The sequence below is a fragment of the Pelophylax lessonae genome (genome assembly GCF_965119305.1).
Source record: "Pelophylax lessonae genome assembly, chromosome: 10".
Taxonomy (NCBI): domain Eukaryota; kingdom Metazoa; phylum Chordata; class Amphibia; order Anura; family Ranidae; genus Pelophylax; species Pelophylax lessonae.
Window position 1 is genome coordinate 70,392,911 of NC_138777.1, and position 288,358 is coordinate 70,681,268.

Consider the following 288,358-nt stretch of genomic DNA (forward strand, 5'->3'; position numbering starts at 1 on the left):
AGTTAAGTGGCAGATGGGGTTGTTAATCAGTTTCAGCTGCTTTGGTGTTAATGAAATTAACAGGTGCACTAGATGGGCAACAATGAGACGATCTCCAAAACCGGAAAAGTTTTACAGATGGAGACCAGTAAAAAAAAATTCCCTACTCATCTTTTCTGATTTGTTTTTCACTAGTTTTGCATTTGGCCAATGTCAGTATCACTACTGGTAGCATGAGGGGATACCTGGACCCTGTAGAGGTGTATATGTATGTAGGTATGTGTGTGTGTGTGTATATATATATATATATATATATATATGTGTGTGTGTGTGTGTGTGTGTGTGTGTGTGTGTGTATATATATACAGCTGCAAGAAAAAGTATGTGAACCCTTTGGAATGATATGGATTTCTGCACAAATTGGTCATAAAATGTGATCTGATCATCATCTAAGTCACAACAATAGACAATCACAGTCTGCCTAAACTAATAACACACAAAGAATGAAATGTTGCCATGTTTTTGTTGAACACACCATGTTAACATTCACATTGCAGGTGGAAAAAGTATGTGAACCCTTGGATTTAATGACTGGTTGAACCTTCTTTGGCAGCAATAACTTCAACCAAACGTTTCCTGTAGTTGCAGATCAGACGTGCACAACGGTCAGGAGTAATTCTTGACCATTCCTCTTTACAGAACTGTTTCAGTTCAGCAATATTCTTGGGATGTCTGTTGTGAATCGCTTTCTTGAGGTCATGCCACAGCATCTCAATCGGGTTGAGGTCAGGACTCTGACTGGGCCACTTCAGAAGGCGTATTTTCTTCTGTTTAAGCCATTCTGTTGTTGATTTACTTCTATGCTTTGGGTCATTGTCCTTTTGCAACACCCATCTTCTGTTGAGCTTCAGCTGGTAGACAGATGGCCTTAAGTTCTCCTGCAAAATGTCTTGATAAACTTGGGAATTCATTTTTCCTTCGATGATAGCAATCTGTCCAGGCCCTGACGCAGCAAAGCAGTCGCAAACTATGATGCCCCCACCACCATACTTCACAGTTGGGATGAGGTTTTGATGTTGGTGTGCTGTGCCTCTTTTTTCACCACACATAGTGTTGTGTGTTTCTTTCAAACAACTCAATTTTGGTTTCATCTGTCCACAGAATATTTTGCCAGTACTGCTGTGGAACATCCAGGTGCTCTTGTGCAAACTTCCTCTGTGGTATCCTCCCATGAAATCCATTCTTGTTTAGTGTTTTACTTATTGTAGATTCGCTAACAGGGATGTTAGCATTTGCCAGTGACTTTTGTAAGTCTTTAGCTGACACTCTAGGATTCTTCTTCACCTCATTGAGCAGTCTGCACTGTGCTCTTGCAGTCATCTTTACAGGACGGCCACTCCTAGGGAGAGTAGCAGCAGTGCTGAACTTTCTCCATTTATAGACAATTTGTCTTACCGTGGACTGATGAACAGCAAGGCTTTTGGAGATACTTTTATAACCCTTTCCAGCTTTATGCAAGTCAACAATTATTAATCGTAGGTTTTCTGAGAGCTCTTTTGTGTGAGGCATCATTCACATCAGGCAATGCTTCTCGTGAAAAGCAAACCCAGAACTGGTTTGTGTTTTTTATAGGGCAGGGCAGCTGTAACCAACACCTCCAATCTCATCTCATTGATTGGACTCCAGTTGGCTGACATCACTCCAATTAGCTCTTGGAGATGTCATTAGTCTAGGGGTTCACATACTTTTTTCCACCTGCACTGTGAATGTTTACATGGTGTGTTCAATAAAAACATGGCAACATTTCATTCTTTGTGTGTTATTAGTTTAAGCAGACTGTGATTGTATATTGTTGTGACTTGGATGATGATCAGATCACATTTTATGACCAATTTGTGCAGAAATCTATATCATTCCAAAGAGTTCACATACTTTTTCTTGCAGTTGTATGTATGTGTGTATATATATATATATATATATATATATATATATATATATACACACACACATTGTAGCGGGCCTCATTCCTATTGATTGTATACACAGCCTGTCACTGGGGAGGCGCTCACACTGACTTTGTATTCATTCATAGACCATGTATGTCTCCTGCACACCTGACCCCTGCAGCCCAACTGTCACCTGAATTCACATAACGGCAGGCTGACAAATGTAATCACAAGTGCTATTACTGGCTGGACCTCCAGGTATGAGACTTTACAACAGATTCATAAAAACTCATCCCTCATCCGTATTCTCCATGGAAAGATTTCCCCTCTATTCCTGCCCTGATGGCAGCCCACAATGTTGGCTTTTCCATCACTTTCTATCCTGGTGACATTGGTGATCAGAAGAAATATAGAGGGAGAATCTCTGTAACGGGACATAGAAAGTGTTAAAAACCAGACAGAGGTTCTAACTCTTCCCTACTCTGTCTAGTGACCTCCTATGTATATGTATATATATATATATATATATATATATATATATAGTGTCCCCAATATATATGTATGTATTTGGGTGATAAATGTTGTATTGTGTGCTTTGCATTTTATCTCATTATTCTAATACTTACTATCTGTGTCTTCCAACTTTGTGTGAAGAAAGGGGCAAAATCTACCCAGAAATTTCCAAATTCTCTTCCCATTTGCCCTAAGTCTATCCCTTTTAGGGGCAGACTCTTGGGGCTGTGGGGTTGGTCTGTGGTCATCTGTTAAGAGTCCCGCTCGTAGTAATATTACAGAATCCTCCTTGTTGGTTTTCAGGAGATCCATCGCATCATATCCTCTCTTTCTCACAGTCAGCCAGTTCATGATTACAAATCACAAAGCAAAGCCTCAGAGAGAAAGAGAACACAACCACCTCTAGCAGAGTACAACGATGGAATGGCTCAAGGATGCTCTGCGAGCTCTATTTATAGGCAGCAGCTGATCACATGGCGGAGCCATGTGATGACAGTTAACAAGGTCACATGACCTTTTTTTTTTTTTTTTACCAGAGACATGACTATATAGGGAAAAAAAACATTGTTTATCCTATCTGGTGTTTATATGTCAGATTTTTTGGCAATTATTTTTAACTAAAAGAAATATGGAACATCTTTGCTCAGCTTACAAGACTCTAGTAGACATCCCATATGAATGCTTTGACTGTAAACATATTACAGGAGTGCTCACATATGTATAAGCTCATTCAGAGATGAACCCTCAAATGAACATAGATCTGAGAGTGAAATTGAATCAGGATGGCTCATGAAGCAGGTAAAAATTTGCCAGCTATGAAATGCCAATTTTTCGTAATATTTTATTGACAACAAAAACTTGACATTCACTGAAAATGTTTTAAGTGCTATTTACATCAAAAATGGCCACATGGCATAACCCCTTTAAAGGTTATAAAAAAAACTGTGTTGGATTCAATGCCTGTGTCTTTATAAATAATGAACCTGTCTGTGGTGATTCTGCTAAGTCAGCAAGTGGTCATACTGTCTACACAGACTGGGCCTAAGAGCTATGTCACTATATATATATATATCAGAGATTTAAACAGAACATTAATTTTACCTTCCCTGCATGGCTTACCTTCTTTCTTTGAATGGTTTCAATGAACAGATATTTAGAAAGAAAAAAAACTCAGGCCTCCTCTTATTGGTCGAGATGGAGAGGCTGGAGGATGATGTCACAACCTCCACCTCAGCCAATTAGAGGAAGCCTTGTATACACAATTCAAAATACAAGGCTACTCCTGAATGGTGGGGAGGAACTAAGACCGACTGGCTCTATACCTGGCAGCAGAAGCTACTTCTAATCTAGCTCATCTAGCTACTGCTATTACAGTCTACTATAGCAGCCCCAGTGGGCAGACTGTTCAGTGGCATTAAAATGTTAACGCAACCAAGAACAGTATAAGACCTGCCATTGCTGGCCCACTTTGGAAAACCCTAGTTGCCTGGCTGTTTCTGGTGTCATAGACTTGGAACGAGCTTGTTGTAATAGAAGTGTGACAGCCAAAGCTAGCTATAGATGGCCAGTTCAGCGGGGACCGCCAAAGATTCAATCCATGTTTGGTTGAGCTTTGTACCCAAGTCGATCCATTGACTTGGGTACAACCAGCATTTCTAACATGCAATTTATACTAGCAGCTATAGCCGCTAGCAATAATCACTGTGTTCTCCCAGCAGGGATGGCTGGGATTCCTCCATCAACACTTACTGTGTTGATGAGGGAATCGAGCAAATTTTTTTCTCCTGCAACCGAAGGAAAATAGCATCATCCATGGCCTGCCTTAATGTCAGAATATCTTGTCTTTATATTTGTTCAAAGATTTAGAATGCACTGAAGCCAAAGCATCATCATGACCACCAGCAAGACTCACAGACTTTTCTAACATCAGAGCCCTTTTTTAGGGAAATTTCACACTGCCAGCAGGGGGGTGGGGGGTCGTTGGTAAAAACACGTGGCTGAGCTGCGGTTTTATTGCTCCCCTGCCTGCCACCAGAATTCAAACATGCCGCAATAGTGATGCTTTGCTTTGTGGATACAGCGATTTACTCAGGCTGCAGAGTTTTTACAGGTGGCTTAGCATTTGGCTTGCAGTTGTGGTGCTGTCCCTCATTGTAGAATTGTCGTTCAGCAATTTAAAATAAAAAAAACATGTCAGGAGGTGGTAGAAGCACCTGCTAAACACCCGCCAGCTACTGCAACACTGCCTTCTAAAAAGTGGTCCACTACGGATTGTTTCTCAGGGGCTGGTGAGCGTTACCCCCTTTCTGGAAAAGCCTGTAGGTGGGTGAAGTCTACTTTCTCCACTTCAGGTGGCGCTTTTCCAAGGCAGCACTGCAGTTGGAGAGGAAGTCAAGAGGAACATGGTTCCTATATGGTTTCCATGGTCACTGGGGAATTAATCCAATTGGATACTGCCGCCCTGTTTGACTCTAGCAGCCATCTTGGGTCAGAGCCTTTTTAAGGCCCTGGCTCCCAGGCTTGGCACGCATTTTGCGAGTTTGTGGAGGAGAGAAAAGTTACCCATCTGGTAGGGTCAGAACTAGCGGCAGGGAAAGGTTCCTGATGAGGAGGAAAATCGTAGGGCTTGCAACTTTTCTGCACATCTTCCTGCTTGGGCATGAGACGGCCAGGCTGCAATATGCCCCTCCTTACAGCTGTTGTCAGTTCCGCTTGGGCTGGGGTCACACATATGGTTCGTGCCTAGGGTCCGGTACCTTCCTGTTCACCGATTCAGGTGCAACTCCGGTCCAAATTTTTGCCTGAATTCACACCTGAATCGGACCCCAAGATGCGCAGGACTCTTTTTTAATTAGGACTGCCCTGGACCTGTGTGAACTGGCTCCATTGAGAGATAGTGGAGACCAATTCCCAACTTCCGACTGTGTAGATGAAAAAAGCCAACACCCAGACGTGGAGTTACACCAACTGCTTACCAGATGTTAATGAATATAAGGCGGTGAAAACAGACTCAAATAGGCCATCAACCAAGAGATAGATCCAACCATGTAGTCTCATCAACTCCAATATGTCAAAAGGTCATGGTAACAGGGCGGTGAATTAGGCTTAGATCAAACCACCAGGCAAAACGTATGGTCACAGCAACTCCAGTTTACCTCGATAGAGAAGGCAGGACAATAGTGCAGACTGTACGAACACTCATTTATTGCTTATGCCAAAAACATACTCACACATAGGTGGATACATAAAAGCATCATAAAAGATAAAAACCGCGGTATATGGTGGCGTGCTGCTCGTCTCCAGGTCGCCTGACGCGTATTGTCAAAGTAATGACATCATCAGAGGCGGACCTGACTCCAAACGGCAGCACGCTTAAAACAAACTCAACCAGAAATGACGTAGGCGGAAACTAGCCGCCGATGCGTTCCACTCGATCATCCAGCGGAACCGGAAGTGACACAGGCGAAACAATCCGTCCATGCGTTCCATCGGGTCCTGAGCTACAACCGGATATAGTACTGAGGGGCCGTAATAAGCCAAAAAGGGCCGGAAGAAAGTAATGATTGGCCACCTTTCCACCAGCAGAAAAACAAAATAAATAGAATCGCTGGAACTCCGGTATTTATAATCTGTGATTACAAATCAACCAAGATCGAGTGGAATACATTAAAATCATAACAATTATGCAATATTACCTCTGGGTATAAGATTAACTATCTAAGGCCACATAAATAACCCATACATAATTAGACACTTCTTAACCACTTTACCACCGGAGGAATTTGCTGTCTTCCGTCCAGGCCACTTTTTGCGATTCGGCGCTGTGCGACTTCAACTGACAATTGCGCGGTCATGCAACGCCGTACCCAAACGAAATTTACGTCCTTTTTTTCCCACAAACAGAGCTTTCTTTTGGTGGTATTTGATCACCTGTGCGATTTTTACTTTTTGTGCTATAAACAAAAAAAGAGCGTTTATTTTGAAAAAATAACAATATTTTTAACATTTTTTTTATATGAAATTCCCCCCAAAAAAGATGTAAAAACCAATTTTCTAGAAAAATTTTGGCCAATTTGTTTTCTGCTACCTATGTTTGGTAAAAAAAAATCGCAATAAGCGTATTTTGATTGGTTTGCGCAAAAGTTGCGTTTACTAACAAAGGGAAAGATTTCTGTCATTTTTGGTGTTTTTTTTTTTAACGCGTAATGGCGGCGATCTGCGATTTTTTTGTGGGACTGCGACATTGCGGCGGACAGATCGGACCCTTGACTGACATTTTTGACACTTTTGGGGGTACCAGTGACATTACTGCAGTAATCAGTGCTATATATATGCACTGTTACTGTAAAAATGACACTGGCAGGGAAGGGGTTAATTTTATTGGAGAGGGAGGGGTTAATGTATGCCTGGTGCTTACTGACGTGTAGGGGGGGAGGTGACTGTGTGAGTCAGGGACAGATCGGATGTCCAGCTATGCTGAACAGTCCGATCTGTCACTCCCTGTCACTATGGAGATCCGTCCGCTTGTGTTTACACAGGCGGGCGGATCTCCACACTAGATCCTCAGCGATCGGGGCAGAGCAGCGGCGATCGCCGCTGCTCCTCCCCTGGCCCGACTCCCGCTGTAAATGAAAACAGCGGGAGCGAGCCTCCGGCAGCGTGCAAGCGCCGCCCAGAAGGGGGAGTGTCTGACGACGTTAATACTACATCGTCAGACGATAACGAGCCACTCTGCCGCAGTAGTATTACTGTGAGCGGACGTAAAGTGGTTAAAGGACAAGACAAATAGTATTGATGCCACCATAGACGGATATATAGTATATGCATCATACACCCATGTCTTCCTAATAATAGGACTCTATAAAACATGACATTCATAAACATACATGATTTATGATATAGCAGCATAAAAAGTATGTGTAGATAAAAATAAAAAATAAAATTAAACAAACAAACAAAATACATCACTATGAATCATCAAAAGCTCAATCCAACTATTTAGCTGTTGCTGATGTAACAATTTACGTCCCACTCGACGTTCAACCCCCATGGGGCATAAGTCCTCATATTGAAAATCCAACGAGTTTCCAAACGGGAAATCTCCTGGTGGAAGTGGTTTCCTCTCCAATGGGGGGTGAACTTATCAATCCCCCATATTTTGGTGCCCACAGGGTTTTTATCATGGCAATTGGCATAATGCCTTGAAACGCTATGGTTGGGAAAACCCTTCCTAATATTTTTAATGTGCTCCCTCACCGTTAATGTCCTCTTGGTGCGGCCAATGTACTGTAGGCCACACGGACATTGCAGGAGACGCTATATAGATGACGTCCTCCTCCTATGGGATGGCGACAGAACATCTTTGGACAGTTTCATCAATGACCTCAATTCCAATACACTCGGAATTGTCCTCCAGCATGAGGTCAGTGATAAAAAAATCAACTTCCTTGACCTAACGATAGAGATCAAGGACGGTGCAGTTGTGACAAGCACTTTTTTCAAACCGACTGATCGTAATGGGTACATCGAGCAGGGGAGCTGTCATCACCCCTCCTGGCTGCGCTCTGTACCCAGAATTCAGTTCTTACGTCTTCGTCGCAACTGTACCAGTAGAGATATGTGTCACGAGGCTTACCTTTGTCGGAGTCTGTAACGCAGAGATGTACGCTCACCCTTGCAGATATCCACAGTCCAAGGTGACCAGGTAAGAAAGCCACCTGGCCTGTGAATTTGTGCACGGGGGCTTGGCAGGGACAATGCTCCAATAGGCAGGACCGGCAGGAATGCAATGGAAAGGGAAGTCCAGGAATAACAGAAGTCACTGGAAGACAGGAGTCCAGATAAGGATCACAGGAACAACAAGGTAAGGATGGAAGCCGGAGTCAGTCTGGAACACACGCTTGGGAAACAGGAACAATGTCTGTCAACAGGAACAAGGTCTGGAACATAGATCAGCAACACAGGAACAAGGAAGGATCAGCAATGAACTGACAATGCTCTCAGTGAGAGACAGTGTTTTATAGCTTGCTTAATTGAGCAATTAGCTTCAGGTGGTCAATGAGAGACAAGAGCACACTCAGGCAGGTGAAGTCCAGCCCCCTAGTGCTGAAGGGAATACCAGATTAACAAGACTGGATCCATATGAGCTGCAGTGTGGCTCAGAGGCAGGTTAACAGGACAGAATGTCAAAGTACACAGGTTCAAATCCGATGTCAGGTTCTTAACGGCGACCACGCCTGGCTGTCTGTAAACCATGGCGAGAACCGTGACAGTACCCCCCCTTTAAAGACACCCTCCGGACAGGAACAGGTTCTTTGCAGAGGTCTTCCACAGGATAGGCATTTGCAGCTTTTAATACTTCCTCAAACAACTTCAGATCCTCCTTACGTACCACAGTGCCATTAGAAGCATAAGTGCAGTCAGGTGAAAGAACTTCGTTGTCTGGGCAGGAAGTAATAAGAGTGCTTGCTAGAACAGGAGTTTCTTTAGAAAGAGGTACAGACTTTACTGGAACTGGAGGAGGGACTTCCACAGGGGTATTAGTTTCCACGTTTGCCATAGTCTGGGTGCCCTTTTCAGACACAGAACGGGGACAGGGCTGGAAGCAACCTTGGCAGTTTCCAGGCTGTGTTTCTGGGAAGATAGGACGGATCTGCATGGTATCCACTGGGAGAGCCGTAGGCCTGGATGGATGAGTTGGGCAAAATGTGATAAAATGTCCCCTCTCTCCACAATAGAAACAAAGGCCACTGTTTTTCCTACGGTCTCTTTCTTTGGAAGACAGCCTGGTGCGCACGGCGCCGATCTCCATGGGCTCCTCTTTAACCTCTGGAGGATCAAGGCATGTTGAAGTAGGGTCAGGGTGACAAGGCCGGCTGGTGCAGGCAGGCTTGTACTGTGACCAGGCAGAGTCATATTGGTATGGGTTTGCTTTTTCTCTAGGTACCCGAGGTCTGCGGGAACCAGGAGCAGGTTTGGAAGTAGCTTTCTGGGAGGTAAGACACTGAGAGTCCATGGCATTTATAAATGACTCCCAATTGTCCAAGATAGGACTTTTCTCCTGCAGCATCTGGTATGCCCATGTCTTTATCCCTCCGGAAAGCAGATTAATAGCGGAATGAACCTTGATAAAGTCATTGTAATAGGTTCTGGGTTTAAGGACAAACAGGAGCTCACAATCCATCCGGAAGTTTGTAAATGAGGAACGGGAACCATCAAATCTGTCAGGTAACAGGACATAGGGTTCTGGATGTGCAGGTTCCAGGGCTGGGCGTACTGTGCCTTTAAGTATCAGCACTTCATGCTGCAATTCAGCCACAGTCTGGGCCAGGCTGGACACCTGCTGGGTGAGCTGCATGTACATCTCTGCGGACTCCATATGGTCAGTTCATTATGTCACGGGGCTTACCTTTGTCGGAGTCTGTAACGCTGAGATGTACGCTCACCCTTGCAGATATCCACAGTCCAAGGTGACCAGGTAAGAAAGCCACCTGGCCTGTGAATTTGTGCACGGGGGCTTGGCAGGGACAATGCTCCAATAGGCAGGACCGGCAGGAATGCAATGGAAAGGGAAGTCCAGGAATAACAGAAGTCACTGGAAGACAGGAGTCCAGATAAGGATCACAGGAACAACAAGGTAAGGATGGAAGCCGGAGTCAGTCTGGAACACACGCTTGGGAAACAGGAACAATGTCTGTCAACAGGAACAAGGTCTGGAACATAGATCAGCAACACAGGAACAAGGAAGGATCAGCAATGAACTGACAATGCTCTCAGTGAGAGACAGTGTTTTATAGCTTGCTTAATTGAACAATTAGCTTCAGGTGGTCAATGAGAGACAAGAGCACACTCAGGCAGGTGAAGTCCAGCCCCCTAGTGCTGAAGGGAATACCAGATTAACAAGACTGGATCCATATGAGCTGCAGTGTGGCTCAGAGGCAGGTTAACAGGACAGAATGTCAAAGTACACAGGTTCAAATCCGATGTCAGGTTCTTAACGGCGACCACGCCTGGCTGTCTGTAAACCATGGCGAGAACCGTGACAATATGTATCACAGTCAGGCTCTTATGTTGAAGGATAAATTCCTGGATAAGGGGCATGATGAGACTAATTTGAATATGGTGCTGCATGAAGTAGAGAACATTGACAGGTCTACCTTACTACAGAAGCAGCCCAAACAACAAGCCGATTCTAATCGTTTCGGTTTTTCTTTTATCACCACTTATTCGAAGCAGTATAGAGACGTTAAACGTATCTTCAAAAAACATTAGAAGGTTCTCCAAAATCACAAAGTGCTGGGCCCTCAACTCCCTGAAGTTCCACCTGTAGTGTTTAGGGGCGTAGAGCCTTTGCGTCTCCAGATTGCTCCGAATGTTCTGGACAAACCGGAACAGTTACCTTTTTTCCACACCCTAACCGGTTATTTTCCTTGCAGAAGGTGCTCGGTTTGTAAAGTAAATTCTCTTATTGGTAGAAAATTCTGCGAAGTTACATCTACGGCTACCTCTAAGATACATTAAACCCTTCATTGGTTGCTCCTCCACCAACGTGGTCTATCTCCTGCAATGTCCGTGCGGCCTACAGTACATTGGCCGCACCAAGAGGACATTAACGGTGAGGGTGAATATTAGGAATATTAGGAAGGGTTTTCCCAACCATAGCGTTTCAAGGCATTATGCCAATTGCCATGATAAAAACCCTGTGGGCACCAAAATATGGGGGATTGATAAGTTCACCCCCCATTGGAGAGGAAGCCACGTCCACCGGGAGATTTCCCGTTTGGAAACTCAATGGATTTTCAATATGAGGACTTATGCCCCATGGGGGTTGAACATCGAGTGGGACGTAAATTGTTACATCAGCAACAGCTAAATAGTTGGATTAAGCTTTTGATGATTCATAGTGATGTATTTTGTTTGTTTGTTTAATTTTATTTTTTATTTTTATCTACACATACTTTTTATGCTGCTATACCATAAATCATGTATGTTTATGAATGTCATGTTTTATAGAGTCCTATTATTAGGAAGACATGGGTGTATGATGTATATACTATATATCCGTCTATGGTGGCATCAATACCATTTGTCTTGTCCTTTAAGAAGTGTCTAATTATGTATGGGTTATTTATGTGGCCGTAGATGGTTAATCTTATACCCAGAGGTAATATTGCATAATTGTTATGTGTTTAATGTGATTTTAATGTATTCCACTCGATCTTGGTTGATTTGTAATCACAGATTATAATTACCGGAGTTCCAGCGATTCTATTTATTTAGTTTTTCTGCTGGTGGAAAGGTGGCCAATCATTACTTCCTTCCGGCCCTTTTTGGCTTATTACGGCCCCTCCGTATTATATCCGGTTGTAGCTCAGGACCCGATGGAACGCATGGACGGATTGTTTCACCTGCGTCACTTCCGGTTCCGCTGGATGATCGAGTGGAACGCATCGGCGGCTAGTTTCCGCCTACGTAATTTCCGGTTGAGTTCGTTTTAAGCGTGCTGCCGTTTGGAGTCAGGTCCGCTTCTGATGATGTCATTACTTTGACGACACGCGTCAGGCAACCTGGAGACGAGCAGCACGCCACCATATACCGCGGTTTTTATCTTTTATGATGCTTTTATGTATCCACCTATGTGTGAGTATGTTTTTGGCATAAGCAATAAATGAGTGTTCGTACAGTCTGCACTATTGTCCTGCCTTCTCTATCGAGGTAAACTGGAGTTGTTGTGACCATACGTTTTGCCTGGTGGTTTGATCTAAGCCTATTTCACCGCCCTGTTACCATGACCTTTTGACATATTGGAGTTGATGAGACTACATGGTTGGATCTATCTCTTGATTGATGGCCTATTTGAGTCTGTTTTCACCGCCTTATATTCATTAACATCTGGTAAGCAGTTGGTGTTACTCCACGTCTGGGTGTTGGCTTTTTTCATCTACACAGTCGGAAGTTTGGAATTGGTCTCCACTATCTCTCCATCTTTTGGACTATTGGGACTTTCTGTGGACACTCTACATTGTTAACATATTTGTTTTGTCATTCAGTGTTTGGCGCTACTAAATCTTTATATATGCTTACTTAGTCTGTAATCCACTATTTAGTTGGCTGCCTTCTCATATTGGTTCATTTGATCTTCATTGATCCTTATTGTGATTTTGCTGTCCGAGCACAGATTCTCCTCCATTTTTTACTTTTTGGCTCCATTGAGGGCTGGGCAGATTCGTCTGTCATGTAAATTGGATGCAGGGAAATCTGCATCCAATTTGCATATGTGTGAACTCAGCCAAGAACCTGCTTTCTGCACAATGTTGGACCTGTCAGTGTTCCTGGCTGGGTTGTCTTCCCACCGGGATTTATTCTTTGTATTATTTCAATACAAGTTTTCATAGCACCTGGACTGTGTGAGTTATTGCCACCGCACCATGCTGCACCCCACCTACAAGCCCTTAAGCTTATATGAGCTTTTAGTGCTTGAGTTTACTTATACTGTAAGGTATCCAGTTTGTCAGCACAGTAGCAGTTAGCCACCCACACAGCTGTTTTGAGGGTGTCAGGTCCTAAACCATGCACTGCTTCTCAGGTACATTGAAAGAATGATTGGTTATATTTAGTGATTTTATCAGTTCCTCAGCTTACAGCAGAAGTACAGCCAAAGCTCTTTTGGCTGTACTACTCCTGTGTATCACAGAAGTGCAGTTCGTCTTGCACTCCTGTGATCCGTTTTCAGCAGAGAGCGGTCTGAAGCCTGCGTTCTGCTGACATCACAGAGTCAGTCCAGGCTCAGGTGTCATCACGACAATAGAGTCGGGATCCGCCCACATGCCTGGACTGGCATCAGGCTCAGCCTCTCAGCAAGCCGCTGAGAGCCTGAGCTGGCCGCTCCCACCCCCTCCACAGCCCAGCTCTCCAGTGAGCGAGGAAGGGGCAGAGCAGAGAGCTGCTGACTGACAGTCACCAGCTCTCTGCTCTGGGGGCTGTGAGAGCTGAGCGATCGGCAGTGTTTGATTGCTCAGTTCTCATTGTTAGAGGACCTGGAGGACTGATGCTGTATAGAGTTGAGCGGACACCTGGATGTCCGTGTTCGGCGGGTTCGGCCGAACTTGAAAAAAAAGTCCGGGTCCGTGTCCCGGACTTTTTCCGAACTTTACCCGGACACCGAACCCCATTGAAGTCAATGGGGACCCGAACTTTCAGGCACTAAAATGGCTCTAAAACACCAAAGGAAAGGGCTAGAGTGCTGCAAATGGCAGCAAAACGTAGTTAAGAGCATGGCAAGTGCTCTGCAAACAAATGTGGATAGGGAAATAACTTAAAACAACAAAAAAAACAGAAAAATAAAACAATGTTCTTCATCTCTGAAGGACGAGGCCCATATGGAGTAGGAGGGAGGTTGAGGTGGTGGTGGATGTTGCGGTGTCATAGGCGTGCGCACAGGGTGTGCCGGGTGTACCTGGGCACACCCTAATCACCTAGGACACATTAGCATTATCGCTCTGTTTGCCAGTGAGGAGATGGGAAAGATCTCCCTCGGACCTGCTCTGCTCTATTTCACTTTGCCAGCAGGGAGAGTAATGTATCGGGGCCATGTACATGTAGGCAAACACATGCATGTGTATTTAAACTTTGGGGTGCACACCCTAATGCAATAGGCTGCGCACACCTATGGGCGGTGGAGGAGGACGAGGTAGCCAACACTGCTTTTTTTCAGAAATTTTAAATGAGGGTACACCCCAAAAGAGTGAGAGCAAAAATAGAACAATGGCTGGGTAAGGTCGGTATCCATCGCTATTCTGCACAAGGTATGGAAAAGTCCCGTGGGATCCATGCCTGGTTCATTTTAATGAACGTGAGCTTGTCCACATTGTCTCTGGACAGGCGGCTGCGCTTGTCTGTGATAACGCCCCCAGCCGTGCTAAATACCCGTTCAGATAATACACTGGCTGCAGGGCACGCCAGCACCTCCAAGGCGTAAAGGGCAAGCTCAGGCCATGTGCCCAATTTGGAGACCCAGAAGTTGAAGGGGGCAGACCCGTCATTCACTACATGTAGGCGTGTGCACACATACTGCTCCACCATGTTGGTGAAATGCTGCCTCCTGCTAAGACGTTCCATATGAGCTGCTGGTGCTGCTGTTTGTTGTGGCGTGCTGACAAAGCTTTTCCACATTTCGGCCATGCTAACCCTGCCTTCTGAGGTGCTGGCGGTGCCCTGGTTGCGTTGGTGACCTCTTCCTCCTCCTCCTCCTCTGCCTTGTGCTTCCACTGTAGCCCCGCTGTCAGGTGGGAATGCCAGCAGCATCGCGTCTACCAGCGTGCGATTGTACTCGCGCATCTTGCAATCGTGCTCCAGTGAGTGAAATAAGGACGGTACGTTGTCCTTGTAACGGGGATCCAGCAGCGTGGCCACCCAGTAATCAGCACAAGTTAGAATGTGGGCAACTCGGCGGTCGTTGTGGAGACACTGCAGCATGTAATTGCTCATGTGTGCCAGGCTGCCCAGAGGCAACGAAAGGCTGTCCTCTGTGGGAGGTGTATTGTCTGTGTCCTTTGTATCCCCCCAGCCACGCACCAGTGATGGCCATGAGCTGGCCTGGGTGCCACCCTGCTGTGAACATGGTTCCATCTCCTCCTCCGTCTCCTCCTCCTCATCCTCCAGAACTGTGCCCCTGCTGGACAATTGTGTCCCTGGCGTTTGTGTGTGCAGGAACCCACCCTCAGAGCCCCTTGCGAATGACTACCCTGAAAGCCTTGAAAATGTTACCTCTTCATCCTCCTCCTCCACCTCCTCATCCTGTGCCACATCCTCTTCCATCATCGCCCAAATTGTTTTTTCAAGGAGGCATAGAAGTGGGATAGTTAAGCTGACAACGGCGTCATCGGCACTGGCCATGTTGGTGGAGTACTCAAAACAGCGCAACAAGGCACACAGGTCTCGCATGGAGGCCCAGTTATTGGTGGTGAAGTGGTGCTGTTCCGCAGAGCGACTCACGCGTGCGTGCTGCAGCTGAAACTCCACTATGGCCTGCTGCTGCTCGCACAGCATGTGCAAGGTGGAGTTCCACCTAGTGGGCACGTCACATATGAAGCGGTGAGCGGGAAGGCCGAAGTTACGCTGCAGCGCTGACAGGCGAGCAGCAGCAGGGTGAGAACGCCGAAAGTGCGCACAGACGGCCCGCACTTTCTGCAGCAGCTCTGACATATTGGGATAATTTTTAAGGAACCTCTGCACCACCAAATTCAGCACATGCGCCAGGCAAGGGATGTGCGTCAAACCGGCTAGGCCCAGAGCTGCTATGAGATTTCGCCCGTTATCGCACACCACCAGGCCGGGCTTGAGGCTCGCTGGCAGCAACCACTCATTTGTCTGCTGTTCCATGCTCCTCCACAACTCCTGCGCGGTTTTTCCCCCAAACAGGCAAGTTTTAAAACTGCCTGCTGTCGTTTACCCCTGGCCGTGCTGAAGTTGGTGGTGAAGGTGTTACGCTGACCAGATGAGGAGGCGGTAGAGGATGAGGAAGCGGAGTAGGAGGAGTTAGGAACAGGAGGCAAACTGAAGCGCCCTGCAATCCTTGGTGGTGGAAGGACATGCGCCAAATTGCTATCCGCCTCAGGCCCATCCGCCACTGCATTTACCCAGTGTGCCATTAGGAAGATATAACGCCCCTGACCGTGCTTACTGGTCCACGTATCGGTAGTTAGGTGGACCTTGGCACAGATGGCGTTGCGCAGTGCACACCTGATTTTTTCCCCCACTTGGTTGTGCAGGGAAGGGATGGCTTGCCTGGAAAAGTAGTGGCGGCTGGGCACGACGTACTGTGGGACAACCACCGACATAAGGTTTTTAAAACTGTGCGTCTCCACCAGACGGAATGACAGCATTTCAAAGGCCAAGAATTTTGAAATGCTGGCATTCAGGGCCAGGGATCGTGGGTGGGTAGGGGGGTACTTCCTCTTCCTCTCAAGTGTTTGGGAGATGGAAAGCTGAACGCTTCCACTGGACATTATGGAGATGGTTGGTGACCCAGGTGGTGGTGTTGCTGACAGATCATCTGTTTGCGGGGTGGCAGGTGCCGGTATCACTACAGATGTGGATGGAGCGGCCGAGACTGCAGCAGAAGAGGAAGCAGGATGAGCCAGAGACGTTTCTTGGTTTTGAAGGTGTCTACTCCACTGCAGCTCGTGCTTTGCACTTAGATGCCTGATCATGCAGGTTGTGCTCAGGTTGAGAAGGTTTATGCCTCGCTTCAGGCTTTGATTGCACAGGGTGCAAACCACTTGTGTCCTGTCATCAGCACATTTTCTGAAGAACTTCCACGCTAGAGAACTCCTTTGTGCTGGCTTTGCTACGCTCGTTCCCTTGCTGCGTTGGGCAGTAGCAGGCGTAGTGTCTAGGGCACGGCCGCTCTGCTTCTGCACCCTGCTCCCTCTTCTGCTGTGCTGGTGGCTCTGTGCGACCACCGCCTTTTCCTCCAAACTACTCGGGTCACCTGCATGACCTTCATTCCATGTGGGGTCGAGGACCTCATCGTCCTCCACATCATCTTCCACCCAGTCTTCACCCCTGCCCTCCTTGATGGTCTCCACAATTCTGAAACCCGCAGCAGTTGGCACCTGCGTTTCGTCATCATCGGAGACGTGCTGCGATGGTCCTTGCATGTACTCATCTTGAGAAATAAGTGGTTGGGCATCGCTGCACTCAATCTCTTCCACTTCTGGGGCAGGGCTAGGTGGATGGCCCTGGGAAACCCTGCTGACAGAGTCCTCAAAAAGAAGAAGAGACTGCTGTATGACTTGGGGCTCAGACTGCTTGCCTGATTTGCAAGGGGGTGAGGTGAAAGACGGTTGGACATCGGCTGCAGGTGCCAACTCTGACCTTTCTGCAGTAGACTGGGTGGGAGACAATGTGAAGGAACTGGAGGCACTGTCAGCAGCAAACCAATCTACTATCGCCTCTACTTGTTCTGGCCTCATCACTTCTAGAGGAGCATGATGCCCTACCAAATACTGCTGCAGGTTCTGTCGCCTACTCACACTTGAGGAAGGTGTTTCACTTGTGCGTGTAGCTGGCACAGATCGACCACGTCCTCTCCTTGCAACAGGAGCTCTACCAGCAGCACCAGGACCCAGGCCACGGCCCCTATTTGACGGTCTCCTCATATTTCTGTAATTTATGATCTTGCCCTAGAAAGGTGTTTATTGAATAGCAGAACAAAACAACAACAGTATCGCACGGGTGTATCTCACAGTCAAATATGCAAACTATGCCGCAATTTAATTTTTTTTACCCCAAAAGGGTGTATATTGAATAGCGGAATAGGAAAAAGGATAAAAAACTGTGTATCTCACACGTACAAACACAGACTAGGCCCCGATTAAAATTTTTTGTACCCTAATGGGAGGATGAAGAAGAGGAGTTGGGAACAGGAGGCAAACTGAAGCGCCCTGCAGTCCTCGGTGGTGGAAGGAGATGCGCCAAACAAATTAAAAAAGGTGTATCTCACATGTACCGATACAGACTATCCCGCAATTTATTTTTTACACTCAAACAGGGTGTATATTGAATAGCGTAATAGGACAAATTTTACAAAACGGTGGTGTATCTCACACGTACAAACCCAGACTAGGCCCCGATTACTATTTTTTGTACCCCCAAAGGCAGGATGAGGAGTAGGAGGAGTTCAGAACAGGCAGGAGGCAGAATGAAGCACCCTCAAATCCTCGGCAGTATGAGATGCGCCCCAAAAATTGGAAAGGTGTATCTCACACGTACCGACACAGACTATCCCGCAATTTAATTGTTTATACCCAAAGGTTTAGATTGAATAGCGGAATAGAAAATATGATATCAAAAGGTGTATGTATCTCACACGTAGAGACCCAGACTAGCCCAAATTACTATTTTTTGTACCCCCAAAGGCAGGATGAGGAGTAGGAGGAGTTCGGAACAGGCAGCACCCTCAAATCCTCTGCAGTATGAGATGCGCCCCAAAAATTGGAAAGGTGTATCTCACACGTACCGACACAGACTATCCCGCAATTTAATTGTTTATACCCAAAGGTTTAGATTGAATAGTGGAATAGAAAATATGATATCAAAAGGTGTATGTATCTCACACGTAGAGACCCAGACTAGGCCCAAATTACTATTTTTTGTACCCCCAAAGGCAGGATGAGGAGTAGGAGGAGTTCGGAACAGGCAGCACCCTCAAATCCTCGGCAGTATGAGATGCGCCCCAAAATTGGAAAGGTGTATCTCACACGTACCGACACAGACTATCCCGCAATTTAATTGTTTATACTCAAAGGTTTAGATTGAATAGCGTAATAGAAAATATGATATCAAAAGATGTATGTATCTCACACGTAGAGACCCAGACTAGGCCCAAATTACTATTTTTTGTACCCCCAAAGGCAGGATGAGGAGTAGGAGGAGTTCGGAACAGGCAGCACCCTCAAATCCTCGGCAGTATGAGATGCGCCCCAAAAATTGGAAAGGTGTATCTCACACGTACCGACACAGACTATCCCGCAATTTAATTGTTTATACCCAAAGGTTTAGATTGAATAGCGGAATAGAAAATATGATATCAAAAGGTGTATGTATCTCACACCTGGAGACCCAGACTAGGCCCAAATTACTATTTTTTGTACCCCCAAAGGCAGAATGAGGAGTAGGAGGAGTTCGGAACAGGCAGCACCCTCAAATCCTCGGCAGTATGAGATGCGCCCCAAAAATTGGAAAGGTGTATCTCACACGTACCGACACAGACTATCCCGCAATTTAATTTTTTATACCCAAAGGTTTAGATTGAATAGCGGAATAGAAAATATGATATCAAAAGGTGTATGTATCTCACACGTAGAGACCCAGACTAGGCCCAAATTACTATTTTTTGTACCCCCAAAGGCAGGATGAGGAGTAGGAGGAGTTCGAAACAGGCAGCACCCTCAAATCCTCGGAAGTATGAGATACGCCCCAAAAATTGGAAAGGTGTATCTCACACGTACCGACACAGACTATCCCGCAATTTAATTGTTTATACCCAAAGGTGTAGATTGAATAGCGGAATAGAAAATATGATATCAAAAGGTGTATGTATCTCACACGTAGAGACCCAGACTAGGCCAAAATTACTATTTTTTGTACCCCCAAAGGCAGGATGAGGAGTAGGAGGAGTTCGGAACAGGCAGCCCCCTCAAATCCTCGGAAGTATGAGATGCGCCCCAAAAATTGGAAAGGTGTATCTCACACGTACCGACACAGACTATCCCGCAATTTAATTGTTTATACCCAAAGGTGTAGATTGAATAGCGGAATAGAAAATATGATATCAAAAGGTGTATGTATCTCACACGTAGAAACCCAGACTAGGCCCAAATTACTATTTTTTGTACCCCCAAAGGCAGAATGAGGAGTAGGAGGAGTTCGGAACAGGCAGCACCCTCAAATCCACTGCAGTATGAGATGCGCCCCAAAAATTGGAAAGGTGTATCTCACACGTACCGACACAGACTATCCCGCAATTTAATTGTTTATACCCAAAGGTTTAGATTGAATAGCGGAATAGAAAATATGATATCAAAAGGTGTATGTATCTCACACGTAGAGACCCAGACTAGGCCCAAATTACTATTTTTTGTACCCCCAAAGGCAGGATGAGGAGTAGGAGGAGTTCGGAACAGGCAGCACCCTCAAATCCTCGGCAGTATGAGATGCGCCCCAAAAATTGGAAAGGTGTATCTCACACGTACCGACACAGACTATCCCGCAATTTAATTGTTTATACCCAAAGGTTTAGATTGAATAGCGGAATAGAAAATATGATATCAAAAGGTGTATGTATCTCACACGTAGAGACCCAGACTAGGCCCAAATTACTATTTTTTGTACCCCCAAAGGCAGGATGAGGAGTAGGAGGAGTTCGGAACAGGCAGCACCCTCAAATCCTCGGCAGTATGAGATGCGCCCCAAAAATTGGAAAGGTGTATCTCACACGTACCGACACAGACTATCCCGCAATTTAATTGTTTATACCCAAAGGTTTAGATTGAATAGCGGAATAGAAAATATGATATCAAAAGGTGTATGTATCTCACACGTAGAGACCCAGACTAGGCCCAAATTACTATTTTTTGTACCCCCAAAGGCAGGATGAGGAGTAGGAGGAGTTCGGAACAGGCAGCACCCTCAAATCCTCGGAAGTATGAGATGCACCCCAAAAATTGGAAAGGTGTATCTCACACGTACCGACACAGACTATCCCGCAATTTAATTGTTTATACCCAAAGGTTTAGATTGAATAGCGGAATAGAAAATATGATATCAAAAAGCACAGCAGCACTGAAGGAAAAACGCTGCACACAACTGACTGATAAAAAAGACTTTTATCCCTCCTCCTCAGTGGGCAAAAAGATTGTGTTCACACCACCCCACACACAGCAAAATCGATGTGGACCACTGACACCTGCCTATCTCCAGACTCTCCCTAAAAGGATCGATAAGATCGGTCACTGCCGGCACTGCAAACCCCCCCCCACACTGCAAAATCGATTGTAGTAGAACACTGACCTTAAATATCTCCAGCCTCTCCCTAAAAGGATTTATAAGATCGGTCACTGCTGTCACTGCAAACCCCCCCCCCCCCCCACACAGCAAAATCGATTGTAGAACACTGACCCTAAATATCTCCAGCCTCGCCCTAAAATGCCTATATTTCGCCCTGCCTGCAGCACTCCGACCTGTCCCTCAATTCTATTTCGGACACAATATGATTTTTTTGCCTGCCTGTCCCTAATCAGCAGCCAGCACGTATGGTGTTGTGTGCTCTGTCCCTGTACTACAGCATAATGACGCAGCGGCGCTCGGTCTCGAACTTATAAAGACTTGGTCACATGCTTCAGATGGCCAATTACAGCTACTAATACATTTGTAGGCATGGCTGGGATGGTTTAAGGCACACCAGTTAAACGCTTGTTGATTGGCTGTTGAAAGCCCGCCATGAAAAGCGCGCCAATACATACAAAACCCGGAAATAAAATGACCGAACACGGATTTTTACCCGAACATACAGTAAAGTTTTCGGGTCCGTGTTCGGGTAACAAAAACCCAATTATTCGGTACGAATACGAATAATACAGTCCGTGTTCGCTCAACCCTAATGCTGTATCCACCTAGGTAAGTGTGATTCTAACATAAAAAAAAAATATATCCCGCTGAATGAAATAGCCAGGTGGCCAATTCTAAAATCCTTCTGAAAATGCTAATTCCCTTGCTCTCTCTCTGCCCCCAATACTTTCTGAGACACTGTATAAAATCAGATGAAATCAGAACGTTTATCCTGCATACTGATTAGATCGGAAGCTCTCATGAGCTGGGCATTCTTAACCCTCTTGTACTGTTTTGTAACTGTACTGTCTGCATTTATAATGAAAGTGCTGTGCAAACTGTTGGTGCTATTTAAATCCTGAATAATAATAATAATCATAACTTTTTCTGGGGTCATCAACAACATTAAAACCTTTTGATCAGCAATTTTCAGTATTGTTTTTTTTTTAAATGGGACTAATAAAATAAAAACCAGCACATTACAAGTCTTTTAGAGTTACAATATGATGTTTTTTGGCTGTGAAAAATGACAGACACTTAACATTTGCTACTTTCTATAGAAACAGATTGCTAATCTTTATTGGAATGTACAGAGAGTTGGTTTGCTGGAGAAGTACAATTGATTAGGTACAGTCCACATGCTGCATACGTCACTTCTCAAGCACCTGGGACAAATCTGGCAGTGGGACGGCCCTTTAGCTGATTCCTTCTAGTGCCAGTTGTAGCTATTTCAAGGCTCTCTTCTTCCGCTGAGCATACAGAGTACAACTAGACAAGAATAACTTCCCCATACTTCTCGCAACATGTGCTAGGTTGAAGATGGCTTTTAAAAGTTCACATCTGAAAATGCTTTACCCAACTTAATGTCTGAGTTTTTTTTTTTTTAATGAAGAAAAAACAGATTTATTTTGCTAGAGCAATATTATATTTGACTGAAATTTTTTGGCAATGCCTCATTCTCGTCCAAGGAGCCCAAGCAATATTCCTGAGGTCAACTGGGATTCCGGACTGAAGGAAATGAATGAGACCTGGAAAGGAGCCATTGCCTGTGTCGGGGTCGCAATCTTCTTCATTATGACAATTGGAATTATCTACTGGCAGGTGATGGACCAACCTAACAAAAACTGGATCTTGAAAGGACGGGTCAGTGGACTCATTTGGGAGAGAAATGCCCACACTTTGATACTGCAGACTTTAAATGAAGACAAAACTTATGTGGAGATAGACGTAGGCAACTTTCCTGATATGGAACAAAATTTTGTTAAGAATTTGTGTTGGCTCAATAAGACAGAATTTTGTTATACCTGGGATTCCATCACAGACCTGAAGATTAGTCTAGAACACAATTACTCAGCTGGTACTGAGTGTTATAATATTACCTGGACCCCAATACACTGTGATGTGAAGCTTAAGGTATGTTCATAGTGTTCTTATTTATCTGTGTTTGATATTTGAAACCTAGGCTTCAGCAATGTTGTGTGCAATTGCCTTGATGTGCAAACATTTTAAATAAGATTCTCTATTGGTTTTTTTATGTTATTGCATATACTAAATTAGACATTTTAATATGCTGCAAGATCTCAATAATGCTATAATAATCATGTAGTGCAGAAGGTCTCAACCCTCTTATCCAAGAGCAACTTTTTTGATCCAAGAATTGCCTCCTTATAAGAATCTTTGCCTAAAGTGTATATATATCCAAAAATGTGTTTTAATTATTTTTGGAAAGAGGAGGGAAGGGTTAATTTTTTCCTTTTTATTCATTTTTTTTGCTGTATGTGTCCCGTTGAGATGTATTTCTACTTATATAATGTTTTGCTTAAAGCGGAGTTCCGGCCACAAAATTTTTTCTTCAATAAAAATACCCCCGGGACAGTCAGGGCTAGTACATTCCACAATGGATAGCCTCTGTACTGTCCCGGGTCGCACTTACCTTTTAGAAGAAATACTTACCTTGAAAATGTCTTCTCCAGCGCTGCCATCTCGGATGTGGACAGCTGAAGCCAGCGCGTCCTCTTCTGCATCCTTTCCTGTGTCCTCTTCTCCCAGAATGCGCCTGCACCGGCCCCGCTCGTCACTTCCGGCGCAGGTGCGTCATCCCTCCACAGCTTCTAGGCATGCCCAGAAGCTGTTTAGCAGGGAATGACACGCCTGCACCGGAACTGACGAGCAGGGCCGGTGCACGCGCATTGATTCCTGGGAGCGATGACTTTCAGCTCCCAGGAATCAATGCAAAGAGGAAGTGACGGCGCGGGCCGCGGTCGCAGAGGGAGGAAGTAGAAGAAAGGTGAGTATATTTTTCTTCAATAACAAGGTAAGTAAACGAAAAAAAAAATCGTAACTATCCATTTCTTTTTCAGGTGACAAAAAGCAAGCGGATGGCCCAAAATCGATTATGTCGATTTTGTGGCCGGAACTCCGCTTTAAGCTGGCCATACATGGGTCAAATTTCGAACTAATTTTCTTTTGAAAATCGTAATTAAGAATTTTTGTTCGAATTTCGCACCATTAGTGAGCCTAAGCAACAGACGATTTTCATGCAGCCATCAAATTTGAGTGATCAGGCATGTTGGAAATTGTTTGAAAAATGAACTTATTTCTAATCAAAAATGGGAGAATTGTGCAAGAAATATAATTGAAAAATTGTGTATGAGCTGTGACCTGGAAAGAAAAGAAGATTCCCGACCACAAAATTTATTTTCTGTAGCAACATGAGGTGAAATTAAAGGCTTGGTTGGTCAAATTTTTAAATCAATGGTGGCGCCTTCAGATTAAAAAGTGTACGAAATTTCTGATTTTTGAAAGAAAATTAGTTCAGCATTTGACCCATGTATGGCCTGCATTAGACAGCTGTCACCAAAACAGGTGTTCCAATTGGAAATTTTTTCTTACACGTTTTGGTCACAATTGTAAAATTTTTGACTTTGTATTGCTTTCTGTCCTGTTGGCCACGATCTTCAGGACAAACAGATAGGATGGATCTCCCCAGCGGAGAAGCAGACAGCACATTGGAAGATTTTCCCACTATTACTGTTTCAGTAACAACACCAAATTATGGATTTTCCCTCACACTTTTAGTTCCTGTGACAATGGTCACCAGACCAAACAGAGTGGACGATCTCCCAGGTGGGGACACAGAAAGCAATAAAAACTTGAAAGGTGTTTTTAAACTTCTCCATTATGTCCAAAATGTAAAAATAAAAAGTTTGAGTTTTAAATATCCTGTAAGCTGCAAACATTTATTGTATTGGATATACAGTATATTGAACAGAAAACTGCTGTAGAATCTATCTGAGATTTAGACATAGTTTACAAAGAGGTAATAATTCATATTTATTCATAGATCTGAGCTATATGCAGCTAGGTTCCCGTAGATTGTCATGGTAAATGACAAAGCCTTGTGTATTGCATGGTTAGTGTTTGAATAATAAATGTTTTCAGTGATATGAATGCCTGTGGTTAGTCTGTTGTTCATTTATACAACTACATAGAAAAAAAGGGAACTTTTCAAGAGAGGAAATCTAACTGAACTGCTCACAAATTGTCAGGTGTTTTTTGAGAATACAAAATTGCTAGATTATTAAAGAAAATGACTAATTATCTCCTTTTACTGCAGCATGCAGTATCCATATATTTAAAGTGTAAGTTCGCTTTTTCACTAAAAAGTGAACTAAAACCCTACACCAACCTTTCTAAACCTTTTTCAACACAGAGAAACCCTTAAAATAGCTTTCCAGTATCGGGGTATCCCTGCTAAAAATCTATAACTCAAAACCCATTAGTGTGATGTCACTGGGAAGAATGCTCCCTACACTTATTGTCCTTTCACACGGGCGGTCCGTATGTCCGTATATCATCCCATCTGTTTGCAGATGATATACGGACATAATGCATGTCAATGGGATTGCGGATGTCAGCGGATGACCATCTGCTGACATCCGATTTGCGTCCTTTCAGTTTCTATTCCGTTTTTTGGAACGAAACAGAACCCTATTTTTCTTCCATTTAAAAAACGGAAAGGACGCAAAATCGGATGTCAGCGGTGTCATCCACTGACATCCACAATCCCATAGACATACATTATGTCCGTATATCATCCGCAAACGGATGGGATGATATGCGGACATACGGACCGGATGACACGAGTGTAAAAAAGAAAAAAAATGCCGGAGCGGATCAAAATACGGTCCGCTCCGTGTGAAAGGACCCTTACACTATTGGGAAGAACTACCCCCTTACAAATAGCTAAACATATCAATATTGTCAGTGGGAACTTATCTGAAAGACAGAAATTGCCCATTGCTCAAAGAACCCCCAGGAATAACTGGAGCAACCCTTGGGTTCCATGGAACTCTGGTTGAGAAACCCTGCCCCACACCCTTCCTACCACCTGCTCAGCTCCATGGGTGATTAGCTGTCACTACCTATGCAGACGGTGAAGCAGTCCAAGGATTTGAAAGCCACGATCTTCATTCCTTTGTTCTTTCCTTACAACAAAGCAAGATTTCCCCCTGGGACTTTAAATTAGGTGAACACATAAAGCCAATAGCTGTATATGAGGTAAACATGGTTTCTAAATTTATTAAAAGAAAAAAAAAACAATCATCATACAGAAAATGTATGGACATAAATGGCAAACAGATTTGATAAATACATGATACATTGATGTTTGAAACATTTTGCACAGTTGGATACGGGATAATACACAGGCATCTTTAAAACTCAATGCGTTTCGCAAGCTACTGATCACTTCTTCAGGAGTGGATGCGTATACAATGTGTCTATAAGATAAAATATCAGTTTAAGAATACACACCGCAATGGTAAATATCGTCTAACAAATATTAAGGGACCCTGATAAGGGGACCCCATACTTACAAATCAACTAAGCCAAAGCTATGAATGTATCTAAGGGGATAAAGGTGTATCACTGGTCGCACCAAGACCACTTTTTTAATTTTCGATCTTTCCTTAGGGCTTCTGTAATGGATCAGAGTGATTCCAATTTGTAATAGGGGACACATTCCAGCACATGACCAATCAGAATTGCTCTAATCCATCCGGAAGTCCTAAGAAAGGAAGGGGACAAAAAGCAGGACTTTAAAATCCCCGGACCACTGCACCAGCTGCATAGGTACTGACAGCTATTCACCTATGGAGGTAAGTGCAACGGGGACCTGGGGGAAGGGTGTAGGATGGTAGTTCTCCTTTTCATTATGTGAAAATGTGAATTTACACTTTCAGGGCTTATTCGGTAGGACAAATGTACAAATAAATGCAGTAAACCAGTACAGCTAGTCAGAGTTGATCTGACATCAGAAAACTAAGTTTGATTGGCTGTTTTTAATATACTTTAAACACCCCGTTTTGTAGATGTCTAACTGAATAAGCCTGTTAGTATTCCATCAAAAAGTTTTAAAGTGCTTTTTAACTTTATTTATTAGGTTTGATTTACTAGTAATATAGACTGTTTTCATAGTAAAACACATGTTCACCTAGCTTAGTGAGCAAAAAAACGCTGTATTCACTTCAATAGATATGCTAGCTACATTCCATTTTTTTGCAGGTGAAGGAGTATTTACTGACCTATGCAAAACATTTATTTTGTCGAGTGAATGGCCTCTACTCAATTACTGAACACACAGTCAATACACGATTCCATTTTTTTCTGCCTTTTCTACTCTAAAGATATTGCACAGCAGACACCGCTTGCTTTGGAGTCCACTGTGACTAATTGGAACCTCTCTCTGCTCCTATCATTACCAATCACATTCATACATTCAAGGCTAGTTTGAATACAATAGGTGTCTGTGATAAACTTAGTCCCAGCATTTCTTTTTTTTTTTTTTATAATAGTTAGTCTGTCTAAAAAAAGACACAAGTCCATCTAGTTCAACCAATAGAGAAAAAAAAAAAAAATATATATATACACATATACACATACAAATATATGCAGTATCTCACAAAAATGAGTACACCCCTCACATTTTATTATATCTTTTCATGTGTCAACATTGAAGAAATGACACTTTGATACAATGTAAAGTAGTGAGGGTACAGCTTGTATAACAGTGTAATTTTGCGGTCCCCTCAAAATAACTCAACACACAGCCATTGATGTCTAAACCGCTGGCAACAAAAGTGAGCACACCCCTAAGTAAAAAAAGTCCAAATTGGGTCAAAAGTGTCAATATTTTTTGTGGCCATCATTATTTTCCAGCACTGCCTTAACCCTCTTGGACATGGAGTTCATCAGAGCTTCACAGGTTGCCACTGGAGTCCTCTTTCACGCCTCCATGACGACATCACAGGGCTGGTGGATGTTAGAGACCTTGCGCTCCTCCACCATCTGTTTAAGGATACTCCACAGATGCGCAATAAGGTTTAGGTCTGGAGACATGCTTGGCCAGTCTATCACCTTTACCCTCAGCTTCTTTAGCAAGGCAGTGGTCGTCTAAGAGGTGTATTTGGGGTCGTTATCATGTTGGAATACTGCCTTGCAGCCTAGTCTCTGAAGGGAGGGGATCATGTTCTGCTATAGTATGTCACAGTACATGTTGGCATTCATGGTTCCCCCAATGAACTGTAGCTCCCCAGTGCCGGTAGCACTCATACAGCCCCAGACAATGACACTTCAACCCCCATGCTTGACTGTAGGTAAGACACACTTTTTTTTGTACTCCTCACCTGGTTGCCGCCACACACGCTTGACACCATCTGAACCAAATACGTTTATATTTGTCTCATCAGACCACAGGACATGGTTCCAGTAATCCATGTCCTTAGTCTGCTTGTCTTCAGCAAACTGTTTGTGGGCTTTCATGGCAATCATCTTTAGAAGAGGCTTCCTTTTGGGATGACAGCCATGCAGACCATTTTGATGCAATGTGCGGCGAATGTTCTGAGCACTGACAGGCTGAGCCCCCACCCCTTCAACCTCTGGAGCAATGTTGGCAGCACTCATACGTCTATTTCCCAAAGATAACCTCTGAATATGACGCTGGGCACGTGCACTCAAATTCTTTGGTTGACCATGGCGAGGCCTGTTTGAAGTGCAATCTGTCCTGTTAAACTGCTGTATGGTCTTGGCCACCGTGCTGCAGCTCAGTTTCAGGGTCTTGGCAATCTTCTTATAGCCTAGGCCATCTTTATGTAGGGTAAAAATTATTTTTTCAGATCTTCAGAGAGTTCTTTGCCATGAGGTGCCAGTCACCAGTATGAGTGAGGGTGATAACACCAAATGTAACGCACCTGCTCCCCATTTACACCTGAGACCTTGTAACACTAATGAGTCACATGACACCAGGGAGGAAAAATGGCTAATTGGGCCCAATTTGGACATTTTCACTTAGGGTCCTTTCACACGGCCCGCAATCCGCCAATGGAGCCGTTCTGCTTAGCGGGGGATCAATCCGCCGATCCCCGCTGAGCAGGCGGATGACAGCTCCGTCTCCGCTCTGTGTGCGGAGATGGAGCTGTCAGATCCCCGTTGTCTTCTATGGCGGAATCGGATGAGAACCGCCTGTTGGTTCTCATCCGATCCGATCCGCTGGACGAATGGAAAATAGGGTTTCCATCCGTCCGGTTTTCACAGACAGGATCAGAATCGGATAGCAGCGGGTGTCAGGGAAGATGTCTTCGCTGACATCCGCTGCCCCATAGGGATGCATGGAGCATCCGATCAGATCCGCCTGAAAAACTGACAAGCGGAACTCATCGGTTCGTTTGTGTGAAAGGACCTTTAGGGGTGTACTCACTTTTGTTGCCAGCGGTTTAGACATTAATGGCTGTGTGTTGAGTTATTTTGAGGGGACAGCAAATTTACACTGTTATACAAGCTGTACACTCACTACTTTACATTGTAACAAAGTGTAATTTCTTCAATGTTGTCACATGAAAAGATATAATAAAATATTTACAAAAATGTGAGGAGTGTACTTACTTTTGTGAAATACTGTATATACATACATACACATATATACACACACACACACACATACAATCTTATATTTACACAATCCTAGACCCACAGTTGATCCAGAGGAAGGCAAAAAAAAAAACAATAAAGCATGAGCCAATTTGATCCAGCAACCAGATATTTCCTGGATCAACCTTACCAATAAATATTAGTATCCAGTTTTAAGTGTATCTAGGAAATAATTCAGACTTTTTTTAAAACAATCTACTGAGCTGGCCAAAACCAGCTCTTGTGTGCAAGGATGGTGTTCCAGTATCCCCAGCAGGTTGTTTCCAGGATCACCAGTTTAGTGACAAGGCAGTAGAATGGACGAGCTCAGTACAGCAGTGTCTGGATGAAAAATGGAACTGCTGAACTACTGAACAACTTTTTTTTTTGTGACTTTAATGTATTTTATTACAAAATCTACAAATAGATTAAATATACATAAGCTAGATACATCATCATAAGCTAGATACATCATCAAAAGTACAGCAAATTATAGTACTAGTACGGAAATTGTAGATGAATAGTAGTTGTGCTGTTTTAAACTATCATACAATTATAGGCTTATTTAATAACAGTCAGTAAATAGCACAAATGTTCTATGAGCCATGGCGGCATGCCAGACATTTGCTTCCTTTAGCCCATCTTGGACTGCGTTCATCATAGCTGATATCACACAGATCTGGTTTGTATGGTTTTAGACGATAAGCCTATTACTGGTTGCAATTTGCTAACACATGAGTCACATGGATTGCATTAGTCTGACCTGCTTTGCAGTTCTTGGGTTTTACGCTTTTCACCCATTTGAACACTTGACACCGGTAGTCTCTGTTTTACAGTTTCCAAAGCAAATAACCTTTGTGCATACATCTGTGAGCCTCATTTACTAAAGTAAACGAACAAGAGCAGGATTAAAACATTCGGGTATGCTTACATCGAAGGTTTGCACGAATATTAGGATGTACTCCTGCCCAGCAAACCCAATCCCCGAGCCAATCTAGCTGATCCTACACTTATGTTCAGTGCATAGTGCAGTCCTATTTGCTTTGTGCATTGAACATCTAATAATCCTGCTTTTGTGCATTGCATTATGATACATTTTTCTAATTTTTATTTTTGTAAAACTGTAAGGCTCCATGTACACGGGACGTTGTTAAAAGTCCCTTTGAATGCTGAAATTTTTAGGACGTTTGAAACGTCCGTTCGGTCGCGTTTGTACCCGCGTTTAGCGGGCGTTTAGCGGCGTTTGCGGGCGTTTGCGTTTAGAAGCGTTCCTAGAGGTCAAAAAAATTATTCCCCTTTAAAATGGAAAAACACGAACGCTAAACGCGGGTCATCGCGTTCAGACGCGTTCAGACGCGTTCGGACGCGTTCGGACGCGTTCAGACGCGTTCGGACGCATTTGTGCGTTTGAAACGCCGGGAAACACACGTTCGAACGCAAATAATTGCGTTCTAAAAAAAGTCCCTGAACGCAACTGCCTGCAAATGACTGTAAACGACCCTGTGTACATGGACAGATAAGATAAAATGTAGGTGGGTTCAGGGGCTTCTTAAAAAAACGCCCAACTGCTCCTAAACGACCATTTCCAGCGTCCCGTGTACATGGACCCTAACCAGTTTACTGAAATTTGCATATGTCAGAATAGCGGCACTTCTAAAAACCTGTATGTTGTCCTATCAGAGCAGAAAGTGGTATTGTTTGTACAGGGGGAATCTCCATTCCTAGGACCAGTGTATGGAATATCATACGCCAGCTGTTGTCTGCATTTCTGCACACGCACACAAAGATAGGTGTATGCACACAACAATAGGCTTTTTACAAATGAAAGCGGAGTTCCACCCTGGAATTTTTTTTTTAAAATACCCCCGGGACAGTCAGGGCTAGTGCATTCCACAATAGCTAGCCTCTGATCTGTCCCGGGTTGCACTTACCTGTTAGGACAAATACTTACCTTGAAAAAGTCTTGTCCAGCGCTGCCATCTCAGATGTGGGCAGCTTGAAGCCAGCGCGATCCTCTTCGGAGTCCTCTTCCGCCTTCTTCGGTCCCACGATGCCCTGCGCCGGCCCCGCCGTCACTTCCGGTGCACGCGCGTCATCCCTCCACAGCTTCTGGGCATTCCCAGAAGCTGTTTAGAAGGGGATGACGCGCGCGCCCCGGAACTGACGTCGGGGCCGGTGCAGGCGCAATGATTCCTGGGAGCTATGACGTTCAGCTCCCAGGAATCATTGCAGAGCCAGGAAGTGACGACGGGCCGCGGAAGAGGAAGGAGGAAGAAGGAAGTAAGGTAAGTATATTTTCTTCGCTACGAGGTAAGTAAAAAAAAAAAAAATGCGATTAGCCATTTGTTTTTCAGGTGACCCGGAGCGAGAAGATGGAGGTAAGTATAAAATTAGGGTGGAACTCCACTTTAAGGTACAGTGGAGAATGCTTCAGGTTCTTTACAGATTATAGATGAAATCCAGGCAAATATAAAGCACAGATGTTAGTTGCAACTAGATATTCATTAATAGATCAATAAATATATCTTTAAAAGCACCTAACGTAAGTTTCTGAATTTGTCCTGATATCGGCCACTTGTACAGCAGAGCCAGGGCCCGGACAAAGGGTGGGCAGGAAGGATGGCTGCCCTGGGCCCAGCAGTTTACTGTATGGATGGGGGTGCCAGTGAACTGATTCTGATACAAGGCATTTCGATAAGTGGATGACTGCTGAGGCGAACATCCCCTAGGTTCACACTTAAAGAGGAAGTAAACCCTCCTCTACAACTTGTACCTATAGGCAAGCCTATGATAAGGCTTACCTATAGGTACTGTAAATATCTCCTAAACATGTACCGTTTAGGAGATATTTACCTTACATGTCGCCAGTGACGTCACTGGCGCATGCGCTCTGAAGGAACGGCCGATCGTGCCGTTCCTTCAGAGCCCCGTGCCGTGACTGTCGGCTCCCGCGCGCGTGCGCGGGAGTGACGTCACCGCGGCTCCGGCCAATCAGATGGCCGGATGCCGCGATCCCGGAAGACGGGCGACTAGACATGTCGCCCGTCATAGAGGTGAGTGAGCGGCACGGCGGGGGCTCGTTCTGAGGTAAGTATTGCATAATGAGCTAATATGCGATGCATACTAGCTCATTATGTCTTTCTTTTGCAGGGTGTAAAAAAAAAAAAAAAAATTTATACGAGTTTACAACCTCTTTAAAGAGGTTGTAAACTCATTAAAAAAAATATTTTTTTTTTTTCCAACCTGAAAGAGAAACACATAATGAGCTAGTATGCATTGCATACTAGCTCATTATGAAATACTTACCTTAGAACGAGCCCCCGCCGTGCCGCCTGCTTACCTGTATGACGGTCGACATGTTGAGTCGCCCATCTTCCGATATCGCGGCATCCGGCCATCTGATTGGCCGGACACGGGATTACGTCACTCCCGCTCATCCGCGCGGGAGCCGACGGTCACGGCACGGGGCTCTGAAGGAACAGCACCAGCGGCCGTTCCTTCAGAGCGCATGCGCCAGTGAGGTCACTGGCTGCATGTAAGGTAAATATCTCCTAAACGGTGCATGTTTAGGAGATATTTACAGTACCTATAGGTAAGCCTTATCATAGGCTTACCTATAGGTAAAAGTTGCAGAGGAGGGTTTACTTCCTCTTTAATGAAGGAGGGGGGCGCAGTTTGGCTTCTTTGCCCTGGGCGCTGGATGACCTTGTCCCGGCACTGAGCAGACTGGAAAAGGAAGGAACTGAACTGAAAGGTAGAGTGATTTTAAATGTTTTTTTTTTTTTTTAATAACAAACATATCATACTTACCTGCTCTGTGAAATAGTTTTGAACAGAGAAGCCCCGGTCCTCTTATTTTTGGGTCCCCTGCAGGTACTCCTGGCTCCTCCCCCCTGCCGAGTGTCCTCAATAGCAAGCCTTGCTTTGGGATCACTTGAACAGGTTTGCTCCTGAGACATTCTCCTGTGAATGAACATTGTCCATTAACACATGGGTCATTGCTGTGTGAGTCAATGAGGAAAGACGGACACAGGAGAGCCGATGGTCTTATGCACATCACTGGACCAAGATGGGGCTCAGGTAAGTATGGGGGGGGGGCTGGGAAGGAAGCGGCATACAGAAGAGTTTTTACCTGAATGCATTAAAGTTCAAAAACAGTATGCTTTTACCACTTTAATCAAGTGTGCTGCATGCAAATGTGTTAAGAAGAAACATGCTGATAGGAAGAGAAAGCAGCGTGATTTGACCTCATCAGTTTGCTGCTTTTTCAATGGTAATTCAACAGTCTGAGGGCAGAGATATGACACCGCTGTAGACTTTAAAGTAGAAATATGGGCCTATGAAAAAATTAAACCTACATACTTGTAGGTAGGTGCAGTCTACTTTGTCTACTGCAGGTGGCACTCTTCCACAGCGCCACTGCATTTAGAGAGGAAGTCTATAGGAATATGGTTCCTATTTCCTGGGTCACTAGGGAAGCTATTCAGTTGGATGCTGCTGCCCCACTTGACTCTGGCCACCATCTTGGATCTGGCAGAGCCTATTTAAAGCCCTGGCTCCCAGGCTTGGCACGTATTTTGCGAGTGGTTAGAGCAGGGACAGGTACGCTGTCTGTTAGGAACAGAACTAGCAGCAGGGAAAACTTAGGGTTTGCAACTTCTCTGCATGTCTTCCCGCTTGGACAGGAGAAGGCCAGGCCATACTCTGCCCCTCCTAACAGGCCCTGTCAGTTCACCTGAAACCTTGGATCTGTGAGTGTTCCTGGATAGGTTGTCTTTCTACTGGGTTTATTGCGAACTGTCTTCGCATTATTTCAATATAAGTTCTTTCCTCGAAGTTGTACTGTGTGTGTTTCTGCGGCACGCTGTGTCTTATTGGAGGTTTTACTTTAATTTGGGATTTTATATATTATTTCTGGATAATGCACAAGATCTACCTCAAGTCTAATTCTATCTGGGACTATATGTGTAGCACCACTGCCCCCTTGAGGATTGCTGAATTATTCACCTTTGGATCCCCCTGGGTTACCGATAGCAACTGCAGCAAGCACAATTTAACTCTTTACTCTTTGGCTCAGTCAATGAACAGTCTAGGGGATGTAGTTGTTTTTGTGGTTTTATTTAAATTAGCGATGGGAGAAGGGAAGAGTGGGATACTTTAACTTGAACTATTCACAGTAGATGAGGATTCCTGTCTGAAGATGCAGCCAGGCTGCTGATTCACCTTGCCACTTAGATGAATCCAGGGTCAAGCCTCTATGTAGATGACTTGTTAGGATGAATTATCTTTGGGATACACACCTAGTACCCCCTTTCACTCCACTTGCTGACACCCGTCCTCTGACTATCCTACACTGGGGTGGCCCCCCTCAGGTCAGGCCCATAGACATGATTCCCTGTACTCACGATACTGTTTTTTGAGGGTCTCCAGTGTCTCTACCCCTCCAGTGAGCTCTCATGGACGTCTGGGTTCAGCTCCTTCCTTCTGGTCCCCAGGCCAATTGCCTGTGACCACATGCCCCTGCTACAAAGGAGGAGGCAACCTTTACCCGCCCTCCGGGACTCTGCTCACCAGCCAAAGACCCCACAGCACATGTGCCCCTGGTTTTTATACCACATCCTACAATGCACTGAGACAATCAGTCTGTGCCAATCACAGGGGCTGTATCAAAGCCTGTGTACCCATTGGTCAGATTTCCTCCACTGTCCAATATACCTCCCTATTGGACCAGTGTGGAACACTCCCTAGACCAGATGAATCACACACTGAGCACCATGAGCAGACCTCCTCTGATAAGCAGACAGAGCCAAAAACTATACTCTCTCACTCGCACCTACCTAGGAGGGTTCTACATATAGTTCATATTCTGGATCTATTACAAAGACACGAATCATGTCCCTTTAAGAAGATTGCTTTTGAGGATACATTGAGGTGCTTTTTCTGCAGCTGCTTGGTTTTTTTGTTTTGAGGATGGGTTCACATATATGCGGTGCAGGACACTGCATGTGATTCCTATAGGAATCGCACTGCTTTCCTTTTCAAATCACATGCGATGTCCATGCGGTGCAACTTGAGCCATTCATACGTATGGCTCAAATCGCACAAATCCGCACATAAAAGGTGCAGGACCTTTTTTTCCCGCACTGGAATAAGATTGCATGGTTGTTCACGTCAACCGTTTTGCGATGTTGTTACCTTAACATTGACACCTCCTGCGGTTTGCATGAACACAGTGTGGTCTTCATGCGGTACAGGAAACGCACAGGGTTTGCTGCTTTTCCATCACTGCATATATGTGAATCGAGCATTATATATAACTGGCTAGTTATTTTTATAAAGTGTTGGTGGTAGTTATTTTGTATTTATCTTTTGTGATATGAATTAGCCCCCGTTCACACTAAAGCGACCTGTGAGGCGACCTGGTCGCCTCACGTCGCCTCCCATAGGGAAGCTGCGGACCCGTTCTAATTGGAGCGACACAAGTCGCTCCGACTTAGAAAAAGGGTCCGGAGCTTCTTTGGGGCGACCAGGAGGCGACCGCCATAGACTTCAATGTTATTAAGTCTGTGGCGGCCGCTCCGAGGTCGCGGCGCGCTGCTCGCACCGCGACCTCGGAGGTCGCGGTGCGAAGTAGCGTCGCCCCTATGTGAACGGGGCCTAAGCTATGCAATATATAAGGATACAATGTTGAGTTGTCTCCAAGGTCCTATAAATATGATCTTTGGAAGATTTTACGGTTAATAATAGCGGTAGAGCCTTAGTCAGGTATTTTATGTATAAACTTCATTCACATTTAAAAATTATAGCAGCGCTTATAATGACCCCAAAAGAATAAATAATTCAATGCATTTGTGTTTTAGGCAAGCCACAACTTTCTGCTGTTGTACATTCTGATACAGCAGCATGCATTCTATGGCAAACCACAATGGTTAGCAAACTCGGCATAGGCACGCTTCAGCCTGTGCATGCTTCTCTGTGTGGATCATGGGCGACTAATTGATGGTCCGCACATGACTGATGCACCTGCCTACATCCATATAATTTAGTAAATCGAGCCCTATAGTAATAATAGGGATCATACGGGGCCATCAAGTCAGGGGGCTCTCTAAAACACATAAAATGGAACAGGGATTTGTGAGGCTCTATAATTATTTCATCTAGCCTAGTTATTGATCTTAATGGGCATTCTCACTTTCTGTCCCCCCACAACCCATCCTTACACTGCAGAACATGCTGAGCCCCTGTACCCCAGGATCCTCTCCCTCAGTCTTCTGCACCATAACATAGATAAAAGCAGAGCGGCCCTAATGGAGATTCTGCCAGTAAATCGCCCATGGTAGAGCTATGCTGGGAAGTTAAAGGCTAGTGCCGGAATGCTTTTATATGTGTGACTTGCTGACCAAGCCTTTTCTGGAACTTTTTGTTTAAAAGTTTAAATCAGTGTTTTTTGCAAGAAAATGACTTAGAACCCCAAACATTATATTATATATATATATATATTTATTTTTTTTAGCAGAAACCCTAGAGAAAAATATTGTTGCAATATTTTATGTCACACAGTATTTGCACAGCTGTCTTTCAAATGCAATTTTGTAAACATCCCTTGTAATAGAAAAAAAGACCCTAGATCTCTTATTTACCTTTAACCAGTTCTGGAGCGGAAGATTTTCCCCCTTAATGAGCAGGCCATTTTTTGCGATTCGGCACTGCGTTACTTTAACGGACAATTGCGTGGTCGTGCGACGCTGTACCCAAATAAAACTGATGTCCTTTTTTTCCCCACAAATAGAGCTTTCGTTTGGTTGTGTTTGATCACCTGTGCAACTTTTATGTTTTGCCCTATAAACAGGGCCGTCTTTAATATTGATTGGACCCTGGGCAAACATTTTCTTGGGCCCTCCCAAATCCACTTATCAACTATTCTCAGGCAGTGCAGGCTCAAGGGGCAGCTGCTTTAGGCCCCACAACAATGACTGGGCCCGGGGCAGCTGCCCCTTTTGCCCTGCCTTAAAGACGGCCCTGGTTATAAACAAAAAAAGAGCGACAATTCTGAAAAAAAAAAACAATATTTTTCACTTTCTGCTATATAACATTCCCAAAAAAAATCAAATTTTTTTAACATTTTAGGCCAATTTGTTTTCTGCTACATATTTTTGGTTAAAAAAAGCGCAAAAACTATTGCGTCTACTAACTACGGGAAAGATTTATGTCATTTTTATTGTTTTTTTTTTTTTTACTAGTAATGGCGGCGATCTGCGATTTTTGGGGCGGACAGATCGGACCCCTAACTGACATTTTTGATACTTTTGGGGGGGGGGGGCAGTGACATTATTACAGTAATCAGTGCTAAAAATATGCACTGTTACTGTAATAATGGCACTGGCAGGTAAAAGGTTGACACTGTGGAGAATCAAGGGGTTAAATGTGAGCCTAGGGGAGTGATTCTTACTGTATGGGGGGCAGGGCTTATGGAATGACCATATAGACCTGTGATCCTATATAGAAGGATCACAGGCACTCTGTGATCATTCCAGAGAGAAGAACGGTCAGCTGTGTTTACAACAGCTGACCGTTCTTCTCTCTTAGCAGGGAACGATTGCGGGTGCCAGGCAGCAATCGGAGCCGCCTGCCCCGTGCATAGGAGTCCCCGCTGCCGAGTAGAGGTAGGCGCGCTCGCCCCCTAGCTGCAGGAGCGAGACTGACGTAGCCCTACGTCGGTTCGCGCAGGAGGGCCAGCCTTGCGCAGTATATCTGCGGCGGGCGGTCCGGAAGCGATTAACAGCAAAAGATAAAAAAAACATTTTTTTTTTTACTTTTGCTTTTAAAAAAAAAAGACAATTATTTACTATGACTTGGGAACTGAAAGTGGCGTCAGATGTCACTCCAGTCCTCCATGGGCAAAGAGACAAGTGTGGGCCATCTTGGCATCACTCTTTTCCATACCCAGCTACTGCCAGCATTGGATCACTCCCAGGCTTCACTGATGGGTCAAGCAAGCTCGAGAATGCCCGGGAAGCAGCGGGAGGGGTGCTTCTGAAAGTGACCCCTTGGCAAATCCGCCCAAGGGACCACTTCTGTCTGAAAGAGAATCAGCCATAGTAAAAAAAGAACACCGGAGTTATGGCAGCTAGCCTTGTTTTAAGGTGCATCCAAAGCCAAAACATTTTGGATAGAGTAGGGAATAATTAAATCCCCTGTCAGGTTTTATTGCAGTTTGAGTTCCCAGTAGGGAAGTTTGCCCCTTTATTTGTCATGGGGACCATTGTCAGTAAGATAAAAAGCAGGGAAAATCCAACATTTTGAGTTTTCTCTGGAACAGAAATAGTGGGGAAATCTTCTAAGGTTGTGTGGGGATGGGGATCCTGGTCCTTAGTCCTTATTGGTGCACACACTAAACTAACATTTCTACTCCTTTCTAGGAAGAATAGAAGTTGATTAATTGAACCCTGTGGTAGGTTATAGCAAGATGAAGTTTTTCACAAGTAATGCCTAAATGAGAACAAGGAAGGATAATCCAGATGGGTGCTTTTATGATTAAGCGCTGAGACAGCGTGAAACGCGTCAACCTTCAGTCTCCCACTGCTGTTTCTGTGCTGTCATTTGGATATGTTATACTAAAACAGAATAAAGCCATCTGGATTATCCTACCTTGTTCTCATGTTGATTTTGCAAGCTGGGCTGACACATGTATTGAAGGAGAGTGTGTGAGGTAGTAGTGAACCAGTCTGGAGCAACATAGGATTGTTCTGTGTATACATGCCTAAATAAGGTGAGCCTATCTAACAAAATTTCAGCCATTCTATTTTTATTTTTTTCAAAGCCTATTCACATATTAATAACAAAAACAAATCCACACATTAAGACTCGGTTCACACTACCGCGACCATAAGTCGCCACATGACGGAGCGACTTTTTATCGCGACTTTACCGCGACTTGTGAATTATTTAAAGCGACTTATATGATAGACGACTTTGTATTTGGCCAATCAGAATATGATGTGTTGTGACCTAATTCCCCTTTTCTGTTTTTTTTTTTTACTCATTTCCTCATTGCCCACCGGTGCAACGTATCAGTATCCACCAGTGCCACGTATGTGTCCACCAGTGCCACTGCCCACCAGTGCCACGTATCAGTGTCCACCAGTGCCACGTATCAGTGCCACGAATCAGAGTCCACCAGTGCCACATATCAGTGCCACGTATCAGTGCCACATAGCAGTGCCACGAATCAGTGTCCACCAGTGCCACATATCAGTGCCACGTATCAGTGCCACGAATCAGTGTACACCAGTGCCACGTATCAGTGCCATGAATCAGTGTCCACCAGTGCCACATATCAGTGCCACGTATCAGTGCCACAAATAAGTGTCCACCAGTGCCACATATCAGTGCCATGAATCAGTGTCCACCAGTGCCACGTATCAGTGCCACGAATCAGTGTCCACCAGTGCCACGTATCAGTGTCCACCAGTGCCACATATCGGTGCCAGGTATCAGTGTCCACCAGTGCCACGTATCAGTGTCCACCAGTGCCACGTATCAGTGCCATGTATCAGTGCCACGTATCAGTGTCCACCAGTGCCACTTATCTGTGTCCACCAGTGCCACTCACACAGACCAGGCAGAGATAATGGTATATAGGAACTGTAGGCATGGCTGCAATGTGGGGAATGCCTGGCTAATGTTCCTTCTTCTTCCTGGAAAGTCAGATCACAGTCGCTTGACAAAAGATAAGGATCCGACTTGGAGGCGACTCCCATTGAAGTCTATTGGCACAAGTCAGATACAAGTCGCCTTGAAGTAGTACAGGACCCTTTTCTGAAGTCGGATCGACTTCGGTAGTGCATATTAAGACGGCTCTCATTCATTTACATTGCATTTGTTATGATTAGCGACTTGAGGGCACACAAGTCGCCTGACAAGTCGTACTAGTGTGAATGGAGCCTAACTGCACAAAATGCTCTGCACTCATCAGCTAAGCAGGAAGTGTCTCCTCACCCTTTCGTATTTTATAAGGTGACCAGATTTTTAAATAGAGTACGGGGAGATATTTGTTATTTTTTTTGGCAAATGGTAAATTATTTTATAAGCATATTTTCCTCAAATGATATATGCAGTGTATGTGCTATATGTTCTTGGAATGGTTGTATGATATATACGGTACATTATTTCTCACATTTCGCCCATGAGATAAAAAAAATTATACTTCTTGGAATTTTTTGGGATATGACTACCAAATGTTAAGAAGATAAGATAGAGAAAAAAAAAAATTCAATGCATATCTCTATATACTATATCTCCCTTTTCTCTATATACTGTATCCCTCTCTCTCTCTATATATACTATATTTCCCTCTCTCTGTATACTGTATGTCCCTCTCTCTATATACTGTATTTCCCTCTCTCTATATACTATATATTTATCTCTCTATATACTGTATCTCTCTTTCTCTATATACTATATCTTCCTCTCTTTATTTACAATATTTCCCTCTCTCTATACACTGTATGTCCTATTACTTACAGGGCATTCCAACGCACTATTCCCAGTGCACACATTTCTGTAGAGATGGCCGTATTTGTAAGTGAGTGCTGAAGTGACCACCGGCTGGAACTGTGTGTATTCAGAGAGAGTAATGTCACCAGCACACCAAGATCTCCAAAAATTAGTCCAAAGCTTTATTCAGCTATCCTATCATTACAGCAGAAAGCAACGTGTCTGAGCCACGTAGGACCCCTTCATCAGGCATGTGACATTTGCCTGATGAAGGGGTCCTACGTGGCTCCAAAATGTTGCTTTCTGCTGTAATGATGTGATAACTGATTAAGGCTGCATTCACATGTCAGCGTATTGATCGCGGGCAGAATCGCCGCGATTCCGCCCGCGATCCGGAAATCATTGCAAATCGCGGGACGCCTGTGCGTTGCTCGTGATTTGCAATAGCACCCCAAACGCTGTGCGATGTTGCCGCGATTTCCGCCTGCTGAATCGCGGTAACATCACGCAAAAAAATTGCGGGACGCATTACGCTCCAAAGAAGCTCTTGTACTTTTTTGGGCGTAATGCGTCCCGCGATTTTTTTTTGCGAGATGTTACCACGATTCGGCAGGCGGAAATCGCGGCAACATCGCACAGCGTTTGGGGTGCTATTGCAAATCACGGGCAACGCACATGCGTCCCGCGATTTGCAATGATTTCCGGGTTCGCGGACGGAATCACGGCGATTCTGCCCGCGATCAATACGCTGACATGTGAATGCAGCCTTAAGCTTTGGACTCATTTTTGGAGATCTTGGTGTGCTGGTGACATTACCCTCTATTACTGATAGGTGGCGCACATGTCACGGGCTAGTCCAGAGACCATTGATCAAGATGGCAGACAACAGTGTTAGTGCGTGCATGGAACAATGTGTCCTGATTTCGTTTTTTGTAAACGAAGGTGTGAAATCCACAGATGTCTACAGAAGACTTCAAGCACAGGACAGTGATGAGGCACTCAGCCACAGTAAGACATTTGAATGGTGCAAATGTTTCAAAGATGGCTGTACGTCCGGCAGTGAGGATCACGGCCGTGGTGGTTCCCAGCCCACAGAAGTCTATAGAAGGGGAGAGTGTTACCACGTAAACTTGGAAGAGGTGCCCGCATCCCAAATATTGCAAACAATAGCGAGAAACACCCCCTAGAAGGTGGGACTTTGAAGGGTAATGATAATAGTACTTGTATAAAACAAAGTAAAGTTTATTCACAAATCACAAATAAAAAAGGATAAATATATACATGCGAAAAATGATTCAATGAAGCGGTTAAGCACAATGAACCCGATTCCTGTATAAACAGTTAAAAGGTACCCAAAGCGGGATCAGATAATTTTCCTCTTCATTGGGGGTAGAGGGTAGTAGGTACAGAAGTATCTATAAAATATATGCAAATCATAATTAATATATAATGTAATATATAGAAAAGGGGGTTAACTGCGCTATAGGTTAATAGTAATTAATTAGCAGCAACTTCAAGTGTGACCACACCCTAAAAATATTGTACAAAAACGTCTTCTAGGACGAAACGTCGTTAGGTCACGGCGTGCTGACGTCATCCCTGGAGGTGTTTCAGGCAAGCGGATGTGCCTTGCCGTCCGGCCGGCGGCTTCTCATGCTCCTTTGCTTTTAACAGATTGTAAGTGTCTCTCTTTTATCTAATAAACTAGTGGTATGTTTTTACACTATTGGCGCTTTTTCTTTTTATTTGGGATTGCTTTGTACACCCACTGGGATATTGACTCAACCTTTGGGATCATCTCTACCCGGACTTTGCTGTGTGAGTCATTTACTGGTGGTGAATATCGGTGAATTGGATCGGTCAATACCATACATTGTGCAAAAAATATCTGAGTTTGGTAAGGGGCCCAGAGTGTTAGTGTTGGTGGTCCAGGAGTATTTGGGATTTGTCTTTATCTGCCTATACCCTCCTTCCATCTGGTAAGCGGCTGTCATATTGGTGGTGGTTTCTTCCAATTTATTTCTCATCCTTCTCTATGATCACTCATTGGGAGAGTGTATATGTCTGCACAATTATTCTTTCTGGTAAGCAGCCTCACAATTGGTGACGGATTATACACCTTTTGCACGGTGTAATTTAGGGTGTATAAGGTTTCATTATCGTTGTGGTATTATGCTATGGCGTTTTCTTTCTTTTTTCCATGAATTTATGACTTATCTTTGTGAGTTCATCATATGAGTTTTCTTCAATCAAGTTCACTCTTTTATGATTTATTTCTGCAATCCTTTATTGTCAGTCCGGTAAGCACATCACCTATCAGTTTTTGGATTCCTAAAGTGTGGATTTAATAGTCACATCAACTTGGAGTTCATCTGCTTTACTAGGACTTTTGCACTGGGACTTGATTCACTTATTTAATAATTTTTTGTTTTTGTTTATTGGACATTGATTTGTTCATCTTTCACTCAGCGCGACTTATATAATGTAATATCATTAGCCATTTTTTCTCCAGATGCAGACGGAGCAAATGATGCTGACCCATAAGGAGTGCTAACAGGAGGGATTGTTCAGATGTTCAATGCAGCCAGAACACCATGTAGGGAGCCAAGTTTGGCCCAATGCAGCAGTGTCCTAGCAAAAGGGTCAATAAGAACCTAGGTGCAGTAAGAAATAATTAGAGACCATCTTTGGTCTCCCCTAGGGAACACTTAACCCTTAAAACGCCCCTGGTGTTAACCCCTTTCCTGCCAGTGTCATTAATACAGTAAAAAAAAAGTGCATATTTTTAGCTCTGATTACTGTAGTAATGTCACTGGTCCCCTCAAAAGTGTCAGTGAGGTGTCCAATCTGTCCCCCGCAATGTCGTAATCTCGCTAAAAATCACTGATCTCCGCCATCATTAGTAAGAAAAGATTTAAAAGATGAAAATTACATAAATCTTTCCCCTAGTTTGTAGACACGATAACTTTTGCGCAAACCAATCAACATACACTTATTGGGATTTTTTTATTTACCAAAAATATGCGGCAGGATACATATTGGCCTATATTGATGAAAAAATTGGGTTCTTTAATTGTTTTTATTGGCTGTATTTTATAGCAGAAAGTAAAAAATATTTTTTTTTTTTTCAGAATTGTTGCTCTTTTTTTGTTTATAGCGCAAAAAAAAAAAAAAAAATCCTGCAGAGGTGATCGAATACAACCAAAAGAAAGCTCTATTTGTGAAAAAAAAGGACATCAATTTTATTTGGGTACAGTGTTGCACGACCGCGCAATTGTCAGTTAAAGTAACGCAGTGCCGTATCGCAAAAAAAAATGGCCTGGTCATTAAGGGGGTAAAACCTTCTGGTCCATAAGCGCTTAAAACAGATTTTTTGGGTACAGGACTGTGGCATATGTTACCATATACACAGTGAGTAGAGTCAAGTTTTAGGCCCCTCCCACTGTTAATACAAGTCTAATCCCTCTCGACTCCATCCAAAACAAAAAAAAAGTTTTGCCTTTAGTTATTCTTTAAACGCTGGGATAGGTGTATACATGTAGCAGGGGAGTATGTCCAAAAATAAATGCAGTTTCCACTTCCTGAAATTTGCTCAAAAACTCAAAAGTCCAGGTTTGACTAGGAATGCCCCTTGTACAATATGAGCTGTGTATAGCCAGTCATCACTTTGTTAGGGGAAATTGCACTTTGAAAGGGAATTTTCCCCAGTGCTTACATTTCACATAGTAAAGAACCCAATTACCCAATTATGTGCAATGAAAATTTAAAAAATAGCATTTTTGCTTGCACATGACTGGGTGATGGACGTCAGCAGAGCTTCACCTCATTCACTAAGCTCTGGGTATAATTCCTTTGCGAAGTGCAACTTCCCTTGCAAAGTAAAAATTCTTTTTGCTTTTAGTAAATCAACCCCAATGTGACTTGTATGCTAGTTCTGCGCTGATCCCATGCTCCCGGCAGCACCCTTCATTTTCAAAAAATGGCACCATTCATAGAGAAATTTCCTAATAGTTCCAAAACAGAAGATTCTAAAGCAAATATAGCAGACCTATTACCTTAGAGTTTACATGTTAGTACCCTCTCTATTCATACGCCAAAGCTCAGCGTATCCAGACATCATCTGCACACCTTCTCCTGATCACACATAGTGCTTGCAGTGCTGGATAAGAAATGCTGCCCATGGTATTTGCTGACTAGAGATGCAACAGTAATGTGAGATGGAAAATCCAAGTTAGTTTGTATATTATCTTTACTGCAGAGTATATAATGTGTGGTGTAGGAGATTGGGGGTGCAAAGATCAGCTATAAATATAGCTGGTACAATTTCACTGACAACTTGGAATAACAGTTTTAAGCAATGGACAAGTGGATTTTTGCTGCCTATGTTACAGGTACTACTATGGTGGCCACTTTATGCCAGTCTGTAAAAATATCCTTTCCTATAAAACCCAACTCCAGGCAAATGGCTAAATACACAGATAGAATTTAAAAATGGGAGCTGCTTTGCCTGTTACAGGGTTTGTATTTCTGTCCATATTATCTTGCGATTTACACAACCTTACCAAACAGTAAAGCTAGGTGACCTTACTTTTCTCTGCTGCCTTTAACAGAGAAGCACAGCCAAAGCTTGTTTGGCTGTACTTCTCCTGTGGATCACAGGAGTGTAGTTTGTTCTGCACTCCTCTGCCCCATTTTCAGCAGACAGTGTGCTGAAGCCCGCTGTCAGCTGACATCACAGAGCCGGTCCAGACTCGGGCAAGATCGCGACAATGAAGTCGGGATCTGTCCACATGCCTCGACAGGTAACTGGCTCAGCCTCCCAGCGAGCTGCTGAGAGCCTGAGCCAGACACTCCCATCCCCTCCACAGCCCAGCGCTCCAATGAGCATGGAAGGGTGAGAGCGGAGATAAGTGACTGACAGTCAGCAGCTCTCTGCTGAGGGAGCTGTGAGAACCGAGTGATCGGCGGTGTTAAATCGCTCGGTTCTCATTGTTACAGCTGGCAGGGGGCTAATGCAGCATTGGGACCGATGCTGCATCCCCCAAGATAAGTATAAATGTACAAATAAAAAGGCCATGCTTTTCCTTCAGATTTTATAGCTTTGAGATTGGACAATGAAGGAGAAGCAGAGTACCAGTGAACTCATCTCTCTGCTCACTCTGCTCTCTTTCAGGCTGTTTTTGTCATCACTGTAGCATAGTAAACTGTTTACTATGCTTCGGTTTGTGAATGAACAGGAAGTCTCTGAACGCTTCCTATTCAGTCGTCTGTGCAGCTGAGGCTGCAGAGAAAGGAACTGAGGAATCTCTGTCCTCATTCCCTTTCTTTGTCTCAGGGGTCTGTTTAGACCCCTGATATTTTACCAAAGCCCTCCCCCAGCAAGGCAGGTAAAAAAAAAAAAAGTAAAAAATAAATAAGTAAATAAATAATACAATTCTAAAAAAAATTAAAAAGAATAAAAATAATAAATTTAAAAAATGTTTTAAAAAAATAAAGGGCCAGTGCACATGTGCTTAGATCTCTGAAAAGCAGTCAGCATTTGGATCACTGTTCAGAGAGCATTTGACAGTCAGTGAGGAGGAGGCATATCGCCTTCTTCACTCCACACTAGCACGTCACAACTGTGTGCTTTGCACATGGTTGCAAAGCACATGCAGAGCAGTGCTTTTCACTTGAAGGGGACTTGTTAAATTTCTGCAATGGCTGCCAAGCATAGCATCGTGGCCGTAACATGTGTACACCCCTCTCCACTGCCTCTGTTGCTAATGGGGGTAGCAGTTGGTGGCTGGTAAAAGCACAATTCAACTGTGGGGTTTTACTGGTAAAACCTGGTTCAGGGAAGTGCATAAAAAGAGGCTTTTCCTGCTAACAAAACCAAAGGAGATAACATGTGTTGTTTGCTCTTAGGCAGGACATACATCTTTAAAAAGACTGACAGATTCACTGTAGGAGTCCATTCTATGATGAAAATAATTTGACAAAATCTCTGTAGGAATGTTCATGCTTTTTTATATTGGGTCTGTTCTGAGCTGTATTAAGAAGTCGTGGGAACTGTTAAATCTCAGTAATCCAATTTGCACAAAATAAGGATTAATGACCTCAAAGTATACATGATGTAAGAAAAGCTATTTCTTTTCATACATCACGGGACACAGAGCCATGAATCATAATGTATGGGTTATATATCCACCTTTAGGTGAAGGACACTGGCAACCAATCAGAATGGATGCCCCCTATATAACCCCTCCCAAATAGGAAGTACCTCAGTTTTTTTTGCCAGTGTCTAAAGGTGATGGTCACTGTGGAGAGCCTCTCCACATTTTTCTTATTTTCTCTTCAAATGAAGACAGAAGATATTCTGTTTTCCCCAATCAAAGATCATTGAATCTAAGGGGTTTGCTATCAGATCCATCCTAAACAGTCAATGGACTAAAAAGATGGTACCCGAGCCTCAGGAAGCAGATACGAGGTTTTGCCTGTAATGCTGTCCTTTTTAGGCACTGAACCCTGGGATTCGGACCCTTGGAATACCAAACTCCAAAGGCGCTTCTGCAGGGTGCTCTACAGGTCCAAGGCCATGGCCCCTCTAAAATAAGGGGACCCAGTCCTTAAAGGTTGCCAAGACAAAGCTCGCTGTGATGGGGGAAGATTGGATTTCTGGTTCAAGCAAAATCCTGCGGCAGGACTGGTGAGTCCAAATTAAAATATTTACTCTTACTTTTCCCCATATTCTGTAAAACCCTTCTTTCTCAATAAACTCAGATTGAACAAAAAAAAATATTTACTTATTTAGCAAACCTTGAAGGTAAAAATCGCTGGCATAATTGCAAATTGTAAACATTTTATGTACTGTTCCCTTTAATACGATAACAGAGACCATGTGCTATATGTATATCTTCATGAGACTATGGATGTTATGCTTGCAAGTTTCATCTTGTTGAGGCAGTTGTGGGATTGTTGCAAAGCTTGATTTAAAGCGGAGTTCCGGGCACAAAAACAATATTTTTTTTTTGTGCCCCTCCGCTAGTTCGAGATCACCTGAAAAGGAATTGGATAGTTATTTTTTTTTTTTTGTTTACTTACCTTTTAATTGAAGATCGTAAATACTCACCTCAGAGTACTTCCTCCCTCGGAGCCGCGGCTCACCCCGTCACTTCCTGTCTCGCTATGATTCCTGGGAGCTGAACGTCATCGCTCCCAGGAATCAATGCGACGGCACCGGCCCCGCTCGTCACTTCCGGGCGACGCCGCATTCCCCTGCTAAACAGCTTCTGGGCATGCCCAGAAGCTGTTTAGGAATGCAGCGCCGCACCGGAAGTGACGAGAGGGGCCGGTGCAGGCGCATTCTATGACAAGAAGACGCGGAAGAAGACACAGAAGAGGACCGCGCCGGCTTCAGCTGCCCACAAGAGAGATGGAAACGCTGTGGAAGAAATTTTATAAGTAAGTATTTCTTCTAAAAGGTAAGTGCGAACCGGGACAGATCAGAGGCTAGCCATTGTGGAATGTGCTAGCCCTGACTGTCCCGGGGGTATGTTTATTAAAAAATGACTTCTGTGCCCGGAACTCCGCTTTAAATCATTATTTCTTTGCCTATTGTTATCACATTGTGTTTTTACGCTGAGCTGATCATCTGAAAGGTATAAGCTGTGACAAACAAGATTCAGCCTAAGTTGCTCACCCCCCATACGGTTGTTGTTTTCGCCCTGGCGCATAAGCGCCCGCCTGTTCGTGTCTGACTTGATCGCGTGTCTATGGCGTATTCCTATTCGTGCGCGCGTGGGAATCTTCGCCTTCAAAGTAAAGACGTACGCCACATGGAGGGCGTGTTCTAACGCAATTGGTGTGCACATGGACACCACGTACCATGCCGCACATGCGCGATACAGCATAAATGGGAGCGTTCTGCATGAAACTGTTTCCAACACACTAGCCTCTGTCAGAGTCTGAAGGGGACACAGAGCAGCAGCAGCTGGGTTGCATGAGTCACTGTGGGTGTATGTTACTGGCACAAACAGGTCCCGTATCTTAGGATAATCAGTACTGTTTGCATTAGGGTTCTTTCACACGGAACGGAGTCCGTTCTGCTCAGCGGGGGAATCGATCCACCGATCCCCGCTGAGCAGGCGGATGACAGCTCCGTCTCCGCTCTGTGTGCGGAGACGGAGCTGTCAGATCCCCGCTGTCCTCTATGGGGAGATCGGATGAGAATGGCCTGCCTGTCCATTTAAAAATCAATTTATTGGAGTAAGCATTTCCAGTGAATTTTTTAAAGTAGGTGTAAAGTTTTGTTTTTAATATAATCAGTCCACCCACCACACCAGTATGGTAAATTTGAAGGATAACTGTACTCAAGGGCTTACTTGATATGGAGTGAGGTTAGAACTTTGCCATCAAAGACAAGAGATAGACAATCTAGGTTGCAATAAATAAATGTAGAGATGAAATGAGTAATGTCTTAGAATAAATGTTATTGCCTTTTATTAAATATTGGATTGTGTATGACATGTACATGTATAATATTACAATGGATCTAGATGGAAATATAAAATGACAACCTGTTTTGTTATAAAAGGCTATACTATGCCTTAAGCAGTGTTCTTTTAGTACAATGGGGGCATTAAGGGATATTTGGCAAGTAGCAGAGCATTCCAGCACCACCACTGAGTGCCAGGTGCAGAGATCTCCTGAATGACAGTCACAGTATAATCCCAGAATCATCAGAGGCAGGGCAGCAGTGCAGAAGCATACTGCACCGGTCAGGTAAGTAACCACTAAACACCAGTACATATTTTTATTCTCACAGACAACAACCTATTTAATAAAAATTCTAGAAAAAAATGAAAAAAGACACCTTAGAGCAGTGATGGCATACCTTGGCACCCCCGATGTTTTGGAACTACATTTCCCATGATGCTTACCTACACTGCAGAGTGCATGAGCATCATGGGAAATGTAGTTCCAAGGGGTGCCAAGGTTTGCCATTACTGCCTTAGAGGTTACTTAAAGTGTAAGTCCACCCTAACACTAAAATCCCTGCATCTACATACATTCACAATCTAACACCAACCTATCTAGCCCTGTAAAGAAGAAATCAGTATACATACCTTTTTTGAAGCTGATCTGATCTGGTCTCCAGCGGCGGAAGCTCCGCAGAGGACACAGCTGACAACAGCTGTGAAATGAATGGGAAATGACGTCACCTATAGACTTACTATGGGGCTTCCATTGTCAGTTGTGTCCTCTGCACCCGCCTCCAAAGCGAAGCCGCGGCTGACAGCTCAGCCTGGGATCGGGTTGGATCGGCTTCAAAAAAGGTATGTATACTGATTTCTTTTTTACAGGGCTAGATAGATAATGTTAGATCTTGGATGTCTGTAGATGCAGGGATTCTAGTGTTAGGGTGGACTTCTACTTTATTTAAAATGCTCAAATATATCCAAGGCCAGAGTAAATATCTGAAAATGTATTTATTATCCCACGGACTGTACAAATGCCAAGTAGGCAGCAGTTGTATCTGAAGGAGAGAAATTGTATCTGTTTTGGAAAGGGATTTTTACAGTAAGAGAGGTAAAGCTGTGGAGCGCATTACCAAAAGAGGTAGCAAAAACAATGGATGATTTCCTCGTAATCAATATTCAAAGTTATAATTTCACTAAAAGCTAAAAGAGCAATGTGAACTAAAAAAGGAACAATTTCTCTGTGCTCACCAAAAAAACACAAGTGGTGCAGCCAAGAAAGTTAAGGTGTGTTCAGTCACCCATAAAAGTAAAAACCTCAAATAAAGTGCAGCACTACCACAATAATGCTAGCATAACATTAATAAAGCAATGAATAAAAGTATTCCTCACATGGAAGATATATGACGTTCTCCTAAGCAGGGCCGCATGACGTCATTGCGCCTCTTTGTGTGTTTTTCAGCGAACTCTAGCATCCAACCAGGGACACTCATCCTTAAGGGGGCCTCCATTTTATTGCTGCTAATGCATGTTCATCATCTAGTGCACTGGATGTTACTAGTGCATCACACTTGTAAATATTTTACCTGGTTTATAAATCATGCTATCTTCGATACTGCACCATGATGGTCTTCCCAATTCATGCATTTATGCATTTGTGTTGATGGGAGTCTCGCCATATAAAGAGTGTTCCTATACCATACCAGTGGGACTGAAAATATCTGTGGATATATATACCCTATATTGAGACAAGCGATTTTAGACCTTACTATTGCGTAGGTCTAAATGTGAGGTAAGGGGCCAGACTGTGAGGTGGTGGTTTAATGTGGTGCCAGATTTTGTTCGGAGCATTTTCTTCAAGCAAGAAGTTGTTGAAGTTCATTGGAGCACTGCTGTTATGTGAAATATTATTATTTTTTATATATATATATTGCACTTTATCTGAGGTTTTTAAAAGAGCAATATTTTGATACATCCAAATGTCCTTGGGGGGAATCAGGATGGATTTCAAGTGACTGTTCAAAACCGTAAGTATTCAGAGAGGTCAGTTGGTGAGTCTTTTGCTATATGGGGGACTATCAGACCTAGAGGAACATTTTGTAAGAATTGAACCCATCCCAACAAAATATTCAGCCCACATTTAGCTAGAAGACTTGTCAGTTTTGCCCAATGAACTGGGATTGTACTGTGTCTGAAACAGAGTTTTGTCTTAGTGGAGGTGGGTGTAGGGTAGTGGTTCTAAACTCCTGTCTTCAGGACCCACCAACAGGCCAGGTTTGCAAGATAACTGAAATACATCACAGGAGATATAATTTGCTGCTCAGTGATTGCAGTATTCTAGTCTGCATCTCCCCAAGGTAATAATTAAAATCTGGCCTGTTAGTGGGTCCTGAGGACAGTAGTTTTGAACAATTTGTGTAGGGGAAGAGAGGAAAGCTGTACTGAAAAAGCATTAATGCGGAGTTCCACCCAGTGAACGTTTTTTTTTAATAAAAATACCCCTGGGACAGTCAGGGCTAGTGCATTCCACAATGGCTAGCCTCTGATCTGTCCCGGGTTGCACTTACCTGAAAGAAGAAATACCTACCTTGAAAATGTATTCTCCAATGCTGCCATCTCAGGTGTGGGCAGCTTGAAGCCAGCGCGATCCTCTTCTGTGTCCTCTTCCGTCTTCTTCGGTCCCACGATGCACTGCACCGGCCCCACCGTCACTTCCGGTGCGACAGCGTCATCCCTGCACAGCTTCTGGGCATGCCCAGAAGCTGTTTAGCAAGGCATGACGGCACCCACACCGGAACTGACGTCGGGGCCGGTGCAGGCGCATTGATTCCTGGGAGCGATGACGTTCAGCTCCCAGGAATCATTGCAAAGCCAGAAAGTGACGAATCGCCGTGGCCGCCGAGGGGAGGAAGTAAGGTAAGTATATTTTCTTCTAAACCAGGTAAGTACAAAAAAAAAAAAATTGCGATTATCCATTTGTTTTTTAGGTGACCCGGAGCGAGAAGATGGAGGTAAGTATCATTTTAGGGTGGAACTCCACTTTAAGGACCAGGAAGGGCGTTTTGGTTGTGCTGAGTAGGTGCATGCCATCTGATGGAGTAGTGCATACACCATGGTAGCCTAAAAAGCAGAATACAAACTTGGGCCAAAAGGGGAAGATTTTTAAAATATTTTTCAGCATTGGGTGCACAATTTAGTCAGGTGGGGAAGGGACCGGCTATTTGGCTGGTACAAAGGACAAATTCTTGAAAATGCCACCACAAAGCATGTAAGTGTTTACTTCTTTCCCTGGGACAAGTACTGTGTTGTAGTTGGTGTGCATGTTGGGAGCATATTGTTTTATTTCTCAAAAAAATTTGTGTAAAGAGGCCATACATTTAGCTACCAGACCTCCATCCGAATTCTCAGATGGCAGAAGATGAGTTGTGTAAATTATTGCTGTCACCAAATTTAGACTTGGTTTTAAGTACAAGAGGTCACCACATTGAACAAGAACCTGAGAGACAGTGTAAACAAATGATTTAACAGAGCTATAAGAGAGGCAACATATAAATTAGGGCAATGAAAGGGCTGCACACATGCTCAAAGGGTATGAACAGCTGTAGTGAAAGACTGACATGACTTACAATGTGTTTCCTTGAGACAAGTTGCTAACAATGCTGAAAAGGCAAATTGTTTAAATAACTCTTGTCCATGTGTCTCTTGGAATTTACTTGGGCTCAAATACACCACTAAATACTCAGGGTCTATATCAGGGTTTAGTATCATGCTTTACTCAAAATAATATAATTTAGTAATGCTGACACATTTCCCGATGGCTAATGTGAAGCCATGACAAACATGACATCCAACAGGGACATTTTAATGGGTCCTAATGCATAGTTTACATTCTGCATAGGCATATAGGCCTGAAAATATACACTCACCGGCCACTTTATTAGGTAAACGTTGCTAGTACCGGTTTGGATCACATTTTACCTTCAGAACTGCCCTAATTCTTTGTGGCATAGATTCAACAAGAGGTTGGAAACATTCTTCAGAGATTTTGGTCCATATTGACACGATAGCATCTCGCAGTTATTGCAGATTTGTTGGCTGCACATCCATGATGCAAATCCACTACATCCCAAAGGTGCTCTATTGGATTGAGATCTGGTGACTGTGGAGGCCATTGTAGTACAGTGAACTCATTGTTCAAGAAACCAGTGGTGAGGTGATTTGAGCTTTTTGACCTGGTGCATTATCCTGCTGGAAGGAGCCATCAAAAGATGGATACACTGTAGTCATAAAGGCATGGACATGGTCAGCAACAATACTCAGGTAGGCTTTGGCATTTAAATGATGCTCAATTGGTGCTAAAGAGCCCAAAGTGTGTCAATAAAATATCCCCCACACCATTGCACCACCAGCCTGAACCACTGATACAAGGCAGGATGGATCCATGCTTTCATGTTGTTTACGCCAAATTCTGACCCTACCATCTGAATGTTGCAGCTGAAATTGAGACTCATCAGACCAGGCAACATTTTTCCAATCATCTATTGCACACATTTTGGTGAGTCTGTGTGAATTGTAGCCTCAGTTTCCTGTTTTTAGCTAACAGGAGTGGCACCCGGTGTAGTCTTCTGCTGCTGTAGCCCGTCTGCTTCAATGTTCGATGTGTTGTGCATTCAGTGATGGTATTCTGGATATCTTGGTTGTAACGAGTGGTTATTTGAGTTACTGTTGCCCTTCTATCATCTCGAACCAGTCTGCCAATTCTCCTCTGACATTAATAAAGGCATTTTTTTCTTACACAACTGCCCCTCACTGGATATTTTCTCTTTTTCGTACCATTTTCTGTAAACCCTAGAGATGGTTGTGCATGAAAATGCTAAGAGATAACCAGTTTTTTTTAAAATACTCAGACCAGCCTGTCTGGCACCCACAACCATACCACATTCAAAGTCACCTAAATCTAATTTCTTCCCCATTCTGATGCTCGGTTTGAAGTTCATCCAGTTGTCTTTACCACGTCTAGATGCCTAAATTCATTGAGTTGCTGCCATGTGATTCGCGGATTATCAATTTGTGTTACCAAGCAATTGAACAGGTGTACCTAATAAAGTGGCCGGTGAGTGTATACTGTGTACGAAGATAATTCTTTTGCTACTCTAAATTGCATAGCTTCCAACCATCTCTCATTTGGAGGGACAATCCTTGTTTTGAAACTAAATCCTTCTGTCTTTTGTTCGTCAACAGTTGACGAAAAAAAGTCCTTTTTTTGCCTTTTATTTTTCCTTCATACTGACTTTTCAGAATAAAAATGCAACCAAGTACAGGTTGCATTGAAAATTTAGTGTAGTACAACACTTTTGTTAGGTAAACAGTACATTTAAAAATAGGAATGTCTAACAAAAGTGTTGTACTACACTAAATTTTCAATGCAACCTGTACTTGGTTGCATTTTTTATTCTGAAAAGTCAGTATGAAGGAAAAATAAAAGGCAAAAAAAGGACTTGTGTGTTTTAACCAATGGTGCACATAACTGGAGGCATTGCAAATGATGTGCCCTTTGCCTTTATCCCTGGATTTAAAGAAGAAGTACAGCTAAAGCTTGTTGAGGGGATTATATATTAACTACTTAATATTACTTACTAAAACAATGTCAGCAGAGACACAATCAGTACTGTAGTGACACAACCAGAAACATGTTTTAATCTATCACATTTAGTTTGCCTTTTGTATGAATTAGTATGTAAGATAAAGAGGAGGGCAGAGGTGCTTGCAAGATATGTAATTCTATAAATTACAGTACCCAGCATAAATTTAAATTGGCCTGGGCAGCTATGTGCTTCTCAATGGCAGCCATGGTACCCTAGACCATGACCTATGCAGCCTAGTGAGAAATCCAGCTCCGATGGAAGCAGAAAGGCACAAACAGAAATAAAAACAAAGGCAAAAGCTGTAACCCTGCTACTAAAAATGGGTTTATGTTTTTGTCTTTGTTCCTGTTAGAAAGATCGCCCATTACTTTCTGTCCTGAGAGGAAGTGAGGATAAATATCCCCAACAAGGACATAGATGACATAGAAGAGGCTCCAAATGTTCCCCACTCTTCCTAGGGATTATAATTTGACTGGAGTTGGTTAAACTTAGAAACACACACACAAATACACAAAACTTTATTGACCTCTTTGAGTATTTGAAGTAAACAAGTTTGTATTATTTCCCTATTTCTTTATTAGAAAATCAGTCTTTAGGATTTGTCATGACCAATGCCCTCTATGTTAAAGAATTATGCAGATTTTGCATAATTACACATTAGCAGAATATAAAATTAAAAATTACTTTAGATATGTCCTTAGGTAAAGAGATTAGGAGGATTGGTCTTGTAGAAAAAACATTTAGAAAGTTTATCCGCTATCCGGAATTTAAGTTGAGGAACACGTCAGGATAAGTATTTCCTATATTAACAGTATTGGGATAAGGTTGCGGACGTTTGTTACAGCTCATAAATCAGGGTGAATTCCAAGTGATCAAAATTCAGTCTGGTTCACATTATACTGTGGTATTGTATTGCCTTTACTACCATATCCCTATTTATTTAAGAAGGTGCTACATTACCAGCTATGTTGGAAGAAAGTCAAGTTGTATTTTATGCCTAAAAAGGGTCCTCCGTAAAATAATTTTTTAATTATTGTAAACAAAAAATGAAAACCAAATGATGAGACCTCAACCCCTCTACAAAGAGAATATGACTTAAAGCTATTGTTGGTATGTTCAAAAGTTAAAATGCAGTCTTCCCGGAAAAAAAAGCAATTAACATACTGTATACCTGCCCCACTGCTCTCGTTGCTGATTACTGAATTTACGAACGTAGCTTCCCCTTCTGTAAATGGCACACATCCCGGTGTGTCGGATGCCTCGTACCCTGCTGTGCATTGTTGTTCTGGTTCTTTCCACCAGCCACAAATGACCGTGTCAGTTTTTGATTGTCACGGTTCTTTCCTAAATTTGTGGTGACCCCTGCTTTCTGATGGCCAGCTAGCCAGGCAACCTACCCTGGAAGTATTCCACTTAACCTACCCAACCCTTCCATTGAAGTCAGGGTTTCCATATGTTGCAGTTATGAAGGCTAATAAATCTGAGACATTTGTCAGCAAGTTAGGTATTACATATTTAAAATATGTGATATATACCAGAACTTCAGGATATGCAGAGGTTGTGATCTCTGCTAAAGACTTCTGATTAAGGTTCAACTCAGTTGATCTTACCCTGCAGCAGAAATGTATCAGACATGTGGCCAGCACTAAACCAGGAACAGCATTTTCCCCAGGATAGGTAAATATTTCGGCCCCTCTATTACTCTTTATATATCTGTTCCAGAAGAACTGTTGACATAGCATTTTTGGCAACAAATTGAAAAGTGAGCAGCTTGTCAGTCCCCCAATTGTATGTCATCTATCCCAACAACTACCTTGCAAATACAGTAGATCAGCTTTATCAGTAACAACATTTTGCATTGCCTTGCTAGGTTTACTTTGACCAGATTGTAGATAAATGTATATTTGATATTGGATATAATACGACTCTTATATTTTAGGATTGCTTTTCTATGAAGAACATATCATGGTATGGTGGAGCAATCCATAGTGGTCAACGCTGGCCGATGAACTTTGTCAATGCGGCTTTACAGCCATTTGTGATCAGTAACCTTAAATCCAGTGCTGGTGCTTATGGATCTGTTTTAGAAAGATACTTCCTGGGATCAACTGGTAAGATAAATCCACTCCAATGTAATCTGATATTATTACACTGCTTGTTTAGAGGTATGATCATTGGCTAAAATCAGTTCAATGACTCTGTAATACCAGAAACACTTTTTTCAATTGGAGTGAAAAATTATATAGGTTAAATAATGAAATTAAACACCCCCAAAATCTAGTTAAAATAGTAACCATAACAAGCACACTATGGGGAGATTTACTAAACCTGGTGCACACTGAATCTAGTGCAGCTGTGTATAGTACCCAAGCAGCTTCTAGCAAAAACACACACCGAGTGTTGAGCTCTCCTGCTCATGGACAACCAGGGTGCCGGTCATCACAGTCCGTCTCCACTCTTCATTGAAAATAGGAAAAACTAGGTCACACTCCAATTAGCTCTAAATGTATTATGCAGTGCATTGACTGCATAGAATGATATCTTCAACCCAAAAACAGCCTTCCTTGACACGTTTCACCACTCCTGGGTTGGCAATGCTTGACTGAACCAGATTCTGTGTGCACCAGTTTTAGTAAATCTCCCCCTATAAGTGACAAGGGCATAAAAAAGCATACATACCTAGCAGTCCATATGCAATCCTATTGTTTTGCAAAGTGGTAACTAATGTGAAAACAGTGGACACTTTAGACTCAAATGCTAAGAGCAAATTATCTTCTGTGCAAGAAAAGAATCACCAAGACTTCCACATCACCGGAGAGGACAGGACAAGCAGCACAAACTGCTTACCAAGTTTAAACCTTTAGGAATCCCAGACCTAAACCTATTATTTGGTGAAGGTGTATTGATGATGTCCTCCTCCTGTGGGAAGCTAACATACAATCACTTAACGACTTTATTCATGATTTGAATAACAATGATTATGGTATAATACTGCTGCAAGCCAATGGGAGGTCCATTTTCTCGACTTGAGAATTAGGACCAAGGATCTATTTACACTACCACTTACTCATTTCACTGGATAGCTGTCACCACCCCACATGTCTCAAATCAGTCCCCAAGAGCCAGTTTATTAGGTTGAAACATAATTGTACCTTTTCTGATGATTATTTACAACAATCTCAGAATCTTAAACTACAGTTCTTGGAAAAAGGATATGATAATAAACTGGAACAGTGGTAGGTTGTTATGATATAAGATATGAGATAAGATGTTTAAAGCTAAAACCAATGACATTACTAGTCCCGATAATACATAATTGGACCTTTTTTTTACTGTTTTCTCTACTCAGCATTATGCCATTAAAAAAAAAAAATTCAGAAGCATTGCGGAATAATAAAAATCAAGGTTCTTTCCCCCCTTCTACCTGAATGCCCTTCAATTGTGTTTAGGGTGTGCTCTCTCTTAGGCATATGATTGCCCCCAATGTTATCAATTGTTCTGTAAAACCAGTATTTTTCCAAAATCTGAATGGTTTCTATCCTTGAAACAAATGTGTGGTCTGTAAGTTAAAAAGAGTAGAAGAATTTCATTGCCTGCTCTTCAAAAGATGTGGTTTATATGCTCCAATGCCCATATGGCCTACAAATGCACTTAAATTACCCTATTAGACTAGGCTTTTCAGGCCAAAGCATGTCCAAACACTATGCTATTCTCTATAAAAAGACTCCAGAGGGTACCATGGTATGGGAATTGTTAAATTTACCTCCAGCTGGAGAAGGAGTCATATTGGATGTGAAATATCCAAACTGGAGACCCAATTAATATATCATTTTAAAACATTTACCCCAAATATTGAATGGGATGTGAATTTGTTTCAGCAATAACAGTTAAGATTGTCCCTTATTTTCTGACAATTGTGGGTCTTCTGGTACATCACTTTTAGTCAAAAACTGTCTTTATGATCTCTGTGTCTTTGTTTACTTTATGTATATGATTTTTTGCCAGTATATTTATTTCTGTATATGATGGGTATTTGGTATTTTATACATACTTAGGATGAGGCAGTTCCCATTCATTTATAGCAGATATTTTCTTATGTAATCCATTAGGGATAGTGTTTTTTAAAAAATAATTTGTTATGCATTAGGTACAGGTAATTGTAGTTCTATACCACCACAGTGACAGGTACTTTTTATTACTTAAAGTCAACAGTAACCGTAGCATTCTACCAATATCTACCTAAGAGCCGGTTCACACTAATCCGACTCAAAGTCGCCCCGACTTCGGGCGACTTTGAAGCTGCCCGTGCAGCGCGACTTCATCGCGGCTTGCAAACGACTTCTCATAATAGAAGTCAATGCAAGTCGCTCCGACTTTGCCAAAAAATAGTCAGGAACCTTTTTCTAAGTCGGAGCGACTTGAGTTGCTCTGATTAGAACAGTTCCATTGCACAGCATTGGGAGCTACTTGTCAGGTGACCAAGTCGCCCGACAAGTCGGATTAGTGTGAACCGGCTCTAATAGCAGTAAAGCATATCATTTTAACAATACAGTGTTTCTTCAATTGTAGCCAATTTCTCAAGCTGCATCTCCTTCAGAATAGCACAAACAGGAAAGCAAGCCAATCTCAATGACGGATTATCACAAGAATGACACAGTAATGCATTTCATATTGCAATAAATATTTTAGGATAATGGCTGTCCTAATTGTACCTTAGAAGTCCATCCATCCCTGTTTTTAGTTAACACCTAGTCACAAAAAAAGAAAAAAAAAAAATCAGCACCTGTAGCACAAAACTCTGTCATGCAACACTTCCAAATCTTGAAATAGTTTGGTAGATGTAGATAGCAGCATGATCACAAAGATCTGTCCCAGAGAAGAACAATTCCTAACAGACTGCAAACAAGAAAACCATTGCAAACACTTGGAAACAGGACAATTCCCACTGCTGACATTCTAGGGAAAAGGTCAGCAGTCTTCTAATTAGAAAACATATCAACACTACTGCCACAGGAAGCTAGCAGCCCTATTTCTTTAGAAAACAAAAAAAATGACACATTGGTCCTGTGACAAAAACTTAATACAGTACCCTTTTTCAAACATCATGAATAATTCAAATACTAAATCATAAATAATACATACAAAGCCCGATGGGCCTCAAAATATAGTGGAAAATATGTACAAATCTGTGACAATATTATTTGTGCTTCAGAGATAAACAACTCATGCTGAAACAATGAAAATCAATTAAATATTTGTCAGTTTGTGTCCTTTTAATAAAAAATCTTTTTTAAAATAAACATGTTTTTATATTGGGCTCTTTTCCATCAATCCATGCTGTGAATCTATAAAACACATCCAATAACCAGTTAACCAGTTTGTGCTCTTGAGTGCTTTCACCCTTTTTCATTCACCAGAATGCCATTACCCCTTAAATTTATAAGCGGATCAAAGACAGCTTTATTCTGTGCTATGCTTTCAAGCAGCTGTCCAGGTCAGCATCCTCACTTCACCCAGTTACACTGTTACAGACTACTTCTTCTCCAACGCACTGCTCAGTCATTGTCTACCCAGCACAACATTGCAGATCACCACTTCACACATGACTTTCCACCTGGCCTTTGACATTTTTCCAGATGTGAGGCTAGCTTCTGACTTTTTCCAGTTGAAATACTTATAAAGGCCTCAACTGTGGCTGTGGACGCTCAACTAAACCCCAGCATGTAGGTGGTGGATACTGGCTAGGTACTCTCAGTGGAAAGTGGGTTCTCCACTGCAGTTGGTAGTAGGAGACACTAGTTCTGTAATGGTGCTGCCAGTAGTCCAGTCAACTCTCAGCACACTAGGTGGAAGGTTTTGCAGCACAGATAACAAAGAGTGCCCACAATGGTCACAATGGTTCCAAAGGCATATTGCATCTGATAGTTTCTAACAGTTTTCACAGGCAATGCCATGATGGGCAAGGCCAGGCTTCCTCAAGGTTCCATCTGCAGTCCTGTATCAAAGAATGTATCCTCAATGGGCATAACTAGGTTGCTGGCAATGACAGGCACTTTAACTTTTAGCCCAGTTCTCTAGAAAGAAGAGCCAGTAGCAGCTTTCTATTGTGAAGAGATGCAGGCCATTATGCAGACTTTATTACACAGGACATCTCTCTAGTATTGCCAAGATTAAATCTCACAATTTTCTGCTGGTACTAAAGCAAAGCACAGACGGCCGCATGTTGAATGCCAAAAGTGTAACACTGCTCCTCTTGAGGTGGTGCGGAATGACTCATAAAGTGGTATAGCAGGCTTACATCTCTGAATGGCCCAGTAATTACCCCTCGGGGCATCCACTCTCTGGACAGAATCCTTTGTATATGGTGGGGTGAAAAAGATGGGCACCGGTCACTTTAGTCTTTTAAGGAGTCTTTTAAGTTTCATTATGTAGGCAGGTAGAGTTTAATGCTGCCCTAGCCAGGTGGGAGACAGGTGGGAGACAGTTAACCAAAGTCCGTTCTTTTCTGCTATGATCTGCCTCTCTTTCCCTGAGCTGTAAATAAAAGGGGGAGGGCTCTGCCAACACTCAGTCTGCATGGGAAAAGACACATGCAACCAGCAAGATGTTACTTCCAGCTGCTGCTTCTGCTAGGGCTCTCTGCCTCTCTGTGAGTCCCTGTTTCTGCCAGAAACCTGTGTCCTTGAGCCTTCCACATGTAAGGTGGCTTGCTGGAGGACCTGTGGTCCTCCATGAAGCCACCAATGTATTGGAGCATCGCCTAATGGACTTTGCTGATCATGAACTCTACCAGAGATGGACTCTATCTTGTGCAGGTATACTGGGGCAGCTACAAGCCTGTAGTTAGGGACTAGGGATGTTAGGGAATAGACTGCACTTTATTCTGAACTGTTATCTTGTGATTCTCATCATGCCGCATTGTTCAAGTATAGCTTTTGAAATTTTGCCTTTGCTTGATCTGAAGTTATTAAAGAGGTGCAATGCACGTAACCGGCACAGATAGTCTACAGTTTGGGTCACTAAACACATTGGGGTACGAAGACATCAGTACAAGGAGTTAATACAGTGTGAAGACACAAGTGAATACCAAGGGTAACAAAGATTTCTCTAGCAGCCTGTTGTAAGCATATACATGTGGCAAGTGAGATAGCCTCTTGCAGTGAGGGAGATGTTGTCAGCACTCCTTCAGCCATGATCCATCCCCCATAGCAACAGGAGCAGATACGCACCACCAGGGCCCTCTGCCTGTACACAGGTATGGAACAATAAGAGTTAAGTAAAGTGCACGCATGGAGTCCACACTAGGGGCACAGTGGGACCCCATATTGTTACTGGGAGTGAGGTACCAGTGATACGCTGGACAGGTGGAGAGGGCATTAGCTCTGCATGTCCTTCCTGAATGCACAAGTGACAGGGGTGATATATAAGACATCAAGAGAGTTTAGCGGGTCGTGAGCGTGGCTCAAGTAAAGATACCCCATGTGTAAAGCAATGACAATGTACTAAGTGCCTAGCTTATTCCAGCAGAACCCACTCTGGCGTAGGCCTCTCATGTGACCCTTGCCTGGTTCCCAACAAGGAGGGAAACGTGGAGTATGGTGATAACCACCCTGTCACCTTGACCTGCCCACAAGTACACCTTTCTCTCTTTGGATAGTGCACACTAAGAGGCTGAGCCAGCTGCTGGTTAGAAATCTGGAAGGATCTCGACATTATTGTCAAGATCCCTCCAGAGTCTGGAGCGGCCCTGTGACATTAGCCGACAGTGGGTTGATTCTTAGTCACAGGAGAGTATAAGTAAGTGCACATCTGTGAGCCACAAGAGAAGTATGGCCAAAAGAGCTTTGGCTATAATTCTCTTTTGAGTAGTAGCCTTAGCTACACACAGCATGCAGCGGCTGTGTTCTGCAGCAGTATAGCAAATTCCAATTCGCTGCCGGTGTTCTGCTGAAAACTCCAACTTGCCGAGATCTCTAACGACATTACTTTCGGTGAGCGTACACCAGGAATAATTGGAGATTTTGACCACTTGGGGTTTTCACACAACACCGGCAGCCTTTACACTTCGGTAGATGCTATAAATAGTACAGATTGTTAGTCTGCCCGCTAGTAACCGAAAACATGGCCGCCTCCTAGGCAGCGACAACTAGTGTGCGGACTAACAATCTCCACCAATTATAGCATCTACCGGAGTGTAAAGGCTGCCGGTAATGTGCGAAAACCCCAAGTGGTCGAAACCTCCAATTATTCCTGGTGTACACTCACCTGAAGTAACGCCGTTTGAGATCTCGACAAGTTGGAGTTTTCGGCAGAACACTGGAATTAAACTGAGTTGGTCTGAATGCCATTCAGGAGCAGCCTTGTATTTTTATTAATGAATGCAAGCTTTCCTCTAATTGACCTAGGTAAAAAATGTTATATCATCATAAAAAAATTATGGCTGAGTTCTTGTCCTCAGCTACAACCTGTTTGGTTATTTTGGATGCTACCACTACTTACTGAAAGTGTATGTTGACTGCATTTCAGAAACTAGTGTGCTAAAGGAACTGCTTCATGTCCAGAACACCAAATTGTGGCTCCAACCCCATTTTTTCTCACTTGACATCAGCTGGCCCTTTTATGGTTACCAGGGGTTATGAACTGACCTATAACATCAACTCTTAGGGTCCACAACATTCTATTGGAGGGCTCCCTATTCAGGTGGTCTCACTGGGTAACAATAGCCTTTTTCTACTTTGTTAGAAATTGACATCATATTCTGTGGTAATGCATATTAAAATGCTTTTTTACTATACTTTCAGGGATCATTTCTGTAGGTTTCAAAGGGGGAAATGTGCTTGAAAGTGTCTAAACTCACTCTCCACAATGATGAAATTTAGGGCTCTTATTGTAGAAGGAATCCTGTTGGCATTGCTGCTCCATGCAGGTGTTGCCACCATATGATGACTTGGTCATCTTTCTAGATGGGAAGATGGCAGGAGAGAACTCTATTCAGAGTGGTTGTTTGAGTGTTTAGAGTGTTCTTTTGTTTGAAAAGCAGCTTAGTTTTAGCGCCCATTCAGACTGGCGCGACACGACTTGCTGGGACGACCTGTGAAGTCGCGGCGCACAGCGTGCACCGTGACCTCAGCGCGACTTGCAGGGACTTCATATAATTGAAGTCAATGCAAGTCGCCTCCAGGACGCCCCAAAGTAGTACAGGACCCTTTTTCTAAGTCGGAGCGACTTGTGTCGCTCCTATTAGAACGGGTCCTGTACTATTCAATGGCGAGCGACCGACCGCGACTTGTCAGACGACCAAGTCGCCTGACAAGTCGCGCTAGTGTGAATGGACCCTTAAAGCATGTTTTGTTTTGTTTTTCTAATTTGTAAACTATGCCATTTTTTTCTAATTGCTAGATGAACTGACCTATAACATCAACTCTTAGGGTCCACAACATTCTATGGGAGGGCTCCCTATTCAGGTGGTCCCATGGGGTAACAGCCTTTTTCTGCTTTATTTGGAAAGTCCTAATGGGAAATTGTCACCATACACTGTGGTAATGCATGTTAAAATGCTTTTTTTTAAATTATGTGCTGCAGATCATTGGGTTACCATCATTCATTTTGAATGGGCCCCAATACTGCAGCGCTGTGGTACACTGTAGCATGGGTACACTCTGTAGATGTATTGGGTTGTAAATTGGCCATAACAAGATATCTGTCTTAACTGCAAACATGTAACAGGCATACTTTAATGTCATAGTTTTAAGATTTTGTAAAGCTTGTGTTATGACCTTGCCCTAAATTAGAACCATATGGCATTTTAGTAGTGAAAGTATACATGACCATTTGGCAACAAGCCGGGGGATGGCATTAGTCCCCTGCTGTCTATATTTTTTTCCGGATTCTGCAGGCTATTTCTGTCCGCCTTCCTATGCTGGTTATAGTTTCAGAAGAATGTAAGAAGGGCTCTTCTTCTTTCAGGTGTGGGGTTACATATATTACAGAAAGAAGTGCTTACCATGAGATGGAAAAGGGAACTCATTGAGAGTTGTCAAAGTCTTCATAGGGGATTCTCATAAGGAACACATTATTAGTGTTCTCCTGGGATGTATTAATATTATTATTATTAATATTATTATTAATAATAAATAGTAATGTGTGCTAGTGCCTTATAGTGTCATGCCTCCATTCCCTATTTGCATATATAGAGAACTAAGTTCTTTGTATTATTAATAATAATATTTATAGTGTCATCACATCCTCTGGTGCTATACAATGTAAGTCATACAGGCAAGAAGTAAGTCATACAGACAAGGGAGTGTAATGCCGGTAATGGAAATAAAACATTTCTCCGAAACAAACAAAGGTGAGTAATACAGATAACAAAAATAACAAAAATATATAAATCCTTTCCAATAATAAATACAGCTGTGCATTAAAAGCATAAAACAATAGACAAAGGCACAGGACAGAAACTTTTGCTTAAGTTATTACAATTATAAAACAGCCTACCAATTCTTAAATGTGGTGGCTGCATTCGATTTCTTTTTTTTTTTAGGCATTTTCTTCCTATGTCTTCATCAGATCATCTGGCCAGTAACACACTTCCTGTCTTAGGGTGTCCCCACTCTGAATGGAGTTAAAATGGAGACACCCTTGGACAGCAGCATTGTCCATCTGGGAAGAGGGTAGTGTTAAATGCACTTGCAGATTTAGATGGACTTGACTAAAACATTATAGCCAAACTCGGGCTAGCACTTTTTAAGCAGTGACAGCAACAGTTGTTTTTCATTTTGCAAAAAAGGTTTTATATAAATGAATAAAGGCTAACTATTGTAAGCATCCCTGTCAGTGGTAAAGGGTTTGTCTCAACCATCTAACTGCCACTTTTGCTGGGCAGATTTTTTCTGTTAAAGGCTAATTTCATGTTTTTTCAGAAAACAGCCTATACAGTCAAGGAATCCCAGTATATATTAGAAACTGTGCAGATTTGTAAAAAGTTTATTAATGTTGAATGGTTTACCTGTAGGCAGTGGCGGCTGGTGCTCCATGGGCTGGACCATACTACCCCCCCCCCCCCGGACCACACCAGGCCGCACACCATAACCCCCCCCCCCCTCCTCCCCTCGTCACCAGCTCAATCACACTGCCTGGATATGTGGAGGGAGGGCAGGCAGCAGCAGCACACGGCGGCTTCAGCTTTGGCTTCTTCCCCCTGTATTCTGCGTCTCCTCCCTCCTTCTCCATGGCCAAAGGCATGGCTTCTCCTTTCGGTCAATCGGAAAACGGGTCTCAGACCCGCTTCCTGATTGGCCAGGAGGAGGATCTGTGTGACAATAGCAAATATTCATTCGCTATTGTCACACAACTCGGAGGGTTCCGGGCACAGTGCTCTGCGCCCCGAGCCCACCCTTTTTTTTTTAGCCTATTAGTGCCTATGGCTCTAATCACATGCTAAAAAAAAAAAAGCCTCATTGAACTCTATGCATCTGGCGCCACGCATGTAGATTAGGTGGCCGGACGCAGGGATAGGGGGGCAGCGCCCCTACTCCCCTAATGCACCAGCCGCCACTGCCTGTAGGCCATTAGTTTCCTTTAGAAGCTTGCCCGAAAACTCCCAGTTAGCAATCCCCATGTCCTTCTTTGTTGCTAGGATATAAAAACCTTTCGATGCTCACTCCCAGTACTACATGAGCGAAAATCAATGTTCTAGCAACAAGGCAGGAGGATATTGCTAGTTGGGAGTTTTTCAGCCAGACTTCAGAGAGGACCAAATGGCCCACAGGTATGACAATAAAATAAATGACTATTAAAAAAGTTGCATAGTTTTCTTAAAGATACTGGGGCCACTTGACTGCATAGGATATTATCTGCAAAGGGAAACTTAGCCCTTTAAAGGAACTTAGAAAATAACAGGCTTACTAGTCAGATCAACAGATTAAAAAGCCTAAAGACGAAAACAAATGCAGCCACCACATCTAACATTTAATAAGCTGCAAAATATTACATTTCTATTTTGAGGTTTATTACTGCCTAAAATAATTTGCCTTAAAATGGTAGTGAAGTCCGCTTTGTGATTTTTTTACCTACAGGTAAGCCTATAATAAGCCTTACCTGTTGTTAAAATTAATATCTCCTAAATATGCACAATTTAGGAGATATTCACCCTGGATGCAGCTGGTGACATCACCAGCGCATGCGCTCTGAAGTAACCACGGTATGCCAGACCTTCAGAGCTTCCTGCCGGAGCCGGAGAACACGCGAGGGAGTGATTTCACTGTGGCTCCAGCCCAGTGCTGGGACAAGGTCATCCAGCGCCCAGGGCAAAGATGACAAACTACGCCCCCTTCTCCCTTAGGGATAGTGTCAAAAGAAAATAGGTGTTGGGCGCTTCCGACCAAGCAAGAGGAGAGAGAGTTGACTGCTGTAAGAGGGATGCAGGGGATGTCTCCAGAGTCTTGTTAGGAACTGTCCCAAATGGCTGAGTACTAGGCAGCACTGGCGGGAGTAACTCAGAGGAATCCGTTAGTAGAAGTGAGAAGAAGACAGGCGCCACTGTAGTAAGCCAAAATAATTTATTGCACAGGGTTTACATAGTAACTTACACTGTAGTAAGCTTCAGTCCGTGTATCAGCATATCCAGCCGCACGATCCGGCCGTCCACCGGCCCGGAGGTGACGTCACAGGAAGCTGGTCCGGAGAAATGGTAACACCGGAAGCCGCAGTGGAACGCAGGCTCCCGGAAATGACACAACGTGTTTCGGAGCATGCGCACTCGGCTCCTTTCTCAAGCGTAAGAGACTGCCACCTGGAGTCAGGTTTAAATACGGCAGCCTTCGATCAGTTATCATAAAAATCAGGGCAAGAGGCGGCGCAATACTCTGCGGGACCAGCTGCATAGCCAGCCCACCGGAAAGTACGCACAATAACAATGGGATATTCGGACTGGGGCTTATTTGGTGTACATTACAACAATTATCAACAAACAATATTACACTACTAACATAATATAGCATATACGTAATCCAAGACAGACGCACGTTGACAAAGCTTTACCTAAACCATATAGCTAAAATAAAAAACGGGGGGAAGGGAGAGAAGGAGGAATAAAAATATATACATGTATATATCCACATAAAAATATGAGGAATACACACATATATATAAGAAATAAAAGGAAAAAACTGAAGAAGAAAGACGAACTACCTCATGACAGTAGTTATGGGCCCATGAATAAATTCACGGATCATCCCATATGCTCACAAAAGGGGGCTCGTTTTCTTGCGATCCATGGAGAATTAAAACATTATAAGAAACACCTTAAAAGGAACTTATTATAAACGTAAGTGTGTAGGATGGCTGTGAGAAATCACCTACACTAAATTTACTTAAAAGAAGACAAAATTTAAAAACTTATCAAATATTAAAATAGTACATACATATATATATATGTACCATATGATACACATATAAAAGGTGACTTTTATATGTGTATCATATGGTACATATATATATATATATGTACTATTTTAATATTTGATAAGTTTTTAAATTTTGTCTTCTTTTAAGTAAATTTAGTGTAGGTGATTTCTCACAGCCCTCCTACACACTTACGTTTATAATAAGTTCCTTTTAAGGTGTTTCTTATAATGTTTTAATTCTCCATGGATCGCAAGAAAACGAGCCCCCTTTTGTGAGCATATGGGATGATCCGTGAATTTATTCATGGGCCCATAACTACTGTCATGAGGTAGTTCGTTTTTCTTCTTCAGTTTTTTCCTTTTATTTCTTATATATATGTGTGTATTCCTCATATTTTTATGTGGATATATACATGTATATATTTTTATTCCTCCTTCTCTCCCTTCCCCCCGTTTTTTATTTTAGCTATATGGTTTAGGTAAAGCTTTGTCAACGTGCGTCTGTCTTGGATTACGTATATGCTATATTATGTTAGTAGTGTAATATTGTTTGTTGATAATTGTTGTATTGTACACCAAATAAGCCCCAGTCCGAATATCCCATTGTTATTGTGCGTACTTTCCGATGGGCTGGCTATGCAGCTGGTCCCGCAGAGTATTGCGCCGCCTCTTGCCCTGATTTTTATGATAATTGATCGAAGGCTGCCGTATTTAAACCTGACTCCAGGTGGCAGTCTCTTACGCTTGAGAAAGGAGCCGAGTGCGCATGCTCCGAAACGCGTTGCGTCATTTCCGGGAGCCTGCGTTCCACTGCGGCTTCCGGTGTTACCATTTCTCCGGACCAGCTTCCTGTGACGTCACCTCCGGGCCGGTGGACGGCCGGATCGTGCGGCTGGATATGCTGATACACGGACTGAAGCTTACTACAGTGTAAGTTACTATGTAAACCCTGTGCAATCAATTATTTTGGCTTACTACAGTGGCGCCTGTCTTCTTCTCACTTAGGGATAGTGTCAGGGCACCCCTATCCCTGCAAAAAACCATTGTGCCTAGGGCAGCTGTCCCTCCTGCCCACCCCTTGTCCCGGCCCCGCTCCAGCCACTCGTACAGCTGGAGCCCACCAACCGTGAAGAAAGACCGGGGGAAGATGGAAGCCCTGTCAGTGGTGAAAGTGTGCCGCTGGAGGGCTTCATTCTAAGGTAAGTAATTTATAATGTGCTAACATTATTATTATTATTAATATTATAAAGGATTTATATATCGCCGACAGTTTACACAGCGCTTTACAAATTGAGGGTAGACAGTACAACTACAATAAACTTTAATACAGTAAGAATCAGAGGGCCCTGTTTGTTAGAGCTTACAATCTAAGACTAGCACATTATGCATTTTGTCTTACAGGTGTTTTGCTTGTTTTTTTTTTTTGCCGCGGTTTACAACTACTTTAACCACTTTGCCGCTGCTCACTGGAGCTCTACTGCAGCAAAGTGGCTCTTGTAGGTCTGACGAAGTAGACCTACGTCGGCAGACACTCCCCCTTCTCAGCGGCGCGCGCACGCCGCCGGAGGCTCGCTCCCGCTGTTTTCAGTCACAGCGGGAGTCGGGCCAGGGGAGGAGCAGCGGCCATCGCCGCTGCTCTTCCCCGATCGTCGGGGAATCAAGTCTGGAGATCTGCCCGCTTGTGTAAACAGAGCGGGCGGATCTCCGAAGTGACAGGCAGGGTCAGATTGCAGTGTTCAGCATAGCTGAACCTGAGATCTGTCCCTGTGTCACTCAGTCACCTCCTCCCACACATGTCAGTAAGCACCAGGCATACATTAACCCCTCCCTCTCCAATAAAATTAACCCCTTCCCTGCCAGTGTCATTTTTACAGTAACAGTGCATATTTATAGCACTGATTACTGTAGAAATGTCACTGGTAACCCCAAAAGTGTCAAAAATGTCAGTCAAGGGTCCGATCTGTCCGCCGCAATGTCGCAGTCCCACAAAAAAAACGCAGATTGCCGCCCATTACTCGTTAAAAAAAACCACCAAAAACGACAGAAATCTTTCCCTTAGTTAGTAAACGCAAAAACTTTTGCGCAAACCAATCAAAATATGCATATTGCGATTTTTTTTGCCAAAAATATGTAGCAGAAAACAAATTGGCCTAAAATGATAAAACATTTTGATTTTTACATTTTTTTGGGGGGGAATTTCATATAAAAAAATGTGAAAAATATTGTTATTTTTTCAAAATTGTCTCTCTTTTTTTGTTTATAGCGCAAAAAGTAAAAATCGCACAGGTGATCAAAAAACACCAAAAGAAAGCTCTGTTTGTGGGAAAAAAAGGACGTAAATTTCGTTTGGGTACAGCGTCGCATGACCACGCAATTGTCAGTTAAAGTCGCACAGTGCCGAATCGCAAAAAAGTGGCCCAGACGTAAGACAGCAAAATCCTCCGGTGGTAAAGTGGTTAAAGCAATCCCATGGCCCCTGTAAAAATAGAAGAGGAATGCTGCAGGTGTCAGCTCCAATTTTCTCTATGTGACAGAGCAACAGTGCCATTGAATTCTCACACCTGTGTTCCCCACTGTTAACTCAATGGGGTTGATTTACTAGAGAGTGCAAAATCTGGTACAGCTATGCATGGTATCCAATCAGCTTCTAACTTTAGGTTGTTCAATTAAGCTTTGACAAAAAAAAAACAAAAAAAACTTGGAGCTGATTTGTTTCTAGGTAGAGCTGCATCAGATTTTACAGTCTCCAGTTTTAGTAAATCAACCCCAATATGTCACTACAGGAACACAGCTTGGAGTGATAGTGTCTTTGAAGGCCGTATTCTCCCAGCTGTGGCTTTTGTAAAGGAAACTCTGTGCCATAGCTGCTGAGATGTGAACAGCTCTCAACAAGATCTTCTTAAAATTTATTTTTTACAAGCACTAAAAAATTTATTTTTACAAGCACTATCTCTTTTTAAACTTTCTAGTTTAATCTGAAGAAAAGAGTGAAATGGAAAAAATTGTAAAAAATACGAAGATGACCAATTATTTTTTTACATTTATTTTTATTGTGAAGTTTTCTTGATAACAATGCAATAAAGTGGAATTGCTTAGAACATGGGCTAATCTGATTTAAAGTTGATTGTCAAGCAGCTGAATACATCAAGCATGAGGTTGAGACTAGAGCACAGAACAATCAAAACTAGACATAGTAGTTATCTGTGCAGCATTATGGCACCCTCTTTACAATACAGCCTCCCTTTACGTCAGCCCGTTGCCTTTAAAGTCCCCATTTACATCACAGCCCCCTTTTTAATACAGCCCTCCTTTACATAACATTGTTTCCCTTCCTTCAGTGTCCCCAGTCCCCATTCACATCACAGACCTATCCCCTTTACATCAGTGTCCTCAGCCCCCACCTGACATCACAGTTCCCTTCACGTTAGTGTCCTCTGTCACCCCTTCACATCTCAGCCCCCTTCTTTATGTCTCAGTTCCCTTCACATAACAGCCCTCATCCTACATCAAAACCCCCCTCCTTGTACCCCAGTTGGCTTCACAGCCCCCCCCTTTAGCTGCACCTCAGTCCCCTTCACAGACTTGTCCCCCTCTTTTCTTGCATCCAAGTCCCCTACACAACCCCCTATTTCTTATATCCCAGTCCCTTTCACATCCCCCCTTTCTTGTATCCCAGTCCCTTTCACAGCCCTTGCTTTCCTTGCACCCCAGTCTATTCACAGCCCCCCTTTCTTGTATACCAGTCCCTTCACAGCCCCCATTTCTTGTATTCCAGTTCCTTTTACAGCCCCTGTTTACACCCCCAGTCCCCTTTACTGAAAGCCCCATCACTTACATTCCATTTCCATCTTGCATTCATAGCCTCTCTTTTACATTTCCAGTCCTTGCACCGCGGTTGGTGGGCTGGGCGAGTTTGAACAGGGGCCAGGACTGCCCAGCTTTTCCTGTTGGCGGATGGATGATTGGTTGCTGGGACCGCCCTGTCTCCTGTCGGCAACTCACTGGCTTGTAAGCTTGGGGGCCTGCAGACCCGCCCTCTGTTCAAGCATGCCATACCTTCTGCCTGTTAGCTGCTGTAGGGATGAAAGCGAGGCGGCGGCAGGGGGGGTTATCATCCGGGAGAAGACACCCAGGCTGCTGGATAGCGGAGCTGTGGTCCAGATAGGACTGTTATTTGGTCTGAGTCCAGACCGCGGTCCTCCTTTTAGTGAAGTCTGTTGTATAGGGTTCTGTAATATATGAGACATATGGCTAACAACCAAAAGTCATGGATACAAGCAATAGCACTGCACTTAAAGCAGTATCATAAAAAGCAAAACCTATGATGTAAAGAAAACAGGAAGTGGACAACAAAGAAAATCTTGTGTCACAAAAAGATAAGGGAAGAGGAGGGGTAAGGGAAGAGAGGGGTTATAGATAGGTGGAAAAAGGCGGAATGGAAACGTGTATTGTGCCACTGTTACATTAGAAGCATCCTTTGGGGAGAGTTTAAGCACAGTCGCTGAAGTAGACCCAGAGGTCCCATGTGAGTCCATAGTTGATGAGAATATTGGCCACTATAGTGGTAAAGGCTTCCATGAGATTAATTTCTCGAATGTGAGAATAAAGGTTAAGTGTAGTTAGATTATGAATACACCTCCAATGTAAATATGTGTAAAATTATGATAGTTCAAGAGGCAGCTAAATTTGCAAGAGATTATGAAGCAGATTCTCCGTTTTATCTAATGGTAGGTCGAAAACATGTGAAACAGAGTCCCAGAGTTTTTGAAGCATCTCAAACATTGGTTCAAGATGTTGGAGTTGGAAGAGTATAAAAAGACAAAAATATTCAATGGTATAGAATTTTAAACTTTGTAGACAGCACAAAGTGAGGATTTGTGGGCCAAGGCACACTTTTTTTCCTCATTCCTCTAAGGTAAATTATTTTAAAAAAATATGTTCCTATTTGTGTTTCAGGGGCACATCTGTATTTGGGAATATTTGTAGATACTGCCAATCCTCTGCATGCCACTCCCATCATGCAAAGCGTTTCAAATGCAGTGGGGCACAGAAAAGTTAAGAAAGGGGCAATAGATTATAGAAAGTACTTAAATACGTAATCAAACAGAGATCTGGACAGTACCTGGTGTCTTTTTTTTGAGAATAGCAAAGGGCAGGAGAGTTCTCTCAGGTCATGTCTATGTTGTGGGTGATGTGGAAGAAGGATTTAAAACTGAACTCCAGGATCTAGCTAACTTTGCAAATGCATATCCCTCTTCCTAAACTCTATTAAACCACTAACAACGTTTAAATCATAGTTCCTTACATTTCTCGCCATTTAAAATCTTCAGTCCCAGTGACGTCATGCAAGCACCAATATTGCCACATGATAAATTTTCTGCCCGGAGTTCAGCTTTAAGTTTCTATAGCAACACCACATGATTTATAGGACTGTCAGGTATGGCCAGTGTTTAGACAAAGGAGATCATCAGGGAAGCAGGGGAAATTAAGTGGAATTTAGTTTTGCAAATGTTCCAGATACGTTTTTGTGTATTTCATTGTGGACAGCAATCCTATCCCCCTAAATTCTATTGAAGGTCCCCAAAGAATAGAGCGCAGTGGACTGGGGTAGTCCAGAGTTTTATTTCAGATCAGTCATTGTAAGAGAATATACAAGAATAAATTGCGCTAGTACATAAAAATATCAAACGTATTGAAAGGAAGTGCAAAAAGAGTCCATAAAGAACAAATGAGCAGCAGACACAATGTCCTCTTGGTAAAGGATGATCAGAAATTCAAAATAGGTTAGCCGCACTCAGAGGAGATACAAAGTTCTAAAAACAATCCCCCAGTGAAGATAAATCAAAAAACGTGCTGTCGGTATAGCCACCACCAGGAAGGTATAAACATGCAGCCTCTTACCAGATGGACTAAAGGAGACAGAATTCAATCAGGCTCAATCAAAATGAAGCGGACTTCTGTCACAGACCAACAGACGAATCCAGCCAGGTGGCATAAATGTATCATACAGAGGTGTATGTCCAAGGGAATGGACCCAACATATAAAGTAGTTCCTCGTAATAGAAGTGAAATGAGAATATCATTGCGCAGACATCCTTATGAAGGCTTTATTATACATATGATAAAACTTTGCACACAGGGTACTCACATTAAATCCAAAGATAAAAGCATGTAGTAAAAAACAACGTGTGTCTGTTTCTCATCCAAAAAACATGGCCGACCTCCAGCAGCATAACAGCATCATGTGGTTAAGCTCCTCCCAACATGTTTCGTCACACTTGACATCATCAGGAGAATAAAGTAGACCAAAGGATCGCTGGTCTAAGGTGAGATGCATAATAGTAATTTAAAATGTCAGGGAATGCTATTTCCCCTAGCAGTTAAAAAGCTGTGAGTCATGGCAACCATAAAGCTTTGGTCCACCCTGGTTCCTAGTATTTCCCCGCAAGTGGCGCCTGTCCAGCTGATGACACCGCTACGGAACTACAGCGGAGTCCTTTCATCCTCGCGCCGGCTGGTTTCCGGCTTTGTACACACACTGCTCAGCAGTCCTGGGAGACTGACCTCCTCGCACTCATGTTGCTTGCTGCCAGGTGCCCTTGTCCACTCCAGCCCAGGGGGATGTAAGCATTTTATGTACTTTGTTTTTCGGTTATCAATAACAATAAACTGTTAACCCTTCCTATACTGGATGTTCACCTGACTTCCTTATCCATTGCATCCCGGTGTGGTTCATGCGCTGCCTTCCTCATGTACTTTTGTCCATATCAGCACCCTTCCTATGCTTGTTGGCTAGCGGCAGAAAAACCACTGGGGAGCCTCACAGGCTTACTTCTATCCCTCCACCCTAAAGGCACCCCAGGAGTGCGAGATTTGTGATTATTGCTTTGACTTCTGGACTGGATTTTTTCCTATGGCTGCCCTGGGTGCGAATCTCTTTACTGAGCCATTAGTTGGCTAACAGCAGAACAACCACTGGGAAGCCTCACAGGCTTACATCTATCCCTCCAACCTACAGGCATCCCAGGATTGTTAAAAAGCTGTGAGCATGTTTTTTGCAAGCATGGGTGTCCAACCTTTTGGCTTCTCTGGGCCACATTGAGTGTAGAGAAATTTTCTCGGGCCGCATATGAAATATATACTATATTTAAGGTATATAAGTAATAAAACGCCGTCGCGCCCTTCCCGCCCTGCCGCCACCCAGCACTAATTTAACACAACTAGAGGATGATCCCTTCCGAGGCAGCCTCTGCCTACAGTTAGTTGGAAGCCGCTGTGGCCGTGCCCCTGACCTGACTTCCTTCCTCCCCAGCAAAAAAAAAAAAAAATTGGTTCTGGGCCGCAGGTTGGACATGCCTGCTGTAAAATAAATAAAAGGAGAAAGGAATACTTAGAAAGGAATAACTTAGATATATGGTTCTGTCGGTCTTGTTTCACCTGACAGAAGGGGTGAAACAAGACCGACAGGGCCTAAAGTTGGTGCAGTTGGAGATATCCTTTTCTTTTTAGGGATAACTGTAATGTATGAATGTGTTATGAGGGGATGATTTGGCCTTGTAGGAAGCTGTTAAGATGATCACCATTCTACCGTCCTATTTGTGCATTGATTGTAGATCAGATACATTTTTGCTGTATGATCCTAATTTCTTGTGACGACCATAAAAGGTTTTACTAATGCTTTTAAAGTTCATCATTATTAACTGATAGCAGCAATTTTCCATCCTAAACTACAGTTTGCTTTTTAAATTACATTCATTCACCATTCTGTAATAATCTTTAATCACTTACAAAATCACATTTACGCTAACTTGTTCTTGCATGTCTGGAAGGAGGACTTGGTCATCAGCCGTTATTAATACCACTTTCTTTCTGTTTCTAAAGATCTCATAGATGGGTCTCTTTGGAGATTCCCTCTGCACACAAATCTAAACAATTTCATTAAATGTCAGTTTCTGAAAATATGGCACCCATATGAAACACAACCATACAATTACAATCAAAACAAGGCGATCATCTAATCAACAGTTCTTGTGTCTTTGGAACTATCATGATTCGTACAGCACATTCTGTTTTTGTAGTGGACATCTAGTTTCATTTAGCAGTGGAACTTTGAAGCATTTATATATCAGGTCATCAGAGATATCCCACTGGACTACTTGTAACTTACTTCCACTTATTATCCTCTTCTTTCCTGATATGCTGGGATGAGCTGAAAAAACATACTCACCTGCCTAGCAAATCCATCGCTGTTCTGTTGTCATCTGGCAAAAGCCACTGCACTGCCTGCACCAGTGCCGCCATCTTCTCTGAGACATCATCAGGAGGCCTTATGTCTCTTCCTAATATTTGGCCTCCTGATGATGCTTTACTCTGCATGCACGTTGGGTTATACACAACCCAAACCCTTCTGGGATCTGTGACAGGACATCCCTTGAGGCTTTGGGCAGAGAGGCAATGTTATTTCTGCATAGGCCAGAAAGGAAAACAACTGGCTGTGCTTTGCTGTAAAAGGATCCCCCCCCCCCATTTTCTTCAGCTCACTGAAAGGGGGATCTGATGAACAGAAGATAAAAAGTGTAATGATCCTCTCTTAGGCCCTGTTCACACCTGAGCATTTTCCAGCTTGTAAAATGCTCATCTCTGAAGTCTCAAAACGCCCAACAAGCAAAATCCCATTATTTTCAATGGCCCCCGTTCACATTTGAGTATTTTGTCACCTGAAACAAAAAGCCGAAAGCTCGAACAAAGTATATGAGCTTCTTTTTTGGCAGATCACAAGCGTTTTTGTTAGATGCCAATGCCTGCTTCCAAACACCTACAAAAGGTGCCTGAAAAAAACGCCTGAAAATGTTATGCTCAGGTGCGAATGGCGCCTAACTCTTAACCAGCTGTCAATTTGTCTAATGTAAACATATTTTATAATTATAATTTATTAAGATTATAGTAAAGTACAATAAAATACCAATACGGTAGGTAAAAATATGATTCTTTCCAAGTATAACTTGAACATTCAGCACTTTAATAATTAGATACAAGTAATATATGTTCAGTGTTGGTATCTTGATCATTGTTACAGTCTGATAATACAGTATCTCTTGCTGCTGTTGTAGGAATCCCCTTTTCCACTTCTCTGTAATTCTGCAGTGTGACAGCCGATGGCAGGGTTACACACTGAATTCCAGTAACCAGAAGGAACAGCTACTGCCATTCCTCATGGTCAGTCTCCTATAATACATTACATACAAAGAAATAGAGTGAAATAGTTTGATCTCAGCAGCAACAACAAATTTACTAATCTTGCTTTGTATGATTTAATATTAGAGGAACAGTTGTAGCCATCAGTGTCACCCCTGAAGAAAAAGCGAAATGCATTGGGTATACATTGTGCTATAAATCTGATCATCTATTGCATTTTGTGTAGTTTCTGGAACACACTGCTTGCTCTTTTTAATGGTTTTTACTTTAATGTCTTTGTTTTTCATTAATAAAAATGATAATATTATATTACATTTTTTGTTATTTTTACAAGTGCCTTTAAAGTCCCATCACCAGGGGAACTTTCCTTCTTACAAAGAAATAGGTTTCCTTAACCGCTTGCCGACCGCCGCACGGTCAGCCCCTCACAGGCAAAGTGACGTAGTACTATGTCGCTTGCCTGTGAGGCTCTAGGGAGCGATCGCGCACCGCCAAAAGCACGCTCCCGCTCGCTCACGGACCCCCCCGCGCGAGTGACCGGCGGACCCGATGTCCGCCGGTCACTCGCGATTGTTGGTTACACCGGGAGAAAGGCAGGTGGCTAATGTAAACAAAGCCGCCTGTCAATCTCCCCTGTGTAACAGCACAGATCATACGGTCCTGCTATGTAGGACCGTAGATCTGTGTTGTTACACACACAGCCACTTCCAATCACAGTTAGAATCACGCCCCTAGGAACACACTTAACCCCTCCCTCTCCAATAAAGTTAACCCCTTCCCTGCCAGTGTAATTTTTACAGAAACAGTGCATATGTATAGCACTGATTACTGTAGAAATGTCACTGGTAACCCCAAAAGTGTCAAAAATGTCAGTCAAGGGTCCGATCTGTCCGCTGCAATGTCACATTCCCACAAAAAAATCACAGATCGCCGCCATTACTTGTTAAAAAAATCCAATAAAAATGACAAAAATCTTTCCCTTAGTTAGTAAACGCAATAACTTTTGCACAAACCAATCAAAATACGCTTTTTGCGATTTTTTTTTTACCAAACATATGTAGCATAAAACAAATTGGCCTAAAATGTTAAAAAATTTTGCTTTTTAAAAAAATTTTTTTGGGGGGGGGGGGGAATTTCATATAAAAAAATGTGAAAAATATTGTTATTTTTGCTAAATTGTCGCTCTTTTTTTTTGTTTATAGCGCATGATCAAAAAATTGCACAGGTGATCAAATACCACCAAAAGAAAGCTCTGTTTGTGGGAAAAAAAGGACGTCAAATTTGTTTGGGTACAGCGTCGCACAACCGCGCAATTGTCCGTTAAAATCACGCAGTGCCGAATCGCAAAATAGGCCCTGGTCAGGAAGGGGGTAAAATCTTCCGGGGCTTAAGTGGTTAATGTGTTTGTTACCCCAGCACTTCATGTTCCTGATACAGTGTGGAAAAGAATTTTTTGATCTGCTGCAAATTTTGTAAGTTTGCCCACTTACAAAGAAATGAAGGGTCTATTAATTTTTTTTTTTATCATAGGTGTGTTTTAAATGATAGAGACTGAATATTAACCAAAAATCCAGACTAAAACACATGATACAAATGTTTTAAATTGAGTTGCAGTTCAGTGAGTAAAATACGTATTTGACCCGAAGCAAAACATGACTTAGTATGTGGTGGAGAAACCCTTGTTGGCAAGCACAGAGGTAAGAGGTTTCTTGCAGTTGGTCACCAGGTTTGCACACATCTCAGGAGGGATTTTGGTCCACTCTTCTTTACAGATCTTCTCTAAATCTTTAAGGTTTCTTGGCTGTCACTTGGCAACCTGAAGTTTTTGCTCCCTCCATACATTTTCTATAGGATTATATGGAGACTGTCTAGGCTACTCCATGACCTTAATGTGCTTCTTCTTGAGCCACTCCTTTTTGGCCTTGGTGGTGTGTTTTGGGTCATTGTCATGCTGTAAGATCTATCCATGACCCATCTTCTGGCTGAGAGAAGAAGGTTCTCATTCAAGATTTTGACAATACATGGCCCCGTCCATTGGCCCCTTAATGCAGCAAAGTAGTCGGCCTGTACCTTTAGCAGAGAAACATCTACAAAGCATAATGTTTCCACCTGGTGCTTGACTGTAGGGATGGTGTTCTTAGGGTCATAGTCAGCATTTTTCTTCCTCCAAACACAGTGAGTTGAGTTAATGCCAAAGAGCTTAATTTTGGTCTCATCTGACCACAGCACTTTCTCCCAATACTTTTTGAATAATTTAGATGTTCATTGGCAAACTTCAGACAAGGCTGTACAAGGGCCTTCTTGAGGAGGGGGACCTTGCGGGCGCTGCAGGATTTCAATCCATGGCGGCGTATTGTGTTAGCAATGGTTTGCTTGTGACTGTGGTCCCAACTGCCTTGAGAGCATTCACAAGCTCCTTTCGTGTAGTTCTGGGCTGATCCCTCACTTTTCTCATGATCATCTTTACCCCATGAGGCAAAATCTTGCATGGAGCTCCAGATCCAGTTATTTTGTATTTCTTCTATTTGCAAATATTTGCTTCAACAGTTGTCTCCTTCTCACCAAGCTTCTTGCTGATGGTCTTGTAGCCCATTCCAGCCTTGTGAAGGTCTACAATATTGTCCCTGACATACTTTGACAACTCTTTGGTCTTGCCCATAATAATGAGGTTTGAATAGAAGAAAGAGATTCTGTGGACAGGTGTCTTTTATACACATAACGAGTTGTCATTAGGAGCACCTTCTTAAATTGACAGGACTGATCTGTGTACCACATGAGCCCATACTGTAGCCAGTCTGTGGGAGCCAAAATTATTGTTGGTGGGTAGGGTAGGGGATCAAATACTTATTTTACTCACTGAACTGCAACTCAATTTATAACTTTTGTAGCATGTGTTTTTTCTGGATTTTTGGTTGATATTCTGTCTCTATCATTTAAAATACACCTATGATGAAAATTGTAGCCCCCTAATTTCTTTGTAAGTGGGCAAACTTACAAAATCTGCAGCTGATCGAATTATTTTCCCCACTGTATGTGCCTGTTGTACCATGTACTTGTATGAAAAAGTATCCTGTTCTCTTTCTATTGCTTCCTTTGTGTTAATGCCTGGTGTTCCTGCAATTCCCTCTGCTTTCCTATTAAAAACTGACCACACTAAGCAGGAGAACGCACTACAGCAAGTTCTCTAGCTGTGCTCTCCTCCAATGATCAGACTTGTCCTGACACCTCCCCTCCCCATCCCCCCCCCATCCACACACCTGCACAGCCAATCACTGAGAAGCCCAGTGTACTGTTGCTTCTCCTTCCCCCAGCTGACAACAGAGGGAGCAGAGCGAATATAATCACTTACAAAAAAGGGGGAAATATATTTATAATGTTCTATACACAAATGTTTTGCCATTTATTTCAATTTTAAACTGACTGGGCTGTTTTACAAGGTTATTGTTTACAATTACTTTAATTGCCCTACTTTCCCCCACTGCTTACATTCATCTAACATTCACCTCTCACATACAGTAGTTAAGTGAATAGGTGCTGTGTTTGCTCCAGGTCAGGTTTTCCAGAACTTATACAGAGCTAGGGATCCTCCCTCTTTCCCATCTGACAGTGCCCAGGCCTATTGCCTGCCTGCTGAAGCATCTAGCACTGCAGGGAAAGAGTCACATGCTCCCACACGCTGGGAATTTCATTTAAAAGAGCTGTAAAATCAGAAGGTTTTTTATTTGAATGCATTCTCTGCATTAAGATAAAAAACCTCCTGTGTGCAGCAGCCTCCCCAGCCCCATCTCTGTCCAGCAATGTCCACGAGTCCCTTGGCCATCCGGGACTCTCCCTCCTGATTGGCTGAAACACAGCAGCGGTGCCATTGGCTCCTGCGGCTGTCAATCAAAGTCAGTTAGCCAATCAGGAGATAGAGGAGGCAGGCTGCACGGCAGGTCTTTGTCTGAATGGCTGCAGCTCAGCTCAAGCAAAGCAAGCTGCTTGCTGTGGGGGCACTCTACAGTAGGGAGGGGCTAGGAGCAGCAACGAGGGATCCGAGGATAGGTGCAAAACCAACCGCACATAGGAGGTAAGTATAACATGTTTGATATTTTTTTTTTCTTTTAATGAGACTTTACAATCATTTTAACTCTGGTAGGCGAGCTGGGTTGTGGTGGAGTAAAATGAAGATAAGTATAAGGGTAGGCGGGGGGATTTTACCTATTGGTTTTCCTCTGTTGTGCATAGTGCAGATTTACTTTAGGCTAGCTATAGACAGGCATATGATTCCTTGGTGGGAACAAGTAAAGAAAAAACAATCTCTCTATTGTCTGTAGCATTGGAATCCATTACTATTTATTGTGCCATTGAAGTCTAAGTAGCACACACATTCTTACTACTTCTCACTGAGAAGATGGAAGGATCAGATCAGTTGCATTTCATTTTTCAACTTGTTAGATCTCTGTGTGCAATAACAAGCACTTAAATGCGTGCATAAGCCCATTATTGCCTCCTGGAGGTCTGTTAGGGTCTAATCCTATCTTGAACATTCCATTAAGCCATCAGATCAAATTCATAATTGGGTAAATTATTACTAATCTTAGGTGCAGAGACACCCTGTTTTTAATGTACATTTAGTAAATGTGTGTACACCTCCTTACAAAACAGTTTGAGAAATGGACATTGCCATCAAATGTGTATAAAGGGGCCAGTGGTAGCTATTGGGGAAGTTCTTGAGCAAACTAGAAGCATTCACTGAAACCGAGAATAATATTATATCCAATAATAATAGTACAATAATAGTAATACAGTATACAGAGGGCATATGTGAAACAGTAGATTACAACATAAAGATCCCGGCACTTGTATCTTTCAGCGCATAGGGGTTGGTCTTCAAAACGCATTTCCTGATGCAGCAGTGGGGAAAATGGAAACAAAGTATTACATTTACATCAGGGAGGGTTAGTGTTATAGTTACAAGGAGGGTTAGTGTTAGTGTCAGAGATTTGATGGTTACAGGTTGGGTTGGTGTAAGTTCTAGCTGTAAATTTAGGGAGGGCTACTCTTCAGACTGGGGCCTCGTGTAGGATTGCAATAAATTTTGCAAGGAGTGTTATTTTGAGGATACGTGTAGGATTGCAAGAAAAGTTAATGTAGGGTTTCAGGTTATAGGGAGGGTTATTTTTAAAGTTACATAAGTATTTAGTATTAAGGTTACAGGGAGCATACTAGAGTTAGCTTAAGGGTAAGTGTTTGGGTTACAAGGAGGATTTGGGTTGGGGTTAAAGTTATATAGAGAGTTAGTGCTGGGGTTATAAGGAAGGTTAGTGTGGGGTTGTGTAGGTGCTGGGATTACAGGGAAGGATAGTATAAGAGCCCATTCACATTGAGGCGACACGACTTCGGGGGGGCGACTTTGTGAAAGCGTGTGCACCGCGACTTCGGCACAACTTGCAGAGACTTCACATAATGGAAGTCTATGCAAGTCGCTCCGAGGTCGCCCCAAAGTAGTACAGGACACTTTTTCTAAGTCGGAGCGACTTCTGTCGCTCCTATTAGAACGGGTCCTGTACTACTCAATGGACCGCGACATACCGCGACTTGTCAGGCTGACAAGTCGCCTGACAAGTCGCGCTAATGTGAATGGGCTCTAAGGGTTTAAGTTTTTTCCCAATTATTTATTTTTCATCACACGGACAAATACAGGAAAAGCATGGTATACACAACAGAAATAAAGCCATGTAAGATTAAGGCTTCAACGGAAGGGAACCATGTTCCCACATAGTCAAATTTCAATAAGATAGAACATCCATTTTAACAGCGAGAACCCAGCTAAGAGGGATATATAGTACTCGCCAATGGGGACCTTAGAACTAGGTGGTCAGCCTGCACCTTGTGTTTTCTAATTTTTGTAGATAGAGAGAGAAAAAAAAGTGGGGAAATGGAAATAGGGGAAAGAGGGGAAAAGGGGGTAGAGGAAAGGGAGAGAGTAAAGCTTGCATCCTCCCCCCTCCTCCCTGTCACCTCTGGACTTGTTTTAGGATAACTGTAAGGGTTGGTGTTTGGGTGAAGTTTACAAACCCGGTTATTGTTAGGCTTGGGGTTTCATGGGATTAAAATTACAGGGAGGGTTAATGTTAGGGTTACAGGAAGAGTCAGTTTGAGGAGGAATTAGGGCTGGTAAACATTGGTTGAATATCAACCGGTTCAATAAAAAACGTCTGACATTCAGCCCATGTGTACAGTAGCCTGTCTTACAGAAGTCAATCTAAGGCCCAGCTTCTATCGAACAGGCATGCTGGAAAACCAGCATCTGATAATCGCTTGCAGCCAATGACTGTGAGCGCTGATCAATGTGTCCTGGCAGGGGGGGCGGTCCCCCTGTCAGAACAAAAGCTCAGCAGTAGAGATCGCTGTACTAACATTGCTTGTGTTAGTACAGTGATCTGTCAGTTTTTTCTTTCAGCCCGTTGGCTTGAGCGAAAAAATACATTTCCCGTGTGTATCAGGCATTAGGGTAGGGCGTAGCTCCCAGGACCAAACCTCCAGCAGCAAATATTATTGCACTAGTACATATCTATGGACTGGTATTTGCACTAAGGCTGGCCATACATTATACATTTACATTATACAATTGTCTTATTAAATTTCCTTTAGCTAAACCTTCAACTATGTAGTTCAAGGGCCTGCCTGTTTGCACACAATTTGAAAGTGTTTAGGTTTAACCTCATATTATATGGTTATGATAAATCTAAAGGAAAATTGTACAAGAAAATTGTATGACGTACTCCCAGCCTGTTTGTGTATCAAACAGGGCAGACATTTGCACCCATTATTACACAGGGCTTTCAGAAAATGACAAGCTAGGTACATTTATGACATATTGCCTCATATTTCAGGTTTGCTAAGCCCTTAAACTTCACAACCATTGTCAGTTCATTACAATTTTTCTTGTCTCTTTTATCTTAGGTGTTTCAGTGGTGATCAACCCACGTGTTCCACTTTTCATGTCCATTGAGAAAAACAAGTCATTTTGTGTAAAGACACCTGCAAGCACAGAGAGGCTCCCTCTACAATATACAATCTGCATTGGGCAGAATATCCGAACTGTTCACCAGGACGTAGGAATCCATCTTTATGAAAACCAAAGGACGCTTCCAAACATCAACATTTTCAGGTAACATTATGTTAAGAAATGTATCCTATTAAAAAGACAAATACTGAGATTTGTATGGGGAGAAAGGATGAGAGTGGCAGCTGTAGGTATTGGTCCAGATATGAATTTTTATTTTTCACAATAGAAGGGTTGATCAATAGTTGAGAGCCAATGTGTTTGCGATCATTCACAAATTACCATCAGTGTTTAGGATTATTTTGTAAAAGCAATCTGGAAAAATGGTTTATCATGGACTTTAGTAAAAATAATAGTTTAAAGCTTGCCATTACATCATAATGAGAAAGGATTAAAGAGAACATTTATGTAATTGGCTTTTTTCCCTGCTCAGGATGCCAGTCTGGAGACACTATGGTATATCAGACTCTGCTGCAAAACTTGAAAGAGAAGTCAAATCGTTCCATAATAAATTAAAGAGGTACGGCCTAGGGGAAGGCCTCATATGTCTCAATGAACATTCCACTAAGTTACTTTCTAGTAAGGTAAGCCTTCACCTTGTTTCTTCCTCATAAAATACATCAGATTGCTCTCCCCAAACCTGACACTATTTAAAAAAACTGCATTGTGCACCTCCACTATCAACTGCAGATCTGGGACAGCTTTGGTATGTAGGGACACAGAGCAGCGGTTCACCTGGAGTTCTGAACTCACATTTTACTCAAACATTCTGTTCATGGAAGTTCTATATTGTCCCATGTTGACCTGAAATTTCCCCTAGTATTCTGATTTCCTTTCACTATCTAGAAAAATAAGTTTAGTTTAATTAGCTTCAACCTAAAGGTATAGTAAGGGTCTTTATATCTGTATAAAAAAGGTTGGGACCACTGAAGAAACTAGGTGTATATAGTCTCCCTGACATGACAAGTCATCACATTTTGATTTTGCATGGACCAAATAACAATTAGAGAGCAGTTAGGGCAAAAAGTTGAAATAAGCAGTTAGAGTAAAGAGTTTAAAATGTATATGTGCTGTCTCTTCTTTTATTAGTATAAACCAGGGGTCTCCAAACTTTCTAAACAAAGGGCCAGTTTACTGTCTTTCAGACTTTAGGGGGCCAGATTGAGGCCAGTGGGAGTAGAAAAGGTCCCAACATAAGTGGTAAAAAATAATGCCCCATTGTTTTGGTGGGAGTAATTGTTCCCCATTATTGGTCTCATTGGGCCCCATTGTTGGTGTCAGAAATTGTAACCCAAAGTTGGTGTCCTTGGGAGAAATTGTGCCCCATCGTTGGTGTCATTGGGAGGAATTTTGCCTTATTTTGTATTGTTACTGGGACGAATTGTGCCCCATCGTTGGTGTCATTGCCAGGAATTGTACCCCATCCTTGGTGTCATGGGAGGAATTGTACACCATCGTTGGTGTCATGGGAAGAATTGTACCCCATCGTTGGTGTCTTTGGGAGGAATTGCGTCCCATCATTGGTGAAATTGAGAGGAATTGTGCCCCATCGATGGTGTCATTGAGAGGAATTGTGCCCCATCATTGGTGCCATTGAGAGGAATTGTGCCCCATCATTGGTGTCATTGCGAGGAATTGTGCCCTAGTGTTGGTATCAGTGGATGAAATAGTGCCCCAAGGGCTGGGAAAACGGCTGCATCTGGCCCCTGGGTTGCGGTTTGGAGACCACTGGTATAAACTGTTGAACTCTTGCTCGATCACAACCATGATGGGACTAAACCGTTCACCAACCTAAACTTGAATATCCCTTTAATTAAACATATTACAGCATATTTTTTATGAAGACTTAATCAAGTAATATTTTTCCAAATGGATAAAGTCAAACAGAAAACTTTGAAATTAAAAAGTAGCTTATTAATTACACATAAACATATAAACAATTGTAAACAACCAGTTTATGGTACTGTAGGTTGGAAGGGGTTGCATTGGATTGATTGCACAATTTTGTGATTTTTCTCTGGAAGCCAGCATGAGCATAATATAGTGAGTGGATAGAGGACAATAAGGAGCCCTGTGAAAACACAATTTATGTTTTTTATAGGCTTTACAAAAAAAGAATACACTGCAGTTAGGGGAAGTAAGCACTAAGAGAAGAAGACACAAAATGAACAGGAGGAATATAACACAATAATAAACAGTGTTTGTCTTTATGCTCCACCCTCTATCCCTGTAAATATGTTAAAATATATTATTGCCTGCAAGAATATTAACATGACGAAAGGGTCTGAGCAATGTAAAAGACTTTCCCTATAAACAGGGAAAACAGAGCCCCAATACCTAAAACACATATTTCTGAGAATAAAACTAACTCAACAGTGTCCAGAACTTTCTTTGCTTTTTCCAACCACTCAAAATGAAACCTGTAGTAAGTAATGCTGGCCATACACTATACGAAAAACCGCTCACACTAATTTTCGTAAAAACGAACACTTGGCCGTGAGAGCAAGCGATAGTCCCATCATGTAATGACCGATAAATCATTCACTGGACATAAATTAATCTATTTTTTGTTAGTTTTTTCATATATACCTAGTGCAAACAGTCTGGACGAGAAACACATTAACCTTTTAATTTATCGTTCTCAGAAAATTCCCAAACTTGTCCTTTCAATTTTTTGGCTCAAAAACATCATAACCAATTACCAATTTGTGCCCATTAACTGGTCGAAAAAAGATCTAACTGTCTAAATGACTGAATTTCGGCCGATTTTTTGTATAGTATATGGCCAGCATTAGAATGGAGGCTGCCATTGCTCACCTCTATTTGTCACACTGATTTACTGGCTTGAGTACTTTTTAAAGCTGGACAAACACTGATCAAAATTCAGCTGGTCCATCAGGGATGGGCTGAATTTCCATCACTGTGTCAGCTTCCCTGGCTGACAGAAGCTGATTGTTTAATCAACTTCTGTCGAAGGGACATGTTGGAAAATGTTCTATTGTTCAGAGGCTGCAGCCAATCAACTTCAATCACTGGTCGATGTTGTTGTCAAAATATAGTATACCGCCAGGGGAGGGGGTTGTACATACCTCCATCCTCTTTGTTGGTGTGAATGGAGTAATTAGCTAGTGCAAAGTGAACAAAGTGGCCTGAGCACATTTTAAAGCTGGCCATCCACTAATCAAAATTCAGCTGGTCCATCAGGGATGGGCCTAATTTTGATCAGTGTGTCAAGTTTCCCATCTGACAGAAGTTGATTGTTTAGGGACATGTTTAAAAGTTTTCCATCATCCAGCGGCTGCAGCCAATCAGTGTCACTATCAGAATAAGGTGTTCTGTTGGGGTGAGGGGGGAGTTGGGGATTCCTCCATCCACCTCATTTGTGTGGATGGGGAAACTGTTTTTCTTTTTTACTTATCTTGTTAGCTTGTAGGCAGGTGCAATCTGCTTTCTCCACTGCAGGTAGTGCTCTTCTGCAGAGAGGATGTCAAGGGGAATGCAGTTCCTCTATGGTTTTCAGGGCACTGGGGAAGCACCGGATTGGATACTGGCATCCTATGTGACTCCAGCAGCCATCCTGATTCAGGGAGATCTTACTTAGGGGGCCTGGCTACCAGGCTTGGTGTGCTTTTGACAAGTTGGTAGAGTAGAGATAGGTATCGCGCCTGTTAGTGACCGTATTAGCGATAGGCTAAGGTACCTGACGAGGAGGCAAAGTGTAGGGTTGCAACTCCTTTGGACATATTTCCATTTGGAGCACTGGATGGCCAGGCCACATTTCGCTCTCTTAACAAACGTAAACTAAGCTGATACCTGTCTTCTTCACATCGCCGGAATTCGTGAGTGTACCTGGTTGGGCAGATGTCCCTCTGGATTGTCATGAACTGCCTTTGCCTTACTTCAATACAAGTTTTCTCTTGCAGTGTATGGCCAGCTTAAGCCATTGGAATTCATTTTCTGAAGAAGCAGAAACTTTTCACAAAGTGAAAGCTCACTTAGCTTAGTCCAGCCTTTTTCAACCAGGGTGCCTTGAGGCTTCTTTAGGGGTGCCTTGGCAAAATGGCTAGAAATTGATCAAATATTGTATACAAGCCAGCAGGTGGATCAAGCCTGCCTTTTTAGTTACATAAAGCCACGGGTTTTCATTGTGCACCATTATGACTTTCTAGACACTGGCATTGATAAGGAAGATGTCTGCCGCCTCCATAGCATCCTTGTTTTACTCTTCTCTGCCTCTCTCCCTCTGCACTTGGGTCACATTAGCTGACAGATGGAGAGAAATTGCAGGAGGAGAGAAACCTTGGAATACTCGTCAGTACCAGTGTCCAAAAATGTATTTGCTTTGGAAGAATAAAATCACCCTTAACATTGGGTGTCCTACACATGTGCATGTTACTGCATTCTGTAAAACTATTAGAATAGTTTTTTACATTTTAGAATGGGGTGCCTCATGACTGTCCATAATTTTAAAGGGTGCCTTAAGATTGCCTATAATTGTAAAGGATGCCTTGACTTAAAAAAGGTTGAGAAACGCTGGCTTAGTCCATAGGGTAAATCTGCGTTTAAGTGACTCATCCAGTCATGAGCAAAATTCCTGTTGTTTTCCATTTCCCATGTCTGGGTATTTAAAATAAACAAGATTCACCTTATTACTTTTTCACCTTAGATTTAGGTTGGGTTCACACTGGTGCAAATTGGATGCTGGTTTCCCCACATCCATTTCGCAAGACAGGAGTGTGCCTGGCTCTCAATGGAGCCTGTTCACACATCTCTGTTGCGGCTGCGGAGCGGAGCGGATTGCACTGGTGTCCTGTGTGTCTTTGGCTCCATTTCAGGTCTAAATTCAGGCAAAAATTCAGGCCTGATTCATCCCTGAAATGGAAAACAGGTATTTTCTTACAGAAGCAACATAGTGCTTTTCATATAATATAGATATTAAAATGTACAGCTGTCTTTAGGATAAGATATTTTAATGCTTCCTTCTTTATAGGACCACATACATAATACAGACCAAGCAGGAGAGACTCACAGACGCAGGGATCCATATACCCTTAAGCACCTCAATCTCTCAATAACTACATCTCCTTATGCAAGTTTTAACTCTGAGGAACTTCAAGATTATCTGCATAAGGGACAGGAAAACTACTGGCTCAGTCTCCCTTCAAAATTAGATGGATCAATGGTAAGGTATGGTATGGTATAGTACCTCTATCTTAAGATCTTGCGAGCAACTATGTATGTTAATTAATCCTAATAGGCAGCTGCAAGCACTTTCACATTCCCATACAAATGTGTCCAATAAGAAATTAAATTAAATGAACGTGCCGCACTAAATATCCCTAAGCCCCTGTTCACATCGTCACGATTTGACATGAGATTTGACACAACGGCACTGTCCCAATCAGTGCGACGCTGACTGTACTGCGCTGCACCGATTTCCAAAAGTAGTTCCTGCACTGCTGTTGGCGACTTCAGAGGGGATTTCAATAGACATCTGTGCATGAACCCCCACAGATGTCATTCAAATCACCCCTGAACTCGCACTAAAATGTGGGTTTGAAATTGTGCGAGTTTAGCTGAACTAACTACATACTAACTATATCGAAAATAAAATAAGAAATACTGTATCTAACTTAAATCACATTGTTAATTACATATTATACTTGTTTGCAGCCTAAATACTGAAATCTGCACTTAAAGCTGTAATGTTCTAAAATGCCAGTAAACACTTGGCTGTGCCAGTGAATTTGGGTGTTGTGTCAGTAAATTTCAATCTAGTAGTTTGGCAACACTAATAGAGGATAATATGTTCACTTGCAGATCACTGTACGCAGCCAGGATTAATGTTCAAGTACAGCGCCACATAAAGGAAAACCCTAAAAGCTGAAGGAAATAAACAGAGTCCATAAACGTCCGTCTGAGGCTGATTATTCAGGTGTAGAAAGACATGCTCGTATATTCCAACACCAATCGTGCAAATACATTTCTGACGATCACCACGTGCGAAAAAATTAGGTTGTCTCCTTACCAGAAATTTAGACACCCTGTTAAGGAAGGTCCGCCAAGCATGAGGTGTAAACGATCATCAAGGAAGGGCCCGCACTGAATCTTCCTTCAATCCTCCACGGAATGTTCAAACAGGACCATAGACTCTGTCAACTTCATATACCCCAAGTAATGGACATTGGTGTTCCTCCAAAGATACAAATGGGGGCTCACATAGTGAAGTATGTACAAATTTATTTATAAAACAATGGTAAAAGCACTCATATGTTAACTGCTTGATACAGGCATGTAGTAATAAAAATGATGGCCGCGGCTACAAATGTGTCTGCATGGGGGCTGGCGTGCTTGACGCGTTTCGTCCTGCTATAGGCGTTGTCAAAGGCAAAGCCCCCCATGTGCAGCACGCTCTTAAATAATGTCCCCTTAGCTCGAGGTGCAATCACGCACCTCCGCTTCCGGTGCTGCGATGACGCACTTCCGCTTCCGGTGTGTGATGACGCACTTCCGGTTGCGGCGTGCGTGATGACGCACTTCCTGTTTCCTAATGGTAGCGCGGTGAAGCACTTCCGCCCACAGTGGAAGTCGACCATGGAGTGCTGAATAGGCAGAAGCAGCCGGCACATTAGCCTCCCAGCCACCGGGGGCAAACTTGAGAGCACCGCACCAGCTGTATACTGCCTCCTGAACTCACACAAAACATAGTCGACTGACATGTCACCACGTGTTCTACTGGAACTAATCAGATTTCCTGACGGTAATGGTAAAAATTAAAAACATAAATACACTTATAATATACATGGTGGGGCACAAAAAACACATACACATGAGTAAAAAAAACCCCATATTATATACTATAAAAACAGCATAAATACACAACCCATAACACATATTGTCCTATGCTGTAAGCCCCCCGTGAAAGGTAAAATCAATGGTCAGCAGCATGGAACATGAAAACGGTCATCTAAATTGTATTTCATACTATAAAGTAAATCTCTCAATAAAAAAAAAATATATAGGACATCCAAATTCCTAAAAAGCTCACCGAAGGATCCTAAACCAAAAGCCTTCTCCAACACTGTGAGATGAACCATAACACAAGTGGAGAGGGATGTCAACATAATCCTCAACTGTTGTTTATGAAACAGTTGACATCCCAGTCCACGTTGAGACCAAAGGGAGTATAGCATTCGAGATCAAATATCCATCTGGTCTCCAGGCGTGAGATCTCTCTTCTCACGTTACTGCCTCTCCAGTGTGGAGTGAACTTGTCTATGGCAATTATTTTGGTGCCAGTTGACTTTTTGTGGTGGCACTCTAAATAATGCCTAGAAACAGTGTGTCTTGGAAAACCACGGCGAATGTTGCCCAAATGTTCATTCACCCTGACCCTCATAGCTCGCGTGGTCCTACCCACATATTGATACCCGCAAGGGCATTCCAACATGTAAACCACATTCTCCGTGGAACATGTGATGAACTTGTCAATGGGGTAGCTCTTATGTGTTGTTTTGGAGCAAAAAGAAATGACCTTCCTGTCTTTGATGGCATTCGTCCTACAGACAACGCACCTTCTGCAAGGGAAAAACCCTTTTATCTTGGGAAAGAGATGAGTAGTTCTCAGAGGAGGATCCACAATGTTGGGCGCTACCCTAAGTCTCAAGGGAGGAGCCTCTCTAAAGACCACAGTAGGATGTTCCCCAATAGCAGGGGCTAGAACTCTTATCGTTCCTCAACACTTTCCAGTGTCGAGAAAAGATCCTTTTTATGTCCCGAAACTGTTGAGTGTACGAGGTCACAAAAGATGTTGCAAACCCTGCATTGGACTCTTTACTTTTTATGGACTCCTGCAACATACTAGCTCTATCGATGCCAGCCACCTCCTGGATCACCTGTTCCAATTCTGAATCTGAGTATCCTTTGTTGAGGAACCTACTTTTCAAAACTTGTGACTGTTGTAAGTAGTCATCCATAAGATTACAGTTCCTACGGACCCTGATGAACTGGCTTTTTGGCACCGACTTAAGCCACGAAGGGTGGTGAAAGCTATCGGTGCCAATAAAGCCATTATAAAGAAACCGGATAAAGATTTGACGGTGCCCTTCCAAATTAGGAGGACATCGTCGATGTACCTTTTCCCCAACACTAACTCATCCCTCTGTTCCTTGAAAATGAAATCCTCCTCCCACTTTGCCATGAACAAGTTCGCCATGCTAGGGGCGAACTTGGCGCCCATGGCGACGCCCCTGGTTTGGAGGTAATAAGAACCCCCAAACCAGAAGTAGTTATGTGTCATGGCAAAGGAGAGGAGTTCAAGGATCCAGTCCCTTTGAGCAGGGATGAGTAGTGGATCTCTCTGTAAGAAAGAAGCAACAGCCTGGTATCCATGTTCAGGAGAGATAATGGTGTAGAGGGAGGCAACATCTGCGGTGGCCAGCAAATAACCATCCCTCCACACCACATCATCCAGAAGTATTAAAACTTTCTCTCTCAGGAATGTATTTGCACGATTGGTGTTGGAATATACGAGCATATCTTTCTACACCTGAATAATCAGCCTCAGACGGACGTTTATGGACTCTGTTTATTTCCTTCAGCTTTTAGGGTTTTCCTTTATGTGGCGCTGTACTTGAACATTATTGCTTTATGGTTTGATTATACTACTGTACTGGCAGCCTGTATTTTAGTTAGTGTATTGAGCGCAGCTTTCTTCCCTTTTTCTGTACATCTACGCAGCCAGGATTGCCATATTTGACCAGTCCCTGCCATTCATTTACAAATTTTACACATTTTTCTGACAATGCTTGGAGTGTCAACCTGCTTAATTACTTATCTGGTCCAGTAGAGGCCTAAAGAATGGAAACTTACAGTAGATGTGAGATTAGGTTTTTTTGTGTAAAGGATTAGCTCACTTATAAAAAATAAAAAAACCTGCCTACGCAGATAAAGGGTTTCCATAGATAAAAACAAACTGGGAGTATTTTAGTCAGGCTTCATGAACTATGCAAATGGCCCACCTAAAGCAATGCCATTATTCTACTTTAGTCAAAGCTGTACAGTTTGTTTTTATCTACAGATATCCCTTACCTTGCATAGGCAGTTTTTTGGTAAAGGTGAACTAACACTTTAACAGAAAACCTGAGGAAAAGGCCATGAGGGGATTTAACCGGTTGCCGACCGCCGCAAGTACATATACTGTGGCGGTCAGCCCCGGCCAGGCAAAGTGACGTATGGGTACGTCACTCGCCTGTCACTTGCATGTGAGCCAATAGCGGGCAAGCGCGCTCCCGCTGAGGCGCGCGCCCGCCCCGGCTCGTTCACGGGGAAGTCCCTGCGTGTGACCGGCGGGCCCGATGTCCGCCGGTCACTCGCGATCGTCCGCCGTGAAGATAGAAAGGCAGGCGGCTAATGTAAACAAGCCGCCTGTCATTCTCCCCTGTGTAGGAATAGTGATCATATGGTTCTACTATGTAGGACCGTTGATCACTGTTCCTACACCAGTAGCCATGTCCAATCACAGTTAGAAGCACGCCCCTAGGGACACACTTAACCTCTCCTTCCCCAATAAAGTTAACCCCTTCCCTGCCAGTGTCATTTTGCAGTAACAGTGCATATATATAGCACTGATTACTGTAGTAATGTCACTGGTAACCCCAAAAGTGTCAAAAATGTCAGTCAAGGGTCCGATCTGTCGGCCCCAGTGTCGCAGTACCGCATAAAAAATCGCAGGTCGCCACCATTACGCGTTAAAAAAAAAAACACCAAAAATGACAGAAATCTTTCCCTTAGTTAGTAAACGCAATAACTTTTGCGCAAACCAATCAAAATACGCTTTTTGCGATTTTTTTTACCAAACATATGTAGCATAAAACAAATTGGCCTAAAATTGTCCGTTAAAATCACGCAGTGCCGAATCGCAAAAAACCCCCTTGTCGGAATGGGGGTAAAATCTTCCGGGGCTTAAGTGGTTAATATTAGTATTTTTAATAACAGTACAGGTGGACATTTTATTGGTTTTTGGTCAATGTTATTTAATTAGGGAGATATGCAGGGTCAGATAAAGGAGACTCATTCTGGGTAAAGCAACAATATTGTATGGTATGTGGGTATCCCCTATTGCAATGAAGACAAATTAAATCAGCGCACCTGGATGTAAAACACAAGAAAGCTGCTATGCACTCAGGGTCAATAAACCAAAATCCCATTACAGCATATACAAATACATCGTAATTGAATCGCTGAAGAACTCCCGCCCATAGGGACGCAACGCGTACAAAGGGGGAGGGGCCAGTGACGTTACCTACCATCCATCACGGCCAGCGTTTTTTCTGTACCGCTCTGCACTGCGCACTATGTGATAATGCCTGTTCAGATAATTGTATGAATATTGAGAAGCAATAAAGGTCTTTTTAAATGATACAAGCACTATGTCTGGACCTCTATTCTTTATGGACGTATGGACTCGTTGGTGAACGGAGGCCTTTCTGTCTGAGAAGGAGGTCTGGTGGCTCCATATGATCCATGGTCATCTTATCTGTGATTTATGTGGTTAGAGTGAGAGTTGTATGCTTTATTAGCCCGTCTGGTGACACAGGGGCTAATCCTAAGGTGAGCAGCTAGTGTGACTGGGTGACGGAATAGCACGAAGTGGAGCACAGTTTTCATATATGTGCATGAATCACCATATCTACACCTTGGGACATTTCTTCCACTCTCTATTAATATTATATGTGTTAGCGCTGCACTATTTGTATTTGTATATCCCCTATTGCACTTTATAATTGAAATTAAAGAAAAAAATGTACATGCAATTTTAAGAATGCAGTGCATTGTATACAGAATTAGAGCGGAAAACGAAAGGTCCAAGAATTAAATCAGATTATGGGGGACAAACAAATAGATATTGTTATACACATTTTTGCATCATATACAGTATAATAAATAATGTAATTCGTTGATTTTCAAGTCAAGAAGGGTATACAGTTGACTTCCCACGAGGTTGGCAAACATTTTTGGGGACAATTCCTCCTCATGCTGTTGTTGCTCAGCCACTGGGGCTGATTTCATGCATGTGTTTTGGGACTGCCCAGCTATTTAGACGTATTGGGCTGATGTACTTTAAGCTGGCCATACACTAGCCGAAAAATCGTTCAAACTCATTTTCGAAAAATGAAAAGTCGGCTGTGAGAGCAGACGATCGTGCCATCATGTAATGACTGAATTTCCAATGATAAATCGTTCAATGGACATAAATTAATCCGTTTTTTGTTCAGTTTGTCACATATGCCTAGTGCAAACAGTTTGGGCGAGAAACACATTAACCTTTCAATTTATTGTTCGTTCAGCAGAATTTTCCAAACTGTTCCTTCGATTTTTCGGCTCTGAAAAGTTAAAACCAATTTTCTATTTGTGCCCATTAACTGGACGGAAAAAGAACAAACGGACCAAATTACAGATTTTCGAATGATTTTTCGGCTATTGTATGGCCAGTATTAGTATGCTCATGCTTTTACTACCATACCCCTTCAACGATCAGTGAGACTTTGTCTCTTGAGCTTAGTAGATGATTTAGCTCCTACCCAGGCTATACAAACTCTCCTTATCTTTCTATTTTTTTATGCAAGGAAACTTACAATATTATCATGGAAAAAACCTGATGCTCCAACAGTCTTGACCTGGAAAGCTTTAAAGGAGAAGTACAGCTAAAGCTTGTTTGGCTGCACTTGCACCTTTGCACTCCTGTGACCCATTTTCAGCAGACAGCGGGCTGAAGTCCACTGTCTGCTGATATCACAGAGTCGGTCCAGGCTCAGGCAAGATCGCGACATTGAAGTCGGGATCCGCCCACATGCCTAGACCAGTACCTGGCTCAGTCTCTCAGAGAGCCTGAGCCGGCCGCTCCCGTCCCCCTTCACAGCCCAGCACTTCAGTAAGCCGACGGGGGACAGATGCAGAAACTAGCCGATGCTGCATCAAGCTAAGTATGATTTTGAAAAACAAAAATGATTCCCAGATTTCTCTTTTAGTAAATGTCATTTCCCTATATAAGACCACATATACTAATAGGGGGGTACCTCATAAATTTGATAAGGTGTGGGGTGGATGCATGGCTTCTCCATTTACAGCGTCAGATTGAGTTGCAAGTTTTTCCGTGCATATTTTGTAAAGATAGTTATTGCCTTATTGTCTCCTAAAGGAGAGCTTTAATCTCTAGAGTTTGTTAGTCCCATCCCAACCGGATAGTAGGGGGTTAAATTAATTGTTGGGATATGAGAGGTCAGGACTTTTACCTTATTGGCCAAGCAGACGAGGTGATGGGGAAGAGCAGGAGAGAGAGTAGTTGGAGGGGAGGAGTGAAGGGGCTTCACTTGCAGACTGGAGATCATAGGAGAAATGTCCCTCCCGACCGCCCTGGTGATGACGTTTTCTGTCGTTCTGCTAAGGAGATTTGACGTTGGTGGTTGGGGTCCTTGACGAGGGTCCAAAACATGGTGTTGAACGATAAAATGGTGGGACCCATCTCAGGTATGGAGCCCTATGGTTGGTCTGGTTCAGTCTAGGCCGACTAGGTAGTGTAAGGTGGTAGGGGTCTGTGGTCTGTTAGGATAGTCCTTGAATCGGTATTCTGGCACGGCCAGGGACAAAACCTAACTTAATGGTACCCCAGACTCCAAGGTTGTGGGAGATGGTATCGTCAAGGATCTGCAACCTTTCTTTGATCTGGACTGATTTGACTGTTTAATGTTTTTCTGTTATTTATGGTTTTGTTTAATAACCAGCCATTTAATCCTTATGCTGAGTTAGTGCTGTAATTTAACGGTAAAGGGGGATGTTGGGTAATGATCCAGGTAATATGGTTAAACAGGTGGGATCTGAACTACCCTAGTCATGTTTTCCTAACATATATATAACATGTGCTATTGTAGAGAGGTCCTTTTCTCCTGATGTCATATTGTGGGACCCTTGCAGTATTAATCACAGGCATTGTTCTTTGTTTTGGTTTTGATTGCATAACTGCAGCTTGTTATTCTGCACCTGCAGTCACAGTTTTTTTTTTTTTAATTTTGTATTGTGCTTTTGTATTTTATTTTGTATGTATATGCAAAATCTTTCAATAAAAAGAAATAAAAAAAATGAAGGGTGTACAGTTATTTTTTTATATTTTACTTGTGTCAAATGCCCACATGTAGTGAATGCCTACCAGAGAAATAATGGAAATAATGCACAGTTTTACTGTATGTATAAAAACGTAAACATGTGACCAAAGCTCTTTTTCTTCTTTTCTTCTCATAGGTACCAATTCTGACAAGATGGAAAGGCCAGTTTTCTGTGAGATTGAATATAAGCAACAATGGTGCTGCTACATGGTACTTGAATAGTGTAAAATGTTTGATCAGCAAACTTGGTCCTAAATACATCATGTTTGAAGGGGTAGGAGGCAACACATTTCTAGAACAATCCATACAACCTCCAAGAGGCTTTGAGGGTGACCGATATACTGAAATGTTAGTTGGAGCAGTGACTGATTTGGGAAATTCTGCAATAGTTACAGCAAGTACAAGGTAAAGTAACCTCATTCTCTTTATATACCCATACCTAACTAGAACAATTATCTTTATGCTTTGTACTTTTTGTTTGCAAAGTCTTGCAGTCCCTGTACAGTGCATAGAAACATAGAAACATAGAATGTGTCGGCAGATAAGAACCATTTGGCCCATCTAGTCTGCCCAATATATCTGAATCCTATGAATAGTCCCTGGCCCTATCTTGTATGAAGGATAGCCTTATGCCTATCCCATGCATGCTTAAACTCCTTCACTGTATTTGCAGCTACCACTTCTGCAGGAAGGTTATTCCATGCATCCACTACTCTCTCAGTAAAGTAATACTTCCTCATATTACTTTTAAATCTTTGCCCCTCTAATTTAAAACTGTGTCCTCTTGTGGTAGTTTTTCTTCTTTTAAATATGCTCTCCTCCTTTACCGAGTTGATTCCCTTTATGAATTTAAAAGTTTCTATCATATCCCCTCTGTCTCTTCTTTCTTCGAAGCTATACATGTTAAGGTCCTTTAACTTTTCCTGGTAAGTTTTTTCCTGCAATCCGTGTACTAGTTTAGTAGCTCTTCTCTGAACTCTCTCTAGAGTATCTATATCCTTCTGGAGATATGGCCTCCAGTACTGCGCACAATACTCCAAGTGAGGTCTCACCAGTGTTCTGTACAGCAGCATAAGCACTTCTCTCTTTCTACTGCTTATACCTCTCCCTATACATCCAAGCATTCTGCTGGCATTTCGTGCTGCTCTATTACATTGTCTTCCCACCTTTAAGTCTTCTGAAATAATTACTCCTAAATCCCTTTCCTCAGATACTGAGGTCAGGACTGTGTCAAATATTCTATATTCTGCCCTTGGGTTTTTACGCCCCAGGTGCATTATCTTGCACTTATCCACATTAAATTTCAGTTGCCAGAGTTCTGACCATTCTTCTAGTTTTCCTAAATCCTTTTCCATTTGGCGTTTTCCTCCAGGAACATCAACCCTGTTACATATCTTTGTGTCATCAGCAAAAAGACAAACCTTACCATCGAGGCCTTTTGCAATATCACTTATGAAGATATTAAACAAAATTGGTCCCAGTACAGATCCCTGAGGTACCCCACTGGTAACATGACCTTGTTCTGAATGTTCTCCATTGACTACAACCCTTTGTTGTCTGTCACTCAGCCACTCCCTAATCCACTCAACAATATGGGAGTCCATGCTCAATGACTGCAGTTTATTGATAAGTCTTCTATGTGGGACAGTGTCAAAAGCCTTACTAAAATCTAGATATGCAATGTCTACTGCACCTCCACCGTCTATTATTTTAGTCACCCAGTCAAAAAAATCTATAAGATTTGTTTGACATGATCAGAAGTACAAGGAGCCAATTATTTGACATGATTAGAAGTACAAGGAGCCAATTATTTAATTTGCTGACACAAGGGGCATGTTGATAGGAAGTGAAATCAGAGGTATAAGCTCATCACTGTGCTGCTTCATCTTTTAACTGTCCAGCCACAGTCTGGGTGAGGGGGGACCAGGACAACCTGGGCTCAGAGGAAGTAGGTTAAAAGAAGCTGACCGTTAGCCTAAGGACATCAAGTGGCAGAAAAAAGGTAGTGCATGGAAATCTTTGAATTGACATTAAATATTTCAGCAAAGGCTGGTTTTGTTATTTATACTTTTGGCTGGACTTCTGCTTTAATTTAACCTCATTTATACAAGGCGCAATTTATGTAAATGTGTCTACTTGACTGACAAAAGACACGGATAATTTCTTCCAGCTATTAGTGAAACAGTTCAGTTTACTGAACACACAAAGAGGGCATGGGCATCCTCATGGGGGGGGGGGGCAAGTGCCCCCCCCTGGAATCTCAGCTTCCCCTTTAAAGTGGTTGCTAAGCCACTTTATACTATCCTGTCTGGTCTGTTTAATAATCCAGTGTGCCCGTGCTCCTGTGTCTGTGTATGTGTTTTAAAAAAATAAGACATTCTTTACCAGTTTTCAGATCGCCGCTCACGTGATCCGCCAGCTCTCACCTCTCCCTGTCTGACAGCTGCCTGCAGTGGGCGGGGCCGAGGATTCCCAGCTGATGTCAGTCAGGATGGGAGGAGGAGAGGCTGAGAGGAGGAGAGAGGCGGCGAGTCACATGAGCAGCTATCAACGCTCTGAAAACTGGTAAAGAGCGGCTTATTTTCCTCTTTAAAAACAAATACTCACGAGTCGTGGCTTGCACGGTGACTGACATCAGCAGCCGCACAGACCTCTGTCCCCATCCCCAGGCCCCATTGCTATCATTCCAGGAGAGGGGGAGCCCGGGGCAAAGAAATTGAGGAGATTTGTGGTCCCATGCACAGAGGCACGTTAAGTGACGTTACAGCACGTACTGACGTCACATGCATGCATGCGCCACCTGCACTAACCCAAAACAGAGAGGGTCAGCTTTGCTTTTACATCAGGTTTCTCAAACCTTTGAATGCCTGCACTTTATGTGTAAATTACTAAGACCCTCCCCTTCATGACATTGTTGAAAAGGGGCGGGGCATGGCTGCCCTTAACATGATGTCCCCGCCCTGGAAACAATTCTGCGGACGCCCATGAAAGAGGGCTGACCGATAGGACACGTGGCTTTGCTGAAATATATAGAAATGTATGAATATGGCTGTCATTCATTCATTTACAAACAAATCATAACTAGTGATGGGCAAACCTGCCCATGTTTGATTTGTCAACAAATCTCTCTCTATGCAGTTTGCCAGCTTTCCCTAAACTAGCTTCTAATTCCATGCCTGCTAAGGGTCGTGGTTTGCCCATCCCACCCTCATACCGCCCAACTTTCTGAAATGGGGGACACCTATTAACAAAAGTATGTAGGTATGAACACATCCCCTGCCACACACCCCCTTAAAGGAGAATTGTACAAAATAAAATGATTGGTTAAACCCAGAAGTGCTTTTTTACCACTACTAATCCTTTATCTAGGTTTTTGGAATTTATCATTTAGAAATTGGACGGTTTAGCACTTAAAACACTTTTTGATAGATAAGTAGTGCATTTTATATGCAACTATATAGATCAGACCAACATGAGGGACAAATGAGGAGGAAAGAGGGGCAGAGGGACTTTGTTCCAAATCAAGGACAGTTGGGAGGTATGCACCCTCCATTTGATAGTGAGGGAAAGGGCTTATTCAAAAGCAAGGGAGCTCGACTTGTGCACCAGCAGGATTCTCCTTGCACCCATTGTTGCTATTCATTACTATACAGGCTAATTAAGGTTGTATATATAATCCATAAAAACATGTAAAGTATCCTTTTTGGCACAATATGATGTCGGATTGTATGTTTGGTATTGCTATACTAAATATGATATTAAATCCTAATGACATTACAAGGAACCCTGGGGCATCCCCTTCCCAGAATTCTTGGCACCTTTAAGATTAGATTGTTCGGGCCAAGCTGGCCCGTACAAACTATTTTCCTTACTAAGTGATGTGGCTGCTGTGAGCACTATATTATACTACATTAGTATTAGCTACATACAGTGTGAAGCGTTGTGTTCTGGCAGTGGCTCGGGAGACTTCCCTTCTGCTGCAAGAACAAGATTGTGTCAGGCAAAAGTGCTTCTCAGCCATTCAGCCTGATTGGCCAAGATAGAAAGGCAGGCAGATGACGTAATGATCTCTATAATGTACAGTATTGCTTAAATTAAAAAAATATATACTTTGCAATAAATTATCTCAATGTTCTCTTTTAACAGGTCCAGCTATCTGCCATTCTTTATTAAAATGAGCCCACTGCAGTCAGACTGGAGCTACAGTGGCCTGAAAGGAATCATCCCATCTGTGCTGCACTACAGTTTGCTAGGATACAATTTTTTCATTCCAGATGCAATAGGTAATTTCTTTCAGTTCATTCAATTTTCAGCTCAGCTACCACATACACCAGTTTGAATTCTTCATACACACTGCAAAAAAATGAAAGGAACGCTTTTTAATCAAGTAAACTACTGGGATATTGATCTAGTCAGTTAAGTAGCAGAGGGGGTTGTTAATCAGTTTCAGCTGCTTTGGTGTTAATGAAATTAACAACAGGTGCACTAGATGGGCAAGAATGAGACGCAGGTGGTGGTCAGTGACTGTGGACATTGTGCAGGTGGTGGTCTGATCAGCAGCTGCGGACATGGTGCAGGTGGTGGTCAGCAAAGGCGGACATGGTGAAGGCGGTGGTCGGGTCAGTGCACATGGTGCAGTGGGTAGTCAGCGGCTGCAAACATGGTGCAGGGGGTGGTCAGTGGCTGCGGACAAGGTTCAGGGGGTGGTCAGCGGCTGCGGACAAGGTTCAGGGGGTGGTCAGCAGCTGCGGACATTGTGCAGGAGATGTCAGAGGCTGTGGACATGGGGCACGTGGTGGTCATTGGCTGCGGACATGGTGCAGGGGATGGTCTGGTCAGAGGCTGCAAACATGGTGCAGTTGGTGATCTGATCAGAGGCTGCAGACATGGTGCAGGTGGTGGTCTGATCAGAGGCTGCAGACATGGTGCAGGTGGTAGTCAGGGGCTGAAAAGTGTGGCGTACATTTGAATTCAGCTCTCCTGGGTCAATACTTTGTGGAACCACATCTTGATACAGCCCCAGTGATTGGCACAGACTGGCAGTCCCGGTGCATTATGGGGTGTGGTATAAAAACCAGGAGCACATGTGCTCAGGGTCTTTGGCTGGTGAGCAGAGTCCCGGAAGGAGGGTGGCAGCTGCCTCCTCCTTTGTTTCAGTTGTGTATGGTCACAGGCAGTCAGCCTGGTGAGCCAGAAGGCAGGAGCTGAGCCCAGAGGTCCAGGAGAGCTGACTAGAGGGGTTGAGACACTGGAGAACCTAGAAAAACAGTATCATGAATACAGGGGATCGTGTGTTAGGGCCTGATCAGGAAGGAGGCCACCCGGAGTAGAGTAGTCAGAGGATGGGTGTCAGCTGGTGGATAGAAAGGAGATGCTAGGCGAGTACCCTGAAGATAAGTGCTACGCAAGCTGTCTATTCAGGAATTTTACCTCAGATTCATCTAGTGGCAAGCCTAGCCGCATCCTCAGATAGAAGTCCTCAACTGTGAATAGTTCAAGTTTTGGAGTATCCCACTCTTCCCTTCTCCCATCCCCATATGAAATAAAAACAACAAAACAACAATGCCTAGACTGTTTATTGACTGAGCTGGAAAGTAAAGTGTTAAATTTCTGCATGCAGTTGCTACCGGTAACCCAGAGGGACCCGAAAAGGTGAGAAATCCAGCAGCCCTCAAGGGAGCAGTGCTATTCTAAGTAGGTGATTTCTGACGGCAATTGGTTCTATTCTATTTTAGTTAGGGGTATCAGAGTAAAGGGGGCTGAATACAAATGCATGCCACACTTTTCAGATAGTTATTTGTAAAAAAAAATTGAAAAGCATTTATCATTTTCCTTCCACGTTACAATTATGTGCCACTTTGTGTTGCTTTTTTACATAAAATCCAATAAAATACATTTATGTTTTTGGTTGTTACATGACAAAATGTGGAAAATTTTAAGGGGTATGAATACTTTTCCAAGGCACTGTATGTGTGGTCAGTGGTCACCGTACAGTGTGAGAGAAGTGGATAGATCACAACAATATATACATTACTTTTTAATTGTTAAAAAGGACCCATGTATATACTATAAGATCACTGAGGGTCTTTGCATTTAAACAACATAATGTCTGTAATTGCATCTTTTTTATTGCAAGTGTAATTTGTTGTTTGTCTTTATTACTTTAGAGAATTCTCCTTTTTATTGCTATGCTTTTAATTTCTTTAAAATTCACAGTTATATGGCTTTCTTAATTTTGCTTTGTGGTACATTTGATTATGTAGGTACTGTATATTACCTGAATTCTATATATTCCTCAGATACACTAATTTAGACACTCTATGGATTTGTAAATGGTGTGTATAAATTCAAGCTTCTGCCTTTGAAGCCTATTAATAATAATAACCTTTCTGAATGAACCGAGTTAAATAATGGTAAACTTAATGTTTCAGTTTCTTAAAATGCATTTATTTAAAGGTGGAACTCTAAGTGGGGAATTTGTAACAGAAGAAGAACTGTTTATCCGTTGGCTACAAATTGTCACATTTCTTCCGGTGATGTCTTTTAATACACCTCCGTGGGTTTGCTGCGACAACTGGGTAAGCTTTCTTAGCACTGTAATAGAAAGTTAAAGGTGAACTCAGATTTGGATACTAATGCAAGTTGTATTTTAAAATATATTTAAGTATTTTTTAAACCATGCATAGATGGAAATAACGTGTCATTTATAACTATAAATGACACATGTCATTTCCATCTATGCATGTTTTAAAGAATACTTAAATATATTTTAAAATACAACTTGCATTAGTATCCGAATCTAAATTTACGTTACATTTTTGTATTCCCCTGCACAGCAGAACTGGCAGAGGGAGGGACAGTTTATTTCTACTACTTTCTACTGCCTTGCACAGTGCTGTCAAATGAATACTGAAAGTGTACTGACTGACAGGAAAAGAGAGTACACTGTTGTGTTGATGTCACTGGTGTAGTTATGCTCTTTTGCTGTGAATTAGCAGGCTGGGGTAGGATGAGTTACTTAGCTTTATCAATTAAGCTTCATTTTTTTACATGTGCTCCCTTGCAGAATTGTGATATATTATTTTTAAAAATACACCTGTAGGGGGAGAAATTGGATCATGTACTTATCTTTTCTCTGGCTTCTGCCCACAGTCCCCAGCTGAAGGTGACGTCATCCACCTTCCAGCAAGAGCCTGAGGAATACTGAGTAGCCCAAATCTCCCTAAAAGAACAAGCTGGCACTATGTTAACCACTTAAGCCCCGGGGGATTTGGCTGCTCAAAGACCAGGCCCTATTTTGCGATTCGGCACTGCGGGACTTTAACGGACAATTGCGCGGTCGTGCGACGCTGTACCTAAATGAAGTTGACGTCCTTTTTTTCCCACAAGCAGAGCTTTCTTTTGGTGGTATATGATCACCTGTGCGATTTTTATTTTTTGCGCTATAAACAAAAAAAGAGCGACAATTTTGAAAAAATAACTATATTTTTCACATTTTTTATATGAAATTCCCCCAAAAAAATGTAAAAGTCAAAATTTTTTAACATTTTAGGCCAATTTGTTTTCTGCTACATTTTTGGTTAAAAAAAATCGCAATAAGCGTATTTTGATTGGTTTGCGCAAAAGTTATTGCGTTTACTAACTACGGGAAAGATTTATGTAATTTTTGTTTATTTTTTTTTTTAACTAGCAATGGCGGCGATCTGTGATTTTTTTTTTTGTGGGACTGTGACATTGCGGTGGACAGATCAGACCCTTAACTGACATTTTTGACACTTTTGGGGGTACCAGTGACATTACTACAGTAATCAGTGCTATAAATATGCACTGTTACTGTCAAAATGACGTGTTTCTAACTGTGGGGGGGCCTGGCTAATGATGTAACCACAGAGACATATGATCCTACATAGCAGGATCATATAGTCTCTGCCTTTACATCAGGGAGAATGATAGACGGATGTGTTTACATCGGAGCCACCGGTCACACACGCGGGGATGCCCGTGAACGAGCGGGGTCACCAACTACAAGAAACCTCTTACCTCTGTGCTTGCCAACAAGGTTTTCTCCACTAAGTAATGTTTTTTCATGGGGAACAAATACTTATTTTACTCACTGACTCACTTTGTATCATGTGTTTTTTCTGGATTTTTGGTTGGTATTCTGTCTCTATTCTTTACCATACACCTTTGATAAAAAATTATAGACCCTTTATTTCTTTGTAAGTGGGCAAACTTAGAAAATCTGCAGGCGATCAAATATATATATATATATATATATATATATATATATATATATATATATATATATATATGTATGTAGCACACTCCAAGGCAGGTGCTAGGAAAATGCATATGTGGCCCTGTCTGCTTATCAGGGGGGCCTGAATTGTTAGCTAGCTGTCCCATGTTTTCACGTGTGTCTATTGAGTCTAGGGAGTCTCCCCACTGTGTCCAATGAGGGATCTTGTTGGTCAGTGGAGGAAATCTAGCCAATGGCACACCAGGGTTTATGACTGTCTCAGTGGGTGGGGTCTACCACAATGCACCCTGGGATTGGATATAAATCTGTGGGGAGCATGTGACAGAGTGTCTTTTGGTAGGAGAATCAGTCCCAGGAGGAGGTGACGGCTGTCTCTCCTTCTGTCAGAGAGTGAAGGTGGTCCAGGTGGTTAGCCTAAGGGGACCAAAGATTGAGCTGTGCTACAGAGAGGGATCCAGAGTGTTGCTGACCAAGTGGAGCTGCTGGGCAGAAGTCTTCAGGAAGAACAGTATTGTGAGTACTCAAGATCTGCCTAGGGGTCTGCCTAGGAAAGGGGACTACTCCAGAAGGTCAAGGGGATCCAGGAGCCAGCTAACCAGTAGTATTGGCAGTGAAAGGGGGTGCCAAGTGTTCAAAGCCCTGAAGATAGGGAAGTGAAAGAGGGCGCCAGTGTGGGCCCTGAAGTGTTCGGCAGTGCAGTAAAGGTCCAGTGTGGGCCCTGAAGTGTTCGGCAGTGCAGTAAAGGTGTACAAGTAGCTACCTCAGGCGAGAGTACCTCAGGGAGTTAAAAAAGGACTTCCCCCCAGTAGAAAGGGAAGTTACAGCATCAAGTCAGCGTTAACCGGCATCTTGCCAGCGCTAACCGGAATCAAGCCAGCGCTAATCAGCATCAAGCAGCATTTATCCAGAGTCCCCGTCAAGTTGTGCATAGTTCAGTCGCAAGAGTATCCCACTCATCCCTTCTCCCATCCAAGTTGCCAAATAAACCTAAACATCCAAAGATACTGGACTGGTTCTTGTCTCAGTGCTCACACTTTGAGAAACATGCTCAAAGGTACTTTTGTTGCACCCTGTAACCCAGGGGGACCCACAGCCAGCACCTATGCTGGGAATTCTGCTATTTATATATATATATATATATATATATATATATATATATATACACAGGTCCCTCTCAAAAAATTAGCATATTGTGATAAAGTTCATTATTTTCTGTAATGTACTGATAAACATTAGACTTTCATATATTTTAGATTCATTACACACAACTGAAGTAGTGCAAGCCTTTTATTGTTTTAATATTGATGATTTTGGCATACAGCTCATGAAAACCCCAAATTCCTATCTCAAAAAATTAGCATATTTCATCCGACCAATAAAAGAAAAGTGTTTTTAATACAAAAAATGTCAACCTTCAAAAAATTATGTTCAGTTATGCACTCAATACTTGGTCGGGAATCCTTTTGCAGAAATGACTGCTTCAATGTGGCGTGGCATGGAGGACATCTGCCTGTGGCACTGCTGAGGTGTTATGGAGGCCCAGGATGCTTCGATAGCGGCCTTGAGCTCATCCAGAGTGTTGGGTCTTGCGTCTCTCAACTTTCTCTTCACAACATCCCACAGATTCTCTATGGGGTTCAGGTCAGGAGAGTTGGCAGGCCAATTGAGCACAGTAATACCATGGTCAGTAAACCATTTACCAGTGGTTTTGGCACTGTGAGCAGGTGCCAGGTCGTGCTGAAAAATGAAATCTTCATCTCCATAAAGCTTTTCAGCAGATGGAAGCATGAAGTGCTCCAAAATCTCCTGATAGCTAGCTGCATTGACCCTGCCCTTGATAAAAAACAGTGGACCAACACCAGCAGGTGACATGGCACCCCAGACCATCACTGACTGTGGGTACTCGACACTGGACTTCAGGCATTTTGGCATTTCCCTCTCCCCAGTCTTCCTCAGGGTCCGGTCACCTCTTCTCGTTGTGCAGCGTTTTCTGCCACACTTTTTCCTTCCCACAGACTTCCCACCGAGGTGCCTTAATACAGCACTCTGGGAACAGCCTATTCGTTCAGAAATTTCTTTCTGTGTCTTACCCTCTTGCTTAAGGGTGTCAATGATGGCCTTCTGGACAGCAGTCAGGTCGGCAGTCTTACCCATGATTGCGGTTTTGAGTAATGAACCAGGCTGGGAGTTTTTAAAAGCTTCAGGAATCTTTTCCAGGTGTTTAGAGTTAATTAGTTGATTCAGATGATTAGGTTAATAGCTCGTTTAGAGAACCTTTTCATGATATGCTAATTTTTTGAGATAGGAATTTGGGGTTTTCATGAGCTTGCACTACTTCAGTTGTGTGTAATAAATCTAAAATATATGAAAGTCTAATGTTTATCAGTACATTACAGAAAATAATGAACTTAATCACAATATGCTAATTTTTTGAGAGGGACCTGTATATATAATAAGTGTATATATATGTAATAAGTGTATGAATATAGGGTATAGTATAATAGAGCAGTATAAACAGCAAGTGATGGCAATAATCATGTACTGAATACAATTCTGCTTATGTTTTTTAATGAGACAGGTACTCAATCTTACAAAGCGGTACATACAAAGGCACCAGGAATTAGTTGTTCCCCTACTGATGAAATACACTTATGAATGGCTTAGGACAGGAACCCCCATCTACAGGCCTGTCTGGTGGCTCAGCCCAGAAGACCCAGTGGCTTTCGCAACAGATGATGAGTTTCTTATTGGAGATGAGGTAAGGAAAGGATGAAAGCAGAAACAGAAAAAAGATATTATGAAAATGCAATAAACAATAAGAAAAATACAATGCAGTAAATAAAAAACAACCTAAACAGGATATGGAAACTGGCATTGCTAAGGTTAATGTGAAAATACTAATTGGCTCTCTGTGGTTTCAATACTTTTTAAGAGACTCAAAGTATGAAAGCCAATGCATCAGCATGACAGCCAGGTAAGTAGTATTTTTAGAAGGAAATGCCAGTATTGGCAGCCTTTTGCTTCCTTGGTTATCAAAAAACATGTAAACAGACAATTCCAACACTCATGCACCATCCCCATTTGGCCACCAGTGGCATAACTATTGCCATGAAAGCCTACTTGGTTCCATTGGGGCCTGAGGGTGGATGGGGCCCATTATGGGAGCTGAAGAGGCAATCTGAAAATCTGTATGCATGTGAAAATAACACTTACCCATTACTGTATTATTAAGAATTGCAGCAGTTGCTGTTGACACTTATCCTGTGACTTTTCCAATCAAGGAAAGATGACATCAGACATACAGTGGGAGACTTCAAAACCGTTCTCTAGTCACAAATCCCCTTTGCAGGCTGCATAGTAAGGAAAATGTGTTTAGCAGTCTTAGTATCCGAAAAGAATTGAGCGCTTTAATTTCTAAAGCCTAGTACACACGCAGCGAATTTCCGCCGACCGGTCGTCCATCTTTTGTCCAGAGTTGTGTTTTGTTGGTTGGAATGTGCCTAGACTGCACACAAATTTTCCCGCATGACAAAATTCTACTTCAGAAGTGATGTCATGTGTTGGTTTGCTTTCTTTTGTGTTCTTTCTTCTCTGAGCATGTCCAGTCTTGCTCATAAAATTTTTCCCTGTCGAAATCTGTACTGACTGCACGAAAATCGGCCGTGTTTTGACGGAGGACAAAAATTTTATAGCCTGCACACCAGAATTTTTTTGGCTGAAAAGTCGGTTGTCGGAAGCATCATACTAACAAGCCGAAAATCGGCAGATGTGCCGTCGGACGAAAATTCCCGGCCGAATTTCGACGCGTGTGTACGAGGCTTTAGCCTTTGTTTCTAATTTTTAGGGACTCATTAAGGACTGGAATAATACCACTGGATTGGCGTACGGCCAATGTGGTGCTTATATTTAAAAAGGGATCAAAGTCTTTGCCAAGTAACTACTGTATAGACCTGTTAGTTTAACTTCTATAGTCGGGAAGATATTGGAAGAGTTTAATAAAAGACCACATAGATGAGTTCTTGCTGGAAAAAAATATTTTAAGCAACAGACAGCATGGATTCATGAAAGACAGAAGTTGTCAAACAAACCTGATTTCTTTTTTATGAGGAGGTAAGTAAAACCTTGGACAGAGGGGTGGCTGTGGACGTAGTATACTTGGATTTTGCAAAAGCGTTTGACACAGTTCCCCAAACACGGCTAATGTGTAAGGTAAAGTCTACTGGCTTGGAAAGATCGGTTTGTAATTGGATAGGAAATTGGCTAAAAGATAGAATTCAGAGAGTAGTGGTTAGTGATTCTTACTCTGAATGGTCTAAGGTTATCAGTGGTGTACCCTAAAGTTCAGTGTTGGGACCCTTACTTTTTAATATCTTTATAAATGATATAGGGTCCGGGATTAAAAGTAGCATTTCAGTCTTTGCAGATGACACCAAGCTTTGCAGTGGAATAACTTACTTACAGGATGTTTCCAACTCACAAGCTTGATAAATGTAAAGTTATGAACTTGGGGGAACTAAGAATATGCATGCATCATACATACTAGGTGGAGTAGAACTGGGGGAATCCATAGCGGAGAAGGATCTGGGTGTTCTGGTAGATCATAAGCTTAATAATAGCATGCAATGCCAAGCTGCAGTTTCCAAAGCAAGCAAAGTCCTTTCTTGTATTAACAGAGTCATTGCCTCCAGAGAGCGAGATATAATTTTGCCCCTGTACAGATATTAAGACCTCATCTGGAATATTCAGTTCAGTTTTGGGCACCAGTTCTTAAAAAGGATATCAGGGAACTGGAGAAAGTGTAGAGAAGTGCAAACAAAATGATAAGAGGCATGGAGGAGCTCAGCTATGAGAAAAGATTAGAGGAACTGAATTTATTTTCTCTTGAGAAGAGGAGATTAAGGGGGGATATGATCAACATGTATAAATACATAAGGGGTCCATATAGTGAACTTGGTGTTGAGTTGTTCACTTTAAGGTCAACACGAAGGACAAGGGGGCACTCTTTACGTCTAAAGGAACACAGATTTCATCTCCAAATACGGAAGGGTTTCTTCACTGTAAGAGCTGTGAAAATGTGGAATAGATTCCCTCCAGAGGTGGTTCTGACTAGCTCACTAGATTGCTTTAAAAAAGGCCTGGATTCTTTCCTAGGTGTACATAATATAAATGGGTACTAAATTTTTTTTTTAGGTAAAGTTGATCCAGGGAATATCCGATTGCCTCTCGGGGGATCAGGAAGTAATTTTTTTCCCCTGCTGTAGCAAATTGGATCATGCTTTGCTGGGTTTTTTCGCCTTCCTCTGGATCAACTGCGGGTATTTTCTGAAAGCACACCAAAAACAAAGGACATAATAAAAGTCAATGGCAAAGTGCAACTCGTACCAAAACTGTGGGTACACTGCACTGCAATGGCCCTGCAGCAAAAGCGCAGCAGGGGCAGTGTGAAAGTGCCCTAAGACAGTAATTTAGATCACCTGCAGCCAGCAACCATAGACCTCCCAGCAACAAAATATCCCTACTAGCAACAATAAATCCACCCCAGCAACAATAGATCCACCCCAGCAACAACAGACCCCCCCCCCCAGCAACATAAAATTCCCTGCCAGCAACAATGTGCACCCCAGAAACAATAGAGCCTTCCCAGCAACAATAGATCTTCACCAACAACAATATATGCATCCTAGCAACAACAGCGCCTCCCCAGCAACAATATACCTCACAACAACATACAATTCCCCACCAACAACAATATATCCACCCCAGCAACAATGGAGCCTCCCCAGCAGCAATAAAACTCCCAGCAACAATTGATCCCCCACCAGCAACAATAGGTCCAGCCCAGCAACAATAGATCCCCCAGCAGCCCCCATCAATGGACTCTCCGGCAACCAGCAACAACAGACTGCATGCCACTGCTTTCCTGCTGAAAAAGAGTGATTGTGTGCATGACTACTAACAATTATTTCCTGCCAGTGTCATTATTTCCGTAACACTGCATATTTTTAGCACTGATTACTGTAGTAATGTCACTGGTCCCCCCAAAAGTGTCAAAAATGTCAGTTTAGGGGTCCGATCTGTCCACCGCAATGTCGAAGATCGCCGCCATTACAAGTAAAATAAATAAATAAAAATGACAAATCTTTCCCCTAGTTTGTAGTTGCAATAACTTTTGCGCAAACAGATCAAAATACGCTTATTGGGATTTTTTTTACCAGAAATATGTAGCAGAAAACAAATTGGACTAAAAGGATGAAAAATTTAGATTTTTACATTTTTTTTGGTAATGTTATATAGCAGAATGTGAAAAAAAATTTTTTTCCAGAATGGTCGCTCTTTTTTTGTTTATAGCGCAAAAAATAAAAATCGCACAGGTGATCAAATACTACCAAAAGAAAGCTCTATTTGTGGGGGAAAAAGGATATTTTATTTGGGTAAAGTGTCGCACGACTGCACAATTGTCCATTAAAGTAACGCAGTGCCGAATTGCAAAATATAGTCTGGTCATTAAGGGGGCAAATCCTTCCGGTCCAGAACTGGTTAATACCACTTTAAGTGCTGGTTTACACTTGTGTGATGCCAGACATCGCATGTGATTCACACCACATTGCTGCCCAGATCACATGCGATGTCTGTGCGATGTGATTTCAGCCATATAAACTATAAGGCTGAAATCGCATTGCATTTGCACCAAAATTGTGCAGGTCCCTATTTTTGGTTTGCACTGGAATTGGATTGCATGGGTGTTCACACCTATGCGATATGATTCCTGCACCATTTCACAGTTTGTACTGCGATATTTGAACCAATCTGGGGGGTGTCATTAACCTTACATTGACACCCCCAGCGTTTCGCAAATCTCAGTGTGAACCATTGTGCAATTCTGGTGCGATGCGGGAACCGGCACTGAATCGCAGGGTTTCCTGCTTCGCACCAGTGTGAATCGGGACTAAATGGATAAAGTTAATAAACAAATTCTGTGATACATCAATGTATAGGTAGATGATGGAAAGGATTAACATTAACAGAAAGGGGTAAAGCTGTTTCCAGTGCTGGCAAAGACAGAGAGGGGAGTGACAGGGAGAGAAAGGGGACGGGGGAAGGGGGGAGTTCAGGGAGACAGAGGGGGGGAGTTCAGGGAGACAGAGGGGGGGGTTCAGGGAGACAGAGAGGGGGGGGGGGTTCAGGGAGACAGAGGGGGGGGTGTTCAGGGAGACGGGGGAGGGGAGGTCAGGGAGACAGAGGGGGGAGGGGAGGTCAGGGAGAAAGAGGGGGGAGGGGAGGTCAGGGAGACAGAGGTGGGAGGGGAGGTCAGGGAGACAGAGGGGGGAGGGGTGGTCAGGGAGACCGAGGGGGGAGGGGAGGTCAGGGAGACAGAGGGGGGGGGGAGTTCAGGGAGACAGAGGGGGGGGGGAGTTCAGGAAGACAGAGGGGGGGAGTTCAGGGAGATGGGGGAAGTTCAGGGAGACAGAGGGGAGGGGAGTTCAGGGAGATGGGGGGAGAGAGGGGAGACAGGGGGGGCAAGGAGAGAGGGGAGAGCAAGGTCTGGGGGGTCTGGTCAGTGAAAGTGATTACTCAATTGGAATGATCCAGCGGGCTCCATGGCTCATTCATTCAGCAGCTTTTCAGTGTGATTGTCGGCTCGGCTGCTTCTTTTTAATCTTCCCGCACACCTTTCCTTCACAGACGGAGCATACAGGAGGGCGAGAAGAGATGTGTGTGAAGCCCAGGGTAGGCTGCAGGCATACTGGAGTGGATGGAGCAGAGAGAGATACAGACAGGTCACACAAACTGTGACCAGTCTGTCTTTCACTGATCATAGAGGTGCAGCACCGGCCGCCTCTGTTCTCACACATCTCAGACTGTCAGGGACTCGAAGGGAGACCCCAATGACAGCCAGGTCAGTTTTTGAGTATTGCAGAGCCGCGAACGGCCGGCGCTTACACGCTCAGTGATAGTATAGAGACCAGAGCGGCTGCACAGCACAGGCGGTGGCGGGACTGGGAGAGGGAGAGACTAAGAAGGGGAAACCAGCGGCTAGGCTCCCTAGGCGGCAGTGCGCCCTAGGCGACTGCCTAAATTGCCTAGTGGTAGCACTGGCCCTGCTCTACATCTGTCTCCAGGTAATGACCCGGCTTGTCTTGACTACTCCTGAACTCCTCCTGCATTGAACCCAGCTTGTCCCTGACCTTGCTTCTGCCTGTGCCCATTACTGCTACTCTGCTAATTTGTAACTGACCTGGCCTGTACCGTGACTTTGCTCCTCCTTCCGCATCTGTACCTGATTTGTCTGCCTGTGTATGACCCGGCTCGTCTGACCCATCTATGTTCTGGTCATTTCTGGATTTCCAGGCTGCTAGCATCTGTCAGTTACCCGCTGGTGTCTGTTCTCCATCTGTATGCTACCTGTCTGCAGTTCACCTACTTGTTGCCTCCAGTGCCAGCTTGTTCCTGTTTACTGTTCATTGGCTGCTACCTGGCATCTCTGCTTGCTGACCACCATCTGCTGCTTGACCGGGAGATCCTGTCCAGCCCTGCAGCTAGCAAGGCCATCAGGCACTAATGCCACTCTGCACTCCTGCCGCTACCTGTCTACTCTATCAGGAGCCCTGGGTCAGAGGTGTTCCTCTTGAATCAGGCTCTTCTACCAGGTGCATGACAACTTGCTAGCTGTGGGTGTGGAAGGGGTGGGACCACTGAAAATTTACACAGGGCAGGGAAATTTACACAGGGTTGGCAGGGAAATTAAAGTGTTTCTAAAGCCTAAACATGTTTTACCTTAACGCATTCCGTCCATTGAAGTATTGCTGTCTTACGTCCAGGCCACTTTTTGCGATTCGGCACTGTGCAAATTTATCGGACAATTGTGACGCCGTACCCAAACAAAATTTACGTCCCTTTTTTCCCACAAACAGAGCTTTCTTTTGGTGGTATTTTATCACCTGTGCGATCTTTACTTTTTGCGCTATAAACAAAAAAAGAGCGTAAATTTTGAAAAAATAACAATATTTTTCACATTTTTTTTATACAAAATTCCCCCCAAAAAAAATGTAAAAATCTAAATTTTTTTAAATTTTTGGCCAATTTGTTTTCTGCTACCTATGTTTGGTAAAAAAAATCACAATAAGCGTATTTTGATTGGTTTGCGCAAAAGTTATTGCGTTTACTAACTAAGGGAAAGATTTCTGTCATTTTTGGTGTTTTTTTTTTAACGAGTAATGGCGGCGATCTGCGATTTTTTTTTGCGGGACTGCGACATTGCGGCGGACAGATCGGACCCTTGACTGACATTTTTGACACTTTTGGGGGTACCAGTGACATTACTACAGTAAACAGTGCTATAAATATGCACTGTTACTGTAAAAATGACACTGGCAGGGAAGGGGTTAATTTTATTGGAGAGGGAGGGGTTAATGTATGCCTGGTGCTTACTAACATGTGTGGGGGGATGTGACTGAGTGACACAAGGACAGATCGCATGTTCAGCTACGCTGAACCCTGCAATCTGTCACTGTCTGTCACTTAGGAGATCCGCCTGCTTTGTTTACACAAGCGGGTGGATCTCCAAACTCGATTCCCCGACGATCGGGTAAGAGCGGCGGCGATCGCCGCCACTCCTCCCCTGGCCCGACTCCCGCTGTTGATGAATACAGCGGGAGCGAGCCTACGGTGGCGCGCGAGCGTTGCCCACAAGGGGAGGAGTCCAGCGACATAGGTCTACGTCGCTGGACGATAACTAACCACTTTGCCGCAGTAGAGCTCGAGTGAGCGGTCGGCAAGTGGTTAAAGACTTGTTTTTTTGTTTAAAAATAACAAACCTGTTACTTACCTGCTCTGTGCAGTGGTTTTGCACAGAGCAGCCCAGATCCTCCTCTCCTTGGGTCCTTCCCAGCTCTCCTGGTCCCTCCCTCCAGCCTAGTCCCCCCACAGCAAGCAGCTTGCTATGGGGGAACCCATGCCAAGCAGCTGCTCTGTGTGTCCATTGGCCGTGCCCCCTCTCCCACCTCATTGGCTTACTGACTTTGATTGACAGCTGTGGGAGCCAATGGCACCCACTGCTATCTCAGCCAATGAAGAGGGGAAGTCCCCGGACTTTGTAGCTCACCTGCAACATCGCTGGATTGCGATGGGGCTCAGGTATGTATAGGGGGGGGACTAAGGCACACATAAGGTTTTTTTATCTTAATGCATAGAATGCATTAAGATACAAAACCTTCTGCCTTTTAGAACCACATTAAGGTAAAAATTGTTTAGGCATAGGTATCCCCCCTCACCCCCTTTTTACTTGTCTCCATAGAAAGTGGCTTCTTATAAAGGCGCTCACTGGGAAGGAGGAGCCAAGATCGCCGGCGGAGGATCCAAGAAGAGGAAGTTCAGGGTCCCTCTGTGCAATTTCATTGCACAGAGCAGGTAAGTATAAACCTGTTTTTTTTTTTTTTTTTGTTTTTTGTTTTTTTTTAGTTTTCATTTACAATCTGTCCCGACCTGGAGATGGGAGCCTGACGTGCAGGGGAAGGCGATCTCTTACCCCTGATAACAGGAGGCACAGCAGCCTGGAGTGGCACGAGTGCCTAGAAGTTCAGATGGTGAAGGGTGCAGATGTGAGGTCCGTGCGTACTTGGATGCAGACTGATTGTGACGCAGACAGCAGGTACTTGGCAGACTGACTGGTCACAGGCAGCAGATGCTTAGCAGGCTGGCAGATCACAGGCAGCAGACAATTGGCAAGCGGACAGGAAGCAGACAGCAGGAATAAGGAGGGCCGGTTACACAGTAGGGTTAGGTAAGCCGGTTCGGTAACTAGCAGGCACGTCAGGAACAGAGCAGAAGGCAGCAGAGTAGTCAGGTTCAGGCTGGAGTTGGCAACAGCAGACAGCAGGATAAAGCGGAGACGTTGTCGAAGAGCAAGCCAGGGGTCGGTTCAGGCAGAGTACAAGCGCGGTGAGACGGATCGGGCCAGCAATAGAGTTCAACACCGGAAACAGGAAGCAGGAAGCTGTAGACCATAAGGCAAGGTCCTAGTGCAGCAGAGGTGTTTATATAGGCCATTTGGCCCCACTTAGTGGTGGGCGTGGAAAGTGAACAGGAATTCTCTGTCCATAGGTTTGGCTAAATAGGCTTTCTCTGTTGATTAACAAACACTCTCCGTCTGCACATAACTATGAGCCTGGGCTTACTTCTTCTTCCTTACACAATCGCTTTAATGTTAAAAAATTTTGCCCTATTCTAACAAACCTCTGAGGGCTTCACAGAACAGCGGTATTTATATTTAAACTAAATTACACGCAAGTGGACTCTATTTAATAATTAGGTGACTTCTGAAGACAATTGGTTCCACTAGAGTTTAGATAGGGGTATCAGAGTAAAGGGGGCTGAATATAAATGCACGTCACTCTTTTTATTTGTAAAAATGTTTGAAAACCATTTATCATTTTCCTTCCACTTCACAATTATGTGCCACTTTGTGTTGGTCTATCACATAAAATCCCAATAAAATACATTTGGAGTGTGGAAAATTTCAAGGGGTATAAATACTTTTTCAGGGCACTGTTAATGTATGGACAATTTGGAATGTATATTTGTGCAGAAAAAACCTTACGTTATGGCTCATTTATCCAAACTGTTCTATAAATTCTACTATAATGGCATGAACTGTGACCATAAAAAGGCCAGTTTTCATAACAAATGAGAATAGTAAAGGCATTATTTGAGATAATGAGCCTGTGTTATTGTTAACAAGCAGTATTAACCATGCTATAAACAATACGTAAAGAGGGGAATAATGACTGTCTGTGTTCCAAAGTGTCTGTGTTCCAAAAACTGAGTGTAATCATTTCTAGAAATGTGCGTTCGTTCATTAAGTTAATAATTTTGTTTCATCCTATTCGTTATGTTAGAATGATTGATTTTTGGAATTTGTTTGTTATATTCAGATTCATTTCAGATATTCATTGTGTTCAAATGTTTTAAAAAAAAATGTATTTGAATTTGAAATGGAAACATATTGCAATAAATACAGTTAGGAATAAAAGTAAAATAAGATTTTAGATGATTCCTACTTAGGCTGATTTATAGAATAGAATAGAATAAAACAGAATAGAATAAAATAAAAGAATAGAATAGAATATCAAATCAGGGGTGGCAGAGCTGGAGCATGCGCCCTCCCCCAGCTGCCAGGGAAGGGACGGCTCCAGGAAGAAGGGGGGCTGTAACTCAGGAAAGGTTAGAAAGGTTGTGGTAGTTGGGGACTCAATTATCAAGAGGACAGAGAGGGCAATCTGTAAAAAAGATCTCTTGAACCGAACAGTATGTTGTTTACCGGGCGCCCGAGTTCGGCACATCGCAGATCTGGCAGACAGATTGATGTGGGGGGCTGGGGATGACCCAGCGGTCATGGTGCACGTGGGCACTAATGACAAAGTTAAAGGTAGGTGGAGGATCCTTAAGAACGATTTCAGGGACTTAGGTAATAGATTGAGGAAAAGGACCTCCAAGGTGGTTTTCTCTGAAATACTGCCTGTACCTCGAGCCACACAAGAGAGGCAGAAGGAGATTAGGGAACTTAACAAGTGGCTGAGGAATTGGTGTAGGAAGGAGGGGTTTGGGTTCCTGGAGAACTGGGCTGACTTCTCAGTCGGCTACCAGCTCTTTAGTAAGGATGGGCTGCACCTTAATGGGGACGGTACAGCTCTTTTGGGGAGAAAGATGGCCACCAAGTTGGAGGGGCTTTTAAACTAGGAGACGGGGGGGAGGGCTCAGAAGTAGAATCAGTCAGGAGGGAGCAAAGGACTGAAGCCAGTTGTAGGGTCAGCAGCGACAGTAGGTCCACAACGCCAATCGGTAGGTCTGTGCGGGAAAACCTCAGACCAAACAGGAATAAACATAACCACCAATTGCGCTCAACTTCCGTAAAACTAAGAGGGGTATATGCTAATGCCAGGAGCCTAGCTAATAAAATGGATGAGTTGGAAATGTTAGTACATGAGGATGACATAGACCTTGTGGGAATAACAGAGACTTGGTTTGACCCCTCACATGACTGGCTGGCCAATATCCAAGGGTATTCGGTGTACCGGAAGGACAGGGTAGGAAAAAGAGGGGGAGGGGTATGTCTCTATGTCAAGAACAATATAAAGGTGATAGAAAGGAGTGACATTACGGATGGGATGAGCATGGAGTTAGAATCTGTGTGGGTTGAACTCCATAGGGAAGGAGAAAAGGGGAAAGTAATTGTGGGGGTTTGCTATAGGCCACCTAACCAAGGGGAGGAGGTAGAGCTGGAATTTTTAGCACTAATGAGTAAAGTGGCAAAATTGGGATCAGTCATCATATTGGGGGACTTCAATTATCCTGACATTGACTGGGAAGAGGGGACTGCACACTCACAGAAGGCCCGCCTATTCACAGAAACCTTACTGGATAATTACATGTCACAGTTGGTGGATTCTCCGACTAGAGAAAATGCAGTCCTGGATCTATTGATCACTAATGACCCAGACATAATCTCGGAGGTAGTAGTTCAGGACAACCTGGGCTCTAGCGATCACAGGATGATCACATTTAGTATAAATAACAATATAACAAGGCAAGTGGGGAACATAAGAACCCTAAACTTCAGAAGGGCAAACTTTCCAAAATTGTACTCATTGATGGAAAGGGTAAACTGGGACCAAACCCTGGGATCCCTGACCACAGAGGAAAAATGGGAATGCTTTAGGAACATATTAGGCAAAGGCATCTTGCAGTGCATTCCTATGGGAAATAAATTTAGAAGAGACAAAGCCAAACCTGGCTGGCTAAACCGTAACGTTAAAAAACGTATTAGGGAAAAAAAAATGGCCTTCAAGAAATATAAATCAGAGGGCACTGTATTGGCTTTCGAGCTATACAAGGAGGCAAATAAGAAAAGTAAACACGAAATCAAAATGGCTAAAATCAACTTTGAGAGACAAATAGCGGAGGATAGTAAAAAAAACCCAAAGAAATTCTTTAAATATATCAACAGCAAAAAAACTAGGGCAGAGCATATTGCACACATAATTAGCGATGATGGGGGGATGGTTACAGAGGACACTGAAAAAGCAACCGTGCTGAATGCTTTTTTCTCGTCAGTCTTTACACAGGAAACGGAGGGGTACACTGACCATGACTGTATGGTTAGTAGTAATACACAGGATTTGCCACTATGGCTAACAGAGGGTGAAATCAGGGAAAGGCTGGATAAACTTAACACAAACAAATCACCAGGCCCGGATGGCGTACATCCGAGAGTACTCAAGGAACTCAGTAAGGTTATATCTAGACCACTGTTCCTGATCTTTGCTGACAGTATTAGGACAGGAGATGTACCAGGGGATTGGAAGAAAGCTAACGTGATTCCGATATTCAAAAAGGGCCAGAGGCATATCCCGGGAAATTATAGGCCTGTCAGTTTGACATCAATAGTATGTAAACTTCTGGAGGGGATGATAAGGGACTATATCGTAGAGTTTGCTAAAGACAACAACATCATCAGCAGTAATCAGCACGGGTTTACAAATGGGCGTTCTTGTCAAACCAATCTCTTAGCATTCTACGAGGAGGTGAGCTGTGAGCTAGATAGGGGGAGACCAGTGGATGTGGTGTACTTGGATTTCGCTAAGGCGTTTGATACAGTTCCCCACAAGCGCTTAATTTATAAAATAAGGTCTGCAGGTATCGAAAGCAGGGTTTGCTCTTGGATACGGAATTGGCTTAAAGGGCGTGTCCAAAGGGTGGTAATAAACAGCGCATACTCAGACTGGTCTGAGGTTGTAAGCGGGGTGCCCCAGGGCTCAGTCCTGGGACCAACCTTGTTCAATTTATTCATAAACAGCATTGAGGACGGGATCAGTAGTGCGTTATCAGTTTTTGCAGATGACACAAAATTGGCCAGGGCAATAACTGCACAGCATGAAGCAGATATCCTACAGAATGACCTGGACAAAATTACAGAGTGGGCAACGACATGGCAAATGAGGTTTAACGTGGAGAAGTGTAAGGTTTTGCACTTGGGGACTAAAAACATAAAAACACAATACACGTTAGGAGGGGAACCCTTGGGGGAATCAAAAATGGAGAAGGATCTGGGAGTCTTGGTTGATGATAGATTAGGCAACAGCATGCAATGTCAAGCGGCAGCTGCCAAAGCCAGCAGAATATTAGCATGCATAAAGAAAGGGATGTATTCCAGAGATAAGACTATAATCCTTCCACTTTATAAAACTCTGGTCCGACCGCATCTGGAGTATTCTGTCCAGTTCTGGTCGCCAGTCCTCAGGAGGGATGTGTTGGAGCTGGAGAGAGTCCAGAGAAGGGCAACTAAACTAATTAGGGGATTGGAGGACCTTGACTATGAAGAGCGTCTGCAATCGCTCGATTTATTCTCCCTGGAGAAGAGACGTCTGAGGGGGGACATGATAGCAATTTATAAATATCTTAATGGGGATCCCAGCTTAGAAAAAAAGCTGTTCATTCGAAGGGATTGCATGAGGACTCGAGGGCATACAATGCGATTAGAGGAGAAGCGTTTTAACCACAGGCAACGTGGGGGGTTCTTTACTGTTAGGGCTACAAGATTGTGGAATTCTCTACCACAAGAGGTGGTTTCTGCGGGTAGTATGGTGGCTTTCAAAAGACTCTTAGACTTACATCTCAAGGATCAGAACATTCAGGGGTATGTGAGATGAGTACAGCCACACACACCTACACAGGTTGAACTGGATGGACTATTGTCTTTATTCAACCTCACCTACTATGTAACTATGTAACTATGTAATATAAAAGAAAAGAAAATAATAGATAAACAGAATAGAATATGTTCTATTCTTTTTTTTTATTCCATTCTTTTCTATTTTATTTTCTGTTCTAATCTTTTATGTTTAATTCAGTTTTATTCTATTCTTTTTTATTCTATTCTACTCAATTATTTTATATTCTATAAAGCAGCACAAGTAGCATTCATCGTCTTTATTTCACTTTTTCTGCATAGACAAACATATGTCCACGAGATTTTTAGCAGGTAGCAAATACTGAATATGCTCAGTGAATTTGAAAAGAGCCAGAAGAAAAGGGTCTGTAAGTACTTCTCTACCTTTGGCATTAAAATAAAAAGTCAGTGGCTCTTTGGTAGTAAAATTGAAAAGAAATGGTAGCTTTCATTGCAATACTCACCTCCTGTCTAGTGCTGTCCCATAAAGACTCACCACTGTCTGATCCAGTGCCAGTCCTGTTGTAGGTTACATCACACCCAGCATCATGAAACCCACTTCCTATGTCCCCACACGGTCTTAAGTAGAATATTCCCATCTCTCGTGTTTGGCTGGAAACGTGTGTGCAGTAGCAACTACCTGCTGGGAACCAGAGTCAACACAAATCAAAACATATTTACTAACACACCATGGATCTTCCAAATAGCATCCAAACATCTATTAGGCCCCATGCACACGGGGCGTTAGAAAAAACGTACGTCAAAGTTAGTTCTGACGCCAGAAAAAGCAGCTGTAAAAACGTGCTTTCAGTAGCTTTTTCCATTGGCGTTATTGCACGTTTTGCCACGTTGCTTTTAGCAGCGTTTTTTTTTCTTCCATTCAAAATCAATGGTTCCCTATGGGAGCCTATTGATTTGAATGGAGGTCGCACCGCAACACCGCAAGTCGGATCCGACTTGCGGGGCGACTTGCGCTGTGAGAATCTTGAGGGGGAACTCCACGCCAAAATGGGAAAAAAACGGCGTGGGGGTCCCCCCCAGGGTTCCAAACCAGGCCCTTCGGGTCTGTTATGGAATTTGAGGGTAGCCCCATGCCGAAAAAACGGCATGGGGTCCCCCCCAAAATCCATACCAAACCCTTATCCGAGCATGCAGCCCGGCAGGCCAGGAAAGGGGAGGGGACGAGCGAGCGGCCCCACCCCCCCTGGACCACACCAGGCCACATGCCCTCAACATGGGGGGGTGTTGGTGCTTTGGGGCAGGGGGAGCTCTGCACCCCCCACCTCAAAGCACCTTGCCCCCATGTTGATGAGGACAAGGGCCTCATCCCCACAACCCTGGCCGGTGGTTGTGGGGGTCTGCGGGCAGGGGGCTCATCGGAATCTGGAAGCCCCCTTTAACAAGGGGGCACCCCAGATCCCGGACCCCCTCCCTATGTGAATGGGTATGGGGTACACTGTAACCCTACCGATTCACCCCATAAAAGGCAGTGTATGGAAATAACGACAAGAGACGTTTTGGAAAGTTTATTAAAAATCTTCATCCGACTCTTCTTGTCTTCTCCTCTCCGGGGTCTTCTGCTCTTTTGCTGTCCGCCCTTCTTGTCTTCTCCTCTCCGGGGTCTTCTGCTCTTTTGCTGTCCCCCTCTTCTTGTGTTCTTGTCTCCGGGGTCTTCTGCTGTCCCCTCTTCTGCTGTCCTCTCTTCTTTTCTTCTCCTCTCCGGTCTTCTGCTCTTTTGCTGTCGGCTGTCGGCTGTCTTCTTCCTCCGGTCCTCCTCCGACGACGTCTCCGCTGATTATGCCTATCTCCGGTCTCTTCAGCTTATTATATAGCCATTAGGGGCGTGGCCCCGATGACGTCATCTGGAGGCCCCGCCCCCTCATGTCACATATGACGTCATCGGGGCCACGCCCCTAATGGCTATATAATAAGCTGAAGAGACCGGAGATAGGCATAATCAGCGGAGACGTCGTCGGAGGAGGACCGGAGGAAGAAGACAGCCGACAGCCGACAGCAAAAGAGCAGAAGACCGGAGAGGAGAAGAAAAGAAGAGAGGACAGCAGAAGAGGGGACAGCAGAAGACCCCGGAGACAAGAACACAAGAAGAGGGGGACAGCAAAAGAGCAGAAGACCCCGGAGAGGAGAAGACAAGAAGGGCGGACAGCAAAAGAGCAGAAGACCCCGGAGAAGACCCCGGAGAGGAGAAGACAAGAAGGGTGGACAGCAAAAGAGCAGAAGACCCCGGAGAAGACCCCGGAGAGGAGAAGACAAGAAGGGCGGACAGCAAAAGAGCAGAAGACCCCGGAGAAGACCCCGGAGAGGAGAAGACAAGAAGAGTCGGATGAAGATTTTTAATAAACTTTTCAAAACGTCTCTTGTCGTTATTTCCATACACTGCCTTTTATGGGGTGAATGGGTAGGGGTACAGTGTACCCCATACCCATTCACATAGGGAGGGGGTCCGGGATCTGGGGTGCCCCCTTGTTAAAGGGGGCTTCCAGATTCCGATGAGCCCCCTGCCCGCAGACCCCCACAACCACCGGCCAGGGTTGTGGGGATGAGGCCCTTGTCCTCATCAACATGGGGGCAAGGTGCTTTGAGGTGGGGGGTGCAGAGCTCCCCCTGCCCCAAAGCACCAACACCCCCCCATGTTGAGGGCATGTGGCCTGGTGTGGTCCAGGGGGGGTGGGGCCGCTCGCTCGTCCCCTCCCCTTTCCTGGCCTGCCGGGCTGCATGCTCGGTTAAGGGTCTGGTATGGATTTTGGGGGGGACCCCACGCCGTTTTTTCGGCATGGGGCTACCCTCAAATTCCATAACAGACCCGAAGGGCCTGGTTTGGAACCCTGGGGGGGACCCCACGCCGTTTTTTTCCCATTTTGGCGTGGCGTTCCCCCTCAAGATTCCCACAGCGCAAGTCACCCCGCAAGTCGGATCCGACTTGCGGTGTTGCGGTGCGACCTCCATTCAAATCAATAGGATCCCATAGGGAACCATTGATTTTGAATGGAAGAAAAAAAAACGTATAACGTGGCTTAACGCACGTTAAGCAACGTTATAGCAAAGTTATTCAGCTTTTAGCAGCGTCAGGCGTTTTTAACGCTGTAACGCTGGTCCTCAGAACGCGCAGGTGGTGGGTTCTTGTTGCAGCCTAAAAACGCCTAAGCCACTTACAGCTCAAAAACGTCTGAGTGTGCATGAGGCCATAGAATAACATGGAGGGGCGTTTTTAGGCTGCAGAAAGAAAACGCCTGACGCTGCTTACAGCGGCGTTAAAAACGTCCCGTGTGCATGGGGCCTTAAAGCGATTACACTACAACAGTAAATTGCAACTATTTAAGGCCATGCAGGACCCCTTTATCAGGCATGTCAAAAGGCTCTGCTGGGCCCCGGTATTTTGAAAAATTACTGCTGTGATGGGATTGCTTTAATTCATTTTTGGACACTATTTTGAAGACCCATTGTGTGCTGGCAATATACACTATATTATTAGCAAACGTTTTGGGTGGAGGAATTTGACTGGCCTGCACCTCAACCCGATAGAACACCTTTGGGATGAATTTGAGTAGGGACTGCGAGCCAGGCCTTCTCGTCCAACATCAGTGCCTGACCACACAAATGCCCTTCTGGAAGAATGGTCAAACATTCCCATAGACACACTCCTAAACCTTCTGTACAGCCTTCCCAGAAGAGTTGAAGCTGTTACAGCTGCAAAGGGTGGGTCAACTCCATATTGAACCCTACGGACTAGGATGCCATAATAGTTCATGTGCGTGTTAACCTCCCTGGCGGTATGATTATGTCAGGAATTACATACCAAAAGCGGTACAATTGTTTTCATGGAAATTTGGTGTTATGTATTATAGGCCTACAATTCTTAGTAATTACTGACTTAAACCTGACCAAAACAAGACTCTAGTAGACATCCCAGATGTGATAAATTTGAAACACAAACGCATGAATTATAATCGAATCAATAATATTATTTTATTATTTAATATATAATATATATAATAAAATTATATTATTGATTAGATTATAATTCATGCATTATATATTATATATAGATATATGTGTGTATATATATATATATATATATATATATATATATATATTTATATATATATATATATATAATATATAACGCATAAATTATAATTGAATCAATAATATAATTTTATATATATATGTGTGTGTGTGTGCATATATATATATATATATATATATATATATATATGCGCATATATATATATATATATATGCGCATATATATATATATATATATATATATATGCATATATATATATATATATATGCATATATGCATGCATATATATATATATATATATATATATATATATATATATATATATATATATATATATATGTATAATATAAAATGTGTTTTGTGTAACGTTTTTTTTTTTTTTTTTTGAATTTCCCTCCCTAGTTCCGCTCCCATGCAGCATTGCTGCTGCAGGGAACGGAACTAGGAAGTGATCAGACCGACGGAGGGACGGAGGAGCGGCGGGACTCTCGGCTGGCGATCTCAGCAATGAGAGATCATCGCTGGATCGCCAGGATAAGGTAAGAGAACACCGCTGCGCTCTCTGCAATCCACCCCGAGCGTGACTCGGGGTTACCGATCCTGCAATGAAAAATCAACCCCGAGTCACGCTCGGGATTACCGCCTAGGAGGTTAAGGCAGGTGTCCCAATACTTTTGGTAATATAGTGCATACCTTGCCCAGATCACACTGCTGCCTTATACCCAAAATGCTCTGGCTCTCTGCCCCCCTCCCCCCCCCCCCCCCCATCTTCGCACTCTGCATCTCACTGCTTCTTTACTTTACTCATTATTGGATCTCGCCTCCTTTTTTGGCCACGTGCTTGAGCTCCATGCTCCCTCCCACAGTCTGTGATGAGCCCTGCCATTAGAAGTCCCCTCCTTCTTCACCTCTTGCTCTCTGCACTACTTCCAGTGCCTCCCTCTGAGTTTCACTGAAGCTGGAACTACAGAAGAGGCATCAGGTATCAATGCACGCTGACAGTCAATAATATCAACGCGTATTGAGAACAACACTGATGGTTGGTGACCGCTGGTATAAAGGGCTAAGTGATTCCCATGCAGACAGAAAAGAAGTAGTGATGGTTATATTCTGTTTTTCAAGTGCCCCATCCCTGAAATGTTACTAAAAAAACATTTTTTCCCCAGAGTGGGACCTTAGTGGCACTTTGAAAATAACATGTATCAAGATCAATTTTTAAGGAATAAGAGGTATAATTTGTTAAAAGGTGTACGCAGAATATATGGCATGCATTTAGACTGGTCATATTCTCCATAGAATATGTAATGTACAGTGTCTTCTGTCATCCGACGCGTTTCAGAGATAATACATATCCTTCATCAGGGGTGGAAACAGAACCACTTTTCTACAACATAAATGTTTTGATGTGAAAACCCATACAATATTACATATAAGACCAGGGAGTGCGGCCAATCAATGTTGCCACACAAAGAGGTTTAGATCAGTGGACCATTTTTCATCTGACATTAATGCCCCGTACACACGCATCGATAGTTGGCCGTGAATTTTCGGCCAACGTCCGATCGGCCGATTTTCGGCTTGTTAGTATGATGCTTTCGACAACCGACTCCGACTTTTCGGCCGAATAAAATCTGGTGTGCAGGCTATACAATTTTTGTTGGCCGTCAACACAACGGCCGATTTTCCGTCAGTCAGTACAGATTTCGGCAGACAAAAATCAGATGAGCAAGACTGGGCATGCTCAGAGAAGAAAAAACACACGGAAAGTAAACCAGCACATGACATCACTTCTGAAGTTGGTTTTTGTTGGCCGAGAAAATTCGTGTGCGGTCTAGAGCACATTTCAACCAACACAACAACACTGGACAAAAGTCGGCCGATCGGTCGGCCGATAATCGTTGCGTGTGTACGAGGCATTAGACTCCCCATAAAGCTTTATTTGATTTTTAATGAATTCACCTACTGTATTTCTAAAACATTTTGGGGTCTTCATTGTGGAAATGTGTGGTAGCTAGCTACTATATAAGTAAATCATAGCTTCCAATCTCTACATACTTCATTTTATGGCTGTAATTCTCATATCTCAGATTTGGGGAGAGAATTTTTTCCATCTGAACAGTGTTTGAATTGTGGCCCATCATTCTGTGGTAGTAAACATTCCTGAGTTTTATTGGCTGAAATCACTCATCTTAGGCCATGATCCCATTCAAACAGCTTTATGGATCATATTAGTATCTGACACTTTGATGTTGACTCCATTGGAAGTCCAGACTACTTCACACATCCACATCAATAAATCACAAACCCGACCTTTTAACGGAAAAGAGAAAAGGAGAAGTGATGTATTTTGAAGTTATGGCCAATTAGTCATTGTTTCCATTGCTGAGAGAACCTCTGAAACATCTGCACTCGCCTCAAATGATTCAGAGCTCAGGCTGCAAACATGACACTTTCACAAAGAGCCAGTGACATGTGGATCAGGTTCCTTGAGCTTCTATTTTATCACGCTAATATGAAATTCTATTTTTTGAGTGGTTGTCATGATGATAGATGTTAAGAATGCCATATGAAATAGAGAATGCCCAAGCTAATGTAGGCTGTATATGAAATAGAGAATGCCCAAGCTAATGTAGGCTGTATATGAAATAGAGAATGCCCAAGCTAATGTAGGCTGTAGAGATAATTTGCAACAACTGGAATGAGAAAGAGGCAGTTTCCCATTGCAACCAATCAAGTCTCAGTTAAAAGGAAGAATCTGGTTTGTATGGCTAACTGAGGTTTACTTTTCTGGTTTTGGAAATCATCTCATGTGTCACTCAAAACCATAAAGTACCATTAACCACTTCTGGACCAGAAGATTTTCCCCAGGCCATTTTTTTACAATTCGGCACTGCGGTATTTTAACAGACAATTGCGCGATCATGCAATGCTGTAACCAAATAAAATTGATGTCCTTTTTTTCCTCACAATCTTTTGATGGTATTTGATCACCTGCGCAATTTTTATTGTTTGCGCTATCAACAAAAAAAGAGCGACAATTCTGGAAAAAAATAAATAAATAAAAAACAATATATTTCACTTTCTGCTATATAACATTACCAAAAAAAAAAAAATTAAAATCAATTTGTTCATCATTTTAGGCCAATTTGTATTCTGCTACACATTTTTGGTAAAACAAAAAAAAAATCCCGTATTTTGATTGGTTTTCACAAAAGTTATCGCGTCTACAAACTAGGGGAAAGATTTATGTCATTTTTATTTTTTTTTTTTATTAGTAATGGCGCCGATCAGCGATTTTTAGCGTTACTGCAACATTGCGGCGGACAGATCGGACCCCTAACTGATCTTTTTGACACTTTTGGGGGGACCAGTGACATTACTACAGTAATCACTGCTAAAAATCTGGCACTGTTACTGTAATAATGACACTGGCAGAGAAGGGGTTAACCCTGGGTGATCAAAGGGTTAAGTGTGAGCCTAGGGGTTGTTTTCTAACTGTGGGGTGGATGGGCTTAGGAAATCAATACAGAGACCTGTGTTCCTAAATAGAAGAAACACAGGAGCTCTGTATTGATTCCTGAGAGAACAACGGTCTGCTGTGTTTTACAACAGCAGACCACCGTTCTGTCTTCTCGGGGAGTGATCACTGATGTCTGGCGGCAATCAAGGCTGCTGTCTCCGTGGAAAGGCTTCCCCGCTGGCGAGTGGGCATGCGAACCCCCAGGATCGCTCCCGTGGACCACTGTACAGGTACGGGGATTCGCAGGAACCTGCCGACCTGCCACAGTATAACTGCGGCGGCCGGTCAGCAAGTGGTTAAATTCTCATTGCTCGGATGGTGTTTGAGCACTGGGATAGTGGAAACTACTAGTGGAGGTGCTCATGGAGGGAACACTGGTGAATGGACAATCAATCAATCACCAATAAAATAGAAAGCAATTACTGGACTTGATGGGGTTGATATTCTAAAGGTGCATATACTGTGCACTTTGCAAAGAGCATTTGTGTAGTAAATGAGCAGAAGCTCTGCTGACTTCCATCATCCAATCAAGTGCAAGCAAAAATTTAATTTTTTTTTTTATTTCCCTTGCATGTGTTAGGCTATTTTTTGCAAACTGAAGCTTTACCTCATTTACTAAGTTCTGGAGGAACTGCACTATTTGCGTTTAGTAAATCAACCCTAAGAGTAGATCATCTTATCTGTACCATCATCCCCAATTTTATATTCAACTCTAAAAACACAGTATCAGTGTAAGTTTCCGGGTGCCTCATAGTTATCAAACATACAAAAAATACATCAAATATTTCTCATAAAAGCTTCCAAATTTAATTACATTACATACAACCAGGGCCGATGATAAGGCAGTACAGCCAGCCCTCCTGTACTGGGCCCAGGCCCCATCAGTTCAAAAGAGGACCCCAGGCACCTGCTGAGCAGGAGGGCCGGCTGTACTGTCTTATTGCAGACATTGATCCACTTCTGCCTTCCAGCACTGCCAGCTTCTTCCCTCTTCCTTCCTCTGGCAACACTGCAGGTGGATAGGTTCTAACACATGCGCCCCTTCCATCTGCTGTCCAGGCCCCCCTGTGTGCTCATTTCCCCTGCAGCACTGCCGGCTACCGTCCTCTCCCGCTGGCAGCTGCTGCAGGCACACAGGGGGATGTTTCAGGATGGAGAGTGGTGAAAGGGGCCAGTAAATATGTAATTTACTGGCTTCTTCCTGGGTGAACACAGTGCACGATCGGTACCAATCACTTCTGTGCCCATTCATCAATGAAGCATAGTAAACTGCTTCAGTTTGTGAATAAGGAAGCCTAAGAGCACTTCATTCATCATGCAGCTGGAGATGCAGAGAAAGGGACTACTAAATCTATGTCATTAATCACTTTCGGCCAGGGGGGCCCTGTCAGGTAGGCTGTATAGGGCCCCCCGATTTCTAACAGCAGCCCTGCATACAACCTTATGAAAAGTATACACTTAGCCTGGTAGTTCACTTATATATCCACAGTTTACAAAAATGTTTACTAGGAACACATAACCACTTAAATTTATCCTCATCTACTTTAATATCTACTTAGGTTACATATTGATATTTTACAATAGTTTAGGATGATCCAGAGATTCAGGAATTTCCTCAACATGTTTCACTGAGCAGCATTCACTTCCTCAGGAATAAATAATAATTATGTAATAAAATAAAATCTCTGCTAAGATAACACCCAGTCATTTCCTGAAAGATAATGTGAGCAGATCTGCACATTTGTAAGATTAAAATTCCACTCTGAGCAAATCATTACTTTCCTTTTCAGATGCTGATTGCACCAATTACTGAAAAAGGTCATTTCCACCGAGATATTTACCTTCCTGGAAAGGATTTCCGATGGATGGACACCAATACTTCACAGGTGTTTGATGGAGGAACCATGCTACTAAACTATAGCTGTGACCTGCAGGAAATTCCAGTTTTTATAAAGAAAATCTAATATATGTAAAACGGTTACAGGTACTCACAGCCATTTGATTTCATTTGCCAGTACAAGTGATTTAATGTATATTTTCCATAATGGGTCAAGGTATGTGGCACAAATGATCATTATATCTGATGACTTTATGTCATCAAAACTGGATGAACAAAAGGCCAGGTTCGAATGTTTAAGTTGATGAGCAGTATACAAGTGGTGGTTGTGCTGAGGCATGTCAATGGAAAATAAAATTTGAGGAATATTTAGAGGTGATCAAAGATATTGGCAGGCATATACTGCCAAAAGACCCTGTGCAGTCCGAGTATCCAAGTAAAAAAAATAAACTTGTGGTGAGGGAGTACGGAGGCAGCATTGCTGACCTCTCCTGAAATGCTAGTTTCCTGGCTCTCATACAGTTCCTTCACTGCTTCCTGAGTCACTGATCTGCAGCAAGTATGGAGCTTGTAAGATTTATTCTGCCTTTCTGGATGTGCATGATTAGCAGAAAGCACTGAAGCCAACAACAGCCATGCAACTAATCGGAGGTAGTGTCAGCAATGGCGCGTCTGCGTTTCCCTCAGTACATGTTTCCTGTTTGGGGAACCTGTGAGAAGAGCAATAAAGATGCTAGCTTGTTTTTAGAGGTACAAGGTCAAGGGCTGTGATCCCAATCCTGGTTTTCCAATCTAGTGATCAAATGACCTGAATCTAGAATGCAAAAAAGGCCTGCAAACCTTTCAGACTTGTTCCAAAGGCAGACTTAGAAGTAAAGCCAGGATAAGCGCTGGAGCCTGCAACTAAAAACAAGAAAGGAATGGCAGCTTCTGTCTTTCTGTTTGCACCAGCGGCGGCCGGTCCATAAGGGGCGCCGTCCCCCTAATCTCTATGCGTCAGCCACTAATCTCCATGTGAAGCGCTGGACGCATCACGTTCTAGGAGTTTTTTTAAAACACATGATTAGAGCTGGAGGCTCTAATTGCCTTCAAAAAGGTTGGGCTCGGGGCGCAGAGCACTATGCCCCGAGCCCTCCTACTTGGGACATTAGCGAATGAACATTTGCTATTGTCTTTCTGCTAGCCAATCAGGACAGGAAGCAGTTCTAAAGTCTGAATCGGCCGGGAGGAGAAGCAACCAGATTGGCTGGGAGGAGAAGCCAGGGAAGCCACCCGGGACCTGGATGGGGTAAGTGTGGGGCTGGTGGGTGGGCGGCGAGCGAGCAGGTGTCGGTTTGTTTGCCGCCCTTTCCAAAAATGGAGCACAAGCTGCAACTGGTTTTCTCTATAAACCAATGCCCATTGAGCCTAAATTGGACTAGTGGAAACCAGTGGCAGCTGGTGGTCCATTTTTTTTGGAAGGAAGGCGAACAAACCCCTTTCCCCCCTCTGCCTGCTCGCTGGCTCGCCAGCCACGCACTTACCCCATCCAGGTGGCACACGGCTTCCCTGGCTTCTCCTCCTGGCCAATCCGGTTGCTTCTCCTCCCGGCCAATCCAGACTTAGGAACCGCTTCCTGTCCTGATTGGTCGGGAGGAGAAGCAGGAAGACAAAAGCGAATGTTCATTTGCTAATGTCACAAGTGGATGGGCTCAGCGTCCCGTGCCCATATTTTTTAAGCCTCCGGCTCTAATCATCTGTTAAAAAAAAAAACATTTGGAAACAGCTGAAATGGTAGCTTTTACCTAGCTCAGGAGTCTACCATTTGCATAATTTTTATTAGACTATAAAAGGTGTCACTTTAATTCTACATTTCCCCAGTTCTGAGACCATAAAGAAATCTAGCTTCTAGGTCATATTAGACCCAATCTGAAAATAAACAGATCATGTAGCTAAAACTGTTCAAGTAAAGCTACTTGCAAATATTTGCCTGTGTATGGGATCATTGTGACGTTTATTGTTCCCTTCTTTTAAATTGAGATTTAATCATATTTGCCCATCCTAGCTTTTTTTCATACCTTAATTCAAAGGAAATGTCTTATATTTACTAAGTTGAACCCTAATTTGTTAATGTTGTAGAATATCTATGGGTTCCTTAAATACAACCCCATATTTCTGATAAGCTACACAAGACAAGCAGTAAAATGATCATTCTTGTTTATAGTATTCATGCCCTAATTTTTTACATTATGTGTGTACAGGTTATCACATAAATATGTCCAGTGGGAAATGTTCTTACTTTTCATGTTGCCAGGGGAGAGCTATAGACACATCCTTGACTATCTATATCAATTTGTTACAGTTTCCAACAAGGAATGGTAACCGTTTCCCAATGGACATACTAGATACTTTTACATCCTGAGTAAGAATAAAGAAAGTAGATAGGTGATTAATAATACTTACAAAATTGGTTGTTTTCCTGCCTTAACACAGATGGGCATAGTTAGGCAGCCTATAATGCACCACTATTGGGGTTCTACTAATACACTTTAACACTGTGAGGAAATATATAGTCGGAAAATATGACCTAGTCACTCTATGGTAGGGAGGTGCAGGCAGAGGCTTATGCTATGTTGTATGAGAGAAAAGTTTAGTCTTCCTGGACACCATTTTGGATCTAGTGGATGTGTTTATGTGTAATCAATGCACTGAAAAGTCTGTACTTTTCAACCCCTGAGCCAACAATCCCTTTTCAGGCGCAGAATGGGCCCCAAGATCCTTAAAACCCCACAGCAGCTGCATGGACAGCTATGGCTGCTTTATCTTTGCCCTGGCACTACAAGAACATGATAACTATAACCATATTTTTTATTGTACTTACTTCTTAATTTGCCTGGGAATATAATTTGTATGTGATCTCCTGTGACATGTCACAGCAGCTTAAAATATAATCTAAAATCATAGTGTGTTGTGAAGCTAAGAAAATCAACTTGTACACTGCTCTATTTATTTCTAAGAATGTTTAAGTAAGTAAAACTGTGGTTATCTACCTCTTTGTATAGACAAGCCAATCCAACACTCCTTCAAGTCTGTTTTATATAACTTAAGTATTGATGCTTGGTTGTAACATTATTAAAGTCTTACATTTTACCTTCTTATGCTTTTTTTGCCTTTTTTTTTCCACATGTAAATCTCTAAACAATTGGGCCCTTGCATACAGGGGTGTACACAGAGGCGTAACTAGAACCTTCAGGGCCCTGGTGCAAGAAACCATCAAGGGCCCCCCGGATCCCTGGCCGGGGCCCTTCCTTTCAAGCCTGGGGCTCTTCCCACTGATCCTGGGGCCCTTTAGTCTCATTTCGGGGCCCTTTATTACGGTCCCGCAGGGGGACTCTTTCACAAGTTCTGCACTGGGCCCCCTTCCTGCCATCTTGGGGACTCCCGATGGTGGTGGAATGCCAGGGCCCCGGTCGCAAGTGTGACCTTTGCGATCCTGGAAGTTCACCCACTGGTGTCAGTAGGTTTTATTTTTTGGTATTATAATTGTATTATTTCTTATCATTTTAATTTATTTTTTTACAGTGTCACTGACTATGACTCTGTCCATTCAGAAAAGGAAGGAGCTGGTAAATTACATATTTACTGATCCCTTCCTGGTTCTCTATTATGACACATCCCCTGCAGCAGCCGACAGGAGAGGGGAGGGAGCACAGTAGGGGCGGGGGACCAGGGAAGCACACAGGGGCCCAAAGACAGCAGAACACAAGTGAACTGGATAGGAGGAGTGGCGGGGGCAGCATACAGAGTAACCAATCTCCTCCATTTTCCTCCTGCAGCTACAGGAGGAAAAAGGAGGACAGTGATTCCTCTAAATGCTGCCCCCGCCGCCCCTCCTATCCAGGTGTACAGGGGAGCTGCATGGGCCCCCTGGAGCATGGGGCCCGGTTGCGATTGCAACCCCTGCAACCCCTGTAGTTACGCCCCTGGGTGTACAGCTGATATGCATCCCTTCTAGCATCTAAAGCCTCGTACACACGCAACGATTGTTGGCCGTGAATTTTCGGCCAACGTTCGATTGGACGATTTTCGGCTTGTTAGTATGATGCTTCCGACAAAGGACTGCGACTTTTCGGCCGAACAAAATCTGGTGTGCATGCTATAAAATTTTTGTTGGTCGTGCACAGAACGGCCGATTGTTCGTCAGTCAGTACAGATTTCGGCAGACAAAAATCAGATGAGCTAGACTGGGCATGCTCAGAGAAGAAAAAACACACGGAAAGTAAACCATCACATGACACTTTTGAAGTTGGTTTTTGTTGGCCAACAAAAGTCCAGTGCAAGTCTAGAGCACATTTCAAGCAACACAACAACACTGGACAAAAGACGGCCGATCGGTCGGCCAACAATCGGTGCGTGTGTACGAGGCATTAGGCTCCATTCACACCAATGTGTTTTTTTATGCTTTTTGCAGAAACGCAGGACATTATTTTTAACATTGGTTCCCAAGGAACACATTCACATCAATGCATTTCTGTGCCTCTACATTTTTGGAAAGGGTCAGGGACTTTTTTAAACACAAAACATTACTTTTTTGGTTCAATAGGCTTCAATGGAGAAGCTGCAGAAAAGCATGTAGTGCGGTTTTACCATGATTTTGCCACAATTTGTGTTTTTTAATCTGCCCAACAACAAATTTGCCAAAGAAAAGCATAAAAAAATGCAAATTGCTGCAAAAACACAATAAAAAATGCAAAAAGCACAGCAAGAAGCACCCCAGAAACGCTCAAAAGCAAACTGCATAGGTGTGAATGGAGCCTTAAGCTGAATACACACTATACAATTTTCTTTAGATTTTCTCCTTCAGACTTACCAAAACCATATAATATGAGGTCAGATCGAAACACTTTCAATTAGTATGCAATCATTATGGCCCTTGCACTACATAGTTGAAGATAAATCTAAAGGAAATCTACCAACAAAAGTTGTATAGTGTGTATCCAGCTTTAAGGCCTGTACACACGATAAGAAAATCTGTAGGGAAAATTCGTCCGACGACCGATCTGCCGATTTTCAGATTGTTAGTATGGTGCTTTTGACAGCCAAGTCCGACTTTTCGACTGACAAAATCCTGATGTGCAGGCTATAAAATTTTTGTTGTCCGTAATACAACGTCCGATTTTCGTCTCATTAGTACAGATTTTGACGGAAAAAAATCTTAAGAGCAAGACTAGGCATGCTCAGAGACGAAAGAACACATACAAAGCAATCAAACACATGACATCACTTCTGGAGTAGAATTCTGTCGTACGGGAAAATTCATATGAAAATAACCTCTTCACTTTCCATATCAGACTAGCATGCCACAAAAAACGGACGACAGATCGTTCGATAATCTGATCGGGTGTACGGGGCTTTAGTGTGCCTACGAGGAACAGATGCAGCATCCAGTCCCACTGCCTGCAGCCTGGTAAAATCTATGGTAGACTGTAGCTGGGGAGGGCTGAACATTGTATTGAGTGGTACTCATACATAGGCCCCTATGTGTTCAGGGACCTGAATTCCAATCACTTATCCCTGAACATATAGGGCCCTAAATGCAAGTACCACTCATTGCAATCAGCCCCATACAGCCGCAGCTTGTCAAAATCTTTACTGGCTGCAGAGAATGGGGTTGGATGCTGCACCTGTCTCTCTAAAACGCTGGGAGGGATGCAAAGCACCTAGACACCACTGAGTAAAAGGGACTTAAAAGAGAACTGTAGTCGAACCAAAGCTGCAAAATGTCAGGTGACTTGGTGGGCATCATCATTATTTCATTTCCATCGTTATTTTATAGTAAAAAATATACAAGAACAAACTTACCCCAAATACCCCTTAAAAGGAAACCATAATAGTTTGGGTCCGTGTTTTTTTTCAAAGTTTATAAGTTCTTAATGTGATGCTTTAATTTTGGTTTTGTCTAATAGAAACCTTAAAGCTGTGTTCCAGCTGGGGGGGGGGGGGGCGGGGAATTAGAAGTCAGCAGCTACAAATACTGTAGCTGCTGACTTTTAATATATAGATACAGTATCTTACAAAAGTGAGTACACCCTTCACATTTTTGTAAATATTTCATTATATCTTTTCATGTGACAACACTGAAGAAATTAGACTTTGGTCATGTCCTTTGACACATATGTCGTTATGTTATTTTTAAACCTTATGGTGTTTGAGCAAGCACTGTAATATTTTGATTGTAAATTTCTTTCACTTCTTTCACTTGGGGAACAGCAGCTGCACACATTTTTGTAGATATTATATTATATCTTTTCATGTGACGACACAGAAGAATCAACACTTTGCTACAATGTAAAGTAGTGAGTGTACAGCTTGTATAACAGTGTAAATTTGCTGTCCTCTCAAAATAACACAACACACAGCCATTAATGTCTAAACCGCTGGCAACAAAAGTGAGCACACCCCTAAGTCAAAATATCCAAATTGGGCCCAATTAGCCAATTAGCCTCCCTGGGGTCATGTGACTCGTTGGTGTTACAAGGTCTCAGGTGTGAATGGGGAGCAGGTGTGTTAAATTTGGTGTTATCGCTCTCACTCTCTCATACTGGTCACTGAAAGTTCAACATGGCACCTCATGGGAAAGAACTCTCAGAGGATCTGAAAAAAATAATTGTTGCTATACATGAAGATGGCCTAGGCTATAAGAAGATTGCCAAGACCCTGAAACTGAGTTGCAGCACGGGGGCCAAGACCACACAGGGGTTTAACAGGACAGGTTCCACTCAGAACAGGCCTTGCCATGGTTCACCGAAGAAGTTGAGTGAACATGCTCAGCGTCATATCCAGAGGTTGTCTTTGGGAAATAGACATATGATTGCTGCCAGCATTGCTGCAGAGGTTGAAGGGGTGGGGGGTCAGCCTGTCAGTGCTTTGACCATACGTCACACACTGCATCAAATTGGTCTGCATGGCTGTTGTCCCAGAAGGAAGCCTCTTCTAAAGATGACGCACATGAAAGCCCACAAACAGTTTGCTGAAGACAAGCAGACTAAGGACATGGATTACTAGAACCATGTCCTGTGTTCTGATGAGATCAAGATAAACTTATTTGGTTCAGATGGTGTCAAGCGTGCGTGGCAGCAACCAGGGGAGGAGTACAAAGACAAGTGTGTCTTCCCTACAGTCAAGCATGGTGGTGGGAGTGTCATGGTCTGGGACAGCATGAGTGCTGCCAGCACTGAGGAGCTACTTTTCATTGAGAGAACCATGGATGCCAACATGTACTGTGACATACTGAAGCAGAGCATGATCTCCTCCCCAGAGGGTCCTTTCCATACACTGGCAACTTTTAGATAGGGATCTTAGGAGCCATGGACATGAAAAAAGATATTCTCCTCATAGTGTAATAATTAAAAATGATGGCAGTTTTTTTTAAATGAGGCCCCAATAGGGCAAACATAATATACAGCATTGGCCTAAAGATGAACTCGTAAGCTTAAAAAAAACTCCTGTGCAGCTTCCCGCACTGTACAAGGGAGTCACGCCGCATCAGAAGAGCCTGGAGTGGCGTGCATTCTGGGCTGAAGTGCAAACCGTAGCGACCTGCGTGTCAGCTTGATGCGTTTCGTCATAGAATTGACAAAATCAGAACTGTCTTTATGCCAATGCTGTATACAGTGTTTGTCCTATTTGGGTCTAATTATAAAGAAAATGCCATAATTTTTAATTATTACACTATGAGGAGAATATCTTTTTTCATGTCTGTGGCTCCTGAGATCCCTATCTAAAAGTTGCCAGTGTATGGAAAGGACCCTCTGGGAGGACAAGTCAAGCATCCCATTTACAGTAGATCAAGGAGATCTTACAGGCTTACAGTGGGGAGAACAAGTATTTGATACACTGCCGATTTTGCAGGTTTTTCTACTTACAAAGCATGTAGATGTCTCTAATTTTTATCCTAGGTACTCTTCAACTGTGAGTGACTGAATATAAAACAAAAATCCAGAAAATCACATTGTATGATTTTTAAATAATACATTTGCATCTTGTTGCATGACATAAGTATTTGATCACCTACTAACCAGTAAGAATTCCAGCTCTCACAGACCTGTTACTTTTTCCTTACGAAGCCCTTCTGTTCTCCACTCATTACCTGTATTAACTGCACCTGTTTGAACTTGTTACCTATATAAAAGACACCTGTCCACACTCTCAGTCAAACAGACTCCAACCTCTCCACAATGGCCAAGACCAGAGAGCTGTGTAAGGACATCAGGGAAAAAATTGTAGACCTGCACAATGATGGGATGGGCTACAGGACAAAAGGGAAGCAGCTTGATGAGAAGGCAACAACTGTTGGCGCAATTATTAGAAAATGGAAGAAGTTCAAGATGACGGTCAATCTCCCTTGGTCTGGGGCTCCATGCAAGATCTCACCTCGTGGGGCATCAATGATCATGAGGAAGGTGAGGAATCAGCCCAGAACTACACGGCAGGACCTGGTCAATGACCTGAAGATACCTGGGACCATAGTCTCAAAGAAAACCATTAGTAACACACTACGCCGTCATGGAGTAAAATCCTGCAGTGCATGCAAGGTCCCCCTGCTCAAGCCAGTGCATGTCCAGGCCCATCTGAAGTTTGCAAATGGCCATCTGGATGATCCAGAGGAGGAATGGGAGAAGGTCATGTGGTCTGATGAGACAAAAATAGAGCTTTTTAGTCTAAACTCCACTCACCGTGTTTGGAGGAAGAAGAAGGATGAGTACAACCCCAAGAACACCATCCTACCGTGAAGTATGAAGGTGGAAACATCATTCTTTGGGGATGCTTTTCTGCAAAGGGGACAGGATATTGAGTAGAGGATGGATGTGGCCATGTATCGCGAGATCTTGGCCAACAACCTCCTTCCCTCAGTAAGAGCATTGAAGATTGGTCGTGGCTGGGTCTTTCAACATGACGACCCGAAACACACAGCCAGGGCAACTAATGAGTGGCTCCGTAAGAAGCATCTCAAGGTCCTGTAGTGGCCTAGCCAGTCTCCAGACCTGAACCCAATAGAAAATCTTTGGAGGGACCTGAAAGTCCATATTGCCCAGCGACACTGCAGAAACCTGAAGGATCTGGAGAAGCTCTGTATAGAGGAGTGGGCCAAAATCCCTGCTGCAGTGTGTGCAAACCTGGTCAAGAACTACAGGAAACGTATGATCTCTGTAATTGGTTTCTGTACCAAATATTAAGTTCTGCTTTACTGATGTATCAAATACTTATGTCATGCTATAAAATGCAAATTAATTACTTAAAAATCATACAATGTGATTTTCTGGATTTTTGTTATAGATTCCGTCTCTCGCAGTTGAAGAGTACCTATGATAAAAATTACAGACCTCTACATGCTTTGTAAGTAGGAAAACCTGCGAAATCAGCAGTGTGTCAAATACTTGTTCACCCCACTGTATCTGGACCTCTACTTGCCATACGATAAGAGGGGTCAACATCGTCTGGTGAGTGTGCATTTCTGCCATTTTCCAAGCACGGAGGGTATCATCATCACTGCTATTCAAGAAGATTTTGCACTTTGAATTTTTGAAGGAGTGTGTTCACTTGTTGGAAAATATTTATAGGAATCTGCACATTGCTAATGTTGGACTTTTTGTGGGGACTGTGATTGCACTTTTCTAATATATACTGTATCTAGTGTTTTTTATGTATATATTTGCACAGAGCACTTTAATCACTATTCAGATTAATAAATAGTGTTTGTTCATATTTACACTACCTTTGACGGAGTATTCATGTTTTGAACATGCGCTGCTGATCGCATATTTATGAGAGCCTTTTTTTAAACATATCGCATGACCCACGGTGGTTTGAAGCAGCAATGGGCTGGAGTGGCTTGCTCAGGTTCTGAGCCAGCTGCCTGTCCAGGCATCTGGGTGAATCCTGTAAAGTCGTGAACAATCCAGAGCCTGGACCGGTTCTGTGACATCAGCTGACAGCAGACTTTAGCGTACGGGTCACAGGAGTGCAGAACGAAGTGTACTCCTGTGATCCATAGGTGAAGTAAGGCCAAAATAGCTTTGACCTTACTTCTCCTTTGAAGTATATTGTTTCCTTTCTATCATCTTGGGTTGAAGACACTTCAGCTGCAAATGTGATTTAACATCTGTTCTCAGTATGTCTTGGAATTACCCACACAGGATAGACAGAGTTGTCATCATCATTTAGTATTTATCACATAATGTAAATTTTGAAGTAATCTGGCGAACATTTCTCATATTTAGCTAAACTTCTGAGACTTTAGACTGGAGGTGGGTAACTTTTGCTTTTCCAAAATTTTGGATTAACCCACAAAATGATGAATGTAAAATATTGTAATTTGCTAATCCTTAAATGTAGTGACTATGTTTGGTTTCTTTTTTTTTTCCCCTGGGGATCTGGCCAATAACACACTTCCTGTCTTAAAGTAGCTTCACCCTGGATGGAGGAGCAATGGAAATGGAGACACCCTTGGACCGCAGCATTGTCATTCCAGAACTTCATTTAAGTGACAGGCATCCTGTGATTCTGTCTGCATGATTTTACAATGCGGCAAAATCACTTTGCAATCGGGGTGCCTTTGAAAGTAATGGGGATCCCAAGCATGTCCCGCAATTTGCATCGATTTGGGATTGCGGGCAGAATAGCAGCAATTCCACCCGCGATCCCCCTAGCCTTAGGCCCCTTTCACGTGGGGCGGACCTGTGTAGACAGACTTCGCTTGCGCAGTGGGTATCTCTCCGTTGATCCCCGCTGAGCAAGCGGATGACCAGTCCGTCTCCACTCACTGTGCAGAGACTGACCTGTCAGAGCCCCGCTCTACAGTGGCATAGCATGGGTTGTCAGCACCCGGGGCAAGGCAAGTAATTTGTGCCCCCTAACCCGTGGGATTTTAGCACTCGAGTCTCTTCCACTAGATTAGTTAAAGAAACCCTTACCCCCTAAGCACATGTATTGTATGTTATGAAAATACTGATGTAATTAAAGTAAAATGCATCTAAATACAAATTTGAATGACCAGTGTGCCCCCTTTCAATGCAGAGAGACCAGCGTGCCCCCTTTCAATGCAGACAGACCAGCGTGCCCCCTTTCAATGCAGACAGACCAGCGTGCCCCCTTTCAATGCAGAAAGACCAGCATGCCACCTTTCAATGCAGACAGACCAGCGTGCCCCCTTTCAATGCAGACAGACCAGCATGCCCCCTTTCAATGCAGAAAGACCAGCGTGCCCCCTTTCAATGCAGATAGACCAGCGTGCCCCCTTTCAATGCAGACAGACCAGCGTGCCCCCTTTCAATGCAGAATGACCAGCGTGCCCCCTTTCAGTGCAGAATGACCAGCGTGCCCCCATTCAATGCAGAATGACCAGCGTGCCCCCATTCAATGCAGAATGACCAGCGTGCCCCCTTTCAATGCAGAATGACCAGCGTGCCCCCATTCAATGCAGAATGACCAGCGTGCCCCCATTCAATGCAGAAGGACCAGCATGCCCCCTTTCAATGCAGACAGACCAGCGTGCCCCCTTTCAATGCAGACAGACCAGCGTGCCCCCTTTCAATGCAGAGAGACTTACCTGCAACGGCGGCTTCTCCTCAGTCCCCCGCATCTCCTCGAGTCCTCCCGCCTCCTCCTTGGCCAATGTCATGCGTTCGCCTTTTGGCCAATCAGGAAGCGGGTCTCGGACCCGCTTCCTGATTGGCCAGGAGGAGGATCCGTGTGACCATAGTGAATTTTCATTCGCTATTGTCACACAATGGGTTGGCTCGAGGCGCACTGCTCTGCACCCCGGGTCCACCCTTTTTTGAAGCCTATTAGAGCCTCTGGCTCTAATCAGGTGATTAAAAAAAAAACACTCTGTGACAGCACCAGGCTGCTGACTCACTCGCTGCTAAACTGACTGAGCAGTGAGGAGAGGCAGCATAGACGGGGCTTGGCTTGCTATGCCACCCCACCCTACACCAATGGACAGGTAAGGCATAGTCCAGCTCCGCCCCGACCAGCCATTTTCAGCCATAGGGCGGCCGCTCTGGACATCTCCCAGCCTAAAGATGGAGGCAGCCGCAGACATTGTATGAACTGTGTATGTCAGAGTCAGACAGACAGAGTGACACTGCGGATGCGCCCCCCCAGATGTTGCGCCCGGTGCGGCTGGCCCCCCTTGCACCCCCCACGCTACGCCACTGCCGCTCTCCTCTATGGGGAGATCGGATGAAAATGGACAACCTGTCCATTTTCATCTGATCCGACTCACTGGACAGATGGCGAACATATCGCAATACATCTGTTTTCAGCGGATCTTGCCAGATCAGGAGCCAGGCAGGTGTCAGGGAACACATGTCTGCTGACATCCGCCTTCCCATAGAGGTCAATGGGTGGCCCAATTGGGTCAATCTGAAAAACGGACACATGAAAAACGGACAGGCGGACCCGATCGTGTGAAAGGGGCCTTAAAGAGCAGTTCTCTTAAACAGTGGCAGTTACAACTGGGCTCATACAAGAATCTGAATGGTCAGTCTTGATTTAATCAAGAATGAGGCTCTTTTCTGCTATACTGTTACACAAACTCAGAAGCTCAGCGACCCTGAAAGAGGTCAGGCCGTTGACAGACTAAGATAAAGTCAATATAGCCTTTTAAGATGGCAAGCATTAGTAAGTAAGCCTGCACTATTTTAATATTAAAAGCTTGAATATTCAATTCCTTGTATATATGTGACTGGTTCTCTTTACAAAAGAATCACTGTGAATAATAGTGTCAGACAGCTCTCGCGTGCAGCATGTGCATTTCATATGTCTATTATTACTAAGATCTGTTACTGACTCACTTACTGTGTACATTTCTGGAGACATTAATTATATCACGCTGAGGTTGATGAAATTCCAATAATCCTGTGCCAACTGTGTCTGTGATAAAGTGATGTATTATGCACCCTCTAGTGGATACTTCATAGGAAAATGTGGAGCTCTAACAGATCACTGATACAAGTAGCTCAGCTGAAAAGCCAAGATACACTATATTACGAAAAGTATTGTGACGCCTGCCTTTACACACACATTAACTTTAATGGTATCCCAGTTTTAGTTTACAGGGTTCCCAATTGGGTTGGCCCACTCTTTGCAGCTATAACAGCTTCAACTCTTCTGAGAAGGCTGTCCACAAGGTTTAGGAGTGTCTATGGGAATGTGTGACCATTCTTCCAGAAGCACATTTGTGAGGTCAGGCTGGCTCTCAGTCTGTGCTCTAATTCATCCCAAAGGTGTTTGTGGGGTTGAGGTCAGGACTCTTTGCAGGCCAGTCAATTTCCTCCATCCCAAACTCACTCATTCAAGCCCAACCCCTAAAAAACAACCTCACACCATAATCCCCGCTCCACCAAATGATTTGGACCACTGCACAAAGCAAGTTCCAAGGAACACCCACCTTTCACCATGTATACCAAACACTGCAACACCACGGTATGCTTTTTTTAATCTAACAGAAATCTATACCTACAATGAAAGTGCCACTTTTTTGTGTTTGTCCTCCAGACCAAAGATCTCCATTTGTTCCCTCTTGAGAACAGTTTATATTATATTTCTGTATGAATCCTCTTTGCAGAGATTTCCCTTATTTAGTGATCTGCAGATAATGAAAGAAAGGTAATCTTCCCCTACTCACTGTGAACCTAAGCCAACTTTAGGCTCTCCGCTCCGGGGTCTATGTTCCCCATTTAGTGTATTCCACTGAGGGTACAGGTCAGGCTAGGAGTCCTAGCCTTACTCCATGTAATCCACAGAACTCCAACCACCGCACATCCTACAAGCACAGTGTGTAAAAGGTGATGATAGCCTCAGCCTAACTCCATTCAGGGCACGCCCTCTGACATGTTTCACCCCAAACCACGGGGCTTGATCATGGCGGAAAGAGGAACACTTACCCTACTACTACTTTCCCCAGGCTACCTGTAAATGGCCTGGCTTAGAGCCCAGGACGAGTTTCAGTCTCAAGATGGGGCAGAAACCAAAGTACATTGAATGGTCTTGTCTTTGGTCAACATGAGGATTTTAGACAAATGTGTTTCTGCTATTTCCCTACTACGGTAATATTTAGATTACTGCATATATCAGATTCTCAAGACTTAGTGAGAGGTTTCTGTTACTCTATCTGTACTAAGAAGTGCAATAAATATTTATTATGCTAACAGATTTGTGCTCTTAAATATCACCATGTCCAATAGCAGAGTAGCTTTCCATTGAGTTTTCCCAGATTAGGTTTCAGCTTTGGGCAAGTATTCAGCAGTAGATTAAGTAACATGCTAACTAAATCACCTATTCCTTGGTTCATTCTCAAATTAATAAAAAACATTGCAAAGGAGGAGAGGTCCAAACATTTTATCTTCTTTTGCCCTCGTGTACATGCAGTTCCTACTTTAATATAAAAAAAATAGTAAATAGTGGTGGTTGAAGAAATAAGAGTCCTAAAAGTCCTGGGGATCCATTATTCTTTCTGGAAAAAGATTATTAAATCTATTCTTTGTTCCCACTAAAGGGATTCATATTATATGTATCCTGTCCTCTCCCAGTTATTTCCAAAATCAAAGTATAGACTTTATATATGTGTTTGGTGGACATTGGCTGGCATCAGGACAGTATGTTTGCACTTGAACAGGCAGAAAATATAAAGAGATGAGGCAGGATTTATCTTCAAATATTTGAGAAACAATAGCCGCAAATGTAGTACAGTGGCTCAGTGGGCGATCTGCAACTGTAAAAAAGCTACACTATAACCATCCCTAAGGCTAGTCTTTTTTTTTTTTTTATTCAATCAGCAGATTGAACGAAAAAAAGAAATACTCGATTTTCCCATCCACACATTCGATGTAGATAGGGTAATCCTTCATGTTGTGCTATTGCACCCTGGCAGCGGGAAGACTTCTCTGCCATCATAATGCACTTATCAGCACTGCCAGCTATAGATGGCAGTGCTGATTGAGTGGCATGACCCAACGGGGCTATTGTACAGGGCGAAAGTCCATCAGTAGACTATCTTCTGTACAACTACCCTGCCCATTCATGGATCGAAATTCAGCTAGTCCCTGCTGAACTGGACGAGTTTGGATTCATGGCCAGATTAATCCCCAGTTTCTCCAAGCTCCTTACACCCCATATAACCTAGTAGAAATTTCTTGCCCCGGGTTACCACAGAGTGGCAGGTTCCCAGACGCAGTTTCAAAAATCGAAATCCTTCGGCCATATGTTTCTCACTGTTCCCCAAATCAGGGTTTACTTTTTTAGGGAGTTATATGTTATTTTAGGTTATTCCAGCCCCCTCCCTTCAGTTCATGGCTTGGGTATCTCAGATCCACATTAACATTTTCCCAACCACCATTAGATTTTTAATGCATTCTTTTTTTGTTACCATCATTTACAGATTTACTTTTTAAAATGTTAATTGTTTGTTTTTTGTTTTTTCTCATAAGGCTGTCCCTGCCCTAGTCAAGTGGTCAGGGACGTCAAGGCTGTAACTAAAACAGTTACAAGTTTAAAGAAGAAGTAGGGCCAAAAGTCTTTTGGCCCTGCTTCTCCTATAGATGCACTTAGTACTGCACTCCTGTGGTCCACACTACTGTCAGCTGATGCCACTCAGTCGGTCAAGGCTCTGGAGGCCACTGATAGCACGAGCCAGCCGCTCCTGCCCCGTCTACAGCCCAAGGCTTTAGTGAGCGCTGGAGGGGCAGAGCACAGAGCCAGTGACTGACAGTCACTGCTCTGTCCTCAGCACAGTCCCGAGAACTGAGCGATTGGCAGTGTTTGATTGTTCAGTTCTTGGTCTTAGAGGCAGCAAGTGACAGATGTAGCATCGCACCAATGCTGCATCCACCTACAGTAGGAAGGTGTTATACCTGAAGGGTTTCACATGTACTTTAAGGCTGGCTCCACCCAGGAGTGATGACAAGAGTCAAGGGGCATAGTGGCCATCTTAGACACATGTAAGAGATGCATTGATATACTGAGCTGTCCTGTAATGCATGTTGGAGTGTACAGTGAGTCCCGAATAAACATCCGTTGTTCCAGACCAGAGTCCTGTGTCTCTCACAACACGGAGAATAGAACAGTAAGTATGAAAGTTGATTTTTTTTTTTTTTTAAATCCCACACATCCCTTTTAATTCCAGTTGAATACATTAAGAATGTATCACTGGCTGGTGGTGAACTAATATGCTCCTGTGGTACTAGCTTACTCTGCTGCTTGTGTCCTATTTAGAGCAGTCCTTCAGTGCAGCAGGGGGATTTGTGAATGAGATGCTGGCGTTTAATAGTATATTTATTAGTATATTGCTCAATAGAGAGTATTTTTACATGTTTTTTTTGGGAATTGGGGAAAAGACCCCAAATAATAGAAAAAAAGGTGGCTAATGTGTTGACAATTGAAGAGCTAGCTATCAGTCAGTTGTTGTAAACAGATAGTGGTTGTTAAAAGTATTTTTGGTTTTACAGATCTGGACCCACAGGGAGGGCACATAAAAAAGTAATTTTTTATTTTTTTTTGCAATTCAAAGGACTCAAGTATAGTTTGATAAAATAGATGTAATCCTAACCACTAAGATCTCATATATGCTTTAACATGATAACATCATTTGGAAAGCCTGTTTTCATTTTAATTACTAGCTTTCATGATTTAGTGATACTAATATAAAGGTCCTCGTTTGGGCATTTTGTTCTATTTGGTTACAATCATTTGCTCATCACCCACAATCCCCTGCCTGTAAACCATCCTATCACATGATCTCTCATTTACTTTAAAGCCCCCCGCCCCCAAAGTCAAATCATCTACAAAGGTGATTTTAAAAATAAAGCTGATGCATAAAAGAAGAAGAATGCCTCCAATACTTTAGAGGGGGTGCGAGTAGCATGACAGTACCTTACCACTGCCTCCTAGGATAACTAGGTGCCCACAATAATACACTCCTGCAATGGACTGGAAATTTTTTTTTTTTGGGAAATAGATTTGTAGACGATTTGACTTTGGGAAGTGAGGGCAATTAATGTTAATAGAGCAGGCTTTAAAATTAAACCCTTAAAAAAACATTTGCAGCCAACAACAATTAAGAAATGTGTATTGTAAAAAACGACATGCTACTAGTTATCGCTGTAGTGTTCATGGAAAGAGACAGGATTTAAATAGTAGAAAGCTGTAGCTGTAGGGGGAGTTTTTCAGCATTTTTGCAGTAGTTTTCAGTGTTTTTTAAAGTTTTTCAGTTGTAGTGTTTTTTTTTTTAGCTTTTTTTAACCACTTCCGTGCGGAATCACCAGGCCATTTTTTGTGATTCTGCACTGCGTTACTTTAACAGACGAATGCGCGTTCGTGTGACACTCTACCTAAATAAAATTGATGTCCTTTTCCCACAAATAGAGCTTCTTTTGGTGGTATTTGATCACCTGTGCGATTATTATTTTTTGCGGTATAAACAAAAAAAGTGACAATTCTGGAAAAAAAAATTATTTTTCACATTCTCCTATATAACGCCCCCCCCCCCCCAAAAAAAAACTGAAAAAACTATTTTTTTCATCCTTTTTTTCATCCTTCTAGTATTCAGCTACATATTTTTGGTTAAAAAAAAAATCCCAATAAGCGTATTTTGATTGGCTTGTGCAAAAGGTATCGCGTCTACAAACTAGGGTAAAGATTTACGTCATTTTTATTTTTTTTACTAGTAATGGTGGGACTGCGACATTGCAGAAGACAGATCAGACCCCTAACTGACATTTTTGACACTTTTGGGGGGACCAGTGATATTACTACAGTAATCAGTGCTAAAGATATGCACTGTTACTGCACTGTTTCCAGCCAGAAAACCCCCCTGACAAAAACTTCTAATAACCTATGTGTGCATGGACATATAGGATAACATGCTGGGGGGTTATTAGCTGCAGAAAAAATGTTATGAAGCAAAAAACAGCAGCTGTAAAAATGTCCAGTATGGATGAGGCCTAAATCATATTATCAATATGGTTTCTGCGACCTCTTCTTTTTATAGTGATGGAGATGACTTATCCTAATGCCCCCCCTTTTGGCCCTTCTAAGCTAGCTGACCTAAGTTAAAGGCCCAGCATTGCATTTTATTTACTATGGAAAATTCTTTCGTTGGGTGCGCGAACCTTGAATATGCAAGATTTGGCGTGAACTCATGGTAGTGCCAAACTTCACTTCTATTGCAAAATACAATACAGTAAAATGACAGCTAATCAGATGTCACTTTACTGTAGTTGGTTTAGGAATGATAATTTAGAAGTGTCAGTGTCCATGGTTTACTGGACTTCATCTCATTCTTTGCTGTGCCTTACAGAGATGGAAACATATTCCTACCTTCTCTACAGAAGCATTGCAGGCATGTTTCATGATACAAGGGTATATTAGGAAAGACGTATGTTCCAGACTGAGAACTCCCACTAAGATGTCATTTCATGCAGCAGGAAGCAAAATTGTTTCTGGTTTTACGATCTATAAATATACTGAGCTTCTCCATGGTATGGCAACCTGATAAGGTTCTTTGCTGTGTGTAATACAGGTCTCCTAGTTGGTTTGTTTCTGAATCTGCCAGTAATAGTGTTATTTGTATCTGGCGGGTCACATCTTCAGGGCAAATTCCAAAAATAGGAATTACATAATAAAGCATTGCTGTGCTGATTACTGACAATGTGTACCCACTCACAGAGAAGTACATCTCAGGGCTTTTTCATCAGAGATAAGGTGCAGGAAGCTGTGAGAACCGAGCGATTGGCGGTGTTCAATTGCTTGGTTCTCAGTGTAGAGGCGCCGGGGGACAGATGCAGCATCGTATTGATATTGCACCTACCTAGGTAAGCATAGTTACATAGTTATATAGTAGTTAAGGTTGAATAAAGACAATAGTCCATCCAGTTCAAGCTGTGTAGGTGTGTGTGTGTCAGTGATGATAATCATTTCCCATATCCCTGTATATTGTGTTCTTTGAGATGCACCTCCAGAGTCTTCTAAAAGTATCGATACTCCCCACTGATACCACCAATTGTGGAAGAGAGTTCCACATTCTTACCGACCTGACAATGAAAAACCCCTTACGCAGCCTAATGTTAAAAAGCTTCTCCTCCAATCTTGTTGTGTGGCCACGTGTCCTCTTACACTCCCTGAGACTGAATAGCTTTTTTCCTATGCTGGGATCACCATTGAAGTATTAGTAAATTGCTATCATGTCCCCTCTCAGGCGTCTCTTCTCCAGCGAGAAGAAAATTTAGCGTTTGTAGTCACTCCTCATAGGTAAGGTCCTCCAATCCCCTAATTAGTGTTGTTGCCCTTCTCTGGACTCTCTCCAGCTCCAGCACATCCCTTCTGAGGATTGGTGACCAGAACTGGACAGAATACTCTAGATGTGGCAGGATTATAGTTTTACCTCTGGAGTATATCCCCTTTTTATGCATGCTAATATTCTAACGACTTTGGTAGCTGCAGCTTGACAATTCATTATATTGCTCAGTATGTCTTCCACTAGGACCCCCAGATTTTTCTCCATTCTTTCATGCCCCCAACTTTGTGGGAAGTTTGGGGATGGCCCCTTCCTGTTCCAACATGACTGCGCACCAGCGCAAAAGGTGGGCCAACTCAATATTGAACCCTACGGATTAAGACTGGGATGCATTAAATTTCATATGCATGTAAAGGCAGGTGTCCCAATAATTTTGAAAATATAGCGTATGTGCACTCTAAATCGCAAAACGTGAACTCTTTCGTGCTGTAGGAAGCCCAGTTTATAGCAGATTTGTATTTATGCTTATAACAAAAAATAACAAGTGTTCGTGTTCATTTCTATGAAAAGGGTAGCAGGAAAGGAGTGGTAAAATTTTACTGCGGTGCCCCAAATATTTTAGGGGGACAGGAAGAATAGCATCAAAACAGGTTTTAATGTGTTAGCTGTATTACTATTACCCAAGAGGGCTGTCATCAGGTTGACCCAAAGACAAGAAACTATAACCCAGTCCGGTCATTGTCATATCATCTTGTCTTTGGCCAGCTTAAAAGTGAAAGAGAGTTTTGATATGGGTTTAGAAGACAGTTAACATGATGAATAATTTAGAAAGCTGTCCTCCAGGACAAAAATAAATATACTTCAGTTGGTCTGCCAGATTGTTTACAACCTAAAAATGCTTCCGCCTGCCACTTAAGCCAAGTGGAAGTTAGTAATGTCTTTAAAATACCAGGTGCATGGCAACAGATCAATATTAATTATGCAAGGGAGGGGGTGGGGGGGATTTTTTTAAGAGCTTGGCCCTAGTTTGGAATGGGAAGTCCATTAAAAGGTTTGCCTGCTGCTAACTTTAGACTTTTCCCATTGAATTTATTAGTGTTTGGTCATAAAGTTTAAAGCTAGAAAGCAATAAGACCCCTTTCTTCACAAGCTATCATCTTTCCGTAGTGGAATTTACATAATGGTTTTCTTTATTAGTCTAAACCACATGGCTATTTCCAGAGACAAATGTACATAAATAATATTTACAAGAGGTAATTTTGTTACTTTGCGGCTAGAGGAAAATCCTATGGATGTGGAAAAGCCTGGAGAATACAAGCAAAGGCTGTTCCAGAATTATATTTTGGCTGCCTCTGGACTTACTGTATTGTGTTCTAAGACAGACAGTGATAAAGTAGATATATAGGCGTTTTTATTCTTTTTTTCATTTTGGATAGAGCAACGGAGGGTTAAAAACCCTGTCAGTTTATTTCTTGCCATTTTCGTCCCATTTAGAAGATTTCCCTTCAGTTCCTGTCCTATAGCCAAAACAGGAAATGAGAAAATCTCTGCAAATTAACCTCTTAGCAACCGACCACCATAGATATACTGCGGCAGGGTGGCTGCTCTGCACCAGAGAATCATATCTAGTACATGATCTGACACGTTTGGGTCTGGGGCGCGCGCACGCACCAGCAACCCCGTTCCTGCTGTGAATGGACACAGCTAAAGCCAATCATCAGGTCTACTGAGACCCATCGATCATTCAGGAGAAAGGTAGAATTGTAATCTGCCTGTGTAAACAAGGCCAATTGCAATTAGATAGGAACACGGATCTTTACATTCCCCCGGTCAAAGCATCCCCCACACAGTTAGTAATCACTCCCAGGAAACACGTTTAACCCTTTGATCGCCCCTGATGTTAACCCCTTTCCTGCCAGTGTCATTAGTACAGTAACAGTGCATAATTTTTAGCACTGATGACTTTATTAGTGTCACTGCTCCCCAAAAAGTGTCAGTAGGGTGTCCGATTTGTCCGTCGCAGTGTCATAGTCTCGCTGCAATAGTCACTGATTGCAGCGAGATTGCTGCCATTAAAAAAAAATATATATATATATATATATATATATATACCATAGTTTGAAGACGCTGTAACTTTTGCGTAAACCAATCAATATACATGTATTGGGATAATTTTTTTTACCAAAAATATGTAGCAGAATACATATTGGCCTAAATTGATGAAGAAATTAGATTTTTTACATTTTTTTTTTTTATTGGGAATGTTTTATAGCAGAAAGTAAAAAATATATTTTTTTTTAATCAAAATTGCCCGTATTTTTTTATATATAGTGCGAAAAATAAAAACAGCAGAGGTGATCATATACCACCAAAAGAAAACTTTATTTGTGGGAAATAAAGGACATAAATTTTATTTGGGTACAGCGTCGCACACCCACGTAATTGACAGTTAAAATAATGCAGTGCCGTATCGCAAAAAATGGCCTGGATGAAGAGGGGTAAAGTAAACCTTCCGGAACTGAAGTGGTTAAGGGATCCCCAGATCACCAGAACCTTAGGCTAGCTCCAAATGGTCTACTCTAATATCTGGAAATGTCATACTTTATAGAGAACATATCTGCCAATGTAAAAGTATTACATTCTGCTGTTAGGCAAGACTTTCACATTAAAGATTATCCCTTTGGCCGCCTTGGTCATGTCCACATTCTCTACTCTAGCTGGCTGAGCTAGTTTCCACATTTTTCACATATACATAACATTTATGTAGTAAGTACAGCAAAATCCACTAAGTCTAAAGCCATTTATTTTCTAAAAAAAGACGATAGAAAACAGCATTTCTTCTTTTTATTCTTTTGATTCTCTCCACAATTTTGCCAACTTATATTTTATTAAAAGTGTCAATATAACTTTTATTAGTTTAGACCAGTGTTTCTCAACCTTTTTTAAATCAAGTCACCCTTTCAAAATTATGGACAGTCTCAAGGCACCCTTTAAAAATCATGGACAGTTTTGAAGCACCCCATTCTAAAATATAAAAATGATTCTAATAGTTTTGTATAACACAAAAACATCCACACATGTAGGACCACCCAACGTTAGAGGTGATTTATTCTTCTAAAGCAATTACACTTTTGCAAACTGGTTCTGACTAGTATTCCAATGTTTCTCTTCTCCCTGAGTTTTTCTCCAACACCCCACTAAGGTGCCCTCAATGCTGATATAGAGGGGCAAGGGAGGGTCAAACAAGAATGCTGTGCAGGCAACTGACATCCTCCTTTTCAACTGGTGATGCCATTGGTCATTAGGATGCTTGAGGCTAGAAGGTTGTAATGGTTCATAAATGCCTTGTTTAACTAAAAGGCAGGCTTTATCCACATGCCGGCTTGTATACAATTTTTGGGCATTTTGCCAAGGCACCCCTGAAGAAACCTCAAGGCACCCCAGGGTGCCTGGGCACCCTGGTTGAAAAAGGCTGGTTTAGACAAACACATAATACACTAAATGTATCCATCTGAATGTGAAAGTTAAAACAGTACAGAATTAGGAAGTAAGATGTGTCTTGATAAATAATGCATTCTTAACTTAGGTCACTTTTACACCGGTCTCTATACCCAAACATTCAAATTTGTGATGAACAAAGCTCAAGAGTAATGCCCAAAGTGTCATCAAATCAGATGAATATATTGAGCAGTGGTTCTCAGCCAGGGTTCCATGGAACTCTAGGGTTCCTCCAGAGGTTGCTAGGGGGTTCCTTGAGCAATGAGCAATTTCTGCCTCTCAGATAAGTTCCCCTGACATCATTGATATTTTTAGCTATCTGGAAGAAGGTAATTCTTCCCAAAGTCCACAAATGTAAGGAACATTCTTCCCACTGACCATCACACTAATGTATCATGAGTTGTAAATATAGTCATTTTTATCAGGGGTTGCCTGAGACCTGAAAATCATTTCAAGGGTTCCTCTGTGTTGAAAAGGTTGAGAAAGGCTGCTATAGAGTAAATGATGGAGACCAAAGAAAACTGCACCATATGTATGTAGTATATGAATTCAGGAAAGGCAATGCTCCAATGGCAAGATTTTTTAAGGGGAATATCAATCCAACTTTTAATTTTACTAAATTATTTATAGTGGACAAATGTGGGCATTTTAGAATTATTTGATGTATTTGTATCACTCACCTTATCACCTGGCATTGCTGTAATCAGCAAAATGAGCAACTTCAAATATTTGTACCTCTTACCTCCATAAAGTGGATGTAAACCCTCACATATACCAAGTAAAGTAAACATCCTCAGATGATACACAGAGCTGAAACAAATCCTCCTACATAGGTTTTACATGTATATCTGCTGTCTTCAGCTTGCTATATTATTTAGAAAAAGCACATTGTGTTAGAGATTTTTTTCTTCCCATTCAGCACTGGGTGTGGATTCTTGGCATACACTGTGTGATAGCTGATTGGAGGAAAGGCACACACCCCTGCTCCACATAAGCAGAGGAAGGAAGGATTGTGCAGAGCAGTGCTGTGAATAGACCTGCTCTCTGCTAATCTATTTATAGCACCCACCCCAACACAAATTTCAGGCTGGTTTTATTTTGGTTGTCGGAGAACTTGTCAGAAGTTATCATGCTGATAACAAAAGAACAGAGCAGCAGAAAGACATGGGACTTAGGTCTTTGGAGAGAGATAAGAAAACACCACACCACCCAGAGGAGGGTTAGAGTCAGCTTACAGAGTCTACTGAATGCTGAGACCAGAGGAGGCATAGGCAAGGTGGTGGTGTGGCTGCACAGAGAGGTGCAGGATCTGTAGGAGGAGTTCTGCCCTCCTCTCTGCTGCAGACTGCTGAGAAGGGGGGGGGCAAAGATGAGCCTTTCTGCAGCCGCACAGAGAAGCACAGGATTTGGCAAAAGAGTTTTGTCCTCTCTGCTGCTGGCTACTGAGACAAGGTGGGGGCAGAGAAAAGGGGGGTGCCGCAGCAGCAAGAGAGGTGTGGGGGCCACATCAAATGGCCTGGGGGGCCGCATTCGGCCCACATGCCTTGTGTTTGACACCTGTGGTTTAAAACCTTAACAATAAGGTGATACCACCCTTCTCCTGCGCTTAGAATCCAAGCTCCCCGACCACACTCCCCACGGGACTCACAACTGGCGTCTCAGATGGCTAAGGTCTTGCTGCCCTAAATGGACTGGGGTAGTCCAACGGTACTAGAGGCAAAGAGAAACAAAGAAAGGGCGCACCGACCTAGCGCATTATCCTCAATATTAGGCTTTATTCATGCAACATATAAAATGGCTACTCACAAACACAGGTGAAAAAAGATCATATCAAGCTCAGTTGCTCCAGTGTCAGGAGTAGTCCATAAGTTAGTCCATAATCCAATGAGATGACGGCTGACGCGTTTCGAGGCTCAGCCTCTTCCTCAGAGCCACCTTTTATATGTTGCATGAATAAAGCCTAATATTGAGGATAATGCGCTAGGTCGGTGCGCCCTTTCTTTTTTTCTCTTTGCCTCTGGTTTAAAACCTTAAGCAAGCCATAGAGTATACAATTTTCTTTTCTTTTCTTGAATCCCCCATCAACCCATTCAGGGTTGATGGGGGAATTCCTCCCACTGTGCTATTGTATTCTAACAGCGGCAGATTTCCCTCCCATCAGAATACAATGATCACTGCCAGCAGCTATAGCTGTTGGCAGTGATCGCACAAGAAAAACCGACAGGCTGGTTGTACTGAAGTTGATGAATAGATTCAGTACAACCAGCCTGCCTATAGATGGATTGGAATATGGCCTGTTTAGCAAGAATCTGTCTGTTGCTGGCCTTAGTCTCTTTAATAAATACATATGCCACAATTCTTGCACCCAAACAATATGCCTTAATTACTGTAACAATGTTTTACAGACACACATAATCTACCAGGCCCCTTAAATTTGTGGTCAGTTAAGAAGTTGGTCAGTGGAAAAATGCCCCCTTATCTTGTAGATTGCACGTTGGCTAATGAAGAGCACGTTTTCAGCGCAGCTCTTGGTTGGGGCCTCTCTGTGGGCACAATTTGCATAAGATATATATTTTTCCCTGCATTTGCATGAGTTTCCTTTAAAAAAACACCAATAGGTTCATCAGTACTTTACAATTTGGCCCTACACCTCAGAAAGCATTGTCTGGCGTTTTTCCATGCACAGTAAATTCTTGGATTGCTAATTCTTGGTAATTAACAAGACTAGCAACATTTTTTTTTATAAGTTTAACTTAAGAGGTCTTGCAATAGTAGTTATGTCACAACTGAGTATAAAAGTGAAGAGAAATCCCATTTTAGTCAATGAGAGCTGTCCTAATTAGTACTACGAAAGTCGCTCTGACTTTAGAAAGGTTTCCTATACTAATTCAAGGCGACTTCTATCTGTTTGTGCCCATAGAAATAGGACGTTTTGTGGAAAAAAAAAAAAAAAAATTGCCTATGCTCAAAGAGGCTCAAAGAGGCTCAAAGAAGCTCAATAAAAAGGTGTGCAACAGCACAAAATAGACACAAGCTTCTTCAAGCTGAAATAAAAGCTCAAATGCCTGTAAAAGTAGCTTTTTTTTTTAGCTGCAGTGTGCATGAGCCCTAAGTCGGATCCTCATTTTAATTGATGTGATTTGGATCCAACATTACAGGAAGATTACCCATGCATTTCCCTGAAGTTGTCTCATATTGGAATATCCTAATATGATAATTATGCAATAGGTTACATTTATTCATACTACATTCATACATTTATACTCATTTAACCACTTGTCGACTGCCCACAGTATATTTACTGCGGCAGTCAGCCCCTCCTGGGCAAAGTGACATAGTACTACGTTGTTCGCTCAGGAGCCCGTAGGGGGCAAGCACGCCGCCGGAGGCGCACTCCCGCCCCCGCTTGTTCACAGCCATTCCCGCGCGTGTGACCGGCAGCTCCGATGTCCGCCGGCCACTGGCGATCTCTCGCTGGAGAGGGAGAAAGGCAGGCGGCTGATGTAAACACAGCCGCCTGTCATTCTCCCTGGTGTAACTGCAGAGACTATACGATCCTGCTATGTAGGATCGTATTTCTCTGTGGTTACATCACAAGCCACGCCCCTTGACAGTTAGAATCACGCCCCTAGGGACACACTTAACCCCTTGTTCACTAATAAAGTTAACCCCTTCCCTGCCAGTGTCATTTTTACAGTAACAGTGCATATGTATAGCACTGATTACTGTAGTAATGTCACTGGTACCCCCAAAAGGGTCAAAAATGTTAGTCAGGGGTCGGATCTGTCCACCGCAATGTCGCAGTCCCGCAAAAAAAAAAAAAAAAAATCGCAGATCGCCGCAGTTACTAGTTAAAAAAAAAAACAATAAAAATGACATAAATATTTCCCGTAGTTAGTAAACGCAATAACTTTTGCGCAAACCAATCAAAATACGCTTTTACCAAAAATATGTAGCAGAAAACAAATTGGCATAAAATGTTAAAAAATTTAGATTTTTACTTTTTTTTGGGGAATTTCATATAAAAAAATGGGAAAAATATTGTTATTTTTTCAAAATTGACGCTTTTTTTTGTTTATAGCGCAAAAAATAAAAATCGCACAGGTGATCAAATACCACCAAAAGAAAGCCCTGCTTGTGGGAAAAAAAGGACATCAATTTAATTTGGGTACAGCGTTGCACGACCGTGCAATTGTCCGTTAAATTCACGCAGTGCCGAATTGTAAAATAGGCCCTGGTCTTTGAGCAACCAAATCCTCCGGGGCTTAAGTGGTTAACCACTTTACAACCGGAGGATTTTGCTGTCTTCCGTCCAGGCCACTTTTTGCGATTCGGCGCTGTGCGACTTCAACTGACAATTGCGCGGTCGTGCGACGCCGTACCCAAACGAAATTTACGTCCTTTTTTTCCCACAAACAGAGCTTTCTTTTGGTGGTATTTGATCACCTGTGCGATTTTTACTTTTTGCGCTATAAACAAAAAAAGAGCGTTTATTTTGAAAAAATAACAATATTTTTCACATTTTTTTATATGAAATTCCCCCCAAAAAAGATGTAAAAACCAATTTTTTTAAAAGTTTTTGGCCAATTTGTTTTATGCTACATATGTTTGGTAAAAAAAATCGCAATAAGCGTATTTTGATTGGTTTGCGCAAAAGTTATTGCGTTTACTAACAAAGGGAAAGATTTCTGTCATTTTTGGTGTTTTTTTTTAACGCGTAATGGCGGCGATCTGCGATTTTTTTTTGCGGGACTGCGACATTGCGGCGGACAGATCGGACCCTTGACTGACATTTTTGACACTTTTGGGGGTACCAGTGACATTACTACAGTAATCAGTGCTATATATATGCACTGTTACTGTAAAAATGACACTGGCAGGGAAGGGGTTAATTTTATTGGAGAGGGAGGGGTTAATGTATGCCTGGTGCTTACTGACGTGTAGGGGGGGAGGTGACTATGTGATTCATGGACAGATCGGATGTCCAGCTATGCTGAACAGTCCGATCTGTCACTCCCTGTCACTATGGAGATCCGCCCGCTGTGTTTACACACAGCGGGCGGATCTCCAGACTCGATCCCCGACGATCGGGTAAGAGCAGCGGCGATCGCCGCTGCTCCTCCCCTGGCCCGACTCCCGCTGTGAATGAAAACAGCGGGAGCGAGCCTCCGGCGGCGCGCAAGCGCCGCCCAGAAGGGGAGGAGTCCAGTCACGTTAATACTACGTGACTGGACGGGAACGAGCCACTCTGCCGCAGTAGTATTACTGTGAGCGGTAGTAGAGTGGTCAAATTACATCACTATTATAAAGTAAAAACAATTGGTAAACTCAAACATGGAAAGGATCTAGGAGTACTAGCTGTCAGTAAGCTGAGTAGAAATTCCCAGTGCCAGCCAGCTGCCACAAATAAAATCCAGAGATGAGTAAAGGAACGCATGCCAGCGCCACAAATATAACTTCAGCACTATGTGTGATAAATGTTTAGATACATCTTGAACACGGGGTACTGTGCTGGTAGGTCTAAAGAAGTGAATCACTGGGTTGCAGTCATAGTAAAAAATCAACCCAAAACTGGTATTTCAGTTGTGTGTATGATAATTTGCTAAATCATCCACCATGTACTTCTTAAAACCCTCCTGAGTAGCAAAATCCTTACATTTTTGGCTATACCTACAATGTGTCCCTTGATAAGAACTTGTTGGACATCCCATTTCAAAACTTTAAGTGCAGCTATCCCCCCCCCCCCCCCCACGAAAAGAAACTAACCCCCCCCAACGCAGGGAATGGCTAGTATTACCCCAGGATGGATCTATGGCTGCAGTGGAGAGTCATGACAATGATTTGCACCAATCATTTTAGTCTTTTCCAAGTTTTGATTGTGCCTGGGCTTTCGATATCTCCAGTAGCATGGATTCCTGACTCTGCCTCACTCCTCCTCCATCCGAAGGGTTTATCAGTATCCTCTGAGGGCAGACTCCATCCCCCTTCAGCAGGACTTCCTTCCCTGGCTCTCCACCCTCAATGCTGCACCCTCCTCGACCAGGCATTGCAGCTTGAAAAGTTACGCTAGGCCCAAACAGGCTTCTGGCCTAGTCAGCACAAAGAAATGCACACACCTCCTCAGGACGCAGCCCGAGGAGAAAGAGAGCTCACCTGGTCACTCCCTAAATGTTCATATCCTCCCCCAGCATCCATTACTGGTCAAGAACCTCCTAGTGGTCGGCCGGGGGACATAAATATTCATAATCGAAGATTGTTACAGCTTCCACATCTATTTCAACCCCTCCAACCTGGTTTTCAGCAACTGTACAACACAGAAATCACCTTGGTCAAAGTCACTAAGGACCTTCTTTTAGCATCTGATTCTGGTTCGCTCACTAATCTTATTATACTACTAGATCTAAATTCTACCTTTGATCCTACACCACAATCTTTGAAACCATATTTGGAGTCTCAGAATTGGCTATGAAATGGATTAAGTCATATCTTACTGATCGCTGTCACTTTGTTTCTCTTTGCAGATTTCAGTCTGATGTTGGTCCAGTCAAGTACGGTATTCCTCAGCTCAATCTTGGATCCCTTACTTTTTTAGCATTTAGATGTTTCCACTTGACCCACTGCTTAGATCGCATGGGCTTAATTATCACTTCTATGCTGATAACACTCAGATATACTATACATCCACACTAAACCGAATTCTACTTTGGCTGCCTCTCTCCTATCTAAGTGCCGGTTCACACTATAGAGATGTCAGACATTGCATGTGATTCACACCTCGCTGCTCTGCAAATCACATGTGATGTTTGTGTGATGAAAATTCAGCAATACAGATTGTATGACTGAATTCCCATCGCATTCGGACCAAAGTCACGCGGGACCCTTTTTTTGGCCTGCACCAGAATCGCATTGCGTTTGTGTTCACACCTATGCAATCCAATTCCTGTCCGAATTGACAGTTCGCACTGTGATATACGTACAAACTAATCTGGGGGTGTCATTAACTTTGTATTGACACTCCCAGCAGTTTGCATATGGTATTGTGAACTACCTGCGAGTCGGATGCAATGCGGGAACCTGCAGTTGATTTGCAGGGTTCCCGCAACACACCAATGTGAACCAGCACTAACTGTATTTGTGATATAAAAACTTGGATGGCCCATAATTTCCGTCAATTAAACTGTGAAAAGACTGAAGTCATGCTTATTGGAACTCAATTATGTAAGGCCAATCCTAATAGCTTATCTATAGATTGCACTGTACTTGAGCTTCAGTCTAAATTGAAAAATCTAGGGGTGATATTTAATGCTAATTTAACCTTTGATCCACATGTACAAATTGCTGTCAGAATTTTTTCTTTTACACTTTAGAAACATTGCTCGACTTCGTCCTATGGTATCATATGCTGTAGCTGAAAAGCTGATCCATTCATTTGTGTTCTCCTGACTTGACTGCTGCAATGCTCTACTCACTGGTGTACCTAAATCCACTATTAATCAACTTCAATATGTTCAAAATTCTGCAACCAGAATCCTGACTAGGTCTGATACAAGCAATTATATTACCCCTATCTTGGAGTCCTTGCACTGGCTACCCATCAGGTTTCCCATAGACTCTTCTTGCTCACCTATAAGGCTCTTCACGGCTTGGAACCCCATTATTTCTCTGCAACTTTTATCAACTTAACCCTTCCCCCTTAAGTTCCACTCCTCAAATTCTGGTCTTTTTTTTTTTTTTTATTTAAAATTTTCAAATTTAACAAAACACAGGATATGGACATGCATGTACATAACATATATCGAAACAGCAATATGCGGTGGGGGTAGGGGGCAACACGTCCATTGCCGATAACTAGGGTAAGGGGGCAAGGAGTAGGGGGCGGGACCAATCTCCAAAACATAGAGTCCAACAATGGGGAATCAAGTGGGGGTTGCAATAGAGAGATCATGACGGTTCGGAAATATGAAGGAGTCAGGGGGAGAGTCCAAAACGTTATTGGCATATTTCGAAAAGACACTCCACTTGGCGTTGAAGGCCGCAATCGCACGTGGGGCCTTCGAGTCCATATTGAGGCGATCAATGGACTGGAGCGTGGTTAGCTCTGACCGAAGCATGGCTACATGGGGGGGGGGAGGTGGCAATCCAATGTTTTAGTATCAAACGCCTTGCAATGAGTAGTGCGGTCAGGATCCAGAGGCGAGGTGGATTCGCTGCGGTGTCGGACCATTTCTGTAGACGCTTGTCCCAGTAGCCAAAGAGCAATAACATAGGATCCTTTGGTACGGTGACTGCGGCCACTGTGGTTATAAAGTTCAAGATTTGGTCCCAGAATGCAGAGATCGGGGCGCAGTCCCAAAATTTGTGGAAGAGTGAGGGGCGCTCCTTGCGACACATAGTGCATTTGTGGGCATCTTGGACAGTTTTGTCTGATAAGAAAGGAATGTGTGCTCTGTGGAATATTTTGAGCTGGGTTTCTTGCCACACCGAATTGGGAGTAAGAGCCAGGGTGGTCCGAAGACCGCTGATAATCTTGGGCAAAGTGTCATCAGCCGGGAAGACCTTGAGCCAGTTTGCTGCTGAAGAAGTGAAGGAAGCAGGTGGGCAGAGTCGGATAAGTGGTTTGTATATGTCAGAAATAGTATACTTGCCAGAGTCCAATAAAGTGTCAATGAGAGATAGCTTAATCCTGCCATCAGGTTTGGTGTGCGTGTCCCGGATGTAGTGACGGCATTGCGCCAGGTAAAAGGATTCTGAGGGGGGCAGAGTGAACAAGTCCATCATGTCAGCGTCAGAGCGCAGTATTCCTGTTTGAGGGTCACAAAATTGGTAGAAGTTGACCAGTCCCTTTGACTTCCATTCTTCGTAGACCGCATGGTCCAGGCCGGGGGGGAAAGTGGGGTTCCCTCTAATGGGAAGGTATTTGGAGAAGTACAGAGGTATCTTCAAAAGTTTCCTCACCTCCCTCCACGCAATAACCGTGTCCCGTAGGAGCAGATTATGGCGCAGTGAGGGTGGGAGTTGAGTCCATTTGGTGTGAAGAAGTGAGACGAGTGAAAAAGGCCTAGACATCTGAGACTCCAGCTCAACATTGGCGAATTGAGAAGACTGAGATATCCAGTCCAGTGCCACTCTCAATAGACAGGACAAATTATATAAACGAATACTCGGAAAATTCATACCCGCGTCTCGCCTGGGGAGGCATAACTTATTCAATGAGATGCGAGGTCTCTTCCCCCGCCAAAGAAATCTGGAGAACGCCTTGGAGAGGTCTTGCACATCCTTGTGCTTAATCAATAGGGGAAGGGTCTGGAGAAAATACAGGATGCGGGCAAAACTGACCATTTTGATCAAATGGCATCTCCCCAGAAGAGACAACGGCAGGTCCTTCCAGTTTTCCAGTTCCCCCTTCACTTTAGCAAACAATGGTGGGTAGTTGAGGGTATAGATGGAGGAGGGGGTCCTACCGATTTTTATGCCTAGGTAAGTGATAGAGTGTTGCGCTATTTTAAAAGGGGAGTCCGATTCCCAACTTCGGGCCGTGTCCAGCCCCAAGGGGAGAATCTCACTCTTGGAAAAATTTATTTTAAGGCCCGAACATTTCCTAAACGCATTAAACGTGGACACAATCGCAGGGATGTCTGCAGAGGGGCACGAGGTGAATAGGAGGACATCATCTGCAAATAAAGAAATCCTCAGGTCTGTGTGACCCAGACGGATCCCATGAAGGGGTGCAGGACCAGAGAGGTATCTAGATAGGGGTTCCAAGGCCAGATTAAAGAGTAGTGGGGACAGCGGGCAACCTTGGCGGGTACCTTTAAACAGTCGAAAGTCTTCAGTCAGTGCACCACCTACACAGAGTCTGGCCGTCGGGGAAGCGTACATGGAAGTGATCAGGCGAACGAACGAGCCCTGGAAGCCCATGGCATCCAAGACCCTACGCAGCCAGACAAAGTTTACATTGTCGAATGCCTTTTCGGCGTCAAGGGTCACAATGGCCAAGTCTCGCGAGGGGAACAAACGTGCCTGCTCCAGTACCAGCAAAACCTTCCGGATATTCACCGAAGCCGACCGTCCCTTGGTAAAGCCGGACTGTGCAGGGTGGATCAGATGTGGCATAATGATAGCCAAACGAGAGGCAACGATTTTTGACAGTATTTTCACATCAAGATTAAGTAACGAGATAGGGCGGTAGGATCCTGGTTCTAGGGGGTCTTTACCCTTTTTTGCAAGTAATTTAATAATGGCTTGATTACCCGTTGGGAGATAAGGCCCACCTTCCCAAATGCTGGCGTAGACCGCCACCAAAGTGGGAACCAGGCTTGCCGTGATGGATTTGTAAAATTCCCCCGTAAGGCCGTCTGGACCAGGCGATTTACTTGCCGTGAGATGCTTAATAGTGTGCGTGACCTCTTCCGCCGAGATAGGTGAATTTAGCATGTCGAGCTGGGCAGGTGTGATGCGGGGGAGTCCCGTATCTAATAAAAACATCTCACCCGAGGCATCATCGACTTCCTCCGGGCCGTAGAGCTCAGAGTAGAAGTCTCTCATAATACGTTGGACGCCTTGGGGGGTGGAATCCACAACACCCAACGGATCTCGCAGGGATCCAATATGTGTGGGAGACGGTCGCCCCTTGCACATCCTCGCCAACAGTTTGCCAGCCTTGTTGCCGAACCTGTGCAAGGAGGCCGCAAAATGCGCCGTGTGAATACGTTCGACCTTATCGGCCCATTCATCAAAGTTCTTTTTGGCCAAGACCCATTGATCCCTGTTCGGTTGACTATCGGTTAGTACTAGATTACGATGTGCCTCGCTAAGACGATTACTCGCCGCCTTATAGCCACTGTTCGCATGTCGTTTAAAGGCCGCCGCATAGGAGATGATACGACCTCTCAGAAAGGCCTTACCCGCTTCCCAAAACAAATGGGGGAAGGAGACGTGGGCCGCATTGGTGTCGACATATTCCTGCCATGCCCGCTCAAGGTAAACCCTAAAGTCCTCGTTGTTGGCCAGAAAAGAGGGGAAGCGCCATATCAGGGGAACAGGAGGGGAAGCAGTGAGGTCAATGGTTAGGGAGAGTGGGGAGTGGTCGGATATTGCTATGTCGTGGATCACTGCGTCTTGAGTGACTGGTAGTAGCGATTCTGTACAAAAGAGGTAGTCAATCCTCGTGAAAATTTTGTGGGGGTGGGAGTAGAAAGTAAATTCTCTATCTGTCGGGTGGAAATGTCGCCAGACATCTGTCAGAGCGAGGGAGTCAGTACGAATGGCTAGAGGAGTGGGGGGACCGCCCGGGCTAGACCGCGCATCCGTAAGCGGTCGGGACCTGTCAAGGACTGTGTCCATGACAGCATTGAAGTCGCCCCCCATCAAATGAGGGATGGGGGGAAAAGCCAGGGTTCGGGTTGATAGCATGGAATAGAAGGACTGATCAAAAACATTGGGAGCATAGACGTTAGAAACAATAAGTTCTTTGCTGTTGATGCGGACGTGCGCCGAGACATAACGGCCTTCCGAGTCCCCATCCACTGCAATAACTTCTACCGAGAGCCTTTTATGAAACAGAATGAGGACACCTGCTTTGCGTCCAAGTGCTGCAGAACCTACCACTTTGCCTACCCAGAGTTTCTCCATTCGAGCCATATCAACAGAGGAAAGATGCGATTCCTGAATAAGGCTCCATGTACACGGGACGTTAGAAAAAACGTCCTACAAAGCTATTTCTGACGCCGGGAAAAAGCAGCTGTTAAACGTGCTTTCAGTAGCTTTTTCCATTTGCGTTATTGCACGTTTGGCCACGTTGTTTTTAGCAGCGTTTTTCTGCCTCCATTCAAAATCAATGGTTCCCTATGGGAGCCTATTGATTTGAATGGAAGTCGCACCGCAAGTCGGATCCGACTTGCGGCGCGACCTGCACTGTGAGAATCTTGAGGGGGAACTCCACGCCAAAAATGGGAAAAAAAACTGCGTGGGGTTCCCCCCCAGGTTCCAAACCAGGCCCTTCGGGTCCGGCATGGAATTTGAGGGTAGCCCCACGCCGAAAAAACGGCGTGGGGTCCCCCCCAAAATCCATACCAGACCCTTATCCGAGCATGCAGCCCGGCAGGCCAGGAAAGGGGAGGGGACGAGCGAGCGGCCCCACCCCCCCTGGACCACACCAGGCCACATGCCCTCAACATGGGGGGGTGTTGGTGCTTTGGGGCAGGGGGAGCTCTGCACCCCCCACCTCAAAGCACCCTGCCCCCATGTTGATGAGGACAAGGGCCTCATCCCCACAACCCTGGCCGGTGGTTGTGGGGGTCTGCGGGCAGGGGGCTGATCGGAATCTGGAAGCCCCCTTTAACAAGGGGGCCCCCCAGATCCCAGACCCCCTCCCTGTGTGAATGGGTATTGGGGTACACTGTACCCCTACCCATTCACCCCATAAAAGATAGTGTATGTAAATAATGACAGGAGACGTTTTGGAAAGTTTATTAAAAATCTTCATCCGGCTCTTCGGGGTCTTCTCCTCTCCGGGGGTCTTCTGCTCTTTTGCTGTCCGCCCTTCTGCTATCCTCTCTTCTTGTCTTCTCCTCTCCGGGGGTCTTCTGCTGTCTTCTCTCCGTGGGGTCTTCTGCTCTTTTGCTGTCCGCCCTTCTGCTGTCCTCTCCTCTCCGGGGGTCTTCTGCTGTCTTCTCTCCGTGGGGTCTCCTGCTCTTTTGCTGTCCGCCCTTCTGATGTCCTCTCTTCTTGTCTTCTCCTCTCCGGTCTTCTGCTCTTGTGCTGTCGGCTGTCGGCTCTCCTTCTTCCTCCGGTCCTCCTCCGACGACGTCTCCAGCGATTATGCCGGCCTCTGGTCTCTGCAGCTTATTATATAGCCATTAGGGGCGTGGCCGCCAGATGACGTCATCGGGAGACCACTATACTCGATTGGAGACAGAGCCTTCTCCTGCTATGCTCCAAAACTCTAGAATTCACTTCCAATGAACATCAGACAATCATCTTCTCTAAACTCATTAAAATCAAATGTAAAGGCTTTTTTTCTTTAAAAAAGCTTTCACATAATTGTTTTCTCCTTTATGTTATCCAGTGTATTTCTTGTGTTTTCCTTGTAAAGCAATTTGAGCAGCTACCTTTTACCACTTGCCTACTGGGCACTTTTACCCCCTTCCTGCCCAGGCCAATTTTCAGCTTTCAGCGCTGTTGCACTTTGAATGACAATTGTACGGACATGCAACGCTGTACCCAAACAAAATGTTTATCATTTTTTTTCACACATATAGAGCTTTCTTTTGGTGGTATTTAATCACCACTGGGTTTTTTTTTTTTTTTTTTAATAAATGGAAAAAAAAAAATGAAGGAAAAAAAAAAAACGTTTAGTTTGTTGTAAAATTTTGCAAACAGGTAATTGTTCTCCTTCACTGATGTGCGCTGATGAGGCTGCACTGATGGGCACTGATGAGGCAGCACTGATGAGGTGGCACTGATAGGCTGCACTAATGGCCACTAATGAGGCGGCACTGGTGGTCCCTGATGAGGAGGCACTAATGGGCACTGATGCATGGCACTGATGGCCACTGATAGGTGGCACTGATAAGTGGCTCTGGTAGGCGGCAATAATAGGTGAAACTGATGAGGAGGCACTAGTGGGCACTGATTGGCAGCACTGATAGGCTCTGTTGGGAATGCACTGATAATCAGGACACTGATAATCAGCGCCCTGATTATCAGTGTACATGTCCCTTTCACAGAAGCCGGTTATCGTCTCTCTTCTCTCTTCATCACGCTGTCAGCATGAGGAAAGGAATGCCAATAACTGGCTTGTTTACATTATGATCAGCTGTGACTGGACACAGCTGATCACGAGGTAAAGAGGCGCTGATTGGCTCTTTACCTCAATCTGTGATCAGCAATGCCTGGAGGACACAGATCGTGCCGCAGCGAGAGCATGGTGGGAGCGATCACGGGAGGACGTCATATGACAGCCTTCCAGAACTGGCCTGCCATTCTGTGGCTGCCATTCAGCGGTATCGCAGTTGGCAAGTGGTTAAAGGTGATATTTAATATATATTGTTTATTATTATTATTGCCCCATGTGCTAGTGAAACCGTGGCAATAGTGGCAGCAGCCAGGAACAGCAGCAGCACTGGATTTAGAGGAGAGCCTATTGAAAAGCTGTACATTGGTCTGGATAAATTACTACCTAGCAGACTAAATTTACTAGTCACCTCTGCTAATGGCAGGGTGGCTTCTTAGGCATTTAAATAGGGCTTGCCCCCCTCTTCAGAGAAGCCTCCACGTATCTTTGAAGTTTTTCCACAAGATTTTGGAATGTGTCTGTGGGAATTAATGCTGATGTTGAACAAGAAGACCTGGCTTGCAATCAGAAATTCTAATTCATCCGCAAGGTGTTAAAAGGGTTAAGTGCTGACCACTCAATTTCCTGAACATAAACTCCTCAAACGTATGTCCGCCCAAACTTAATATTTGAATGATGTCCAAATACTTTTGGCCATAAAATGTATATAAATCCTAGGACTAGTTCTGCTGATTGATCTGAAAAAGTAGTATTGGGTTAAATCAGCTTTTCTCAACCGGTGTGCCGAGGCACCCTGGTGTGCCGTGAAGAGTCCCCAGGTGTGCCACGGCAAATTGACCCCAACTTAGGCAGCTATCTGATTAACAATCTACTGTTGGCCACTCAGTTAAGCCCTGCTGTTATAGTGGTGCCTAAAGCTCACCTCCCGCTTCCACAGGCACTTGGGAAGCTTTGTGGGCCTCCCGACCACGTCTTGCCAACAGATGACGTCATCGGTTGCTTAGGGCAGGTCGGGAGTACACAGGGCTTTCTGCGATGTGCGAGCTGTGGGTCCCGGGAAATGCTGGCTGGCGCACTTTTCCCCAAGGGGAAGTGAAGCAGAGCATGAGAAGAGGAGGAAGAACCGGAAGGAGGCTCTTTAGTGGCTGCATATGAGCTCCTCTGAGCTCCCTGAGGTACTGCAATTGTTCCTGTAATTTACCCGCATGACAGCTCCGTCTCTGCACACAATCCCCTGCTGAGCAGAACGGACTCCGTCGGGCGGTGCGCCCTTGTGAATGGGGCCTAAATGTCTCTTGGGTGACCAGAGCGACGTCATGATGTCACTTCCGGTCCAGGCTGCATTTTTGGTTGGTGTAACTTGAGATTCTTCCAGATTTTAAAGGGTGCCTTGGTTGAAAAAAATGTTGAAAAACACTGGATTAAATTATCGCTATTTAAAATAACAATAATTTATTATTATTATTATTATATTAATTAAGGGCACATTAAAAAGCAGCTTCAGGCAACAAGTGAAATTCTGTGAGCTTTCAACTTTCAGCTTTGTTATTTTACATTACACTACAATGGTGATAGAACCAGGCAGTCCACTCAATAGGGCAGCACAGTGGCTAAGTGGTTAGCATTTCCACCTAGCAGCACTAGGGTCGTTGGTTTTGAATCCAAACCACAGCACTACCTGCACAGAGTTTGCATGTGTTTCTTCTCACACTCCGACCTCTAGTAGGTTAATTGGTTCTAGTATGTGTATGCATGTGAGTTAGGGACCTTAGATTGCAAGCTCATTGAGGGGCAGGGACTGATGTGAATGTCCAATATATATATATATGTAAATTGACAGCACTATATAAGTATCCATTGGTGTGCACATCCTTTTGCATTAGGGTGTGCACCCTAAAACACAAACACACGTGTGTATAGCAGTGGACGGTGTCCGTAGTTTCTTTTTAAATTAATTTTTGCAACTTTTTTTTATTATAAGTTTTTTTTTTTAGGTCAAGATGTATTATTTTAAATTAATATGGTGCGCTGAAACTAAATAAATGTATCCGATGCAAAAACAAATGGGAATATATATTAGCAACAATGTGCAGAGTGAAACAGTGAATATAAATGAATATATAAAATGTTGAAACAAATGTCCAATAAACATCAAATTCTTCCACCGTGTTTCTTCCAAAATGTGCAATAGGTTCCAAATGCTGAGAATCAAACAAGTGCTCTTCAAAAACAATATATGTGACTCCCACCACCTTGAGGATTTCCTCCTTACCCGACAGATGGAGGTAAGGGGCAAAATAATTCCAAACAAACTCCAAAAGTGAAGAAAGAGATTGCTGCATAAACACCCGATGATAAGGACAATAATATAAGCCTCTTACCAGAAGTTGATCTTAATGCGCTTGAAATAAGTCTCACTGAGAAAGTCTTCAATGCCAGCAGATTGAAAATCGGATGACCGCTATACACGGACCAATGTGGCTTTAAATCTTCTTTAGTGTCTCCACCAAAGTGCCATAGAAAATAAAAGAGTGCGGCCAATAGTGCATTACCCCCAAAGCTTTATTTAATAAACGGTAGATACACTTACATTGGTGTGTCTTGTTACAATCAATGCGTAGGAGTATCCTATAGCTCCCCACGTCCGGCTGCAGGACGGATCACGGGTGACGCGTGTGACGGCACGCCTCTTTCTAACGCGTTTCCTCCGATTGGACTTCGACTGTGATAGGAGGGCTTGATTGTAATATTATTTTTTTAGGCGCCCTGTTGGAGGGATTTGGTGAAATACCAAGGGTTTAAACAACGAGAAATTGACTGAGAACAGGGCTTCCCCAATCCCTATTTTTTGCATCCTCAGCTGCACTGGACAGTGAACAAGCAGGTGGTGAGAAAGTAACACAACGCTGCCTGTTTTAACCTCTTGTTTGCTGTACTTTTCAAGGTTGCAGGGCATTTGCCGAGTGGCCTCATTCACTTGAATGGGTCATGCTTGGCAGATGCTACACCCGCCAACCATGACGTGGCGAATAATTCTTGCTGCAGCTGCGACATTAAAGCAGGTCGAACAACAATGGCATAGGCAAAAAACGGGTATGCAGTGTAAAGGAAATCACAAAACAAGACTAAACAGTAGCAATCAGTAGACTCTGAAAAAGCCTATGACCCCAGGCCTATCTATGACCCCAGGCCTATCTATGACCCCAGGCTTATGACCCCAGGCTTGTGACCCCAGGTATGAAAGGGAGGAGAAGGACCTTTACTATCAGACTGCTCCCTTCAAATCCTGATGCCAATAAACTCTGCGACACAATTATAGAACAACAAATTACCAGAAATATAGCACTTCATTTATGAAGAGAGTTTATGTGTGCAAATATTGTGCACAAAGTTATTTAGGTGGAGGGAGAAGAGAAGAGTGGAGGAGTCCTTGTGATGTAGATGATCAGTGTCTTCAGCTAGCTCAACAAGGCCCCAGAAGGATTGCTGTACAAAGGCGACCAGCAAGAGAAAATAGCATGTGTAAAGTGTCTTCTTGTTGAAGCCTTAGTGCAAAGAAATGGAATGAAGGTGTCTGCATGCAGTGTCTTTGATGGGTGAGACTCCTCCCCAGTTCAGTCCAGGCTATATACAGTATCTCCTCACCCATTCTCACTCTACTTTCTCTCCTAGCTGGCTGGAACTTGTAGTCTGCAATGGTCTGACTCCAGTGCAAATTGTGGCTCCTCGGACTATATACCCCAAGATCCTTCGCTCCCAGCTGGGATCTGTGCTTACTCTGCATTCAGGAGGTGATGACACAGTTTCCATGCTAAGCACCAGGGGGAAAAAGACTCACTGCAGCTAATGTTACAGAATGTCCCACGATGACACAGGCAGATTTAGCAAGCACCTGGCTTCAGAAGGCTAAGAGCAGCAAACCTGCAGGAAAGCTGAAAGTACATTGCACTGCACCGCGCTGTGGGTAAACCGCAATGCATTAGACATGTGCAGTTCATTTCGTTCCGAATTTAAATTTGGACGAATTTTCAGTTTTCGGAAATTTTGATGTATCCGAATTTTCAAATTATAATAGTACCGAATTTAAACGAATCTGAAAAATAACGGAAAAAAAAATTCGGACAAAATTCAAATGCGAATCAATTTGAATAGTTTTCAAATCAATTGAAAAGTTTTGAAATCAATTTCGAATAGTTTTCGAAATCAAACAGTTTTTGATTTGTTTTCTAATTTCCAAAGAGAATAAAATGGAATAGAAAGTAAAGGAATAGAATAGAAAAAAATAGAATAGGATAAAAAAAAGAATAGAATAAATTGGAAGAATATAACCATCTTCTGGAATTCTAATTTCAAATAGAATAAATTTGATTTTAAATACATAAGAAAAGAATAGAATAGAAAATAATAGAATAGAAAAAAAAGAATAGAATAGACTAGAATAAAAAAAAAACACACAATATAGATAAAAGAATAAAATAGAGAATATACCACCAGGTATTAAGTCTCTCCTCTCTGCTTTCCTTCCTCTCAGGGATACCACCGTATATCATATTGGACAAAAAGCAACACCATAGTGTTCTCATTACAGTTTAAAAACACATTTATTGTCCTCCACTTAAAGTGGTAATAAATTGCAAAAAAAAAAAAATAATAACCTGCAAGACACTAGCATATAGTGCTAGTGTGCATCGCATAGTAGCACAATATGAAATACTTACCTTAGAACGAAGCCCCTGCAGTGGCGCCCGGTCACCGCTAAGGGGGCTGACATGTTCCCTCTGCATCTCTTCCGGGTTTGTGAGTGGCTGGAGATGCGATGACATCACTCCCGCGCATGCATGCGGGAGCCCTCCTTTCCAGCAAGGAGTTCTGAAGTTCTGGCACGATACGCCGGACCTTCAGAATTCATGCGCCAGTGATGTCAGCGGCTGCATGCAGGGTGAATATCTCCTAAACTGTGCAGGTTTAGGAGAAATTAATTTAACCTATCTTATTATAGGCTTAGCTGTAGTTAAAAATCACCAAGCGGGGTATACAACCACTTTAACCACTTCCGGACCGCCCGCCGCAGTTTTATGTTGGTAATTTGATGTTAAATACCAGTGCTATGGTAGCAGATAGCCCCTATAACCCTGGTATTTTATTACATGGCCGGCGGTCCTCTTTCACATAGAAGTGGTCCCAGCAGTGGATTTGCCGCGGGATCACTTTTATGGGCGACGGGAGAGGTGCCCCCTCTTGCCGCTTCCTGGTCACTTTCCCCGCTTACCGGAGCCATCGGTAGCAGGGAAAACGATCTGGTCCATTGCAGTCCCAGGCAGGAGGACTGGAGCGGTGACATAAGTCGCTTCCGCCCAACGGCCTTAGATGGCCCTTTTTTTTTTTTTGCTAAAAAAAAAAAAATGACAATTTTTTTTTTTATTTTTTTTTTGCTTTTAAATGTAGATGTGAGGTCTGAGGTCTTTTTTGACTCACAATAAAGAGGACCTGTCCTGCTTATTTATATTGCAAGGGATGCTTACATTTCTTGTTATAGGAATAAAAATGATCAAAACATTTTTTTTTTAAAGAGACAGCGTAAAAATAAATAATAAAAGGTAAAATAAATAACAAAAAAAAAAATTAAAGCTCCCTGTTCCTCCGAGCTCGTGTGCAGAAGCGAACGCATACACAAGTCGCACCCACATATGTAAACTATGTTCAAACCACACATGTAAAGTATCGCTGCGACCTCCTCTGTAACTCTAAACTGGTAACCTGTAGAAACTTTTAAAACGTTGCCTATGGAGATTTTTAGGTACCAATGTTTGTCGCCATTCCACGAGCGTTTGCAATTTTGAAACATGACATGTTGGGTATCTATTTACTCAACGTAACATCATCTTTAACATTATAGAAAAATATTGGGCTAACTTTACTGTTTTCTTATTTTGTAATTCAAAAAGTGTATTTTCCCCCCCAAAAAAGGTGTTCGTAAGACCGCTGCGCAAATACGGAGTGACCTAAAGTATTGCAATGATCTCCATTTTATTCTGTAGGGTCTCTGTTAAAAAAAAATATATTTAATGTTTGGGGGTTCTAAATAATTTTCTAGCAAAAAGTACTGAATTTACCTTGGAAATAGCAAGTGCCAGAAATAGGCCTGGTACTTAAAGCGGAGTTCTGCCCCCCCTTCCAAAAATTAAATGTCAGCAGCTACACATACTGTAGCTGCTGACTTTTAATATTAGGACACTTACCTGTCCTGGAGTCCAGCGATGTCAGCACAGCAGCCGATGTTTCCATCGGCTGTCGGGTCCTGCCGCCGCCATTGCCGGTAAGGGAACCCGGCAGTGAAGCCTGGCGGCTTCACGAGCAGGTCCCTACTGCACATGCGTGAAGCTCGCTGCGCATTCGGATTGGATTGGCTCGGTGGCGGGGGTAGGAGGAGGGGGCCAAACTTCCGAGGGACGGCGCCGCGGCGCCATCTCCCAGAAGTGGGGAAGGGTACCTGTCAAAAACAGGTACCCGCTCCCCCCCCTCCCCCTTGAAAGGTGCCAAATGTGGCACCGGAGGGGGGAGGAAGCAAATGAGCGGAAGTTCCACTTTTGGGTGGAACTCCGCTTTAAATGGTTGATAAAAACACATATAGGAAAATACAATAACATGCACTTGTGTATCATCAACAGCCAGCTCACTACTCTGGATTCGAATGTGGCGGTGAAATGACATCACAAACTCGACTCCTCCTCTAGATGGGTTGCTCCCTCCTATTGGGCTTCTCTTCAGTAGGCCATTCAGTAAGCAATTAACCCTTGCAGTGCAGGTGCAGCACCACTGCAAAAGATCAATTTTATTATATTTTCTGGAGTTTAAGGTTAATTTTGTTTTCACATGTGATGTAGAAGAGTACTGAAATAATAGACTTCCATTATCTAATATCTGCTGCAAAGAACCAGTCTGCATTATGACATGCTGAACAAAATGTTGGCGCCAATAATACGTTGCAGGTGGATATTTTCTTCCTTCTGTCACTCTATAGAAGTCTCAATTTGCAGGTAAGGTTTAAGAAGAATTTCAAGCTATTAGATGTTAGTATAGCCACAAGTATAGTTGGAAATAGGAACAAAATGGAAACAAAAAGTTAATTACAGTAGAACTATAGACAACATTTTTATTTTCCTTTTGGATAGAGTAACGGAGGGTCATAACCCCTGTCAGATTTTTTTTTTTTGCCATCTTTGTCCCATTGCAGAGATTTCCCTTCCCTTCCTCTCCCATAGCCGAACGGGAAGTGACCCCCCAGGTCTCCAGAACTAGTGTCCCCATTGGAAGATTCCCCCTCTATTTTACTTTTCTGGGGACAACTCAAAACTTTGAGATTTTCTTTTACTTTCAATGATTATGGTAAAGAGGACAAATAGAGAGGATAAAGCTCCCTAAAGGGGGGAAAAGAAGGACATAAAAAAATTAGGGGTTCTAATACATCTCTACTCCAAAAAAAAAAAAAAAAAAGTTTCGCCTTTAGTTATACCTATATTGGTAATTCATACTTCAGGTGGTTAGCCGTTTTACCATTGTATATACTGTATATATGTGTGCATGTGTATAAAATGTAAGCCTGGCCTGGAGTTACCCTTTATATAGAAATATTTCCTTTTTTGGACATAACAAGGTAGTGTAGCAAACAAAGCAATGATACTTGCAAGCACAATAATTCAACCTGGAAAATCATTTGCGTTCTAAATTTAGGTAACAAATATAGTGCTGAGTACTCTCAGTTAAATATATGTCTCTGAAAGAGCCATTACTGTGCTCTGTGCATTAGCATGTACTCTATGCTCTACTGACTATCCCACATCATTAACAATTTGCCCTGGTTATTTTACCAGAACAAATTAGGTCATGATTTATTAATGCCATTGTCAATAAAATATCCAAACTATATTATTCCAAGATGCAGACAGTGAGGTAACTTACAGATTTGATTGTGTTTTTATAAGCCCAGCCAAAAGTATTTGATAAAATAATCTATAACTACACTGAACAAAATTATAAACGCAACACTTTTGTTTTTGCCCCCCATTTTTCATGAGCTGAACTTAAAGATCTAAGACTTTTTCTATGTACACAAAAGGCCTATTTCTCTCAAATACTGTTCACATATCTGTCTAAATCTGTGTTAGTGAGCACTTCTCCTTTGCCGAGATAATCCATCCACCTAACAGATGTGGCATATCAAGATGCTGATTAGACAGCATGATTATTGCACAGATGTGCCTTAGGCTGGCCACAGTAAAAGGTTACTCTAAAATGTGCAGTTTTATCACACAGCACAATGCCACAGATGTCGCAAGTTTTGAGGGAGCGTGCAATTGGCATGCTGACTCCAGGAATGCCCACCAGAGCTGCTGCCCATGAATTGAATGTTTATTTCTCTACCATAAGCCATCTCCAAAGGCGTTTCAGAGAATTTGGCAGTGCATCCAACCGGCCTCACAACCGCAGACCACGTGTAACCACACCAGCCCATGACCTCCACATCCAGCATCGTTACCTCCAAGATCGTTTGAGACCAGCCACCCGGACAGTTGCTGCAACAATCGGTTTGCATAACCAAAGAATTTCTGCACAAACTGTCAGGAACCGTCTCAGGGAAGCTCATCTGCATTGCTCGTCATCCTCATCGGGGTCTCGACCTGACTACAGTTCGTCGTCATAACCGACTTGAGTGGGCAAATGCTCACATTCGATGGCGTCTGGCACTTTGGAGAGGTGTTTTCTTCACAGATGAATCCGGGTTTTCTTAGATCTTTGAGTTCAGCTGATGAAAAATGGGGGCAAAAACAAGTTACATAGTAGTTTAGGTTGAATAAAGACAATAGTCCATCCAGTTCAACCTGTGTAGTTGTGTGTGGCCATAATCATCTCTCATACCCCTTAATGTTCTGATCCTTGAGATGTATGTCCAAGAGTCTTTTGAAAGTAGCCATACTTCTTGCAGAAACTACCTCTTGTGGTAGAGAATTCCACAATCTTGTAGCCCTAACAGTAAATAACCCCCCTCATTGCCTGAGGTTAAAACGCTTCTCTTCTAATCGGATTGTATGTCCTCATGCAATCCTTGCGACTGAATAGCTTTTTTCTCTTACGTCCTCCGACAGTCGCCGCCTCTTCATATTCGTCACAATGGGGGTATTAGACTTTGCTCCGAAGGAGTAGCTAGGCAACAGAATATGTTAACATTAAAGCTTTTAACATATCCCACCCTCAAGGGGTGGTCCCCTCAGTCAATACCCTCCTACTTCCTGCAACCATATCTCAGTTTCAATGTCTAGCTTGTCAGGAGTAGCTGGTTCTCTCTGTGCTGGGGCTTTGTGCCCCAGCCTCTTTCTTCTTTTTTGATTTTTTGTTTGAGTTTTTTCTCTATCTTTACCTAGCTGTTCTTTTTGTCAGCATTAGTTAGTTCTTCTGACGAAGAGGATTATGCGGGCTGGGTCTCGGGCTGATCCCCCTGGTCGCAGGTCGTGGGTCAGTGGCTTCCCAGCCTGCCATCGAGCGTTCAGCCAGGTAACGCTCCTGGCACAGTGTACGACCCATCCCTGTTCGATGCAGGGATGATTGGTGAGGTGGCTACCTCACTGGACGCTGTGCGGTTTCTTAACCCCCATTTTGTGCGTCTTGTATGCGACTCTCCCTGCCTCATGTGCAGCGGCTTGTTCGCCTGTGCGGGGCCCCACACCATTGAGAGGTAAGTGTATCTATGTGGGGACCTGTCTGTCTGGGGGGGTGTCAGTCTGGGACTGTGTAACCTGCCTCTGTTCTCACTGTTTGTCTCCCTATCATTCTGCTGCATGCTGCGGGCTGCAAGGGGGGGGAGAGCTGTGTGACACTGTCTGTGTCAGCCTTGTCAGTGTGAGAAGCTGTGTGCTGTGGGGCATGTTTTGTGGCATGTTTGGGCACTATACAGCGATCGCTGCGGCGATCTGCCATGCTTTTTATGTGGATGGTGTTATGTGCATTACTGTACTGAGGAGCGGCGGTTTCGGCGCCAAACGGCGCCATTTTGCCTACACTCGCTCCGGCCGCATGTTTTACATGCATGGCGGCCATTTTCTTGTAGCCTCCCATAGGCTTTAATAGAGCACCCTGGTCTCATCACTTCCTCTTCTCCTGGGTACACCGATCGAGGCAGCAGCAGCGGCGAGGGTCTCCTCAGGTTTTATCCTTCTGTTCTTGCTATCCATTGCCTGTGTAAAGTTTATTATTCCCTGTGGGGGTCTCATTGTGCTTGTGTGTGGTGCGGTGGGCTGCGCTCGCCGCGCTTGTTAAAGTGGCAGTTAACCCTTTATTCTCCGGCATATTATATTGGGGCAATGGATTCTCAGGAGGGCAAATTTCCTGCCACCTTGGTGGAAAACCAGGGGACCGCTGCTTCCCCCCCAGGGGGGGATTTGGCCACTATTGTGGCTGGCCTTGCTGCTCAGGTGCAGATGCTGGTGGCTGCTCAATCTACTAAAAGACCCAGAGTTTCTATTTCCTCTGATTCTGAGGGTGAAGGTGATGGGGCTGTTATGGCGGGGGTCTCCTTATCGGGGTCCCGCTCCTCCCTGGATCTAGTGGGGTCCGAGGTGGAGGCTGAAGTTGAAGGGGTGGATAATTCTCCCCCTGGCTCGCCTGAAGAGCTTGCAATCATGGATGAATTGATTGCTTCCATAAAACAAACGCTGCGTTTGCAGGATGAAGTGTGTCCCCCCGCTGCCTTGGCGGCTTATGGGACGCAGAGAAAACGCAGGACGCCGCAGGTTTTTCACTGCAATGATGATTTTCAGCGCGCTGTTAAGGAACAATGGCGCAATTTGCGTAAGCCTTTTGCTGTGCCAAGTAGGTTCAAGCTGCGTTATCCTTTTTCGCCTTCCACTGATGAACGGTGGTGTGTACCACCCCCGGTGGATCACGCAATTGCGGTTTTGAACAAATCCACTGCGATTCCTGCAGAGGATTCCCCGGTGTTCCGTGATGCCACGGATAGAAGATTGGAGTCTCTTGCCCATCATACTTATTCTGTTACGGGTTCTATGCTTAAGGCTCTGTTTGCCTCTCTCATGGCGGCCCAGGCTGTCGCAAGTTGGACGCAGATGCTTAGGCGCGTCCTAGTGGCCGATTCGGCCTCGCCGGCGACCCTGGATATGGTGGATCAGATCCACCAGGGTGTCATGTATCTGTGTGATGCGGACTTGGACTTAGTTCCATTGGCTGCACGTGTGCACAGCGTGGCGGTGTTGTCTCGCCGCCTGGTTTGGTTGAAGTGTTGGTCGGTGGACCAATCTTCACGTAAGACCTTAGCCAATCTGCCTTATGATGGGTCTCGCCTTTTTGGGGAGTCCTTGGATGTGTTGATTAAGGGGATCACCGGAGGTAAGAGCACTCTCTTGCCCCATTTCCCCAAGGCTAAGGGGGCTTCTGGGAAGAAGCATGCTAATTTTCGGCCCCCTCAGGGGTCCTTTCGTGCCTTTCGGTCGCACTACAAGGGCAAACCGTTCAAAGGACAAGGCTCTCAAAAGAAGCCCTGGTCTGGTAAACAGAAGTCCGGTCAGTCCGGACCCGCTGCCCATAACAGTGCGGCCTGAAGGGGCGCCCTCACCCAGTTTTGGGGTGGGGGGACGCTTGCTCGGTTTTCTTCAACCCTGGTTGGCCCGCGTGCGGGACAGGTGGGTTCAGGAGATCGTTCGATCTGGTTACAAGATCGAGTTTCTCTCTCGGCCGGAGAGCAGATTTTTTCCCTCAAATCTTCAACTGTCTCCAGAGCGTTTATGGGACCTGCACCTGGGGGTGCGAGACCTGAGGGCTCAGGGAGTGGTGGTTCCGGTGCCTCATCGGGACAGATTTCGGGGGTTTTATTCCAATCTGTTCACCGTGCCCAGGAAGGAGGGCAAGGTTCGTCCAATTCTGGACTTGAAGGCTCTAAACCGCTCTGTGCGGGTTCGCAAGTTCCGCATGGAATCCCTGCGGTCGGTGGTGGCTGCCCTGGTTCCAGGGGAATTCATGTCCTCCATCGATTTGAAGGATGCGTATCTTCACATCCCCATTTTCGAGGGCCACCAGAGGTACCTTCGATTCGCCATTGCGGAGGATCACTACCAGTTCGTGGCGTTACCTTTTGGTCTCGCCTCGGCTCCGCGGGTTTTCACCAAGGTGCTTGCACCGGTTCTGGCATTATTGAGAGCCCAGGGCATCTCTGTCCTGGGGTATCTGGACGACATTCTGGTTCGGTCTGCGACCAGCCAGGGTCTGCAGAAGGACCTGTCTGTCACGATGCAAACTCTGCAGGAGTTTGGTTGGACGATAAATTTTCCAAAGTCGACACTGAGTCCGTCGGTTCGTCTTCCCTACCTGGGAATGATCCTGGACTCGGTTCAGGCGAAGGTCTTCCTGCCGGGAGACAAACTCAGAACTCTTCAGGAGCAAGTCAGGTCCCTCAGGGACGTTCCACACTCGTCTCTGCGGACGTGCATGAGGTGTCTGGGATTGATAGTCTCGGCCTTCGAGGCGATTCCCTTCGCCCAGTTTCACACGCGGGGTCTCCAAGCGGAGATCCTGTCCAGGTGGGACGGGCGACCTCAATCTCTGGATCTTCAAATCTCGTTGGGCCATCGCACCAGAAGAGACCTTCTGTGGTGGCTCCAGTCCCCGACGGTGTCGGGGGGCAAATCTTTTCGTCCTGTCTCGTGGACGGTAATCACCACGGATGCCAGCCTGTCGGGCTGGGGTGGTTTTCTGGGCGTTCTGTCCGCCCAGGGAACTTGGTCGGAGGAGGAGTCCTCCCTTCCGATCAACATTCTGGAATTGCGTGCGATAAATCTCTGTCTTCATCGTTGGACGGACCGGCTGCAGGGCTGCCCGGTTCGGGTGCAGACGGACAATGCCACGGCGGTGGCCTACATCAACCACCAAGGGGGCACCAGGAGTGCCCGAGCGGCTCGGGAAGTGGCCGACATTCTGTCCTGGGCCGAGACTCATGTCCCGGCCATAACGGCGGTTCACATTCCGGGGGTGGAGAACTGGCAGGCGGACTATCTGAGTCGCCAGACCCTAGATCAGGGGGAATGGTCTCTCCACCCGGCTGTATTCCAGATGTTGTGCGCGAAGTGGGGTCTTCCAGATGTGGACCTGTTTGCGTCTCGTCTCAACAACAAGGTGAGAAGGTTCGTGGCAAGGGCGCGCGACCCTCGGGCAGACGCGTCGGACGCGTTAGTGGCCCCGTGGCATCAGTACAAGCTGATGTACGCGTTTCCACCGCTTCAGTTGCTGTCCAGGTTCCTTCGCAGGTTACACTCGGAACGCAGCACGGTGATTCTTGTGGCGCCGGATTGGTCACGCCGGTCCTGGTACGCAGACCTCGTGAATCTGGCGGTCGACGCCCCGTGGCGTCTGCCTCTTCGAGACGATCTCCTGTCTCAAGGGCCGATATACCATCCTGCTTTACAGTCGCTGGCTTTGACGGCCTGGCTGTTGAGACCGAGGTCCTGAAGGAGAGGGGTCTCTCCCCTGAGGTCGTTCATACCTTGATCAACGCGAGGAAGTCTTCCTCAGGGAAGGTTTACTACTGTACTTGGAAGGCCTATTTTGCCTGGTGTGAGTCCAGGGGGTTTTCACCCCGCACGTACTCGGTTTCCCGAGTGTTGTCCTTCCTTCAAACAGGTGTCGATCAGCGTTTGGCGCTGGCTACGATAAAGGGTCAGGTGTCTGCGCTGGCCGTTCTTTTTCAACGTCCCGTGGCTTCCAACTCCTTGGTTGGCACTTTTGTTCAGGGTGTGTGGCATCTGGTTCCTCCTAGGAGGGATCCTCTGCCCCTTTGGGACTTGAATCTCGTTCTATCTGTGTTACAACGCGCTCCTTTTGAACAGATCAGGGAGATCTCGTTGTCTATGTTGTCCAAAAAGGTCGCCTTTTTGGTTGCGATCACTTCGGCTCGCAGAGTGTCGGAGCTGGCAGCTTTGTCCTGCAAGTCTCCGTATCTGGTTATTCACTTGGATAAGGTGGTCTTGCGACCTAATCCTTCTTTTCTTCCGAAGCGAGTTTCGGAATTCCATCTAAATGAGGATATTGTCTTGCCTTCGCTGTGCGCGAAGCCTAAACACCCGAAAGAGGTGAGACTACATTCTTTGGATGTTGTTCGGGCGATAAGGGTTTACCTTAAATCGACTGAGTCTTTTCGAAAGACGGATTCCTTGTTTGTTCTTCCTGAGGGTCCTCGGAAGGGCATGGCGGCGTCGGCCTCTACCATCGCCAAATGCATATGCTTTGCAGGGGAAGGTTCCCCCTGTGCCTGTGAAGGCGCACTCTACTAGATCTCTGAGTACGTCTTGGGCCTGTCGTCATGGGGCTTCTGTAGCCCAGGTGTGTAAGGCGGCGACCTGGTCGACCGTGCACACTTTCACAAAATTCTACAAGGTAGATGTTCAGGCATCGGCGGATGCTTCCTTTGGCCGCAAGGTTCTTAGTGCGGCAGTTCCCTAGGGTCCCTTGTTGGGACCTCTGGCTGTTGGGATAGGTTTTTTATCCCCTGGTTCTTTGTTTTTTCCTGGGTTGTTGCTCCTGTTGAGCAATTTTTTTCCTGTTGCCCAGCTGGTTTCCTTCCTTTGGTAAGGTTCCTTTCTTTGATGTGGAGACTGCGTTGCCTTACGGCGCGGATGCGTTTCCCACCCCTTATGTTTGCACTGCTTTGGGACGTCCCCATTGTGACGAATATGAAGAGGCGGCGACTGTCGGAGGACGTAAGAGAAAACAGAATTTTTGTAAAATCTTACCTGTAAAATTCCTTTCTCTGAGTCCTCCGACAGTCGCCGCCCCCGCCCCTCTTTTGGGGTTTGGTTGTATACTCTACTGCTATTCCACTGAAACTGAGATATGGTTGCAGGAAGTAGGAGGCTATTGACTGAGGGGACCACCCCTTGAGGGTGGGATATGTTAAAAGCTTTAATGTTAACATATTCTGTTGCCTAGCTACTCCTTCGGAGCAAAGTCTAATACCCCCATTGTGACGAATATGAAGAGGCGGCGACTGTCGGAGGACTCAGAGAAAGGAATTTTACAGGTAAGATTTTACAAAAATTCAGTTTTTCTATGCTGTGATCACCATTGAGGTATTTGTAAATTGCTATCATGTCCCCTCTCAGTCGTCTCTTCTCCAGGGAGAATAAATTAAGCGATTGTAGACTTCATGATTAAGGTCCTCCAATCCCCTAATCAGTTTAGTTGCCCTTCTCTGGACTCTCTCCAGCTCCAACACATCCCTCCTGAGGACTGGCGACCAGAACTGGACAGAATACTCCAGATGCGGTCGGACCAGAGTTTTATAAAGTGGTAGGATTATAGTTTTATCTCTGGAATACATCCCCTCCTTTATGCATGCTAATATTCTGCCAGCTTTGGCAGCTGCCGCTTGACATTGCATGCTATTGCCCAGTCCATCCTCTACCAAGACTCCCAGATCCTTCTCCATTTTTGATTCCCCCAAAGGTTCCCCCCCTAAAGTGTATTGTGCTTTTATGGTTTTAGTCCCCAAGTGCAAAACCTTACTTTTCTCCACATTAAACCTCATTTGCCATGTCGTTGCCCACTTTGTTATTTTGTTCAGGTCATTCTGTAAGATATCTGCCTCATGCTGTGCAGTCATTGCCCTGCCCAATTTTGTGTCATCTGCAAAAACTGATATAGAACTAATTATCCCGTCCTCAATGCTGTATATGAATAAATTGAACAAGGTTGGTCCCAGGACTGAGTCTTGGGGTACCCCACTTACCACCCCAGACCAGTCTGAGCATGTGCTATTTATTACCACCCTTTGCACACGCCCTTTTAGCCAGTTCCGTATCCAAGAGCAAACCTTGTGGTCAATGCCTGCAGACCTTATTTTATAGATTAAGCGCTTGTGGGGAACTGTATCAAATGCCTTAGCGAAATCCAGGTACACCACATCCACTGGTCTCCCCCTATCTAGCTCACAGCTCACCTCCTTGTAGAATGTTAACAGATTGGTTTGACAAGAATGCTCATTTGTAAACCTGTGCTGATTACTACTGATGATGTTGTTGTCTTTAGCAAACTCTACGATATAGTTCCTTATCATCCCCTCCAGAAGTTTACATACTATCGAAGTCAGACTGACCGGCCTATAATTTCTCGGGACATGCCTCTGCCTTTTTTTGAATATTGTTATCACGTTAGCTTTCCTCCAATCCCCTGGTACATTTCCTGTCATAATACTGTCAGCAAAGATCAGGAACAGTGGTCTAGATACAGTTTTACTAAGTTCTTTGAGTACTCTCGGATGTACGCCATTCGGGCCTGGTGATTTATTTGTGTTAATTTTATCCAGCCTTTCCCTGATTTCACCCTCTGTTAGCCATAGCGGCAAGTCCTGTGAAGTACTGCTAGCCATACAGTCATGGTCAGTGTACCCCTCCTTTTCCTGTGTAAAGACTGAGGAGAAAAAAGCATTAGGCACGGTTGCCTTTTCAGTGTCCTCTGTAACCATCCTCCCATCATTGTTAATTATGTGTGCAATATGCTCTGCCCTAGTTTTTTTGCTGTTGATATATTTAAAGAATTTCTTAGGGTTATTTTTACTATCCTCCGCTATTTGTCTCTCAAAGTTGATTTTAGCCATTTTGATTTTGTATTTACTGTTCTTATTTGCCTCCTTGTATTGCTGGAAAGCCGATACTGTGCCCTCTGATTTATATTTCTTGAATGCCAGTTTTTTCCCCTAATAAGTTTTTTAACATTACGGTTTAGCGTTCTTAACCTGTAAATCTTTCTATCAGTTCACCTCTATACCAAAGGCAATCCACAAAAGACAGCCTGCTCTCTTAAAGCAGATCTCAAGGCTCCCCCAAATTTTTTTTTTTACACCCCTGCCTAACTTGATGCACGTATTTAGCATCTCAGATACTCTCCTGCCCAGAGGATTTCATAATTCTGCTCTGCTCAGTCCCACCCCGCCATCTTCTTATACGACCTCAGTCCCTGGGCCTCGTAATTGCACATCCCTAGGCTAGCCAACCTCCTTTATCAGTGGAGGATTATGTCTCATGGGATATGTGCTCATCACATATCCCAGCCAGGAGGAAATGGGAGGACAGTGTACGTCATTCGCCTAGGTAAATGACATGCATGGAGGGGTTTTCTTAAGAAAGAAGGAGATAAAAAAAAAAAAAATAAGTGTGCTTCCCGTGTAAAAGAGGGGATGAAGGGTGGACAGAAGAAAACTTTCCAATGAGGGTAAAGATCCACTTTAACTTTTTGTCATTTTTTTTGTTCCTACTATGTGTACTATACGCAGTATATAGATGTGTTGCAGCACAGCTGTACCAAAACTGTCTGAAATGGGTGTACGGGTACCAGAGTAATGGCTGTTTTATTGGAGATATTGCACCAGCAGGCACTGCAGTACTTTGTTGATGCCAGAAAAAAAGGCACAGGGTTGAAACAGATGACCGTTCTGTTGCCAGCAGGATTATTAATGTACATGGATCGGCGCATTATGCAATATCATAAAGGTAGCGTTGCCATTAAATAATTAAAGTGGTTTACTGGCAAGCAATTCTAATTGATTTTTTAAACTTTGTTTTCATCTCTTTTTAGAGTTACTGAACATGTGGGTTCTTGCAAGAAAACATTGGCCTGATCATTCTGCCTATTCAAAGCAATTTGTGTTCTCTGTACACAGTAAGATATGCAAGCTGATCATTTCAGTTACTATAACATCTATAGAAATGAGACAAACACCACCAGTTACAGTAATTCAATACTGGACAAAGAGATTAAAGTATAACTAAAGGCAAAACTTTTTTTTTTTTAGTTTTGGATAGAGGGCAGAGAGATTAGAATGCTTGTCAGCTTTTATCGCTGTCTGTGCCCCCATTAGGGAGATTCACCCTCTCTATTTGTGCTGTTTACCATTATCATTGAAAGTAAAAGAAAATCCTAAATTTTGGGTTGTCCCCAGAAAAGTAATAGCGGGGAAATGAGGACACTTGTTCTGGTGACCTGGGTTTCCCAAGTGAATTCCATTAATTTGCAAGCATTTCCTCTCACTTCCTGTTTGGCTATGGGACAGGAAGTGAAGGGAAATCTCCGCAATGGAACACAGATTGTGAAAAAAAAAATCTGACACGGGTTATAACGTTCCCTTACTCTATCCAAAATTTAAAAAAAAAAAAAATGTTTTGACTATAGTTCTATTTTTAATGTTACAGGAGGTATCAGATACAGTGCCTGTAAAAAAGTATTTATACCCCTTGAAATTTTCCACATTTTGTCATGTTACAAACAAAAACGTAAATGTATTTTATTAGGATTTTGTGTGATAGACCAACACAAAGTGGCACATAATTGTGAGGTGGAAGGAAAATGATAAATGGTTTTCAAATTTTTTTTACAAAGTAATATCTGAAAAGTGTGGCTGGAGTTACAAGCTGTTGTTTACATTACAGAATGGAGCATTAAGAAATGTACATAAGTGACATCACTGCAGTTTTTAGAAGCTGCGTGTATTATTTCCCAAAATTTGAGGAGTGACTCAAATTCTTCTCTAAAGCGGAGCTCCACCCAAGAGGGGAAGCTCCGCTTGTTCGCATCCAACCACCCCCCCCCCCCCCCTCTGCTGACATTTGGCACCTTTTTTTTTTGGGAGGGGGCGGTAACCTGGTTTTGATAGGTACCTGCTCCCACTTCTGGATGGACTGATGTCTTTTTTCAACCTCACAAACTATGTAACTATGAATAAAATCTTCGTCCAATTTGCCTCATTTAAAGTCCCAATACTTTGGTTCTCTTTTTTCTACATATATTAGGGATGGAGGCAATTAGATATTTTTTCCATGTGTGGCAGACCAGAATTTGTTTTTCTATATAATTGGGTGGAAGACCCCCCTGGCCCTCATGATCTGCCACCCTTTGTATTTAAACAAAGGTTTTTGTTCATTTTGTATCAGAACATTGCTATCTGTTTATTGTGCTGTGTCACATTTATTGTGCGATTACAATTGATTAACTAGGAACTATATACACCTATATTCCATCTGGAGTGGGCTCATGATGTGGTGTGCTGGGCTTCCCTCTCCGGGGCTGCGATGGGTGATCGGAGCTCCTCCCCTCGGCTTGTCTCTGTGTATGCACCCAGGCTGGGGGCGGGGCGCCTTGCCGTCCATCAGCGTCATGTGAGGTTTGTCTGGTGTGTAAACTCCTATTTGCTTCGCATTACCGGGACAGCTTCTCTTTTGTTCCATCCACGCCCTGGGCGACCCGACGCCGCCCACTTCTGGCCCGGACCGGATGTGGGAGGTCGAGTTTCCGTCCATATATTTGGCGGTATACATGGCGCTGGCGTGGACTTGCCTTGATCATTGGGGTATCCGGCCAGGGCTTGACCGGCTCTCCTCTTCATCAGCCTGCCTCGTAATGGGGACTATTCTCTACCTTGCGTCATGCTTACTTTGGGTATGTCTCTCAATCTTTTTTATCTCTCTCACTCTCTCACTTCATTTGAGTACCATGTTGCTAGTGCACTTGCTCCAGTACTTGTCACTCGGTTCTCCTTCCTTTCTCCTTTCCTAATCTAAATTACACTTTTCACATGATCAACTTAGTCTATATCTTTTGGGCACTCCCCTTGGATCAGTTTGTCTATCCTATTGCATTTCCTTATTTACGCAGATCATGTGATTGACCCATACTTAATATTCTTTATGTATACTTATTTTTAGACCTCTTCTGGTTCAATAGTGCCCCACTTTCACCTTCGGGAATGTTATCTTGGAGATCCATTTTTTGCCTTGACTGTGGGTTTTATTATCCCCTCACCGGGCGATCATCTACGCCTCAGCCCCCAGGGGAGGCTATGCCTGGGATGCCTCCATTTTTCCCTCCCAGTTTTTGGTTTGTCCCTTGACAGTTAACCTTTGAGATAGTCAAGGTAATTTTCTATGAAAAGCCTGAATTAGATATTCCTTATTCATTTCCAATGTTCTGATACAACAATGTATTTCTATGTAAATCCCCTTTCTTTTTAGATACATTAGATGTATCTAAAGCTCCTGATGAATGGACGGAGGTCCAAGAAACGCGTCGAGCCTACATGCAACTCAGATGCTCTATTTTAATTGATTTAAACAGACCATGAATTGACAAACAAAGATTTTATATTGGAATAATTTCATCCCCAGAGATCCTATTTTAGATCCTTAAATATTGTACCTATTTTTTCAATATGAACTGTATATTTTTCTGTATGTCATCTTTCTGTATTTGTCCATATTTATATATTTGGTTTTTAATGGTGTTTACATATATCTTTATTGATCCATCAAGAAACATGAATAAAATCTTTGTCCAATTTGCCTCATTTAAAGTCCCATTACTTTGGTTCTCTTTTTTTCTACATATATTAGGGATGGAGGCAATTAGATATTTTTTCCATGTGTGGCAGACCAGAATTATTATTTTTTTTATTTAGGTACAGTGTCGCACGACCACGCAATTGTCCGTTAAATTAATGAAGTGTCGAATCGTAAAAAATGGCCTGGTCATTAAGGGGCAAATCCTTCCGGTCCAGAAGGGGTTAACCATTATTGTCCTGTTACTATATTTTATAAGATTGGATATTGTACTGTGTTACTGATTGTACACTTTCTTTTTTCTTTGTATGCCTCGGAAAAACCTCAATAAAATATTACGGTACTTAAAAAATATATATATATATATTGCATTGTTTTTTCCAGTTCACAAAACGTAACTTTGCCTGTTTCAACTTCTTTTTAATTGCCTTTTCCAAGCTAGCACAGCAGTTTTTGCTCATTTTATAATGTGCTAGCAGTATCCAAGTCCGCATTAGACATAGAGACAGTAATCTTCATCTTCATGCACAATGAGATTGAGCAAATTTTGACATTGCAATAAAAATGACTGACAAAGCGATAACTAAAATAAAAATGGTATTTGGTAAGCTCCAATCACTTACAGGGAACACAATGCCCTGCCAAATTCATGAGTCACAGACTTCAGCGCACTTCAATGCAGCAGTGACCCAGTTGAGATCCTGTACAGCATATATTTTACACAATGTAATTAATTCAACCCAAATAGTGCAATGTCTTCTCTGCTACATAATGACAAAAGGTACATTTTACATTTACTGTCTTTCATTAACCACTTAAGCCCCGGAAGATTTTACCCCCATTCCGACCAGGGGGTATTTTGCGATTCGGCACTGCGTGACTTTAACGGACAATTGCGCGGTCGTGCGACGCTGTACCTAAACGAATTTGGCGTCCTTTTTTTCCCACAAACAGAGCTTTCTTTTGGTGGTATTTGATCACCTTTGCGATTTTTTGATCACGCGCTATAAACAAAAAAAGAGCGTAAATTTTGCAAAAATAGCAATATTTTTCACATTTTTTTATATGAAATTCCCCAAAAAAAAAATTTAAAAATCAAAATTTTTTTACTTTTTCGGCCAATTTGTTTTATGCTACCTATGTTTGGTAAAAAAAATCGCAAAAAGCGTATTTTGATTGGTTTGCGCAAAAGTTATCGCGTTTACTAACAAAGGGAAAGATTTCTGTCATTTTTGTTGTTTTTTTTTTTAACGTGTAATGGCGGCGATCTGCGATTTTTTTTGCGGTACTGCGACATTGCGGCGGACAGATCGGACCCTTGACTGACATTTTTGACACTTTTGGGGTTACCAGTGACATTTCTACAGTAATCAGTGCTATATATATGCACTGTTACTGTAAAAATACACTGGTAGTGAAGGGGTTAACTTTATTTGGGAGGGAGGGGCTGTGTGTATCCCTAGGGGCCTGCTTTCTACTGTGATTGGCTGGGGCTTGAGCTGTATGGACACTGATCAACGGATCTACATACTAGATCCGAGTGATCAGTATCCTAACAGCAAGGAGAATGACAGGCAGCTTGTTTACACAGGCTGCCTGACATTCTCCCTCTCCCCCGCCGATCGCCGAGTGACCGGCGGACATCGGGTCCGCCGGTCACACGCGCGGGGGGGTCCGTGACCACGCGGGAGCGGGAGCGCGCCTCCGGGGGCGCGCGCTCGCTCCCTAGACCCTCACAAGCTAGTGACGTAGCCCTACGTCACTTTGCCTGTGAGGGGCTGACTGCCGACGTAGATCGGCGTTAGGCAGTCGGCAAGTGGTTAAAGGGATAATGAATCCAAAATACTGTTTCAAGGACTGATCAGAACTGGATAACTGACACAAAAAAATGTAATCAGTAAAAAAATAAAATCACAAACCTTTAGGCTAGGTTCACATTATTGTGGGTTGGGAACGCTCGCAAAATCATGCTCTTTATCAGACGTGTGGGGGTGTTATTAGATCCTAATGGCATTCCCATGCATTGGCAAATGAGGCGTGTTTCCTTGTGTGCCAAACTACATGGTGTCACAGCACTATGCACCGTATGTGGAGTGATTAAAATAAAAGGTCAGGGAATTATTTTCCTGCAATTATTCTGCTAGGGCAGCCAACTAAAATGAATAGGCTGACTAAACACAGAATGCAAATCGCAATGATGTAAACCTATCAATGGGAAAACAGGGAGTCTTCTGAAAATGCAAGGTGCCTAGCTGTTATCCCTGAACCTTTTGCTTGAATACTGTTATTCACTAATGCAGAACAAGCATGCAGCATGCTCCCCTGACTTTCCTCTGACTTTCTTGATCTACACACTTATTCCAGTTAGTGACTCAGAAAGTACTCAAGCCAGCAACAGCCAGGCAACTAGTAATTTCATTGTAAAAATTAAAAAAAAAAAAAATCAATACAGTGCTTCTGCCACACTTCATGTCTCTTACCAGAAGCTATAGACTTTATAAAGTATAGGCAAAAGTGCAAAAAATGGTCCTGGGAATCTACACATTGGCCATATAAAAAGATGACTACTTGCACCGGCCCGAGACTCCCACTAAGTAAAAACATGGTGTATCTCAAAAAATGTAAAAATTATCAAAAAGTTATTTTATTTCAGTAATTAAATTCAAAAAGTGAAACTCATATATTATATAGATTCATTACACAGTGATATATTTTAAGCGTTTCTTTCTTTTAATTTTGATGACTATAGCTTACAGCTAGTGAAAACCCAAAATTTTGTATCTCAGAAAATTAGAATATTGTGAAAAAGTTCAAAATTGTAGACTCATGGGGTGACACTCTAACCAGCTAATTAACTCAATAACTAAAATCCAAAATTCAGTAGCTCAGAAAATTAAAATATTGTGAAAAATTCAATATTGTATTGGTGTCACACTCTAACCAGCTAATAGACTCAAAACACCTGTAAAGGTTTCCTGAGCCTTTAAATTGTTTCTCAGTCTGGTTCAGTAGGTTACATAATCATGGGGAAAACTGCTGACTTGACAGTTGTCCAGAAGACAGTCATTGACTCCCTCCACAAGGGGGGTAAGTAACAAAAGGTTATTGCTAAAGAAGCTGGCTGTTCACAGAGTGCTGTGTCCAAGCATATTAATGGAAAGTTGAGTGGAGGGAAAAAGTGTGGTAGAAAAAGGTTCACAAGCAACAGGGATAACCACAGCCTTGAGAGGATTGTGAAGCAAAGGCCATTCAAGAATTTGGAGGCGATTCACAAGGAGTGGACTATGGCTGGAGTCAGTGCTTCAAGAGCCACCACACACAGACGCATCCAGGAGATGGGCTACAACTGTCGCATTTCTTGTGTCAAACCACTGCTGAACCAGAGACAACGTCAAAAGCGCCTTACCTGATGTAAGGAGGAAAAAGGACTGGACTGTAACTCAGTGGTCCAAAGTCCTCTTTTCAGATGAAAGTAAATTTTGCATTTAATTTGGAAATCAAGGTTCCAGAGTCTGGAGTGAGGGTGGAGAGGCATAGAATTCACGTTGCATGAGGTCCAAAGTCAGCACAGCCCTCTACCAGGAAATTCTAGAACACTTTTATGAAGACCAGCTTTATGAAGATGCTGTTTTTGTTTTCCAGCAGGATTTGGCTCCTGCTCACACTGCCAAAACTACCAATACCTGGTTTAATGATCATGGTATCACTGTGCTTGATTGGCCAGCAAACTCGCCTGACCTACAGTGCCTTGAAAAAGTATTCATGCCCCTTAAAATTTTCAAAATTTTGTCATGTTACAACAAAAAATGTAAATGTATGTTATTGGGATTTTATGTGATAGACCAACACAAAGTGGCACATAATTGTGAGGTGGAAGGAAAATGATAAATGGTTTTCACATTTTTTTACAACGAAATATCTGAAAAGTGTAGCGTGCATTTGTATTTAACCCCCTTTACTCTGATACCCCTTACTAAAATATAATAGAACCAATTGCCTTCATAAGTCACCTAAATAATAAATAGAGTCCACCTGTGTGTAATTTAATCTCAGTATAAATACAGCTGAACAAATAGCATCATGAATGCCAAGCAACACAAGACATGTCAAGGATAACGTTGTGGCAAAATTTAAAGCAGGGTTGGGTTATAGAAAAATATCCCAAGCTTTGAACATCTCACGGAGCACTGTTTAATCCATCATCCGAAAATGGAAAGGATATGGCACAACTTCAAACCTACCAAGACATGGCCGTCCACCTAAACTGACAGGCCGAGCAAGGAGAGCATTAATCAGAGAAGTAGCAAAGAGGCCCGTGGTAACTCTGGATGAGCTGCAGAGATCCACAGCTCAGGTGGGAGAATCTGTCCACAGGACAACTATTAGTCGTATACTCCACAAATCTGGCCTTTATGGAAGAGTGGCAAGAAGAAAGCCATTGTTGAAAAAAACCATGAGAAGTCACATTTGCAGTTTGCAAGAAGCCATGTGGGGAACACAGCAAACATTTGGAAGAAGGTGCTCTGGTCAGATGAGACCAAAATGTAACTTTTTGGCCTAAAAGCAAAACACTCTGTGTGCCGGAAAACAAACACTGCATATCACCCTGAATACACCATCCCCACCGTGAAACATGGTGGTGGTAACATCATGTTGTGCAGATGCTTTTCTTCAGCAGGGACAAGGAAGCTGCTCAGAGTTGATGGGAAGATGGATGGAGCCAAATACAGGGCAATCTTAAAAGAAAACCTGTTGGAGTGTGCAAAATACTTGAGACTGGGGTGGAGGTTTACCTTCAGAGCAGGACAATGACCCTAAACATACAGCCAGAGCTACAATGGAATGGTTTAGAATTAGATCAAAGCATATTCATATGTTGGAATGGCTCAGTTAAAGTCCAGACCTACAGTGCATCCGAAAAGTATTCACAGCGTCTCACTTTTTCCACATTTTGTTATGTTACAGCCTTATTCCAAAATGGATTCAATTCATTATTTTTCTCAAAATTCTACCAACAATAACTTGTAAAAACAATGTGACAGAAGTTTGTGTGAAACCTTTGCAAATTTGTTAAAAAAAAAATTAAAAAATCTCATACTGTAAGTATTCACAGCCTTTGCCAGGACACTCAAAATTTAGCTCAGGTGCATCCTGTTTCCACTGATCATCCTTGAGATGTTTCTGCAACTTGATTGGAGTCCACCTGTGGTAAATTCAGTTGATTGGATATGATTTGGAAAGGCACACACTTGTCTATATAAGGTCCCACTGTTAGCAGTGCATGTCAAAGCACAATCCAATCCATGAAGTCCAAGGAATTCTCTGTAGACCTCCGAGACAGGATTGTATTGAGGCACAGATCTGGGAAAGGTTACAGAAAAATTGCTGCCGCATTGAAGGTCCCAATGTGCACAGTGGCCTTCATCATCCGTAAATGTAAGAAATTTGGAACCACCAGGACTCTTCCTAGAGCAAGCTGCCTGGCTAAACTAAGCTATCGGGAGAGAAGGGCCTTAGTCAGGGAGGTGACCAAGAACCTAATGGTCACTCTGACAGAGCTCCACCATTTCTCTGTGGAGAGAGGAGAACCTTCCAGAAGAACAACCATCTCTGCAGCACTCCACCAATCAGATCTGTATAGTAGAGTGGCCAGACAAAAGCCACTCCTCAGTAAAAGGCACATGACAGCCTGCCTGGAGTTTGCCAAAAGGCACCTGAAGGACGCTCAGACTATGAAAAACAAAATTTTCTGGTCTGATGAAAAAAGATTGAACTTTTTGGCCTGAATGGCAAGCGACATGTCTGGAAGAAAACATGCACGGCTCAACACCTGGCCAAAACCATCCCTACAGTGAGACATGGTGGTGGCAGCATCATGCCGTGGGGATGTTTTTCAGCGGGAGGAACTGGGAGACTAGTCAGGAACGAGGAAAAGATGAATAAAGCAATGTACAGAGACATCCTTGATGAAAACCTGCCCCAGAGTACTCTGGACCTCAGGCTGGGGCGAAGGTTCATCTTCCAACAGGACAGCGACCCCAAGCACATAGCCAAGATAACAAAGGAGACAACTCTCTGACTGCCCTTGAGTGGGACATTCAGAACCTAGACTTGAACCTGATTGAACATCTCTTGAGAGATCTGAAAATGACTGTATACCGACACTCCCCCATCCAACCTGATGGAGCTTGAGAGGTCCTGCAAAGAAGAATGGGAGAAACTGCCCAAACAAAAGGATGTGCCAAGCTTGTAACTTAGCATACCTAAAAAGACTTGAGGTTGTAATCGGTGCCAAAGGTGCTTATGTACATGAGATTTTGTTTCATTTTTTATTTTTAATGAATTTCGAACAAACTTTTTTCACCTTGTCATTATGGGGTATTGTTTGTAGAATTTTGAAGACAATAATGAATTTAATCCATTTTGGATTAAAGCTGTAACATAATAAAATGTGGAAAAAGTGAAGCGCTGTTTTCGGATGCATACTATACTGTACATGGACATACTTTTCAGTAAGCCAATATTTCTGTATTAAAAAAGCCTTTTTTCTATGGGTTATATATATAATTCTAGTTTTCTGAGATACTGAATTTTGGGTTTTCACTAGCTGTAAGCCATAATCCTAAAAATTAAAAGAAAGAAATGCTTGAAATATATCACTCTGCATGTAATGAATTTATATAATGTATGAATTTCACTTATTTAATTGAATTATTTAAATAAATTAACTTTTTGATGATATTCAAATTTTTTTGATGCACCTGTAATCTCCTTGGTGTTGTAATATACCGATCATGGAAAAGAAAGGCACAGACTCAAAGTGTGAACCAGCATAAGTCACATTTATTAAAAACAAGCAATTGGCATTCACAGTAAAACTCAGTAGAACAGCATGTATGGTACAGATGCTGCTGCCCACTGGTGTGCATAATGACGTCAGCCACCAAACTCCCCCTACACGTTTCGTCATGAAAAGATGTCATCAGGGGATGGTGTGTAACGGCTAATTAAAGGCTATACATTATAAAGACTATAGAAAAGGAAAAGCAGGCAACGCCTATCCTACCGGCTACTGAAATCAAAAATACAATTACATTACATAAAATATAAATATAAATATTAAAGTGGTATTAAACCTAAAACCAAAAATGTATGACATTGCAGCTTACCAATCATTAGATGTGGTGGCTGCATCAGTTTTCTTTTCTCTGCCGTTTCCCCCTCTGTTTTCACCTGGTGATCTGGCCAGTAATACACCTCCTGTATTAATGAGACATAAACTTTGGAGGAAGGAGCACAGGGGGCACAGCAGACAGCACCATTGTCAGTCTGGGAGGGAGGGAGGGTAGTGTTAAATGTATTAGCAGATTTGGATCTGATTTACACTAACAAATGGAAGCCAAACTACAACTGAAACGTTACAATCAGTTACAGAAAACATTCCCCCCCCCCCTTTTGGGATAAAGTTTTTGCATGGATAAATAAAAGCTGATCATTTTAATCACCCCTGCCAGTGTTATGTGGTTTGTCTCATTCATGTGAACTGATAAATTCCGCTGGAGAACTTTTGCTTTTGAAAAACAACAAACTTGCTGGCTGGTTAACCAGATAAAAATAGAAGAAAAACGTCTTAAAAAACAAAAAAGGGGAAAAAAACAAACAAATGCAATATAATAAATGTTTACTTTTGGGCAGTGGCGTCTGGTGCTCAAAATTTTTGGGGGGGCGCAAAAAGAAAAATGTAATAGGTATTGCTTCGCGTCAAAAAACGCAGTAAAAAATTGCGTGACTTTGAAGTCATGGTACAGGCATGGCACAGGTGATGGTATAGGCATGGCATAGGTGATGGTACAGGCATGGCACAGGTGATGGTATAGGCATGGCATAGGTGATGGTACAGGCATGGCACAGGTGATGGTATAGGCATGGCACAGATATGGTATAGGCATGTCACAGGTCATGGTACAGGAGATGGTATATGCCCCCTTTCAATGCAGTGACCAGCGTACATGCCCCCTTTCAATGCAGTGACCAGCGTACATGCCCCCTTTCAATGCAGAGACCAGTGTACATGCCCCCTTCAATGCAGAGTTCAGCGTGCGTGCCCCCTTCAATGCAATAAACACTGTGCTGTGCCCCCACAATGCAGAGTTCAGCGTGCATGCCCCCTTCAATGCAACTGTGCTATGCCCCCTTCAATGCAATAAACACTGTGCTATGCCCCCTTCAATGCAATAAACACTGTGCTGTGCCCCCACAATGCAGAGTTCAGCGTGCATGCCCCCTTCAATGCAACTGTGCTGTGCCCCCTTCAATGCAATGAACAATGTGCTATGCCCCCTTCAATGCAATAAACACTGTGCTATGCCCCCTTCAATGCAATAAACACTGTGCTGTGCCCCCACAATGCAGAGTTCAGCGTGCATGCCCCCTTCAATGCAACTGTGCTGTGCCCCCTTCAATGCAATGAACAATGTGCTGTGCCCCCTTCAATGCAATAAACACTGTGCTGTGCCCCCTTCAATGCAATAAACACCGTGCTATGCCCCCTTCAATGCAATAAACATTGTGCTGTGCCCCCACAATGCAGAGTTCAGCGTGCATGCCCCCTTCAATGCAACTGTGCTGTGCCCCCTTCAATGCAATGAACAATGTGCTGTGCCCCCTTCAATGCAATAAACACTGTGCTGTGCCCCCTTCAATGCAATAAACACTGTGCTGTGCCCCCTTCAATGCAATAAACACTGTGCTGTGCCCCAACAATGCAGAGTTCAGCGTGCATGCCCCCTTCAATGCAACACTGTGCTGTGCCCCCTTCAATGCAATAAACACTGTGCTGTGCCCCCTTCAATGCAATGAACACTGTGCTGTGCCCCCACAATGCAATGAACACTGTGCTGTGCCCCCTTCAATGCAATAAACACTGTGCTGTGCCCCCTTCAATACAATAAACACTGTGCTGTGCCCCCTTCAATGCAATAAACACTGTGCTGTGACCCCTTCAATGCAATAAACACTGTGCTGTGCCCCCTTCAATGCAATGAACACTGTGCTGTGCCCCCACAATGCAGAGTTCAGCGTGCATGCCCCCTTCAATGCAACTGTGCTGTGCCCCCTTCAATGCAATAAACACTGTGCAGAGTTCAGCGTGCGTGCCCCCTTCAATGCAACTGTTCCGTGCCCCCATCAATGCAGAGTTCAGCGTGCGAGCCCCTTTCAATGCAGAGCGCCACAGCATTGTCCCTAATCACTGCAGAGCGCCACAGCATTGTCCCCAATGATTGCAGAGCGCCACAGCATTGTCCCCCAATGATTGCAGAGCGCCACAGCATTGTCCCCCAATGATTGCAGAGCGCCACAGCATTGTCCCCCAATGATTGCAGAGCGCCACAGCTTTGTCCCCCAATGATTGCAGAGCGCCACAGCTTTGTCCCCCAATGATTGCAGAGCGCCACAGCATTGTCCCCCAATGATTGCAGAGCGCCACAGCATTGTCCCCCAATGATTGCAGAGCGCCACAGCATTGTCCCCCAATGATTGCAGAGCGCCACAGCATTGTCCCCAATGATTGCAGAGTGCCAGCATTGTCCCCCAATGATTGCAGAGTGCCACAGCATTGTCCCCCAATGATTGCAGAGTGCCACAGCATTGTCCCCCAATGATTGCAGAGCGCCAGCATTGTCCCCCAATGATTTCAGAGCGCCACAGCTTTGTCCCCCAATGATTGCAGAGCGCCACAGCATTGTCCCCCAATGATTGCAGAGCGCCAGCATTGTCCCCCAATGATTTCAGAGCGCCACAGCTTTGTCCCCCAATGATTGCAGAGCGCCACAGCATTGTCCCCCAATGATTGCAGAGCGCCACAGCATTGTACCCCAATGATTGCAGAGCGCCACAGCATTGTCCCCCAATGATTGCAGAGCGCCACAGCATTGTCCCCCAATGATTGCAGAGTGCCAGCATTGTCCCCCAATGATTGCAGTGTGCCAGCATTGTCCCCCAATGATTGCAGAGCGCCAGCATTGTCCCCCAATGATTGCAGAGCGCCACAGCTTTGTCCCCCAATGATTGCAGAGCGCCACAGCATTGTCCCCCAATGATTGCAGAGCGCCACTGCATTGTCCCCCAATGATTGCAGAGCGCCACTGCATTGTCCCCCAATGATTGCAGAGCGCCAGCATTGTCCCCCAATGATTGCAGAGCGCCAGCATTGTCCCCCAATGATTGCAGAGCGCCATAGCATTGTACCCCAATGATTGCAGAGCGCCACAGCATTGTCCCCCAATGATTGCAGAGCGCCACAGCATTGTCCCCCAATGATTGCAGAGTGCCAGCATTGTCCCCCAATGATTGCAGAGTGCCAGCATTGTCCCCCAATGATTGCAGAGCGCCAGCATTGTCCCCCAATGATTGCAGAGCGCCACAGCTTTGTCCCCCAATGATTGCAGAGCGCCACAGCATTGTCCCCCAATGATTGCAGAGCGCCACAGCTTTGTCCCCCAATGATTGCAGAGCGCCACAGCATTGTCCCCCAATAATTGCAGAGTGCCAGCATTGTCCCCCAATGATTGCAGAGCGCCAGCATTGTCCCCCAATGATTGCAGAGCGCCAGCATTGTCCCCCAATGATTGCAGAGCGCCAGCATTGTCCCCCAATGATTGCAGAGTGCCAGCATTGTCCCCCAACGATTGCAGAGCGCCACAGCATTGTCCCCCCAATGATTGCAGAGCGCCACAGCTTTGTCCCCCATTGATTGCAGAGCGCCACAGCTTTGTCCCCCAATGATTGCAGAGCGCCACAGCTTTGTCCCCCAATGATTGCAGAGCGCCACAGCATTGTCCCCCAATGATTGCAGAGCGCCACAGCATTGTCCCCCAATGATTGCAGAGCGCCACAGCATTGTCCCCCAATGATTGCAGAGTGCCAGCATTGTCCCCCAATGATTGCAGAGTGCCACAGCATTGTCCCCCAATGATTGCAGAGCGCCAGCATTGTCCCCCAATGATTGCAGAGTGCCAGCATTGTCCCCCAATGATTGCAGAGCGCCACAGCATTGTCCCCCAATGATTGCAGAGCGCCACAGCATTGTCCCCCAATGATTGCAGAGCGCCACAGCATTGTCCCCAATGATTGCAGAGTGCCAGCATTGTCCCCCAATGATTGCAGAGTGCCACAGCATTGTCCCCCAATGATTGCAGAGCGCCAGCATTGTCCCCCAATGATTGCAGAGCGCCACAGCTTTGTCCCCCAATGATTGCAGAGCGCCACAGCATTGTCCCCCAATGATTGCAGAGCGCCACAGCTTTGTCCCCCAATGATTGCAGAGCGCCACAGCATTGTACCCCAATGATTGCAGAGCGCCACAGCATTGTCCCCCAATGATTGCAGAGCGCCACAGCATTGTCCCCCAATGATTGCAGAGCGCCACAGCATTGTACCCCAATGATTGCAGAGCGCCACAGCATTGTCCCCCAATGATTGCAGAGCGCCAGCATTGTCCCCCAATGATTGCAGAGCGCCACAGCATTGTCCCCCAATGATTGCAGAGCGCCAGCATTGTCCCCCAATGATTGCAGAGCGCCACAGCATTGTCCCCCAATGATTGCAGAGCGCCACAGCATTGTCCCCCAATGATTGCAGAGTGCCACAGCTTTGTCCCCCAATGATTGCAGAGTGCCAGCATTGTCCCCCAATGATTGCAGAGCACCAGCATTGTCCCCCAATGATTGCAGAGTGCCAGCATTGTCCCCCAATGATTGCAGAGCGCCAGCATTGTCCCCCAATGATTGCAGAGCGCCACAGCATTGTCCCCCAATGATTGCAGAGCGCCAGCATTGTCCCCTAATGATTGCAGAGCGCCACAGCATTGTCCCCCAATGATTGCAGAGCGCCACAGCATTGTCCCCCAATGATTGCAGAGTGCCACAGCATTGTCCCCCAATGATTGCAGAGCGCCACAGCTTTGTCCCCCAATGATTGCAGAGCGCCACAGCATTGTCCTCCAATGATTGCAGAGCGCCACAGCATTGTCCCCCAATGATTGCAGAGCGCCACAGCATTGTCCCCCAATGATTGCAGAGTGCCAGCATTGTCCCCCAATGATTGCAGAGCGCCAGCTTTGTCCCCCAATGATTGCAGAGTGCCAGCATTGTCCCCCAATGATTGCAGAGCGCCAGCATTGTCCCCCAATGATTGCAGAGCGCCACAGCATTGTCCACCAATGATTGCAGAGTGCCAGCATTGTCCCCCAATGATTGCAGAGCGCCACAGCATTGTCCCCCAATGATTGCAGAGCGCCACAGCATTGTCCCCCAATGATTGCAGAGCGCCACAGCATTGTCCCCAATGATTGCAGAGTGCCAGCATTGTCCCCCAATGATTGCAGAGTGCCACAGCATTGTCCCCCAATGATTGCAGAGCGCCAGCATTGTCCCCCAATGATTGCAGAGCGCCACAGCTTTGTCCCCCAATGATTGCAGAGCGCCACAGCATTGTCCCCCAATGATTGCAGAGCGCCACAGCTTTGTCCCCCAATGATTGCAGAGCGCCACAGCATTGTACCCCAATGATTGCAGAGCGCCACAGCATTGTCCCCCAATGATTGCAGAGTGCCAGCATTATCCCCCAATGATTGCAGAGTGCCACAGCATTGTCCCCCAATGATTGCAGAGTGCCAGCATTGTCCCCCAATGATTGCAGAGCGCCACAGCATTGTCCCCCAATGATTGCAGAGCGCCACAGCATTGTCCCCCAATGATTGCAGAGCGCCAGCATTGTCCCCCAATGATTGCAGAGCGCCACAGCATTGTCCCCCAATGATTGCAGAGCGCCACAGCATTGTACCCCAATGATTGCAGAGCGCCACAGCATTGTCCCCCAATGATTGCAGAGCGCCACAGCATTGTCCCCCAATGATTGCAGAGCGCCAGCATTGTCCCCCAATGATTGCAGAGCGCCACAGCATTGTCCCCCAATGATTGCAGAGTGCCACAGCTTTGTCCCCCAATGATTGCAGAGTGCCAGCATTGTCCCCCAATGATTGCAGAGCACCAGCATTGTCCCCCAATGATTGCAGAGTGCCAGCATTGTCCCCCAATGATTGCAGAGCGCCAGCATTGTCCCCCAATGATTGCAGAGCGCCAGCATTGTCCCCCAATGATTGCAGAGTGCCAGCGTGCGTGCTCCCTTCAAACTTACCTGGCGGCGGCGCGGCTCAGCTTCTTCCTCTTCTGCGGCGGGTCCTTCTCCCTCGTCGTCTCGGCGGCGGGAACCGGCGGGCGGGCGGCCTCTCCTCTTCTCTGAGCGGCGGTGACGGTGAGTGACTGACGCACGCACCGGCACCGCCCCCCATTGCGACGTCAGCGATATCCTGGATGATGATTGGTCCAGGCTATAGACTGGACCAATCACAGCCAGGATATCAGAAAGTGGGGGTGTCCAACCGCAAAGACTTGCGCCCAGGATACCCCCCCACCCCCCCAGAAGGCAGCCAATCGGCGCCTCTTCTGGGACGTAACCCCACCCCCCCCCCCCCCCCCCCCAGCCACCAGTTCCTTGGGTTCAGGCCGGCGAACCCAATTTTTTTTTTTGAACAATTTTATTTGTTCGTTTTGTTTTTTTTTTTGTTTTTTTTTTTTTGTTTTTTTTAGGGGTAGGGGGGTGGCGCCCTGGCGCCCCCTATGCACGGGCCGCCACTGCTTTTGGGTTTAATACTGCTCTAAAACAACAACAAATACTTTAATAAATAATTAAAAAAACAGCAATGTCAGTGCAAAGAAGAAAAAAATATTTAAACACCACCATCTAGTGGCCAAAACCTGTATTACACATACTTAAAAGATATGTGCAGTCTACAATAGAGAAACACACCTTCCTGCTCCTTTAATAATTAACAAGTATCTTCAGAAAGAGGGCAGCAATGTCAGCCCCCTTTGATCTCATATCAGGCAACAAGTGAAACTGTTTGTGATTATAGTGATGTCTGAGGACCCCCAATCTGTTTGGGGAAAATGGGGAAGTGGCCTGAACGCTATACCATCTTCACTTTCCCCGAAATTCAAAAATATTTCAATAGTAACAAGACGGTTAGATTATAATATTCTGCCTTTGCTAAGCTACTATGTGAATCAATGCATTTTACAAAATAATGTTGCATCATAACCCACTGTTTTCATAAGATTTTGGATGAGGCATTGTAATATAGGGTCCAGTATACAGCTCCCAGAGCCAACAATATAAGTGTGGTGATGTGGGTACAATGTAGGCACTCCGTGCCACGTCCCAATTACTAAATCACGATAATTTAGAGGAATGAGATTATTGATTTTTTAGGCACAAATACGTGAATTTAAAATATTATAAAACAAGATACTCTTGATTTCACAATGTCATAAAACCTTACACAATCATCAAAAGGTCATAAAACTGTATATAAAAACGATATATTTATATAACTATAGAGCAGTGTTTCTTAACCATTTTTATGTCAAGGCACCCTTTAAAATGAAGTACAATCTCAAGGCACCCAATTCTAAAATGTAAAAAAAAACAAAACAAATAATTTTACATAATGCAGCAACATCCATACATGTAGGATTCTTAGCCTTAGAGGTGATTTAAGCCAGCCATACATGGATTGAAATTCAGCCAGTTCAACGAGGGCCAGCAAAACTTTGATCCATGTGTAGCACCCTCTTAAAGAGGAAGTAAACCCTCCTCTGCAAGTTGTACCTATAGGTAAGCCTATGATAAGGCTAATGATATAGGTACTGTAAATATCTCCTAAACATGTACCGTTTAGGAGATATTTACCTTACATGCAGCCAGTGACGTCACTGGCGCATGCGCTCTGAAGGAACGGCCGCTGGTGCCGTTTCTTCAGAGTCCCGTGCCGTGACTGTCGGCTCCCGCGCGCGTGCGCGGGAGTGACGTCACCGCGGCTCTGGCCAATCAGATGGCCGGATGCCGCGATCCCAGAAGACGGGCGACTGAACATGTCACCCGTCATAGAGGTAAGCGGGCGGCACGGCGGGGGCTCGTTCTAAGGTAAGTATTTCATAATGAGCTAGTATGCGATGCATACTAGCTCATTATGTGTTTCTCTTTCAGGGTGAAAAAAAAAATGTGGGTTTACAACCTCTTTAAGTAGGTGCTAGAAGAAAGAGTATAGTTTTTGGGTGTTTCTGCTTACCAGAGAGATTGCCAGGTAAATATATATTGTTCTCTGCCTACCAGAGAGCAAGATCTGCTAGTGAGGTCTACTCATAGGGCTCAGGTGCAGCTCATCTTGTCTGGAGTGTTTCAAACTGGTCCAATAGGAAGGCATATTGGACAGTGGGAGGAAACCTGACAAATGAGTGCGCAGGCATTTACTACAGCCCTGTTGATTGTAGGAAAGTGCCTTGGTGCATGCTGGGATACTGTATAAATGCCAAGGGCACATGTGCTCGAGGTCTTTCAGCTGGAGAGCGGGGTCTTAGAGGGAGGGGGCGGCTGCCCCTCCTCTGTAGAAGCTGCCGTGCGGCCTCAGGTGGTCGACCTGAGGGCTTGAGAGTTAGAGAGAAGCTGAACCCGGAAGTCCTGCCGAACTGACTGGAAGGGAGACACTGGAAGGATCTGATTCTGCCTACAGTATGGTGGTAGTAGTAGAGTACAGATCTGTGTCATGGGGCCTCTCCTGTGAGGGCCACCCTCTCTGCTAGAAGAGTCAGTGGACAGGTGTCAGTCAAGAGGATGCTAGAGAGTGTCCTGAAGGTAATATAGTTTAATCAAGTCTACTGATATAGAGAGCAAGAAGACTTAATTCCTCCATACAAGTGGCAGTATGGTCAAAGCAGTGTGTCTGCTTCCACAGATATAACTGGTGAGACCAATTGAGAGTTGTCCTTATCTACTGCAAATGGTTCAAGTTGGAGTATCCCACTATTCCCTTCTCCCATCCAAGTTCCACAATACATATAAAAAAACAAATCCCCTGGACTGTTTATTGAGGAACGAGCAACTGGGAGTGAGTATGGATGTGTGAATAATCCCTGAGTGACTGTCTGCAGGTAATCAGAGGGAGACCCAAGAAGTCATCACACAGCAAGCCCTACAGGGACAGTGCTACACATGTATGGGCACACTGTGGTTGTACGGAAGTCTCCCCTCTTTCAGAATACAATGACACAGCGGGGAGGATTCCCTCATCCATGTTGAATGTGTGAATGGGGGAATCAGGTCAGTTTTTTTGTTCAACCTACCGTTTGAATAAAAAACACAGACTCATCTATGGTCTGCTCTGGTCTTCCAAAACAGATACACCTTTACACACTTGTACTGACTAGTATTCTAGACTTGTCTTCTCCTTCAGTTTCTCTACCCTCCATGACCCCAGTGCTGATGGAGAAGGGCAAAGACACTGGGCAGGTGCCCGAAATCTTCCTTATATACTGATGGCGTCATTGGTTTTTAGGACTCTGTCGGCTGGAAGGTTTGAATGGTGCACAGTGAAAACACATGGCTTTGTGTAACTAAAACACAGGCTTGATCCAGCTGCTGGCTTAGCCACACTTTTTGGGCAATATTCAGGCATTTTGTCAAGGCACCCCTGAAGAAACCTGAAGGCTCCCTGGTTGAAAATGGCTACCCTAGAGAACATTTGTGGGGGCTCTCCTCCAGGTGCTGGGGTTCCACTTTCCACTATAAAACACTCTACATGTTTCACGACTTGGTCACTTCCTCAGGAGTCTGTGGTGTGTTGACTATAAAGTATACGTATATACAGTAAACACACTTTCAGGGTCAGTTAGGAGGCCTATGGGCAGAACCTGGAAACAATCATAATACGGATGCTGGGACACATTCACAGCTGGCTGTATAATCCTAAAGTCCACCAGTGTTCCTTATTCACATGAGGCCAGGTTCATCAACCCCCAGTGTCGGGGTGCTAGGCATAGGTTAGAATAAAATGCTGGAGATAGAGGTGTCAGTACTTTCAGTACTTCATAGGTAATAAATTGCATGTCAGTATTAAATTCCCCTCATGGGTACTAGTCATAATGTATTGTAGATCTCCAACACCATATGCGGCTTGCGCAACATTGCCGCCTGTGTTCCCCTGATGTGTGGACAGGGATTTCCAGCATCCAGGGGCATCAGCCCGGTATGGTAAGCACATGGTTACATTGATCCAAGATAGACTAATGTAACTATGTATAAAATATCCATACCTGGAATTTCTCTTTAAAATACTTGGCATTGGCTATGGCGTGTGTATAGAAGATTAACTGCTCAGTTGACTTGCCCCAGAGTCACACTCAGTCTGGTACTTAGAATGTTGCTCGAAGCTCCGGTGTCATCACATACAATACAGGGACATTAACATTGTATGGTATCTTGATAATGCTGGAGTGCTACCAGAGCTGGTAGTGCCACCTATCAGTGCAGCCTCATCAGTGCCCATCAGTGCAGCCTCATCAGTGCCCATCAGTGCAGCTTATCAGTGCCCATCCGTGCCGCCTCATCAGTGCACATCAGTGCAACCTTATCAGTGCCCATCAGTGCAACCTCATCAGTGCACATCAATGAAGAAGAAAAATGACTTATTTGCAAAATTTTATAACAGAAACTAAGAAAACATTTTTTTTTTATAAATTTTCTGTCTTTTTTTCCTTTGTTTCTTTGTCCTTGTAACCCTGTAAATGCCACAATCGCATCCATTTCCTGCAGTTGTAGCACAGCCCCAAAAGCTTGCATGGGTCACATTTGGTGGCAGTAACTACCGAATGCCTCATGCTGTTAAATCTTTGCCACAGCTGTGAAGAACAATATTGTGCGGGTGGCATGTTTACAGCCCTGAGCAGTTGCATGTCAATCTTCAGACCAGCAGTTAGAAGGCGGTAAAGCTGCGGCTCAACCACCTGGTTTTACTGCCACTTGTGTGAATGAGCTCTAACTGATATCGGAAGCCCGCAGATTAACAGTCAGTTTAGGACTAGTTTGTGCCTTTTCTTTTATTCCTAATGAGATGAAGTGGTACTGTAGCAATGGTTTAAGTAAGCCAACAGATTGCTGAATCTGTTACACTGCTATCTTATTTGACAACTGACCAACTGTCGTGAATACTCCACAATTTGTTGAGACAAGACCAAGTTTTAAACATGCTTTACCCAACCTAAAAGCATATTTTACAGTGCGATTGGCTCCCACTGCTGTCAATCAAAGCCAGCCAGCCAATCAGGAGAGAGAGGGGGTGGGGCCGTATTGCAGCTCTGTGTCTGAATGGACACAAAGAGCTGTGACTCGGCCCGGGTGCCCCCATAGCAAGCTGCTTGCTGTGGGGGCACTCGACAGAGGGGAGGAGCCAGGAGCGCTGAAGAGCGACCGGAGAAGAGGAGGATCCGGACACTCTGTGCAAAACCAACTGCACAGAGCAGGTAAGTATAACATGTTTGTTAAAATTAAAAAAAAAAACGGACTTTACAATTACTTTAAAGGTCTAGAAGTCAGGCTTCTGCATTGTGTGTTGATGAGGGGAAATTCAGTCTGTCCCCACTTTCTCTGGGGACACTCACTTTGAACTTGCAGTCTGCCCACAGAGGCCTTCTCCCATGAAATATGGAAAAGGTAAGAAATTTTTTTAGACATGCTCTGTGAATACGTAATAAACATATAGTGAGCTTTTCTAAAATTTGACTGAAAAATACGCTTTATACATGTGTAAAATACCTGCAAGAGAATGAAACTTAATGAAAGTGTAATAAATGGTGTTATGTCGCCACCTAGTGGCCCGCTAAAGTAAATAGGGAGGTTAATACATTATTGGATTCAAAAAGAGTAAAAAAAAAAGGCCAGATGTAATACAATCACTCAATAATCCTCACAAAAATCTCCTTCACTTGCTCTATATTTTGTTGTGTATGAGGAAAGAATCTATATCCATAAGGGCCAAATGTACATTTAGCCATAAGACCAGGCTAATTAGATGAGGCTACGTTCCTACTGCTCACAAAAGATCTCAGAGCATAGAGATCATTATAATAATCTCAGTCTATGTCCATATAGGACCACATGAACACTAGGCTCTTCTGAACGCCTTTCTCTTAACATTTTTCAATAGCGTTAAGGCGCATTTAGACGCATTCAGCTACATCAAGTATTGGGCGTTCATTCATTTCACTAGCCAGAATATTATTTTATTCTGGCCATTTAAAGACTCAGCGCTCAAGCGCCAAACGCTCCTAGTATTTAAGCGTGTTTACATGTGTAGAGGCGCATCGGGCTGCTTTTCTGCTCAATCAAGCCTCTCCTGAACGCAATTTTGGTGCGTTCAGATTTCTGCCCCTAAACGCCCCTGCCTCTAATTGCATGGACACATAGGCTAACATAAAGGGGCGTTTAGAGGCAGAAAAAAAAAAGACCTCCAACGCCTGTAAAATGGACCAGTAAGCATGAGGCCCTAAAGTTATTAAAAATATATAAAAAAAAATTTATAAATTTAAACTTGATAAACAAGCGATGTCTTGCAATATGAGTAGCAACTGAGTAGAAGCCTGCGGTCACACCGGGTACGATTTAAAGTGGTACGATAAAGCCCGACTTCAACCACAACTTTAACAATACTTCAGCACTATTTCAGCACTACTTCTGTGAGATTTGTAACGATTTGATATGACTTCAGTGCTATTTCAGTGAGGGGGGCTGCCCATGTCACAGGGAGGAACAGTGATGTTATGAACAAAAGTTTAACTAGCAAAGGGTTAATATTTAACTTCTTTCAGGCTCATGTAAGAGAGACGTCTCTAAGTGTAGCAATATGATTACCTTTAATGAAGGTACAACATTTAGCAACTCACATGGTTGATGATTAAAACAGCTCCCTCAGCCATCTTGCCAGTTCCCTGCCGCTGACGTCAGACGCCCTCCGGTTCCCTCCACGGTCGCATCTCTCGGATCTCCCCGATCGCCCGGACGCACACAGCCAGCTGGTCTGGCGCTCTGTACCTGAGGCACCCTGGATTGTACGGACCCCTCTCACCAGGGCCATCTTACCGAATGGGCACGCCGGGCAGTTGCCCGGGGGCCCCACTTGCCTGGGCGGCCCCACCTGCCCAGCGCCTCAGCCCCAGCCAAGCATTACTCCTGATTCCCGTGTGCATCCCGCCGCTGAACTTAGCAGGTGGCAAGCACATGTTGGCCTTGCACTGTTGTCAGGCCACTTGGGCCGTGGAGGGGGAGCCCACAACTGCACGAATGCCGGTCCGCCTTAACGGGAACAGGCACACACAGGACAGTCGAGTCTGACTCCCGTCCGTGTGTGTGTTCACCGGACCCAGCCACCCAACTTGGAAGCTGTCATTAGCCTGGCACTGCTGTACCAATAAATATCGCCTTATCGATAATTTGCATTTTTATTCTCGTGGGTGATTGTGTAGGCAGCGCCCCAGTGCACTGCATTGCCCGGGGGCCTGTAATGCTCTTAAGATGGCACTTCCTCTCACCATCGTGGAACCGTTTTGTACCTGACAGGCTCTTTTATCCTTACTTCAATGTAAGTTACTACGTATTTATGTCATAATAAATCATAATCTTGCACTCAAGTGGCGCTCTTCCCTCCTCCTTTATCCGTTTAGAGTTAACTTCACTCTGTTTGAATGAGCTGACCCTGAGCTGCGGATCAGCCCCTTGGATTGCTTCTAAGAACTGTCAGAAATTTGCACATGGACTCTTTATCCCCCCCCCCCCCCCTGTGCGAACTGTTTTTGCCCCACCTGTGTATATCATTCAACACTTTTATCTGCCATTGTTTCAGCTTATATCTACAGTTGTGTTCAAAATTATTCAACCCCCCAATGCTGTAAAGGGTTTTAGGGAATTTAGTGTACATTTGTAATTGTATTCAGAATGAAATCCTTCAAGGACTTCTTAAAGCGGAGTTCCGGGCACAGAAAACATTTTTCAGTGAACATACCCCCGGGACAGTCAGGGCTAGTACATTCCACAATGGCTAGCCTCTGATCTGTCCCGGTTCGCACTTACCTGCAAGATTAAATACTCACTTATAAAATTTCTTCCACAGCGTTGCCATCTCTCTTGTAGGCAGCTGAAGCCGGCGCGGTCCTCTTCTGCGTCTTCTTCCGCGTCCTCTTCTCCCAGAATGCGCCTGTACCGGCCCCTCTCGTCACTTCCGGTGCGGCGCCGCATTCCTCCACAGCTTCTGGGCATGCCCAGAAGCTGTTTAGCAGGGGAATGCGGCGTCGCCCCGGGAAGTGACGAACGGGGCCGATGCCGTCGCATTGATTCCTGGGAGCGATGACGTTCAGCTCCCAGGAATCATCGCGAGACAGGAAGTGACGGCGGAGCCGCGGCGCTGAGGGAGGAAGTACACTGAGGTGAGTATTTTCGATCTTCAATTACAAGGTGAGTAAAAAAAGAACCTAACTATCCAATTCATTTTCAGGTGATGGGGAACTAGCGGACGGGCACAAAAAAAAAAAAAAAGATCGATTTTGTGCCCGGAACTCCGCTTTAAAGAACCATATGCAACTAAAATTACATCAATTGGTTTTGTAATACAGTAGTAAATGTTTCTTTTGTGAATTCTTCATTGACACAATTATTCAACCCCTCAAAGACTACCACTCTGAAGAACAGAGGTTCATTAAAGTGTTTTCAATCAGGTATTGAAAACACCTGTGGATGTCAGGGAGCAGCAATAAAGCCTAATAAGCACCAATTAGGCAGCTTTAAAATGACTGTGATACTCAGCTCCTTCTAGACATTTACTGGTGTGGTTACAAACATGGTGAAGTCAAGAGAATGGTCCAGGAAGACAAGAGAAGAGGTGATTACTCTTCACAGGAAGGGCAATGGCTATAAAAAGATTGCAAAGATGTTAAACATACCAAGAGACACCATAGGAAGCATCATTCACAAATTCAAGGCAAAGGGCACTGTTGAAACGCTACCTGGTCGTGGCAGAAAGCAGATGCTGACTTCGACTGCTGTGCGCTACCTGAAGTGTAGAGTGGACAAAAGTCCCTTTTGTGACTGCTGAGGAACTGAGAAAAGATTTGTCAGATGTGGGTACTGAAGTTTCTGCTCAGACAATACGGCGCACACTGCGTAATGAAGGCCTCCATGCCAGAACTCCCAGGCGCACCCCCTTGCTTTCTCCAAAGAATAAGAAGAGTCGACTGCAGTATGCCAAAAGTCATGTGGACAAACCACAGAAGTTTTGGGATAGTGTTCTGTGGACTGATGAAACAAAATTAGAACTGTTTGGGCCCATGGATCAACGCTATGTTTGGAGGAGGAAGAACAATGCCTATGAAGAAAAGAACACCTTGCTTACTGTGAAGCATGGCGGGGGGTCAATCATGCTTTGGGGCTGTTTTGCTTCTGCAGGTACAGGGAAGCTTCTGCGTGTGCAAGGTACCATGAATTCTCTTCAGTACCAGGAGATATTGGATGACAATGTGATGCAGTCCGTCACAAACTTGAGGCTTCGGAGACGTTGGACCTTTCAACAGGACAATGATCCCAAGCATACCTCCAAGTCCACTAGAGCATAGTTGCAGATTAAAGGCTGGAACATTTTGGAGTGGCCATCACAGTCACCAGACTTAAATCCGATTGAGAACCTCTGGTGGGACTTAAAGAAAGCAGTTGCAGTGCACAAGCCTAAGAATGTGACTGAACTGGAGGCTTTTGCCCATGACGAATGGGCGAAGATACACGTAGATCGCTGCAAGACACTTGTGTCAAGCTATGCTTCACGTTTAAAAGCTGTTATAACTGTAAAAGGATGTTGTACTAAGTACTAAGATTGAATGTCACTTGGAGTTGAATAAAACTGATAATGATGTGAGCACAGAAAAGACATTTGTGGTTATTTCATTATAAATGTTATGTTATATTTGTCTGACCTACACGTGCCTCTTTGATTTAATTGTAAGCAGGATGACTGAATGATCAAAATCAATGTCAAACTGGCCAAAACAATCAATTTCAGTGGGGGTTGAATAATTTTGAATACAACTGTATATGAACTCATTGACCTTTGACCTCTGAGCGCCTAAACCAGTCTCTGATGATTAAAACAGGCACATCGAAGTATGCAGGCATTCATGGTAAGGATGTCCACATAAACCATCCTCCGCCCCCGCCGGCTCTCACCACTGTCAATCTGCAGTTGTGACCGGGAAGACTACCCTGCAGTAGAGCGACCTGAAAGCGAGGGTTGAATCGCTCGTAGAGCACAGTCTGAAAGGGATGACGTTATTGGTGGTGCAGAGGATGGTCTATGTGGACAGCTTTACCCCGGATGGCTGCGTACTTAGATGTGCCTGTTTATTTGTAGCACCCTCCTAGGTAGGTGCTAGTGTGAGAGTATCGTTTTTGGCTCTGTCTGCCTATCAGAGGAGCAGCATTTATGAAAATATTTTATTATATCTTTTAATGTGACGACATGGAAGAAATGACACTTTGCTACAATGTAAAGTAGTGATTGTACAGCTTGTATAACAGTGTAAATTTGCTGCCCCCTCAAAATAACTCAACACACAGCCAATGTCTAAACCGCTGGCAACAAAAGTGAGTACATCCCTAAGTAAAAATGTCCAAATTGGGCCCAAAGTGTCAATATTTTGTGTGGCCACCATTATTTTCCAGCACTACCTTAACCCTCTTGGGCATAGAGTTCACCAGAGCTTCACAGGCAGCCACTGGAGTCCTCTTCCACTCCTCCATGATGACATCACGGAGCTGGTTAATGTTAGAGAGCTTGCGTTCTTCCACCTTCCATTTGTGGATGCCCAAAGATGCTCAATAGGGTTTAGGTCTGGAGACATGCTTGGCCAGTCCATCACCTTTACCTCAGCTTCTTTAGCAAGGCAGTGGTCATCTTGGAGGTGGGTTTGGGCGTTATCATATTGGAATACTGTCCTGCTGCCCAGTCTCCGAAGGGAGGTGATCATGCTCTGCTTCAGTATGTCACAGTACATGTTGGCATTTATGGGTTCCTCAATGAACTGTAGCCTCCCCAGTGCCAGAAGCACTCATTCAGCCCCAGACAATGACACTCCCACCACCATGCTTGACGCACTTGTCCTTGTACTCCTCACCTGGTTGCCGCCACACATGCTTGACACCATCCGAACCAAATAAGTTTATCTTGGTCTCATCAGGCTACAGGACACTAAACCATGTCCTTAGTCTGCTTGTCTTCAGCAAACTGTTTGTGGGCTTTCTTATGCATCATCTTTAGAAGAGGCTTCCTTCTGGGACGACAGCCATGCAGACCAATTTGATGCAGTGTGCTTGCGGCGTATGGTCCGAGCACTGACAGGCTGACCCCCCACCCCTTCAACCTCTGCAGCAATGCGCAGCACTCATACGTCTATTTCCCAAAGACAACCTCTGAATATGTCGCTGAGCACATGCACTCAACTTCTTTGATCGACCATGGTGAGGCCTGTTCTGAGTGGAACCTGTCCTGTTAAACCGCTGTATGTTCTTGGCCACTGTGCTGCAGCTCAGTTTCAGGTTCTTATAGCCTAGGCCATCTTTATGTAGAGCAACAATTCTTTTTTTTCGATCCTCAGAGATTTCCTTGCCATGAGGTGCCATGTTGAACTTCCAGTGACCAGTATGAGAGAGTGAGAGCGATAACACCAAATATAACACACCTGCTTCCCATTCACACCTGAGACCTTGTAACACTAACGAGTCACATGTCATCGGGGAGAGAAAATGACTAATTTGGCCCAATTTGGACATTTTCATTTAGGGGTGTACTCACTTTTGTTGCCAGCGGTTTAGACATTAATGGCTGTGTGTTGAGTTATTTTGAGGGGACAGCAAATTTACACTGTTATACAAGATGTACACTCACTGCTTTACATTGTAGTAAAATGTAATTTCTTCAGTGTTGTCCCATGAAAAGATATAATAAAATATTTACAAAAATGTGAGGAGTGTACTCACTTTCGTGAGATACTGTATATTGCTTCCTGCCTACCAGAGAGCAGGATCTGTGAGTTAGGTCTGCTTATGGTGCTCAATGTGTGATTCATCTGGTCTAGGGAGTGTTTCATACTGGTCCAATAGGGAGGCATATTGGACAGTGGAGGAAATCTGGCCAATGGATACACAGGCTTTGATAGAGCCCCAGTGATTGGCAGAGACTGCTTGGCTCGGTGCATTGTGGGGTGTGATAAAAAGAAAGCCAGGAGCACATGTCCTGCAGGGTCTTTGGCTGGTGAGCAGAGTCCCAGGGAGAGGGTGGCAGCTGTCTCCTCCTCTGTAGCAGTGGCATGTGGTCACAGGCAGTCGGCCTGGGGACCAGGAAGTAAGGATCTGAACCCAGAGGTCCATGAGACTGGATGGGTTGACTGGAGGGGTTGAGACACTGGAGACCCTCGAAAAACAATATCATGAGTACAGGGGATCGTGTCTAGGGACCTGACCTGAGGGGGCCACCCTGGTGTAGGATAGTCAGAGGACGGGTGTCAGCAGGTGAAGTGGAAGGGGGTACTAGGTGTGTATCCCAAAGATAATTTATCCTAACAAGTAATCTTAAATTCATCTAAGTGGCAAGGTGAATCAGCAGCCTTGCTGCATCTTCAGACAGGAGTCCTCATCTACTGTGAATAGTTCAAGTTGGAGTATAAACCACAAAACAACCACATCCCCTAGACTGTTCATTGACTGAGCCAAAGGCTAAAGAGTTAAATTGTGCATGCTGCAGTTGCTATTTGTAACCCAGGGGGATCCCAAGGTGTACAATCTAGCAGTCCTCAAGGGGGCAGTGGTACATAATCATCAACCATATGAGTTGCTAAATGTTGAAACTTCATTTTATGTAACCATATGGCTACACTTAGTGGCGCCTCTCTTCTCTTTTATACCCTGTAGCTCCGTTCCACCGTGCATTCCACCGTTGGCAGGATATGACGTCGCTGGTTCAGAACACTAAGCTTAGACCACAATGCATTTCGCATTAACAATGCGTCATCAGGAAGTCTAAGCTGGTACAAGTCAGTGGGAGAGATATGTGGCTGGTTCTCATCCGATTAGTCGGAAAGTTATTCATGTCCCAATCATATGACAGCATATTTTAACTCTTTTTTTACCGGGAACACGGGACGCCATGTTAGAGAATGGGAATAATTCATGTTTATATAGCCGGAGGAATATAAAAAACAGGGGGATGGCAAACAAAATCGCCGCATTTAATTATATAAAACCGGCCATCACATAGCAAATTAAGTTTTCTTGTAAACATGATTAAGATTTCTTATTTCATATACAATACAAAGATTTTCCATTTTGTAAACAATTATGAATAAACATAAAATTATTATATCATTCCAGTACAAAATCATTAATACATATGCACAGAAAAATTAAAATATAAAATACTTTCATAGAAAACCATTATTGGGTATCACTAAAAATAGAGTGAGATATATAAAGAATGAAAAAATATATAAAATGTATTATTTCTGATATTTAAAACGGGACAGCTGTGTAGTTTATGGTGTGTGGCACCATCTAGTGGTTTTTCATATTATAACATGCTGGATGAAACTAAATAGGAGAATGAAACTGGAATGTTTCTTATATAGATGCTCTGCTACTAATTTAGATTTTTAAACTATACCAACTGGAAAAAAAAGGAATTTATGTAGAATATATATATATATATATGTGTATGTAAGACCAAAGACCAAAACTTTTGTTGAGGACTGGGTGGCTCTCATATTGATGCAATTCTCTAGAATGACAGAGGTTTCATATTTTAGGGGCATAAACAATATTCTCATATTGATGCAATTCTCTAAAAGGACATAGGTTTCATACTTTAAGAGCATAAACAATAGTGATTACCTCTGAAACACTCCTTTTATAGAACAACTAAATCCGAGGGTTATATGATCAGGTGCATAATATTAGATGGAAAATGTAGATCAATGTATATATAATAGGATGATGGATGTATATACGTATTGTGATTATCTTTTTATTCTTGTCAACTGAGCGATAATAATGAAGATGCCTGTGTAAGAGATTTTTCTAAGACTATTTTTCACTTCAGGACTGTTTCTATTCAGAAGTAATTTACAAAACAGTTTAGATCTATGTCTAGATTGAGTCCCAAAGGACTCAATGTTTTGAGGCAATGAATCACGTGGGTCTCGTTCTGCGAGATCTGTGTTACTCTTGCTTTATCAAATAAATAATTTAAACGGGATTAAACTATTGTGAGTTTTGCATGTTTATATTTGCATCATTATTTATATGCGATTTGCACCTCTTAGGCACTTTAGAGGTTATGCACCTTAGGGTGGAGATGCAATAGCTAAGGCTACATCAGTTTTGCACTATTGCACATTTACACTTTACACATTTGTCACCTTATCCATTATACCCATTCTGCGCTGTGCACTACTATCTTTGTCATTCTTAAAATATTAGAATTTTTGAACAGCAGCACTTTGGGTTTCTATTTTATTTTATTTTATTTTATTTTATGCATCTATAGCGCAGAGACATTACTTGTTTTGATAGGCTGCAAATAGACATCTAGGTATTCCCCAATTCTTGCATATAGAGAATTTATACCACTAATGATGGGTCTCCCCGGTAGCTTCTCGATGTTCTTATGTATCTTAGGGATTTGATAAATCACTGGTGTTCGGGAGGCTTTAATATTAAGATATTTGCTTTCTTTTTCTGTTTAACAATCCTTTTGTTGTACCCTTTTTAATCCATTTGATCATTTTGGCTTTTAATTTGTTCATGGGGTTGCCTGGCAGTTTTTTGTATGTTTCTTGGTCTTTTACAATCCTGTTCAATTATTCCTTATAGTCTTCTTTTTTAAGGATGACTAATCCACCACCCTTGTCAGCTGTTCTAATGACAATATCGTTTCTCTGTTCAAAACTTTTGATGCCTTCCCAAATTTGTTTTGTATTTCTCTTGGGTTTGGATTTCAATACTTGTACATCCTTCTGTACCATTTTCTTGAACACTTGTATGTATTGGTAAGTGTTGGATTTAGGATTGAAGATCGATTTGTTTTTCAGTAGGGTATGCTGAAACTCTGGGGATTCTTCTCTAATTCCCTTTTTATTTTGTTCCGCGTTTAATTTCCTAGTGAATTTTTCTATATCGATAAATGTTTCAAACTGATCGAGTGGTTTGGATGGGGCAAACTTAAGTTCTTCTTGTAGGACTTTAAGTTCTGGGATGGTTAAATCTATCCCCGCCAAATTAAAGATCCCCTTCTCTAGTTGTCCCTTTTTGCTTTTTCTTTTTTCCCCCTCCTCTGCATCCTCGTTTTTTGGGTTGTCTCTTCTTTGTCCTTGGGGGTTGCTCCAATAATTCTCTTTCCATGCCCTTTCTTCCCCCTTGTGTTGAGGTTGTCCAGAAGGGCCGGGTCTTGGTTCGTTTGGGGGGGCGACCATATTGGGAATTTCTGTATTCATCTGGGTGAGGTGGACCATATTGGGAATTTCTGTATTCATCTGGGTGAGGTGGATAAGTATCTTTCTCTCTCGGTTGGTAATAGTTGGACAAATTTCTTCCTTCTTGAGGGTGTCCTGACTGTTTCCGGTTTCCTCTTCCTCTGTTGTTTCCTCTTCCCCTCCCTCTATAGGGTCTATAGAAGGGCTGTTGATATGGCCTGTATGGAGTAGAATAATCATTCCTGACGGTATCGTATTCATAATTTGTTCTTGGTCTCAAATTTTCCGTGTTACTGAGGGAAGAATATGATTCTCTCTTCTCTCGGTCTCTGAGTGGTGAAAACCTATTGTTGGTGGGTACCGTATAGGTATTGGATGTTGATCCTCTCTCTCTCTCTTGATTGTGGGGAGTCATGTCTTCTCGTCTGGTATTGTAAATGGGTGGTGCCACTCTATAGTCCCGCGTTATATAATTCCTAATGTCCACTGGTAATGTATCTCGATCTGGAGATGAATCTCTGGAAACAGGATTGGTTATTTCTTGCCATTTGTACACTGTCCCTTTTTTGTAGTCCTCTATGTCCCTTTGGTATTTCTTAATTTTTTTCCTTTTAATTTCAGTGTCATATTTGGCAATATGATTTTGGGTCCATGCGATTTTGTCTTTATATTACTTCTCTTTAATAGTGGATATGATGGCTTCAGTTTGTGTGAGTTTTGTTTTTCTCCTTTTGATTAAAAGTTCCATTAGTAGTTTTTCTTGTTTGTTGAAGAACTTAAACCACTCCTCCATTAGTGATTGATCTTCAAGTCCATCATTCGGGCTAATGTCCCATCTAAGGCGCCTGGGGGTGATGATGTTTTCCTCAATGTATTTTTCAAATGTGGTGATGTCCCACCATGCCCTAATCTGTTTCTCTGTATTGTATTTGAGTTTTTTAAAATGTTGGGCCATATTAAGTTCATCTATGCCTCGCTGTTGGAATATGTCATTGCTGTTGAAATTTCTCTCTCTCAATAGATTAAATATATCCATATTGGAATATGGCCCAAAGATAGATTAAATTGAATTAAACCGGCTGCCATTCAAAACAATGCTGATGAACAGCAGACAAGTAGTGAATAAAGGGGGGGGGGGTATGAAGGTGCTTAGTTTCTAATAGAATGTTGACACTTAAGGAAAACAGATCTGCTGCCTCTTTAAGGCTCGGGTCACACTATTGCGATGCGGGAAAGCTGCGAATTCGCAGCCTTTTCCCGCATCGCACACGCACCCCCGGCAGTTCACACTGCCATATGCGATACGCTGGGGGTGTCAATGTAATCTTAACGACACCCCCAGTTTGATCGCATATCGCAGTGCGATCGTGCAGTTCGCACAGGATGGGATCGCACAAGTGTGAACCGCTGTGCGATCCGATCCTGATGCGGCTGCAAAAATGCCTCCTGTGCGTGTTTGCACCGGGTGCGATGCGAATTTAGCCATACAAACTGTATGGCTAAACTCGCACCGCACAGCTGATCGCATGTAATGTCGGAGCAGTGCGCTCCGACATTACATGCGAACCCGGCACTCGCATGAGTGTGAACCGGGTCTTAAATGTGTGTGCACAATTTAAACAAATGAAAATAAAGAGATGAATGGGGTGGGGGGGGGGGGGAATACAGTGTCTCAAATCAAAATAGTAAATATTCCAACAGTGTATAAACAATACTTGATCAATATAAAGAGAAACCAATATATAAATAAGTGTACAGTGCTCAGAAATACTATTTTGTGTAAAGTGCTTAAACCAGGCATAGGTACACCCTGTACCAGAAAATATGCCCGATTTAATAGAGATTTACGTGCTGAAGTGGTAAATAAAGCCAAAACTATTCAGTACAATAAACAATGTATATGATAAAACAAATGATAAGTGTGCAGTACCAGGTCCAAAGTGCCTGGTCTCCATAATTAGGGTGCTGAAGTGATGGACTTAATCCAAACAGATGTGAATTGATATACACTAGTGATATTAGTGATATTTGTATCTATCAGTGCCGCACTTAGTGATATACAATGCATATAGGTGACATATTCAGTGAGTAATTCCACAATGGATTAGTGAGATTATCAAGTGCAGGTGTTACAATAGTAACATATTAGTCCATTTAGTGACTTTCAAGGAGAATATTATATCCAGGTGTAACGCTCCTGCGTTTTTGTAGTAGGCTGGATTTGCAGCTGCAGAATCTCCACTCAGTAGTCATGTAGAGATGTGTTGAATAACCAGATCCATCTCTCCAGACTCATCACTGTGGGCCCGTCAGCTTCAGCATACAGATATACACACACTCAATAAGATGTTCCTGGAGTGATAGGATGTATATGATAGTATGAAGGTGATGTGCTGAAGGGACAGGTGTGAACAGTGACAGAGATGGTAAGCACTTGATAGAAATGTTCAGGAGAGTATTAGATGGTATTTAGGTAGAGTGCAGATAGGTTAGTAATCGAGTATGGTAACAGGTGGTAAGGACAGCAGATGACAAATACAGGATAGGCTAACCCAGTGCAAGGATAGATGGTAGTAGACTCAAGAGCTAGCAATCTATGTAACAGTGCAGATGATAGAATTAGTATGCATAGATAGTAACAGTCCTTAATGTGCAGAGGTAGGTGGTGTAAGTTAGGTTATGGAGGATTCCCCTGTGGGGTACTTATCACTAGTAAGGTTAGTAGTAGAGGGGTCCAGTAGTGAGGGAGTGATCCGGTAGCGAGATACAGGGATCAGTAGCGAGGTTCCGGTCTGTTCCAGGTAAAAGTAAATAGCTGGAGGTTCCGGCAGCGAGACAAGCTGGTAAGCATGTAGACACACAGGCAAATAAGCACAGGCACAGGCACATTGAACGAACAACGTGAGAGAGAACGCTGGCGGTTGAAATAGCCGCTCAGAGCGGCGCTCAGCGATGACGTCATCTGTCTTAAAGGTGTATGCGTACCACCTAATTAGAAAGGTGGGACGCATATTGAAAGAAAATGGAAATTAAGGGTACCAGAGGTACCAGAATCTTACACCAGGTGTTTCACCTCGTGATCCTTGTGAGCTATGTGATAATGATTAGATGCTCACCAGAGAGAGGTGGGTCACTCAGACCTTGCAGGCTTTATGATATGATATTTATCCTACTGGATATACATGGGTATGGCCACTCCTTCTCCTCTCTCCTTTAATAGGGTCTCCTGGATCACTCACTTTATTCTCTCCTGCACCTTGGGTCATCGGGGGGTTAATCCATCACCTTTTTGCTCCAATAGGGGATCCCTGGGTATGTGTCTCAGTAATATAAGGTATGGGAGACAGGAAGCCGTATATAGTGTAACACTGTTTTTATTTAAATTAAAAAACAAAGTAAAATGGGTGCTTACATTTGTAGGTGCTCTCCTGGCACAGGTAAGAATGCTCAAAATGGCTGTGTGCAAGCCGCAATGTCTGTAGGTAGACCGGCTCACTCTGCAGCGGTCGGTGTGCGTTCCACCGTGTGTTCCACCGTCGGCAGGATATGACGTCGCTGGTTCAGAATACTAAGCTTAGACCACAATGCATTTCACATTTACAATGCGTCATCAGGAAGTCTAAGCTGGTACAAGTCAGTGGGAGTGATATGTGGCTGGGGAAGATGTGGACAACATTAAGAAAGGCCTCAGACAACACAGTCTGTCTAAACATTTTAGATTGTCGCATAACCAAGACCCATCCCTTTTATGGTTCTGTGGCATAGACTGAGTCTTCAAGCATTGGAGAGGCACTGATTTGAAGAAACAGATCTCGCAAAACGAGACCCACTGGATTCATTGCTTCAAAACATTGAGTCCTTTGGGACTCAATCTAGACATAGATCTAAACTGTTTTGTAAATTGCTTCTGAATCGAAACAGTCCTGAAGTGAAAAATAGTCTTAGAAAAATAAAATGATAATCACAATACGTATATACATCCATCATCCTATTAAATATACATTGATCTACATTTTCCATCTAATATTGTGCACCTGATCATATAACCCTCAGATTTAGTTGTTCTATAGCAGGAGTGTTTCAGAGGTAATCACTATTGTTTATGCCCCTAAAGTATGAAACCGCTGTCCTTTTAGAGAATTGCATCAATATGAGAGTTATGATACATATGGGTGCCACCCAGTCCTCAACAAAAGTTTTAAGAAATGGTCTTACATACACACATATATATATATATTCTACATAAATTCCTTTTTTTTTTCCAGTTGGTAAAGTTTAAAAAACGAAATTAGTAAAAAAAACGAAATTAGTAGCAGAGGATCTATGTAAGAAACATTCCAGTTTCATTCTCCTAGTTTCATCCAGCATGTTATAATATGAAAAACCACTAGATGGTGCCACACGCCATAAACTACACAGATGTCCCATTTTAATTATCAGAAATAATACATTTTATATATTTTTTCATTCTTTATATATCTCACTCTATTTTTAGCGATACCCAATAATGGTTTTCTAATGAAAGTATTTTGTATTTCAATTTTTCTGTGCATGTGTATTAATGATTTGTACTGCTGGAATGATATAATAATTTTATGATTATTCATGATTGTTTACAATATTACATATGGGAAATCTTTGTATTGTATATGAAATAAGAAGTCTTAATCATGTTTACAAGAAAGCTTAATTTGCTATGTGGAAGCCGGTTTTATATAATTAAATGTGGCGATTTTGTTTGCCATCCCCCGGTTTTTTATATTCCTCCGGCTATATAAATATGAATTATTCCCATTCTCTAACACGGTGTCCCGTGTTCCCGGTAAAAAAAGAGTTAAAATATGCTGGCATTTGATTGGGACATGAATAACTTCCCGACCAATCGGATGAGAACCAGCCACATATCACTACCACTGACTCGTGTCAGCTTAGACTTCCTGATGACGCATTGTTAATGCGAAATGCATTGTGGTCTAAGCTTAGTATTTTGAACCAGCAACGTCATATCCTGTCGACAGTGGAACGCACGCCCACCGCTGCAGAGCGAGCCGGTCTACCTACAGACATTGCGGCTTGCACACAGCCATTTTGAGCATTCTTACCTGTGCCAGGAGAGCACCTACAAATGCAAGCACCCATTCTACTTTGTTTTTTTAATTTAAATAAAAATGGTGTTACACTATATACGGCTTCCTGTCTCCCATACCTTATATTACTGAGACACATATCCAGGGATCCCCTATTGGAGCAAAAAGGTGATGGATTAACCCCCGGATGACCCAAGGTGCAGGAGAGAATAAAGTGAGTGATCCAGGAGAACCTATTAAAGGAGAGAGGAGAAGGAGTGGCCATACCCATGTATATCCAGTAGGATAAATATCATAAAGCCTGCAGGGTCTGTGTGACCCACCTCTCTCTGGTGAGCATTTAATCATTATCACATAGCTCACAAGGATCACGAGGTGAAACACCTGGATATAATATTCTCCTTGAAAGTCACCAAATGGACTAATATGTTACTATTGTAACACCTGCACTTGATAATCGCACTAATCCATTGTGGAATTACTCACTGAATATGTCACCTATATGCATTGTATATCACTAAGTGCAGCACTGATAGATACGAATATCACTAATATCACTAGTGTATATCAATTCACATCTGCTTGGATTAAGTCCGTCACTTTAGCACCCTAATTATAGAGACCAGGCACTTTGGACCTGGTACCGCACACGTATCATTTGTTTTATCATATATATTGTTTATTGTACTGAATAGTTTTTGCTTTATCTACCACTTCAGCACGTAAATCTCTATTAAATCTGGCATATTTTCTGGTACAGGGTGTACCTATGCCTGGTTTAAGCACTTTACACAAAATAGTATTTCTGAGCACTGTACACTAATTTATATATTGGTTTCTCTTTATATTGATCAAGTATTGTTTATACACTGTTGGAATATTTACTACGTATTTTGATTTGAGACACTGTATGTATCAGCTCTTTCATCTCTTTATTTTCATTTGTTTAAATTGTGCACACACATTTAAAAGAGGCAGCAGATCTGTTTTCCTTAAGTGTCATCATTCTATTAGAAACTAGGCGCCTTCATACCCCCCCCCCCCCCTTTACTCACTACTCTGTAACTCCTGCTGAGTTCTGCTTTATGCATTCCCTATTTTTTTGGTTGTGGAACGAATCATCTGAGTTTCCATTATTTCTTATTTCTTGATATACAAGTGCTTTGGATTACAAGCAAGTTTCTGGAACGAATTATGCTCGCAATCCAAGATTTTACTGTACTTGTATTTGGCTTATTAGGCTGCTAAAATAGCACACAGAAATGTGTATGAAAAAAGTGCGCTGATTTAAGTGTAGGTGAGCTGCTACCTTAGAGTAGTAAATAATATGATGAGTAAATAAAAATCAGGTGCGCTAACCAAAAGAAACACAAACAATCATATACATCAAAGCATAAATGATAAAGTCCGTGATGTGACGATAAATGGATGCTGGTGCCAAAGTGTAAGTTGCACAATAACGGAACAAGTGTAAATCAATACATTTGAACAGAAAAAACAACCGTGTAACAATAATGTCCATCCAGGTAAGTGTCAAAAACAGTCCAAATGGAATGTGAGCGGTGAATCAAAAATTTAAACCCAAAACTCTCCTGTGAAGAAACAAGAAAACTGAAAATGTGCAGACCTGAGACCACGTGAATAAAGGTTCAGCGTCCCACCACCAGCTTTACTTCTTACCAAAAGGTTGGAGTTTACATTAGTGTACCGTGTTTGTTGCTGGTAAGCGGGGTACTGGCGAGCGTACTGAGCGGGGCCTCGGCGGACGGGAACGGCTTATCGAACAAGAAGCTGAGGATGCAATACACGGTCGGTCTGCTCCTCAAGTTCCAGATATGCATCTCCTGAGGTTATCGGCGGGTGTTTGAAGAGTACATGCGGGTTATAAGCCAGCGGTACCCAGACATCCGCATTGAAGGAGAAAATTATCTTCCTCACCCACTTTATAGACAAGATATATGAGATTATACCAGAGAACCATTCCATACTGATTTCGTGCAGGACAGGATTATAAGATCACTCAAGGCTCAAGTTAACATCCCTTCTGGTAAGAGTCTAGCTACTCTCTTCGGGGAACAGTGTTAACCTAATTCACGTGGAGCTTTCCCCTTTTGCTGCATGATCTCTGGAGCAGAGGTTTTTTCTTTATGCCCTTAAAACTCCAACCTTTTGGTAAGAAGTAAAGCTGGTGGTGGGACGCTGAACCTTTATTCACGTGGTCTGCACATTTTCAGTTTTCTTGTTTCTTCACCGGAGAGTTTTAAATTTAAATTTTTGATTCACCGCTCACATTCCATTTGGACTGTTTTTGACACTTACCTGGATGGACATTATTGTTACACGGTTGTTTTTTCTGTTCAAATGTATTGATTTACACTTGTTCCGTTATTGTGCAACTTACACTTTGGCACCAGCATCCATTTATCGTCACATCACGGACTTTATCATTTATGCTTTGATGTATATGATTGTTTGTGTTTCTTTTGGTTAGCGCACCTGATTTTTATTTACTCAAAATAGCACACAGCACTTTGCTTGCTATTATTACTTGAAATAAATAATGCCATAGGGTATGTATATTCTTTTTTTTTTTTAACACAAAAAGGTGCTTTATTGAAGTAATTAAAATACAACAAAGAAAAATTGTATATTCTTGACTCTCTCTTAATGAACCAGTTTCCCCCCTTTCAGACAACTTTATAAACTGTGCAATTAAATCTCATCAAAATCTCCACATACTATCAAACATTAAAGGAGCTTATTAAGAGCTGGATTTATTTCTCAGATTTTTAAGAAATATGTTGCAGAATGTGGATCTGGGGGGGGAGGGGTTATCCAACTTGCCTTTGAGTTTAGTAGGGGATTCCATGTTAGAGCCACTTGCCTTTCTCTGGATCAACATAGGGTTCTGAGGATAAACAGTGTTTTCCCTATTTTTAATGGTTGATCTTGATGAACAAGTACCTTTTCCTGGCGCCAACATGGCAGCATACATGTAGTAGATGAGCCTACCTGTATGCTGCCATGCATTGGCACCAGGAAAGGAAAATTATGATATGCATTTGATTCAATTTTCCATTTTCCTGACGCTAACATAGCAGCATACAGTATCTCACAAAAGTGAGCAAGCCCCTCACATTTTTGTAAATATTTTATTATATCTTTTCATGTGACAAAACTGAAGAAATGACACTTTGCTACAAGGTAAAGTAGTGAGTGTACAGCTTGTATAACAGTGTAAATTTGCTGTCCCCTCAAAATAACTCAACACACAGCTATTAATGTCTAAACCGCTGGCAACAAAAGTGAGTACACCTCTAAGTGAAAATGTCCAAATTGGGCCCAGTGTCAATATTTTGTGTGGCCACCATTATTTTCCAGCACTGCATTAACCCTCTTGGACATGTTCACCAGAGCTTCACAGGTTGCCACTGGAGACCTCTTCCACATCTCCATGATGACATTACGGAGCTGGTGAATGATGGAGACCTTGTGCTCCCCCCCCCCCCCCTTCCATTTGAGGATTCCCCACAGATGCTCAATAGGGTTTAGGTCTGAAGACATGCATGGCCAGTCCATCACCTGTACCCTCAGCTTCTTTAGCAAGGCAGTGGTCATCTTGGGGGTCATTATTGTGTTGGAATACAGTCTCCGAAGGGAGGGGATTATGCTCTGCTTCAGTATGTCATAGTACATGTTGGCATTTATGGTTCCCTCAATGAACTGTAGCTCCCCAGTGCCGGCAGCACTCATGCAGTCCTAGACCATGACACTCCCACCACCATGCTAGGCTGAGCAAAACACACTTACTTGTCTTTGTATTCCTCACTTGCTTGCTGACACACACACTTGACACCATCTGAACCAAATAGGCTTATCTTGGTCTAATCAGACCACAGGACATGGTTCCAGTAATCCATGTTCTTAGTCTGCTTGTCTTCAGCAAACTGTTTGCGGGCTTTCTTGTGCATCATCTTTAGAAGAAGCTTCATTCTGGGACGACAGCCATGCAGACCAATTTGAGGCAGTGTGCAGCGTATGGTCTGAGCACTGACCGGCTGACCCCCCACCCCTTCAACCTATGCAGCAATGTTAGCAGCAGTCATACGTCTATTTCCTAAAGACAACCTCTGGATATGACGCTGAGCACGTGCACCCAACTTCTTTGGTCGACCATTGCAAGGCCTGTTCTGAGTGGAACCTGTCCTGTTAATACTGTTGTATGGTCTTGGCCACCGTGCTGCAGCTCAGTTTCAGGGTCTTGGCAATCTTCTTATAGCCTAGGCCATCTTTATGTAGAGCAACAATTCTTTTTTTCAGATCCTCAGAGTTTTTTTGCCACGAGGTGCTATGTAGAACTTCCAGTGTCCAGTATGAGAGAGTGAGACCGATAACACAAAAGTTAACACACCTGAGACCTTGTAACTCTAACGAGTCACATGGAACCGGGGAGGGAAAATGTCTAATTGGGTCCAATATGGACATTTTTTACAAAGGGGTGTACTCACTTTTGTTGCCAGTGGTTTAGACATTAATGGCTATTAATTGAGCTATTTTGAGGGGACTGCAAATTTATACTGTTATACAAGCTGTACACTCACTATTTTACATTGTGGCAAAGTGTCATTTCCTCAGTGTTGTCACATGAAAAGATATAATAAAATATTTACAAAAATTTGAGGGCTGTACTCACTTTTGTGAGATACTGTACATGTCATAGTAGCCCCACCTTCAACATGTATGCTGCCATGGATTGCCAGGAAAGGAAAATTACAGTAAGTATTTGATACAATTTTCTATTTCTTCAACCTGTAAAAAAAATCCCATAATACAATACACAATTACTATGTAAGGTAAAGTGGAAGAAAAGCCTAATTATATACAGTATTATCTCAAAAAATGTTCCCCTCCTACCTATACTGTATAAAAAAAGATCTGTATACCTAACTATTTTTAATCTAGTCCGGTCACATAATCCTGAAGCTCTTGTCTTGCCCCCCTTTGTCAGTGAGCAGCTGCTGCAAGGGAAAGGAGGGAGCGCCAACAATGGCTGGGCCAGAGGAGCCTAAGGGGGATGTCACGTTCCAGGATTTAGAGCTGTTGTTGATAGCTTCCTTACACAGAGCTGCGGGATCACGTGGATAGAAAATAGGCAAGTGTACAGATCTTTTTTTATACAAGGTAGGCAGAATAGGTAGGAGGAAGGGGGAATATTTTTAAGAATACTTACAGTTAGGATTTCTTCCACATTAAAGTGTATCTAAAGCTAAGAACAAACATGTTATATGTTGCAGCTTACCAGTCCTTAGATGTTGTGACTGCATTTGTTTTCATTTTCAGACCCTTTTTCCCTTTATTTTCACCTGGTTATCTTGCCAACACACTTCCTGTCCTGAGGTGACAACCACTGTATCTATGGAGGAGCAGTATTGGCATCTAAGGCTGCATTCACACCTGGGAGTTTTAAATTGTGGGCAGATTTGCCGTGGTTCTGCCCGTGAACTCAAAACGTCCAGGTGTAAATGACAAGTCGCACAATGCACATTTTATATGCCATGCATTTGAATCGCACCTAAAAACGCAATGCAGTCTCGATAAATCACGCTGCAATTGCTGCAAACTGCATTGTGTGAAGCTTGTCGCCCAAAAAAGTTCAGGAGCTCCTTCACACCTGAGCATTTTGAACAACTTGAGGACAAACTTCCTTACACAAGAAAGCAGATCCTAGACTTTCCAAACACACAAGCAAGATAATGGCACTGCAACCCAATCAGGGCCAGCAAGAGCTCTATGTTTCCACTCACTATGCCTGACTTGTGGTCTCCACTCCGCAACACAAGAGCCTTTCCATCAGTGGCGGCTGGTGCTCAAAATTTTTGGGGGGGGGCGCAAAAAGAAAAATGTAATAGGTATTGCTTCGCGTCAAAAAACGCAGTAAAAAATTGCGTGACTTTGAAGTCATGGTACAGGCATGGCACAGGTGATGGTATAGGCATGGCATAGGTGATGGTACAGGCATGGCACAGGTGATGGTATAGGCATGGCATAGGTGATGGTACAGGCATGGCACAGGTGATGGTATAGGCATGGCACAGATATGGTATAGGCATGTCACAGGACATGGTACAGGAGATGGTATATGCCCCCTTTCAATGCAGTGACCAGCGTACATGCCCCCTTTCAATGCAGAGACCAGTGTACATGCCCCCTTCAATGCAGAGTTCAGCGTGCGTGCCCCCTTCAATGCAATGAACATTGTGCTGTGCCCCCTTCAATGCAATGAACACTGTGCTGTGCCCCCTTCAATGCAATAAACACTGTGCTATGCCCCCTTCAATGCAATAAACACTGAGCTGTGCCCCCACAATGCAGAGTTCAGCGTGCATGCCCCCTTCAATGCAACTGTGCTGTGCCCCCTTCAATGCAATGAACAATGTGCTGTGCCCCCTTCAATGCAATAAACACTGTGCTGTGCCCCCTTCAATGCAATAAACACTGTGCTATGCCCCCTTCAATGCAATGAACTCTGTGCTGTGCCCCAACAATGCAGAGTTCAGCGTGCATGCCCCCTTCAATGCAACTGTGCTGTGCCCCCTTCAATGCAATGAACACTGTGCTGTGCCCCCACAATGCAGAGTTCAGCGTGCATGCCCCCTTCAATGCAACTGTGCTGTGCCCCCTTCAATGCAATAAACACTGTTCAGAGTTCAGCGTGCGTGCCCCCTTCAATGCAACTGTTCCGTGCCCCCATCACTTTCCAAACACACAAGCAAGATAATGGCACTGCAACCCAATCAGGGCCAGCAAGAGCTCTATGTTTCCACTCACTATGCCTGACTTGTGGTCTCCACTCCGCAACACAAGAGCCTTTCCATCAGTGGCTGCTGGTGCTCAAAATTTTTGGGGGGGGGCGCAAAAAGAAAAATGTAATAGGTATTGCTTCGCGTCAAAAAACGCAGTAAAAAATTGCGTGACTTTGAAGTCATGGTACAGGCATGGCACAGGTGATGGTATAGGCATGGCATAGGTGATGGTACAGGCATGGCACAGGTGATGGTATAGGCATGGCATAGGTGATGGTACAGGCATGGCACAGGTGATGGTATAGGCATGGCACAGATATGGTATAGGCATGTCACAGGACATGGTACAGGAGATGGTATATGCCCCCTTTCAATGCAGTGACCAGCGTACATGCCCCCTTTCAATGCAGAGACCAGTGTACATGCCCCCTTCAATGCAGAGTTCAGCGTGCGTGCCCCCTTCAATGCAATGAACATTGTGCTGTGCCCCCTTCAATGCAATGAACACTGTGCTGTGCCCCCTTCAATGCAATAAACACTGTGCTATGCCCCCTTCAATGCAATAAACACTGTGCTGTGCCCCCACAATGCAGAGTTCAGCGTGCATGCCCCCTTCAATGCAACTGTGCTGTGCCCCCTTCAATGCAATGAACAATGTGCTGTGCCCCCTTCAATGCAATAAACACTGTGCTGTGCCCCCTTCAATGCAATAAACACTGTGCTATGCCCCCTTCAATGCAATGAGCACTGTGCTGTGCCCCAACAATGCAGAGTTCAGCGTGCATGCCCCCTTCAATGCAACACTGTGCTGTGCCCCCTTCAATGCAATAAACACTGTGCTGTGCCCCCTTCAATGCAATAAACACTGTGCTGTGCCCCCTTCAATGCAATAAACACTGTGCTGTGCCCCCTTCAATGCAATAAACACTGTGCCCCCTTCAATGCAATGAACTCTGTGCTGTGCCCCAACAATGCAGAGTTCAGCGTGCATGCCCCCTTCAATGCAACTGTGCTGTGCCCCCTTCAATGCAATGAACACTGTGCTGTGCCCCCACAATGCAGAGTTCAGCGTGCATGCCCCCTTCAATGCAACTGTGCTGTGCCCCCTTCAATGCAATAAACACTGTTCAGAGTTCAGCGTGCGTGCCCCCTTCAATGCAACTGTTCCGTGCCCCCATCAATGCAGAGTTCAGCGTGCGAGCCCCTTTCAATGCAGAGCGCCACAGCATTGTCCCCAATCACTGCAGAGCGCCACAGCATTGTCCCCAATCACTGCAGAGCGCCACAGCATTGTCCCCAATGATTGCAGCATAGGCGTGCGCACGGGGTGTGCCGGGTGTGCCCAGGCACACCCTAATCACCCTCGTGCCCGCCATGTCCGCCGCCTGCCGCTGAGTCTGCTCTGCGGGCTGCGGCTCTCCTCTGCCCCTGGGCTGACTCATTTGGCGCCGCTCAACTCCAGACTGAATCTGAGCCAGCGCCGCCCACTGTGGAGGGGGAGACAGGCGTGCCGGATAGGGACTGTCGGGTCTGGGGGAGGGACTGCCTGTGCAGCGGCCGCCCAGCGCAGTCAGCGTGGGAGAGAACCAGGCAGGACTCAGGAGAAGGCAGAGCAGAGAACGAGCAAGCCGGCCACACGGCGAGTCAGACTCAGCAAGCAATCATCCATCACCCATCAGCATTCTGCAATAAGGAGGGGGAGAGAGGCCAGAGAGAGAGCCTGAAGTGAGTTGTGTGGAATTATTGTTATTATTTTTTTTTTTACAGATCACTTGCACTGGTCACTCCGCCTTGAAGGGGGCACGCTGGTCACTCCGCCTTGAAGGGGGCACGCTGGTCACTCCGCCTTGAAGGGGGCACGCTGGTCACTCTGCCTTGAAGGGGGCACGCTGGTCACTCCACATTGAAGGGGGCACGCTGGTCACTCCGCCTTGAAGGGGGCACGCTGGTCACTCAACCTTGAAGGGGGCACGCTGGTCACTCCGCATTGAAGGGGGCACGCTGGTCACTCCGCATTGAAGGGGGCACGCTGGTCACTCCGCCTTGAAGGGGGCACGCTGGTCACTCCGCCTTGAAGGGGGCACGCTGGTCACTCCGCCTTGCAGGGGGCATGCTGGTCACTCCGCCTTGCAGGGGGCACGCTGGTCACTCCGCGAAGGGGGCACGCTGGTCACTCCGCCTTGAAGGGGGCACGCTGGTCACTCTGCCTTGAAGGGGGCACGCTGGTCACTCCGCCTTGAAGGGGGCACGCTGGTCACTCCGCATTGAAGGGGGCACGCTGGTCACTCCGCATTAAAGGGGGACGCTGGTCACTCCGCATTGAAGGGGGCACGCTGGTCACTCCGCCTTGAAGGGGGCACGCTGGTCACTCCGCCTTGAAGGGGGCACGCTGGTCACTCCGCATTGAAGGGGGCACGCTGGTCACTCCGCATTGAAGGGGGCACGCTGGTCACTCTGCCTTGAAGGGGGCACACTGGTCACTGTGCATTGATGGGGGCACACTGGTCACTGTGCATTGATGGGGGCACACTGGTCACTGTGCATTGATGGGGGCATGCTGGTCACTCTGCATTGATGGGGGCACACTTTAATACCGCTTAAAATGTTTGTTTACATTTATTTATAAAAGTGTGTGTATATATTCATATATATATATATATATATATATATATATATATATATATATATACATACACATACATACACACACACACACACACACACACACACACACATATATACACACGCACACATATATACACACGCACACATATATACACACGCACATGTGTTTGAGCTTTGGTTTGAGGTGCACACCCTAATGCCATAGGCTGCGCACGCCTATGGATTGCAGAGTGCCACAGCATTGTCCCCAATGATTGCAGAGTGCCACAGCATTGTCCCCCAATGATTGCAGAGCGCCACAGCATTGTCCCCCAATGATTGCAGAGCACCACAGCATTGTCCCCCAATGATTGCAGAGTGCCACAGCATTGTCCCCCAATGATTGCAGAGCGCCACAGCATTGTCCCCCAATGATTGCAGAGCGCCACAGCATTGTCCCCCAATGATTGCAGAGCGCCACAGCACTGTACCCCAATGATTGCAGAGTGCCAGCATTGTCCCCCAATGATTGCAGAGTGCCACAGCATTGTACCCCAATGATGTCAGAGCGCCACAGCATTGTCCCCCAATGATTGCAGAGCGCCACAGCATTGTCCCCCAATGATTGCAGAGTGCCAGCATTGTCCCCCAATGATTGCAGAGCGCCACAGCATTGTACCCCAATGATTGCAGAGCGCCACAGCATTGTCCCCCAATGATTGCAGAGTGCCAGCATTGTCCCCCAATGATTGCAGAGCGCCACAGCTTTGTCCCCCAATTATTGCAGAGTGCCAGCATTGTCCCCCAATGATTGCAGAGTGCCACAGCATTGTACCCCAATGATTGCAGAGTGCCACAGCATTGTACCCCAATGATTGCAGAGCGCCACAGCATTGTACCCCAATGATTGCAGAGCGCCACAGCTTTGTCCCCCAATTATTGCAGAGTGCCAGCATTGTCCCCCAATGATTGCAGAGTGCCACAGCATTGTACCCCAATGATTGCAGAGTGCCACAGCATTGTACCCCAATGATTGCAGAGTGGCCACAGCATTGTCCCCCAATGATTGCAGAGCGCCACAGCATTGTCCCCCAATGATTGCAGAGCGCCACAGCATTGTCCCCCAATGATTGCAGAGCGCCACAGCATTGTCCCCCAATGATTGCAGAGCGCCCCAGCATTGTCCCCCAATGATTGCAGAGCGCCACAGCATTGTCCCCCAATGATTGCAGAGCGCCAGCATTGTCCCCCAATGATTGCAGAGTGCCAGCATTGTCCCCCAATGATTGCAGAGTGCCACAGCATTGTCCCCCAATGATTGCAGAGTGCCACAGCATTGTCCCCCAATGATTGCAGAGTGCCACAGCATTGTCCCCCAATGATTGCAGAGTGCCAGCATTGTCCCCCAATGATTGCAGAGTGCCAGCATTGTCCCCCAATGATTGCAGAGTGCCAGCGTGCGTGCTCCCTTCAAACTTACCTGGCGGCGGGGCGGCTCAGCTTCTTCCTCTTCTGCGGCGGGTCCTTCTTCCTCGTCTCGGCGGCGGGAACCGGCGGGCGGCCTGCTCCCTTCAAACTTACCTGGCGGCGGCGTGGCTCAGCTTCTTCCTCCTCTTCTGCGGCGGGTCCTTCTCCCTCGTCTCGGCGGCGGGAACGGTGAGTGACTGACGCACGCACCGTCACCGCCCCCATTGCGACGTCAGCGATATCCTGGATGATGATTGGTCCAGGCTGTAGACTGGACCAATCACAGCCAGGATATCAGAAAGTGGGGGTGTCCAACCGCAAAGACTTGCGCCCAGGATACCCCCCTACCCCCCAGAAGGCAGCCAATCGGCGCCTCTTCTGGGACGTAACCCCACCCCCCCCCCAGCCACCAGTTCCTTCAGGCAAGGCCGGCGAACCCAATTTTTTTTTTTTGAACAACTTTATTTGTTCGTTTTTTTCTTTTTTTTTTTTCGTTTTTTTTAGGGGTAGGGGGGCAGCGCCCTGGCGCCCCCTATGCACGGGCCGCCACTGCTTTCCATGTAGGTAAATGTCTCTTTATATCATCCAAGGAGTGCAGGTGTTCCAAACAGAGCCAACACTAATGTGCTTCAGCCTATCAAGGCCTTACTTATACACTGAACAAAATTATAAACGCAACACTTTCTGTTTTTGCCCCCATTTTTCATGAGCTGAACTCAAACATCTAAGACTTTTTCTATGTACACAAAAGGCCTATTTCTCTCAAATATTGTTCACAAATCTGTCTAAATCTGTGTTAGTGAGCACTTCTCCTTTGCTGAGATAATCCATTCACCTCACAGGTGTGGCATATCAAGATGCTGATTAGACAGCATGATTATTGCACAGGTGTGCCTTAGGCTGGCCACAATAAAGGCCACTCTAAAATGTGCAGTTTTACTGTACTGGGGGGGGGGGGGGGGTCCGAAAACCAGTCAGTGTCTGGTGTAATCACCATTTTTCTCACGCAGTGCAGCACATCTCCTTCCTATAGAGTTGATCAGGTTGTTGATTGTGGCCTGTGGAATGTTGATCCACTCCTCTTCAATGGCTGTGCGAAGTTGCTGGATATTGGCAGGACCTGAAATGCGATGTCGTATACGTTGATCCAGAGCATCCCAAACATGCTCAATTGATGACATGTCTGGTGAGTATGATGGCCATGCAAGAACTGGTATGTTTTCAGCTTCCAGCAATTGTGTACAGATCCTTGCAACATGCGGCCGTGCATTATCATGCTGCTACATCAGGTGATGGTCGTGGATGAATGGCGCAACAATGGGCCTCAGGATCTTGTCATGGTGTCTCTGTGCATTCAAAATGCCATCAATAAAATGCACCTGTGTTTGTTGTCCATAACATACACCTGCCCAGCCATACCATAACCCCACTGATAAAACTGCACATTTTAGAGTGGCCTTTTATTGTGGCCAGCCTAAGGTACACCTGTGCAATAATTATGCTGTCTAATCAGCATCTTGATTTGCTCCACCTGTGAGGTGGATGATTATCTCGGCAAAGGAGAAGTGCTCACGAACACAAATTTACAGATTTGTGAACAATATTTGAGAGAAATAGGCCTTTGTGTACAGAAAAAGTCTTAGATCTTTGAGCTCAGCTCATGAAATATTGGGGCAAAAACAAAAGTGTGGCATTTATAATTTTGCTCAGTGTAGTTGGCCTATGATAGGCTGAAATGTGCTAGTGTTGGCTCAGTTTGGAACATGTGTACTGCTTGGAGGACATAAAGAGACATTTTATTCATCCTCACCTGGTCGCTGAATTTACCTACATGGAAAGATCTTAAACTGTACTCCCTCTGGAATAATAGCAGTCTCTGGTAGCAATAGTTCTTCTATCCAGGAGATCTATGTTCCCCTTGATGAAATAGCACAAAGTACCAAACTGTATGCGGGAGCACTGTGTCCCCTTAATAGAACCTCACAAAGTTCCAATTCTTGCAGAAAATACTAGCCCACATGGCTGCCTTGAATATATAGTTTGGTTAACAAAGACACAAGTCCATATAGTTTAGCCAATAAAATGGAAACAAATTAGACAATCCTATATACACAATCCTATACCCACAGTTGATCCAGAGAAAAGTTAAAAAAAAAAAAAAAAAACGCAAGCAAATCATGGTCCAATTTTCTCCAGCAGGGGAAAAAGTTGCTTTCTGATCCCCCAAGAGGCAATTAGATATTCCCTGAATCAACTTTACCTATAAATGTTAGTATCCAGTTACAGTGGATATAGAAAAGCTTCAGTTGCACTACCAGGGACTGAAATGCTCTAGGAAAGCTCTTCTCATGCTGAGCTAATCAAAATGACCACAACTGATCACAGTTGAAAGTCAAATGGATTTGTACACCATTGAGAAGGTTATAAGCCACATCTGATTGAGTTTACAAGTCATTTTAGGAGGGGGTGGTCCTTTTTTCCAACTCAGTGATTCTTTTTTTGATTTTTTTTTCTGACATGTTGGTGCTATTATGTTTCACTTGGATGTTATAAGTAAATATAGCTGGAGAAAACAAAAACTGTCTCTGTCTTCATTTCAGGCTTCAAAATAACAAAATTTGATTATTTTAAAAAGGCCAAGCCTTTTTAAAGCAATCTACTGAACTGGTCTATTCCACATTTCACAGCTCTTACAGTGAAAAAATCTTTCCATATTTGGAGATTAAATCTCTTTTCCTCCAGACATAAAGAGTGCCCCTTTGTTCTCTGTGATGACTTTAAAATGAATATCTTAACACCATGTTCACTATATGGACCCCTTATGTATTTATACATGGTGATAATATCCCCCCTTGATCTCCTCTTCTCAAGAGTTCAGTTCCTCTAATATATCCTCATAGCTGAACTCCTCCCTGCCTCTTATCAGTTTGGTTCCTTTTCTCTGCACTTTCTCCAGTTCCCTGATATCCTTTTCGTGAACTGGTGGCCAAAACTGAACTACATATTCCAGATGAAGTCCTACCAATGATTTGTACAGGGGCAAAATGATCTCTCTCTCTCTCTCTCTCTCCCTCTCTCCCTATCTCCCTCTCTCTCTCTCCAAGAAAGGGCTTTGCTTGCTTTGGAAATCGCTGCTTGGCATTGCATGCTATTATTAGGCTTATGATCTACCAAAACCCCCAGATCCTTCTCCACCATTGATTCCTCAAGTTGCAAGAATTCATTTATGTGGTCTTTTATTAAACTCTCCATATCTTCCTGACTATAGAAGTTAAACAAACAGGTTGATAGTTACTTAGCAAAGACTTTAACCCCTTAATAAATATAGGCACAACATTGGCCTTACACCAATCTAGTGGTACTATTCCAGTCATTAACTAGTCCCTAAAATTTAGAAACAATGGGTTTGAAAAAAAAGAGCTAAATACTTTTAGGATTCATAGGTGTATGCCATTTGATCCAGGTGCTTTTTTCACCTTTATTCTGTCTACATATTTCTTAACCATATTAATTTCGAGCCATAGTGGTTCGTTTGGGGCTGTGTCAATATCATCTCCATTATGGACATGAGCTCCCCCATTTTCCTTTGTATATACAGCCAAAGAAGGTATTTAATAGGTTTTCCTCCTCTTTGTCCCCAGTCACCCACTCTAGAATATTTTGTAAAGGGCCTACATGCTCAGACCTGGCCTTTTTACTATTAATATATTTGAAGAATTTTTGGGGGTTTGTTGGCCTTGATTTCCTTTTGAGATATTCTGTTGTATTCTTTGTACCATTTAAACGATGATAGTGTTCCTTCATTTTTATATTTTTTAAAAGTGCTTTTCTTATTATTTATAGCTTTTTTAACTTTGGCCATGCTTTTTTAACTTTGGCCATAGGTTTTATTTTTAGCCTTTTAAATTTATTACCCACATGAATATACATTATATTGTCAAAAGTTTTGTACCTGCCTTTATATGCGCATGAACTTTAATGGCATCCCAGTCTTAGTCCATAGGCTTCAATATTGAATTGGCCCACCCTTTGCAGCTATAACAACTTCAACTCTTCTGGTAAGACTGTCCACAAGGTTTAGGTGTGTGTCTATGGGAATGTTTGACCACTCTTCCATTTGTGAGGTCAGGCACTGATGTTGTCAAGAAGGCCTGGCTCGCAATCTTTGCTCTAATTAATCCCAAAGGTGTTCTATTGGGTTGAGGTCAGGACTTTTTGCAGGTCAGTCCAGCTTTGTACACTGGTCCAAATCATTTGGTGGAGAGGGGATTATGGTATGGGGTTGTTTTTCAGGGGTTGGGCTTGGTCCCTTAGTTCCAGTGAAGGAAACTCTTAAGGCATCAGCATACCAAGACATTTTGTAAAATTTCATGCTCCCAACTTTGTGGGAACAGTTTGGGAAGGGCCCCTTCCTGTTCCAAAATGACTGTGCACCAGTACGCAAAGAAAGGTCCATAAAGACATGGATGAGCGAGTTTGGTGGCAGAGGAACTTGACTGGTGTGTGTGCTGTCCTGACCTCAACCCGATAGAGCACCTTTGGGATGAATCAGAGCCAGGCCTTTTTGTCCACATCGGTGCCTGACCTCACAAATGCGCTTCTGGAAGAATGGTCAAAACATTCCCAAAGACACACTCCTAAACCTTGTGGACAGCCTTCTCAGAAGAGTTGAAGCTGGTATAGCTGCAAAAGGTGGGCTAACCTAATATTAAACCCACACACTACTGATATTGGAGCTATAGATGTTGATCAATGGGATTTGGCCCTGGAGGCGCTTCCTGCTGTATCTATTTCAGCTTCACATAAACATTCGCAACTATTCATCCTGCACAGAGCTTATCGCACGCCTGATAAACTATTTGACTGGAGCCGAAGAGACCCTTCTTTATGTCCGAAATTCTTAGTGTTCAGAGGGGACTTTATTCATATGATATGGTGTTGCCCAAAACTTACACAATATTGGTCAGAGGTTGTACAGGTTATTTCTGACCTAGCTCAAACACCTTTATCTTTCAATCCGTTGGTGTGCCTATTTGGCACAATTGATGCTGAAATGTATCCAAAAGGTATTTACACCATGATGACCAGATTATTATACCTAGCTAGAAAGCTAATTTCCCAATCTTGGATGGCATCTACGGTGCCTACTAAGGCACAGTGGCTTACTTATGTTAACTCCCTTTTACTTAAAGAACAGTTAGCCTATTGCGGTTTAAAATGTAATCTCATTTGGCAGAATTGCCATAGATAACCCAAGTCTTGCCCCTCCACAATTAGTGACGAATAGACTGTTTCAATCTTAAATCCACCAAGAGTTACAATAGTTTTGGCCTGAGCTTGGGAATTTCTTTGTGCTTTATATACAAGAGTAGAAAATATGCCATTCTGAGCACTTGTCCATCAACAAGCTCTGGTTGTTTTGTTTTCATTTTCTTTTTGTTACTTTTGTTTCTTTACAAAAATATTCATATGAGCTAAATATGAGGTGACTGTCTTTATTTTTATATATACCTTATGAACAATGCTTGTGCTGTTGGTTGATAAACATATATTTTTTTTATTACAATGTACAGTCACGTAATATTCTTGTCAATAAAAAACCCTACTGACTAAGACTGGGATGCCATTAAAGTTCATGAGCCTGTAAAGGCAGGTGTCCCAATCCTTTTGATAATATAGTGCATTTTGAAGTGTGTTCACATACAGTATTTTTGAAGAATTCCCATTTCTGTTCTGTGATCACTGATGCCAATACAGTATTCCCTCCCAGTCTAAGACTTGGAGAGCAGCCCTCAGCCATGGAAAATCTGCTCTCATAAAGATAAGCGTTTTATTATTTCCCATATGTGTTTGTTGTTTACAGCTAATATTAAATTAAATCATGTTATGGTCACTTCTACCCAGATGTTTTTTTTTATGTGAACATTAGTAATAAGCTCTGCATGGTTAGAGATTACCAAGTCCAGCAGAGCATCATTCCTAGTTTGGGCCTTTATGAACTGTACCATATAATACTCTTGTAATAGGTTTATAGATGTTTGCCCTTTAAATGTTCCTGCAGTGCTATTACTCCAGTCAATTCCCAGGTAGTTAAAAACCCCATATTATTATCACATTATGTCCCAGGCCTTGCAGCCATTTCTATCTGTACATGGAGCTGAGTCTCCACCTTCTTATTAAATCAGGGTAGTCTGTAACAAACTCTAATGATACTTTTGTAGTACGCACATCAATGTGTAGTTCCACCCATAATGCTTCAGCAGGGCCGGTGCTAGACTATTTTACGCCCTAGGCAAGACCAGCTACTTGCGCCCCCCCCAAAAAAAAAGAAAAAAAAGGAAGGGGTTAAAAACTCCTCTATGTCATACCCAGTGACCCTGATCTGATGCTTCCTCCATGTTATGCTCTCATACCTAGTGACCCCCATATTCCTCCATGTCCCACCCGGGGATCCTGATGTCCCTCCATGTCACACCCAGGGACCCTGATGTTTTTCCATGTCACACCCTGGTACCCCAATATTCCTCCATGTCATGCTGTCATACCCACTGACCCCAATGTTCCTCCATGTCACACCCTGGTACCCCAATATTCCTCCATGTCATGCTGTCATACCCAGTGACCCCAATGTAAGACCCTGATGTTCCTCCATGTCACACCTGGGGATCCTAATGTTTCTCCATGTCACACCTGGGGACCCTAATGTTTCTCTGTGTCACATCTGGGGACCCCATTCCCCCATGGCACACCCAGGGATTCCTCATGGCTCACCTGGTGACCCCAAACCCGTTACACCCGGTGACCCCTATCCCCCATGTCACACCTGGTGACTCCGATTTCCCATGGCACACCTGATGACCCCGATTCCATTTCATACCAGGGATGCTCCATGTAACACCCAGGGACCCCAATCCCCTGTTCTGGGCACACTCCAGTGCCGAGCTCTGGCTCAGGTTCAGCTCTGCTCAGCTCCCTGCTTAATACTGACCCAGGGAAATGAACGGCTGCCCATCAGAGGAGAAGAGGATCATCATTCAGGCAGCACGCTGGTGGACTCACTTCCTGCCTCTTGGGCCCTCCCAACAGTGGTGGAAAGCCAGGGCCTGGTAGTTCCGCACTGCCCAAGACACCTGGCATCTTCCACTGCCCCTTCTTCCTCCCCCACGGCCGCCCCTCCCCTCAGCTCACAAGGATCATTCATGATGGAGAGAGAGTGCCAACTCATGGCTGCTCCTCAAGGTGGCAATGCGCCCTAGGTGGCTGCCTAGTTTGCCTAGTGGAAGCACCGTCCCTGTGCTTCAGGCTCAACACACTCTCCATCAACTAGGTCCTCTTTCACACTCGCTTTGAGATTAATTATCACATAGAGACAGACACCACCACATTTCATTTTTATCCTGTCTCTCCAAAAGAGAGCATAGCAGGAATATTATTATTAGGTTTAGCTAAGCTTTATCCCTATGAAAGCATGCTGCACCTGACAGCCTTCTCCCATGTATGCCCTGGGGGTTCAGAGGTCCTCACTCAGTCCTTTGAATCCTGCTGCTTTGAAAAAGATTGCGGTTTAGGCCTCCTGCTGTCCAGGGCATGAGACTGAGGGGTAGTGGAGATCCCTCTTTTCAGCTTCCTCTCCTTTCTCAGCTCCAGCCTGGAGGCAGAGGCCCCCAGCCCTGGGGTCCCCTTCCTGGCCTCACGACACCGCCTCTGAGTATATGCCACTGTGTGCAGTGAAGCACCTATCACTGTCACATCATAGGAGATCACTTGAGAGGAGCTGTTATGCACTTAACCATATCTGTCTGGTAAGAATTGAACTTGTAAGGTGGTGGGATTTTGCACCAACCACAGGGATAAATGGACCTTCATCATTGAAACACATCACGTTTTTTGATCACATGCACTGGTCACGTGGATAAATGGACTTTTATTTCTGATTATACCACGTGCATTTTTATTTATTTTGAAGTTCTAGAGCATCACTTTGTTTTTGGCATTTGTCATGTCACTTATTCACTTTCATTTGAATGATCATATGCACCGGTCACGTTGATAAATGGACTTTTCTTTCTGATTTTATCATGTTAGTTATATTCACTTTGAAGTTCTAGACAGCATCATTTTGTTTTTGGAATTTGTCACATATTCACTTTGTACACTTGTTATCACTGTGTTATTATACACATTTATAATCCAAACTTGTACATCAGTATAATTTATTGTATTTAGCGCACCAGACCTTTTTCACATATATTTATTTGTCCAATTCAGTTATTGGATTTTGGTAACAGCTTTATCATTTAATCAGCGCACCTTTTTTCATTTTACATTCCCATTCTGCTGACAGCTAAAAATTTTGGAATTTCCCAATGGCCACCAAGACATATAGAGATTGTGATATTCCCCAATAGGGATGGGCTGGATGTTTAAATCAAACATCGGGCGCTTGTGTGTTCGCTGAACACACGAACACCCGGGGCACTTGGCGGCAAGTTTGCCCGCCGATGAGCGCCCCATATTGCACTGCGCGATTGCAGTGCATTAAGTGCTTGTGATTGGCCGAAGCATGCACCTGACCTGTATGCTTTGGCAATTACAGCACAATGTCCTGTCAGAGCCATGATTGGCCAAAGGCAGGGTGCCTTTAACCAATCATGGCTCAGGAATTAGTCCACGCCCCACACTATATAAGGCTGCTTTTGACACGGCAGCCGTGTATAGTGTGTGATAATAGAGGTTAGGCAGGTAGTTAGTGGATAGTGTGTTGAGTTAGTTTAGTGCAGTCAGTGTAGTGTACAGGCATGCCCCACTTTTAAAATAGATGGATATGTTGTAGTCCTGGGTCCCCTCTCGGTGCTTTTCAAGTTTTGTGTCCCTGTCACTTATAGTTCCTGAGCATTGCCATACCAAGCTGACCAAGATTTCCCATAGACACCAATGTTAAAGACAGGGAGCAGTGCCATGTCAAGCTGACCAATATTCCCATAGACGCCAATGAGTGCTGAAAGCTGAAAATTGGTCTAGGCAGGAAGGGGGTGAATGTGCCTTGTATTTAGGTGGTTAAGAGGAACCCTATGACAGAAAAAAAAATGGCATGGGGTCCCCCCCAAAATCTATACCAGGCCCTTTGGGAATGGTATAGTTTTTAAGGTGAATTCCAAGCCAAAATTAAAAAAAAAACAGCTTGGGCTGGTTATCTTATAATTGGATGATGGAAATCAGCAGAGCTTTACCACATTCTCTAAGCTCTGGGCTTAAACTGGACCAGATGCACAGTCGATTTGTCTTGAGTAAATCCACCTCAATATCAGTAACATGATGTAGAGAAGCAAGTACATAAGGTTTCAAGTAAAGCCAGCCATAGACGGTGCGAAAGAAAGGAAAGAAAATCTCTCCATTACCCCATTAACACAGTCAGTGTTAATGGGAGAATCCCTCCCACAGAGCTGTTGTGTTCTTCCGGCGAGGGATCCGTCCCGGTGTTCTGCCGAAAACTTCAAATTGCCGAGAACTCCAACTACGTTATTTCAGGTGAGTGTACACCAGGATTAATTGGAGATTCCGACCCCTTGGTATTTTCACAGAACACCGGCAGCCTTTACACTCCGGTACATGCTATAATTAGTGGAGATTATTAGTCCGCCCTCTAGTAACCAAAAACATGGCCGCCTCCAAGGGGGCGGCAACTAGCAGGCAGAATAACAATGTCCACTTATTATAGCGTGTACCGGAGTGTAAGTCTTTTTCCCCCACCTACCAATGGCTGCCTAGAGACTTGTGGACTCATCCCCTTATGGTGGCTTTCAAATTCCACAGGACACTAAGTTCCATCAAGGACGTCATAACAATCAGAACTAGCGCCGATCCATTCTGTATTGTACCGGAGTGTAAAGCTGCCGGTGTTCTGTGAAAACACCAAGTGGTCGAAATCTCCAATCATTCCTGGTGTATGCTCACGGGAAATAACGTTGTTGGAGTTCTCGGCAAGTTGGAGCTTTCGCCAGAACACAGGCCGGGAGACCACACAGTGATTGTTACTAGCGGCGAAAGCCACTAGAAATAATTGCATGAAAAATGAGACAGGCTGGTTGTACCCTAATTGATCAATCAATGAACTTGGATGCATTCAGCCTGCTTATATATGGTATGAATCTTGGCAAGTCCCTGCTGAACTGACCGAGTTTCGAGCCATCTATGGCTGGCTTAAGTAACAAAGCAATCAGAAAAGAACAGCCAGGGACAGGACAGGTACATAAATAAAAGTCAAAGAGCAAGCCTGACTAAAGACAGGAAACATTCAGAAGTAAAGTAGATGAATAGAGAGTCAGAGGTCACAAGCAAAAGTCCAGCACGAAGGTTCAGGATACCATTCACAAGCAAGAACTGCTTGCAAGGCATGCTCCATATCAACCAGTATCTGGACTCAAGTTTGGCACCTGAAATAGTCAATATCGTTGTCTATGCGTGTGCTCAGATAATCATGCCTCTCCAGCATACAGATGGGTAGGTAGGAAAGGTTTCTGCTTCTATAACAATTTTGCATCCTCTTTTAACCCCTTGGCGCCGGCTGCCACCTGCCACAAGAGGCGGGGAGGGGCCTATGAGCATGTGACGGCCATGATTGGCTGTGATGGTGGTCACATGATCAGAAAAGTCCTGATCGCAAATGGTGATCGGGAACTTTCTGCAAGCTGCTGATCACTGTGATGGGAGTGCGCAAGGCATGCGCTCTCGGCACAGCACTTTTGTCGCTATTGCACGCAAATATGTGGCCGCGCGGCACCAAGGCCTGGTCGCGGAGAGGCAGCATATTTTCGTGCGATGGGCGCCAAGTGGTTAATAATATGGCTTATTCATTAAAAAAAAAAGAAAACTTTCAAAGAATCCCTGATTAATTCTCTGGATCAGTAAATATCAACATTTGGTTATGTTGAACTTGATCTGAGTCATTTAAAGGCCTCATGCACACAGGACATTTAAAAAACGCCAGCGCTGCTGCCAGGAAAAAGCATCGTTAAAAATGCGCTGTTAGCCGCATTTTTGAAAATCATTTATGGGCATTTTTTTGGCACGTTTTTTGACTTTTTTTTTCAGTAATAACACTCCCTATAATGTAAAAATGGCAAAGGTGGCTAAACGCGGCTAAAACCTTGTTGCTTAGTTTAGCCATGTTTAGCAGCATTTTTTGGCATTTAGTGGTTTTACAGCTCAAGAGCCTCTGCTCCTGGACATACAGGCTGTCCTTTTTTTCCACTGCCCCTAAACCCTTATGCCTCCAAACGCCTCTGAAAGTTTATGCGTGCATGGACACAAAGGGGCTGATTTATTAAAACTAGGAGTGCAAAATCTGCTGCAGCTCTGCATAGAAACCAATCAGCTTCCAGGTTTAATTGTCAAAGCTTTATTGAACAAGCAGAAGTTAGAAGCTGATTGGCTACCATGCAATGCTGCACCAGATTCTGAGTACTTCAGTTGTAATAAATCTCCCTGTTTGGCTCGCATGGAGGGGCAATTAGAGGCAGTATAAAAAAAAAAACATCAGACACCCCTAACAGCAGCTGTAAAAACGTCCTGTGTGCATGAGGCCTTAACATTTATGACTATGCCGCTGTTTTTAGTAAAGTAGTATTAATCCCAAAAGCAAACATTTATTATTTTGTAGACTACCATTTCTTATAAGTGATGGCTGCATTCCGTTTGTTTTTAGGCTTTCTTTCCTTTATTTTCACCTGGTAATCTGGCCATTAAGTCTGTTGTTTTTCAAAATAGCAAGCCTCCAGCAGAATGTATCAGCTACAAAGATGAGACAAACCATTTAACACTGTTAGGGGTGCTAACAATGATCAACTTTTATTTATTTATGTAAAACCTTTATCCCAAAAGAGAAAAAAAAAAAACATTTGCTTTAACTGATTATGAAGTGTGAACTGGAGTTTGGCTTTATCCAAAAAAATAAATTATTCTGTAACTGCGCATAAAGTATTAGCTGGAGTTTGGCTTTAGTTTGTTAGCGTAGCTAAATCTGTTAGTCCATCTAACACGTCCCGTCCCGTCCCCATACTGACAATGCTGCTGTCCAAAGGTGCCCCCCTGTGCTCCTTCATCCAGAGTGGGGGCACTCTAAGGCCTCTTGCACACTGCAGCTTGAAAAAGCTCATTACAGCTTTATTTCTTTTTTTATACTAAAATACAGCCCATTAATTGTAATGTGCCAATGCACACAGGCGCATAAACAAGCGCCGTGCATTCTTCAGTAAAACAAAATCGAAAAATCAGCTTTTTTGGTGAGTAATTTACGCCTCATGCGCTCAAATACGCGCGATTGCGCACAAATGTACGCAAATGGCCAGAACAAAAACACGAAAATACACGCAAATACATACAAAAAAAAAAAAACTGATGAAAAAGTAGATGCTCAAACGGGAGGATCGTGTGCAAGAGGCCTTATGCAGGAGGAGTTCTACTGACCAGATCACCAAGCGATGAAAACAAAGTGAAAAAAGCCACAAAAAAAAAAACTGATGCAGCCACCACATCTAATGATTGGTAAGTTGCAATATATTACATTTTCGGTTTTGGGTTTAATACCCCCTTAACCCAAACAAGCATTGATGAAACAAGCCTTAAGTTCCCTAAAGTCACCACTAGATGGCAGTAAAATACCTGTTAAAACAGAAATTACCGTAGGGTCATTTTAGGTGATAAGATTTCTGCAAAAATGCAAAGAATAACAAAAAGTTCACAATGCGCCATTTGTCATTAACTATATTTAATGGTCTCATTAAAAGTGCTCATACTGCTCTAAACTGACCAGGTGACCTTTTTCACAGGTCAGGAGTCACTAATTAAAATAAAATAGTTAAAAGGTGAATTTTGTAACATTTCTAATAGAGTTGCTTGGATAAATATAACCTATAAAATGACAAATTAAATATAGGGCAGCTATGTTTTCTTATTATATTTAAAGTGGCAGTAAAAATGACATAATGCTGCAGTCTATTACTCGCATTGGCACAGAAATATATATTTATTCCTGAGCCCTGCTTTGAATAAGGGAAACGGTATTTACGGCCCTGTGGGTAGGAACAGAGGCAAAGCTAATGGAGGGTAAAAGCGACACTGGAATGTCCAAGAAGTGTTTTTCAGTACATGCAGCAATCTTAAAGCAGAAATACACTGCATCTGAGCCCCACAAACCAAAAAACAATATTTAACCACTTGATGACCACAATACATATATATACGTTGCGGTTTGCAAGTGGTTTACCGGGATTATGGCCAAAGAGATCAGCTATAAATCCAGTATTGTTTTTTTTACATCTGGCTTACTCATGAAAGTGATCCAAGTGGCTCATGAGCTGCTGGATCGCTTTCAGAAGGGGCAGGAGGAGACGTGGACCCCCCCCTGCTCGCTGGTGTTTCTTGGGCTTACTGTTTCTGCCGGTTCGCCTGATAAACTATCTAATGATGCTACTGGCTGGACACACAGACGATCAAACAGTAGATCCACTTTAATCACCTCAATGGGGATTTTGGGTCTTTTTGACCCCTGATCTCTCCATAAAAAGGACATTCCTTGTATTATAAATAAAAGTGCTAGAAATATTGTGTAAAAATAATAGTTAAAATAAATAATTAAAAAAATGTAAAGTGCGCCCATCCCTCCATGCTCACGTGCAGAAGTGAAGGCATATGTATTTTGCGCACGCATATGTAAACCGTATTCACACCTCACATATGAGGTATTGCCATGAACATTAGAGCGAGAGCAATCATTTTAATGCTAGACCTCCTCTGTAACTCTAAACAAGTAACCTGTAAAGGTGTTTAAAGCGCCTCCTATGGAGATTTTTAGGTACCGTAATATGTCGCCATTCCACAAGCGTGCGCAATTTTAATTTTAAAAAAAAGGTTTTATTTCATTAAAGTGTATTTTTTTCAAAAGAAGTGCATTTTCAAAATCGCTGCGCAAATACAGCGTGACATAAAAATTGCAACGATTGCAATTTTATTGCCTAGGGTCTCAGCTAAAAAAAAATGTATAATGTTTGTGGGGGGAGGGGGGGACACTTTTTGCCATACGGCACTGCATTATTTTTACCTGGTAATTGCAACACTGTATCCAAACAAATTGTATATAATTTTTCTTCCCACAATTACAGCTGGGTTTTTTTTTTTTTTTTGTGTTGTAAATGAAAAAAACTTAACATTTTGAAAAAAATATATAATTATACTTTCTGCCATAAAACATATCCAATAAAAAAAAATGTAAAAATGTAATTTCTTCATAAATTTTGGCCAATGGGGTACTCTGCTACATATTTTTGGTAAATAAATCCAGATAAGTGTATATTGATCGGTGTGTGCAAAAATGATAGCGCCCACAAACTATGGTATATATACTGGAATTCTTTATTTTATTTTTTTTATACTAGTAATAGCAGCGACCAGTGACTTATATGTGATAGTATGGTGGGCAATCTGACACTAGCTGACACTTTTGACACTTTTTTGGGGACCAGTGTGACACTAATACAGTAATCAGTGCTAAAATTATGCACTGTCACTGTACTGATGACACATGGCAGGGAAGGGGTTAAACATCTCGAGAGATCAAAGGGTTAAATGTGTGCCTAGCCAGTGTTTATGTGTTTACTGTGAAGTGTTTTCACTAAGGGGTGTGCTGGTTTTTATTCCTTGCTTTGCAGGGAAACAAAAACTGGCACATCCAGAGCTCTGTCCTTTCTTCCTCCTTGTTGATCAGCCTCGCAGAGCAGCATGATTCTGTGCAGCCGGCCCATGCTGTAGCAGTAAAACTACAGAGCGCGGTCAGCAAGTAGTTACCGTATTTATCGGCGTATAACACGCACTTTTTCCTCCTAAAAATGGAGGGCAAAACACCAGTGCGTGTTATACGCCGATCTATTAAAAAAAAAAAACAGTCCAGGCAGCGCTGAGAGGCAGAGGAGGGGGGCGGGCCGGGCCGAGTAGAAGCAAGGAAGAGCGGTTGCTGTCATAGGAAGTCCCGCCTCCTATGATAGACAGCACAGTGATCCAATGGCGGGACGCGGGACGTGTGACATCTATCATAGGCGCCGGGACTACTGATGACAGCAGCCGCTCGTCCTCGCTTCTCCTCGGTCCGGCCTAAACCCCCCCCCCCTCTGCCTCTCAGCGCGGCCTTTTTAAAATACCGGTATGTCACCGCTCTCTGCAATGGCGCTGGCGAGGCTGCTGTTACTTTGCCCTGCATTGATGGACACTGCGCTGGCGAGGCTGCACTGGGGGACAATGCGCTGGCGAGGCTGCATTGGGGACACTGCACTGGCGAGGCTGCACTGGGGGACACTGCGCTGGCGAGGCTGCACTGGGGGACACTGCGCTGGCGAGGCTGCACTGGGGGACACTGCGCTGGCGAGGCTGCACTGGGGGACACTGAGCTGGCGAGGCTGCACTGGGGGACACTGCGCTGGCGAGGATGCACTGGGGGACACTGCGCTGGCGAGGCTGCACTGGGGGACACTGCGCATGGCGAGGCTGCACTGGGGGACACCTCGCTGGCGAGGATGCATTGATGAACACTGCGCTGATGAGGCTGCATTCACTGGCACAGGTAAGACTGCATTTGATTAAAAAAAAAAAGTTCTGAGTTCAATGCTGTTTATTTCAAATTTAAGCTTTTTTCCTAAAATTTCCCTCCTAAATTTGAGGTGCGTGTTATACGCCAGTGCGTGTTATACGCCGATAAATACGGTAATTCATTTCTTTATTCAAAGCAAACTCAACCATCTATCCATGTCTCCATGCTTTATTCTGCAGAGAAATCACTTTGAAAAACACCCCCAAACATTTCTGCCTTTGGTCATCTTGAGTAAGGGCAGATGATTCAAGTAGCATTTACTTCCTGGAATCCACTGTCCTTAGCTCAGGCATGCAGGCAGGGTTGGGGGTCTGCACCGAAGGTTTTATGCCTAAATGCAGAGGAAATTCTTCCTAAATTCTGCCTTTGGAACCACTCTAAGTGTAAAGGCTGTATGCCTACAGACTCCAGATATGGAAGTCAAATTCTGGTTAGAAGCATTAAGCATTAAATATTAATATAAAATGTTCTTCATCAGAGCATTTGATCCTACCGTCACAGAGTCCAATAATGTCTTTCGAAAGCCCCAAACTATTGTCCAGACATGTTACTTTAAAAAAAAAATTCTATCCCACTCCTTCGAGTTTCTTTCACTTTGGTCAGAAATGATCATTGATTTGACCTCTCTAACCATTAGAAATTCAAAAGAATGTTTCCGAAAACAAGCATTTTCAAACAAAATTCAGCTACTGTATGGTCAGCTTTTGTTAAAGTATATATAAACCCCAACAATTAGTTTCTCTTAGTTGCACCTTTTTGCCTGTTAAATATACCAATGGAAGCCTGGTAGTCCTGGTGGCCTAATGGATAAGACACTGGCCTCCTAAGCCTGGGATTGTGGGTTTGAGTCCCATTTGGTGTGTTTAATATCTTGCTTGTCTCTTTAAACTGGGACTCTTTCCAGGCAGTTGCTAAACCAAAGCAAGCATGAAGAATAAAAACTTTAGAAATTCTCTTTCCTGATGCCTTAACCAATTCTGGACCGGAAGATTTTCCCCCTTAATGACTAGGCCATATTTTGCGATTCGGCACTGCGTTACTTTAACGGACAATTGCATGGTCGTGCAATGATGTACCTAAATAAAATTTATGTCCTTTTTTTCCCACAAATAGAGCTTTCTTTTGCTGGCATTTGATCACCTCTGCGATTTTTATTTTTTGTTCTATAAACAAAAACAGAGCAACAAATCTAAAGAAAAAAAACGATATTTTTCACATTCTACTATATGACATTCCCAAAAAAACAAATGTAAAAATCAAAATTCTTGTAACATTTTAGGCCAATTTGTTTTCTGCTACATATTTTTGGTCAAACAAAATCCCAATAACTGTATTTTGATTGGTTTGCGCAAAAGTTATTGCGTCTACAAACTACGGGAAAGATTTAAGTAATTTTTATTGTTTTTTTTTTTTTTTTACTAGTAATGGTGGCAATCTGCGATTTTTTTGCGGGACTGCGACATTGCGGACCTCTGACTGGCATTTTTGACACTTTTGGGGGGACCAGTGACATTACTACAGTAATCAGTGCTAAAAATATGCACTGTTACTGTAATAATGATACTGGCAGGGAAGGGGTTAACAGTGTGGGTGATCAAGGGGTTAAATGTGTACCTAGGTGCGTGTTTCTAACTGTGGGGGGGCGTGGCTTGTGGAATCACCATAGAGACCTGTGATCCTATATAGAAGGATCACAGGGGCTCTGTGATCACTCCAGGCAGAAGAACGGTCAGCTGTGTTTACAACAGCTGACCGTTCTTCTCTCTCAGTGGGGAGCGATCGTGGGTGTCAGGCGGCAATCGGAGCCGCCTGCCCGCTGCGTCGGCTTACCCGCTCGCCCCCTTGCTGCCTCCAAGTGACCAACATAGCCCTACGTCAGTTTACCTGGGAGAGGAACACTGCCGCAGTATATATGCGGTAAGCGGTCGGCAACTGGTTAATTAATATGTCTGGCAATCACTATCTCACAAGTGTGCCTCACATGATTTAGATTGGTTGAGCATCATTATGCTAGCAACTGAACAGCATGTTCTGGAAGATGGTTACAAGTCCTCTTGTTCAAAACCTAATTTGCAAACTTTCTAAAATTTCTTCTATGATAATGTACAACCTGGGGAGATATGAGGAACAGCTGAGAAACCATCTGACAGAAACCCCTAGGATTCTTACTACAGGCGATATTCTATATGGGAGTCAGTGAGTGGGGGCACAAGAGGAAGGGGAGCACGGCACCTTCACCAATGTTATTGCACGGATTGCATTTTTAAACATACAGTACCTTGGCACAGAAGATATACAGCACTTTATGAACTTTTGAACTTATTTTAGTTTCATACTATTGTGATTTTTGTATATGGGTGTATTATCAGCACTGTTAAACAGTTTTTATATATGAAATTGAACCATACCCATAGCTGGTAAAGTTGGGGATATACACCATCACCCAAAATTTCATAGAATTGGATGTTTACACTTATATGTATATATTTTGAGTTTTTCTTGGCTTGTTTGGTTATAACATATATTGAGTAGATAACAGAGAGCGCTGGTATTTTAATAACTATAATTTTTAGCCCACGTTCACATTGGTCTGATTTGACATGCGATTTGACATGTGTACATTGTGAAGGCTGTAATTGGACACAGCCGTCACGTGACCGGGAGGGCAAATCACAGCGCCCATATCCCGATCTCGTCTTGTGATCACAGCCTTCACAGGATTGCGCAGCTGCGTGGCCTCACAGCTTCCCGACCCCTTTTTTCTGAATGCTCAGACAAGCATAGGCTACATGTACACTAGCCTACCCTGACAGCGGCCACATGAAAACACGACGATAAAAAAATCACAAACCGTGTTTTTGCCACAATTTTGCCTATCCTGAATGAGATTCATCTGAGTTCAGGAGAGGGAGGTTTAAACTTACCTAAGCATGGCAGTGCCTAAATTCTGGTAAAAAGCCTATGCAAAATAAATTCCAAAAGTTCCCAAGTTTAGGAGCTGCCGGGAGCTGCCAGTGTACATGAAGCCTAAAAAATTCAGCACTTTGAACAGATGTAGAGAAGACTGCAGATGGACAGATACAACATCTGTAGAAGGATTTGTTTCATCCCTGTGTATCCCTGAGGCCAGTCACATCACTGGGTATATATAAGGGTTTACAATAAAATACATAAACCATAGACATCAGGTTCACATTACAGTTTGTCTATAAAAAGCTCATCTTCTTTTAGCTGTCAGTTTGTAAAAAATGTTGGTGCAACCTACATACAGTATGTGTAATGTACAGTGGTGATGGTCATCTCCTTCTAGCAGCCAATGTTCACATTACTTAGACCAGCCTTTTTCAACCAGGGTACCCTGGGGTGCCTTCAGGTTTCTTCAGCGGTGCCTTAGAAAAATGGCTAAAAATTGGCCATAAATTTTATACAAGCTAGCAGGTGGATGAAGCCTGCCTTTTAGTTGCACAAAGCCACGGGTTTTCATTATGCACCATTAAAACCTTCTAGCCGCCGCATCCTAACAACCAATGAGGTCATCGGTTGATAAAGGGGACACCGGGTGACTGCACAGCATCCTTGTTTGCCCCTCTCTTTCCCTCTTCATCAGCACTGGGGTCACATTAGCTGAGTAAGGGAGAGAAACTGATGGGAAAGAGAAACATTGGAATACTAGTCAGTACCAGTACCAAAGGTATATTTGCTTTGGAAAGAATAAATCACCTCTAACGTTGGTTGTCCTATGTGTGTGGATTTTGCTGCATTCTGTAAAACTATTATATTAGTTTTTTTACATTTTAGAATGGGGTACCTCAAGATTGTGCATAATTATAAAGGGTGCCTTGACTGAAAAAAGGTTGAGAAACACTGATTTAGATTAATGTTATCCCACTAGGATGTGCACACGAGAAACCTCCAGAAACCTGCAAGAAGAGGCCCCAGAGTTTGGACTACCTAGGGGCTTTCACAGAGTTTAATCCAACACTGTTAAGAATGAGAGTGGTTGAGTAGTTTAGCAAAAATCATTGGGCAAGGCTGATAACACAGTCCACAAAAATGTTGTGTTTTGTCTGTCCACCATAGAGAATAGGAGTTGAGTGCATTTTTTGTGTACTTCAATGTGATAAAACATGGGGAAATGTGTACAGTATGTATTGTAGAGATGTACTGCATATGTTTTGACATTTGTTTATAATTGGAAATTGCCTTCTGTGCAAAACATTGATCTATCAATTCTGGGAATTAGGGAATTGTAAAAAGGATATGATATAAAATGGGACTGATAAAAAAAAATGATAAAACTACGAACAGATCAAAGATTCCAAGGTTTTTTTGTCTTTTTTTTGCCACGAGCTATACATGTATCAGAATAAATTAATACAAAAGATAAAAGAATGCATGTATTACATAAATTTTTTTTTTTTTTTTGTATTACATTAATTTTTACATTTTTTTGGGATTTTCATACGCATTAATCTGTGTGACTGATCATAATACATATCACACTACATAGTTTTGTATCCCTGCCAAATGAAAGTTTTTCACCTAATCAAAAAACATCATATTTTGAAATCAGTCCATGATTTACTGCACATTGTAATGCTCGTCTCACTTTAAGTAATTTTAATTCCAAACGGGCCAAGGTACCCTAGCACTATTTCCCTGTACCGGTTGGTGGTAGGTTACGTTGATCACTTTAGTTGCTTTGAGGATTAAGGGCTTGTATAAAGAGTTTGAAATCTTCCAAAAAATGCTTATTGTATGGCCAACACAATTTTCTGAAAGACTCCAAGCTAAGGACCTGTTACACTTGAGACTTTTATTCACTTTATATCATAAGGTTAATTGGAAATTGCCTTCTTTGCAATACGTTGATCTATAAATTCTGGAAATTAGGAGGCTGTAAAAAGGAGGACTGATATAAAGCTACAAAGAGATCAAAGATTCCAAGGTTATTTTTTGTTGTCTTTTTTTCTTCCTTTCTTTTTTTTTTTTTTTTGCCACAAGCAGTATATGTATTAGAAAAAAAAAAAAAAAATATATATATATATATTACATAAAATAATGCATGTACTGCATGCATATTAGTAACAGCCCTTGTGGCTTAAAAAAAAAAAAAAAAAAAGAAGTTTGTTGAAGTGCATATAAACTCTAACAATGAATTTCTCTTAGTTCTCTTATTACCCATCATTTTGGCTTGGTAAATATACCATCAAAGCATACTTTGTAGGCATTAGGATAAAAAAACTTCTGTGTGCAGCAGCCCCCTTTAGCCCCCCTAATACAGTACTTACCTGAGCCCGTCTTTATCCAGCAATGTTGCAGGAGTGTCAAAGCTGCCTGGGACTCCCCTCCTCATCGGCTGAAACAACAGTGTGGCACAATTGGTTCACGGTGCTGTCAATCAAAATAATTTAGCCAATCAGGAGAGAGAGGGGGCAGGGCCGGGTCACAGCTCCGTGTCTGATTGGACACAGAGAGCTGTGACTTGGCTCGGGTGTCCACATAGCAAGCTGTTTGCTGTGGGGGCACTCAATAGGAGGGAGGGGCCAGGAGAGCCAAAGAGGGACCCAAGAAGAGGAGGATCCAGGCTGCTTTGTGCAAAACCAACTGCATAGAGCAGGTAAGTATAACATGTTTGTTATTTAAAAAAAAATAATAAAAATTAGAATTTACAATCACTTTAGAAAAGAGTTCTGTACCACTAGATCGGAATTAACTCATGAATCACCAAAGTCAGCAATTAACAGTGCATATAAGCATTAACTGCAATGTGAATAGCAATACTATAACTAATGTAGAATGCACTCTAGAAGGATGGATAGAATATGGCACAATGTCCTCTGAGATTTACCTCTAAGCATAGGCATTTAGTAAAGGTCTCTGTGCAGCAGCTGTAAAGAGGCAGTATTTAGTCCTAACTCTTCAGCCGGCTAGCGCGGGGGCCCAATTTTACCAGCGGTGAACATTAGAATAGTCCCAATCAAGCCTGCAGGCAGCAATGAGACAACTAGATGGCTGTATGGTAAGTCACTAAAGAGCTTAGTCTCTCTAACAGCAGAGAGTAAACCCCCACAGCAGCAGCTCACAGGCCCTGCGATAGTACAGCTCACCATCAGGTCACACACAGTGATCAGTCCACTTTCTGCTCTGCACCCAGGTGACTCTGGCTATCGGCACACCTGGATTCAGCAATCCTGCTCAGGCCACCTATATGCAGCAGTGATGGCACACACTGAACGGCGATGTGCATTCTCCAGTCTCCCCAATGGCAAGTAGAAGCTATGTCCTCTACAGCCTGAGAAAATTAAGCTTTTCCCCACCTCCTGGCAATCTCTTTTTTAAGTTATGCAGTTAAAAAGATCTTGATTACAGTAGAGTCTCTCTCCTCTGGAGTACAGTTCTCACAGTGCAGTGCTCCCTGACCCAGTCTATTGAACTCTTCTTGCTTATCAGCTACCTGCTCTTGCTGATATAGCTGTTAACCAGTTCAGTACCACAGATCAGCAGCTACAGAGAGCAGCTTCAGCCAGTGTTTCTCTCACTTTTCATTCTTGGCTAATCACCTGGCTACATGCATATCATTTTGCAAAAAGAGCCACTTACTTGCATGTGATTTCTGCATGAGAGATTACATGCATCTTGGTGCGACTAGCTGTGAGAGCCAGCAGCCTCCCATTGCTTTCAATAGGGCTGCCTACGTGCAGCTAGTTGCAGGACCCCTGGTCTAGAGGACCAGTCTGCGGGTGATGGCTTCAATTAATGCAAAGGTGACCCAGGGCACTAAGAAGATCCAGACTACATGCCTCAAGTTCCAGAGTCTAGCAATGCCCCTAATGAGAATCATCTGGATTTAAAATGTATGTATAGTTTGAATCTTCTATTAAATATTCAGTGGTAGCACTCTTGGCATGTCTCAAATCTATTTCTTCTGAAACATGCTCTTTCTGGAGTGGCAGCATTGTATGACAGTAGCTTTGGCATAGGCTCCACTGCTGTTTGAGGGATGTAAGGTTAATAGATCTTTGATTACATGGTTGAAATGTTCCCACTTTCCCCTGCAGCTTCAGTAATATTTTGGCAGCTTTATCAGGTATTCAAGGCACTTTTCAACTTGGCACGTGTAACCTTTCTTTATTATGTAAGCAGTATTTAAAATAATATTAAACCCAAAACCAAAAAATTTTGTATATTTCAGCTTACTAATCATTAGATGTGGTGACTGCATTCGTTTACTTTTGTTAGGATTTTTTCCCTCTGTTTTCACCTGGTGATCTGGCCAGTAACACAGCTTCAGCATTAGAGTGGATTGATAAAGCAACCGCATGCCACTGCTACAGAGGAGGAGGCAGCCGCTCCCTCCCTCCTGGAATCCGCTCTCCAGCTAATCCCGGGACAAGGTCATCCAGCACCCAGGGCAAGGATGACAAACTGCGCCCCCCCTCTTCCCTTAGGATTAGGGTCAAGGCGGCCCCCATCCCTGAAATAAACCATTGCGTCCAGGGCAACCGTCCCTCCTGCCCACCCCTTGTCCCGTCCCTGTCTCCAGCCAAAGACCCCACGGCACATGAGCTCCTGGCTTTTATACAGTATCCCAGAATGCACTGATGCAACCTGCCCTCTGCCAATCACCAGGACTGTATCAAAGCCTATGCATCCATTCGTCAGGTTTCCTCCCACTGTCCAACATGCCTCCCTATTGGACCAGTGGGAAACTCTCTCTAGACACAATGAATTGCATATTAAGCACAATGAGCAGACCTAACTAACCGATCCTGCTCTGTGGTAAGCTGAGAACAATATAGATTTACCTGCAGCCCCTCTGGTAAGCAGACAAGGCTCAAAACTATACTTTCTCACTAGCACCTACCTGGGAGGGTGCTACATAAATAAGAGTTTATTATCTGCATTTATATAGTGCTTTATAGGGCACATGGAACTACTATATTAGGTAGGCCATGGATGATGCGATTTTCTTTCCTGCAAGCATGGGTTGCAGGGAAGAAAATCAATTGATTCCTCCCATCAACAACACAATCAGTAGAGCTATTGTGTTCTCCCAGTGCGGGGGCGGGGGGGGGGGTTGCTGCGGGTAGCCGCCCATGAATGGAGAAGATAGTGATTATAATCACAATAATCACATGCTTGAAATCCAACATGCTGGTTGTACCCAAGTCGATCAATGGATTGACTTGGGTACAGTCAGCCTGTCCAAAGATGATTCAAATCGCAGCCAGTTCCCTCTGAACAGTTCCCAACCAGTCCCTTCCGGCCCCCCTCCCCAAACCCTGCAGCCCCCACATTTACCTTTAAAAAATTCTGTATACATATATTTTTTCCAAGTTCATTTGGTCCAGTCACATAACATGCATCCTATGAGCCATGGCCTGCTTGAAGACGCCCCCCTCCCCGTTCTGCTAATGTGTCCAAGACATCCAGGTCTCACAGGTAGAGGGTTGTAACCCACTGGGTGTCATTCAATCCTGAAGAGAACAGGCGCTGTATCATGAAAGAGGATGCAGAGGGCAGTGCTGGAGCATGGAGAAGATAAGCATTGATTGGCTAACTTTTTAAAAGTATTTTTAAAATCCTGGATACTAGACTTGGGCTTTAATCGCCCTAGAACAATTATGATGAACAAAGAGTGATGGATCACAGCAACCAATCATTTCTGAGTGTTTCAAAGTCATATCAGTTGATAATCAATTATGTCTAGTCCTGTGATGCTCCTGTTTTCCATAATAAACTGCTGAAATCTAAATGATAGATGCTGGGATGCCAGATACAGTATATTGTACAGCTTTCCTGGTTGGTTTCCACAAGGAGCACAGCGTGAGTCAACCACAAGGAAAATAATAGCCCTCTATGCTGCCAGTTTCCTAAAGATTTTCTCATATTCCCTTCCAGCTGGAAAGCAACAAGTGAAGCTGTTTATCTAAAGGAGCGCTTTAGTCAAATTGAAAGTTTTGGTGTTGTAATCTATAAAAATTAGGGCTCCCAACTTTGTGGGAACAGTTTGGGGTTGGCTCCTTCCTGTTCCAACATGACTGTGCACCAGTGCAAAAACAAAGTCCATAAAGACATGGATGAGTGAGTTTGGGATGGAGAAACTTGACTGGCCTGCACAGAGTCCTGACCTCAACCCGACAGAACACTTTTGGGATAAATTAGAGAAGAGACTGCGAGCCAGGCCTTCTCGATCAGATCAGTGCCTGACCTCACAAATGCGCTTCTGGAAGAATGGTTAAACATTCCCATAGACACACTCCTAAACCTTGTGGACAGCTTTCCCAGAAGAGTTGAAGCTGATATAGCTGCAAATGGTGGGCCAATTAAATACGAGCCCTGTGGGCTAAGACTGCGATGCCATTAAAGTTTTTGTGCGTGTAAAGGCAGACGTCCTAATACTTTTGGAAATTTAGTGTATGTGTGGTGACCTGCATTTTCTGCACTGGATAAACACTACTACTGTGCACTACCGATAGTGCACAAAGGATACAATTGTTTTCACAACGATCCTGGTGTGATGTGTGGTATACACATATGTGCTTTTTTTGGAGCACTGCACTAGATTACACCACATGTAGGACATCTACCCAGCTGGGTACACTCACAGTTTCCAATGACGTGAAGAAGCAGGTTCCAACCGAACCAACAGCGTCTGTTAAAAGGGGACAGAATGAGGCCTAGCCGTTCAGTGTGCAATCAGGAAGGTATACAGGGAGATGCGACCCTTTCTTTCCCTCCTCGTCAGGAACCTTTCCCTACTGCTAGTATTTTCCCTAACAGACAGGGTACCTACACTCCCCGCTCACATCAAGTGCACCAAACCCAGGGCCAGGGTCCCTAAATAGACCTCGCAACACCTAAGCTGGCTACAAGAGTCACATGGGTGGCCAGAATTCAATTGGATCGCTGCCCCAAGTGACTCAGGAAACCATAGAGGAACCCTGTTCCCCATGGCTTCCTCTTCCTCTGCAATCTGCTGTGATTGAGTGCCACCTGCAGTAGGGACAGCAGACTGCACCTGCCTACAGGCTAGTGTAAATGACGGCTTACAAGGGGGTTTCATATTTTGGAGATATTTTCTTACACTGTCTGTTGGCCCTACAGGACAAAAAGTGAAGGAAGATCCCCTTAATAGGACACAGGTGCTAAAAAATGTGGGAGTTTTAACTCTTCTTACCCTATCCAAAACAAAAAAATGCTTTAGATATAATTTAATGTGCCATTCCGAGGAGCTAACTCTGAAGAATGAGAAATTGGAAAGCTTGCAGCCCCTGAGGTTGAAATCCTCATTTCAGACAAATGCCACCACGCCCCTACAGTCTACGCGTGCATCTGTAATCTCAGCTACTTGGGAGGCTATGGCTTGAGTGCAGGATGTGATAGACTCTCCCGGGACAGGGGCTTTTGGAGAGGATTGCAGGCTAGCTTCTTGCCTACTGACTATGGGCCCTGGCTTTAAGGGAACCCAATTTTTTGTTAAGTGTATGGTTTTGGGGGGAACCTTGGAGTAAAAGCCAGGGCCCATAGTCAGTAGGCAAGAGGCTAAGCGCCTGCAGTCCCCTCCAAAAGCCTCTGTCCCAGGTAGGGTTGCCACCTCATCCCTTTAATCCAGGACACATTATTACACAGGTTCTGAGGCTGATATAATGCAAAAAAGGCACCAAGTGAGTTTAATTACCACCTTAATCAGCCACAGAACCTGTTTAATGTGTGTCCTGGTTTAACCACTTAAGGACCGAGCCCATTTCTGAGACATGTTGTTTATAAGTTAAAATCTGTATTTTTTGCTAGAAAATTACTTAGAACCCCCAAACATTATATATATATATATATATATATTTTTTAGTAAATACTCTGGAGAATAAAATGGCAGTCATTGCAATATTTTTTGTCATGCGGTATTTGCACAGCGGGCTTTCAAATGCCATTTTATTTGGAAAAATTTAATTTCACTGCATTTAAAAAAACTAAAGAGTAAAGTTAGCCCATTTTTTTGTATATTGTGAAAGATGGTGTCACGCCGAGTAAATAGATACCCAACATGTTATAGTTTAAAATTGTGCACACCCACGGAATGGCGACAAACTACGGTCAATGAAAATCTTCATAGGGGAAGGGGAGCCTTTATATTAATGCCCTCTTACATCACTGACCCACCCCCCCCCCCTCAAACTGGCCTGGTGGCGCTGTCCCTGACTTCCTCTCAGGTGCACCGTGCAGGGCTCAGTTAGTTGGCTCCAGCTTGGTGGCTATGGTTTTATCCTATAGTCTCCTCTCAACATTCCACACACATCTGACTTCTCCTATGACCCCCATCCCAGCGCCACTCCAACTCTTGACTCCTCTCCAGACTCCCCCTCAGAGACTGCAGACATGATACAAGAGATGGTCAGAGACTGCAGACATGACACAAGAGATGGTCAGAGGCTGCAGACATGATACAAGAGATGGTCAGAGGCTGCAGACATGATACAAGAGATGGTCAGAGGCTGCAGACATGATACAAGAGGTGGGCAGAGACTGCAGACATGATACAAGAGGTGGGCAGAGACTGCAGACATGATACAAGAGGTGGGCAGAGACTGCAGACATGATACAAGAGGTGGGCAGAGACTGCAGACATGATACAAGAGGTGGGCAGAGACTGCAGACATGATACAAGAGGTGGGCAGAGACTGCAGACATGATACAAGAGATGGCCAGAGACTGCAGACATAATACAAGAGATCAGTGCAGCCTCACCAGTGCCCACCAAATGAAGCCTAATCAGTGCCCACCAAATAAAGCCTCATCCGTGCCTGGATCACATACATCAGCAATCTCCTGCGGTGTCAGGGAGCTTGGATTTGAATTGCCCGGGATGCCACTGTAAGAAAGCCCTCCTCCTAGACCGGCTCCTATGATCACGTCACACTGATTAAATTTCACAGCATTGGATCAGTGTGCCGTCTATCTCAGGAGACGGTCTAGGAGGCAGGACTTTCTTACATTTCAGACTCAAGCCTTGTGTGTCGTACACAAGGAGGGGAGGAGGGAGAAGAGAACTTTGACGCCCCTTCCCTCTGTCTCAGCTCACGGTGTACCCGGCCAACCGCCCAGGATCGGTCCTTGGCGCAGCCGCAGCTGCCTACAGCCCAAAGCGGCCCCAGGGCAGGCAGCCTACCCGGAAATTTCCTGGTATCCCGGTAGGCCAGTCTGGCCCCGAGCTCGGCTACAGCACAAATTGGCATATGCTATGTTATATAACTATTTTATATGATTGAAGCATCATCTAGTGGGCAAAAAAAGGTATTTGATTTTAAGCACCTCAATCAGAGATAAAAAAAAAAAAAGAATATTGCCCAATAGATGCTTTAGTCATACGAGATAGTTCTAGAACATAGAATACAGCAAGTTTCCTTGTAACTGAGCCGATCTGTTACATTGATCTTCCCCCCAACATCCTTTCCATGACTTCCTCTTCTAGTTCCCCCATTTCTTGTATAGTTATCGCAGAGGTAGGAAGTGAAGGAAAATTTCCCCAGTGGGGTTACAGACTGGAGAAAAGGCCTGGCAAAACTTGACTTTTTTTTTTTAACTAAAGACTAATAAAAATAATTTGGCTGGAGTTGGGGTTTAATCTTCTATAAGCCTCCAATGTTTGGTAATCTATAAATACGATAAAAAAAATATATGCTAAATAAGCTTTGGAAGAGGTTGCCATCATCCTTGCAGTAATAGACAAAAGATTGGAAATTCCCCTTTGTTTAGGACTTTAACACGGCAACCAAACATATGCCACCATAGATTTATTTATCAAAAATACAAATTTTTATAGTTCATAGTAAAAAATACCTCACCTCACATGAGGCTCAAACATTCTTGACACCATATGGGACAACACACCAGTCTCTATACCAAATAGACACTCTATACCAAATAGACATAACTTGCCTTACTGGGGAACGTTTTTCTATTATTTACAGGTTCTCTCCGGATGTCCATCTCTATGTTCAAACTATCTATGAGACCTTTATGTTATGCAGCGTTATATAGTGTTGGGGATCACCACCCTTTAAGCAGTTGTTCTCCAATGCAAATTGTCCTCAATTAGGTTTTTATTACCTGTATGTTTGAGCCAAATGCTGCTGCTGGAGCCTGGAGTGGTGTCTGTGACTGTGGGAGGGACCGGCGCCGTCTTGCTTGCAGTCAGAAGATCCCGCCGCTCCCGCCGGATGTGACGTCATGCCGCTCATAGCGGCTGACGTCGGATTGGAAAGAGTGTATCTGTCCGTCGCGCAGCGGGGAGCGGGACTGCAGTGGCCAATGCTTAAAGCGGCCGCTATGAGCGGCATGACGTCGGATTGGAAAGAGTGTATCTGTCCGTCGCGCAGCGGGGGGGGGCGGGACTGCAGTGGCCAATGCTTAAAGCGGCCGCGGCCCCAATGCTTAAAGCGGCCGCGGCCAAAATTCTTAAAGCAGCAGCATCTTAAAGCGGCCCCGCGGCCCCAGGGCCGGCGGCCCACCGGGAAATTTCCCGGTATCCCGATAGGCCAGTCCGGCCCTGCACCTCAGGGTTACGTCATCAGAGACCCAATCAAAGCTGCATCCAGCATTGATCGGGACTCCAACCAGCTGGCGGACGCGCCAGCTGGTTACTCTGGTTTACCGGTGGGACGGGAGACCCGGGCAGAGCCACGTAAGGTGGCGGGAGGAGGAGGCGTCCCCTTCCGCTTGCTGGGGTAACGATCGAGCAGCTCCCGAGCCACATTGGTTGTTACCGCCTGAAAGCCGACCGCCGGCTCTAAAAAATGGTACAGGGATGATGCCTCTAGCTGCAGGCATCACCCCGGTACAACTACTTATTGCAGCCGACGTAGAGCTACGTCGATTTGCGGTAAGCGGTTAAAGGGATGAGGTGGCAACCCTAGTCCCAGGTGAATCTATCACACAGGAATTCTAGTCTACCCTGTGCTATGCTGATCAGGTGCCCACGCTAGGTTCGGGATCAATATGGTGGCTCTAGGGGAGCCAGGGACACCAGGTTGTCCTAAGAAGGGGTGAACCAGCCCAGGATGGAAACAAAGCAGGTCAAAACCCCTGTGTCAATCAGTAGTGGGATCATGCCTGTGAATAGCCAATGCAGTGCAGCCTGGACAATACAGTGAGACACTGTCTCAAAAAAAATAAAAATGTAAAATGAAATAAATAATGAAATCCGCATTTCAGAAACTTCCTAGTGACAAACAGCTATAAAACACACAGCAGAAACCGGTCTGGCGATATCATCTCCTGCAGACATTTTTTAACCACTTTACCACCGGAGGATTTTGCTGTCTTCCGTCCAGGCCACTTTTTGCGATTCGGCGCTGTGCAACTTCAACTGACAATTGCACGGTCGTGCGATGCCGTACCCAAACGAAATTTACGTCCTTTTTTTCCCACAAACAGAGCTTTTTTTTGGTGGTATTTGATCACCTGTGCGATTTTTACTTTTTGCGCTATAAACAAAAAAAGAGCGTTTATTTTGAAAAAATAACTATATTTTTAACATTTTTTTATATGAAATTCCCCCCAAAAAAGATGTAAAAACCAATTTTTTTTTAAATTTTTGGCCAATTTGTTTTCTGCTACCTATGTTTGGTAAAGAAAATCGCAATAAGCGTATTTTGATTGGTTTGCGCAAAAGTTATTGCGTTTACTAACAAAGGGAAAGATTTCTGTCATTTTTGGTGTTTTTTTTTTTAACGCGTAATGGCGGCGATCTGCGATTTTTTTTTGCGGGACTGCGACATTGCGGCGGACAGATCGGACCCTTGACTGACATTTTTGACACTTTTGGGGGTACCAGTGACATTACTGCAGTAATCAGTGCTATATATATGCACTGTTACTGTAAAAATGACACTGGCAGGGAAGGGGTTCATTTTATTGGAGAGGGAGGGGTTAATGTATGCCTGGTGCTTACTGACGTGTAGGGGGGGAGGTGACTGAGTGAGTCATGGACAGATCGGATGTCCAGCTATGCTGAACAGTCCGATCTGTCACTCCCTGTCACTATGGAGATCCGCCCGCTGTGTTTACACACAGCGGGCGGATCTCCAGACTCGATCCCCGACGATCGGGTAAGAGCAGCGGCGATCGCCGCTGCTCCTGCCCTGGCCCGACTCCCGCTGTGAATGAAAACAGCGGGAGCGAGCCTCCGGCGGCGCGCAAGCGCCGCCCAGAAGGGGGAGTGTCTGACGACGTAGTACTACGTCGTCAGACGATAACGAACCACTCTGCCGCAGTAATATTACTGTGAGCAGAGGTAAAGTGGTTAAATGCTTCAAAGTTTTTTTCCCAGCGATTAGTGTTGTAAATAATAAAGCAATTGCCTGAATTGCATAAAACCATTATTTAGCTTCACTTACAATGGTAAAGTATAACTAAAGGCAAAACATTTTTTTTCATTTTGAATAGAGTGGAGAGGGATTAGTGTACATGTTAGTGTAAACTGAAGCCATACAGTAGGATATAAGGCAAGTTGCCCAATGTGGCCCAACACTGCTGGTGTGAACCAGACCTTTTCCATCTCAGATGGTCGGCTGGTATGCATCATGCATGTCCATGTTTTGCCAAAACCATCTTGGCAGGCTGCTTTCATTTCCCTTAATCATATCTCAGAAGGCCAGAAGTATGCAAACAGGTAAAGCGATGCAAATGAGAGCTCAGCTCAAATGAACTTTCAATCTAAATACTGTAATAACAAATTGCTGAGTTTTTGCTCCTAGTCAAATATCGGTTATATATTACAAGTCCCTAGGGATGACCTTGTGTCAGGTGACCTGTTCCTGTATTGACATGCAGTCATGGATCAATATGTTCTAGGCTTACTTACAGCAAACAGGTTAAAAGGTAGGAGAGCTACTTAGCATGCCACAATAAAACCTAATGCCTAACCTATTTAATGTGTGCATTGCCCTACAAGAAAGTACTGCGGTACCAAAATCCGATCACAATCCCAGCAGGGTGACATTAGCCAAGAGCCGCGTCTGTCTAATTCATATCTGGCTTTTCAAGAGAGATGACCTTTCCCCTACTTCTGAGATCACCATGTGACCAGTGCTCGCCTTGGGGGGGTGGGAGGTTTGGAGTTTAGAAGATAACACTCTGCATTCCGAATGCCCTTCAAATGACACCACAGAGATTCCACGCACATTGTAATGTACATGGATGACTTTGCACTTGTTTTGCTTTCGTTTTCACTCTTACATCACTTATATTATCTCTGCACATTTCTCTCAGGATTTTTGTAGTTCTAGTATTCTAATCTCTGGCAGAAAAATGTATCGAAATCGCTTAGAGCAGACATTTTTAACAAGCATGATGTTTAGTTGTTTATACACAACAGCACGCTGGAATTAGGTCATATATATCCGTATTATGAAGGAAGTATGGTGACCGTTGTAAAAAACAAGTTACAAGAAATATTGAAGAAGGAATTCCAGTGGAAAAAAACTGCTTGCAATTAATTATACTACATTATAGCTGGTTTCACTTAAAATGACAATAAACGCTGGTTTAAAAAAAAATATACCACGGGTCAGCCATAACATTATGACCACCCAACAACACTCGTTGAGGCATGGACTCCACTAGTCAAGGCCAAGTCAACACCTCAAACTCGTTGTTTTCCGCATACCATTCCTAAATTCATCAGACCAGGCCACTTTTTTTCATTGCTTTGTATTATTATTATTATTATTATTATAATTATAATATAGGATTTATATAGCGCCAACAGTTTGCGCAGCGCTTTACAATGCGAGGGAAGACAATATAGTTACAATACAATTCAATACAGGAGGAATTAGAGGGCCCTGCTTGTTAGAGCTTACAATCTAGAAGGGAGGGTCAAGTGAAACAAAAGGCAATAACCGTGGGGGATGGGCTGATGGAGAAAATGGAAATATAGTTGTTAGGTGTGGGTAGGATAGGCTTCTCTGAAGAGGAGGGTTTTCAGGGATCGAAAAGCTAATAGGGTAGGAGATAATCGGACAGATTGGGGTAAGGAGTTCCATAGGATTGGAGAGGCTCTGGAAAAGTCCTGGAGGCGAGCATGGGAGGATGTGACAAGGGAGCTAGAGAGCAGGAGGTTTTGAGAGGAACAAAGAGAGTGATTAGGTTGGTATTTTGTGACTAGGCTAGTGATGTAGCTGGGGGCTAAGCTGTGGACGGTTTAGTAGTCCAGTTCTGATGCCCATGTGCACATTTTAGGTGCTTTTGGGTATGGACATGGGTCAACATGGGCACCCTGACCTGTCTGCGGCTATGCAGCCCCCTATGCAACAAACTGCAATACACTGTTTGACACATTTCAGTCAGAACCAGCATTAACTTTTTCAGCAATTTGAGCTACAGTAGCTCTTCTATTGGCCGGACTGCACAGGCCAGTCTTCACTTCCCATGTGCATCAATGAGCCATGGCCACCCATTAGCCTGTTGCTGATTTACCCATGTCTCTTCCTTGGACCACTTTTGGTAGGTCCTGACCACTGCAGACTGGGGACATCCAACAAGAGTTTGAGTTTTGGAGATGCTATGACCCAGTCATCTAGCCATTACAAAGAGGCCCTTGTCAAATTTGCTCAAATCCTTACACTTGCCCATTTTTCTTTTTTTGCTTTCAACACATTAAATTCAGCGACAACATCACATGTGCTCTCATGCCTAGTGTGTCAAGTATGAAATAGGAAAGCAAGGGGACTGGCAGGTCACAAGTCTCCAGGAACGCTGCCACCTTCCAGCTTCCTCTGGACATAGTCCAGTTATTTACGACGGTCCAGGCAAGATCCCCTGTGGTAAGGCCCTGCAATTAGCTTCTAACAGGATCCATCCAGGCCCTCAGTCTGATACCTAGCTTTCCAGTGCTTTAGATTATTTATCCCCCCTCCAGCCCCCTTCTGGACACTCCTCCCCAGGGATTGGCTGGTACCTGATACATGCTAGTTATTTATATCTCCTGCCCTAAACTCTGGAAACTTCTTTTAGTGGCTGGGATCAGAATCAAACTCCCAGCCTGTAAAAACAGGACAGAACAGAACAGAACAATTACTGCTCCCTTGATTAGAAAAAAAAAAAACGAAATGTACCTATCCTACGCTAGCAGGGTGCTACATAACATTTTTGGTTTTAGGTTACTGCTTTTTGTAGCTTTCTTAAGGCCTTTAGGCTTTGTTTACACAGAGATGCATTTTTTACTGCCCCTCAACTGCTCTCCCTTAAGCTCCACAGTGGACATGGGTGTACATATTGGGACTCTGCAAAAATGATCCTTCCTGTCATGTTCAGAGTGATGTATTGCCTGTTGAATGTGATCTATACAGCTAAATGTGGCTGTTCCACAACTGCTTGCAGTGCAGGTGGTTGCAGTGCTTTTTAGGGTTAAAATAAGAGATAAGGAGGCAAGAAAGCGCCATTTTAATGCCTGTCAAATGCCCTCTGAAAAGTAATCTACCAGGGGTTGCTCTTCAGAGAGCATCACCAATGTAAATTAGCTCTTACAAGTACTTTAGGACTGGTTTGGGGACATTAAACACAGATTCTAATCGCATTGCTTGCTATCACTAGCTTGTAGGCTTTCAGCAAATTTCACCTAGTGCTAAAGCTTTCTGAATACTCGCTAAAGTGGGGTACACACTAGTATAAAATCTGCCGAAAATTCCCGTCCGAGGTAATATCGTACAATTTTCGGCTAGTGTGCACACAACTTTCAGCAGCCGATGCCGACATTTTCAACGAAAAAAAACGGAGGGACAAACACCAAAATTTTTTTTGTCCGTCCCCAGCACGACCAATTTTTGTTTAATGTGTATGCAGTATGTCCGTGAAAAATCGGATTTGAAAGACCACACATGATCTGAAGTTGCTGACGACCCGAAAGTCTAGGAACAAATGTCCCAAAAAAAAAAAATAAATCGAATGAGAAATGTCGTGAACATTATGCACTGTCAACTAAAAACGGTTATGACCACTGAGCATGAGAGAGAAAAATCGGAGGATATTTCGTCCGATTTTCGTCAAGTATGTACGAGCCTTAAAGCATGAGAAAAGCTTTTTTAAAGTGACAACCACTAATCTCATTGTTATCTGTGTTTAACATCCAAAACATGGAGTTGAAGGCTGCGTTAAAGGTTTTTAAAGCTACTTGAAGCTTGCTGGAAGCTTTGCAGCTGTCTTGCAAATTAGATGGTTATTATTCATCCCAGTAATTAGTGGTTATTGCATAACCTTTTTAAGCCAAGTTTAACTTTGGGACTTGTCCTCACATGACATTAACCATTGAGGCACTTCTTGTCAAGCCTGTCAGCCTCCTAGCAATAGGTGTGGATCTAGCCCAGCTTATCTCCTGTGGGTCCCCCCCATATACTCACACATACATACCCCTGGTGTATGTGACTGAAGAATGCATAATTGCCTGTCATCCTGAAAAAAATATCTGCAACAAGCAGCACTAAAAATGATATATATTATTGCTATTATTTTATTCTATTACACTATACCAGCCTTTTTCAACCAGGGTGCCCAGGCAACCTGGGGTGCCTTGAGATTTCTTCAGGGGTGCCTTGGCTAAATGCCTAAACATTACCCTAAAACTGTATTTAAGCCAGTGGTTGGATAAAGCCTACCTTTTAGTTGCACAAAGTCACAGGTTTTCATTGGGTACCATTACACCCTTCTAGCTGCTGGGGTCCTAGCGACCAATGACATCATCAGTTGATAAGGAGGATGTCAGTTGCCTGCATATCATCCTTGTTTGACCCTCCCTTGCCTCTCTCCATCAGCTTTGGGGTCACATTAGCTGAGTGATGGGAAAAAAAAACTAAAGGAGAAGAGAAACATTGGAATACTAGTTAGTAACAGTTTGCAAAAATGTAATTGCTTTGGGAGAATAAATCACCTCTAACGTTGGGTGTCCTACGTGTGGATGTTGCTGCATTGTGTAAAACTATTAGAATAGTTTCTACATTTTAGAATGGGGTGCCTCAAGACTGTCCATAATTTTAGAGGGTGCCTTGAGATTGTCCATAATTTTAAAGGGTGCCTTGACTGAAAAAAGGTTGAGAAACACTGCACTATACCATATAATATATCATATCATTATTATATTTTACTTTACTGTTTCCTATATCTGACTCTAAATTTAGTCATTATCAATCTAAACTCTCTTCAACACACTGTAAATTCTCTTTCACATGGGCTTTGAGATTGGTACCACTTCTGATTTTCAGATTTTCTTCACATGAGCTTATTTTTTTATTTATGTTATTATCAATTTACCTCATGTTCTTTATTATTGTGTACTTTGAATTGTTATGTTTTTATCCTTCTAGCTCCCCTCACCTCCTGAAGAAGCAGAAGTTCCCGGGAAATGTGCTGAGATAAACATTTTAAAGCGTAGCCTATGGAGTTTTTTATAAGGTACCGAAGTTTGGTACCATTCCACGAGGGTGCACAATTTTAAAACATGACATGTTAGGTATCTAATTGAATCTTTGAATAAAATTGGGTTATATATTTTGTTTTTTGTTTTTTTTTTGTTTTTTTGCATTAAAATTCATTAAAGTGTATTTTTTCTAAAACAAATGCATTTGAAAAATTGCTGCGCAAATACTGATTGGCATAATTCCACGACCGCCATTTTATTCTCTAGGGTCTCTGCTAAAAAAAAATATATATATATTTATAATGTTTAGGGGTTCGGAGTCATTTTCCAGCAAAAAATTATTATTTTTACATGTAACAAAAGTGAGTACACCCCTAAGTTAAAATGTCCATATTGGGCCCAATTAGCCATTTGTCATGTGACTCGTTAGTGTTACAAGGTCTCAGATGTGAATGCGGAGATGTGTTAAATTTTGTGTTATCGCTCTCACTTTCTCATACTGGTCACTGGAAGTCCAACATAGCATCTCATGGCAAAGAACTCTCCAAGGATCTGAAAAAATAATTTTTGCTGTACATAAAGATGGCATAGGCTATAAGAAGATTGCCAAAACCCTGAAACTGAGCTGCAGCACGGTGGTCAAGACCATACAGCAGTTTAACAGGACAGGTTCCACTCAGAACAGGCCTCAACATGGGCGACCAAATAAGTTAGGTGCACATGCTCAGCGTCATATCCAGAGGTTGTCTTTGGGAAATAGACGTATGAGTGCTGCCAGCATTGTTGCAGAGGTTGAAGGAGTTGGGGGGTCAGCCTGTCAGTGCTCAGACCATACACCCCACACTGCATCAAATTGGTCTGCTTGGCTGTTGTCACAGAAGGAAGCCTCTTCATAAGATGATTAACAAGAAAGCCCACAAACAGGTTGCTGAACACAAGCAGACTAAGGACATGGATTACTGGAACCATGTCCTGTGGTCTGATGAGACCAAGATAAACTTATTTGGTTCAGATAATGTCAAGTGTGTGTGGCGGCAACAAGGTGAGGAGTACAAAAACAAGTGTGTCTTGCCTACAGTCAGGCATGGTGGTGGGAGTGTCATGGTCTGGGGCTGCATGAGTGCTGCCGGCACTGGGGAGCTACAGTTCATTGAGGGAACCATGAATGCCAACATGTACTGTGACATAATGAAGCAGAGCATGATCCCCTCCCTTCAGAGACTGGGCAGCAGAGCCGTATTCCAACATGATAATGGCCCCAAACACACCTCCAAGATGACCACTGCCTTGCTAAAGAAGCTGAGGTAAAGGTCATGGACTGGCCAAGCATGTCTCCAAACCTAAACCCTATTGAGCATCTGTGGGGCATACTCAAACGGAACGTGGAGGAGCGTAAGGTCTTTAAAATCCACTAGCTCCGTGATGTCGTCATAGAGGAGTGGAAGACGACTCCAGTGGCAACCTGTGAAGCTCTGCTGAACTCCATGCCCAAGAGGGTTAAGGCAGTGCTGAAAAATAATGTTGCCACACAAAATATTGACACTTTGGGTTCAATTTGGACATTTTTACTTAGTGGTGTGCTCACTTTTGTTGCCAGCAGTTTAAACAATAATGGCTGTCTGTTGTGTTATTTTCAGGGGACAACAAATTTACACTGTTATATACGCTGTACACTCACTACTTTACATTGTAGCAAAGTGTAATTTCTTCAGTGTTGTCACATAAAAAGATATAATAAAATATTTACAAAAATGTGAGGGGCGTACTCACTTTTGTGAGATACTGTAAATCCTGTATAATAGTAATAATAATAATGTAGGAGAGAAATTCCAGAATTGGTCTGGGTGGTAAGCAGTTAATACATTATTCTAAGAGTTCAATCAATCATTATTATGTTGCTTCAAGAGTTGAATTTATCATTATTGTGACACGTTTGGTGTCTGTAACTCTATGGGGGGCATTTGCTTATGTCTTTTATCCACCTGATTTTATGCATGTTGTAATAAAAATCAAATTATATATTGATTGGGTTTTGTTGGCACCTCAAAAGTCCATCTTGTTTTTCTTATTGTTTGACTATGTGAACAGGCTGTTGGTGCCCTTGGCAATCCTTTACCCCTTTAATTGTTTCTTCACATGGGAGGTGAATGCTGAATGTGTCAAAAACAGTACGGTGTGTTTTCTGCCGTGCTTCAATTGAATTCAATGGAGGGGTCAGGTTGTCAGCAAAGCCTAGAGAATGTGTCTTGGCCTAAAATTTTTGATGCAACACAAAGCAATGCTAATGCACTGTTATTTACTGTCCCACCCACCTGCTATTGTTTTACCTATTGCATTGGCAGGTGGTGCCAGAGCATAAAAACATGGCTAGTCCATGTAAAAGAAGCCTTACAAGATTTAGAGTTCAAATTCTCTAGATTCCATATACTACATCCTATGTCCTTTGCTGACTTCCTATTCAGAATTCTCCTGAACAAGAGCCTGTTCAGAGGAGCCACTAAAGAGAAGGAGAGCCGCAGCTGAGAGTGAGGGCCATATGTAAAATGTTTAATTAATATCTGTCCCCTTTGGACCCATGAACACTGAATTTTTAGCCCCAGTGCATGAGATCCCGGCATGGTCCTGAACGTTGGTGCACCTCCCAGCCCAATCCAGCCGCAGCAGTCAGCCTCTCCCAGACTTTCATGCTGCCGGCAGTGGAGCACCTGTACCTTCCTCCCACAGCCAAACAAGCGATTGAGCCTCAGGCTAAGCTCCTACTTGATTGGAGATATACAGATTTTGATAAGCTTTCACATTAGAAAGCGGGTTAGTTAGATCCCATTCACACAGGCCCCATTCAGTCTAGATCTGTCAGACAATGCATATCTATGGCTGGGCAGATGATTATCCATCTACATCTACCTACGTCTGCGTCTGTTCAGGTCTGTTTTTCTCAAATGGAACAGATGCCTGCCATTTACATCTATTCTGGTTATGTCCGTTTCCAGGCAAGAAATATTTTCTATCTATACTTTTGTCACCTCTGATGGATGCAAAAACTGATGTAGAGAGTTTTATGCCTTTTATGTATGATTCATTTTAAATCACCATCAAATAGGAGCTACAGTCTCCCCCAAAAAATGAAAAGTCAGCAGTTACAAGTACTTTAATTTTAATATAAGGACACTTACCTCTCCAGGGATCCAGCGCCGTCCTCACCCGAGCCGATTCTGCAGTCCAGGGGCAGGAGAAACAGCTAACTTCCTGCTGTGCATGTGCGAGCTTTGCCTTATGAATGATCCTGATTCTCCTGTAGTCTTCTGGGACTTGTGATGTGTCTTAGAAGGCTGCGGGTGAAGGTGGGATGGGGGGTGGTCTTCTTCTCGGATCACCTAGGCAATTCGCGTGGAAGTAGGAGCAGGTATCTGTCAAAACTAGGTACCCGCTAACATCCCCCAGCCACAAAAAAAAAGTACCAAATGCTAAAGGGGGGGTGGGAGGGAAACAATGCGGATCTTACCCTTTTTGGTGAATTTCCGCTTTTAATAAAGCTTCAGTTGCTTAAAGTGAACCTACCCTTCTGAAAATTCCAGACTTTTGGGGACTCCCTGCCCCTCCCATGTGACTGAATTACATTTTTACCATAGTAAATTCAGTAAAGAAGGTTGTGCTTTCATTAAAAGGTACTATTAGTAATGTTAGGTTTTCTTGGTATGCACGTGAAGCATACTTTATCAGAGTTAGGCAGACTTAAATACACATAGACTTTTCTTGGAATGATCTATATAAACTTAAGGAGTAACTCCACTTTTGTTGAGAAAAAAAACATTCCCCTCTGGGTGATCTATGCACATTACAAGAATTTTAACGATCCTTGCTGCAGATTCCTACCTTTTGTTATTCTGAAGAAATCACTGTTTGTTTCTCAGTGCCCCTGTGCTAAATTAGTCTAATAGGAGTTGTTTCATAATTATCAACCAGCAGCTGCACCTGCAGGGCTCTAATAGGAAAAATTGCAGGGTCTGCATCCCTTTAGATGTGATTTCCTATTGGTAGTATTTTACCAAAAATGACATTTTTGTTGCAGGGATTGCAAAAAATCTGACTTGTATCTTAGAGCAGACTTGTGGGAAAATCAGTGAGCCAATCACGCACGCAGGAAATTATGTTTCTGGGGTGTGGTCAGTACACATTCTATGTACAAAACACATCTAGGTAGCCATATTGCATTGCATTTTACAGAAAATTACAGAGCTGCAGATTGAAAAGAAAATGTAATTTTAATAACATTCAATTACAATATGACTTGTGTCGCAATTGTATATGCTATATTATTTTTTTTTTAATTCGCTATTTTTTTCCACATGAAAGTGGAGTTACCCTTTAAATGACATATGCTAAAACAAAGGTTGTTCTTTACCATCATACATTTCCATATACATGTTACAGTCCTCTCATATCTACTCCGGGACTCATTGACTTGGACCAAGTATGTGCAAATTAGGTGTCCTGACACTTTCCTACCTGCATGGTTGTTCAATATCTGTGATACACAAAGAAAGTAATTATTGGATAATTATGACAGCCCTGGAACTTACACTTTTACCATAAAGTCAACAATGCTCCCATATTTTTAATCTGACAGGTTCCCTTTGATGTAGTGGTTTATCAAAGCAACAATTTTCATTACATGTTGATTATAAACAGAGCCAACAATGACCAAAAGGGAAACCGGAACAATTACATATTACAACACATCACTTTTTTTTAGGTTCTGATCTTCCATGTGAAAATTAAGTGATGGTTTCTTCAACTGTCCCTCAGATTCAAAGAACTACATTTCCTCTTTCCTAGGAGCTCCCTGACCTGCTGCACTTCTTTTCATATGAAATTTGCCTATTGATTGAAAAGCTTTGCTGGCAGCAGAATGGCTTGACACCTCCTTCTGGAAATGCTAGTTACCGAGCTGTTATGCCGACACCCTTGCCTTACAACTAGGAGTCATTGACCTGGAATAACTATGCAAGTATGGACTTCTGACTATACTCTGACTTTCCTGATATGCATTATTTGTTCAGGACCAGTGACTTACACAGTTTTGAGAGCTGTGGGTCATCAAAACAGCCAGGTTTTCTAGGTAGTTTAGCAATGATAAAATAAATCGAATAGTAGCTGTGGTAACCAATTCAAAAACGATTATTACTCAAATCAACATAAACACAAATATTCAAACCGTAAATATTGAACACCAATAGTGATGTGCAGAAAACCCAAAAATAAATAGTGTTATGAAAATAGGATTAAAATAAAATGTCCATTAACAAATCCATTCCGTGCAGTAGTGATATTTTGCATATATTCACTTATATGGTGATTCACCCAGATTTAACGTGCCTAAGTCTACCACGTTCCAAAATTCACACTCACCAGATGGCAGTGTAAAATGAGCCTGCTTAATATGTGGGTCCTAATTCCCTTGTTTGGATCTTTCCTGTGGTCCCAGGTATATATAACGATATTCCACCGGATTTGTGGTCACCCCAACAAACTCCCCTCTCATGTACTCATGTAATCAGATAAATAGCCATAATTGCGCAACATCCAAATTCATTTAATAAAAAAATACATTAAAAAAGTTACAATCACATGTACAAGTGCCCTTAGACCGGCATGAAGTCTATCCAGCAATCCGCTAAGCCTGTTCGGCCACCGGGATCAGTTTGTTGGAGTGACCAGAAAATCCGGTGGAGTATCGTTATATACACCTGGGACCACAGGAAAAATCCAAACAAGGGAATTAAGACCCACATATTGACCAGGCTCATTCTACACTGCCATCTGTTGAGTGTGAATTTTGGAAGGTGGTGGACTTAGCCACGTTAAATCTGGATGAATCACCATAAAGGCAATTATATGCAAGATATCACTACTGGCATGGAATGGATTTGAAAATGGACATTTTATCTTAATCCTATTTTCATTTTGATAACCCTATTTTTTGGGGTTTGCTACACATCACTAGTGGTGCTCAATATTTACAGTTTAAATAATTGTCTTTATGTTGATTTGAGTAATAATAGTTTTGTATTGGTTAGTGCAACTACTTATAGATTTATTTTGCATACACTTTTTAGAGAAGTCACTTGGTTGCATTTTCACTATTTGGTTTGTGTCGGTGACCCACATAAAAAGGTTTAGCAATGGTAGCCTCAACATTTCTCTTAGAAAGTTGTACATTAAAGTGATACTAAACACACTGTTTAACTTAAAATATCCTTTCTTTTTCTGTATGTGGATGATGGCACTGTAATTATTTTAATAAAAAAAAAAAAATCTAAGTTCATTTTTCCTTTTCTATACAGCTCTAGACCTACAGCTATAGCTCACATGACCCAGATCTTTCCCAGTCTGTCTGCAGGGAAACAAAAGCAGGAGGAGCTTCTAGTCCTCTGCTACTGGAGATGAAGCGATATGGACCAGTTTGTAGTCAATATCCGGAGAGCAGCCTAGGTTGACAATCGTGGTTCCTCCATGGATACAGTGGAGGAGTGACATAGCCACCCGGGGACAGGAAATATGTTATTTGCAGGAATACCAGGTGAAAAAAAACGCAAAAGAAGCTTGAAAACGAATGGAGATGCAGCCACCAAACCAGGAACTAGTAGCCTGCAATATATTCCTATTTAGGTTTTGGATTTAGATACCCTTTAGGCCCCTTTCACACTGATCGATTGCAGTTCTCTTTGCACAGTGTGCAAAGTGAGGGTTACGCATGCTTTGCCATAGACTTCCATTTGATCGGGTGGTTTTGCTGCATTTTCCGAAAGTGCACTAGAAGTCTTGCATGCAGGAAACTGTAGTGGATTGGTGTGAAAGGGGCCTTAAAGTGATTGTAAAGTCTCGTTTTTTTTTTTTTTTTTTTAAATAGGAAACATGTTATACTTTTGGACAGAGTGGCCCAAATCCTCCTCTTCCCAGGTTCCTCTTTGGTGCTCCCGGCCCCTCCCTCTTGTTAAGTGCCCTCACAGCAACCATCTTGCTGTGGGGGCACCGGTGTCAAGTCACAGCTCCCTGTGTCCATTCAGACCTGGCCCCGCCCCCTCTCTATTCTGATTGGCTGACTGACTTTGATTGACAGCAGTGGGAGCCAATTGCGCCGTGCTGCTGTCTCAGCCAATGAGGAGAGGAGTCCTGGGCAGCTGAGAAACTCCTCCTGCAACATTGCTGAATAGAGATCGGGCTCAGGTAAGTATTAGGGGGACTGATGCACAAAGAAGGTTTTATTTTTATCTTAATGCATAGAATTAATTAATTAAAAAAAAATTCTGCCTTTACAATAACTTCAAGGTAAGCACTAGAATAAAAACTCAAAATATGGGTTTTCTACAAATACAATCCTTAAAAATGTTTGTAACTAGGTTTTAGGGTAATTAACCTCTTTGTACTTACTCCCTCCCAGCCCTTTAAGAGTTCTAAAAATCAGAAGGTGGCGGCAGGCATTCGGGTCACCTGACATCCAATCACAGCAGTCACGTGATCGAAAAGGGCTCGATGCATTGGGGGCTTTCCGATCCCCGGCGGCTACCGTGCTGGGAGCATGCTCTTAGCATGGTAAATTGTAAACACAGGGCCCCATATGTGGCCGCTCGGCGTCAAGGCCCACCTGCCGAGAGGCCAGTGCGGCCGGGGCCAAAGGGTTAAACATTGTCTTCTAATATATGATGGGACTACCAATCAGAATTTGTGCATGGAGCTTTTAGAATTTACTTAGACCTGTTCAATTTTTCTTACACCTCTATCTTCTGTACTTACGAGTTCAATTCTTTGTTCTTTTTGGTTTTCCTATTTTGAAATATAGAGAGTATGCAGATAGGTAACATTTCCTTCATGTCTGAGGACAAAGCACTGTTTCAGGATACCAGAGTCCTCTGCTGACATCACATCGTTCCTGACAGACTCAACCTTCACCCCCAGGACGGTGTGAGGTGGAATGTTTCAGAAAATGATTTGCAGGATGGAGACTGGGGTAATGTTTAATGCTTGTCTCTATACTCCAACATGCCACAATCAACTGCAATCGTTCTACTATGACTTAGCATATCATGGAAAAGTACTGCAAATGGCAATGTCACTTTATTTAATACTGTCATTGACAATAGTCCATATTAAGGACTCATGCACACTCGATGTTATCAAAACATTAGTAGAAAGCTATAGCTGTAGAAGGCTTTTTTCAGCTTTTTTGCAGTAGCGTTTTTCAGCGTTTTTTTTTAGCTTTTTTCAGCTGTAGCATTTTTTTTACCAAAACTATATTCCCAGAAAAGCTTATGGCTCAAAAACCTTGATAAACGCAGAATAGCCGTGTTTTTTGCGTTTTTCAGCTTTTATCAGAGGTAGAGCATTTTTACAGCTGAAAAACGCCTCTTAAAACCCACTAGTTCTGGGGTTTTTTTCCAGCCAGAAAACGGCCCTGCCAAAAACTGCTGATAACAGCAAATGTGTGCATGGACACATAGGATAACATGCTGGGGGGTTTACTGGCTGGAAAAAAAAAACATCTGACGCCAAAAACAGCAGCTGTAAAAACAGCCAGTGTGCATGAGGCCTAAATGTTTGTTTCTTGTCACATGTATCAGATGAAATTCCTCTTGATGATCTAATGGAGAGTGCCAAGCTAGGTCACAAATAAAATCATTAGCATCACATAAAAATTGTTTAATATATCTTTAGTTGAGATGTTGTATTGCATGCCATTTTTGATTCCTGCATAGCCAACATAGGCCTTATTCTAGGGTGGTAGTGTATCCACTGTGTGTCACACACATGTACCAACTCCCATGCTTCACCTATTCTGCTCTAAAGCTCAGAGCAGGTTAACCACTTTACCACCGGAGGATTTTGCTGTCTTCCGTCCAGGCCACTTTTTGCGATTCTGCGCTGTGCGACTTTAACTGACAATTGCGTGGTCGTGCGACGCCGTACCCAAACGAAATTTACGTCCTTTTTTTCCCACAAACAGAGCTTTCTTTTGGTGGTATTTGATCACCTGTGCGATTTTTACTTTTTGCGCTATAAACAAAAAAAGAGCGTTTATTTTGAAAAAATAACAATATTTTTCACATTTTTTTATATGAAATTCCCCCCCAAAAAAATGTAAAAATCAAATTTTTTTTTAATTTTTGGCCAATTTGTTTTATGTTACATATGTTTGGTGAAAAAAATCACGATAAGCATATTTTGATTGGTTTGCGCAAAAGTTATTGCGTTTACTAACTACGGGAAAGATTTCTGTCATTTTTGGTGTTTTTTTTTTTAACGTGTAATGGCGGCGATCTGCGATTTTTTTGCGGGACTGCGACATTGCGGCGGACAGATCGGACCCTTGACTGACATTTTTGACACTTTTGGGGGTACCAGTGACATTACTGCAGTAATCAGTGCTATATATATGCACTGTTACTGTAAAAATGACACTGGCAGTGAAGGGGTTAATTTTATTGGAGAGGGAGGGGTTAATGTATGCCTGGTGCTTACTGACGTGTGGGGGGGGAGGTGACTTTGTGAGACAGGGACAGATTGGATGTCCAGCTATGCTGAACACTCCGATCTGTCACTCCCTGTCACTATGGAGATCCGCCCGCTGTGTTTACACACAGCGGGCGGATCTCCAGACTCGATCCCCGACCATCGGGTAAGAGCAGCGGCGATCGCCGCTGCTCCTCCCCTGGCCCGACTCCCGCTGTGAATGAAAACAGCGGGAGCGCGCCTCCGGCGGCGCACGAGCGCCGCCTACAGGGGGAGGAGTCCAGCGACGTAGGTCTACGTCACTGGACGGGATCGTGGCAAAGTGCTGCAGTAGCCTCCATGTGAGCGGAGGTAAAGTGGTTAAAGAAGGCTTGTCGACCGCCTGGAATTATAAGTCATTAGTTTGACCTTAAATAGTGGGGCTATGGCTGCAGCTAGATGCCATAACCCCAGTATAATTTTTACCCTTAGGTGGCGGGATTTTCGATAAAAGTGATCGCAGCGGAGGATTCGCTGCAGGATTACTTGTAGAAGCTGCGGGAGAGGTCCCCCCCCCCCCCCCCCCCACTGCTTCCCAGTGGTTTTCGGGCTAACGTTACCGATACTGTCCGTTTTCATCTGATTCCATCCGACCCGCTGGGTCGGATGGAATCAGATGAAAGTATTGCCATCCGTCTATTTTAAGCGGATCTTGACGGATCAGATGACAGACGGGTGTCAGCAGACACATCTCTGCTAACATCCGCCTGTCTGAAAAAAAGACAGGCGGACCTGATCAGTCCGATCGTGTGAAAGGGGACTTAGGCACCCCTGAAGAACCCAGGAGGCACACTAGGGTCACGGCACCCTGGTTGAAAAAGGCGGTTCTAGAGTATGATATGGTTTTTTTCTTGTTTTTTATTTTACTTGGAAGTTGGGCTTTAAATCTCTAAAGACAATAAACAAGCAATTGTTCAACTGTTTCAGAGATAAGCAAAGGAGAGGCTTTGTTTTTGTCTTTTGATGTCTTGTTTGTCATACTTTCTACTTTGTCACCATAAAACCAGCTGAGCTGATGACTAGTTTACCTTTGAGATTTAGGATAAGGGTCATGAATGCCTTAGCCAAAAGGTACCCAGACAGGTTTTACAACTCACCTGTAAACTGATGATAGAGCTGGATATGTGTGGTCTGTGATGTTGTAGCAGGCTTGGGTCAAAGCAGAAACCCTGGGAAACAGTAAAAAAGATGACATCATCCAAGCCCCACAAGTGTACCACAACGCAATAGAAAATAGAATTTTTACAGAAAACTGGAGTAAAGACAATGAGCACTAATTTCCCATAGCAACTATTTAGAATTCTTGTAACATTCTTAGTAAATAAAAGGTGAAAAATGACTGGATATTTGCAACAATCCCACTTAACTATCCCATCACTATTCCATTTATTTATAGTGTCATTGTACCTCTTAGGCCAGCCATAGATGGAGCGAATTTCCTGAAACCACAGGTTGCAAGAAAGAAATTTGCTGGATTCCCCCATCAACACAGACAATGCTGACAGGGGAATCCTTCCTGCGGAGCCATTGGGGGAGATTTATTAAAACTGGTGTACACAGAATCTGGCTCCTACCTTCAGCTTGTTCAATTAAGCTTTGGCAATAAAACCTGGAAGCTGATTAGTTACTAGTTACACCAGCTTCTGTGTGCACCAGTTTTAGTGACTCTCCCTCATTTTGTTCTCCTGGCTGGGGGGTAGGCGTGGGAAGCCTTCCCCGTTGGGAGAACACAGTGATTATTGCTAGCAGCTATAGCAGCCACTAGCAATAATTGCATGTAAAATCCAGCAGGCTGGTTTTACCCAAGTTAATTGCTCAATCAACTTGGGTACAATTAGCCTGCCCATACATGGTTCAAATTAGGGATTGCCGATACTGATATTTTGGTCATCGCGTATCGGTATCGGCCGATATTTTCGTACATTTAAAAACATGTTTTTTTTTTTTTTTACTTGACAGGTACTCTTGTGGAGGGATCTGGGGGTCTAAAAGACCCCAAACCCCTCCTCTGCACTTAAAAGCATTCAAAACGCCAAGTTAGGCTGTTTTGAATGCTGTCATTTTTTTCAATCTGGCGCCAGTACTGGAAGTGATGTCATGACATCACTTCCGGGTTTTTGCATGGAGACCCGATCAGAGCCAATGCGGCTTTGATCGGGTCTTCGGCGGCTGTGCAGGCTGGTTGCCCGGGTCTCCCGGTGGGACGGGAGACCCGGGCGAGCCGCGGAAGGCGGTAGGAGGGGGCGGCGTCCCCTCCTGCTCCTTGTAATGACAGCCGAGCGGTTTCTCAGCCGCATCGGTTGTCATCACAAGACAGCCGACCGTCGGCTATGGACGCCGGTACCGGGGTGATGCCTCTAGCAGCAGGCATCACTCCAGGACATGCACTTTCTCGAAATATCAGCAATATCGGTAACCTCCGGGGGCCGATTCCGATATATCGGGGAAAGTGCATTCGGCCCCTTATATATCGGCTTTGCCGATAATCAGTCGATCCCTAATTCCTACTACATAATGATGTGCATGGGTCCTTAAAGTGGACCAGGATATACTTTTTCATGGATTTTCATGCTCTACAGGCTAAGCAATGTGTTGGATGGATTCACACCTAGGAATTTTCCCCGATGCAATTTCCAATAAAAATAAATGGAACAAGCACGTCATTGCACAATGACTTGCAGTGTTCCTTACATTAGAAGTCTTTGTGGAAGTGTCCTGTTATGTTGGTAATTAATGGAAAAATGTCCCTTTCCACTGGCGGTCAGCATACATGAAAGATCTTTTCACCATTGCCCAAGGAACCTATACCAACCTCAGGAGGAACCTTAGTTGAGAAAGGTTCTCAATTTTGATGTACAACAGAAGCAGTTATACGATTATGTTGGAGGAAAGGATTGAAACTATGGCTAACGCTAGCCATACACATATTGATTTTTTTTTTGTTCAGCCCTACATCTGAATGAGAAAAGTCAGTCAAATCCCCCAATCAACATAAACAACATCTCCCCAGCTATCTATTGTATACAGACTGTCCACCAACTTTCTGAATACCTAAACAGTGACTACATCTGATAGGATGCGTTTACTGCTCAGCTGACATATTTCCACCCACCCCTTCGATTTTTCATTTGAATATGGTTGGGTGGTTCAAACTGGCAACCTGTGGCTTGAATTTGCCTGATTCAGAAGAAATAAGATAAAATCCAAGCCATGTATGGATAGCTTAAAGCGGACCTTCAGTAATTTTTTCATCTTTCCACCTAATAAATCTTCTGTTTTAACTTTGGATAGTAGAACATTTTTTTATCTGCCAGTAAATACCTTATACGTCCCACTTCTCTTTCTTGTCTGGTCATTAGCCCTAGGCCAGTGATGGCAAACCTTGGCATCCTAGATGTTTTGGAACTACATTTACCATGATGCTCATGCACTCTGCAGTGTAGTTGAGCATAATTGTAGTTACAAAACATCTGGGGTGCCAAAGTTTGCCATCACTGGCCTGCAGAGATGTATAGTAACGAAGTAGAACTACTTAAGTACTGTACTTAAGTACCGAAATGCGGTATCTGTACTTTCCTAGAGTAGAATTTTTTTCTCCTACTTCTACTTTTACTTCACTACATTTTTTCGATGATTTCGATACTTCTACTCAAGTATTTTTTTTTGTGCTGCATAGTTACTCGTTACTTTTAAAAAAATTACCATTGCCAGAACAGTAGATGGCAGGTTGCATAAAGCTCAAAAAAATGTGTATAATGTCATTTGTAAATCAGCGCATACGAAAATAAAGGCTGTGTATAATAAAAGCTGCTATACCAAATCTTTCCAATAAAAAGAAAATATGAAACAAACAAATAAATGGTGCTACAGCGCTTAAAGTGCATCAAGAAACTACTAACAAACACAGGTTAATCATTTGAATAAATCATTTGAAATAATAAAAAACAATATGATGTTCAAACTTTTGACTTCTTTCTTTAATAACTACATAACACAGTACTTGTACTTCTACTTTCAGTACTTGAGTAGAATTTTTTTTTCAAAACTACTGGTACTTTTTACTTTTAGTACTTAAGTAGCAAATTTTTTGAAAAAACTACTTGCAATACTTAAGTAAAAAAAATGTTGAATACTTTAGTACTTCTACTTAAGTAACTTTTTCTGCGAGCACTTCCACTTCTACTCAAGTCACTTTTTGATCGAGCACTTGTACTTTTACTCAAGTAGAAATTTAGAGTACTTTATACAAGTCTGCTGGCCTGGGCTAATGACATCATGCACAGCTCTCTCTCCCACTCTCGTGAGAGTTGGCCAGCAAAGGGGTGAATCATAGGAGAGCCAATGAGGGTTGTAGAGTTAGAGGGTGCTGGATGGGGGCAGAGATAACAAGAGACTGCAGAGATCCATAAGAGTTCATCCACAGTGGAGAAATGTGCAGGCAAGCAGTGGTGTGAGTGTGTGTGTCTGTCTGTCTGTCTGTATATATGTGTATGTGTGAGAAATTATATGATCTGAAGCATACACGGTGACATGCCTCCATCCCAGAATGTACATACAAACATAAAACAGTGGTCATGGGACTTTGAATGAGGCAGGTCATTTACTAAATTACAGATTGGATAAAATCAAAATTTGTAATTTATTGCATATTCCATAATTGGCATAAATACATAGAATCTATTTCCAGATACGATACAGACCAGAGGCGGCTCTAGACTTTTTGAGGCCTTAGGCAAAATTAAAATATGAGGCCCCCCCTTGCGCGATAAAAAAAAAAAAAATAAGCAGACTATATTATTAACTGTATAAATTGCATACTTTAAGGCAAACATTAATACATCTCATAACCTCGGTATTCAACGCAACCTCTATAGAGTCCAGGTATATCCTCATGCTACCAGTAGTGACACTGATCCTAGCCAAATGCAAAACTAGCGAAAAACAGTCATAAAAGATGAGTAGGGGGAAAAAATTCAGTGTCCTCCACCTGTAAAACCCTTCCTGTTTTGGAGGTCAACTGTTGCCCATCTAGTGCCCCTGTTATTAATTTCATGAACACCAAAGCAGCTGAAACTGATAAACAACCCCCTCTGCCATTTTACTTACCAGATCAATATCCCAGAAGTTTAATTGACTTGATTGCTATACTCTGATTAAAAAAGTGTTCCTTTATTTTTTTTGAACAGTGTATATATCATAGTTTGCAGCCGTGATAACTTTCACACAAACCAATCAATCTACACTTATTGGGATTTTTTTTTTTAATCAAAAACATGTAGCAGAATACATTTTGGCCCAATTTAATGAAGACATTCTAATTTTTTTCATTGGATAGGTATTACAGTAGAAAGTAACACATATTTTTAACACCAAAAGAAAAGCTCTATTCGTGTGATAAATTGTATTTGAGTATAGTGCTGCAACTGCAAGAGCTGCAATAGCCAGTTAAAGTAATGCAGTGCCGAAATAGCAAAAAATGGCCTGGTCATAAAGGGGGTAACATGTTCTGGAGTGGTTAAAAGAGTTAGGGCTCTTTCACACGGGCGGTCCGATCAGATCCGCCTGTCAGTTTTTTAGGCGGATCTGATCGGATCCTCCCTGCAGCTCTATGGGGCAGCGGGTGTCAACGGAGGTCACCTCCGCTGACACCCGCTGCCATCCGCATCCGATCCTGTGCTGAAATCTGGACGGATGGAAACCCTATTTTTCTATCCGTTCAGTAATCGGAGCGGAGCGGATCTGATGAGAGCGGACAAGCGGTCCGCTCTCCTCCGATCCCCCATAGAGGGCAGCGGGTGCTGAGACACCTCCCTCTCCGCTCTGCAAGCGGAGACGGAGCTGTCATCCGCCCGGCTCAGCGGGGATCGCGGATCGATCCCCGCTGAGCAACACGGATCCGCCTGCGGAGGCGGACCGTGTGAAAGAAGCCTAAGTGAATTGTTAATTGTTTATATTAAAAACCAATAAAAAAAGTCTTCTGCTTCTGTCTTCTGCTGAAGATAAGACGTGGCATAAACATGGCTCTCGAGTCCTTGGGTCACGGTGCCTCTTACATAGCTCCCCCCATGGGTATAAAAAAGGAGATCTCCATAGTGAGGTACCTTCCAGTTATTTTATTCAAAGATCAGCTTCCCCTCTGCTCTAGCAAATGGGTGCGTGCGCTCCTGCAAAGCGACATATGGGCACATCATTTTGCGGGAATCTGCCAACCTGCAGTATATGTTTTGGTGGCTGGTCAGCAAGTGGTAAAAGAAAGGGGGGAAAAGAGAAACCCCGTCTGATATACTTTATTTTTATATATATATATTTAGACACACACACACACAGAGTTTGGTCAAAAATATGGTACACTTCATGAATCGCAGGTTTCAAAGTGACGACATGTTTTGCGTTCAAAGCAGAAGTGATGTAACAGGGGACGGTAGGTGGCATATACTCCAAATATACAAAGAATACTGGACACACCAAACTGGATTAATAACGTCTCTGCAGCCTTTTTTTATTGGTTTTTAATATAAACAATTAACAATTCACTAACTCTTTTAACCACTTCAGCTCCAGAACATGTTACCCCCTTTATGCAGAAGGGCAGGCAGTCTACACCATTCATCTGGGATCCTTTTCATCTTCTTCTTCTAGTCTGCTCTTCTCTTCAAGTTCCCCTCATGGTACCGAAGCTGGGAGAATGCAGGGGAGGGGTTACGTGACATCACGTTGTGACGTCATCGCTATCCAGGACCATGATTCGTTGAATGCAGGAGCAAGAGGCGGAGACTCAGTACAGCAGCAGCCAGCAGCCCAGAAGAAACCGATGTAAGTGCGTGAGGGGCCTGGCTGGAGTAATGCTATACAGACAGTCTAGCGCATAGCGCCACTGCGCCGGTGCCCGGCCATGTTGTGGAATGTGGAGTGCGGACGGTTTTGCTGCAGATGCGGCCGCCGTGGCCCCCGGCGACCTGGTGTGTCACAAGGTGAAGGTTTCTGTAGAAATTGATGATCTATTCATAAAAAAAAAAAAAAAATTTGGGAAGGATGCGAGGCACCTTTAAGTGCGAGGCCGCCTTACTCGCCTAATTAGAGAGCTGCCTCTGATACAGACATATATAAAGAGAGCTGACGTAAAAAGATTCATATAGTAATTCAGTTTATTTTGTAATGATAAATAATATTTCATTAAGAAAGAAAATGATACATAGTTGATCTCTAAGTAGTGTATGTTGGCATCTATGGGCTCTATGCGTTTTGTGGATCCCTGTCCACTCATCAGGGGCTTGATGTAAAAAAATATCTGTAAATGTAGAATTGTATTAGATAGATAGATAGAGATGAGATTTTTGTATTCTATCTATCTATCTATCCATACATATACATACAGTATCTCACAAAAGTGAGTACACCCCTCACAATTTTGTAAATATTTTATTTTATTATATCTTTTCATGTGACAACACTGAAGAAACTACACTTTGCTACAATGTAAAGACATGCTGGTAGGTTAATTGGATCCTGTATAAAAAAATTGGCCCTACTGTGTATGTATGTGAGTTAGGGACCTGAGATTGTAAGCTCCTTGAGGGCAGGGACTGATGTGAATGTGCAATGCATATGTAAAGCACTGCGTAAATTGACAGCGCTATATACGTACCTGAAATAAAATGTAAAGTAGTGAGTGTACAGCTTGTATAACGGTGTAAATTTGCTGTCCCCTGAAAAAAAAAACTCAACACAGAGCCATTAATGTCTACACTGCTGGTAACAAAAAAGTGAGTACACCCCAAGGTGAAATGTCCAAATTGGGCCCAAAGTGTTTATATATTGTGAAGCCACCATTATTTTCCAGCACTGCTTTAACCCTCTTGGGCATGGAGTTCACCAGAGCTTCACATGTAGCCACTTCTCCATGATGACATCACGGAGCTGGTGGATGTTAGAGACCTTGCGCTCCTCATACCTTCCATTTGAGGATGCCCCAGATGCTCAATATTGTTTAGGTCTGGAGACATGCTTGGCCAGTCCATCATCTTTACCCTCAGTGTTTTGGGTCATTATCATGTTGGAATACTGCCCTGTGGCCCATTCTCCAAAGGGAGGCTCTGCTTCAGTATGTCACAGTACATGTTGGCATTCAGGATTCCCTCAATGAACTGAATCCAAACACGCCTGAGCCCTATAAACCAGTAGATTTTACAAAGTTACCAAAATCCTAGAGTTTAGCTTTAAAATAAGCTCACTTATAATTCCGAAACTCAATTATGCATTTTTCCAGACCAACATTTGGCATTTTGAGAGTTCTTTGAAACAAGTTATCATGTTATTTCTGCATTGCCAACATGTCCAAATAGAAGGAAGCGCTGAGCACTGCTAGTTTGTTGGCCAAGGAATAAACATACACAGCTTCAAAGGAAATACCGTACAATCATCAGTATTGTCATGGAATTGTTGTGTTTATACTTGAAAGCCAGTTAATTATCTACTTATTAAACTTTCAAGTAAAACTATAATTTATTTCTGGCTGATTGACGTTATTTAAAGTGCACTTGTGTTCTGACTATGGAGCTTAGTGATTGTAAAGTCAGAAGGTTTTTTATCCTAATGCATTCTATGCATTAAAGTATAACTAAAGGCAAAACTTCTCTTTTGGTTTTAGACAGCAGACACATGCAGAGCTGTCAGTTTTTATTGCCGTCTGTGTCCCAATTATGGAGATTCACCTGTCCTGTTTACCATTATCATTAAAAGTGAAAGTAAAAGAAAATACAAAATTGTGGGTTTTTCCTAGAAAAGTTATAGAGGGGAAATCTTTCATTAGGGACACTAGTTTTGGTGACCTGAGGGGCCCCCAAGAAATTACCTTAATTTTCAAAGATTTCCTCCGACTTCCTGTTTGGCTATGGGTCAGGAAATGAAGGGAAATCTCTACACTGGGACACAAATGGCGAAAAAAAAAAAAACCTGACAGTGGATACGGATATAACCCCTTGCTCTTTCCAAAATGAAAAAAAAAGTTTTGCCTATAGTTTTCTTTAGGACAGGGCTTGACAAATTTGCTTTGAATCTAGGAATCAGCTAAAAAAGTTAGGAGCCATTTTTTTTAACTAACAAATCTTACGGGTGGAACATGTAACATGTTCCAAAAGGTGAACTTATCCTTTAACCCTTTTATTATCAGAGCCGTTTTTGCGTTTTTTTGCACACATTTAAAAAATTATTTTAGGCCTGAAGATTACATAAAACCAGCAAACATTATATATTTACTGAAAGCAGACACCCTAGAGTAGGGGTCAGCAACCTTTTTCCACTTAAGGGCCGGATTCAATGTATGTGAATGGATGGAGGGCCACATTCACCTGCTAATTAACGAAGATAACATTACACAGCCCGCACCTCTGCCACCTTTATATTACATAGCCCCCTGCACCTCTGGACCCCTTTACATTACACAGCCCCCACACCTCTGGGCCCCTTTACATTACACAGCTCCCTGCACCTCTGGACCCCTTTATATTACACAGCCTCTAATCCTCTTGCCCCCTTTACATTACACAACCCCCTAAACTTTCCATAGGCGATGCTTTAAAAAACCCTTATAAGTCATCAGTTTAGCATTACAAAGGAGGTCTGCTGCTAGAATTATTGCTCTCATTCGGGCCTGCGCGACAATATGTAACATGTGTATCGCAATCAACGTTTTTAGGCGTAGGCGCCCCGCCGCGTGCATTTATGTTTGAACATGTGTATATGTTGGGGTGGGGGGCCTTAATTTTTGTTGATTAACTTTTTTTTTTCATTACATAGGGGTAAAAAGTGCCTTATGTGATGACTTCCATTGGGCTGTCAGCTCCTGGTCACCAATTAAAAATCAGGAGCAAGTGGGAGAGGTTCTGGATCATGTGACAGTGTGACAGCCAATCACAGTGGTCATATGATTAGGAACTTCACCTCCAGTCGTTTAGAACCCCTCTAAAGGCTGAAGGATTTTGCATCAAGTGCTTAAAACAACAGCTTAGAAATCCCTGCTATGTGTGTACATTAGAAGACAGGCAAGCTACCAATATTCTTCTATCCACACAAATAAGACCCCCTTTACATGGG

The 288,358-nt window shown here is 43.5% G+C and overlaps 1 protein-coding gene across 1 annotated transcript; it reads left to right on the top strand.

Moving 5' to 3' along the window:
• Positions 1–22,327: 22,327 nt before the first annotated feature.
• Positions 22,328–131,438, top strand: LOC309565332 (SITS-binding protein-like; the record flags this gene model as incomplete). The annotated part of the gene is made up of 10 exons (XM_082270246.1): positions 22,328–22,961; positions 57,053–57,224; positions 84,663–84,870; positions 85,199–85,349; positions 89,756–89,947; positions 98,062–98,330; positions 102,072–102,208; positions 104,382–104,503; positions 108,764–108,943; positions 131,265–131,438. The coding sequence occupies exons 1-10, from the start codon at positions 22,497–22,499 to the stop codon at positions 131,436–131,438; spliced, it is 2,070 nt and encodes a 689-aa protein (XP_082126372.1). The 5' UTR covers positions 22,328–22,496.
• Positions 131,439–288,358: the final 156,920 nt, after the last annotated feature.